General features: G+C 44.8%; 1 protein-coding gene across 1 annotated transcript; it reads left to right on the forward strand.

The window, feature by feature from the left end:
• Positions 1 to 31,836: 31,836 nt before the first annotated feature.
• OXSR1 (oxidative stress responsive kinase 1) lies at positions 31,837 to 175,023 on the forward strand. Its single transcript, XM_044294039.1, has 18 exons — positions 31,837 to 32,143; positions 87,896 to 88,008; positions 100,081 to 100,189; positions 101,938 to 102,079; positions 109,262 to 109,317; positions 122,936 to 123,045; positions 133,929 to 134,030; positions 134,415 to 134,548; positions 135,488 to 135,536; positions 144,430 to 144,495; positions 146,957 to 147,079; positions 150,888 to 150,923; positions 153,812 to 153,934; positions 154,514 to 154,587; positions 163,679 to 163,731; positions 164,764 to 164,832; positions 167,262 to 167,326; positions 174,410 to 175,023. The coding sequence occupies exons 1-18, from the start codon at positions 32,071 to 32,073 to the stop codon at positions 174,482 to 174,484; spliced, it is 1,572 nt and encodes a 523-aa protein (XP_044149974.1). The 5' UTR covers positions 31,837 to 32,070; the 3' UTR covers positions 174,485 to 175,023.
• Positions 175,024 to 231,665: the final 56,642 nt, after the last annotated feature.

Genomic DNA, 231,665 nt, shown 5'->3' on the forward strand with positions numbered 1-231,665 from the left:
CCTGGGTCACCAGATTGTTCCTTTCCCTACAGAACTTAAAATTTACAGTGAAACACAGGGCAGGCCGGTTACAGGGAAATGCGGATGCCCTGTCCCGTTCACTTGAATGGAGCTTAGCCCCGCCCAGGCCAGTTAATACTAGTTGTGACGTCACTGGCCAGTGGTAAACAGTGAGAAGGCCGCGGCGCTGCTGGAGCGCTACTGCCTTCTTAAACAGCTGATCGGCGGGGTTCCCGGGTTTCGGACCCCCGCCGATCAGATGCTGATCTATCAAGAGGATAGATCATCAGTTTAAACAAACTGCAGAACCCCTCTAAACTGTAATGGACACCTCAGTCAGAGTCCTGTAAAAAAAAGTATACGTTAATATGTTTGTTTTTTTTTTACAATAAACTCGATGGTGACAGATGCCTTGTATACTTTCTTTTTATATACGTTTAACGTATGACAAAAATGTGATAAGAATCCAGCATTATGCGCCCAATCCAACACTTCTCATCTAAGTAAAGGAGCAGGACAACAGAAATAAATAGTGGTGGTGTGAAGAGGTGGGTATTAATGCAAGGAACCATTGCTAATCTAAATAACCTCCGGGAATTATAGCCAAGTGATAAAATACAGTCTAATATAGTGTATCTTTCCTCTACTTTATCACTTGGCTATAATATACTGCTGTGCATTCACTACACACTGCAGTGTGCAATGTATAGATGTGTGTGATGATCACACACTGCACTACATACATTACACACATCGATACATTGCTGCACTGTCACCTTGCATTGCACGTCAGGCTGGATGTCCGGGCTTTGCTGTAGTTGTCCACCACTCCGGAACTCCACTCCTTTTCAGCTCCACTCCATGTTGGCTGGTTTGCGGGCCCTACTCCTGATACAGCAACTCCCGGGAGCCAGCCCATCCTCCTTACAGCTCCCGCCTGCTGCAGGACACAATGACACTTGTACAGACGTTACTGCGACCTCTGGGTGTAGGTCCCACCTCTGAGACTCTCTTCTATCTCTAGAACAGGGCCGCCTGAAGTGAACGAGAGCACATCAAGCATGCTCGTGTACATTCAGAAGTCCCATAGCCGTGAATGGAGAACGCACAGTGCATGAGCAGCCCCCTCTCCACTTATTGCTAGGGGACTGACGGACATGGCTGAGCCAGCACACCGCTATTTTCATAACTCACATACTGGTGACAGAGGGTGTCTGCACATGTGCGGCTGTCCTCCATTCACTTCAGAGGGCCCCATTCTGGAGATAGGAGCAGGTCTCAGAGGTGGGGCATGCACTTGTGTGACACTGATGGCATCTCCTAGCAATATGCCATCAATGTGAGATGATACAACCGCTTTACAGGGGTATTCTGTTATATTAATTTATCCTGTACCCACAGGATAGGGGATAACTAGCCGATTGCTGGGGATTCTCCGATGGGACCCCCTCCGTTCACGAGAATGAGGCCCTGTAACCCCTAGAATGAATAGGGTAGGACCTCAGCGATCAGCTAGTTATCCTGTGGAAAAGGGATAACTTAACATAACTTCTCCTAGTCCGTTTTTTTGCAGCCATAGCCATCCTGGGGTCCCTGCGGTCAGTCAGGTGAAGTGGGAGGGGTAAGGGGGGCTCAGCTGATTCCTCACAGCCGCCAGGAGGCTTTACAGAATTTGATTTCAGCCACTTATTGGGGTAAACACTGGCCAGCATTTATCCCTAAATCCACCAGGGGGAGAAATCCAGGTCAGCACCACCATATACCCCTACACTGCCTACTACTACACCTCTACGGATGATGGGCGTCATAGTCACCTTCTGCTATGAAACAAGAGGAACCACAAACAACCAAGAGAACCTATAGTATGTATACTATACTCACACTGTCATACATACTGCACACACTTTAACATAACGTATACAATACTAGCTAGTATAACGTCTCCGACCTGTATCGCCCTGCAGTCCTCAGCACAGACCCCCAACGTCTCAAGGATAATACGACCGCCGCCATTTTCCTTTGGATACTTGACACACCTCCTTATAGCTCCCGCATTACAGCTCCAGCTCAAACCGACTAATAACAAAGCTCCTTAGGCCTCATGCACATGGCCGTTGTTTGGGTCCGCATCCGAACCGCCGTTTTGGCTGCTCGGATGCGGACCCATTCACTTCAATGGGGACGCAAAAGATTCGGACAGCACTCCGTGCAAATTGTGGAAGGCACACAGACGGCTTCCGTTTTTTGCGGATCCGTGGATTGCGGACTGCCAAAAACGGAACGGTTGTGTGTATGAGGCCTTACTATAAGGAGCTTTGTCTTTGGTTATTGCAGCCTTAGGCACCATTGCTGCGCTGCCCGTGCCATTCGCAGCACGCCCTGAGCTGATGAAAGGCAGGGAAAAGTCTAAGGCGTATTGGTACACCTTAGACTTTATTCATGGAGTAAAATAGCCTGAACAGGTGTCTATGACGCTTGTACAGGTGTTATTGGGACCTCTGCCTGGAGCTACAGATAAAAAATATCAATTTTCTGTTGCCTAGCAGAACCTAAATGGGTGGTTAAAGGGATTCTGTCACCTCCCCTAAGGCAAAAAACGATTTAAAACCAGCCATGCAGCACAGCTTACCTGGATTAGGCTGTGCTGTTCAATCTTGAAATCCGTCCAGCAGTTAGTTCAAAAAACGAGTTTGATCAATGAGGAAATGCGTCCTGAAGGTGCCCAGAGGGGCGTTTTTTTCTTCTGAGAGAGCCCAGTCCCGCCCCTTTTTCAGTGCCCAGCCCGCCTTCCTTTTACTTCCTAACTGCCGCCTCCAGCCTGCCACAGCCTCCCCTTCCTCTCCTCCCCCTCCCTCTTGCCGAACGAAGTCTCGCACAGGCGCAGTACCCACTGAGGGCTGCGCCTGTGCGATCATCAGGAGACTGAGGGCGGCAGCTTCATCTTCGTCACTGGGCATGCGCCGAGCCCAGTGACGTCCGATGCTCGCTCTTCCCTCAGTCAGCAGGGAAGAGCGAGCATCGGACGTCACTGGGCTCGGCGCATGCCCAGTGACGAAGATGAAGCTGCCGCCCTCAGTCTCCTGATGATCGCACAGGCGCAGCCCTCAGTGGGTACTGCGCCTGTGCGAGACTTCGTTCGGCAAGAGGGAGGGGGAGGAGAGGAAGGGGAGGCTGTGGCAGGCTGGAGGCGGCAGTTAGGAAGTAAAAGGAAGGCGGGCTGGGCACTGAAAAAGGGGCGGGACTGGGCTCTCTCAGAAGAAAAAAACGCCCCTCTGGGCACCTTCAGGACGCATTTCCTCATTGATCAAACTCGTTTTTTGAACTAACTGCTGGACGGATTTCAAGATTGAACAGCACAGCCTAATCCAGGTAAGCTGTGCTGCATGGCTGGTTTTAAATCGTTTTTTGCCTTAGGGGAGGTGACAGAATCCCTTTAAGTTTCTACAATATATAATTATCACTTTTGTGCATGCTTTACCTGTTAATTATGGGATTCCTCTGGAGCCCTGACCAATTAGTTCTAAGCCTCTGACATTCAATGCTCAAGATGTAATTGCAAAAACTTGTATTCAAATCCAACTGGTATACTTAATATAATGTAACTGATCTATTGTGCAGTAGATACACTTAATGTTCACAATATATTCTTCTAGCACCTACTTTTTGTGGATTTCAAGTTCCGGCATAGATGTATTGCTGAAACTAGAGTGTGGCATGCTGTAAGAATGGCAAAAATGCCCAGTAGCTGGCACATATCCTCTAAGGTATGGTGGAGCGCTCAACTAAAGTCAGAGGGCACTATGAAAAGTGTTCCTGGTTCTGTATGTGTGTGTGTAAGGGAGGAATGAATGCAGTCTTCTGTATGCTTAAAATGTGATTGGCCAGTGCCACCAAATGTCCTTCTGCCAAGCTCCTGGGAATGGTCCGAGCAGAGATGGGTGAGTATTGAAGGTGCCAAATGTGCCTGGATGGTGGACAACAAAATTATGGGAGCTGCTTGTGCTTGTAGGCAGATGAAATGATCCTCTCTACTGGTGGTCTGTCTTGGCTATCTGGAGCCTGTTCACCACATGTAACTGCTGCTTTCAACACCTCCTAGCCGCTAGGTCAGAACCACCTAGATGGCGGGCAGTTTCTTAAAAATACCATCCTGCTTCTCTCATTCCAGTGATGCACTCCCTCTCCTTCTCAAAGTCTGTCAACTGGGAAAAATGTCTTCAAATGTATCTAGCTATCAAAATGTCTCACCAAGAGGTACACTGCTCAAAAGTAGCCTCTGAGGTGCTTTTTTTTTTTTTTAATAGGGCAGCAGGAAGCACTTTTATACCCTCTTCTAGCAAGACCTAGTGTCTAATGAGACCACACCTGTAATCATTTACACATCTGCTTGAGATATAAGTGCATGTTGAGCTTTTCGGCAGTCCACCATTTCTACTGGAGTGCGTTATTTTTGTTGTCAATGATTTTATATGGAAGTAGAGTTTTTGGGTTGTGTTGCTGCCAAATGCAGAATGAGGCAAGCAGAAACCCAAAATTGGATTTACATCTTAAAGTGTTAAGGTGTGAGCAACCATATAGTAAGTTGGGAGCAGTATAAAGGTGTTATCATAGCATTATTCCCTGTGTAGCGGACATAAGGCCAGTCCTTACTATAAAGCCTTATTCACACTTCAGTGTTTCACGGACGCGTGCTGTACGTGTTCTCCACGGACAGCACACGTCCCCATTCATTTTAATGTGTGTATTCAGACATCAGTGTTTTAGCACGGATGCATGCTCTATTTTGTCCATGTTCACGGATCCATCATGTCCATTATAGTCTATGGGTCCCTGAAAGCCACGGATGCTATCTGTGTTGCATCCGTGTTTCACAGATCATTAAGAAGAGATGCTTTGGAAAAAAAAATTCAGCTGTTCAGTGTCAGTGAAACACGGATGCAACATGGACAGCAAAAAACTGACACACGGACCCAACACGAATCCTTCACGGACAGCTTCACAGATGCATCACTGACCACCTGGACGTATGAATGAGGCTTCATAATTCAGCATAATTCCTGATCCCCAGATATGGCAGAGAACCCATTAAAAATATAAAGCAGAAGGAAAACATTTTAACAGAAGGTAGAATAGTGGCTGGAAAACTAGAGGCACAACCATAATGGTCCCCAGAGCTGCCTGGAATACCTCACAACTCTGGTCTTCTCCCCAGTCATGATTTTGTTTGTAGTTTGTCTAATAGATAACTTTGCCATCAAACACTCTACTTCCCCTGCAAACCATATGCAAATGGAGTCTTTTGAAGTCAAGGGCCAGCAGTCTTTATGGCTCCACCATCCTACCTCTTCACTCTTCATGGACATCTCTGAGGATGGGATCTCAGGTTAATCATGTTTGACGTAGATAAGCTCAGAGATGTTTATCAAAGAGTATTACAGAGCAAATAGTTATACAATTGGACTCCTCAGGAACTCCAGAGGAACAGAATGTTGGAGTTGACCATATCCAGGATAGTGGGACACTACCACACATTAGCTATAATGGGATCCATCCGCTTTCCAGCATAAATGCCAGCTTTCGGACTGACAAAAAATGCTGCATACTGTTGGATCCCATTATAGGCAGTATCCAACTATGCTGATTATTTTTTCTGCCAGAACAGACTGCCGCAGTACTAAACGCATGTGTGAACTTAGCCTAAGACGTTCTAGACCCGATGGCTATCAGCTTACCGTTTCACCATGATGTATAAAATGGCTTTGTAATTGTTGTATTAGTTATAATGGCTCATTTTGTCTAGGGAGCAATCATTAGGAAAAATAAAATGGCCGCCATTCTATTAGTACACACAAAACCTGTCCTAATCACACAGGAGGACAAGTTACTTCACAACACTGAACTAAACAGCAGTGGCGTCTCTAGCTTTAAAACATTTTTTTTGGGGGGGGGGCAGCTATAATAACGATACATTTACACAAGTACGCTTAGAAATGCTGCGATACTTTACCCAATACCTAAAACCGCAACAGGGAAGAAAAGTCCAGCTGTCCGTAGTTTAAAAAAAAAATCACTCAGATTTCAACATGTCCTAGCTGCCTGTGGATGACACTTTTATAGGGAGGGGGATCTGTGGATGACACTGCTATGGCGGGGGGGGGGGGGATTTGTGGATGCCACATACCGTATGTAGCATCTTATGCTATATGTGTCATCCACAGATCCACCCCATGACAGTGTCATCCCCATTTCCCCCTCCATAACAGTGTCATCCACAGATCTCCCTCCCCACCTCTCACAGGAGTGTACATTTGACATTTCTAAACTGTGGCAGATCCAGAGCCTGGTCTCTGGAGGGGCACTTCCAGATTATTTTCTGTCTGCCGCCACAGAACAAGGGTGCTTATAGAACAGACTCCACAGTGTAGAGGTATACTGTATATTGTGTGGCACAGTGTAGAGGTATACTGTATATTGTGTGGCACAGTGTAGCGGTATACTGTATATTGTGTGGCACAGTGTAGAGGTATACTGTATATTGTGTGGCACAGTGTAGAGGTATACTGTATATTGTGTGGCACAGTGTAGAGGTATACTGTATATTGTGTGGCACAGTGTAGAGGTATACTGTATATTGTGTGGCACAGTGTAGAGGTATACTGTATATTGTGTGGCACAGTGTAGAGGTATACTGTATATTGTGTGGCACAGTGTAGCGGTATACTGTATATTATGTGGCACAGTGTAGCGGTATACTGTATATTGTGTGGCACAGTGTAGCGGTATACTGTATATTGTGTGGCACAGTGTAGAGGTATACTGTATATTGTGTGGCACAGTGTAGAGGTATACTGTATATTGTGTGGCACAGTGTAGAGGTATACTGTATATTGTGTGGCACAGTGTAGCGGTATACTGTATATTGTGTGGCACAGTGTAGCGGTATACTGTATATTGTGTGGCACAGTGTAGAGGTATACTGTATATTGTGTGGCACAGTGTAGAGGTATACTGTATATTGTGTGGCACAGTGTAGAGGTATACTGTATATTGTGTGGCACAGTGTAGCGGTATACTGTATATTGTGTGGCACAGTGTAGCGGTATACTGTATATTGTGTGGCACAGTGTAGAGGTATACTGTATATTGTGTGGCAGAGTGTAGAGGTATACTGTATATTGTGTGGCACAGTGTAGCGGTATACTGTATATTGTGTGGCACAGTGTAGCGGTATACTGTATATTGTGTGGCACAGTGTAGCGGTATACTGTATATTGTGTGGCACAGTGTAGAGGTATACTGTATATTGTGTGGCACAGTGTAGAGGTATACTGTATATTGTGTGGCACAGTGTAGCGGTATACTGTATATTGTGTGGCACAGTGTAGCGGTATACTGTATATTGTGTGGCACAGTGTAGAGGTATACTGTATATTGTGTGGCACAGTGTAGAGGTATACTGTATATTGTGTGGCACAGTGTAGCGGTATACTGTATATTGTGTGGCACAGTGTAGCGGTATACTGTATATTGTGTGGCACAGTGTAGAGGTATACTGTATATTGTGTGGCACAGTGTAGAGGTATACTGTATATTGTGTGGCACAGTGTAGCGGTATACTGTATATTGTGTGGCACAGTGTAGCGGTATACTGTATATTGTGTGGCACAGTGTAGAGGTATACTGTATATTGTGTGGCACAGTGTAGAGGTATACTGTATATTGTGTGGCACAGTGTAGCGGTATACTGTATATTGTGTGGCACAGTGTAGCGGTATACTGTATATTGTGTGGCACAGTGTATGCTATATGTGTATAACAAACATATTCCACATGAAAACTTACAGTTACTTGGCTTGGCCCTTGGGGATCTCAGACGCCACTTCCACACTTTGGCCGGGGGCTCTGCGGAGCTGATGTTGTGCTTTATCCTAATGAGAAAGATTTCATAATAAGGATTTGGAGAAGGGGCAGAGGGATAGCAGAGCAGGGAGAGGCTGGTGCTGCTACTAGGGAGTCATATTATAGGGGAGTAATAAAACCCACCATAATGCCCCCCCCCAGTAGAAATAATTCTCCTTATAATGTGACAGTGCAAAAAATAACCCCTTGTAATGCCCCCAGTTGAGCTAATGTCCCCATAGTGCCCCCATAATTTTCAAGTATAAAATACCCCTTCTTAGTGCCCCCCGTAGATGACTCCATAGTACTCCTCTCCCCCCTTCCCCATAGTACCCACCATGTGCCCCAGTATAAAATGCTACTGTACAGAGCCCCCCATATAAAATACCCCTTCTTTGTGGCCTCAGTAGATGCCCCTATAGTGCCCACCAATAACGTGCCAGTAACAAGAGCCCCCATCACGTGCCAGTAATAAGAGCCCCCCCAATGTTCTAGTAACAAGAGCCCCCCATCATGTGCCAGTATTGTAATAAGCCCCCCATCATGTGCCAGTAATAGGCCCCCCAATGTGCCAGTAATAAGCCTCTCCCAATGTGCCAGTAATAAGCCCCCCAATGTGCCAGTAATAAGCCCCCCAATATGCCAGTAATAAGCCCCCCAATGTGCCAGTAATAAGCCCCCAATATGCCAGTAATAAGTCCCCCAATGTGCCAGTAATAAGCCCCCCAATATGCAAGTAATAAGCCCCCCAATGTGCCAGTAATAAGCCCCTCAATGTGCCAGTAATAAGCCCCCCAATGTGCCAGTAATAAGCCCCTCAATGTGCCAGTAATACGCCCCCAATGTGCCAGTAACAAGAGCCCCCCTTATTGTGTCTGTAAAAATATTGTAAACAAAAAACACTTATACTTACCTCCATGTCAGCGATACGATGCAGGCCTCTTCCGGCCTGTGTCCCGCTCTGTATGGCTCAGGCGGCGCGATGACGTCATCGCGCCGCCGGCGCCGGCCTCTGATAGGCTGCCAGCCTAGTGCCTGCAGCCTATCAGAGGAAGGGGAAGGGACACACCTCTCCCTCCCCTGCACCGCCGCTGTCACAGGCAGATTACTATAGAGATGAGCGCAATGGAAGCGCTCATCTCCCTGTGCCCGGCTGCAGCAGTACGGCAGCAATGGCGGCGGCTCACTTGGGGGGGGGGGGGCATTTTAGTTGGGGGGGCACATGGGGGCACAGCGTGATGTAGGAGGGGCGTGGCCCCCTCTGGCCCCCCCCGGCGACGCCACTGCTAAACAGCTGCCTTATCCTCCTCTCTGCTCTGATCCTTTAGCTGGAGTTCAAGAGGAGACATGAAATACAGAGAGGACAGACTGTGGTAATGTGGGGCTGTGGTAATAGAGACTGCATGTAAGTGCTGCTGCTCCTAGTCAAATCCCCACCCTCCTCTCTGTACTTCATGTCACTTCATGAACTGCATTCACATAGAGATTCAGCTGCATTCCCATAGAGATGATCTTATCATCTGTATTCGTTATCATAATCTCTGACAAGCAGAACAGAGAGGAGGATAAGGCAGCTCTTTAGCACAGTGCTCTGAAGTAACTTGTCCTCCTGTGTGATTAGGACAGGTTTTGTGTGTACTAATAGGACGGCGGCCATTTTATTTCCCCTGATTGCTCCCTAGACAAAATGAGCCATTATAAATAAGGAAAGGTACTTTGGAATATATTTGTAATAAAGGTTTATTTAAGAATTTTCAGTAATTGTATTTTCTTAATTTTCAGAGAACCCCTATAAGCACCATGAGCAGGAGAGCACCATGAAGGTTTTAATAATTTAGTAGTAGAAATTACATTTTAACAGTTAGGCGCTGGATCCATTTCACTGTCTGAGGTGCTCTTCATGCCTTTAAATCACAAACATGAATTTGTAGGCATTTTTACAAAATATTACAATTTTAAAGTAAAGCTGCATAGGTATAAACTGCTGGGCAGCATCTGTACAATGTGTTGAGTGTCTGCTTTCAGAAAATAAATGGGTCAGGGCATAACATTTCTTTATTTTATGATTCAAGTTTTATTTGTGTTAGACAAAAGTGTTAAAATGATCCTTTGAATTGAAAGGGTTTAAGGGATTTTCTTACTAAGGGTACGGCCACACAGTCAGGGTTTTGCATGCAGCTTTGGAAGCCAAAACCGGGAGTGGATTAATAAAAACAAGTCGTATCTGTCCTTCATACTTTCTCTCGCTTCTGCATGCAGAAACCTGACAGGGTGGCCGTACTCTAAAACAACCTGTTTTCACATGCCCCGTTAGTGTACATGGATGTTATATAGAGGGTTCCCTGATAATAGGCAGACACAGCCTGCTCATGTATTACATGGATGGCCATTAAATGACCTCCGTGTATTACCTAATTTACGGCTACAGCCAGCTTCATTTCAATTCGTTTTTTTTTTTTATCAGGAGATAATTTAAATGTAAATTCTTCACTCTCATAGTATCTGATGACACACGTGCAGTAATGCTATTGTGATGTGGTCAGGGGCATATACAGATATAGTGCCCCATAGCAAATCTCCACAGTGAGATTTCTGATGAATTAACTTTTTTTTTCTGTTCATGAAAGAATCTTTTCTCTCACTTTCTCTTTCTTCTATGTTGAAAAAAAATGAAACATGTGCTTTACAAATATGGCGTTCATTCTGGGCACCATATTTCTCAATGTATTTAACTGACATAAATACACTAATACATTCCCCCCCCCCCCCCATACTGTTGTAAATCCTTTGCTACCCTTCACATAGTATTTATAAAACTGGCTTCTACAAGCCATCACCAGGGCGAGCTCAGTGCATAGGAATTTACCCAGCTACCACTGAGTGCAATAGAAATTGTAAAAAAAACTGCCGATCAGCTTTTTGACGATTGGGCGGTGCTCTGTGCAAGCGCTGTTTCCTCGTCTTTACACTACGCGTTGTCTCTTGTGGGGCAGTGGCGTAGTGTACTTCAAGCTCTCGCTCCATTCACTTGAATGGAGCGAATACTTGTCATTACACTGCACTTCCGAGACGAAGTGCATAGTAATGAAGAGGAAGCAGTGCTCACATAGAGCGCCACCTTCTCTTCAAACAGCTCATCAGCAGGGGTGCCGAGTGTCAGATCCCCGATGATCGGATATTGATGACCTATCCTGAGGATAGGTCATCAAAATATATGGTCAAACAACCCCTTTAACTTCTTTCTGCACCATGGCGTAATTGTACGTAAATGTGAGAGCTAACTGCCCACACCTCAAGGTACAGTTATGTCATGAGAATGGAGGAGGCACTGCAGTTGTGAGGCTCCCATCTCAATGGCATGGATCAAAAGTAGCTTTAATCTTGGCTGTTTAACCCCACAGTGAACAGCCTGCCATATCTCTGCGCACTTTGGCATTGCCAGAGGTTTGTAAGGCTCCATCCAGCCTCGTTCACTATAAAGGGGACTGGTGGAGATCCATGCCGAGAATTGGCTGGGAGAAAACTGTTGCATGCAGCGATTCTCTTCCAGCCGATTTTCTGCATATTTGCCGGAATGTGGCAAATTATAGTAAATCGTGCCTGATAGAGCCTTAAAAACTTTTGGCAATGCCGGAGTGTGCACAGATCTGACTGGCTATTCCCTGCCTGAACAGCCTGCCGGATCTTTAACACTAGTATGCACCTAGCCTAAATAAATAAATGGCTATTTATTATTTACTCATACATTATTATTAATAACGACTAAAGGGATACTGAAGTACTCTGCATACAGTTCCCGAACAGCCAGTCCTGACGTTCCAGCTTGTCCATGTATGGTCTAGTCCAGAGGGAAAGTTGAGATCTGATATTGGTCCTGGTCAGCATCCAAGGAAGTATTGTGGATCCTAGTAGGACTTCACAGGCTTGAATCATCAGGGTGGCATACAGATTCATCCATAGGGATGACATGAACACCCTCCACTTGTTGGAAAGTAATCAAAAAGTGCACTTCATGTACCCGGTAGCTGAAAACTAGCGCCCTGTCATCCAAGTGGCGTCATAATATGTGTTTGCCATCCATTGCTTGATGCAATTGGTACACTGCACAAAATTTTGGAAGCCCTCGGCGTTATGGAGTCAGTCTTCAGCCTTTGGCTGTAGCATCAACATCTCTGGAAGAGATCCCCAGCAGGACCTCAAAATGCAGTGATGCCAATGAGTTCCTGGTCGCCAGAAACCTGTAAGAAAAAAAAGGGAGATGTCAACAAGGGGTAAAATATGATAACAGCTCTTTTTGTGCAGCCCCAACACAGAGTTCCAGCAAAAGGAGATCTCCACCATGTATATTCTTTCTGCAGATTAAACCTTTTAATCCGCAGAAGGAATATCCATGGTAGAGATCTCTTTTGCTGAAACTCTGTGTTGGGGCTGCACAAAAAGAGGTGTTATCATCTCTATCTACACTTGGAGGCTGGAGTCCGTGAAAGGCAACGCGACCACCTTCTTGACTGGAATGTGAATTTTTGTGAAATTAACCCACTTTGCACGGTTGGTCAGCGACGCCAAAGAAAAAAAATCAACATACACAGTGGTGACTTTTTATATACTTTTTTTTTCTTTATTTTTTATTATTATTTTGTTCAATTTATTTTATTTATTTGTTATAAGGGGTAAAATATGCAAACAAGATACCCATTTTACCCTTTGTTTTCTGGCTATGTTAGGAGTTCTTACCTCAGGATGACGATGAGACGTTCCTCTGGAGATATGCAGAGCCTCATGTTGCTGTCCTGGAAGGTGAGGCCAGGACACCAGCAGAAGGTCAGAAGTGCCCACTGACATGTGACAGAAGCTGTGAAACTTCTCAGGGTGCTGCTGCAGGTCGGAGTACAGGGTGTGGAAGTGACCTTTTGTGGACCACTGGGAGATAAGGGGGCACTACTCGGACTTGAAGAGGAAACAGGTCCATGTGTTATCAGGAAACTTAGTTAAGGGACAGTTCACAGATGCAGAATAGTAAAGGTGCTGGCACACGTCACGGCTGTGCTGCGTTTTTGGTGCAGCAAAAAACCCCACATGGTTTTCAAAAAACATATGCGGTTTTTGCAAGAACATACCTGTATTTCTGGTGAGTTTTCAGTAGGCTGCAAAAACCAAATGGGTTTTGCACCCAAAGGCCTCATGCACATGACCGTATGTATTTTGCGGTCTGCAAAAAACAGATCCCCCAAAAATACGGATAACATCTGTGTGCATTCCGCATTTTGCAGAACTGAACAACTGGCCCCTAATAGAACAGTACTATCCTTGTCCGTAATGCGGACAATAATAGGGCATGTTCTATTTTTTTGCAGAATGGACATACGGAAACGGAATGCACATGGAGTACCTTCCTTTTTTTTTTTGCGGACCCATTGAAATGAAGGATTCTGTATACTGTCAGCAAAAAAACCTTAACGGACATGGAAAGAAAGTGCGTTCGTGTGCATGAGGCCTAACAGGAATATTGCTGGGTGGTAATTACAGATGAGGCCAATGCTGCTTTTGTAAATATCTTAAACGGAGGCGGTACCTTAAATTCAGGGGCTGTGATGTGGCAATCAAGGATGTGATTATATGTAACAGCACCTATGTGGTGTATGCGGCTTCTTCTACATAGGAAAGAGTATTTGCTTGATGAAAGTTAGGGCTCATGCAATACGGCCGTAGACGTTTTTTGCAGATCCGCAGAACACGAATAACGTATGAGGGGTAGCTCTCTTTCACTTTGGTCACGCTCACAGATCTCTTCACAGACAACGGATTTTCATGTCCAAACTGTGCTTTATTGTGGCCCAAGCACAGTTTGGTCTAGCAGTCCTCCCAACTCTGACCTTGCGACCCTCGCTCCCCAGGCGTCACTGAGTCCCCCAAAGTTCAGGCTATTACCTAGCCTCATAGCCCTTCAGCCTACCCGGCTGAGACTACTCAGAACCTCTGCAGGTCTCTGTTCCAAGATAACACCTCTCAGACTGACACCCTGGGAGGTGCTTTATCCCAGCCTGATTAGAGCAGATCTCACCTGCGATCCCTTCTGAACAAGGGTGTGGATTGGTAGATCCCACTACCAGTCCTATCCGCCCAATCCAACTAAAATCCAGCCCAGAATATACCATAAACAACATTGTCTCGGCAACCTACATGCTGCTTAGACTACTGCACTCCGGATTTTAGCCATCTCACCCAACTGAAGTATCTGAGTGGGATATACACACCTTCCCAAACTGTATACCTTATCACAACCGGCTGTGTGTTCCGCATTTTGCGGAACAGAATATTCTGCTCTCTATAGAACTGTCCTATACTTGTCCGTAAAATGGACAAGAATAGGACATGTTCTATCCTTGTCCGTAAAACGGACAAGAATAGGACATGTTCTATTTTTTTTGTAGGGCCGCAGAATGGACATAAGGATGGGGACAGCACATGGATGTGCTATACGCATCTGTTGCAGCCCCAGTGAAGTGAATGTGTCCACATCCAACCCACAAAAAATGCGGATCGGATGTGGACCAAAAATACGTTTGTGTGCATGAGCCCTTAGATTTGGTGAGTACATAAGATCGCTAACAACAGAAGTGGGATCTACGAGATTAACTGACCATATATGTAAGTTTCATAATGGAGATGTAAGATGTAAGACAGGGGTGCACAACCTGCAGCCCGGGGGCCACATGCGGCCCTTGATACCATTCTGTGCGGCCCCCAACCATCTGGTAACAGACATGTATGCCTATGTCTTGTGGCTGCTCACATGCATTTTTTATGTATTTCTCCCATTAGATGGGAGTCCTAGAAGTGTAACTAGACATTATTGGTATATAATGTGTGTTCAATATGCCATACAATATTTCAGTTGTTAATACACCGTTACATTTTAATTGCGGCCCGCGTCATTGGTTCAGTCTGGCAATGTGGCCCCCAACCAGGAAACGTTGTGCACCCCTGATGTAAGACATGCAGGTTTTAGGATTATTAGGGTACAGTTAGTTACTGGGGGCAATAGATATGGCTGGCCAGCTAGGACCTGTCCTAGGTTGCTAGTATAGCTTATATGTGTATACAGCAAGATCTGCCAATAGCCTTAATACAGTTCCTATGTTTATGTGTTAGAGACCAAAGCAGAGTTATTTACTGTAAATGTCATGTTTTAGATGTCATATAACTGTTATATTTTGTGTTTACAGAAGCAAAAAAAGATAATATGCCTTTAAGATTCATTTTGTAATGTAAGGTAAGCTCAGTGACACAGCAGAAACAACAGAAAGCATAGTGTTAATCTGTTGTTGCTGGGCAGAAGTCTAGACCAATCACAGCCAGCTTCTCACACAGCAAGAGTTTTCACCAATCACAGCCAGCCTCGCACACAGCCTGTCTGGGAATTCCCCTAGCAGGAGCTGCTGGAATTATTATTCACCAGAGACAGGAGCTGAAGAGACATCCACTCCACTAAGAGCTGAGTTTTATGGGAACAAGAGGCAAATAGGTAGTTAAAACAGTTATATAATGTTCATATTGTTAGTATTGTGTTAAGAACTGTATACTTAACTAGATATATATGTGTTTACTTACAGTTCTACCAATTGCAACCATACAATTGAAAACTACAAATTTGCAATCCATACAAATAGCAATCCATACAAATTGTATACAGATCAGTAGGACAATTGGTTAAATCTTAGATATACCTCTCAGAGAGATCATAAAGTGCCTAAATAACTTAAAGTGAGAGTACAGATACTCGAGAGAAATATATCCACCATTTTATGTTGAATGACAAGATTGAACAGTTGAGACACCATCTTAATCATACCGCCATTTTGTGATATCTTTTTAACACGTGTTATGTACATGGACTATCTGCTGCGGAGGCGGCAGTGTTATATGAAGAAAAGTTGAAGTTAATAAAAAAGTTATTTCAAGCATTTGGTGTGCTTTTTAAACCTACTGTTTCTATAGAACGGCGCTAGAGGAACTACAGAGTAATAGACAGTCTGGTTAGACTAAAAGTCATAGATACCAAAATTCTTCTAATGCCACAGCGCAAAAGGCACTTCATAGTGCTGCGCCTGCCACAGGGAACTATTGCCCTCAAAGGGAGAAGTGATAGCACTCCTCAACTTGCACAGTAAAGAGCGCATTAGAGCATCTGAGCGCCAGTATATACCGCCGCGCAGCAACTGTTCTCTGAGTGAGCAAGCAAAGACATCTCAGCAGATCTACCATAAAGGCCATAGAACGTGTGCTGTGTCAAACTGCAGACGACTCTTAAAGTGGCAGAAGGCAAGATAGTCAGAGAGAGAGCGCCGACCCTCCTGCGATCCCTAGAGAGAGAAAGAGAGGGAGGCCAAAGTCCAGAGCTTGAGTGCCTACACCGCTATCCATGGAGAGACCACATACTGCAGTCAGCTAGTTTCCCGCCACTAGGCCCAAAGCCTGCAGCAGCGTATCCAAGCCAGCGCATCGCAAGTCATCACAGATCCTCGGAAGTCATCATAAAGCATTTCAAGTCTGCAAAGACATCGCAACTCAGCGCAGAGCATCGCATCACATGAAGAAAATATGAGTCTCCTTTAAGACATTTGTTCCAGCAACCTTCAGATTGCAGTATCCTGCTCTTCAGAATAAGGTCAGAGCTTTCCTTTTATTACTTAGCATTGCATGTAAGATTTAGCATAAAGAGACATTTTTTTTTGTGTTTAGAAATAAGAGACTTTAAATAAAAACAAAGGACAGTTTGTAGTACATGGACTCTAAAGCATTTGAAGTGAAAGTAATTTATTGCCTGCATTTATCGCTGTTGTATTTAGAGTGAGTCATTTATTTCTGCATTTGTCAGTATTGCATTTAAAGTGAAAGGACACTTAATATTCCTATTGATTGTTATAGCATTTAAAGTAAAATATCTTAACCTAATACTACCATGCCACTGTTAGAGGATACAAAGATAGATAGAGTAGAGGGGGAAGAGCAAGGGAACCTTTCTGAGGTAGAAGAGTCTGATACAGCATTAGTCTTGCCTCAAACAAATATAGCCCAAATAGATGAACTGAGACGTTTATCACGTGCCAGAAAACCGACCCCAAAGATACTGGAAAATTTGGAGCAAGAAGCAGCATTAAAAAGAAAAAACTTCACCAGAATGTATTAGAAGTAGAAATTATACATTAAAGGCATTCGTGGAAAGTTGAAACAAAAAAGTATAAAAGGGAACTTGAGTGATATGGTAGAGAAGGTAGAAAAATCTGAATCAGAGCTCATGGCAGCATATGTCAACCTGCGGTCGCTTACGACACCTTCCCAGGATATTGTAAGGAACATGGACACATGTACTGCGGTCACTAAAGATTTGGTAAAGCTCATGAGAGAACTATCATCTGCAGAAAACTATAATGAAGTTAAACAAGAAATGGAATGAATGATCTTTTTATGAGAGACTATGCTAGGTCCTTAGGGGGAACCACAATCTCAAGTGTGACTTCCTTCGCTAGCAGAAGTGCCACCCATATATCAGAGTCCTCAAATATTTTAGCCAAAAGAAAGGAATTAGCTGAACAACTTGCTGTCAAAAAGCTGAAATTGAGATGGAAGCTGCCATCGAGGCGCAGCGCCAACAGATAGCTGAAATGGATGCACAACGCCATCAAATGGAATCTGAAAGGGAGGTACAGCGCCATCAAATAGAAGCTGAAATCGAGGCACAGTGCCAACAGATGAAAAGTCTGGAAAGGCAGAAAGAAGTTAAGATCATAGAAGCCAGACTCAGAGTACATGAGGAGGATATGAGTCAGAGTAGTCATAGGTTCGATATACTTTCCTTCATATGCCCAGGAAAATGGAAGGAAATCTCCAGCATGTAGTGAAGAAATAAGTTATTAACCTTCAATCCCTGCTCATAAAAACAAAGAGAGGCCTAGTCCAATGTTAGGAAAAAGGTGTTTGAATTTACCCTCTGTCTCTACCGGAAAAGATGAAGAAAAGGACTCGCCTTATTCAGAAGTAAGTGAGAAAATAGAAATGGATGATTCTATTCCTAGATGCCATGGCAATGCTCAGGAGAATGTTACAACCATTGTCCCGGCAAGACCACAGAGAACAGTCCTAGCTAGACTTCCCGTTCCGGAAGCCACTGTACTTGCAGGAGACGTACTGAAGTTCATAGAGTGGAAGGCAAGCTTTGAAAAGATTATTGAGCATCATTGCGTCAGTCCAGTTGACAAGTTATTCTACCTTCAGAGATATGTTGGTGGAGAAGCAAAGGAAGTTCTTGAAGGTAACTTCTATCGAAAAGACGAAGAAGCCTACAAACAAGCTTGGGAAAACTTGAATGCAAGATATGGTCATCCTTTCTTAGTACAAAGAGCTTTTAGAGAGAAACTGAATAACGGGTCTAAAATAAGTCCTAAAGAACACTTCAGTTTCCAAAAGTATGGTGACTTCCTGCAAGCATGCAACAATGCCATCCCACATGTTCAAGGACTGGAAGTCCTCAAGTGTATGTTCTGTGGAGAGAACCACTCCATACATAAGTTCCAACAATTGAAGGCGAAGTCCCCAGAAGAAAATAAAAAATTGTGCTGGATAACCAACTGTGTTTCGGGGATGCCTAGGAAAAGGCCATGTTACTAAGAAGTGTAAGAAAAAGGCCACATGCAGCATTTGCAAAGGACGACATCCTACACCACTACATGAAGAACGTCCAAGGAAAGATAAATCCTCATCACCTAAAGATACTGAGGAAGGAAATAAAGTATCGTTATTCTTTTGCAGAGTGATGGAAGGAGAAAGCAATGGCACATAAATGGTTGTACCAGTTTGCATATTAAATCCTAAAAGGAGGAACAAGAAGGTATATGCCTATGCGCTACTGGATGCCCAGAGTGATGTCACCTTCATTGATCAAGAAATCTGCAAGAAATTACAAGTGGCTACAGGAACAGTGTAACGCTCCAACGGGTGTGGACCCGCTGTACCACTTACCGGTTTGGCTTTGAGCCAAACTTGGGAGTGTGATCTAAGTGTTCCCCTGGTCTTCACCCTTTATCCTGCTCCAAGATGCGGAAGCTGGTCTTAGCTGCAGGGGAGACACCAGGTCGCTGCCGCAAGAGTGGTCCCGGTTAAGTGGCAGCTGGCCGAGCAGGCCACAATGCCCCGGTGCAAGCACTGGGGATACAGGCAGGTGGAGCGAGCTGTTGCTGGATGGAAGAAGCGCAGCAGAGCCAGATGAAGCAGAGCTGAGTTAGTGATTAAGCACAGCTGGAGCTGTTAGAATAGCTCAGGTCAGCAGGTGTAACAAGCTGAACAGCAGACAGAGGCATGGTCGACAATCTGAACCATACACTTGAGAGCAGCGAGGTACAGGAGGATCAGGCAGAGACGAGGTCAGGATACAGGCTAAGGGCGGAAGCAGGATGACAACACAGGAACTACGAGTTGGAACCTTCGCTGTAGAAAACTACAATATTGCTCAGGCATCACAGGAAGAGGAAAGCACCCTTATAAAGGTGGTGCCTGGCCGGGATTGGAGAGAAGGCAGAATCAGGGGCGTGCACGAACCCTTAAAGAAACAAGACGTGTGCGGCTCCTACAAGGTGCAACTGAAGCTGTCGCCGCCTGTGACAGTGCAGGAAAGCGGGGCCAGAGCCTGCAGCGGAGAAGAGGAGCCTTGTGTGCAGTTTGACTGGGGTACACAGCAGGATGCGCTGCATGCTGACGGCTGCCATTGTTACAACCAGTGACGCCCAAACTCACCACAATGATGGGGAGAGACACATTAGTGAACAGTCAAAGGGTCAAAGGACTGAGAGTTAGAGGACTTCATTCAAACTGCACATTAGATCTACCTCCGGGTTATACAAAAGACGAAATACCTCTAGATCCAGATCGCATACCTACATGTGAAACAGCCAATGAATGGGAGCAACTATCTGTCATATCTCATGAAATGTCCCCACTGAAGGAGTTTGGTGTTGGACTGTTGATAGGCTACGATTTTCCCGATGTTTTGGTACTGTGACGACCACCCGCCAATCCCGTCGTACTATGCCACAGTTGCCATACAGGTCTCCACTAGAGACTCCTGAAGGCGAATCCACTGTGAGCACAGAAGACGTGTAAGATTGGTTGGTGGGCCCAGAAAGGATGCAATCACGATTGTATGTACAATCGGTAAAAATAAAATTACTGATTTCACGCTGGAAATCAAATTAATTTGCTGCCACCACTCTTCGTATTGAATCGGGGCGAAGAGACCCCGGCTAGCTAATCCTAAAGGGACTAAATGGTTATTTGCAACCTAGCTAGTACATTAACAATTTATAAAAATAAAACAATTTGGTAGTATGTCTTCTGAGGACAGAGTTCTTAGCATAGATCAGGTCATCAAGTAACAAGGGCAAAACTGGAACGATGAAATCGTTAGTTTTTATTCTAAAACTACACACAAAAATATATATATTAAAGCTGACAGATAAATATACCGGCCAGGTGAACAGATTGGTTTGGATAGAAATAGGTAAGAGGTGGAAGGGAATAGAATGTCTGTAAGTTCAGAATTACCGTGGTAGTGTCCAGTAATAGGCAAAGTCTTTGAAATAATAATCCAAGATGGTGGGGTGCCCGTGTCCCTGCGGGCGGTCGAGATGTTAGACGACGTCAGATGGTAGGTGAAGGACGCAGGACCTCAGTGTGTCACTGTTTTTACCTACTCTGAAGCGGGGAGTGGTTATGACACGTTCAGGTCCAGCCTTGGGTAATTGGAACAGGGGCAGTCCTTTGCCCCATAGGGAGAAAACCTGGCAGCATCTTTGCTTTGCCCATTTCTCCATATCCCGTAAGTCCAATCAAGAAATATAGTAGATATTGATAATCAGTACAATTTTACGCATCATCTGATAACAAATACGACTAGAAGATAATACCGGGTGCCCGAGAACCTTTATATCTCAGAGCGGGAATCTCTGATTTGTCCGCGGGTTTCCTAGAAGGTGGGTTAGGAGAACCAAAACCATCTCTGAAAAGATGGTTCCTTTCCCATTTCCATAACCCATGAAATATTAGGAAAATATGGGAAGAATATGAAGTTTATGGATTGGAGGTGACTTTCAGGTCATTTTCCCTCCTGTACCAGCCAGCTGTGTGATAAGGATCTGTCCTTTTCTTCTGAAGCTCGCTGCCCAGGCTAAAGGTGTGAGACCCCTGCTGGTATTGGAGACACTATGGCTGCAGAGAGACCGGGTTTATGAGGTTCTGTCAAGAGAATACCAGATTGATGGGTACTTAAACCTGGCATGGGGCAGGAAGATTCTTTGGCAAGAAGGTGCTAATTGTACCTCTGATCTGTGAGTTACTCCTTTAGTGAAAGAGAAGATTCTTAGTGAAGGCTCTTTTGTCTTTGTGATTGAGAAATATGGCGCATTTGTGATTTCCTAGTATCGCTGTGGATCGCAAAGCGTCACACCTCCCCCCTTTGGAAGATTGGGGAAGGAGTGGTCAGCAAGACTGGGACTGAAGCAATCCCAACTCCCTATTTGAGCTAGTTACAGCGGGAAAGTCCGTCAGCATTCTGATGGCGACTTCCCGGTTTGTGCTGAATCGTGAAATCGTACTGTTGGAGCGCTAAGCTCCAGCGGAGAAGTTTTCCGTTGGTACCAGAAGTACGTTTCAGCCAGCTGAGAGGGTTGTGATCTTTGATGACCATGAAGGATCGTCCGTATAGGTACGATTGTAGTTTCTGTAGGGCCCATACGATCGCTAGGCACTCTTTCTCAGTGGTGCAGTATGCGGTTTCCCGCGGGAGTAGTTTTCGGCTCAGGTAGAGGACAGGGTGCTCATGCCCGGTTGCGTCCACCTGACTAAGGACGGCTCCCAGACCGTGGTCTGAGGCGTCAGTTTGTACTAGGAACTGACGGGAGAAGTCGGGAGCTTGAAGGACAGGAGCGCTAGCTAGCGCTTCCTTCAGGGCCCGAAATGCCTGTTCTAGTTCCGAGTTCCATGTGACCGTGTTGGGTTGTTTTTTGCCCGTTGCATCGGTCAGCGGTTTAGCCAGAGTACTATAGGATGGAACAAACTTCCTATAGTACCCTGCCGTTCCCAGAAATGCCTGTATTTGTTTTTTGGTGTTAGGCCGTGGCCATGCTACAATGGCATCGACCTTCCCTATCTGAGGTTTCAGGGTCTGGCTGCCTACTCTGTGTCCTAAGTACTGAACCTCTGTCATGGCAATCTGACATTTGTTGGGCTTAATGGTCAGATTGGCAGCGGACAGTCTTCCCAATACCTGTGACAGATGATCAAGGTGATCTTCCCAGGTTGGACTATATATGGCTATATCGTCCAGATAGGCTAGGGCATAACCTTGCATTCCTTCCAACAGTTCATTCATGGCCCGCTGAAAGGTGGCGGGCGCATTCTTCATCCCAAAGGGCATACGAGTAAACTCATAGAGGCCAAAAGGGGTGATGAATGCGGATTTCGCTCTCGCCTCTGGCGCAAGCGGAATCTGCCAGTATCCACGGCTCAAGTCCATGATTGTTAGATAGCTGGCGGACGCCAGCTGATCCAGCAATTCATCAATTCGAGGCATGGGATACGCATCGGTTATGGTGATGTCATTCAGTCTCCGATAGTCGACACAGAACCGGGTTGTCTTGTCCTTTTTGGGGACTAAAACAACCGGGGCGGCCCATGGACTAGAGGATTTCTGGATGACCATTAACTGTAGCATCTCATCAATCTCTCGTTTGATTTCAGCCTGCACTTCGGGTGAGGTGCGATAGGGGCCCTGCCGTAAGGGCTTGTGGGTCCCTGTATCAACTCGGTGAGCTGCTAGGTTGGTTTGGCCAGGGATGCCTGAGAATGTGGCGCTGTGCGCACTCAGGAGAGTGGTGAGCTGAAGCTTCTGTGGGTACGAGAGGTGGGGGTTGATGTTCCAATCATCTGCCACGTCTCGTAGCTCTGCTAGCAAGTCTATCAGTGGATCTGGCTCTTCGGGTTCTAGCTGGCTACACACTGCTAATACATACTGCTCCCTTTCCTCGTGTGCTTTTAACATGTTCACGTGGAACAGTTTCTGTCGCTTACCCCCGAGACTCACTAGGTAAGTGACTGGGTTCACCTGTTTCAGAATGGTGTATGGCCCGTCCCAGGCAGCCTGCAATTTGTTCTGCCTGACAGGGAGTAGGGCGTATACCTTCTGACCTGCTGCGTATGACCGCTCTCTGGCATGCTGATCATACCAAGCCTTCTGTTTGGCCTGTGCCTTTGCAAGGTTTCCCGTCACTATGGTCATGAGGGACTCCATCTTGTCCCGAAATTTTAGGACATATTCAACCACAGAGACTTCTGAGGGGTCACCTTTTCCCTCCCAGGTCTCCCGAATCAGTTTTAAGGGCCCTCGGACGTCTCGTCCATATAGGAGTTCAAAGGGCGAGAACCCAGTGGACTCCTGTGGCACTTCTCTGTAAGCGAACAGCAAATGAGGCAGGTGCCGCTCCCAGTCCTTCCCCTGCGATTCCACGAACGTGGCCAGCATTTGCTTTAACGTTCCGTTGAAACGTTCGCAAAGGCCGTTGGTTTGCGGGTGATATGCACTGGAAGTGGTGTGCTTGATTTGCATCCTCTCACAGAGGGCTTCCATTAGCTCCGACATGAAGCAAGAGCCCTGATCAGAGATCATGTGAGACCCCTGCTGGTATTGGAGACACTATGGCTGCAGAGAGACTGGGTTTATGAGGTTCTGTCAAGAGAATACCAGATTGATGGGTACTTAAACCTGGCATGGGGCAGGAAGATTCTTTGGCAAGAAGGTGCTAATTGTACCTCTGATCTGTGAGTTACTCCTTTAGTGAAAGAGAAGATTCTTAGTGAAGGCTCTTTTGTCTTTGTGATTGAGAAATATGGCGCATTTGTGATTTCCTAGTATCGCTGTGGATCGCAAAGCGTCACAGGTACCATGAAAGGTAATCACATGAGGAAAGGGTGAACCCTATGCTGTTCAAACTGATCTAGGATGGGGTGTTGTTGGAAGAAAACAGCACATCGCAAACTCAAGACAGGTGACAGGATTGTGTCATCGAATATCTGTCCAAGAGTTACCAACTGTAAGTCCAACAAAAGTAATCAAGATCCTTGAATCCGACTTTGCAGACATAAGTTCAAAAGAAAAGAGTGTATTCCAAGGAGACATAAAGTTCGTACACACTCTTGAAGAAAGTATTCAGCAGAATCAACAAGGTCATCTTGAAATGCCCTTACCTTTTAGAGAACGACCTTGTCTGCCAAATAACAGAAATCTTGCCCTAGCAAGATTAAAATGTTTGAAGAAAAAGATGGGAAGAGATCCCAAATTTAAGCAGGATTATTAGAAATTCATGGAAGGCATCCTCGAAGAAGGACATGCAGAGAAAGTTAATAATCAGCCTAAAGAAGGAGAAGAGTGGTACATCCCACATCAAGGTGTTTACCACTCAAAGAAACTAGATAAGATTAGAGTAAAGGGACCATCCAAAGTCCCGAAACGTGTTTGGTTTAGATCCTCTATTTGAATATAAAGATAATCGCAACTTACAGCAATTATTCCGTAAGGAAATTTTAAAGTTCGTGACAACCTACGACCCGGAACTATGAATGAAAGCACTGGCGCCAGTTGGGAAAGCATGTGTACAAGGCTGACGCTGGCAAAGACTATATGAACCAAGAATGTCTTGGAACTTACGACATCACATTGCGAACCAACATTTATCAAATTATTATGTGACTCTGGTGAAAATTTCAACACTCATGTAAGTTAGCAGGAGCGGGGGGCCCTGTGCAGTTACCACGCAGGACGCCGCAAAGTGTACACCGAATCCCACCTGTGATCGAACCTGGCTTGTGAGTATAACTTATTGTGCAGAGGAAAACTTAAGCGATTTGTTGGCTGTGTTGTTCGATTTTTACTCATATACAAGTTGACTTTAATACGATAACAAATTGGATATGACTCCAAGGTTACGTGATTTGGAACACCACGAACATTCCTGACACTACACTGTGGAAACGTATAGATAGACTTTTTTATGCGATTATTATCTGAGGATTGCGATCATTATATCGGTTGGATGAAAGTAGTGTAGTAATTTGTCAATTGTTACAACACAGTGCGATTATTTTTACGGTGGATCGAACGGATTCATCTATTACTCCGCACTTAGTCCCTCTTTGAGTGGATTGCTATGTTATAAAGTCTGGCCAGACCATTTATTGTATTTTATAAAGAGTTTTTAAATGTGTACAGTATACTTCTAATATTAATATCCTATTATTATTAATCTGTTGCCTGTGAGCACCCATCCGGGGAACCAGGCGCAGTAATGCTACTTTTACACATTTTTTTACAAAGATTAGATTAGTATTTGATTGCTCAGAAAAGTATAATGGTGTTACAATAAATGATCATCTACTAAAAGGACCAGATCTTACAAACACTCTGCCTGGAGTACTTTGTAGATTTAGAAAGTATCCCGTAGCGGTCATGTGTGACGTTGAAAAGATGTTCCACCAGTTTCATGTGAAAAATGAAGATAGAGACTTCCTGAGGTTTCTATGGTGGGAGGATGGAGATACAGATACAGAGCCAGCAGAATACAGAATGAAAGTACACTTGTTTGGAGCAGCATCATCTCCAGGTTGCGCCAATTATGGTATGAAGTACCTAGGTAATCAGAATAAAAAGGATTGCCCATCAGCAGCAAATTTTCTGAAGAAAAACTTTTATGTAGATGATGGTTTTATAAGTCTAGAGTCCACAGAATCTGCAATCAAACTAGTGAAAGAAAGCCAAGAGTTATGCGCAATAATTCATCTCAAACAACAGAGAGGTACTGGAATCCATCAGTGACTCTGAACGTGCAGCAACAATGAAGAATGTAGATCTCAATTATGATCATCTTCCAGTTCAGAACATACTCGGATTGGGATGGAATGTAGAGAACAGCAAGTTCTTCTTTGCAGTATCTATTGAAGAGAAAGTTGCAACTAGACAAACCATTCTTTCTGCAGTGGCTTCTATCTTTGATCCATTGGGATTCTTGGCCCTAGTAATCTTTAGAGCAAAAGAAATATTGCAAGAATTATGCAGACAGAAGTTGGGATGGGACGAGCCCATATCTGAAAATTTGAGGCCAAGGTGGGAGAGTTGGATATAAGACTCAAAATTTGACAAACAAGGAAAACGTCTCACTACTCCACTGATGTTGGAATGTCCTATACAGAAGTTAGTTCTACTTGAGTGATAAAAGACACTTGGAAGTTGAGAACCTGATGTAAAATTCCTCAAATTCATGTTCAAGTCCTGCTACTAAGAACATAGAGTTATAGGTAATTTTGGTGGGAGTGTAGCTGGCCAGCTAGGACCTGTCCTAGGTTGGTAGTATAGCTTATACGTGTATACAGCTAGACCTGCCAATAGCCTTAATACAGTTCCTATGTTTATGTGTTAGAGACAAAAGCAGAGTTATTTACTGTGACTTCATGTTTTAGATGCCATATAACTGTTATATTTTGTGTTTCTCAGAAGCAGAAAAAGATAATATGCCTTTAAGATTCATTTTGTAATGTAAGGTAAGCTCAGTGACACAGCAGAAACAACAGAAAGCATAGTATTAATCTGTTGTTGCTGGGCAGAAGTCTAGACCAATCACAGCCAGCCTCACACACAGCCTGTCTGGGAATTCCCTTAGCAGGAGCTGCTGGAATCATTATTCACCAGAGACAGGAGCTGAAGAAACATTCACTCCACTAAGAGCTGAGTTTTATGGGAACAAGAGGCAAATAGGTAGTTAAAACAGTTATATAATGTTCATATTGTTAGTATTGTGTTAAGAACTGTATACTGAACTAGATATATATGTGTTTACTTACAGTTCTACCAATTGCAATCATATAATTGCAAATACAAATTGCAAGCATACAATTGCAAACTACAAATAGCATACCAATAGCAATCCATACAAATTGCATACAGATCAGTAGAACAATCGGTCAAATCTTAGATATACCTCTCAGAGAGATCATAAAGTGCTTAAATAACTTAAAGTGAGAGTACAGATACTCAAGAGAGAAATATATCCACCATTTTATGTTGAATGATAAGATTAAACAGTTGAACCAACATCTTAATCATACCGCCATTTTGTGATATCTTTTCAACACAAAGTGAATGATCCCTAATACTGGATTGATATCACTCTTACTCATTTCTTTGTGCTGTATGTGTATTGATGTAGATTTAGAGCTCTTTTGACTGTCTGGTTTTAATGTTTCAGACTTGATATGGTTCGTATATGTAACAAGTTAGCAGATAAAAGGGGCCCGTTGAATACTGCATGTGAGGCCAGATGAAGTTTGTGTCTACACGAAATTACTTGTCTGTTCCACATCCCATATGGGGTACAAATGGTGTGAAAAATTAAACCAGCTCATACTCACCTTACCAATCCCCCTGCTGCTGAAGTTGTGCCCATTTCACTCCCTCATAAACTACCTAATCTTAAAGGAATATTGCAAGATTTCAGAATCATCAGGATAGGTAATATAAATTTAATCGGCACCTGATTCAGAGTAGCTGCTGTGCCTGAACTACACAGCTGTCGCAGCTAGGTCTGAAAATAGGGAAAAGGTAACCAACTAAGCATCCCTAAATCCTATCCCTGACCTCCTGACTGTATGAGCCACACTCGATGGTAGGGGGGGGGGCTCATACTCTCGAACCTTAGCCCTACTGACCCTAACGGTCCCTGCAATATCGCGTCAGAAGGTGGAGGCAACCGATTCCGCCACGACACGGAGGAACCGGAGTCTCCAACAGGCCTAGGCCCAAAGTGGAAGAAAACAGCCAGCAGTGGACAAAACAACAGGTAAGTGTCCAGAGGCAGAAAACACCACTGCCAACAGGACCAACATGGACACCTACCTGACACAGCTGCAACAGGAACTCGAGCCGTCCACGCCGCTACTACTGGATCCTGGAAATGCGCATAGGCCCAAACACACACCAGGCAGGACCCAGCACAAACACCAAACACAGAATCCAGTAGAAACAACCTGGACCACCATGAGGCAGGTAAGGACATACAAAGGATATGTCTTGCATCCATGCTGACCTGAAACACCAAACAGGCCAGACATGAAACACCAAACCAGACATAACAACAACCCCAAACATAAACCCACACCAAACATACAAGTGAGGTAGGGTAACAGCAACAGACACAAAGGGGTGACATCAATGTCCCATAAGGTGGCCCTCAAGGACTGGGCAGATGGAATAGCACCAGCTCCTCAAGCCACTGAAGACAATCTGCACTGAGGCTCACAGCTCAGAACAATAAGATTCAAGGGGCCACACCTAGCTCCACCTTGCACACACATTAACCCCATACACACCAGAAAAGGGAAGGGAAACAGCCTTAAAGGAGAAGTGCACACGCATGCTCAACAAACATGTTACCACCGGCAACCATCATGCGCGGCGAAAGTCTCACGGCAAACTATCACCAAGCCGTGACAACAGCTTTGTCCATTGTGTAGTCGACGAAGCTGGTTTCTGCAGCACTGCGTTCATTAAAGAAAATGTAGTTCTGGCCAACTTACTGTAGATACTCTAGCTCGGTGATGGCAAACCTTTTACAGACCGAGTGCCCAAACTGAAACCCAAAACCCACTTATTTATCGCAAAGTGCCAACATGGCAATTTAACCTGAATACTACAGTCCAATATAGTACATCTTCTATGTACTTTATCATTAGCTATTTACATTCAGTGCTGTTCATAGTTCGCCCTACTCTGATGAATGGCAGGAAAAGATTAAGGCATATTGGTGCACCATATACTTTTTTATGGTGCGGGTGCCCACAGAGAGGGCTCTGAGTGCCGCCTCTGGCACCTGTGCTATAGGTTTGCCACCACTGATCTAGCTGATGACATCATAAACCATGGCAGCATTCTAATGATGACATCACAAGCAATGCATTACCATGAGAATGGCTATATTAAATGTAAAAAGGTGCAAGCAGATAATAGGCTCACACTTCACCCTCTGGGGTTTTCTTGGGACAACGACTTTATAAAATTGTCTCAGAGAATACCTAAATGCACTGAATTCCAGTGACTTTACAGATTTTGAACTGCACCAACAGGGGCATATACAGATCTCATAGGGCCCCATAGCAAAATGTAGTATTGGTCCCTCCCTGCCCACCCAGTTTCCCAGTACACGTGCACAAATCACTCTCAGATAATGCAAAGCACAATGCCCCCGATTTCTGAAGAATTTAAAAAAATTTCATTAGGTAGAAGAAATTTGAATTAAAAAAATTGTTATATACAAGTTGCTTTCCACTTTATCTATGTCAGAAAAAGTTGAATAGATGCTTCATAAATATGGCACATATTTGACCACCATAATTCTCTATGTATTTACACCAGACAACTTGCAAAAATACAATGATAAATCTTCTTCCCTTCTAATACATTGGCCGTCTGCAGCCACCAGTAGGGGGAGCTCAGTGCACAGGAATTTGTACATTTACCATTACTGGGAATGAAGCTGAAATAGTCTCTTTGCATTGAACTCCCTTTAGTGTTTTCACATCTGAAAGAGCCCCTCTCTCCCCTGGGTCTGTAGCAGTTGCCTGGTCTGCCTCAATAGAAGGTATATATCACTGTGCACCAAGAAAAGATGAAACAGGATATTGACATACATGCCTTGCTGCCAGCAGATTTGCTGGGATTGTCCTGAATTTTCGGAGACAATCCTGGAAAATGTTGCTAATCCTGGTCTGAATAAATGGATGGAGCTTATGTAAACCTGAGTGGATATGAGATGTGCCCATGGGCGAGTCTTCAGTGTCTCCAGTTCACCAACAAACATGTTCATAGGCTCTTGGTTTACATGGGTAGAAAGGGGGTGTGATTTTAGGGGCTTAACACAGGTGATAGTTGACACCAATAGGTTGGATCATATTTTGAGGCATTTAAAAACAAAACAAAACTATTTTCCCTGTCATTATAATACAAAATGCTTCAAAAAACGGATGCAAAGGCAGGAAAATAGACATCTCCCACATCTATTTCAGTGGTGACGGCAGGGTTGCCAACCAGAATTTTTTATTTTTCTGGACAACTTAGCCCAAAATCAGACAGACAACATTTTTTACGGACAAATTGTAAAACCATGATGAACGATAAAGATTATAAGTAATCCATGTCTATAGCTCAATATACAGATAAGAACTAATTACCAGCATTTACTGGGAGCTGTGAAATGATGAAAATCACAACCAAAATAATGTAGTCAAGTAGCACCAGCCTCAAGAAAAAAAATCACGGACACAGGAGTGTCGCCTATTTTTACAGACTGTCCAGAAATCTCTGGATGGTTGTCAACCCTGGCTGACAGGTCCTGTTTCCTACACCCTGTAGGGGGCACATAGAAGTAAGGAAAGGGTTCTTCTTGCTTAGGGTACCTTCACACTTGAGGCAGAGGATTCTTGCAGGAAGTCGCCGGAACTGCCCACCTGATCCGTCAAAACGCATGCAAACTGATGGCATTTGTCAGACGGATCAGGATCCGGATCCATATGACAAATGCATTGAAATGCTCTCCAGTGTCATACGGAAAAACGGATCCAGGCATTTATTTTTTTCACATTTTTTGCGGTCTGAGCATGCTCAGACCGCAATGCCGGATCAGCATGCTGCGGTATTATCTCCGTCCTGAAAAGTAAAAAAGACTGAACTGAAGACATCCTGATGCATCCTGAACTGATTACTCTCCATTCAGAATGCATTAGGATAAAACTGTTCAGTTCTTTTCCAGTATTGAGCCCCTAGGACGGAACTCTATGCCGGTGTTCCGTGAGATTTCCCTACCCTCGTCACTTCCGGCCGCATCGGACATGATGTGAGGAGGTGTGCCGCGCCGTGCAGGCGCACAACTACAGGGTAGGGAAATTTCACATCAGAGTTAGCTGGACACTGGCCAACACTGCGTATGCGCCGGGAGCCTCACCAGCGGTTAGGGTAGGGAACAATTACGGGCCAGTGCGCAGGCGTGGTGATCGGATGGATGTTCTCAGCGGGACACCGGCCAACACTGCGCGTGCGCTGGGAACCTCACCAGCGGTTAGGGTAGGGAAAAATTACGGGCCAGTGCTTTTTCCCTACCCTAACCGCTAGTGAGGCTCCCAGCGCACGCGTAATGTCGGCCGATGTCCAGCTGAGAACATCCATCCGATCACCGCGCCTGCGCATTGGCCCGTAATTTTTCCCTACCCTTACCGCTGGCGAGGTTCCCGGCGCATGCGCAGTGTCGGCCGGTGTCCAGCTGAGAACATCCATCCGATCACCGCGCCTGCGCACTGGCCCGTAATTTTTCCCTACCCTTACCACTGGTGAGGTTCCTGACGCATACGCAGTGTCGGCTGGTGTCCAGCTAACTCTGCTGTGAAATTTCCCTACCCCGTCGTTGTGCGCCTGCGCGGCACGGCACACCTCCTCACGTCATGTCCGGTGCGGACGGAAGTGACGATGGTAGGGAAATCTCACGGGGTAGGGAAATCTAACGGAACACCGGAAAAGAATAACGCTAGTGTGAAAGCACCGTCGGAGTGAAAAGCCAGTCTGACAATCACTGTGAATGGTGATAAATACTGGCACCCTGTGAGATATCTACTTCTAGTCTTTAGATGCCCAGTTGATAACCAGGCACCCACAGTCCGATACTTTCCACACCCCTGACTGACAGGCTCTGCCTCTGTGTGCTGAGAAGGGCGCTCACAAGAAGTGTTCGCCTGCCACACTTAAGATGGCGGCTTGGAGAGGACGCCGGCGCGTAATGACGTCATGCGGCCCTGGGCACGGCAGGCCGGGCAGGGGAAAGGCAAAGTTTGGCAATGTGAGGAGTGCAGAAGAAGAAGTGAGAGTGTGACACCGGGGAGGGGGCGAGCACCGAGCGGCGACCTCCGGCAATCACCGTCACCGGTCCTTCTCCACAGAACTGCTGGATTATTATCCCCCTGTATCCGCAGACAGTGAGCGCTGCTGAGCCCGGCGATCAGCTCAGAATCCCCCCCTCTACGGAGGCAAGAGTCATGACAGAGCCGGACCCCAGCGCCCTGCCGTGGTCCATCAACCGGGATGACTATGAGCTGAAGGAGGTGATCGGTGAGTAGCGCTGTGTGCAGATGGGGCTGTGTGTGCAGGGGGAGGCCTGCTCATCCGTGCCCCTTGTCATGGATGCCCCCACATGGCACTGCCCCTGCCATGCCCCACCAGGCTCATCCAGTTCCCATAATGAATGATGTGGAGCCTTGTGCCCCCATGTCACCGCCATTGATCTGGCAAATCCTTGTCCCGATGGTAATGAGCGATCATTGACGACTTCCATGATTGATCTGCCAGTTATCGGATTGCCAGGAAGGTTTACTTCTAGGTGGTCTGGGGTGGGATTGGCAGGTACAGGGGCGCTCTACTGACTGATGTCTAACCTATAGGGGGGATGGCTGTGAACCTGCCAATAGCTCATGTGGGCACCTCCCTGGGTGTGTAGGTGCCCCCTGCGTACATGGGAGCAGCACTTCTGCTGAATAATGGCTAGTTCCACCGGTCTCCACATGGGCATGGAGGTCCAGGGTAGTCACCTGCTGTTCTCCTGGGCACAGGCTCCCGCTACCGACCACAGCGTTACCAGTGACTAATTAGTGATCTGTGGTGACAGACCGGTCAGCAGTCGTTGGTCCAGAAGAAGTATAAAAGTAAACCCAGATGGCACCGCGTCCTCCTGTACAGGGAAAGGTTCCTTCTTGACCGCAAGGAAATCCTTCCACCGCTCTTAGGACGCGGTCGCTGGTCAGATTTGGTGCACAAAAATGTCTGCGACCTTCTCTTTCATCTGAATGGGGTTTGCAGAAATCCATGCCCATGCTGCAGGAAGGACTCTGTTCATAGGGGTGGGACTGATTTTCATTTCTGCAACAAATCTGCGGTGTGTGGATATACTCTCGCACCTTGGGCGCCTTTCACACGTCAGTGATTGCGAGCAAAGACCAGGTGCGGGTCAAAAAGACAGAGAAGAGGTCCAGATCTTTCCCTTATACCCTGTTTCTCTGGGTTGGCTCCACTTCTGGTTTTGGCTCACAATTACTAATCAAACACCGGTGTGTAAAAGTGGCCTTAGGGTGCGTCCACACAACCGTATGTATTTTGCTGTGCGCAAAAAATACGGATGAGGTCTGTGTTTCATCCGTTTTATTGTTGGTGGACCCATTGTAACAGTGCCTATTCTCATCAAGGCAAAACGGACAAGAATAGGACACGTTCTATCTTTTTTGCCGGGCCGCAGAATGGACATACGGATGCGGACAGCTGTCTGCATTCTTTGCGGACCCCTTGAAATGAATGTGTCTGCGTCCGAACCTCAGATTGGATGTGGACCACAAATACAGTCCTGTGGATGGGGCCTTAGCTGTCCGTTATTCCTTCCTTCCTTCCTTTCTTTTAGGCTACTTTCACATCTCCGGGACGTCTGATCCGACAGGCTGTTGGCTGGACAAAAAAACCGCTGCATGCAGTGATATTCACCCACGTGAAAGCCGGCGTTAATGCCAGTAAGCAGCCGGATCAACACTGGATCCCATTGTAGTAAATGGGGATCCGGCAAACTCCGGCAGGTTATTTTCTGCCGGATATTTTTTACCGGAGATGTGAACGTGGTGGCCTTATGTGCTGGCCATCTTGCATGGAGAAAGGACTAAGTGGCTGCAGGACTCTTAGTGGCAGCTTATCTCCCTTGTGAACAAAGGATTGGACATGTTGAAATCCACTATGACTAAGGACTAGTATGTAGTCTGAAACGCGTCGGTGTGTTATGTTGTCTGCGCCATTAAATGTATTGGATTTAATAAAGATTACTCTCTTTTATGGAAGCAGGAAGCCTTCACCCTTAGGCTGATATCAGCTTATCTGATCCTCCTTTCCCGTGACAGACCCCCTACACATGAGTTGGTGTGTTTGGCCTCCTTTCTTCTCCGTGCTGCGGGTGAAGCCGCCTTTCATTTGTCAGGCTGACTCGGGCTGTGATCTAATATCCACAACCTGTTAAGAGCCGCCTTTGTGTGTCAGCTGGCACTTGTGCAAGGACTGGCAAAGGTGTGTGGCAGACATTGATAAAAGTCCTTCCACGTGGTGCCAGGCAGCCTGACGCCTGACAGAAGGGAACATGACGTCTAGGAGCTTCTACAGTGGGACTGGGGGGGACTTTTGGTTTATTATGGGCCACGTAGGTGGGGGGCAAATAATGGATTTATGAACTGGAGAAGGGGCACCGTTCTTGGGGGTTTCTGTTACATCAGCAGTTGGGTAAAGTGTGAGGTAGGTAGATATCTACAGCAGATACATACAATGACTAGATAGGTAGGTAGAGACAGACAGTCCAGGGATGGATGGATGGATGGAGAGATACGATAGTTCGTAAAGGACTATTTCAGTAGACCAGGACTGGACAAATCCTGAGTCGGATAGGTAACACAACTAGAATTTTGCAGGGTCTCTGCTCTGACTAATAAAGGAGGGTCCAAAATAAGGAAATCTTCCCCTTCCCTGTGATATCCACGTGTCCTGCAGCTACCCTTCAGGTCTGTCCGTAGACTGCCGCTCGCTGGTTTTGGTAACCTGTAACTTCCATACTGTGTGACGTTTTCTAATTGTCTTCCTGGGGGAAACCTCAGGGATAGCGAACTTGTGGTTTCAAGTTCGGCTTTCGTGTTCTATTAAAATTCTGTTATGGATTCCGCTACCACGGACCGTAAGTTATGGTTCATGGTAGCGAAAATCTTAGATAACCCAAACCTTGTACGCCTCAAGTTGGCTCAGCACCACTCGGGGAGTCTTCTTTCTCTGTCCTGTTGTATTAGGTTCTTTTTACACGGCGACATGACCAAAAAAATGTGCGTGATCTGTGTTGCTGTTGAAGCAAAATCGTACGTTTTGGATGTTATGTGCTGTGAGTCGCTGGTGGTCTAAGAAGTAAGACACCAAATAGAACCTGGAAATGTTACATTGTGTATAGAAATGTAACCACAGTCGCAGTCACTGGATACGGTGTTGCATTTCGACCGTAGCCTAGCCTCATTTGTCCATCTGTTATTCCCGTTCCAGGTATCTAGTTATGCTGTTTCCTCATATATCCTCCAAACCTGACTGTCTATGGGTCTTCAGATCTCCAGCGCCCTCTTCTGATTCGTACCTTACCATAAACTTTGTCTCACTGGTCTATTTCCAAGGCTGATCCTTACCCGAGCCTTAGCTTTTCCGGATTTGCCAGCCTTTTCAGCCTTTAATAATGGCAGTACTTTAGCTGCATGGTAGACTATTCTACAGAACCATCAGCGGTTTAGGCTTCTGCCATATCCCTTCCTCATTCTTTACACTGCAGTTCTGCCTTATGTAAGCATGAGCCTGGCAAGAGCTCACCAGTAGTGTTGAGCAAACTTGTGTTTTAAGTTCGGCGTCTAAAGTTCGGGTTATCGAAGAATCGCGTTATGGATTCCGCTACCACGGACCATAAATTGGTCCGTATGTAGTGGAATCCATAAAACAAATCTTCGATAACCCGAACTTTAGACGCCGAACTTAAAACACAAGTTCGCTCAACACTACTCACCAGGAAGACCATGCATGAAGAGCAGAAAGGAGAGAGGATTATTACAAGGTAGTTCTTTCTATTTAGGCCGATGTGCTCCCGTGGCTGTATTGCGGGCCGCATACGGCGGTTCCGAAATACACAGGGCACTGGCCGTGTGCATTCCGCATCACGGATGCGGACCCATTCACATTGCAGAACGTAAGCACGGAACGGAACCCCACGGAAGCACTACAGATTGCTTCCGTGGGGTTCCCATCCGTGCTTCCGTTCCGCAAAAAAATAGAACTTATTACGGACCCATTTAGGGGTTGAATGGGTCTGTATCCGTCCTGGCCGTCACACGGACGTTGCCCGTGCAATGGGGAATGCAAATTGCGGTCCCCAATGCACGGAACGGAAGCACAACGGCCGTGTGCAAGAGGCCTTACTGGTCTCAATCAGCTTGGGGGTGCGTCTGGCGGGATGTGCTGACAGCGTCATTTGTAGGAGCACCTGCACCACCTTCTGCCCATTATCTATGACCAGATTACATGGGTGTTTTACTGAATGAACATTTATGACCGATCAGAGTCAAACGTGTGGGAGTCTATGAGCTGGAACTTGTGTATCATAACTTCCCTTAAAGGGGTTTTCCAGAGCTGACATTTATGGTCTGTCCCCACCCATCACAGGGGCTTGGGACCACTGTTCTCATGTTTGGTGGGGATCCCATCACCACATCAAATCTCTTTGAGGTCACTGGAGAGGAACAATGAGTGTTGACAATGGGGTCTGGGAGGCCATCGTTTTTATGATTCCTGGGGGCCCAGCTGCTATTTTCATGTCTGATTGACACATCACCAAAAGACTCTGGCCTCACGGACTGTAGACCCTCTGTAGATGCAGCGTGTAGAAGATTAAAGGGGTTATCCAGCGGCATAGAACAATCTTTCATTGATCATATGATAGTAAAAGATGTCACTTTTACTAATATTTCTTATCTTTTGGGTCTGTGTCCTCTCTGTTTTGGAACATTTTCACACCTCTGAAATCCTTCAGTTCCTTCTTATTTCGTGGAGACACAGCCTCATGTGATGGAGTGCGGTCTTCTCCTCCTGTTCATGTCAGAGCATCATCAAATCGTTGACGGCTGGCTCTGAGATGCTGGTCTTGAATGTCAGCCCCTGTCTTCTTCTCTGCAATAGCACATGTGCAGTGTGAACCCAGGAGGGAGAACAGGAGCAGAGTCCCGGGGTGGTGGGGCGAGCGGAGCAGAGGTGAAAAGATCTGGGACTTCTAGTTTTACCGCTTTAACCGCAAGTGCTATCTTATAACCAGAAGTTGAAGAGCAGGTCTGGTGTGACATGGCTTGATGCGTGACCCCAAATACAATTTTTTTGGAAATGGCTGTAAACCTTGTATATGTGTAACATTTGTGGGTGATTTTTCTCAAACTTTTTGCTCCCTGGATAACCTCTTTAAGATGCAGCTGCAAGTCCAAAAGAACATACCGAGGTGTATGACGAAACTGAGCTAAACGGATCCGTTCTGACACACAATGTAAGTCAATGGGGACGGATCCGTCTTCACTGGCACAATAGAAAACGGATCCGTCCTCCATTGACTTTCAATGGTGTTCAAGACGGATCTGTCTTGGCTATGTTAAAGATAATACAAACGGATCAGTTCTGAACGGATGCAGATGGTTGTATTATCTGAATGGATCCATCCATGACGGATCCGCACAAAACGCGAGTGTGAAAGTAGCCTAAGATCCGTTTTTGAGCAGGTATCGGCGAATCTTCAAGGATCCTATTGACTTTAACAAAGTTTGCTTTGGTTCTAGTATTTAACCAGTAAGAATAACTCTTCAATCTGCCTTATTTTTGTGGTCAAAATGCCGATAGTCTGCCAAAGGCTCCGGTGGACTCCTTTAAAGAGGTATTTCTTTCCATATTACGAGGATATGCCCTAAATGTCTGATAGGTGTGAGTCCCACCAATGGGACCTGCTTCTGTCTCGGGAACAAGGCCCTGAAGTGAACAGAGAACACACCAAGCACGCGCAGTGTCCTCTCCATTCACTACTATGAGATTTCCAAAAATCCTCTCCAGTTCCATAGCAGTAAATGAAGAGTAATCTGCAAAAGCGCGGCCACCCCTCCATGCACCACTACGGGTGCTTGGCTATTTTCAAAAGTCCTTTAGTGGTGAATGGAGGGTGGCTGTGCATGCGTGGCTGGCTCTCTGTTCACTTTGGTGCCCCCATAGATCGTTGGCCGGTCCTGCTGAAAATGGTGGATTTCACTAAACCATGAATCTAACGTGTGTGGCCACCCTTAGGCATCTTCATCGTGTATGGGGAAGGTCTTGGACTACCTCTGACCTCTGCACCCTATATCCATTGGGGGAGCAGTTTCTGAAGTTAGAGAATAATCTATTGTCATAGCTACATCACCGGCCTGAATACAATGCAGAGAACATGTCATATGCTGGTATTTTCTGGCTCCCTGTGTAGGTCCTTTTATGCTCCTCTCCCTCCCTGTCTGGTCCAGTCGCTCCTCTCCCTCCCTGTCTGGTCCAGTCGCTCCTCTCCCTCCCTGTCTGGTCCAGTCGCTCCTCTCCCTCCCTGTCTGGTCCAGTCGCTCCTCTCCCTCCCTGTCTGGTCCAGTCGCTCCTCTCCCTCCCTGTCTGGTCCAGTCGCTCCTCTCCTTCCCTGTATCTCTCTGACATTGTTTCCATTTTATTACTGAACTGTCCTGTGTAACATTGTGACATTTTCACCCCCAAAGAGGTCATGATTTCATACAATAAGTGAATGAAGCAGTGGGTCAGAGAGGGAGGGGTTAATCACCCGATACGCTGCCCCCTGTGGTTAGGTTTTGTATCCTTCCCTCTCATACAGAAGTCCAGCAGCCTCCCTCTTGTCCCCTCTGTCAGTCATGGGGAAGGCGTCCTAAGATCTTTCTGAAGGCACGGCCGGGCTGCCGGGGGGTCATTAACACCGGTGCAAGTATCATTTATATTTACTAAGAAGTGCGCCAATTGTGGATGGTGACAGTAGGCATCTCAAAATCTACCCTTGGAAATCTGCTGCCATCCTTAAAGAGGACCTTTCACCGATTTTATGACACTGTGAACTAAGTATACAGACATGTAGAGCGGCACCCGGGGATCTCACTGCACTTACTATTATCCCTGGGCGCCGCTCCGTTCTCCCGCTATGCCCTCCGGTATCTCCGGCCACTAAGTTATAGTAGGCGGAGATTTCAGTCCCAAAGTTATGATAGGCGGAGTCTGCCCTTGTTCTGCTCTAGCGCTGGCCAATCGCAGCGCAGAGCTCACAGCCTGGGAGGTTATTTTCTTGCAATGCGATTGGCCAGCGCTACATAAGAACAAGGGCAGACTCCGCCTACTATAACTTAGTGAGCGGAGATACCGGAGGGCATAGCAGGAGAACGGAGCGGCGTCCGGGGATAATAGTAAGTGCAGTGAGATCCCCGGGCGCCGCTCTACATGTCTGTATACTTAGTTCACAGTGTAAAAATCTGTGAAAGGTCCTCTTTAAGGCCTCATGCACACGACCGTGCCGTTTGTTGCGGTCCGCAAACCGCGGATCTGCAAAAAACGGAAGGCACCCGTGTTGCCTTCTGCAAAGCGCGGACAAGAATAGGACATGTTATATTTTTTTAGTGGGGCTGCGGAACGGAGCCACAGATGCGGACAGCACACGGAGTGCTGTCCGCATCTTTTGCGGCCCCATTGAAATAAATGGGTCCGCATCTGAGCCGCCAAAATGGCGGCTCGGATGCGGACTCAAACAACGGTCGTGTGCATGAGGCCTAACCCCCATGAAATACTGTACTGGTCAGAAACATGTGGAATCGAAATATGTAAGTGTTCTTTTTGACTCGCCCGCATTCCCCTTCCGTTATCCTGAAGGATGTCGGTACCACTCCGGCTCTCTTCTTTGGCCACCTCCACACACCACTCTGCTCAGCCAGGCCGCTGTCATCACGGAGGATGGCCGGGGATCAGCACTTGTTTACTTTCCGAGGACTCCTAAGCCTGTGCATATCATTAATAGGACTTGTAAGGACCTCAGCGCGTACACGGAGTGCAGATAGTGTAGGCACACAGTGTCTGTACTCTGTAAATCAGGGTTTTGATGCCTAGATGTTGGTTATATTGCTTTGATAACAGATGCCTTGTTTAGTAACTAGCTTCATTCCCCATGTAATAACATTCCTTTATTATTCCTGCTGGAAGTTCTGAATGAATTACTAGCAGTTTGCAATGAAGGTCCGGATGGGTGTTACCAGTTGGGGGTGTTTCCCTGCACAGGTGTGACATTACAGACTGTATTGCTAACAAATAAACCATTTCAGATTCAGATACTCTTTAAAGAGAGACTACACACACCACGTTAAGAATATTAAACTATATAAGTACATTTTATTTATTTATTTATTTACTAAAGGAAAAATCTGGCAAATGTACGTTCTTTTCTTTTAGCAAGTTAGGTAAATACACAAATAGAAAACTTACAATCAATAAAGGTTAGAAAAAAAGGCAACACACTAATTGCATAATTCCATACACACCTCATCTAGAGCCCCTACTACATCCAGAATGAAGGTACTTACATCACCGATTGAGTGACATCATCTGACAGCGGCGCGTCAGCTGAGGAGCCCGTTTCAGCGAAAACAGTCAGAGACTCGATTGGGAACAACAGTTCTCTACGCAGGGGACGTCTTCCCTCATAGATGAACTCCGACTTTTTAACTGACTTTTTAACTGAAAAGCTCCAGCTTTTATACTGTTTTAACCAAAGAGCTTCCCCCTAATGGAATGTCGCCAGCTTAGGCTAATTATCCTTGATTGCCGGATGTCAATACCGGAATTAAACGGATTAGTTTTGATTTTACACATCAGGATGCATCTGCTCTGTTAGGATGCGGTTGTGTGAAGTCAAAATAGAAAAAAAAATAAACAGAATACGTTGAAAGTCAGTAGGTGACTGATCTGTTTTTTTAGGCTCTTAATAAAAAAGATTGTTTTCAGTGCCAGATCCGTTCTTTTCTGTTTTTTGACCACAGCTTTCAGCGGTTTTGTATTCGGTCACAACCCGGAATGTTGCCGGGACGGAAGACGTCCTGATGCATCCTGAACGGACCTCTTTCCATTCAGAATCCATGAGGACTAAACAGAAATCTGTTGTTTTTTTTCTCCAGTATTGGAAAATAACAAGGCACGTGTGAAAGTAGCCTAATGCAATCCATAATGGTCGCTGTCATTATCTTGTTTTTCTGTTATTATTTCGGACCTTGGAGCGACCAATTCTCGGATCCGCAATAAATCAGAATCCCGAGACAAACTATGCAGACAATGTGAACTCTCTTGTACACATTTCCAAGCAAGTCCCTGTTCAGTTCCACATCCTCAAACACATAGGACAATACTTTGTACACATTGTCTTTGTCCAGTCTATCAGATAAAATGGACAAGGCCTTCCACAAATATTCCGCACCGGATTCATTGTTTCATTTCATCAGACAGGAATAGACAAGATCTCCAATAAACAGTTGAAGGGGTTGTCTCATCAGAGACAATGGGGGCATATCGCTAAGGTATGCCCCCATTGTCTTATAGGTGCAGGTCCCAGCAGAACGGAGCCCTGCAAGGTGGTGGCTGGAGGACTCCGGTCCGGCCACCACTAAGCGAACTCCCCATAGAAGTGAATGGGAGCGCACCGCGCATGACCGGCCACCGCACCCATTCACTTCTATGGGCTCGACGGAAATAGCCAAGCCAGCGCTCGTCTATTTTCGCCGGCCCTATAGAAAATGAATGGAGGGCGGCTGCGCATGCACAACGTGCCCTCCTTCACTTTCGGGGCTTCGTTCTCTATATAGGTGTGGGACCCACACATATAAGTCAATGGGGGCATATCCTAGCGATATGGCCCCATTGTCTATGATGAGACAACCCCTTTACGACAAATATACATAGGTGAGGATAGGTCAGACCGAATGGATTCCAAATTATCAAAGACAGTCATATTTGCACTTCAGACACAACCCCAACTGGTAACACCCATCTGGACCTTCATTGCAAACTACTAGTAATGTATTCAGAACTTCCAGCAGGAATAATAAATAGTCATACTGTAAGAATAGATGCTCCAGAATTGTTATTACAAGTGGAATGCAAGTAGTTAATAAACAGACATGTCAGGAGGGGCGGCGGGTCTTCTTTAGGGTACGGCTACATGGCAATTTTAGGCGCATCGTGTGTCGCACTCTAGCAGGGCAGCCATAGGAAGGAATGGGGTCGCAGGGGCTCGCATGTTTGCTGCGATTTGATGTTTGCATGTTATTTAATGATTTTTCATGTCACAATCGCAGCAAACCTGCAAGTCGCACTGCGACCTCATGCATTCCTATGGCTGCCCTACTACACTGTGATACTTGGGCGATGAAGGGAGGTTATGCTTATCGGGAATTGGAGATATGTCTATCTCCGTATTCCGTCCCTTCTATTCTATTCCTAGGCTGTTGTCTTTGTTCCCCCCCCCAGTCCTTCCTATACCCCAGGAGTAACATACATCCCTCGCAGATACTTATATAGAAAAATAGTTTACTGATAACATGGAGACAAAGCAATGGACATTACAAGAAGATAACACAACACACAGAGGACACCCCCACACAGCCGCCTCCGTTCCTGCCCTCCCTGGATGCTGAGCAAAGTGGCTAATAATGTGTATATCCAGTATATCCAGAGTCCTGGATCTACATTTCTAACCAACTCGCATCCAGTACTTGACCATTAGTACATGTACATATAGAGACTGCATAAATAGCGTGTAGATATAACCTACACGTAATGCAATCGCAGACTACAAATATGTGTACACATATAAAGTCTACTGGGATATTATACTTATATACATACCCACATACACACACATATAACTTAGGCTACTTTCACACTGGCGTTTTGGCTTTCCGTTTGTGAGATCCGTTCAGGGCTCTCACAAGCGGTCCAGTCCCTCATGCATTCTGAATAGAAAAGGATCTGCTCAGTTTGCCTCCGTTCCACCTCCATTCAGACTCCATTCCGCTCTGGAGGCCGACACCAAAACGCTGCCTGCAACATTTTGGTGTCCGTCTGATGAAACTGAACCAAACGGATCCGTCCTGTCACACAATGTAAGTCAATGGGGACGGATCTGTTTTCTATGAAACAATCTGGCACAATAGAAAACTGATCCGTCCCCCATTGACTTTCAATGGTGTTCAAGACGGATCCATCTTGGCTATGTTAAAGATAATACAAACTGATCCGTTCTGAACGGATGCATTTGTGCAGATCCATGACGGAGACGCACCAAACGCGAGTGCGAAAGTAGCCTAATCTTGCGCCTGAAGTCCTGTTGGTCCAAGGGTCTGGCAGGAATAGAGAGACTCCCAAGTTTCATGTCACCTACCTGTTCCAGTGTTCCAGCACCCACCATGGCCTCCACCCTGTGACCACCCAAATATCTTCCCAATCTGTTGGCCACAAGAATGTTGTCTAACTGCTTTTACAATGTGCCCTTCCTGCCTTTTGATATGATAACAAGGGGCACAGTGACCAATGGCTGCTGCCCATACTGATATCACTGAATGGGTGAATACCACTGGATATCAATATCCACTCTATCCACTTATTAGGCATATTTGTGTGGTCATCAGGCTGAGGTTCTGGGTAAAAGCCATATTTTCCTGTAACATTAGGCGTGGCACGAGTCGTGCCCAAAACCGCCGTGTAGCCATACTTTTAAAGGGGTTGTGTCACAGAACATTTTTTCATTTTTCACCCCAGCACCTGGATCTGAATACTTTTGTAACTGCATGGAATAAAAAAAATTGTATAGCCACTAAGATAATTCAATAAAATAGATCTGTATAGCGCCACCTGCTGTTTGTTCTTTTCCTTATTTTTTGTCCATCTCACTGAGCTCTTCAACGGTCACCAGTCATATCTTCTGTTAGAAGCGGTGACAGTTACAGGGAGAGAGCTGCAGCAGAGAGGACACGTCCCCTGAGCTGCCAGGCTGAAGAGAATCTAGCAGAGCAATTGGAGCAGTGAATGTGGAGATCTCTGGATCCATGTGAGGTGCAGGCTGGTTCTAGCTTTGTTACAAAGGTATTGTCATCTACTATATGGTGGCTGGTTTTCATTTTTTACATTAATCATGGCCTAACCCCTTGAAACTGGCCCGTTCACTTGGGGGGGGTGCTTAGCTGTGTCCAGGCCGGTGACACTAGTGACATCCCTGGGCCTGAGGGAAACGGCGAGAAGGCCGCGGCACCACTGCCAGCGATGCTGCCTTCTCAAACAGCAGATCAGCGGGGGACCCAGGTATCGGACCCCTGCCGATCAGATACTGATGACCTATCCATAGGACATGTTCTATAATATGTGGAATGGACAGACGGATGCGGACAGCAAACGGATGACATCTGTATGCTGTCCGAATTTGTTATGAACCCATAGAGATGAACAGGTTTATGTGTGATCTGAAAAAAAATGCAGATCCGACACGGGCCAAACTGTTGTGTGCATGAAGCCTTAATTCATTTAATTAACTATTTCATAGATGAACATCTCTTATCTGTGTCAACAATCCACCAACTACACGATTACACGGATAAACCGATGTTTTCAGTTGTTTCTTCACTCCATGATCTACCACTGTCCGTGGCTTGTGGGTCTGTGGTTCACCTCTGTTGGTGATAAATGTTAGACTGGTGACTCAGTCCAGGACTACGTGGATGGCACAGAAGTCATGTGTGTTATAGGACAACTTCATTATAACCGTTTGTACATCCCATAGGCCTGCATGGGGCAAGCCGTGGAAATGTGCAGCGTCCACTTCACACATCTCTGCGGGATCAGCTTCCCAATGATTCTGGGCAGGTGCTACATTCTACACCTTGGCTTTTACAGTTTTATGTCAAGTTTTATCATTGTCAACGGGGAACCTTTTTCATTTTTTTTCCTCCTCAATATTCATAAAAATTTCTTTTTTTTCTTTTTCATTTCGGCAGTACCTACACCACTGAAAATTAGGCACGAACGGCCTATAGTCATGTGAATGAGCCCTAAAGCATAAGGGAGGGAAAATCTTCAGATTGAGGCTACATTCACACAAACGTATTTTGTGTCTGTTCCGTTTTTTCTTTTTTTTTCTTTTTTGCGGATAGGATGCAAACTGTCCGGTTTACGTTATGCAGGAGAGGACTCCAGCATAATGGAAACTGGACGGATCCGTTATGCAGGCCATAGACTTCTATTGTGACGGAATGAATAACTGAATGCCTCTAAAGGCATTCCGTTATGCATTCCGTCATGGAATTGCGTTATGGTCCGTGGTAACGGAATCCATAACGCAATTCAGTAAATACCACAACATGAACACGAACTTCAAAATATGAAATTCGCTCATCCCTAATGCCGAACTATTCATTTCAGTGGGTCAGCATAAAATGCGGACATCACACCGTGTACTATCCGCATCCGTATGTCCGTTCCGTAGCCCCGCAAAAAAAATAGAACATGTCCTATTCTTGTCTGTTTTGTGGACATAGGCACTGCCACAGTGGATCCTCAAAGAAAATGCATGCCATACGGAACGTCATCCGTTTTTTTTTTTTTGCCGACCACAAAACACATACAGTCATGTAATGTAGCCTGAGCCTGTGATGTGGTACGAGGGGGATTTCGGACTACCTCTGGTTCGTCATAGGCAGTCTAGCTGAGGAGTCTCTCGTTACAGGAAATCAATTCTAGGGAGCATTGGCCAATAGTTCTGTATAAGGGTTGTACAGGTTTAGCATTCCACCTGTCCACAGGTTGTGTGAGATGTTGTGTCTATGTTCCGAGATTGGGTATGTGCTACAATACCAGACACCACCCATGGGCAGTGGGGTGGTGTCACTGGAAGAAAGCGGCCATGTTTTTCTTATACAGTACAACCCCTTCAGGCCTTGTGCATGCGACTGTAGTTTCGGTCGGCATCCGATCTGCATTCTTTGCCTGCTCGGATCAGGACCCATTCATTTCAGTGGGGCGTGTGCTGTCCGGATCTGTATGTCTGTTTGTCCGTCCCGCAGCCACGCCAAAAAAAAAAAAAAAAACAGGTCCTATTCTTGTGGACAAGAATAGGCATTTGAAACGTAGAGTGGGACCTATGGAAGGGAATGTGGGATGCACACGGCCGGTATGCGTGTATTATGGATCTGTGATTTGCGGATCGCAAAAACTGATACAGCCGTGTACGCAAGACCTTAAACAGGCAACTGGATATCTAATTTAAAATGGGAGTTTGTCCCTGTTGTACGTAGCTGAAAGCTACTGAAAGCAACCATGTTCCCTCTGTGTCATCGGCAGGCAAAAGGACAGCTAAACTATCTGTACAGCATGAGGAGCCGATCAAACAGCGCCCCATATCTTAGCTGCCTGGGACACTATGTGGGGCACTCGCCTGTGTGACACTGTGCTCTACCTCTCGCTTCCATCTTCCTATCCGGCAGTAATCTCAGGTCATTTATGGTTTAACTTCAAAGACAGATGAGTCACACTAATACATTCTGTAAGCGGCGTGCGATTCCTCCCCTCCGCTCTCCGTTATTGCGGTGTGGTTGGAGTATGTTGTGTGCACACTGCTCCTGGTTAGTTGTAGTTACAGTGTAATGACTGCGGAGTGATTGTGTGCACTACCCTCTAAGTGGCCTATAGAAAGTGCAATTCAATCTGCAGGCCGTAGAGCAGGAGGCGCTGAGCAGATTGATGCATAGTTAGGATACTTTCACACTAGTGTTATTTTCTGGCATTGAGTTCCGTCCTAGGGGCTCAATACCGGAAAATAACGGATCAGTTTTATCCCCATGCATTCTGAATGGAGAGTAATCCGTTCAGGATGTCTTCAGTTCAGTCTTTTTGACCTTTCAGGACAGAGATCATAACGCAGCATGCTGCGGTTTTATCTCCGTCCCAAATTCCGGAATACTTACAGGATCCGGAATTTTTTCTCATTAAAATGTATTAATGTCTGATCTGGCTCAGAGTGTTCCGGCAAAACGGATCCGGCATTGTGGTCTGCGCATGCTCAGACCGAAAAAAATCTGAAAAAAATAAATGCTGGATCTGTTTTTCCAGAGAGACTGATTCGGCATTTCATTGCATTTTTCATACGGATCAGAATCCTGATCTGTCTGACAAATGCCATCAGTTTGCATCCGTATTGCCGGATCCGGCGGGCAGTTCTGGCGACGGAACTGCCTGCCGGAATCCTCTGCCTCAAGTGTGAAAGTAGTCTTATGTGGGGAAAGATTAATTAATTTATTTTATGCACTTACATAGCGCTGTTATATTCCGCAGCGCTTTACAGACATTAGCATCACGCTGTCCCCAATGGGGCTCACAATCTGGAAACCGGAGTGCGGGAGGAAACCCTCGCAAACACGGGGAGAACATACAAACTCCATGCAGCTGTTGTCCTTGGTCGGATTTGAAGACAGAACTTTATTAAATGGAGTTTGATATGACAAAAAGATAAAAATATAATGCACAACAGTTTCTGAAAATAAAAAGTAATAAACCAGAAACCTAACATTCACGTTGACGGGATAGGCCTAGGTGTCGGGGCAAAGAGAAAACCAGGACAAATCTTCACTACTTTGGTTTTTCATACCTTATGAATGTTCTCTTTCTACATCCATCCCCCATCCTCTGATGTTACTGCGGAGGATCGGAGTATAGCTAGATTCTTGAGTTTTATCACGCCAGCCCTGTGTTATCATGGGTTGCTCATAGGGATGTCCCGATACCAGACATTTGCACGAGTACTTGTACTCGTGCAAATGTCGCCGATACCACTGCCAATACCTGATGGCCGTGCAGCGGCGGGTCCCGTGTCCCAGATGATCAGCAGTGGGGATGGCGGCTGCGGCGGCAGGTCCCGTGTCGGCTTCCGTGCGGAGGTGGCGGCTGTCCCAGCTGTTCGGCGTGGGGGCAGGACTTCTGTGCGGCGGCTCCCAAGTCCCATGCAGTTGCCTAGCACTGGGAGGAAGTTAAAGCCACTTCCTCCCAGTACTCTGGTGCATCTGCATGGGAAGGATTGCAGCAGGCCAGGAGGGTACGGTGCATGAAGTGGAGGAGAAATTCAGTTATTCTCTCTCCATTTTATGTTCAAACAGTGAACATAAAATAAGGTGTGGGGGGGGGGGGGGGGGGGGGGCCCAAAGGCTGTTCGGGCATGCTGGGAGTTGTAGTTTTTCTACAGCTGGAGGCACATTGGTTGGGAAACACTGTTATATGCCCATTTATTAATTTATTAACCCTTGTATAAAGGAAAAGTAAAGCAGTTGTCCATAGCAACCAAATTCCAACTTTAATTTTTTTCATTGCTATCAGCAACTGCGCCGCTGTTTCTTTGTACAAGGTTTGACAAATCTCCCCTATGACTAAATTAAATTGAAATTTGCTGTAAAAACTTTACCACACCATAATTGGTATCAGTGAGTACTTAAATAAAAGTATCGGGACATCGCTAGTTGCTGAGGTTGTCACCAGCTAGAAAACCACTTCAAAGGCCCCAGATGCCTAGACACAGATCTGCCCACAAACACATACAGCGGACTCACCAGGGAGGGGGAAGAGCTGGACCCAAATATCCATATTTGCAACACTAACATTTATCAAAACTGCCTTAGGGCTCATGCACACAGCAGTTGTCGTTTTTGCAGCGGATCGGCAAAACACGGATTCCAGCCGTGTGCATTCTGCATTTTGCGGAACGGAATGGCCGCCCCCTAATAGAACAGTCCTATCCTTGTCCGTAATGCAGACAAGAATGGGACATGTTCTATTTTGTTGCAGGGCTGCGGAACAAACATACGGATGCGGACAGCACACGGAATAACGGATGCGGAAGCAATATGGATAATAAAACATTAGTATTAACTTTCTCTACATAATAAATGCTATTTGCTGAAGTGACACAACAGGGGAGATTCTTTGTTTCTGAATCCGCACCTGGTTTTAGCTTCAAAACGGCATCTGAAAACCTGATCGTGTGCGGGCAGCTTTATTCTATGTTCTTATGGTGGCTTTTTTCAATCATTTCAGCATGAAAACTGCATGGCATCCGCGCTGAGAGCACCATTCATGCGTCTACTCAATATTTACTTGTGGTTTTCCATACCACATGACGAATGGTCCTATCCAGACATGTCCGTTCTTGGTGCGGTTTCGGGAAAATGCTGGCAGGTGTCTGATCACGGAGTAGCCCCACTAATTGAGGCTAAAACCGTTTCAGATCCACCGCATTCTAATTGAAGAACTGTGGCAGAAACAAGAGGGCTCCTGCCGTGGAGTCCGTGGATAGCCTTAGGGTTAGCTAAATAGGTGATATGATTTTAGATGGTTTTATATGTTTATAGACTGATCAGTGGTTTTGTCCAGTGGTGCACACAACACTTCCAATTGCTATAAACCACTGCTGTGTGGACCCATAGGACCCTGTGGGTGTCGTGTTTGTGATCCGTTTGACCCTTCGCAGTTAATAATTGCATTCCGAGTCTTTATTGCTGCGTAATGCTGCATAGTCCGCTCCTCACCGCCATTACGGATATATTAGCCGATGCATACATAATACATGAAGGTGCACAGAAAACACATTACACTACCTAAACACGTCTAGCTGTTAACACGCGTACCTTATTTCCTAGTAAATATCATTAAACATGCCTGAAGCAGAACGAATGGGCTGATGTCGGTGTTGGCGGTAAATGTATTTCTTGCCTTTTTTACCCCTCCCTTTCAGCTTCAGCAATTTTCTTTAGGAAACTGATGTTGTGGTACTATGTATCAGTCTGTATGTGCTACCAGTACCCAGGGGCGGACTGGCCATAGTACAAGGATGATTTCCACTGGGCCGATGGTCAGTGGGCCACCCGAGCCCTCATGGCCGCAGGTGCCCTCCTGAATTCAGCTGTATTGCCGTACTCAGGAAGGTGATACAATTGAATACTAAAGCGGAAGTGGCGGCATCTTGTGCTGCACTGTGGTATCTGGTTCTGCTGGGGCGGTATTTTGTGCAGCACTGCAGTATTGCTGGCCCTATCTACTTGTGTTTCCCTGCCTTCTGTCAATTTTGACCTGCCCACAGCATGCGGCCTTATTTAGGTGTTTTTGAGGGCAATTTAAAGGGGTTCTCCGCTATTTTAGAAAATTAAAATACTTAATTACTTTATTATAGTTATTAATATGTTGCGAAATACCTTTCATTAGATATAATGGCTCGTTTGGTCTAGGGAGAAATCATTAGGAAAAATAAAATGGCTGCTGCCCTATTAGTACACACAAAAACTGTAAACACAGATGGACAAGTTATTTCAGAACTCTTGGCTAAAGAACTGCCTCAACCTCCTCTCCTACGTTGTCAGGGATTACGATTAGGGATGAGCGAATTGACTTCCGATGGAACATCCGAAGTTGATTTAGCATAAAACTTTGTTCCAGTACTGTATGGAGCAGGAGCTCCGTACAGTATTAGAATGTATTTGCTCCCATGGGCCAAAGTTTTTGCTTCGCGAACTCTCACGAGACTTAGGGTAATAACTTCATACATTAATTTGTACTGTAAAAAAACATTTTCCAAGCTCTGGGTCGGTTCAAAGGTACCACTTAACAGTACAAATTAACTTATGAAGGTTTTACGAAGCAATAACTTTCAACTCATCGGAGCCAGTACATTCTAATACTGTGCGGAGCTCCTGCTCAGTAAAGTATTGGAACAAAGTTTCATCCAAAGTCGTTCATTCGCTCATCCCTAATTACGATCCTAAATACAGGTGACCTTTCGCTGAATCTCTGTAGGAATGGATTGACATGAAGTACAGAGAGGACAGACTGTGGTAATGGAGACTGCATACAACTGCAGCTGCTCCTAGCCACATCCCCACCTCCTCTCTGTACTTTATGTCTCCTCATGTACTCCATTCCAACAGAGATTCAGCTGAAGATCATATTAAACTGTATTCAGAATCATAATCCCTGACAAGTGGAGCAGAGAAGGGATGAGGCAGCTCTTTACCTCAGTGTTGTGAAGTAACTTGTCCTCCTGTGTGATTAGGACAGGTTTTGTGTGTAGTAATAGGATGGCGGACATTTTATTTCTCCTAATGATTGCTCCCCTTAAAAAAACAAGCCATTATAACTAATGAAACGTATTTGGGAATATATTTATAATAAAATAATATTTAAGTATTTTCCCCTGACCCAAATTGATGGTATCATAGTCTACTATACGCTCCTATGCAGAAGGACATGTGAAGGCAGTATAACGGCACATGTAGTCCCTATGGAGTTCTGTATTACAGACAAATTGGCACAACTGTATGATGCCTCAATATGCTACCCGTGAAGCAGTGCTCTGTGGCAGTGCTTCTCCATCTGTGAGGTAGACTACACTGGTGAGACACTCCCTTGGTGAAGTACCGCTCAGATGCAGTTTGGACAGAAGTGTTTATATGATGCAGAAGCCTTTCTCTGGCTTCCCCAGTCTCTGGTTTAGCCATAGTTGCCAACAATTCCCAATTTTAAGGGACTCTCCCTGATTTTCATAGACAGTCCCTGCAAATTCAGACTGTCGTAGGCTGAAATTGGACAGGGTTTTTGTAAAGCCACAATCATAAATGCATGGCACCGTTGAACAGTTTGGGCGTTCCCCTTGGGTGGGACCTATTTGACTCAAATTTAATAACTGCAAAGTTAGTAAGTATGGGCTTAGTGACACAACTGACTCATTTTGTGCTTAGTTTAATTTTAAGATAAATTGAGGTCATTTTAAAGGGAACGTGTCAGCAGGTTTGACTGTTCTAAAACGCTGTCAGTACTAGGTAGGGTCTGGGGATAATAGAACAATCAGACATTTTTTTTAAGGAGCTTTTCTCATCAGGAGTAGTGAGAACATGAAGTTTTATTCCGCCAGGTTCTGTTACTGCCTGAGAGGCAGAGTTTCACTATCAAGTGCTCTTTGCAAAGAGCTGCTTCACAACTCCTCCCTTATACTTTTGAGTGAAAGCTGTAGCATCCAACCAGGAGACCCCCACAGCTGTCACTCAGAGCAGAGGGGCTTAATGCAGAGAGCACTAAACAGTGAAGCTCCGTCTCCTGGTTATCTGCAGGAACCAAATTTGCCAGAATAAACGTTTGTGTTCACAGTTCTCCTGATAATAAAGCTCCACAAAAGGTGTCAATGTCCTGCTCTCCTCATCCCCTACCTAGTACTGTCAGCAGTTTAACATGGTCAAACCTGCTGACAGACTCCCTTAAAATATTTTGGCATGGACCAACATCCGTAATGAGGTTTAGACATCAACATGTTCTGGCTGCTGAGACTCCAGCAAGAAAAGATTCAGAAACCCTGCCGTGTCGGGAATAATACCGCCATTATATGGCACGTAGTGGATCAGGGCTCATACACATGGCTGTAGTTTGTCTGCATCCGATCCGCATTGATTTGCAGATGAATTCATTTCAATGGCACCTTGCGCTGTCCGCATCTGCATGTCTGTTCCTCGGCCCCGCAAAAAAGAAAAACTTGAACTTATTAAATTCTTGTCCGTTTTGCCGACAAGGTTAGGACATTTCTACAGAAGTTAAAAGCGGACAGCCGTGTGCGTGAGGCCTTATTCTGAGTTTATTTCACACAATCCTTGAGAGAAAAATGATGTCCCTCTCTATCAAACTGGTATAGTGTGGGCCTGTAGCTGTCGATGTGCGCCGTATTTCAGCTCCTCACCAGAACTTCTATGGAGCTGCAATACTTTGGAGGACGCGAGGCTTAACTTTGGATGATCAGAGACTTATCGCTGCATATTTCCTCCGCTTTCATTACATTCGTAAGGTTAATTATCCATAATTGTTAAATCGGTCATAATCTGAAGATAGTGAAATTACATTGGCATCGCTGCTGGAAACACAGCCATGTGAGGGTACTCTGCAGAACAGGTTGCTGCCATATGAGTAATAGTTGAGATGATGAACGAGATGAGCGTCTTTATGGAAGCTTTGGTTCATATAAGTGATCCGATTCTTTAGCTCACCCAAGAATGTAGCACTTGTGACGACACACAGCGATGCATAGTGCCACCGCATGGCCTCGTGTGGTTTGTCCTGGCGTGGGGGGCAGTACACCTTTCAGTGGTCCTTGTTCTCCTCTCTGAATCCCCCTGGCACAATTCCAGCACAGCTCCCATGACACCGACATCTCAGCAGACTATCAATAAGTCTTAGAATTCAATCTGAGAATCTCAGGAATTTCCTCGCTGTGGGGTTGGGCGGCACTTCCTTTCTGTGTATGAATTCAAGCTTTTTACTTGGATCTGACCCTCCTGAGAATTGACAAGACCCAGCCTAAACCACGTTGATATGATGGAAGAGAACACCTATTTGTGCCTCCAGATCCACCATTGACTCTCTGTAAAGACAAAACGTAAAAGATATGTGAAGCCATGTTTCTCCTGTAGGACATGGAAGGGCCTTTAGCCTTCATCAGTTCGTACCATCATCCTTTCTTGAGTGTAGGAGTTTGGAGGTCTGGCTGGGTCACCCATGTAAATGTTTTTTTCCCCTGGGATATCAAATTCCCTTTGGCATCAATCAACATTAAAGGGGCATTCCAGGAGTTTTACTATTGATGGCCTATCCTCAATATCTTATTGGCTGGGATGACATCCCACACTTCCGCCAGTCAGCTGTTCTGCGGGAGCTCTGGCTCCGGAACTACACTGTGTAGTAGACTAAAAGTTGGGTACTGCAGCCCTGCAGTAACCAGCTCCGTCCACTACAGAATGGGTGGAGCTGTCTAGTTCTGGCGCCAGAGCTACTGCAGAACAGCTGATCGGCGGAGGGGTGGGGTGTCATTTCCTGCCAATCAGATATTGTTGGCCTATCCTCAGTAAAATCCCAGAACACCCTCTTAGTCTCCCTGCACATAATGCAGATTACGTGTGTAATACAGTACCAGCAGAGTGAATGACACTTGTACACAATGTACACTTTGCTTTTTTTCTTCTGTGCGGAAATTGAACTGCTGTGCGGATTTTGAAATCTTCAGCGTGTCAATTGTTTGTTCGATTCCGCACCTTTTTAGGTCTCATGCACACGGCCGTTGTTTTTGTCTGCATCCGAGTCGCAGTTTTTGTGGCCCATTCACTTCAATGGGGCCGCAAAAGATGCGGACAGCACTCCGTGTGTTGCCCGCATCCGTTGCTCCGTTCCACGGCCCTGCAAAAAAAAAAAAAAAATAACATGTCCTATTCTTGTCCGCGCTTTGCGGACAAGAATAGGCAGTTATATTAAAGGCTGTCCGTGCCGTTCCGCAATTTGCGGATTAGATGCGGTTTTGCCGCAGATCTCACCCTTCATTAGCAATGGCGGAAATCCGCAGCTAAAACTGCAAACATAATTGACATGCTGCTGATTTCTAAATCCACACGGCAGGTCAATTTCCATATACACTTTGCTGGTACTGTAATTCGCCCGCGGTTTTTCCGCATGGGAATCTGCAGGTACAGATTATGCAGGTGCCGGTGTCTGTTCACATGTACCAGATTATCCAGCCAGATTTTTAGACAGAAAATGCACATGGGTATACCGTAGCTGTGGCGTAGAGGAGATTTGAGCAAATGTCCGCCACATGCTGTGGAAATTGATCTGCGGTGCGGATAGTTAAATTAACCTTTAAATGCCGAACCATCACAGATTTGTTTCCAATTTTTCATGTAAAGTAAAAAAACAAAAACCCAACCTGTTTACTTGTATGGAGATGGGGATTTCTGCCAGAGATCTGCTGCATGTGATCACCGCCGCGTGGCTTCTGGTAGGGGTTGTGTCGCTGCAGCTCGCGGCAGATTTCTGGGTTACTGGTCGTGTTGGTCGTCGCCCGTCTTTCCAGAAACAGATCTAGCAGAATGGACCTTTTAACAACTTGTCAGAGGAAGACGCCTTGTTTTCTAGTGTGTTTTTCGCCTCAGGGATAACGCTCTTCAAGGAGTCTGTGGTTGCAGGTTGAAACTTTCCGGTATTCGCAGAGTGTTTTTCGTGCATTGTACTTTTGACTTTCAGTAAACCTTTAGTTCTATTGCTGGAGGGACTTTACATAATTTAACTAGAGGGACAGTGGCGTTAATGCGCTGCTTTTAGCTTCAGCGAGCAGCAATGCTGTTAGTTTTTTGTGCGTTCAGCAATCATTTTTATTCCACATCACATGTCCGACCCTCCTCCTCCTCCTCGCTTCTGTATTTCTAATGGGATGTCAGCAGCACGTACAAGAAGTTCGGTGTGCCCTGGTGGTGATCGGACTGCAGATGTATTCCGCCGTTGGTATCAGCAGTCATGTATGGGGTGTGTCAGAATCCTCCCTTCCCGTGAATACAGTGACTGTGTATGTTTTACTAGAAGACACATGCACATATGCAGCTAGAGGCGCCCTATTGATAAGGAATGATTCCTGTCGCCACGTAACATGGATAAACTAAATTAGGTTCACATTGGCCCTATTGATTTCCATTCTGTTTTGTTATAGGACCATTCCCCAGAATTCCCTGATCCAGCACATAACCGAAGCAAACCATATGGACCCTATTAATTATTATGGGGGTCTGTCTAGTTTCCGTCTGGGAGACAAAAAGTTCCTGCACGCTAGACTATTTTGTCTGGTGTTTTTGAGGGAATCTGCAACAGAGGGCCCTAAGGCTACCTGGACACGGGGGGCAGGTTTAGGCCTCGTCCACATTTCCATGTTGTTTTCAAGTCTGTAAAAAATAAATAAAAAAAGTGTCCTTGTTTTATCTGTGAAGGATCCGTGTTTGGTCCATGTGTCCGTTTTTTACCCTCTTGGTGTGATCCATAATCTATAGAAGTTGCTCAGCTAAAAAATGTATTTCCAAAGTATCTCCTATCAGTCTTCAGTGCATGACGGATCCTCCATGAATACAACATAGACGCCATCCGTTTTGTGTCTGTGATTTTCACATACCCTAAGACTTCAATCGGCATCTTTTGGTCTGCATCACGGACCAAAGTAGTGCGTGTCTCCATGATTTATTTCTTTTTACTGACCCACGGTCAGTAAAAAGATACTGATGCGCGAACAGACATTTAAATCAATGGTTGCATGTGCTGTCTGTGGAAAATGCAGACAGCACGCGTTGGTGAAAAAACGGAAATGTAGACAAGGCCTTACAAACAGAAAATCCACAATGCGCTAAAAATCACGTCTGTTTCTTGTGGGGTTTTTTTGTACAGATTTGATGAGGTTTTGCTCCAGATCTCTTTTGCTGCATTGCAAAGGATAAAATCTGCACCAAAATTTGCACAAGTTTACGATTTGTCTAATCTCATGCACTGTGTAAGTACTGTATTAGGGCTCATGCACACAACCGTTGTTGTTTTGCAGTCTTTTTTTTACGCATCCGTTCAGTATCTGATGTGTTTTTTTTTTTTCTTCTTCTCTGATTTAAGTCCTCTTCTGTTCTGTTATTCCACAATACATATCCATATGGTTTCCATATGCGATCCATTTTTTGCGGATAGGAAACAGTATTTTATTAATCACCAAACACATGAGCAATATGGGCTGGGCATAGCATGAAATACGGATGACATATGGATGTGTTCCGTGTGCGTTTCATATTTTTTTGCGGACGCATTGACTTGAATAGGACCTCGGACGGTGATTTGCAGACAATAATAGCACATGCAGTACTTTTTTGCGGAACGGAAATGGAATGCACACGGAGTACCTTCCGTTGTTTTTGCGGATCCATTGAAGTGAATGGTTACGCATACGGTCTGCAAAAAAACGGAACGGAAGCAGAAAGAAAATCCGCCCCCCCCCCCCCCCGCAATCCCGCAACGTTAATCCACAGTGTGTGCAGGTAGCCTAATGGAGCCTCTGGCACAGATGTGAACACAGACTTATGGCTCATTCACACAGAAATTTGTTCTGCTGTATTTTGCCCACAAAAAAGCCATTGTAGCTGCATTTTTATTTTTTATTTTTTTATACCGTATGTGGATTTCAAGGAGTTTTTTTTTTTTGTCAGTGTTTTTAAAAGTTGTCTTTACTTTTTTTCCTGCCATTCTTTCTCCTATAGATAAGATGTTAACATGGCAAAAAGAAATCTCAAAAGCTTCAGCATGCTGCATTTAAAAAATAGAAAAACAGGAACCAAAAAATGCCAGCTAAATAACAAAAAATGGCAGTAGCAAAAAAAAGAAAAAAAAACACTTGCGTGTCCTGCATTTCATTTTCCCCTTCTGGACTTTCTTCTAACAGCCAGCTTTATTACTGCAGAAAAAGGCACCAATAACTTCAGGTACAGAGAAGTCCACAAGACCATTAAAGGGGTTCTCTGGCTTTGCAGAAAAACCTGGACTGTTCTGACTTTGTAGAGAAAAACTAGTTTTGTCAGTACCTACGCCAACGTCAGGCCGCCAATACCGCCGTCTCTGCTGCTCTCGGACGGGATGCGGGCTCTTTCACTCATGTTTCGGCCAGATATGTTCCTGAATCTACCTGTTAGACTACATGCACACGACCGTATGTGTTTTTCGGTACGCAAATTGCGGATCCGTATGCCATCCGTTTTTTTTTTTTTTTTTGCGGATCCATTGTAACCATGCCTAAAACGGACAACAATAGGACATGTTATATTGCGGGGCTACAGAACGGACATACGGATGCGGACAGCACACGGTGTGCTGTCCGCCTTTTTTTTTTTTTTTAACCCATTGAAATGAATGGGTCCACATCCTATCCGCAAAAATCATAATCTCGGACAACCCCTTTAAGTTTATTTATAGCCTCTTGTTAAGTTGTACTTTATAAATGATTTTCTTTGTGCTCTGATCAAGTACTGAAGCGGTGTCCTTGTGGCCACCTGCACACGGATTCCGGTAGACTTGCAGAATTTCCATGTGGATTTCTGTAAATGTCCACGCCGAATCTGCTTCATTACTTGCTGAATTTGTTGCGGATTTGATGAGATTTTCCCGCAGATCTCACCCTTCCATTGAAAAGGTTGAAATCTGCACCAAAAATCGCATAATTGACACGCTGAGGATTTAAAAATTTGTACGGCATTTCTGAATGGAAGAGACAAGCAGTGTACATAAGACTTGTCTAATCTCGTACACCTTGCTGGTACTGTATTACGCTGCAGTTTTTTCCGCACGAAAACGCACTCTGAAAAACCGTTCGTAATCCGCAATGTGTACAGGTAGCCTACAGTGTCTATAGCTTTACTATTTCTAGACAGGAGCTGGACTATAAGGGTAACAGTCGCATCGTGCCAACTTCCCGTTGACGTGCATTGATTCGCACATAATGGGCCTCATGCATGCAGATTGTTCTTACAAAAAGTTGTGATTTCTGCAGTGTGTGTGACAGAATGCCCCTTTACATTGGTCGAACATCGGGCAGATCGTCGCTGACAAGCCTTCGCACGGACCCTCGTTAGCGATAATCTTTCATGCGGTCACCTAAATCATTGTTTGCCGACAGCAGATCCTGCAAACCGCCTCTGCGATGGGCGAGCGATGGCATTAGTGATCACTCTTCCCCATACTGTGGAGTAGATAACTGCATGTAAATGTGGGGGTCTCCTCCACTGACGAGTCGGCGATTGTCGAGAAGGAACGCTTTACAATCATCTGCTCAATGGAGCAGTGTAATGGGGCTTTTACACACCTAAAGGGTCCATTCACACATCTGTAAGTGTTTTGCGGCCCGCAAAACACAGATACCGGCCGTGTGCGTTCTGCATTTTGCGGACTGCATGTGGCTGGCCCTAAGATAGAAATGCCTATTCGTGTCTGCTATTATGGACAAGAATAGGAGATGCTCAATCCTTTTTGGGGGGCCGCGGAACGGAACTACGGATGCGGACATCACATGGTGTGCTGTCCGCATCTTTTGTGGCCCTATGAAATGAATGGTTCCGCAAAATTGCGAAAAACTGATGCGGACCCAGAACAACGGATGTGTCAATGGAGCCAAACTCTGTAATTAGGCTTTTGCTTTATGATATGACGTTGTGCTTCTTTGACAGTTTTGTGCCTCTAGAAAAAGGGGAAAAAAAGGAAATATACATTTATATATTTAGTATAAAAACTAATAACGGGTCCTTTTGAGCGGCTCCTCATTTCCCATTCTTCCAGCATGTATGTGGAGGGTAGAACGTATGTTACGTGCACAGCGGAGCTGCGCGTTCGGGTCGCTCATCTGGTCTGCATTGCAGCTGCTGCTCTCACTGTTGGTTGTGCAATAAATCATCCTCCGCCACGCCTGACTGTATGTGATGGCAATCGCACATGAACGTCACAAGCTGCGCATCTAGGTTGATGACGCATAGCCTATGAAGGAAATCTAGCACTCGCACTCTCGGTACGTTTTTTTCATTAGTCCATCAACAGAATTAATAATTGATGATGTTTAACAATTCAGTGGTTCTTCATGTGAATAGGAGATTTTACTTTCATCTTTTTTTCATCTTCTATTTGCTCATATACAGTGTATACTGCAAGAACGTCATCAATAGATTCTCTCTCCAAGAATTGATAACTCGTAGACTTAAACAGGATGCACAATGACTCACAAAGGCTCATTGTAATGTTACGCTCACGGCTGTCTTCGTTTGAATAAGGCAGGTAATGCTGGAAGCTTTCATTTTTTTTGCAGACAAGCATTTGCTATAACCTTTGGGGGCATCTTACGGTGCATTCACACGACTGTATAAATGAATCCGCATCCGTTCCGCAAATTTGCGGAACGGGTGCGGACCCATTCATTTCAATGGGGCCGCAAAAGATGCGGACAGCATACCATTTGCTGTCCGCATCCGTTGTTCTGTTCCGTGGCCCTGCAAAAAAGATAGAGCATGCCCTATTCTTACGGACAAGCTTAGGCGTTCTTTATATAGCGCTGGCCATGTGCGGCATGCACACGGCCGGTATCTGTGTTTTGCGGATCCGCAATTTTCGGACTGCAAAACACTCATGGTCGTGTGAATGCACCCTTAGGCAGACATGCGAAGGGAAGCATACTTACCTGCTTCCCGGCGATGGCTCACCGCTCCTTCTCTCTCCAGCCGCGGCTGCTCCACTGCACTCCCATGATGTAAACTTCCATTTTGACAAGGCTGCAGCCAGTCGCCGGCCGCAGCGGTAACCTGCTCCCCTTGTGTCTTGTCAGATGGTCACGTGACACAAGGGAAGCAGTTCACAGCTGAAGCCAGCAATTTGGCTGCAACTGCATCAAAGCGGAAATTTACATCCTGGGAGCGGCCGGGGAGATGAGGAGCAGGCAACCAGTACAGCAAAAACAGGTAAGTATGGTCTCTTCACAGATCTCTTTAAAGGGGTTGTCCCATGAAAGATATTCTACAGTTGTTTCAAACCAGCACCTAAATCTATTTGTATAGTGCCACCTGCTGTTTTTTAGTTTTCTTGTTTTCTTATTTCTTTGACCTGCTCACTGAGAAGGCCGCACATGCTCAGTTTCCTCCTTCACCTGCCAACTGAGCTGTGATAAGGGAGAGCATGGACACGCCCCCTGAGCTGTGATAGGGAGAGCATGGACACGCCCCCTGAGCTGTGATAGGGAGAGCATGGACACGCCCCCTGAGCTGTGATAGGGAGAGCATGGACACGCCCCCTGAGCTGTGATAGGGAGAGCATGGACACGCCCCCTGAGCTGTGATAGGGAGAGCATGGACACGCCCCCTGACCTGTGATAGGGAGAGCATGGACAGGCCCCCTGAGCTGCCGCAGAAAAGACACTCCTCGTGATATAAATCTAGCAGAGGAATGAATGGGGAGATCTCTGGATCCATGTGAGGTACAGGGCTGGTTCTAGCTTTGTTAGGCTACTTTCACACTAGCGTTCGGGTTTCCGTTCGTGAGCTCCGTTTGAAGGAGCTCACGAGCGGACCCGAACGCAGCCGTCCAGCCCTGATGCAGTCTGAATGGAGGCGGATCCGCTCAGACTGCATCAGTCTGGTGGCGTTCAGCCTCCGCTCCGCTCGCCTCCGCACGGACAGGCGGACAGCTGAACGCTGCTTGCAGCGTTCGGGTGCCCGCCTGGCCGTTCGGAGGCGTGCGGATCCGTGCGGATCCGTCCAGACTTTCAATGTAAGTCAATGGGGACGGATCCGTTTGAAGATGCCACAATGTGGCTCAATCTTCAAGCGGATCCGTCCCCCATTGACTTTACATTGAAAGTCTGGACGGATCCGTACTAGGCTATTTTCACACTTAGCTTTTTTTTGCTAAAATAATGCAGACGGATCCGTACTGAACGGAGCCTCCGTCTGCATTATTATGATCGGATCCGTTCAGAACGGATCCGATCGAACGCTAGCCGAACGCTAGTGTGAAAGTAGCCTTAGAAAGGTTTTATCAAGTACTATGTCTGATTTTCATTCGTCATGGGATAACCCCTTTAAGTTACCCATACAAAGTTGATTGTTCATCCTACGCCTGGTATCACTGAATACGTATGACAAGCCAGTTTGTCATACGTATGAATGGCGGTGTCTGCAGAATGATCACTCACCAGATGATCATTTGTTCAATGATCAGCCGATTTCTTTCTAATGTGTGTGGCCAGTTTTAGACCATTACTTTATAAGACTCAACTTTAAGTATTTGACTGCCAGAGCAGCCACCTTGAAGGGGTATTCTGGTTGCTAAAAGTTATCCGCTAGCCACAGAATAGGGGATAACTATCAGATCGTTTGGGTCCTACCGCTGGAACCCCCACTGATCAGAAGAACTGGGTCCTGTCCCCCCTGCAGCACCGCTGAAATGAACAGAGCGGCCGGTCGCATATGCGCATGGCCACTCCATGCATTTCTGTGGGAGTTGCGGAGATGGCCAAGTGCAGCACTGCAGTATCTCCGGAACTCCCTTAGACATTAATTAATTAGCTGCACGCATGCCTGCCGGCCCGTTCTGTTCATTTCAGGGGGGCTACAGGGGGTACGGGGCCCCTGTTTTTGTGATCGTAAGGATCCCCAAGGATCTCATATTTATCCCCTATCCTATAGATCGGGGATAAATTCTAACAACCGGAATACCCCTTCATGTACACACTAAATGTATCCATTGGGTTAAATTAGGGAGACAGAGGGAAAAATTGTGTCCCTTTGGCCACCTTGTGGCTACTATACCACTAAAGAGGATGCAATACCATTTTTATTTATTTTTTTACATCCAGTAAAGTATATGTTAAGTTTATATGTCTTGAAATGGGATCCAGTGGGTGACGCTGTTTGGCATCAGTCACATGTATGCATTTAATGTACGTAAGATGGAGGCCATAAGCTTCATGTGAATATAGCCTTAGCTGTAAAGCCTCTGTAATAAAGCATCCGAACTAATCTGACAAGGAAAAATCTACAGCTGCCGCCATATGGAAGTGAAGGCATAGTAAGGCCACCTAGTGGTCTACTATCGCTATATTATGTCTCTGTGTAACTTGGAGGTTGTATTATGGTCATATGCATGAGGCCTTACTGTTTTGTGAAACCACTACGCCACAGAGTGAACAGTGCGGAGAACACACCGTGGCAATAATTTGGGAAGACTTTTTGGTATTCTCTGCTTCGGCAAGACATTGCCCCGTTTAGAAATCCAGGGTCACAGATAAATGCTCGAGTGGCCACACAGAGCACCCCATCTAAAACTGTTGGGCTAAGTACAAGCTTTATTAGTGTCGACATTCCCTGTAGCAAAATGTATTGGGGAGAGGGCACAAAGGGGTAGCCAAGAGATGCCCAACCTGCGGCATGTATGTAAATATCACACAGCATAGTTTGTAGTCTGTACCCATGGAAACGCATACGTCTGCATGGAAGCTGTCGACACAAAATGGTCAGATGCTTTTCATCCAGACAGTTTGCACTGTTGCTTGATATATTATATGTATTGGGACCATTAAAATCATATGGTGGTCCATATATTTATTTACAAAAATGCAATTCCTAAAGGTACTTTCACACTAGCGTTTCTCTTTTCTGGTATTGAGTTTCCGTCACAGGGGCTCAATACTGGAAAAAACGGATCAGTTTTATCCTAATGCATTCTGAATGGAGAGCTTTCCGTTGAGTATGCATCAGGATGCATCCTTTCAGTCCCTCTTACGTTTTTTGGATGGAGAAAATACCGCAGCTTGCTGCATTGTTCTCTCCGGCCAAAAATCCTGAACACTTGCTGGAATGCTGGTTCCGGCATTAATTTCCATTGAAATGTATTAAAGCCAGATCCGGTACTAAGTGTTCCGGAAAACCGGACCCGGCTTCCCGATCTGCGCTTGCGCAGACCTTTAAAAATGAGAAAAATAAATAAATTCTGGATCCGTTTTTCCGGATGACAACCGGAAAGACCGATTCGGTATTGCAATGCATTTGTCAGACGGATCCGCATCAGAAATGCATCCGTTTGTGTCCGGATTGCCGGAATCCTCTGCCGTAAGTGTGAAAGTAGCCTAATATTTATATGCAACCTGAAGGACCTCCTGAATGAAATGGATGAATGTGAAAAAAAGAATTTATATTTTATTTGGGTTTTAATGAAGATTTTCTGTATATTTGACCCAGAAATATATTTCTTTACCTCTTCAACACTTACTTGTGGGAGAAACCTTGGAAGCAATCTATCTCCTAGGACCTTGTTCTTTGTGGGGTCACATATCTCATATGTCAGTTTTAGCAGATACCTTCATAGGCTTCATAAAAACTCAGTAAATCGTTGTATAAGAAGACCGCGCTGCTCCTCTTTTTTTCAGTATAGAGCAAATATCTGGCATGTAAACGGACCATCAAGCTCCACAGATAGGCATCTCTCCTCTACCCAACCTTCCTGTAGGTAATCATGGAATCGCAACCATAGTGAAGCACTGACTTCCTCCGTACATTAAAAATATTTTATTATACTCACAAGCAGAAACTTGATTAAAACGTATGTATAAAATCACAAAGGTGCACAATCACAGGTATCGCCCGACCCGGGTTTCGCTTACGCGCTTCTTCAGGAGCGAACACCTGCACTCCAAATAACCAACCTTATAAAGCCCTCATAGTCCCAACCCCTTATCCGCGTAATTTAATCATACAAAAACCATTAAAAACCATTAAAACCACAAATCAATATAAACAAAAACATCCTCACTAACCTATTTTTATCCCCCACTTTTGTACATGATAACTATAAAAGAAATACGCCGATATCATTCACAAAGGTAACCGGTCACATGATGGCACACGTGATCCAGTTCACCTGACAGAATACAACCAACCACTGGCTGGCACTACCCATTACAACCGAAGGTCCTAACATAACATAATGTTAACTATAAAGGAAATACGCCGGTATCATTCACAAAGGTAACTGGTCACATGACAAAATCCAACCAACCGCTGCTTGGTACCACCCCTTACAACCGCAGGTCCTACCGCAATAGCACTGCCGGTATGTAACGTATAGAACTAAATTAAGCATGGTTTCAAATCGCACTCAATATTTAGTCCATTAGGTTGTAGTCTCCCTGTACATCCACTACTCCTCCCTCTTATTAATTTTTGTTACATAATCGCCCCCTCGCCAATGGGTTTTAACGAATTCCACACCCATAAAACCCAGTCCCTTTGGGTTCTTCTGATGGTATCTCACAAAATGAATGGGAACAGCATGCGTTTCTAGTCCTTTCTTTATATTGCGTATATGCTCTTAGACCCGAGTCTTAAGTTTCCTAGTGGTTCTCCCTACGTACTGGAGGCCGCAAGGGCACTCCAGCACGTAGATCACCCCCGTACTTTTGCATGTGATTCTCCCCTTTACCTTAAACACGCGTTCACTTCTACTGGCACATATCACCTGCGTTGTCCGCAATCTATCATTCCTGCTCCTATTTTTTGCAAGGGAGACAGTACCTGGTGTGGATTCAAACTGCTGTCTTAAAGATGACAACTGGATGCTCGGGAAGGACTCCTCTTAAAATGGGGTCATTCTTCAGTATCCCCCAATTTTTTCTGATTACGTTTTTTATTTTACCTGCGTTTGTGTTAAATTGCGTTAAAAAACTAAGCTTAAAAACATTATCGCCTTCCACTTTTCCCACATTTATCCTCTTTTCAATTTCTTCAACCTCCTCCCTACATTTATTCAATTCTCTCTCATCATAACCTTTTTTTTCTAGGAACTGATCTTTAATGATCTGACTCTGCTGGTGGAAGTCCTTTTGTTCTGTACAGTTTCGATGCACCCTCATGAATTGTCCCTTGGGGAGATTCCTAAGCCAAGGGTTATAATGGCAACTTGTGAGGTCAATATACGCATTGCCGCCCGTGGCTTTAAAGATAGTCTTAGTTTTATAGCGGCCGTCCTCTATAAAAATAGTAAGATCTAAAAAGTTAATTGAGGTGGCACTTATGGTACTAGTAAAATTAAGGTTCCACTCAATGTTAATCTTCGCAATAAAATCTTCCAGACCCTGTCTTTCCCCTCTCCAAGCAAGCAGGCAGTCGTTGATGTAACTCCTCCATATCACCCCCTCTCCTTTCTCAGTTTTTTATTAAGTGCCTGGCTGATGTAATCCCTCTCCCACACCACCATAAAGAGGTTGGCGAAACTTGGGGCGAATTTCGCCCCCATCGCCGTCCCTGTGCACTGGAGGTAATACATGTCCTCAAACATGAAGTAGTTGTGACACAAGCAAAAATCGGTGCAATCTACTATAAATTTCCTTTGGACAGTGTTAAAGTCAGAATCCCTCTCCAGAGCCTCCTCAACTCCTCTAAGTCCCAACTGTTTTGGGATGACTGTATAAAGGGAGGTGACATCAATAGTTGCAAGCCACATGTCCCTTTCACTTAGCCCCAAACAATTCACTAATTGAATAACATCCCCAGAGTCCTTTAAAGACGACGGAACTAGTGTCAAAAGATCCTGGAGAAAGTGATCGACGTACTTAGAGAGTCGGCTCGTAATAGAGTTGATCCCCGACACGATAGGTCTCTCTGGGCAATCAACTAGACTTTTATGGACCTTGGGCAAATGGTAAATCACTAGCGTGACAGGGTACTTAATTTGCAGGTACTCTAATTATTTTTTATTTAAAATACCCTTGTCGAAACGTTTTTGAAGCAATGTATACATTTTACCCTTGTATTCCATAACCGGATTTTTCTTTAAGTCTCCTCATCTGAAATAAGTCTACACATTTCCTTCTTATATTTGTCTGTGTCCATTATAACCACCCCTTTTCCCTTATCTGCTGGCTTTATAACGATCTTGGTGTTTTTTTTCATGCCGTTTTTTCTTCCTTGGTTAGGTTATAGTACTTCGGTTTTGTGTCTAGTTTTTCCAATTCCCGCAACATACCTCTTTTAAAACTCTCTATATTTTTAGGGAAAAAATTGGACTTGTCCCGTAGTTGAGTTTGAACAATACCATTCATAATGCCGATAACGGAAGTACTCGCCGGATCACACTGCCGCAAGTGTGAAAGTAGCCTTAGCAATGTTTAGTCTCCTAGTATATTTGTATATATCCAGAAAAGTTTCAAATTTATTTTGCTTATGAGTGGGTGCAAATTTCAAACCCTTTACTAGTACCCGTTCCTCCTGCTCTGAAAGAACATAGGAACTTAAATAAAAAATCCCCTTCATTTCTCTCTGCTCTTCTTGCGGTTTGGGCTGTTGTTTGCCTCCTCCCCTTTTTCCTCGATGGTCAGTTTGCAGTGTTCGTCAGTGAACACATGCGGGCTGCCATCTTTAGTAAGGTAGACTCACCTGTCTGGCGATGCACAGTTAAGCCCTTACATGTGCCTGTCACCCGAGAACAGCCTGATGAAGGCCCCCGCAGTCACCGGCTCCCGGCACAGGTAAAGGCTTACCTGTGCATCGCCGGACGGGTCAGTCTACCTTACTAAAGATGGCAGCCCGCATGTGTTCGCTGGAGAACACTGCGAACTGACCATAACTGTTCCTCGGTATGTATTTTTTTTTTTTTTTTTTTTTGAGGGGTGCTTATCCTGTTTTATTTCCCTTCCTTCTTCTATCCTGATATTCCTTTGGACTCCCTTGATTATTTGATGTGGGAAATTTTGTTTCACCGGTGGCCCCATCTCCTTGCGGTTGTATAGGATGCAGTTGTATAGGATTTTCATTAAAATTCCTTTGTGAGGAATACTGGTCATACTCTCAAAAATTTTGACCCCTATAGTGCTGATTAAAATGTCCCTTCTGGTATCTAGAATAGTGATCACCTCGCTGTTGGTGTGCACCATTTCTAGAATACCCAGAATAGTGGTTCCCATATTGACTATATGGTCTCCTCCAGGATTGAGGAGTCCATAAATTAAATTGCCAAAAGGGTTGACCATATCTATTTCCCCCCCCTTGGGTAGCTAGAATATCTGTTTATTCTCGTATTGCTGCACGGAAGTTGTTCTTTCATTCACTCCATTTTGAGTTGCGTTACCGTGACACACACTAACCTGGGCCTGAAAAGTTGCGTCCATGTCTCTATTGCCCGTGCCTAAAAACACAGGAATTTCCTTTTTATTCATCCATTTTATATACAGTCTTACTTTTATAGTGCTCACAGACTTTAAAATATTTATTTTGTTTTTTACTTTTCACCTCTTTCTCTATTTTAATTAACATGGTCTGACATCTACTCGACAGCTCACTATACTCTTTCTGGTCTTTAAAGGGTGTCAGTAGATTCTGTAAACGTTCAATATTACTATTGATTCGTTTCAGTTTCTCTTTCCTTTTGCTCACAAACCCTCAGACCACAATCATTCATTAGTTTCTCCCATTCTATCAGGTCTCCCTTCTCCTCTGAATTAAGCGATAATTGCCACCTCAGGCTCTCTGGAATCTTCCCTTCAGCAAGGTATTTCTCTAATGATAGAATATCCCAGGTGGTCTTAATTTCTCACCAGATCTCTCTCCAGCTCAAGAAATAATTCCTCCAAATATTTATCACATTTTCTATCATGAGTTTCATGATAAAGCCACGGACGTCAATGCGTATATTGAACTCACAAGTTGCCATTATAACCCTTGGCTTAGGAATATCCCCAAGTGACAATTCATGAGGGTGCATCGAAACTGTACAGAACAAAGGGACAAAGAATCCACACCAGGTAAAAGAGGATAAATTTACCTGGTGTGGATTCTGTCTCCCTTGCAAAAATAGGAGCAGGAATGATAGATTGCAGACAACGCAGGTGATATGTGCCAGTAGAAGTGAACGCGTGTTTAAGGTAAAGGGGAGCATCACATGCGAAAGTACGGGGTGATCTACGTGCTGGAGTGCCCTTGCGGCCTCCAGTACGTAGGGAGAACCACTAGGAAACCTAAGACTCGGGTCTAAGAGCATATACGCAATATAAAGAAAGGACTAGAAACGCATGCTGTTCCCATTCATTTTGTGAGATGCCATCAGAAGAACCCAAAGGGACTGGGTTTTATGGGTGTGGAATGTGTTAAAACCCATTGGCGAGGGGGCGATTATGTAACAAAAATTAATTAGAGGGAGGAGTAGTGGATGTACAGGGAGACTACAACCTAATGGACTAAATATTGAGTGCGATTTGAAACCATGCTTAATTTAGTTCTATACGTTACATACCGGCAGTGCTATTGCGGTAGGACCTGCGGTTGTAAGGGGTGGTACCAAGCAGCGGTTGGTTGGATTCTGTCAGGTGACCTGGATCACGTGTGCCATCATGTGACCAGTTACCTTTGTGAATGATACCGGCGGATTTCTTTTATAGCTAATATCATGTACAAGAGTGGGGGGGGGGGGGGGGGGGTAAAAATAGATTAGTGAGGATGTTTTTGTTTATATTGATTTGTGGTTTTAATTGTGTATGATTAAATGATGCGGATAAGGGGTTGGGACTTTGAAGGGTTTATAAGGTTGGTTATTTGGAGTGCAGGTGTTTGCTCCTGAAGAAGCGCGTAAGCGAAACCCGGGTCGGGCGATACCTGTGATTGTGCACCTTTGTGATTTTATACATACGTTTTAATCAAGTTTCTGCTTGTGAGTATAATAAAATATTTTTAATGTATAGAGGAATTCAGTGCTTCACTATGGTTTCGATTCCATGATTACCTACAGGAACGTCTGGTGGAGGAGAGATGCCTATCTGTGGAGCTTGATGGTCCGTTTCCATGCCAGATATTTGCTCTGTACCGAAAAAAGACGAGGCTCAGAGGAGTGAGCAGTAGCGCGGTTTTCTTATACAACGATTTAATGGATTCAGTGATTTTAACCCACATCACATCGAGGGCCTGCAGCGCGATAAGTACAGCTACGTATCTAAGTGACTTTTTTCATTATGAACTTTATAGAAACTCAGACTGACCGCAAAGTGAGCACCTGTGGTTTTTGTGGCATTGTTCAGGGCTGTAGATGTTAGGTCACTTTATATGTTTTTTTAGTAACTCCTCACCATGGATATTGAGAGTCACCGGTTTTAAGCCATTGTGCTTGATAAAAATGCCTTGTTATGGACCTCTGAATAGAATTGACCCTTTTTAGGGAAATGAGACCTGTCCGGCCACTGAAAATGTTTGTGTGGTAGACACACTGAAGCTATTTTATTCTAACATGTAGTAATCATTGATTCACATGGCCGACAAGCATCCTGTTGTTTATCTTGTTTTCAGCAAGAGTCAGCTAAAAAAGGTACAAAAGCAGCGTCCCCTTCCAGGATCTACAAATAATTGTACTGGAGCTTCCAGCAAAATAGCTAAAATGTGCACTGGATTTGAGAACTGTAAATATTTACTATCCCTATTAATGAGTCATTATATACCGTGAACCCTCTTTAAGACCACCACCCAAATTTGCATTGAAAAGTTGTCTCCCAGGGAAGGCAGTCCTCTTGAAGATGGACAGTGATGCATATTATATGCTGAACCTGAAAATCTGTCACAAGTTTGGTGGTCTTCTCACTGTGTCGATCTAATGTGAACACTAAGGCTACTTTCACACTCGCGTTTTGGCTTCCGGTTTGTGAGATCCGTTTCAGGGCTCTCACAAGCGGTCCGAAACGGATCAGTTTTGCCCTAATGCATTCTGAATGGAAAAGGATCCGCTGAGAATGCATCAGTTTTCCTCCGATCAGTCACCATTCCGCTCTGGTGGCGGACACCAAAAGACTGCCTGCAGCGCTTTGCTGTCCGCTTGATGAAACTGAGCCAAACGGATCCGTCCTGGCACACAATGTAAGTCAATAGGGACGGATCTGTTTTCTCTGACACAATAGAAAACTGATCCGTCTCCCATTGACTTTCAATTGAGTTCATGACGGATGCATGTGGTTGTATTATTGTAACTGATCCGTTTTTGCAGATCCATGACAGATCCACCCAACAGATCCCTCTCAATAGTATATTGGCATATTTCTACAATATGCTATCAGTAGGGGTCCTAGTGCTAGTTTTTTTTTTCTGGAACATCAGTGCTTCAGCCCACCCAATGTGCAGGGACCTACAACATTCCCACTCACTTGACACTGGTGTCCCAAATATTCCCCCCCCCCCTTGATCAGAATGTCATGGCATATTCTAGCCATATGCTGTGTGTAATATTGGAATATCTGTATAATATGAGAAAAACTAAAATTAGAGCAATTACATTTTTCTAAAAGGTGGATGTAGCTTTTAGTGTGTTACACACTTGTAAAGACTCACGGGGAGTGTCTGTAGCATCAGGTCTTATCTAGGGCTGCAGCTATCGACTATTTTTGTAATCGAGTATTCTATCGATTAATCCAACAATTAATTGAGTACTCTAATAACAAAAAACGAATTAAAAGAAAGTTTTTCGTTATAAAAACATCAGTTGCCCCCCCCTTCCCAGTGCCACCATCTCCCCCTCCTGGCCATGTCCCCAGCACCAGTGAATTACCTCTCCTGTAGGGGCGCTGCTCCACAGCTCATTCATCTTCTAATCCAGAGCACTGCACTGTCGTCCTGACGATGTGTCGGGGGGAAATTGCAGTGCGGTGCGGGCCGGCAGGTGACCACGGAGCGGTGAGTAATAGCAAGTGCTTCACTCCTGCTCCATGGTCACATGACACAAACGAATCCTTGATGCAAAAAAATTGCATCAAGGATTTTTTTGTGTCTAATTAATTACTCGATTCAATCGAGTTATCGTTTCTACCCTAGTCTCTGGCTCTTTCTCCTCCCAGCTCGAATGTCACATATCCAAGCCTGCTTGAAGCCCAGCTGGACAAACCCCACCCTAAGATATAGCATAATTGCTGACATCACATCTACAGGGTCCAGGAGAATGAGCAGAACACCACCCTCAAGGTCATTGATGATGTTGTGTTGACAGGTCTGAGCCTTACAAGCCTTACCACGCCACAGATGTTGATGTGATGTCTTTGGGATAGAGAACCAATAAAGCGGAAAATGTCACGTGACCACGATAGAGTGGAGGAAAACAGGGCAATACAGATAAACAATCACTATTAGTACATGATAACACATGGTTTCCTGTCAATTGATGCCAATTGCTAAACCCATCCGTCGTCAAATAGCCCTCACGTGGAATTTCATTTCTGTCTACAGCATACCTGTGCCACTCAGCACCCTGATCCTCTGAGACTCTTATGAAGCTTCAAAAACAGGCAATTGATCTCAAGTGATTTTGCAGTCACAGCTAGAATTTTTGTGTCTGCTGTGTTGATATGTCCTGGATATGTTTTTTTTGTGAATTTATTAAGTTGATGGCTATTTGGAGACATATGTAGTTGTAGGCTATGTTTCTGAAGCTACTGATTTTTCTTCTCTCCACAAAAGCACATGACAATTGTCCAGGTGCAGGGACTGGCGCGCATCGCTGGCAAGAGACCTTCTGGGAGTTTAACAGCTTTGTTCCCTTGTCCTGAAACTAAGAATAAGATCACAGCTGCTGCTGGGTCGCAGAGTGTCAAGGATGAGATCCAGCATTCTGCTTGTGATTATAGTTTAGTTGTCACGTTCGGGTGTGGGAGGGAAACACCACACCGAACATAAGAGGGAATAAGGTCTTGAAACTAGGGAAAGGAGATGGTCACTTCCTAGTAAAACCCTAATCAAAGTCCTGACTAACTACCAGACCCCAGAGGTAGGTGAGTTCATACACAGGAATACCTAGTGTCCTAACTCACCCTATAGGACCCTGGTCCTAATGTCAGGACTGAGACAACCTGTTCCTCCGAAAGGAAGAACGGACAGGAGTCTCCCTCAGGCCTTACTACAAATGACAGGAAAATGCAACATACAAAAGGGAAAGAAAACACTTAACTTCAAGTGGCTATGACAGCACCAGGAACTCAGCCGAGATCCACACATCAGCTATCCACAACTCCAACAGAAGCTATAAACTGCATAGCATAGTGGGAGAAACAACACTAAATAGAGAAGGTTAAATGACCATAATAGCCACACCTGAGGAAAGAAGGTGTGGCAAGCACCAGAAACAACACAGAGGTCATTTGATCCAAATGGAAAACATGTCAGATCAAACCATGTGTTGCCAGTCTCACTGATCACCTGCCACCTGTCGCGGGAACGTCCGTGACATTAGTAGAGTGAAATATAAACTTTGATGACTTAATTGATGCCAGATGGCTTCTTCTAATCACAGTCTTATCTGGATTACCTGGATGCTGTATGGAGATTATTTATGGAGTATTTTATTAAAGGGAACTAATCAGTGGGAAACTTTTTTTTTTTTTTTCAATAAGTTTATCGACTTTGGACAGAAGACTTCATTCACATATGCCGTATATGATTATTTGTTCTAACATGCTGAGCTCTTTAAGCCCTTTAACATTTACAGAGGATCAAGGCAATTATTGGGCGCAAACGTTTGTAGGAACACTCATTGACGATAATTGCCCCATGTAAGGGTGCCGGCAATAACCAGTTTTTTGGGTGTTTGCATCTTTCATGTTACACCTAAAATTGTGGTCACTCGCAACGAACAATTGTAATAGAGATATAAATGCAGCTGACCGATTGAGGAAGAACAGTTTGTTCCGAATCATTGCTCTTTGCATTGGCCTATGTAAATGTGCGTTTGTTGGCTCTCGTTGCTTCTGTCACGGCAGTCATCGATCTGAAGTGGATACCGATGAATCCCAACAGTGACCTCATTGACTTATAATGAGACCAAACAGGTCTTCAACTTGGTTACAGTATTTTTCATGGTAAGAATAGTGGTGCAGACTGTGCTGTTCTCTTCTGCAGCCTCCATGCTGTACATAATGCCTTATAATACTTGAATTATCATTTGAGTTCTTACGTAACAAGAGGACATCTGATTGCAAATTGGTTTAGTCTCTAGAAGAAAGCTGAGCAACTTGGCATCGGTCAAGTAGAGGGATATATCAAGGAGAAAGGAATGGTCCATTCTTGAAGTTGCCGTGTTGGGAGCAGGAAAAATTCACAAGCGTAAGGATCTGAGTGCAAAATTTTGATGGCTAGATGATTGTCAGAGCATCTACAAAACAGCAGGTCATGTGGAGTGTTCCCAGTATATAATGGTTAGTACTTACTAAAAGTTTTCCAAAGAAGGACAAATGTAGAACTTGCTACAGGGTCATGGGTCCAAAGGAATATTGATCCATGTGGGAAGCAAAGGCTAGCCTGTCTGGTCGGTCCCTCAGCTGCTGCAGCCCAAAAAGGATTCCAACCATTGTAGACATTTATAGTACTTCCACCGGGTATTCTGTAAATGTCTGATTGTGAATAGCTTGATCAGATGTTTTCAGAATTCTCCTTGAAATGAGTGTAGAGGGCTATGCATGCTCATCTACCTGTTCATTCAACAGCAGCCACAGAATAGGGTCTCACCTTCCTTAGATCAATGCAGATCCTAGTGGTAGAACCTGCCAGACAATTATGCGGTAGACTATTGCCGTTAGTATCTATCAGGCAAAAAACCTTTTCAGTGCACTGGACCACTGAACAATTGAAAAAGATGGCCTAGTTTAGGCTACTTTCACACTTGCGTTCGGGGCTCCGCTTGTGAGTTCCGTTTGAAGGCTCTCACAAGCGTCCCCGAACTGATCCGTCCAGCCCTAATGCATTCTGAGTGGATACGGATCCGCTCAGAATGCATCAGTATGGCTCCGTCTGTCCTCCGCTCCGCTCAGCAGGCGGACACCTGAACGCTGCTTGCAGCGTTCGGGTGTCCGCCTGGCCGTGCGGAGGCAAACGGATCCGTCCAGACTTACAATGTAAGTCAATGGGGACGGATCTGTTTGAAGTTGACACAGTATGGCTCAATTTTCAAACGGATCCGTCTCCCATTGACTTTCAATGTAAAGTCAAAACGGATCCGTTTGCACTATCATGAACAAAAAAAATAATAATTTTTTTTGTTTGTTCATGGTAATGCAAACGGATCCGTTCTGAACGGAGCCACCGTCTGCATTAATATGAGCGGATCCGATCGAACGCTAGTGTGAAAGTAGCCTTAGGTGGATGACTGAGGGTTTGCCTACCTGGGAAAGATATGACATCCGTATGTGCTATGGGGAGGCAAGCTGGTGGCCTCTTTCAGCAGGATAATGCACCTTACCATACAAGTCAGAATTTACATATTAATAAGGGGGTTCAAGTACTTCTAGACTAAACATCTGTGGGCTGTAGGCTATGACTGGTATTGCAGCTCAGTTCCATTCTCTTGAACCACTAATTTAATAGAGCTCTCTGAAGGTCCAGCTGGGGTTTGCTCCTGTCAGTGTTTAGGTGTTTGGACATTTGTATTAGGTCTGGCATGAGATGACTATTTAACATGGTCATGAAGATACTATATATCATGATTGCTCTTTTGGATCTTCAGCTATTGTAATAATTGAACTAATTTTCTTTGCGTCTGGTGACTCCTACAGTATGTGAATAGTTTGTACAATGTATTGCCATGCGGTGCAAGAATCCTGCTTAAGTGCTGGATTCAGCAATATTCTGATCTGGATCCTGATGAATCATGACTGTTGTTAGCACACTTAATTTTCTTCATGTCTGACAAAGCAAAATCAGTCTACCTTTGATTTGTGGCTAGATCTTGTGAATAGCTCTTAAAGGGGTTATCCGCCTTATTCATATTGATGACCTATCCTCAGGATAGGTCATCAATATCAGATCAGTAGGGGTCCGATCAGCACCCCTGCCGATCATTTGTTTGAAAAGACAACTCTTGCATGAGCGAATCCTTCTCTTCTGATTGGTGGGGTCTCGAGAGTCAGACCCCCACCAATCTATTATTGATGACCTACGTACCCTGAAGATAGGTCATCAATATGAATAAGGCGGACAACCCCGTTAAGGCACCCATACATAGCTGTTTGGCTGACGGCTATCTCTCCCGACTCCTTCTGGTCTTCCCCATACACATACATGATCAGCTTGGGCGAACATGTATGTGTATTCAGTGGGGAGAGCGGAGAAATTGGCTGCCAGACACTTCTGGAGGCCGCTTATCTCCTGAGAGAACAAAAGGATAGAGCAAAAATATTCATTTTGCCTGATCCTTGTTTAGTCTAGGGAGAGTTGGGAGCTCCCCACACATTACACTGTTGGCTGGTCCCACCGTTCTTCGCGGTTTTGGCTGATAAAAGGCCAATGTGTATAGCCAGATTTAGTTAGATTTTTAGACAATTGGGAGATTGTTGAATGTATGGCCTGTGTTGGTTAGCTGCCCGTCTGATGAATCACACTAGTATTCTTTCAGGTGACTTTTTAGTGTAAGCTGCTATGTGTGTACATGTGGAATATAACTAGCATTATGCTGCGGTATTATCTGTGTCCTGAACAGTCAAAAAGACTGAACTGAAGACATCCTGAACGGATTGCTGTCCATTCAGAATGCATGGGGATAAAACTGATCAGTTCTTTTCCGGTATTGAACCCCTAGGACGGAACTCTATGCCGGAAAAGAAAACACGTGTGAAAGTACCCTTAGCCCTTTTTATTTTGCATTTCTCACCAGTTTCCCTTTCTGCAGGTCCTCTGTCTGTCAGTTTTTCCAGACCTTGTGCCTAGAGACTAGCTACTGTGATGTCTCCCATGCACAGCATCCAGCTTCCCTATCTCTCTGCAGCACACTTGCTGCAGCATAGAAGACATTTTGCAGGAATACTGAGCTGAGTGAATCCTGCTCTGCGGCATGGTAGTAAAACATTTCTCTGTGTGTCTCTCTGCCTTTCTTTCCTTCCAGCAAGCTTGCCCTTTCTTCCCCTCCCTTCTCCATAGACTTCTACGGGCTGCAACTGTAACCTGATCTCTCGGTGAACTGATAATCCATCTTCTTTGAAGACAGAATTTAGCTTTCAATTAAAGGGGTTTTCCAGAATTTTTCTACTGATGACCTTTCCTCGGGATAGGTCATCAGTATCTGATCAGTGTGGGTTGGACACCTAGGCCCCCCAGATCAGCCGTTTTGAGAAGGCACCGGCGCTCCTGTGAACACCGTGCCCTTCTCCATGCTTACGAAGCACAGCGCCGTACATTGTATAGCAGCTGTGCTTGGTATCTCGTTCAGACCCATTGAAATACATGGGACTGAGTGCAATACGAGAAGAACAGCCGCTATCCAGAGTAAAGGTCATCAATGGTAAAATCCCAGAAAACCCCTTTAACTGATTGTTCAGTGCTGGAGAGAGGAGTCTGTTAAGTAGAGAAAGAGGCATTTTTTTTATCTAATATATAGTACAACATTTCTTATCTTCATGTATACTATTACTACAGTTACTCTTTAACTCATAGTGTATGCTCAAAAACACATTAAATTCCTTAAAGGGAATACAAATAAAATAATCCTTACTTTCTGTTACTTTCATTCAGACATGACAAAAATGTTCCGAGGAAAATGACTTGTTAGTCTTGTGCATGTCTATTACCTCAGCACTTGCAGGTCCCAGGCGTGTTCAGAAAGAACATGAAATGGAACCAAAAGACAGGACCGCTCTGTTTCAGGCTTAGAGCAGCTCTGTGCCGCGTTAGCCGAGCTGGGGCTCTGCCACATCCTTCAGGATTTCTGTAATGCACCATGGGATATCATCCAGCCTGATGAACCCCTTGCTGACCAGATCCTTCACAGGTTTATAGAAGGAAGCGTTTAGAGCCTTAGCAGTAATCTAATTATCTGGCCTTTTAACTAACGACTATTGACCGGTACAAATGGAGCAGAGGCAGCATCTTTTCTGCAGTAGGAGCTTAGGGTATATTCACAGTATTCACAGGCCAGGGTCGTGGCTTCTGCAGTGATTTTTAGAAATGTGAGCACAATGTGTGAAGACACTTCATCTGACTTAATCTTGTCTGATTTTTGGAATGCTGGGGCCTTGCAGACATGGCGTGATTTTGGAATTAAAAAAATTCTGGATATTGTCTAAAAAACAAATTTAAAAATTGCTGCAAATTTCACCCAATTTCTATGCATAAGTTGAAAGCTGCTCTAAGGGTGCATTTACAAGTCCAAATGTGATTTTGCAGTCTGCAAAAAATATGGATAATTTCTGTGTTGCATACGTTTTTGCGGATCCGTTATTACAATACCTATTCTTTTCTGCAAAACGGACAAGAATAAGACATGTGTTATCTTTTTTGTGGAGCTGCGGAACGGACATACGGATGCGGACAGCACTCGGTGTGCTGTTTTTTTGCGGACCTGTTTAAATAAACGGGTCCGCATCCGTGCCACAAAAAATGTGTATTGGATGCAGAGCAAAAATACCGTAGTGTGAATGGGCCCTAAAGCTAAGTGTATACTGCATTTGTGCACTGTGTTTAATGTCCACGCCAGGAATAGCTGATGTGTCTATGGGCCTCCATTTATCTGTTTTTGGCCAGTCTGGTGTATGTTGAGAGATCCGAGTCATTATACTATTACTGTCAGGCAATCGTCTGCTGGGTGTTTCTATCTGATGCCAACTCCATCGCAGCCAGGCAATCACAGACGGCTCCTGCTCAGAAGATAGAGCTCACAGCAGATGGTGGGGTTTCTAAAGGAGATGGTTGTTGGGGCTACGGGGTATGGAGGGAGACTGGGTAAAAGGGGGCCCTGTTGTACCTAGTACTATTCTGACTGCTGAGAGGGCAGCACCTACAGTAACAGAAGAGGCAAGGCTTCTATGTCTCCAGGTGAGGGTGGATCAGCTTGATATGCTTGTTTTTGCTAGCTCATAAACCTGTAACTTTCTTAAAAGGGGTTTTCTGGAACCTAAAGGAGTTGTGCCATGAAAAATATTCTACATTTTTCAAACCAGCACCTGGATCTGAATACTTTCGTAATTGCATGTAATTAAAAATTTGACATAGCCACTAAGTTATTCAATAAAATGTATCTATATAGTGCCACCTGCTGTTCGTTCGTTCGTTTCTTATTTGGTGTCCACCTCATTGAGGTGGTCGCACATGCTCAGTATAAATCTTTAACTGAAAGAGCTACAGCAGAAAATACATTTAGAAAGCACATGCCCCCGCGCTGCCAGCTTAAAGTAAATTTAGCATTACAATTGGAACAATGAATTTCATTTTAGGTGCTGGGCTGGTTCTAGATTTATTAGAAACAGATTGTCATGTACTACGTGATATTTGATTTTCATGGGATAACCATTTTAAGTACTGATGACCTGTCCTTAGGATAGGTCATTATTATCAGATTGGTGGGTGTCTGACTCCCTGCGCCCTTGTTGATTAGCTGTTTGTAGGAGCTATGTTGCAGGAACCTGACACCAAAACTACACAGCTCCACACACAGAGTAGTGGCCGTGCCTTGTTACTGATGTTTTTCCCCTCCCCTCCATGACGGCACCTTACTTGGAGATTATCCTCCTCCTCCAGCCAGGCAGGGACAGGAAGGTTCAAAAGGGCCCGCCTCCTCACTTATCTTCAGTGTCTTCCTGTCCCTGCCAGGCGGAGGATAGGACTACGTTGTGCTCCGGTCGGGAGCTTTTCGCGGAGGGCGGGTGCATTGCGCCAGCCACGGTCTTACCTTGGGCAAGTAAGTCCGTTCCATGGATGCCTGCCGCGGTCCCCTTTTCAAAACTCGCGCGCGCCAGCGCGTAGTGGCAGGCCGCGGCAACCGGACACTCAGGGAGTACTTCCGGTTTCCAGGCTGCCCGCTGCCCGAGATTCTCGGCTCCGGCGGGTGACGTCATCTAGGGGCCTAATTGAGGTAGCCGGAGAGTTGCCCGGCCGGATGACGTCGGAGGTCAGGAGGAGGACTTCCGGCCACACGTACATTTAAAATCTGGCGCCCTGGTCAAGTCGGATGTCGGCCTCTGACCAGACTGTTGCAAGCTTCCTGCAGCCTCAGACATCCGCACGTATGGATCAGGAGGAGGCTATGGACCAACCTGTAGCTGTGAGTGACATCCAGGTTGTGAGTATGGAATGCTGCTTGCACTATACTAAGTCTTTCTCATCTCTCCCCTTTTTTTGTATGGAAGAGTGACAAGGATAGCTCTGTTAGGCCTAAAATATTGCCGAAATCTAAAATACCTAGATGTCGCGTGTGTTCGGCCAAACTCCCCGATAACTATGCTAAAAAACTTTGTGAGAAATGCATTGATAGCATCGTTAGGGAAGAAGCCCCGTCCCTGAAACAGGAATTGCAGTGCCTGATTAAGCAGGAAATAAAAAACGCTTTCTCAGATTTTTCCGCAGCTCCTAACGTCCCATCTACTTCCAAACAGGGGCCTAGGAAAAGATCCCCCTTAAAAACCTCTTCATCTGCCTCTGATGTTTCTTCAGATAGCGAGGAGGATAGTTTTAATTCCGACTCTGATGAAGATTTTAAAAATTATCTATTTTCATCTGACGATATAAAGGATCTATTAAAAGCGGTCAGGGATACCATGGAAATTAAGGAAGAAAAAGTACATAAGTCCGCCCAGGATAAAATGTTTTCAGTATTAGAAACCAAGAAAAAAAGGGTATTCCCGGTACACAAAAATCTGCAGTCTCTTATCCTGAGGGAATGGAAAAATCCTGACAGGAAGGTTTTTCTGCCCCGAACAATTAGGAAAAGGCTTCCTTTTGACGAAGAAGAACTGTCCCCGTTCCTGACTTGTCCTAAAATTGACGTGTCACTCTCCAAATTAGCTAAGGGTTCCTCTTTACCATTTGAAGATACAGGATCACTGCGTGATCCTATGGACAAAAAAGTGGATGCTAGTCTTAAAAGAACATGGGATGCGGTCGCGGCTTTGTTTAAACCTAATATTGCGGCCACGTCCGTGGCTAGATCTCTAAAAAATTGGTTGGAACAACTAGAGATACTATTGAAGTCCAATACCCCATACGAAAATTTTGCAGACTCCTTCCCTCTTTTATTAAAAGCCGTAGATTTTCTGTCAGACACAACAGCGGATTCTGTCAGGCTGGCCGCAAGAGCTACGGCTCTAGCCAATAACTCCAGAAGGGCACTTTGGCTAAAAGCTTGGTCTGGTGACACGGGTTCCAAAGCAAAACTATGTAACATTCCGTTTCATGGTAACCTTCTCTTTGGTCAGGATTTAGATAAAATCCTAGAGAAAGCGTCCGATTCTAAAAAGAATTTTCCAGAGGATAAAAAGAAGAGGAAAGCTCCCTTTTTTCGTCCCCAAAAAAAGGTTAATTTTCAAAATAAGAGGAGTAAATCGGAAAACTGGAGATCAGGAAGACAGAAAGGGAAGGGTTTTTTGTTCTCTCCCCGTTCCGAGGAACCTTCCAAAAAATGACGCCAGAGCCCCAGTGGGGGGAAGACTGGGGAAATTTGTGGATTGCTGGGAAAAATACTCTTGCAGCCACTGGTTACTGAATACTCTCAGCAAGGGGTACAGTATTCCCTTTGTAAGGAGCCCCCCCCCCCCCTATTTATTCAGACCCCAGTTCAGAGCTCGGAACATCTCCAGCTCGGCATGGAGCAAGAAATCGGACTTTTAGTTCAGATGAACGTCTTAGTTCCGGTACCTACGGACCAAGTCGGTCTGGGCTGTTATTCCAGGGTATTCTTGGTAAAAAAACCAAACGGGAAAATGCGTCTCATTATAAATATGAAAGCCCTGAACAGGTCCATAAAGCACGAGAAATTCAGGATGGAATCTATAAGAACCACGGTCAAAGTTCTACAGGAAGGGGCGTTTCTGGCATCCATAGATTTGAAAGATGCGTATTTTCACGTACCCATCCATCCAGGGTCTCAACCATTCCTGAGAATAGCGGTATGGGTCCAGGGGCAGTTAAAACATCTCCAGTTCCAAGCTCTACCTTTTGGAATAACGACTGCCCCCAGGCTTTTCACAAAAATTATGCTAGAGGCAATAACCCCTCTGAGAAAAGAAAAAATAATGATAATTCCATACCTGGACGATCTGTTGGTAGTGGGGGACTCCCGAAAAGACCTAGAGTCCAATCTATCCAGAACGATAGACAGACTGGAGGAACTGGGTTGGATTTTAAATCGGGAGAAGTCCCATTTAGTTCCCACGCAACAGATAGTTTTTCTGGGAATTCTCATAGACTCGGTGAGCCAAAAATGCTTCTTACCAGCAGAAAAGATCCCAAAAATCCAATCCCAAGTAAAACGGTTCAGGCAACAAAGATCCCACACCATAAGACAAACGATGGCCCTGATAGGAACCTTTACAGCCTGTATCCCGGCAGTGAAGTGGGCGCAAATACATTCCCGTCCTCTTCAGACGTCTATGTTAGAAGTGTGGAACCGGAAACAAGATTCCCTGGACAGTCTTATAATAATTCCGGATCACGTACGGTCCTCGCTAAAATGGTGGGAAATAAACTTAAATTTACAGAGGGGAGTTCCATGGGTAGTGAGAGATCAGGTGATCCTCACCACGGATGCCAGCCTTTGGGGCTGGGGAGCACATCTCCAAACAAAATCAGCCCAAGGGGAGTGGTCACAGGCCCAGAAGAGATACTCATCAAATCACCGGGAACTTCTGGGTGTGTGGGAAGCTCTGAGTTACTTCTCAGAGGAGTTGGAAAAGTCCAACGTACAAGTAAGATCCGACAACAAGTCGGTAGTGGCATATATAAACCACCAGGGAGGAACAAAAAGCAAACAACTACAAGCCCTAGCCAACAAGATTTTCCTGTGGGCGGAGGAGAATCTCCTCTCCCTGTCAGCAGTTTTTCTAAAAGGGACGCAAAACATACAGGCGGATTTCCTCAGTCGCAGGAGATTAGATCCGGGGGAGTGGAGTTTAAAGGAGGAAATTTTTCAGACCTTAACACAAAGGTGGGGTCTTCCCCAAATAGACCTTTTTGCAAACAAAATAAATGCAAAATTGCCAACCTATTTTTCCCTGGATCCATGGGATCCGAGGAGTGCAGGAACAGACGCGCTAGCTCTCCCTTGGAAATTCCAATTGGCATACTGTTTCCCACCTCTACCCCTGATTCCGAGGGTTCTCAGGAAAATAAAAGAAGAAAGGGCCGAGGTAATCCTGATTGTTCCCAACTGGCCGAGGAGATCCTGGTTTCCTCTCCTGGCAAAGATGTCCAGGGAGGATCCTTGGATTTTGCCCTGGTCAGAGGACCTCCTCTCTCAAGGGCCGGTTTTCCACCCAAAGACGCAAAGTCTGCACCTCTCTGCTTGGATCCTGAAAGGGCAGTATTAAAATCTAAGGGTTTATCGGACGGAGTAATTAATACCATGGTAGCCAGCAAAAAAGAGGTTACTAATAAAATTTACCGTAAAATCTGGAAGAGATATGTTTCCTGGTGTTCAGAGAATACCTCTAGCTCCAGGGGGTGTATTCTGTCTATTCTGGATTTCCTTCAAGAAGGATTTAACAAAGGGCTAAAACCTAGTACTCTTAGAGTTCAAATTTCGGCTTTAAGTACCTACCTAGATGAAAAAATAGCTCTTAATCCATGGATTATTCGCTTCATGAAGGGAACCGTCAGACTCAGACCCCGGAATAGACCTCTAGTCGCTCCGTGGGATTTAAATTCTGTCCTCTCCGGTCTCACAAAACCCCCCTTTGAGCCCTTAGAGTCAGCAAATATCAGATATCTGACCCTTAAAACAGTTTTCCTAGTGGCCATTACTTCTGCACGTAGGGTTAACGAGATACAGGCCTTCTCGGTTAAAAAGCCCTTCATGACGATCAGGGACGACAGAATAATTCTAAGTTTCGACAATTCCTTTCTGCCTAAGGTTGTCTCGGAGTTCCACAGAATGGAGGAGGTGATTCTCCCTTCATTCTGTGAAAATCCCCGATCTAAAAAAGAAGAGGTTTTTCACACTTTGGATGTCAGAAGATGTGTTCTGAAGTATATATCAGAAACTAAACACTGGAGAAAATCCAATAACCTTTTTGTCCAATTCCTAGGGGGTAGGAAGGGATTAAAAGCGTCCAAACCTTCTATTACACGGTGGTTAAAATCGGCCATCTCAGAGGCCTACATAGCAATAGGAGAGCGACCCCCGGTAAATATCAGGGCTCATTCAACAAGGGCAGTATCGACTTCATGGGCGGAAGAAGCATCCGCTTCCTTGGACCAGATCTGTAGGGCAGCAACCTGGTCGAATCCGCATACCTTTGTAAAACACTATAGGATAGATACTGACTCTAAAAGAGACCTATCCTACGGTAGGAAAGTTTTACAAGCTATTGTCCCTCCCTAATTGACTAATCTGTTAGTTCTCCAAGTAAGGTGCCGTCATGGAGGGGAGGGGAAAAACTGAATTAGTCTTACCGGTAATTCCTTTTTCGCGAATCCTCCATGACGGCACCGCTTATATTCCCCCCCAAAAAAAAAAAAAAAAAAAAGGGACTAGTTATAAAGTTAATAATTAGTCTAGAGATATATGTATGAGGTTTAATACGTATGACAATGAATAGTTAATTAACTGGTGGAGGTCACGAATGAGTGTGTAAGTTTAGGGCCTGTCAAGTCCAGAAGACACTGAAGATAAGTGAGGAGGCGGGCCCTTTTGAACCTTCCTGTCCCTGCCTGGCTGGAGGAGGAGGATAATCTCCAAGTAAGGTGCCGTCATGGAGGATTCGCGAAAAAGGAATTACCGGTAAGACTAATTCAGTTTTCCACCACTTTCCCTAGTTTTAAAGGGTTTTTCCTATCTGGGACAATGGGGTCATATCGCTAGGATATGGCCCCAATGTCTGATAGGTCTAGCTCCCACCTCTGTGACCCACACGTATACTTAGAACGGAGCCCACAAAGTGCCAGAGAGATAACTGCGCATGCGCAGCTGCCCTCCATTCATTCGTATGGGAGTGCTGAACATAGCTGAGCGGTGCGCTTGGCTATTTTTGGAAGTCCCATTGAAATGAATGTGAAGCGCACTGCACAAGCACGGCCACCGCTCCATTCACTTCTATGGGACTTACGGAAATTTTGGGCGCTCCCATAAATGGAGGGCGGCCGCACATGTGTGGTGCGTCCTTTGGCGGTTTGCAGGCTCCGTTCTAAGTATAAGTGCGGGTCCCAGAGTGACCTGAACTTAATAATAATAATAATAATATTTTATGCAGTTATATAGCGCTATTATATTCCATGGTGCTTTACAGACATTAGCATCAAGCCGTCCCCAATGGGGCTCACAATCTAAATTATCAGACATTGGGGCCATATCCTAGCGATTTGTGCCCAATGTCCAAGAAGAGACAACCCCTTTAAGAATAAGTTAGAAGTCCTACCTAGATCACCTAATGTGTCATCAGAATAAAGGTATTTTTACTCCGCTAGCTAAGACTGAAGTAGTCGCCATAGCCCGGGATAATGGCTGGAGGTCATGCTGATAATATTTGCGTCTATGGTAACAAAACCCTTTTTATTTCTTCGGCATGCTTTAAATATTTTCTCCCGTACGACCATAAGCATTTACGTTTGTTTGGCTGTTATTTTTTAGGCCCCATAGGTAGCAAATATGACAAATATGAATCTTGTTTTTGAAGAAACAGAAAACGTTTGATGTTCTGCATTGTCTACTTTTCGTCCATGCTGTATATGGTAGTTCACTGATTTTCGATAAATTTTGGCCTAAGTTTCACATCTGGATACGGTTTCTTGTCTGTATTTAAAAAGCATATTTATCACACACTGTTCTGTACAGTAGAAAACCTGTAGTTAGTGGCAGACGTGCAAATGCGTGCATTTTTGAGCGTACAGTTGAGCATCTTTGAGCTGTATACCTTCTGTGTTCACCAAACAATGGGCACATAGAATATGTTTCCATAGGGAGTACAGTCTCTATTATGACATGGTTTCAAACATGGCTGCTTTGACATACGGTATTTTACATTTTCAGCCACAGGCTATGGTGACAATGATTGAAGCCAGCTACCGTCATTGTTTTGTAATCTGGAGGAGAATTTAAAGGGACTCTGTCACCTATTAACTGCAGTACAGCATGAATCAGTGCACCCACTCCGTCCCCCCACTGTGCACCTACAAACCGGCCATGTAATGCACTGGGAGGACTCCTGCATGTAAGGGACAGTGCTCCCGGAGCAGCCCTCTCTGTGCCTGACGCACCCGTATTCCCTTAGTGCAAATGTGATTGCTTTTACCGTATATTCATGAATTTTCGCAAGCCCTCTTCTGTAAACCTTCCATTCTTCAGCGAACGGGAACCTATCACATCTACCATGCCGCCATCAATGAGGGCCTCAAAATATAGCATCCCTTCTGGTCTAGCATTCAGTGCTTTTACAGTACTGACGGGCCAAACCTTGGAGGGCATCTGCGCTGTATGTCTGATGAGGCTTGTGGAACTGCCCTCCCCTGCCTCTTGTCCATAACTGTCAGGTAAGAAACCTTTCAGTCGCGGGGGACGGCAGGGCCACGAGTCTCATCAGACTCGTCTCCCCTCCTGCACTGGCATGCACTCTGAGGTTCGGCCTGTAAGTACTGTAAAAAGTACTGAATGCTAGGCCAGAAGTGACAGCCGACCTTCGTGAGAGCAGCGTAGTAGAGGTGACATGTTCCCTTTTAACATTCCAGTTTCTCGCCCTCACAGACCAGGTAGTGACGGGGAAGATGTGTATGGAGCTTTATCTGTGTATATAGTGTAAGGTGTTACTATCTTGTATTATCTAGACCTCCAGCAGTACACCTTATAGTGTAAGGTGTTACTATCTTGTATTATCTAGACCTCCAGCAGTACACCTTCTAAAAGATAGTGAGATGACTCTGCTCATGCTGTCCCAGTACATACAGTAAAGATGAAAAATTAGCTGCAGAGAGCACAGAAAATGTCTAGTCTACTGGCCATTATAAGAATTAAATATGTTCATATTTTCTTTATGTAAATAGTCAAAAATAGTGACATAGATTAGAAAAAAAAAATTGTTTCTGATGGTTCGTTCCCTTTAATCTGCTTTTAAATGGATATTTGCTGCTCTTTGTTATTATTGGAGTTAAAGCATTGAAAGGAGATTGCCTATGTGTTTTGCATGAAAGCCTCTTACAGAAATTGCCATTGGGTTTTCGCATCCTAGACATTTATGGCATAATCGTAAAATATGCCATACATTTCTGATAGATTCAGCTCCCACTTCTTGGACTCGCACATATTTACAGAAAGTAGCTGAGCTAGGACCCCCATTTTAGAGCTAGATACTCATCCCAGAGGTATGACCGCATCCTTTTAGACATTTAAGGCATATCTTGTGGATTTAATGTGGGTGGTAGATTAAAGGGGTTGTCTCATCTCAGACAATAGGGGGCATATGGCTGGGACCCGCACCTATATAGAGAACGGACCCCCGAAAGTGGTGGAGAGCGCATGCACAGCTAACCTCCATAAATTTTCTATGGGGGCTGCCGTAAATAGCCGAGCTCAGCTATTTCCAGCGGGCCCATAGAAGTGAATGGGAGCGGTGGCCGGTTATGCGCGTTGCGCTCCCATTCACTTCTATGGGGAGAATGCATGATGGTGCTTTCTGTCCATTAGGCAGGATACTCAGTAAGCATTAAAGGGGTTATGCCATGATCAGGCATCATGTAGTACATGGAAATCTCTTTATAAGGCTGAGTTCACACGGGCGAGATTTCCGCGCGGGTGCAATGCAGTAGGTGAACGCATTGCACCTGCACTGAATCCTGACCCATTCATTTCAATGGGGCTGTGCACATGAGCATTTTTTTTCATGCATCACTTCTGCAATGCTTTAAAATCGCAGCATGTTCTATATTCTGCGTTTTTCACGCAGCCCTGGCCCCATAGAAGTGAATGGGGCTGCGTTAATAACGCATTGCATCTGCAAGCAAGTGCGGATGCAATGCGTTTTTCACTGATGGTTGCTAGGAGATGTTGTTTGTAAACCTTCAGTTTTTTATCACGCGCGTGAAAAAAGCTTCAAAACGCATTGCACCCGCGCGGAAAAAACTGAACAACTAAACGCAATTGCAGCCAAAACTGACTGAACTTGCTTGCAAAATGGTGCGAGTTTAACTGAACGCATCCGGACCAAATCTGTCACGCTCGTGTGAACTCAGCCTTACACCGCTAAACCAGCCCTGTACCTCACATGGATCCAGAGATCTCCCCATTCATTGCTCCCTCTATTCTGCTAGATTTGTTTCAGACTGACGGCTCAGGGCGCGTGTCCTTTCTGCTGCAGCTCTTTCCCTGTCACTGTCACAGCTTCTAACAGAAGATATGACTGGTAACAGTTGAAGATTTAAACTGAGCATGTGCGACCACCTCAGTCAAGTAACCAAGAAATAAGGAAAATTTGATTGAATAACTCAGTGGTTGCACTACATTTTTAATTACTTGCAATTACAATATTATTCAGATCCAAGTGCTGGTTTAAAAAAATGTAGATTTTTTTTTTTTTAAATAGGGAACACTTGGCTAGATGCCAGTGATTGACCCCATCCATTATTTATGTCCACCTTTATTGACCGTGTACATAGGACATCAGATTTGGGTCACACATAAGAACTAGTGAAAGGAAGAAGCAGCAGTGTTGTCCATAGGAACCATACAGATGTACCCCCATGGTCACTCGCTTGCCTTTGTAGTTGTCCACACTGATTTCCTTTATAAGTTTATGTTTTACATCTATGTTGTACATTAACCCTTTCCCACATTTTTTATATTGCCAGTAAGTGGGTTATGACTTCTTTAAATGGTAACCTATTGCTCTGTTTTCGTCTGCAGGTAGCGGGGCAACAGCCGTGGTCCAAGCTGCGTACTGCAGCCCCAAGAAAGAGAAAGTGGCTATTAAAAGGATTAATCTAGAAAAATGTCAGACCAGCATGGATGAACTACTGGTAACGTCAATTCAACTTCCTTGCTTTGATGATATTGACACATTTCCCGAGCCACATGCAAAACGAGCCAAAAATGACTACTAAATATATGCATGGTCTTTAAAGAGGACCTGTCACCCTTCTGACATGTCTGTTTTAATAGCTGCATGCATCCCCCATGTAATAACTATTCTGGAGAATCTATTCGTATGTCTGTATGTTGTGCCATTCCGTTATTATTTCAACTTGAAGTTATGAATGAATACTTATTAGCTTTCAGTAAGGGTACAGAGGGGAGGTAACCAGTTTTGGGGGGGGTGTACCTGCACAGTCTGACTCTATCCAATCAGTGCTGCCATTTGCAGACTGTGCAGAGACCCCCCCCCCCCCAAACTGGTTACCTCCCCTCTGTACCCTTACTGCAGACTGCTAGCAATTCATCCATAACTTCTAGTAGAAATAATAGAGGAATGGCCCAGCATACAGACATAAGAATAGAGGCTCCAGAATTGTTAGTAAGCGGGGAATGCATGATGCAGTAGTCCTTTTTTATTTTTGGTTTTAGATTTTACTCTTTTTTTGAATTTTTTTGTTTTTGCATTGTAATTAAATCATGTACACATCCCCTCTACAAAAACCGCCAGGACCTGCGTTCTTCTCCACTCACGAGCCTTCTAGAATTTTACACACAAACCAACAAGCTATCTCCCATCAAACCGTTAAAGGGGTTCTCTGCTTTTTTTTTTCTTTTCTTATATTGATGACCTATCCGCAGCTCCAGACTCATGTTTCCACATCATATCTTGTAGATTGTAAGCTCTTGTGGGCAGAACTCTCTACTTTTATATCTGACTACATTTACATCCTTGTGTTTTTACCCCTGCATTGGGTGTCATTGTAAATCAACACATCATTTTAGTAAATTGTTTATTATAAAATCTGCAAGTAATATTATATGAAAGGGGTTATCCGTTTTTCTTTTTTAAAGAGCATCTGTCGTCAGCACTGTACCGTATGACTCTGGCTGACCTGTTACATGTGCGCTTGTCAGCAGAAGACACTTGTGTTGGTCCCATGTTCATATGTGCCCGCACTGCTGGCAGAGCCAGGCAACGAAAATGTCATTACACCTGCCTGGTCCTGTCAGTCAACGTGCAGGGGACGCAGTGGTTGCAGAGAGAGCAGAGCCTCTAGGTGTAACAGCAACGCCCCTGTTGCTCCTAGAGACTCATTTGCATATATTAAAACATCATGTTTCTCAGCAGTGCGGGCACATATGAACATGGGACCAACACAGATGCCTTCAGCTGCCAAGTGCACATGAAACAGGTCAGCCAGAGTCATGGGTACAAATCTGGTGACAGATGCCCTTTATTCTTGCCCCCGTAGATGTATGCCTAGATGATGATGATCACTGCCTTACTGGGACTGCGATGTAACTACCTGGTCTAGATAAGTGGCTGGCACTTCTGGGATCACATGCTGTATATTTGGCACGTGATGCAAGCTTGGTTACTACCTGCAATGTACGTGGGTTGCGCATGTGCAATCGGGCAGCTTGGGCCTTTTGAGCAGTTGGTGCCCAAGGCTGCCTGGCTGTGCCTGTGCAACCAGTGTTCGCAGCGGGTAGTAACTGGGCTAGGATCACGTGCCGACTGGGGAGTGCATCGCAGTCCCAGTAAGGCAATGATCATCATTAGGCTTGAGCGAATCGAGCTTCGAATCATAGATCCGAAGTCGATTTGTTAAAAAAAAACTTTGTCGGTAATACTGTTTCCGTACAGCATTAAAATGTAAGGGCTCCATGCAAAATTCGTCTTGAGACTTCGGTATTCCTATCTCTGCGTATTTAAAAACATTTTAAAATAGGAATCCAAAGTCTGCTTTGGTACTGGCGGGTACCTTGGTAGCAAAGCCCACTTAGGATTCCTATTATAAAATGTTTTTAAATACACAGATAGGAATACCGAAGTAATTCACCCAAGTCTCGCATAACTTCGGCCGAGACGGATTTTGCCTAAACAGAGCCCATGTATTTTAATGGTGTACGGAGACCGCGTTACCAACAACATTTTTTAACAAATTGACTTCAGATCTATGATCTGGAGCTTGATTCGCTCAAGCCTAATGATCATCCATACATGCATCATATTACACACCTATGGGGGCAAGATTGAAAAAACAAAAAGAAAACATATAACCCCTTTGATAGTTATTTCTTTTACTAATTAAAAGTTTGTACTTTGCTAACTTGCTCTAATGTATTAGGGTGCATTTAAGGTATACTTTGGGGGGGATTTCTCAACGTATACCTCTGAAGGGTACCACCTTGTAGCCATACAGTGACATACAAAGCCCATATCATGCAATATAGTGTGTGTGTGTGTATGTATGTATATATATATATATATATATATATATATATATATATATATATATATATAAATAAATTTTTATTATTTTTTTCTACTGGGTTCTCGCTATGCAATTTGGCGCTATGCCATTATTAACAACACTATTTTTACCTCTATTTTGTGAATGGGGTCTATGGATCGTTTGACATATACTCCAGTGTGAATGCACCATCACTGAGAGAACTCCTATTTCATCCATCTAAAAACATATGCCTTCACAGGCTTTTTATTTTTCAGTATTGATATGGCTTGTCTATATTCTATAGCTTGGTTCTGTTCACACCTTCATCTTGGCTCCAGTTTATAATGGAGCCATGATGGTTATTCTGGAACAGTTATTAAATAAATGCTGGCATAACCTACTGACTTAAAAGGGATTTTCCGGGAGTAGAATTTTCATTATTTTACTTATTTTATGCGCTTTACAGACATTAGCATCACATTGTTCCCAATAGGGCTCACAATCTAAGGTCCCTATCAGTATGTCTTTGGAGTGTGGGAGGTGGGAGGAAACCGGAGTACCTGATGGAAACCCACGCAAACACGGGGAGGACATACAAACTCCATGCAGATGTTGTCCTTGATCAGATTCGAACCTAGGGCCCCAGCACTGCAAGGCACCAGTGCTAACCACTGAGCCACCGTCTTGAGGATACGTCATCAATATCTGATGGATGGGGGCAAAAAATGAGCTCTCACATAAGACAATCACTTAAGAAATAAAAAACAATGGCACCCGTAAATCCAATCCAACAAAATCTGCACTGCAAATGCCATATGGCGCTCGTTTCCTTCTGAGTCCTGCCATGTGCCGCCACAGCAGTTTAGCACCACATGTGGGGTGTTGCCGTATTCAGGATAAAATGGGTAACGAATTATGGGGTGCTTTTTCTCCTGTTACCCCTTGTAAAAAAGAAACATTTAGGGCTAAAGCAACATTTTCTTGGAAGAAATGAAACTTTTCATTTTCAAAGGCAAGTGTTTCCAAATTCTGTAAAATGCTTAGGAGGTCAAAGTGCTCATTACCCCCCTTAATATATTCTTTAAGGGGTTTGGTTTAAAAAATAGGGTCCCTTTTTGAGGGTTTCCACTGTAGGGGTACGTCAGGGTCTCTTCAAATACAAAATGGTGCCTAAAAACCATTCTAGCAAAATCTGCCTACAAAATCCAGGGGTTTAGTTTCTAAAATGGGGTCATTTATTGGTGGTTTCTGTTACATAAGCCCCTCAAAATCACTTTATAACTGAATTGGTGCTTAAAAAAATAGTTTTGGAAACGTTGTTGAAAATTTGAAAAATGGCTTCTAAACTTCTAAGCCATCTAACGTCCTAAAAAAAAATAATGACATTTACAAAATTATGCCCAAATAAAGAAGACATATGGGGAATAGATAACAATTTTATGAGGAATTACAATCTATTTTTAAAAGTAGGAAAAATGTAAAATTTAGAAAACAGTGAATTTTTTTCAAATTTTCGTTAACTTTTGGATTTTTTTTATAAGTAAAGATAAAACGTATTGACTCAAATTTACCGTTAACATGAAGTACAATTTGTCACGAGAAAACAGCCTCAGAATGGCTTGGATAAGTAAAGGCGTTCCAAAGTTATTACCACATAAAGTGACACGTCAGATTTGAAAAAATCGGCTTGGGATTTAAGATGAAAAGTGGCTCGGTACTGAAGGGGTTAACGGGGCCCATCAGTGATTCAGTTATTTAGGATGGAAATACTGTACCACAAAGGCTGACTGAACTCCTGAATTCAAGTGTGAATAGAGTTTAATGCACACAGTGATGTCACAGCATGGGAATATTGTGCACAGTGGTGTCACAGAACATGACATGTTACAGAAAACAGGGATAATAGACATAGTGATGTCACAGCCACAGATAATAATCAGAACACTGTAGTACAAGAGTAATGCACACAGTGATGTCACAGCATGGGAATAATGTGCACAGTGATGTCACAGAACAGGAGTTACCGTATGTTGTAGGCAGGGAATAGGGAAAATAAAATAGACGTAGTGATGTCACAGCACAGAGATACTAATCAGAGCACTATAGTACAAGGAAAATGCACACAGTGATGTCACAGCATGGGAATAATGTGCACAATGGTGTCATGTTACAGAAAACAGGGATAATAGACATAGTGATGTCACAGCCACAGATAATCAGAACACTGTAGTACAAGAGTAATGTGCACAGGATGGGAATAATGTGCACAATATTACAGGAAACATGGGTAATAGACATAGTGATGTCACAGCACAGAGATAATAATCAGAGCACTATAGTACAAGGAAAATGCACACAGTGATGTCACAGCATGGGAATAATGTGCACAATGGTGTCACAGAACATGACATGTTACAGAAAACAGGGATAATAGACATAGTGATGTCACAGCTACAGATAATAATCTGAACACTGTAGTACAAGAGTAATGCACACAGTGATGTCACAGGATGGGAATAATGTGCACAATATTACAGGAAACATGGGTAATAGACATAGTGATGTCACAGCCCAGAGATAATAATCAGGGCATCATAATACAAGTGTAATGCACACAGTGATGTCTATGTACAAAAATAGTAAACGTGCACCTCCTATAGATATGTCCTTGTGGCGCTAATAACACTGCAGATGTCTCTATTTTTGCCATCACAAACACCAGAAAGTCTGATGGACCCCATTAACACAAGTGTCCACAGACGTGTGAGTCGGATATTTTTGTATCTCCGTGCCATCTGAATGTGGTGATTGTATATAACCTGGCCCGAGAAGAGCTTTGGCTAAGCTGTGATTCTTATGGCTTTAGTAAGCTGGGACTGGTTCCCAACCTCCCGATTAATTGGCCGCTTTGTACAGTGGCTGAAAAGCTTCCTGTGTAAGGCTAGTCAGGCAGGGGAGTTGCCTACGCTTTTGTTTTACAGACGCCTAGCTCTTACCGTCCAGCGTGCCGTCTGCATCGAACGCATTGAAGTGAATGGAACGTGATGCTGTTTATTATTCATAGGCCTTGTGATTCTGGCCCGGCTCTCACTGTTTACATCAAACAGCTGATTTCTCGTTTTCATTGTGTGAGGACGGCGGCTCTGTGATTAACTTCCTCGCCGCCGCATGCGCAGGTTATGGTGCTGCAGATGCACTTTTCTGCCTTTGACTCTGAAGAACCACAATAACCCTCACTGATGCAGAAAATCTCCTAATATTGCATTCTTCTTGTATTTGCATGAGCACAGTCGGAAATAAAAAGGCCGGGTCTGAGTACAAAATATTGTACAATATTTTACACCTCTACCAGTATGTTTGTGTTGTTTACATGGTTTTGTGGGTGTCTTCCATGTGCTTTTGCTTCCTCCCATAATCAAGAGGTGCAGGTTACCTGGCAGGTTGATCAACTTCTCACTAAGGCTCCTTTCACACTAGCTTTTCTATTTTCCGGTATTGAGATTCGTCATAGGGTCTTAATACCAGAAAAAAATGCTTCCGTTTTTGTCCCCGTTCATTGTCAATGGGGACAAAACGTAACTGAACAGAATGCTCCAAAATGCATCCCGTTCCGTTTGGTTGCGTTCTCATACCGGAGAGCAGGGCAAAGGCATTTTCCAGAGTTCCGGTGACGAACTGGGCTCTCCATGGGGCTGCCAGGAAGCCCGGTGATGTCACCGAACACACTGCCAGGCAGAAGCGTCCGCCCGGCGATCTAGCGCATGGCAAGGGAGCACATCGGAGCATGAGATGCTCCGATGCTAACTTCAGGTGGGCTGCCTGGGTGAAAATATGGGTATGTCCAGGTTCAGCTCTGAACCCAGACAACCCCTTTAAGTGCATCAAGGTTGTGCCCAATACACTTTTCTGCACCCTTGTCCATCCTGTTTCCTCTGTCAGCCCCTCCCTTTCCTTCATTGACCGGACCAGTTTCCTGCAGTCATCTCGACTGGTCCTGTCAATCAAGAAGGACAGGGAGGTGCTGGAGGAGGAAGCAGGAGGAGCACGGGTGCACAGTGTGGCTTGGGTCCGCCCTCGACGCACTAAACTGCTCATTTGCATATGGATTAAGAGTATTTTTTGGTCCAGAATGAAGCAATGGATCGTTTCTTTCAACTTATCTAGCCCTGTGAGTCATTGTGCCTGCTTCAATAGGTGACATACTCCCTTTGAAGGACTGAATCTGAAAACATGTCATTATGATATGTGATCCAGACCTGTGCTGAGATGATTAATATTTAAACAGCACCTGTCACTTCCCTCCATAAAAAGCAACCTCCACCGCTGCAGATGAAAGCATCTGAGAAATGTCTTGCTATGTTTATTTTCTGTGAGTGTCTACAGGCTTTATGCAGAAGATTTTTCGGCTTGCCTCTGTGCACATGCCAGCCTTTATTTATTTTATGCACTTATATAGCGCTACGATATTCCGCAGCGCTTTACAGACATTAGCATCACACTGTCCCTAATGGGGCTCACAATCTAAGGTCCCTATCAGTATTTCTTTGGAGTGTGGGAGGAAACCGGAGAACCTGATGGAAACCCACGCAAACACAGGGAGAACATACAAACTCCATGCAGATGTTGTCCTTGGTTGGATTCGAACCTAGGACCCCAGCGCTGCAAGGCACCAGTGCTAACCACTGAGCCACCGTGCTAAAAGGGTTTTCTAGGGGAATAATTGTATTTAAAAAAGGGGGTGGAGTGGGTTCAAGGTTAAAAAAACAAAAACAATTATTACTAACCCGCCAATCTCCACCACTGCTGTTTTAACTGCTCTGGTCACAGTGTCTCTTCACTTCCTGCTCCTGGGCTGGACACACAGGAGAGGGCTTGTACTGCCTGCTGAGCCAGTCGGTGACTACACAGGGCACCCGCCTCAGCCAGTGATTGGCTGAGCGGACAGTCCAAGCCACGTCCTGTGTGTCAGGATGGGAGCAGGAAGTGGAGAGCAGCAGGAGCTGGTGCAGTGTCCAGGGGAACATCGAGGTAAGTAATTATTCTTTTTTTAAAATTTTATTCCCTTTTTAAATAAAATGATTCCCTTGGAACCCCCCCCCCCCCCTTTAATTTTTGGGTGTAATTTTGTGGGTCCTCCCAAATTAATATTTTTGGCAAGTGCTTGGCAGTGGTCATTCTACACTCCGGGGAGATCCAGCAGCATGGTCGCTCACTATAGAGCATAAGGCACATTCTGAGGGAAACCAGCAGCTTTTCCGCTCCCACATTCTTCACAAGAACAAGAGAGGAACAGTATGCAGCCTGCCTATGGAGCATCCCATACCACTAGGGTTCACTGGTGGCAGGGCATCAGTTATGGGCTGAAACCAGTTCTTGATCTAAGGCCAATAATAAAGGGTTCTGTTTGTGCCAACACTATAGCAGCTGGATTGTATACATTAGGCAAGTAAAGATGTGACTTGAAGGCTATGGACACCTTTGGTCACAGTTTGTTTAGCATTGCATTTTACTTATTTTGGGCTAAGTCGTTTTTTCGGTCTTTGTTAAAAACTTTTAACAGTTTTTCCTCTACAGCTTTCAGTGCTATCTGCTTAAAGGGGTTCTGCAGTTTTTTAAACTGATGAGCTATCCTCTGGATAGATCGTCAGCATCTGATCGGTGGGGGTCCAACACCCGGGACCCCCGCCGATCAGCTGTTTGAGAAGCCAGCGCCGCGGCCTCCCTGCTGTTTACCATGGGCCCAGTGACATCGCGACTAGTATCAATGGCCTGGGCGGGGCTAAGCTCTGTTCACTTGAATGGAGCTTATCCACGCCCAGGCCAGTGATACTAGTCGTGACGTCACTGGGCCCGTGGTGTCGGACCCCCGCCGATAATATGCTGATGATCTATCCAGAGGATAGCTCATCAGTTTAAAAAAAAACTGCAGAACCCCTTTAAAGGCTTTTTCATGAGCGTTTCCAGTGCGAGAATCCCTCTCCGTGTGTGAGCAGGAGTGCACGGTATTATACTGATTTATAATGCTGTACAGTGATGGCCAGTTCGCAGTGTTCGCCAGCGAACACATGCGGGCTGCCATCTTAACTCACAAGTCCGGAGATGCACAGGGCAAGCCCTTACCTGTGCCTGTGCTGCAAGCCGGTCTGAAATCAAATGCGGTCACCGGGAGCAGGCAGTTCCGAGAACAGCCGCCGGGGGCCTTCATGGGGCTGTTGTCGGAGCTTCCTGCTCCCGGTGACTGCATTTGTTTCAGACCGGCACAGGTAAGGGCTTACCTGTGCATCGCCGCACGTGTGAGTCAGGATGGCAGCCCGCATGTGTTCGCTGGTGAACACTGCAAACTGGCCATCACTGATGCTGTATGCCTCTGCATGACCTTACTGCTGCAGAATCATAGTGACAGGCTTATGTCAGTGTGGTCCTGTAGAAGGTCATGCAGAGGCACACAGCATTATAAATCTCTATAATTCCGTGCGCTCCTGCAAGAAGAGCAGTGTCCAGAATGGAGGGTCATGCTCACACACGGAGAGTGATTCCCGCACTGGACTGCTCTGTTAGCTTTTCTCTGAACTCTCGACAGTCCATAAACACTCATTGTCAGACTATTGCATTCTGCTTTACAGTGAATCCATCAGAGAACTGCCCTGTTGGCTTATCTCTGAACTCTTGACAGCTCATAAACACTCATTAGCAAACACTCATTAGAGCTAAATTCTTACCAAACTGATGACATTTAGCTATAATGAGTGTTTATGAGCGGTCAGGATAATACAGATAAGGGTTACTCTCCAGCCAACAGAGCAGCTCTCTGACAGATTCACTGTAAAGCAGAAGGCAGTAGTCTGCAGGTGCACTGAAACTGAAGGCTATAAAGGAAAAACTGATTTTTATATAATTACTGAGTTTAAATTTATTTCTCCATCCAGTATGTCTAGAGATTTGGGATTACATTTAAAATATTACAGTAGAAATCGTCGCCATGCGAATCAGTCAGTCTTCTCAGGGGTTAACAATGCTTGAGCCAGCCAGGAGAAAGGCTTACTTTGCATGTATCCTAATATCAGGTGAAAGCCAGCTGCTTATTTTAGGAAAATTCCTCTGATGAGTAGTTTGATCTGTACAAGCTTTGCACATGCCAGGCAGCTTCCTGGCATTATCCAGCAATGCTCATCAATGCTGAGCAGAAAATAACTAATCCCTCTAGTGATGGGTGAAGAGTAATGGAATTATCTGAGCAGTTATGTCTCAAAAATAATACTGGCACTAGGACATAGAGGGTACTGAGTGGTCTCACGTCAGCAAATGGCAGTTATCATGTAGAAAAAGTTAATACAAGGCACTTACTAATGTATTGTGATTCTCCATATTGCCTCCTTTCCTGGCTTGATTCATTTATCCATCACATTATACACCGCTCGTATCCAGGGTTTATGACCAATCTGCAATCCATCAGTGGTGGTCGTGCTTGCACACTATAGGAAAAAGCGCCGGGCTCCCTGGTGGCTGGGACCACGGGAGCATGCATAGGCAGGCACTTTTTCCTACAGTGTGCAAGCACGTCCACCTCTACTGGATTGCAGGGTGGTCGTAACCATGGAAACGAGCAGTGTATAATGTGATGTAAAAATGAATCCAGCCAGCAAAGGAGGCAACATGGACAATCACAATACATTAGAAAGTGTCTTGTATTCACTTTTCCTACATGATATATGCCATCTGAAGTAAGACAACCCCCTTTAAATTCCATTTAAGATTTTTTCTCACCTTTTACCTATTCTAACAAATCATCAGATTTAGGCTACTTCCACACTGGCGTTTTGGCTTTCCGTTTGTAAAATCCGTTCAGGGATCTCACAAGCCGCCCAAAACGGATCAGTTTGGACCTAATGCATTATGAATGGGAAAAGCATCCGTTCAGAATGCATCAGTTTGCCTCCGATCAATCGCCATTCCGCTCTGGAGACGGACACCAAAACGCTGCTTGAAGTGTTTTGTTGTCCGCCTGACGAAGCGGAGCCAAAACAGATCCGTCCTGGCACAAGTGACAGAAGCATTATGTGCCATGTTCTGTCTACAAAATATCTGCCCTGCTACCCTAGTAGAGGAAAGATTTGTAATATATATCTATACATGGTTTTTGCATAAGATATACCGACTCACATGGTCACTTCTAACAGAGTGGAGCTTACGGTGAGAGACTAGCATTGGAGAGCAGAAAGAAAAAGGCAACTTGATTAGGAGTTGGCAGAGCTGCATCCTTGACAAGGGTCCCTTTACACCGACAGATTTAAACCTGGTAAAGAACACTGATATAGCAGGTCAATTGGCGCTCATTTAACGGGTACCTGTCAACAGGGTCAACCCTATAAAACCAGGCAAGTTACCTGATGGGGTTGATCCTGCCAATGAAAATGACACCTGTGTTGTGAAACTTGATACTTTTATTCTTTATATAAATGAGCGCTGCAGTCCGAGGGGCGGGGTCCTACTCACCTTTCAAGTACTGGCCTTGCCCCTCCATTGCACTGTAGTGCTTATTTGCATAAGGAATATTAGTCATTATTTAATTTATTTTTTTGCCACAACGGATTTTTACAATATGGATGTCATCAGCAGGATTGACCCCACCAAATAGTATGCCTGGTTTAAAAGGCTTGATCCTGCTCATGAGTGCTCTTTAAGGACCTTCACACAGGCAGATCATTTCTTCAACGTATGGGCACATGAACGGGCATCATGATTTGTGCGGCCGTTTTGAGTTCAACATGGTTCAACATGGCTTTTCTGTTATGCTGATGTTTTGGCTATAGAAGTGCAATGGAATAATAATTGAACACTTGAAAAGTTTTTGGGCTTATTTAAAAAGCATCTTTCAGCATGGTCTGATCATGCTGAGTAAAACAATATATTTCTTTTCTCTATTGTGTTACTAGTTGCTAAGATATATTAACTTTATATTTATGTAAATTAGGTATTCGTAGCACCAAGGGGCTGGCCATAGCACGGCGAGCACCACTAGCGCGACACCTCTGTGCTCTCTGTACACCTTCCCTTCCTTTGAGTGACAGGACAAGACATAGTTACATAGTTAATACAGTTAAAAAAGGCATAAGTCATCCACCAAGTTCAATCAGGGGATAGGTGGAGACACGAATTTTAGAAAAAGGGGAGCAGGACCCAGAATATTACATCTTATCCAGTCCCGTGTTCTCGTGGCAGCACAAAACTCAGTGACGTGACACTTGCGCAGTGAAACGGATGCTGCTTCCTGACCATGGGAAGCTTCTTAAGATCCTATTGCATAAGGGTGGAGTCGGCTCAGTGACTTGGTTTGCGCAGTCGATCTGATGAGCACTGCTTTCTGAGCAGATCCTATGCACAGGCATCGAGTCACTGAGCCTCAGTGCTGGAGCGGGATTATAGGGCAAGACAAGATAGAAGGGGGAAGTACAGAGAGCACTGGGGAATTTCACTAGCGGTTCTCCTAGCTCTGTGGCCAGCCCCCTGGTGCTCCAAATAGATAATTTACATGAATATAAAAATTAATATATCTTGGCAACTATTAACCCTATAGAGAAAGATATATAGTTTTACCCAGCATGATCAACCCAAACAGACAATATATGGGGTTTAAAAGGGTTGACCATGCTGACACATTCTCTTTAAGGCAACAATAGCCTTGCCTGATTTTTTTCCTTTTTTTTTTTCTCGTTTCAGAAAGAAATCCAGGCAATGAGTCAGTGTCACCATCCCAACATTGTGTCTTACTATACCTCGTTTGTGGTTAAGGATGAGCTCTGGCTAGTAATGAAGCTGATGAGTGGAGGTAAGTGTCTCCTGGTAGTTGAATACTGAGGACCTATATTTAGGATAACAATGAAACCTAGGTAGAAGCAGCACCACACGGTCCTTGGTCGATGTAGCACACGATGCAACAGCCTCACCAGTGACCCGCGATCCAGCAAGTCATGAGGATAGGTGAAAAACAAATTGGCACAGGCAGCATCTCACATCATCCGAATTTTTATTGCGACCTCAAGACATAGTACAAAAATACAGCAACGTTTCGGCTGATACTTTGTCAAGCCTGCTTATTATCACTGATTATGCCATGCCTTTGTCAAGCCTGATTATCCCATGATTAAATGAGTTATCGAAGATCTGTAATGCCTGGGCCCCTCACAGAGGTTGTACTTACCTCTCTCCCCGACACCCGCGTTGCTTCTGATGCTGACAGTAGCACAGCTACTCGTCCTGCGAATGAAAACATCTGGGGGTGGCATTGGGGGGGAGCCAATAGCAGGCCGCGACGGGAACGAGCCTCCCTAGCGTCACCCGCTACAGTCTCCATGTCCATAACTCTTATGATGGCGGCAGTCACAGGATATACCCTGCTTTGCTGGTTTCTACCTCTTCTGCACAGGCGCTGAATGCGTTCAGCTTGTGCAGATACAATTTTTCCCTTTGTTTCTTTTACATGACTACCTTTTTCCTATACAATTAAGAAAAGCTCAGAGTACGGTAAAATAATAAAATCGTCTGGGTTGTTTTATTTCCTTGGTCGAAAGGAGATGTTGAAACCGAAGGAGCGGGGGGGCTAATGGAGGTATTAGTTATTTTATTATTTTACACCATTTAAATTATTTTAAAATGCCATACTACCCCTTTAATGACATGGCTATATTTTTCCCCATGTGCTCCTATGTAATTTTAAGAAAATATTGTGTAACCAGTAATTAGATTGAGTGTCCTGGATATAATTAGAGCATATGCGATTAAAAGACCCTCGAGGTCTGCTATGATATCCAGCATGTCTAACTAACAGCAAAGCTGGTGCTATACTTGTCAATATCATTTACAGAGCTAGTTGCTAAAACATGTAAAATAATTTGGGTGTATTTTATTTTTTTGCCACAAAGCTGGCACGTGTGAATACTCCCTTAGGAACTATCAACATGGCCTGAGTTAGGCTACTTTTACAACAGCGTCTTCATTTTCCGGTATTGAGATTCGTCATCTCAAAGCATTCCATTCCGTTTGGGTGCATTCCCATACCGGAGAGCAAAACACAGCATGCTGCGGTTTTCTTTCCGTCATGGGATGCAGATCAAAACGAATCCGGCATGACCAACAGTGCAAGTCAATGGGGACGGATCCATTTTCTCGGACACAATAGAAAACTGTCCCGTCCCCCATTGACTTTCAGTGGTGCTCATGACGGATCAGGCAAAAACGCAAGTGTGAATTTAGCCCTAAAAATAGGAGCAAGAAGGTCTTGACATGGAATAATTGTTGGCTGAACATCCCTAAGCAGTGGGTTCACTGTACTTACAAGGCACTGTAGTGTTTCACTTGGGGGGCACAAGGTTAGACCATTGGACTGGGTGGTGGGCAAATAAACGGAAAACACAAGAGGTGATTGTGCTATTGGATAAGAGTTGGGGCTGAGTGGTAAGCTGGTGTTAACTGCACGTCATGTCTCCAAAGTTAATACGCTCTTCTCTGTCAATGAACGCTATTAAATGTGAAACTTCTGAAATTTGTGAAAAACAACAGAATTTTCTGACTTTACAGGCTCCGTCTTGGACATTATCAAACATATAATAGCAAAAGGGGAGCACAAGAATGGGGTATTGGATGAAGCGAGCATTGCCACCATGCTCAAAGAAGTTCTGGAAGGACTTGAATACCTACATAAAAATGGGCAGATTCACAGGTTGGTATCTTTGTATGGTGGAGGTACAGTTATTTAGGCCACTTTTATCATGTGGTACCTAGAAGCATCAGTCTTTTCTTTGTCCGCTCCCCATAGGCGGTATACTATCCATTCCGAAAACCTGAAATATGTAAAACCTGCAATATGTAATGCAACCATGTTCCATTGTTATCCTGTTAAAGGGCTTTTCTGGGACTTGGATATTGATGCTCTGTCCTCAGGATAGGTTGTCAGTATCAGATTGTTGGAGGTCTGATACCCAGTTCACCCACAAATCAGGGGTGTAGCTACGGGGGAAGTGGCTGCTTTGGGGCCCAGACCCTCAAGGAGCCCCCTCAGGAGGAAGACTAAAAGATTTTATTGTCAGGGCCCCCTCAGCAGTATTATACAATAACATTATATACAGTGACTCTGTAGGAAATGGACGTAGCGGCTGCCGGGCCTTGTCTGGGAGCACGATCTTGACTAGCTAAAAAAGTGGGAGTTGCATGTTAGTTGGGGTTGCCAAGATGTTGCTGGGGACGGGGGCTCGTTCAAAAATTTGATGTGGGGCCCAGTCAGTTGTAGTTGCGCCACTGTCACCGACCAACCGTTTCAGCCAGCTGCCAGCTCTGCAGGTCTGTGGAGTTGGAGTCGTAGAGTCAGATTTGGAGGCAAGGCTAGTTTTGAGTGGAGTTGGAGGCAGTAGAAATGTACCGACTCCAGCTTATAAAAACATTATCTCTTATTAATAAAGTGTAATCTATAATAAATGTTTTATAAAACGAAAGCCCTTATTTATCAGAATCAGTTCTCACCTCTCCTGTGTTCTCTCCCGTGCCTTATACTCAGTGTCTATATGCTGCTCCAAGGCCCTTATTTACAGTGGCTGAAACTGTGATGGGCATGGTAGTAAGCCTACTCTAAAGATCAGGGCATGCCTGCAGTCATCTTAGAACTGCCAGACAGAATGGCATGATCATCTGCTCTGTTGCAGCCAATGATTGGCTTCAGCAGTGATGTGTCTCTCGTGGACTTGTCACCACTGAATCCAGTCATAGGCTGCAGCAGAGCAGATGATTATGCCAGAGACGTGAACAAGCCTTAGACCAAAAGATAGACACCCGGGAGCCAGTGCTCAGGACCGGAGCAACCCTTTCATGGCGAGCATTGACTATAGCAGCTGCACTTTTTACATATTTCTTTTATTCCAATGTAGATTTTCATATGATTCTCTGCTTTTCCAGGACATACATATAGAGCTTTTTTTTTTTTTTTAACTTTTTCTAAAGAGAAATTCATAAATGTCTTACAATTATTAGATGTATAACATTGCTTTGCAGATTATTAAATGTGTATTGCATTGAATATTGAAAATTTCAGGAATGTGGAATTGTATTCCAATAACTATGGTATAAGTTCTATATAAGGCTAGTTATACACTAGCGCTATTAGTCCCGGAAGGCAGAGAACAGCCTGCCGTGGCTGTCTGGATCCGGCATTGCCAGATGTTACTCAATGGGCTTGGCGCGCATTGAGGTATAATGTAACCCGTCGGAGAACCGGCAGATATGCCAGGATCCAGCTAGTTCCCATTATAGTCAATAGGGCCGGTGGGCATTGCGGTAACATCTGGCTGTGCTGCATCTAGAGAGCTCCGGCCGTAACTAATAACGTTAGTGTGAAAGAAACCTAAGTAGCCTGGATTACGTACATGATGGTGGGGAAAAGTCTGAAGTTCTTCTACATGATGTCATTCTTCTACAGTAAATATGTCACAACTTTGGCTGATGGAAGGTTCTGTCCCCTGTGTAATTTCAGACACTGGCGTACTGCAACTCCGCTCCCAAAATGTCAATCGAGCTGCAGTACCCCAGTACGGTTTTTAGTGCATGGTGTTTTCTTGCTTCCGGCTGTGTCCACTGGGGGTGCCGGTGTAGGACTCTCACCGATCTGATATTGATGACTTATCCTAAAGATAGGCCATCAATATCGAAGTACCAAAAAAAAACTTTACAGAAATGTTACTGTACATATTGGGAATAATATAGGATCCCCATCAGGTATAATATTTACAGGGTGGGTCTCCTCATAGTTGTTGAAAAATTGGGAACTCCCTTTCAAGAGGAACTTTCATCTTTTAGGATGCGTTTGCTTGTGTGGCTATGACCTACTGTAGTCCTTTACACCAATGGAGGATTCTCATTCTCCTTTAGAATCAGACCTATTGTTTGGCTCCCCCATTCCTGTACTTCTGGTTGAGGACTATGCCTTGTTTCTCCTTGTTCTCAGGGATTTATAGGTTTATCTTAGTTCTCAGGGTTTTGTTTCGGAACTTTCTTTCCTTTTATGACTTTGTACTATAATATCACTCAGCAGTGAACAGGTTGTTCTCCATCTGTTCGGTAGAACTGACTATTTTGCAGAATCATGCCTTGTCTTGAAGCTTACTCTCCGTTGTGAAGTGTCTTCTTTTTTTTTATTTTTTAAGGAGCCAAGACTTGTAATTTTCTAGTCATCGTTATGTGCATCCACCCTTTATGCTAATGTTGCCTATGTACTAATCATGCACTTAATTTTCACCCAAAAAATAAAATAAAAATAAAATAAACTTATATGCTCTTATATAGCATAAAACGTGGGTAGTAATTACAGATTGTTGTCTTCCATAGATTAGTTGTTCAGTTGTACTTTTCTGATGAAAACAAATGACTTTTGTATAAGGAATATTGCTGCGAGCCCCCACTGTCTACAGTGACCCCCAACATTTTCTAAAAGTAGGGAAGTGGATACATGTTCACGTCACATTATTATGACCACTTTCTACTTTCGATGTCGGTAGCGTGTAGCTCATAAAGGAGGTCACATTTTTTAGGAGCTGGCTTGGTGGGTATATAAGGTGTACGATATTCTCTCATTGCTGTTATGGGTAAAAGGAGAGATTTATCAGAGTTGCAAAAAGGGATGATTATTGGCTTTTGGGCCAAGGATGGCAGTATTTCTGAAACTGCGTGGTTTGTAAACTGTTCGCATGCTGCTGTGGTGAATTTACCAAGTGGATAAATGGCGCCACTGTGAATAAGCCACATGGAAACTGCAGAGCACAACATGCTATTGATGCGAGAGGTGAATATCGGCTATGAAGGCACCCAAGGGTGGAAGGGGCACCCTACAGTGGAGCAGCTCACTGCCAAAATGAACCAGGGGGCTACCAGATGTGTGGCAGTGAACCTTACTGCATATGGTTCTCCGAAGCAGACAGATGGTCACTGCACCTCTGCTTGCTAAGCTATATCGGCAGAAAAGACTTAAATTTTCGCAGCAGTATCAGACTTGGACCTTCACTGATGACAATGAATTCCGTTTTCTGCCTCATTGAGAGAATGGACGTTGGCATGTCAGGCGAGAAACGTAAGAGAACAAACACCCTTCAAGCTTTGCTGGAACAAAACAAGGGTCTTGGGAATGTTCTCCTGGCATTCTTTGGGCCACTCATCCACGTGGAAGGCACTGGCAACTGATTAGGGTACATGAATCCATCATTGCAGATCATGTACACCCATACATGCTGTTTGTCCTCCCTGGAGCGGATGGCATCTTCCAGCAAGACAATGTGACATGTTACACAGCTAGAAATGTCCAACATTGGTTGGAAGAGCATGACCAAGAATTCCAAGTACTACCCTGGCCCCATAATTTGACGGACTTGAACCCAATTAAGCATCTGTGAAACCACCTTGATGGTAATGTTCACTCAGTGGATCCTCCCCTCATGCACCGTCCAGGAGTTGTGGCATGCACTGCAGTCAGCATGGCTCCAGATACCTGTGACAACTACAGGACCTTTTATTGAGTCATTTCCATCCCGTCTAGCTGCTGTCCATGCTTCACATGGTGGTTAGTGCCAGGACCTTTATTGAGTCATTTCCATCCCGTCTAGCTGCTCTCCATGCTGTACATGGCGGTTACTCTGGATATTAGTGGTCATAATAATGTGACTCAACTGTGTAGATCTAGTGCCATAAGACTAAATGCTTGTGTCATTAAAACCCCAAATAGAGCTCTGTAAAAAATTAAGAGACTACTCCAATGTTTTCTTAAATCAGCATCTCCACATGTATGCAGCCATTCCATTCCATTGAATTCCTGCGCCCGGAGTGGCATGAAGTTACCCAATAGCAAGATTAGCCACCAGAGGGGTCTGGGAGCGAATTATTCCCAATTTTCAATTGGAAAATTGGACATGCTCAGCCAAGTGTACGTGTATATGGGGTAGTTTGGAATAATAATAGTCAGATGAGCGTTCTGTAGATGCATGGGCACATTTTTGTAGCAACACCCTACCTCTGTAGCTTCCTATAACCTTGAGAGCATAAGATGGGGGCAATGGTGGTTTTGGCACTATGCAAGCCATGCATTTGCATGGGGCCCCAGGGATCAGGGGGCTCCCTGCTGCCCTGGCAGTGGCACCTATTTCAACTGTATCCACATCCTCAGGACTCAGAGTTGAATACAAGGGTGAAGCGGGCAGCTCTCTGCTCCACCATCACTCTGCGACCAGTGGGTGGCACAACGGGGGGCATATGTAGAGGAGACATTATTCTGTATCGGAGCACATGTAGGGAGCATCATGCTGTATCGGAGCATTATACTGTATGGGGCCACATGTAGGGAGCATTATACTGTATGGGGCCACATGTAGGGAGCATTATACAGTATGGGGCCACATGTAGGGAGCATTATACAGTATGGGGCCACATGTAGGGAGCATTATACTGTATCGGAGCACATGTAGGGAGCATAAGGCTACTTTCACACTAGCGTTCGGGTGTCCGCTTGTGAGCTCCGTTTGAAGGGGCTCACAAGCGGACCCGAACGCTTCCGTCCAGCACTAATGCATTCTGAGTGGACGCGGATCCGCTCAGAATGCATCAGTCTGGCAGCGTTCAGCCTCCGCTCCGCTCAGCAGGCGGACACTTGAACGCTGCTTGCAGCGTTCGGGTGTCCGCCTGGCCGTGCGGATCAGTCCAGACTTACAATGTAAGTCAATGGGGACGGATCCGTTTGAAGATGACACACTAGGGCTCAATCTTCAAACGGATCCGTCCCCCATTGACTTTACATTGAAAGTCTGGACAGATCCGTCTGAGGCTATTTTCACACTTAGAAATATTTTAACAATATAATGCAGACGGATCCGCTCTGAACGCAAGTGTGAAAGTAGCCTTATACTGTATCGGAGCACATGTAGGGAGCGTTATACTGTATCGGAGCACATGTAGGGAGCATTATACTGTATCGGAGGACATGTAGGGAGCATCATGCTGTAGTGTAGCACATGTAGGGAGCTTTATACTGTATGGGGCCACATGTAGGGAGCTTTATACTGTATGGGGCCACATGTATGGAGCTTTATACTGTATGGGGCCACATGTAGGAATCATTGTACTGTAAGGGGGCATTATACTGTGTGTGGGTGGAGGCACATAAGGGGTCACCTTATTAGTAGTGTGACAGTGTGGATGGGGCAGATATAAGCTGTGCTTCAGGTTAGAGCTAAGGCCACTTTCATTCTCGCGTTTGGGGATCCCTCATGGATCTGCACAGACAGATCCGTTCAGATAATACAACCGCCTGCATCCGTTCAGAACGGATCTGTTTGTATTATCTTTAACATGGCCAAGACAGATCAGTCTTGAACACCATTGACAGTCAATGGGGTACGGATCCGTTTTCTATTGTGCCAGATTGTGTCAGTGAAAACGGTTCCGTCCCCATTGACTTACATTGTGTGTCAGGACGGATCCGTTTGGCTCAGTTTCGTAAGACGGACACCAAAATGCTGCAAGAAGCGTTTTGATGTCCGCCTCCAAAGCGGAATGGAGGCAGAACGGAGGCAAACTGATGCATCCTGAGCGGATCCTTATCCATACAGAAGGCATTAGGGCAAAACTGATCTATTTTGGAGCCCTGAACGGATCTCACAAATGGAAACCAAAACGCCAGTGTGAAAGTAGCCTTAGTGGTACGACAGGGGCCACCAGGTATGATAACTTTGCTTGATCTCCACAAATGTCAAATCTGCTCCTGCGTGGGCGTGAGTATCCAGGTTTTCAGTAACATTGGGCTTTATTGTGTGTAATATAGTCACATGCTTGCCCCTTCAGGTTGCTGTCACCCTCTAGGTTTACTTTGCCTGGTTTGTGCAGTCTCTTCTGACTCCTTTTTCTCCAGTAATGAGCTTACTCTCACTAGTAACGTGAGCCGTGTATCCGGTGTAACCCGTACATTCGTCTCCAGTTCCAGTGTATTGTGTGTGACACGCCTGAGCTGTGGCTTCGCTGGGAGGTACGGGTGTGAGAAAGTTTCTTCAGAAACTGGAGTAATTACCCTATTAAGTGTTCACAGTTATTAGTGCCGGAGCGTGGAAAGCACATACAATCTTTTGAGACATTTTTTTTTTAATATATATTTTTTTTAAATTTTTTTTTTTTTTACATATGCCCTACCAGATCAGTATGTGGTAAATGCTGAAAGGTATAAGAGAAGCTGGATCGGCGGTGATCTGTTGACTTCATGAGTTGTCTTTATGAGAGAGAGAAGCTGCAGCTGGAACCTCTCCATCCCTTCCTACTCTTGTATTTCTACCTCAGTATTAAAAAAAATCTGTCTAGTGTAAAGGGTATGACCACACAAAGTAATTACAACAGCATTGTTTCTTCTGTCTTTATTGGCAGCGACCACGCGGTTTTGCGACCCTGGGCGTCACACCCACTGCATGAGCTCGTCCCCTTTTACACTAGATTTTTTTGAATATTGAGTTTTCTCAACGTTTCAATGGTAGCAGGCAGGTAAAGGGGGACATGACCAACTTCACCCGCACCTACTGTGTCCTTCTCCCATACCATGTAGATTGTAAGCCCTCACGGGCAGGGCCCTCTGTCCTCTGTACCAGTCTGTAACTCGTCTTGTTTATGGTTAGTGCAATTGTCTGTATTATGTATGTGCACCCCTTATCATATGTACAGCGCTATGGAATGAATGGCGCTTTAATAATAATGATAATGAGTTTGTTCAGCCCCTCCTGTGCTACAATGTGCTGCTCTCAGATCAGACAGTTTGTTCTACGTGATGGAATCCCTTTAAGAATACTACAGGACGTCACCATTTTATCTCATGTACTTTATGTCTGTTTGCCTGTAGGGATGTTAAAGCTGGTAACATACTCTTGGGTGAAGATGGCTCGGTGCAAATAGCAGGTAAGATGTCTCTGTATGTTATTGAGTATACTGTAGGAGGTGCCTCTCGGTGCACCAAAGTCCCCTCCCACTTCTCAGTAAGCCCCTCCTTCGCCTGGTTGCTTGACAGGGCCAGGCCTCTGTATCCTGCTCTCGCCTGGCCCTGTAGTAAAGCTTCTCCTTTGCCGTGTGTCAGAACTTTGGCACAACCTCAGTACAGGTTTTGTCTCCTGTGCAGGAACGAGATGCTGAAGTTGTGGAGCACGATTACGGGGCCAGGCAAGAACAATAAGCAGACTCTGGTCCTGTCAGTCATTTGGGGGAAAGACGGACTTGTGTTGCAAGGGGCGAGGGTCTGTCCTCTGTGCTCCGAACATCTCATTTGTACATTTTTGTAATCAATTTCTTTTTATTGAAGAAACTGGTGAAACAAACAGCCAACTACACATCACATCGGTTACATGGTTTCTCCATATTTTCAGATTTTATGTAAGAGAAATACATTATTATATGAAGGACTTTTTATTTCCGTCTAAAATAACGGATCTCAGACGGAAATGGCTAAAACGGATGCCAAATGTGCATAACTGATGCTCAGAATCTTTTTTTTTTTCTGTTCCTCTGACAAATCAGAAGAACGCCCTTATACAAATTCTTTTGATTTCTCTCACATCTGGAGAAACCATAGGATCTAGACAGAAAGCGACCTGCAGCTTCTCCTTCCATATCATAACGACATTTTGGATGGGGGGCATTCAGTGAAAGTTTTGGGTCATATATAATGGAGAGCATCTTTAGAGTATTGGACAACTTTTTAAGAAGAGATTCTAGCCATGGGGTTGATGGAAAAGGTGTGAACTTTCTGTGTGTCTATATCTGGAATGTGGAAATAGACATCTACTGCTAACCTCTCCACAGTCAGAAGGCGATTTTCCGGATTTCAGTACAGATTAGAAGTTGTTATTGTGAACTAAGGAAACAATATACACATACAATTAGCTGTATAATAAGTATAAATGTCTGGGAGGAAAAAGCCTCCAAATCAGGTTTTACAGCTTATAGCTGGGTGAGATAGTCTTGGAAGTTTTTTTTATCCCAAAGAAAAGAGCTAAATAATCTCCTGTAAGAAGGACTTAAAAAAAAAAAACATGTAGGCTAATGTATTTTTTTTATATAGATAATATATATACACTGCCTGTCCAAAAAAAAACTCGCAACCAAAAAAAAATACCTTTAGCTTTGATTACAGCACGCATTGCTGTGGCATTGTTTCGATAAGCTTCTGCAATGTCACAAGATTTATTTCCATCCAGTGTTGCATTAATTTTTCACCAAGATCTTGCATTGATGATGGTAGAGTCTGACCGCTGCGCAAAAGCCTTCTCCAGCCCATCCCAAAGATTCTCAATGGGGTTAAGGTCTGGACTCTGTGGTGGCCAATCCATGTGTGAAACTGATGTCTCATGCTCCCTGAACCACTCTTTCACAATTTGAGCCCGATGAATCCTGGCATTGTCATTGTCGGGATTCGAACCCGTGACCAGCCACATCCCAGGCAGTAGCCCTGCTTACTAGGCTACCATCCTCTCTGGACATTCCTCCCTGAAACCTATTAGTTAACCTCAGTCTTGCCAAGCCTTGCTCATCACCCTTGATTCCCCACACCTGGTACTTCCCTATATAAGTCCAGCCCCTTGCACTCTAGCTTGCTGATTATTGAGCTCCTGAGCCTTGATCAAGCTTCTCCTCATCTGTTGCTCTTGCTACTGCTGGAAGTCCACTGCTGACCAGGAATTGCCTACCGACTACTCTTCTGCCTTATCCCTACCTACTGAACTGCTACCACCGTTGCCATCCGGATTGTCTGACCACACTTACTGCCGCCTGCCCTGACCCACCGCCTGCCTACCGACTACTCTTCTGCCTTATCCCTACCTACTGAACTGCTACCACCGTTGCCATCCGGATTGTCTGACCACGCTTACTACCTGCCTGCGGTCCTTGCCACTGGGCTCCACTCCTACCTCCAGCCAGCGGTCCTCTGACACAGGTGAGCCTGTAGGACTGTTACAGTCATCTTGGAATATGCCCGTGCCATCGGGGAAGAACAAATCCACTGATGGAATAACCTGGTCATTCAGTATGTTCAGGTGGTCAGCTGACCTCATTCTTGGAGCACCTGCTGTTACTGAACCTAGACCTGACCAACTGCAGCAACCCCAGATCATAGCACTGCCCCCACAGGCTTGTACAGTAGGCACTAGGCATGAAGGGTGCATCACTTCATCTGCCTCTCTTCTTACCCTGATGCGCCCATCACTCTGGAACAGGGTAAATCTGGACTCATCAGACCACATGACCTTCTTCCATTGCTCCAGAGTCCAATCTTTATGCTCCCGAGCAAATTGAAGCCTTTTTTTCTGGTTTGCCTCACTGATTAGTGTTTTTTTTACAGCTACACAGCTATTCGGTCCCAACCCCTTGAGTTCCCTTCGCATTGTGCATGTGGAAATGCTCTTACTTTCACTATTAACAGTTCTACTGTTGTTTTTCTTCAATTTGATTTCACCAAACGTTTAAGTGATCCCCGATCACGATCATTAAGGATTTTTTCCCGCCACTTTTCTTCCTCGAATACGATGGGTCCCCACTATCCTTCCAGTTTTTAATAATACGTTGGACAGTTCTTAACCCAATTTGAGTAGTTTATGCAATCTGCTTGGATGTTTTCTCTGCTTGATGCATGCCAATGATTTGACCCTTCTCAAACAGACTAACATCTTTTCCACGACCACGAGATGTGTCTTTCGACATGGTTGTTTAAGAAATGAGAAGCAACTCATTGCACCAGTTAGGGTTAAATAACCTTTTGCCAGCTGAAATATAATCACCCATGCAGTAATTATCCAATAGGAGGCTCATACCTATTTGCTTAGTTAAATCCAGGTGGCGACTTTTTTTTTTTTGGGACAGGCAGTGTATCATGTATATATGTATATGGAGATATATACAGTTGCAAGAAAAAGTATGTGAACCCTTTGAAATGATATGGATTTCTGCACAAATTGATCATAAAATGTGATCTGATCTTCATCTAAGTCACAACAATAGACAATCACAGTCTGCTTAAACTCATAACACACAAATAATTAAATGTTACCATGTTTTTATTGAACACACCATGTAAATATTCACAGTGCAGGTGGAAAAAGTATGTGAACCCCTAGACTAATGACCTCTCCAAGATTTAATTGGAGTGAGGTGTCGGCCAACTGGAGTCCAATCAATGAGATGAGATTGGAGGTGTTGGTTACAGCTGCCCCATAAAAAACACACACCAGTTCTGGGTTTGCTTTTCACAAGAAGCATTGCCTGATGTGAATGATGCCTCGCACAAAAGAGCTCTCAGAAGACCTACGATTAAGAATTGTTGACTTGCATAAAGCTGGAAAGGGTTATAAAAGTATCTCCAAAAGCCTTGCTGTTCATCAGTCCACTGTAAGACAAATTGTCTATAAATGGAGAAAATTCAGCACTGCTGCTACTCTCCCTAGGAGTGGCCGCCCTGTAAAGATGACTGTAAGAGCACAGCGCAGACTACTCAATACGGTGAAGAAGAATCCTAGAGTGTCAGCTGAAGACTTACAAAAGTCTCTGGCATATGCTAACATCCCTGTTGGCGAATCTACCATATGTAAAACGCTAAACAAGAATGGATTTCATAGGAGGATACCATAGAGGAAGCCACTGCTGTCCAAAAAAAAAAACACATTGCTGCACGTTTGCACAAGAGCACCTGGATGTTCCACAGCAGTACTGGGAAAATATTCTGTGGACAGATGAAACCAAAGTTTAGTTGTTTGGAAGAAACACACAACACTATGGGCCAGATTTATCATTAGCTCAAGTCAGAATAATGGAGTGAAAAAGTTGCAAATTTTTGCTCAATCGCTTAAACTGCGCAAAAATTTGCAACTTTTATTGGCTCTGCATTATGCTCGCCAGTTTTCTAAAAGTGGGCGTGTTTTCTTTTGTAAATGAATCTCTAGACAGATTTACTATTGCGACTATTAAAAAAAGTCGCTAAAAAGTCGCACAAAAATGCGCAAAATCACTCCAGTGAGGACCATGGTTATCTTATGGGACTTTTTACAAGAACATGCGACTTTTCATAAAGACGTGCGACTTTTGTAAAGCTGCTTATTGACGGATAAACTGCTACCGTCAAACTAGGGGTGGGCGGTATAGGTGATATGCGATGTGAATTTGGGCCACGATATGGATTTTCGCCATATCGCCGAACCGTGATATGATTGCGCGCACCATTTTCTCCTGAGCCGGCCGGCACAGCGGAGGAAGGAGGAGGGAGTCCCTCCCTCCCCACTGTGTGCGGCTGCCGCTGAACAACAATGAGGACAGAGGAGGAAGGGAGGGATTGTGGCCACTGCGCCACCAATAAATGTGCCGGCCATATCCCACAGGGTCCCCCTCCTCACCCCCCATCATTGGGGGCAGTTTGCAGTTCCGATCGGAGCCCCAGCAGTGTAATGCTGGGGCTCCGATCGGTTACCATGGCAGCCAGTAGTCGCGCTACTGAAGTCCTGGCTGCCATGGTATGTTAGTGAGCAGAGAGCAGCGCATTATACTCACGTGCGCCGTGGCCGCCGGTCGCTCCTTCTTCTGTCTGTGCGGCGGATTGCTAATGCTTACAGCATTAGCAATGCGCCGCACAGACCTATGAGAAGAAGGAGCGACCGGCGGCCATGGCGCACGTGAGTATAATGCTGCTCACTAACATACCGTGGCAGCCAGGGCTTCAGTAGCGTGACTCTTGGCTGCCATGGCATTACACTGCTGGGGCTCCGATCGGAACTGCAAACTGCCACCAATGATGGGGGGGGGGGGGACCCTGTGGCCACTGCCACCAATGGTTAATACTGGGGAGGAGGGGGGGGGGTTTGCGTTACCAGAGGGGGCAGATCAGAGGCGGGGGGGGGCAGATCAGAGGCTGGGGGGGCAGATCAGAGGCTGGGGGGGGCAGATCAGAGGCTGGGGGGGGGCAGATCAGAGGCTGGGGGGGAGCAGATCAGAGGCTGGGGGGGAGCAGATCAGAGGCTGGGGGGGGCAGATCAGAGGCTGGGGGGGGCAGATCAGAGGCTGGGGGGGAGCAGATCAGAGGCTGGGGGGGAGCAGATCAGAGGCTGGGGGGGGAGCAGATCAGAGGCTGGGGGGGGAGCAGATCAGAGGCTGGAGGGGGAGCAGATCAGAGGCTGGGGGGGGAGCAGATCAGAGGCTGGGGGGGGAGCAGATCAGAGGCTGGGGGGGGAGCAGATCAGAGGCTGGGGGGGGCAGATCAGAGGCTGGGGGGGAGCAGATCAGAGGCTGGGGGGGCACATGAGAGGCTGGCGCCATGGTCAGCTCCCTGCTGTTGTGTGCACAAAGCATAGGGCAGCAGGGAGAGTGTAGTCCTATTCACCCTAATAGAGCTCTATTAGGGTGAATATGACAAGGGTTCTAGCCCTTAAGGAGGCCAATAGTTAATAAATAAAAAGTTAAAAATAAATAAATAAATAAAAATAAAGTTTAAACCCCCCCCCCCCCCCCAATCTAGAAAACAATATATCGCAATATAGATTTTAGGCCATATCGCCCACCCCTACGTCAAACCACAATTATCACAGTCTTAAAGGAACGATCATAAAACTGACTTTAGCCATATGTGAAAGTGGAGAGAGCTGTCAGAGTAATGATTAAATCTGGCCCTATGTGTGGAGAAAGAGGCACAGCACACCAACATCAAAACCTTATCCTATCTGTGAAGTATGGTGGTGGGGGCATCATGGTTTGGGACTGCTTAGCTGCGTCAAGGCCTGGACGGATTGCCATCATCGAAGGAAAAATGAATTCCCAAGTTTATCAAGACATTTTACAGGAGAACTTAAGGCCATTTGTCCACCAGCTGAAGCTCAACAGAAGATGGGTTTTGCAACAGGACAACGACCCAAAGCATAGAAGTAAATCATCAACAAAATGGCTTAAACAGAAGAAAATATGCCTACTAGGGTGGCCCAGTCAGAGTCCTGACCTCAACCCGATTGAGATGCTGTGGCATGACCTCAAGAAAGCGATTCACACCAGACATCCCAAGAATATTGCTGAACTGAAACAGTGCTGTAAAGAGGAATGGTCAAGAATTACTCCTGACCGCTGTGCACGTCTGATCTGCAACTACAGGAAACGCTTGGTTGGAGTTTTTGCTGCCAAAGGAGGTTCAACCAGTTATTAAATCCAAGGGTTCACATACTTTTTCCACCTACACTGTGAATGTTTACATGGTGTGTTCAAAAAAACCATGGTAACATTTAATTATTTGTGTGTTATTAGTTTAAAGGGAACCTGTCACCGGGATTTTGTGTATAGAGCTGAGGACATGGGTTGCTAGATGGCCGCTAGCACATCCGCAATACCCAGTCCCCATACCTCTGTGTGCTTTTATTGTGCAAAAAAAAGATTTGATACATATGCAAATTAAACTGAGATGAGTCCTGTCCCTGACTCATCTCACATACAGGACTCATCTCAGGTTCATTTGCATATGTATCAAATCGGTTTTTTACACAATAAAAGCACACAGAGCTATGGGGACTGGGTATTGCGGATGTGCTAGCGACGATCTAGCAACCCCCATGTCCTCAGCTCTATACACAAAATCCCGGTGACAGCTTCCCTTTAAGCAGACTGTGATTGTCTATTGTTGTGACTTGGATAAAGATCAGATCACAGTTTATGACCAATTTGTGCCGAAATCCATATCATTCCAAAGGGTTCACCTACTTTCTTGCTACAGTATTTACCGATCTATCACTATATACATGTATATCATCTATATAGGGATATATATATTTACCGATCTATATCTCTATATACATATACAGTGGATATAAAAAGTCTACACACCTCTGTTAAAATGTCATGTTTCTGTGATGTAAAAAAAATGAGTCAAAGATAAATAATTTCAGAACTTTTTCCAGCTTTTAATGTGACCTATAAACTGTACAACTCAATTTAAAAACAAACTGAAATATTTTAGGTGTAGGGATGAAAACACAAAAAAAAAAAACTTTAATGTGGTTGCATAAGTGTAACTGGGGATGTAACTGTGTTCAGAATTAGGCAATCACATTCAAAATCATGTTAAATAGGAGTCTGCATACAGCTGCCATCATTTAAAGTGCCTCTGATTAACCCCAAATAAAGTTCAGCTGCCCTAGTTGGTCTTTCCTGAAATGTTCTTTCCCACAGCAAAAGCCATGGTCCACAGAGAGCTTCCTAAACATCTGAGGGATCTCATTGTTACAAGGTATCAGCCAGGAGAAGGGTACAAGAGAATTTCCAAGGCATTAGATATACCATGGAACACAGTGAAGACAGTCAACATCAAGTGGAGAAAATATAGCACAACAGTGACATTACCAGGAACTGGACGTCCTTCCAAAATTGATGAAAAGACGATAAGAAAACTGGTCTGGGAGGCTACCAAGAGGCCTACAGCAACATTAGAGGAGCTGCAGTAATATCTGGCAAGTACTGGCTGTGTGGTACATATGACAAAAATCTCCTGTATTCCTCATATGTCTGGGCTATGGGGCAGAGTGGCAAGACGAAAGCCTTTTCTTACGAAGAAAAATATCCAAGCCAGGCTACATTTTGCAAAAACACATCTGAAGTCTCCCAAAAGCATGTGGGAAAAGGTGTTATGGTCTGACGAAACCAAGGTTGAACTTTTTGTCCATAATTCCAAAAGATATGTTTGGCGCAAAAACAACACTGCACATCACCAAAAGAACACCATACCCACAGTGAAGCGTGGTGGTGGCAGCATCATGCTTTGGGGCTGTTTTTATTCAGCTGGAACTGGGGCCTTAGTTAAGCTAGAGGGAATTATGAACAGTTCCAAATACCAGTCAATATAGGCACAAAACCTTCAGGCTTCTGCTGGAAAGCTGAACATGAAGAGGAACTTCATCTTTCAGCATGACAACGACCTAAAGCATACATCCAAATCAACAAAGGAATGGCTTCACCAGGAGAAGATTAAAGTTTTAGAATAGCCCAGCCAGAGCCCAGACCTAAATCCAATAGAAAATCTGTGGTGTGATCTGAAGAGGGCTGTGCACAGGAGATGCCCTCGCAATCTGACAGATTTGGAGTGTTTTTACAAAGAAGAGTGGGCAAATCTTGCCAAGTCAAAATGTGCCATGCTGATAGACTCATACCCAAAAAGACTGAGTGCTGTAATAAAATCAAAAGGTGCTTCAGCAATGTATTAGTTTTACCCTGGGTTCACACCTGAGCGTTCCTCAAACGCGCGTTTTACGCGCGTTTTTGTTGCGCGTTTTTATGCGCGTTTTTTGTAATAGTAAACGCGCGTTTGACGCGCGTTTGTGTCATTGACTGCAGTGTCCTATGGCCACAAACGCGCGTCAAAACGCCCCAAAGAAGCTCAAGTACTTGTTTGAGCGTCTGGCGTTTTACAGCGCGTTCGTACGCGCTGTAAAACGCCCAGGTGTGAACCCTTCCCATAGGGAAGCATTGGTTTTCATGTCTTAAGCGTTTTACAGCGCGTTTGAACGCGCTGTAAAACGCTCAGGTGTGAACCCAGGGTTAGGGTGTGCACACTTATGCAACCATATTATTTTATTTTTATATTTTTTCTTCCCTTTACCTAAAAGATTTCCGTTTGTTTTTCAATTGAGTTGTACAGTTTATAGGTCACATTAAAGGTGGAAGAAGTTCTGAAATAATTTATCTTTGTCTCATTACTTTTTTTACATCACAGAAACCTGACATTTTAACAGGGGTGTGTAGACTTTTTATATCCACTGTACATATATATATATATATATATATATATAGTGATTGGTAAATAACTCTCTCTCTCTCTCTCTCTATATATATATATATATATATATATATATATATATATATATATATATATATATATATATATATATATATAATTTTTTTTTTTTTTTAATTAGCCAGGTCAGGGTTACCCATAAATATTGGGACATCGACACAATGCTATCATTTTTGCCTCTATACACCACCACAATGGATTTGAAATAAAACAAACAAGATGTTCTTTACCTGCAGACTGTCAGCTTTAATTTGAGGGTATTTACATCCAAATCAGATGAACGGTGTAGGAATTACTACAGTTTACATATGTGCCTCCCACTTGTTAGGGAACTAAAAGTAATGGGACAATTGGCTTCTCAGCTGTTCCATAGCCAGGTGTGTGTTATTCCCTCATTATCCCAATTACAATGAGCAGATAAAAGGTCCAGAGTTAATTTCAAGTCTGCTATTTGCATTTGGAATCTGTTGCTGTCAACTCTCAAGATGAGATCCAAAGAGCTGTCACGATCAGTGAAGCAAGCCATCATTAGGCTGAAAAAAAACAAAAAAAAACAAAAAAACAGAGAGATAGCAAAAACATTAGGCATGGCCAAAACAACTATTTGGAACATCCTTAAAAAGAAGGAACGCATCGGTGAGCTCAGCAACACCAAAAGACCCGGAAGACCACGGAAAACAACTGTGGTGGATGACCGAAGTATTCTTTCCCTGGTGAAGAAAACACCCTTCACAACAGTTGGCCAGATCAAGAACACTCTCCAGGAGGTAGGTGTATGTGTGTGAAAGTCAACAATCAAGAGAAGACTTCACCAGAGTAAATACAGAGGGTTCACCACAAGATGTAAACCATTGGTGAGCCTCAAAAACAGGAAGGCCAGATTAGAGTTTGCCAAACGACATCTAAAAAAGCCTTCATGGTTCTGGAACAACATCCTATGGACAGATGAGACCAAGATCAACTTGTACCAGAGTGATGGGAACAGAAGAGTATGGAGAAGGAAAGGAACTGCTCATGATCCTAAGCATACCACCTCATCAGTGAAGCACGGTGGTGGTAGTGTCATGGTGTGGGCATGTATGGCTGCCAATGGAACTGGTTCTCTTGTATTTATTGATGATGTGACTGCTGACAAAAGCAGCAGGATGAATTCTGAAGTGTTTCGGGCAATATTATCTGCTCATATTCAGCCAAATGCTTCAGAACTCATTGGACGGCGCTTCACAGTGCAGATGGACAATGACCCTAAGCATACTGCAAAAGCAACCAAAGAGTTTTTTAAGGGAAAGAAGTGGAATGTTATGCAATGGCCAAGTCAATCACCTGACCTGAATCCGATTGAGCATGCATTTCACTTGCTGAAGACAAAACTGAAGGGAAAATGCCTCAAGAACAAGCAGGAACTGAAGACAGTTGCAGTAGAGGCCTGGCAGAGCATCACCAGGGATGAAACCCAGCGTCTGGTGATGTCTATGCGTTCCAGACTTCAGGCTGCAATTGACTGCAAGGGATTTGCAAGCAAGTATTAAAAAGTGAAAGTTTGATTTATGATTATTATTCTGTCCCATTACTTTTGGTCCCTTAACAAGTGGGAGGCACATATGCAACTGTAGTAATTCCTACACTGGTCGCCTGATTTGGATGTAAATACCCTCAAATTAAAGCTGACAGTCTGCAGATAAAGCACATCTTGTTCGTTTCATTTCAAATCCATTGTGGTGGTGTATAGAGCCAAAAATGTTACAATTGTGTCGATGTCTTAATATTTTTGGACCTGACTGTGTGTGTGTGTATATGTATAATATATAATCATCTATATAAAAAAAAACTTTAGCCTACATTATTTTTTTTATTTTTTTTTGCTGGATGGAAAATCGTGGTACACTACACTTTCCCATCCTGCAGAGTCCTAAAAAAAAAGTACTATTCATTTTTTTATACAATGGCACTCCATGGTGCTGGATGTCACAGTATGGCATCTGTTGTGTATGTTGATCGTATGACAAAAACCCAGCCTTACGTGCCCAATCTAGCACTTCCATTATTTTCATGGTTTTGCTCAATTAGATGAGAAGAACAACAGAAATAAATAGCACTGGTGTGAATGGGGCCTAAGAGGTGGGTATTTTTTTGCAGGGAACCATTACTTGTCTAACAGCAGGCAATCATAGCCAAGTGATAAAGTCCAGTCCAATATGGCGGATCTTCCCTGTACCTTATCACTTGGCTATAATAGCCTGTCTGCATTCACTACATACTGCATCACATACATGCGTGTGATGTGTGTGTGTTGTGCAGCGTGTGATGTGTGTGTGTGGTGCAGCGTGTGATGTGTGTGTGTGTGTGTGATGTGTGTGTGGTGCAGCGTGTGATGTGTGTGTGTGTGTGTGTGTGGTGCAGCGTGTGATGTGTGTGTGTGTGCGTGTGATGTGTGTGTGTGGTGCAGCGTGTGATGTGTGTGTGTGTGTGTGTGGTGCAGCGTGTGATGTGTGTGTGGTGCAGCGTGTGTGTGGTGCAGCGTGTGATGTGTGTGGTGCAGCGTGTGATGTGTGTGTGTGTGTGTGTGGTGCAGCATGTGATGTGTGTGTGTGGTGCAGCGTGTGATGTGTGTGTGTGTGTGTGGTGCAGCGTGTGATGTGTGTGTGTGTGTGTGGTGCAGCGTGTGATGTGTGTGTGTGTGTGGTGCAGCGTGTGATGTGTGTGTGTGTGGTGCAGCGTGTGATGTGTGTGTGATGTGTGTGATGTATATATGTGTGTGATGCATGTGGTGCAGTGTGTGATGTATGCAGTGCAGATCTTTTGCCTGTGTGAGCTCGGAGTTGAGCGTGTTTGTATGCGAGGTTAGGTTGTGCAGAGCAGGCACTGCAGGGCGGGGAAGGTCAGATTATTCACACCCACAAATACTCATGAGGGAGAGCTCAGTCACTGTTGTTAGACGCCCCCACAGCTTTGCTGCAGCATGTAAACAAAGAAAGGCCACTTTCACACCGACGTTTTGGCTTTCCGTTCCTGAGATCCGTTTCAGGGCTCTCGCAAGCCGCCCAAAATGAATAAGTTCAGCCCCAATGCATTGTGAATAGATAAGGATCCGTTCAGAATGCATCAGTTTGCCTCCATTCAGTCTCCGTTCCACTTTTGCGGCGGACACCAAACCGCAGCTTGCAGCATTTTGGTGTCCGCCTGGCGATGCGGAGCCAAACGGATCCGTCCTGACTTACAATGTAAGTCAATGGGGACGGATCCGTTTTCACTGACACAATATGGTGCAATTGAAAACTGATCCGTCCCCCATTGACTTTCAATGTAAGTCAGGACGGATCCGTTTTGACTTAGACTTTTTTTCTGGAAAGAATAATGTAAACGGATCCGTTCTGAACGGATACAAGCGTTTGCATTATCGGTGCGGATCCGTCTGTGCAAATACAAGACGGATCCGCACCGAACGCAGGTGTGAAAGTAGCCTAACAAAACTATGCAAAGGTGTAAGTATGTATTTTTTTTTTGTTTTGTTTTTTTTCAAAAAATCAAGCTTAACCAATGTATATGTAAGTCCTGATGAGTTTCATAATGTTTTTTTTTTGTTTTGTTTTTTTCCATTACTCTGATAACCTCTTTAGGAAGCCAAATAGGTAGTGATGGAATAATATAGATGTGTTGGCACTGTAAATGCTTTCAGCAAGTTTTTCCGCCCCATCCCCATGTAAGTTATTTTCATAGAATGCCATTGTTCTGGATGTTCAGTCTATACAAGTTTGCTATGTCCTTGGGAAGGTTTTATACCCAAGTATTTAATGGATACTTCAGGTCAAAGAAATGGAGGATTTAATTATATGTTGTATAATACAGTACATGGTTCAGCAGCCAGATATCTAGCGACTTGCTCAAAAATATCAAACAACCGGGACTTAAAGGGGTTGTGACATGATACATTTTTCAAACCAGCACCAGGCTCTGAATACTTGTGTAACTTCATGTAATTAACAATTTAGTATAGCCACTGAGCTATTCATTATCTGTATAGCGCCACCTGCTGTTTGTTGTTTTCCTTATTTCTCTGTCCACCTCACTGAGGTGGTTGCACACACCCAGTTTGAAGCATCAACTGTTAACAGCTGCAACAAAGAGGACACACCCCTGAGCTGCAGGAGGAAGTACACACCCCTGAGCTTCCAACCTGAACAAATTGTAGCAGAGTAATTAGAGCAATAAACGGGGAGAGATCTAAATCCATCAGGCTGCTTTTCAGGTACTATATGATGTCCGATTTTGCATTTTTTTTTTACATCAATCATGGCCTAACCCCTTTAGGTGGGTTCATGCTATGGGCACCAACCTGAATGCTGTGTATATTGTATCTTGTCGTATTCTCTGAATCAGCATCTCAATAACCCTAATAAAGGGTAGAAGGGGCATCTTTGGTGGGTCCCTTTTTTAATTTCAAAGTGGTCAAAGAAGATTATATTGCCTCTTATCTTCACTGTTGGCAATAGAGGGAAAGAATAACATTTCCAAAAAGCAGGGATATGGCAAATTTAGGTAACACTGCCAGTGGTCAGTCCACAGTCCAGTGTAAACGCTGACACCAGTCAGTCCACTGTAAATGCTGCTCTGCTTTCCTGTTCCAGAAAATGAATGTCTTTCACCTCTGTGTGCTGCTTATATATTTGATGATTCCATGAATTGTAGACATTATCTCATAAAATGCATCTGATTTTGCAGATTTTGGTGTCAGCGCGTTTCTAGCCACAGGAGGTGACCTCACCAGGAATAAAGTCAGAAAGACGTTTGTGGGAACGCCTTGTTGGATGGCACCTGAGGTCATGGAACAGGTACTATAGCTCGTTGTTATCAAATAACTGATGCAATGGAGTAAAATTAATCTGGAATTTGGGCTGCACAATATACCGAAAAAATTATCGAATCGCGATAATCGCCAAATGCGATATGGCGATTTGGCTGACCCGAAAATGCCGCGATTATATATGAAGAGGCCCCGCGCACATAACTGGCTTTGTGTGTAAAGTATTTTACTGGTGTGTGAAACAAGCTCTCTCCTATTGATAAAATGGCCGCCTCTGTACTCACTGTCACTATGAATGCACTGCAGCGAGCGGCAGCAAGCTGGCCCGCCGGCGCGTGACTGACGCCACTTAGTAACGCTCCTGCTTCCTGAAGTGACGTCAGCTTGCTGCCGTTCGCTGCAGTGCATTCATAGTGACAGTGAGTACGCAAAATGCCCTTGTCCAAAAATTTATGTGGGTTTGACCACGAGAGAACTAAAGGTGAGAGTACGAGAACACGTTAGGGATATAAGGGCAGCAGCCAGCGAAGAAGATCTGTCTAATTTAAAACCTGTGGCAAGGCATTTTAAGGCATATCACGACTGCAGTCCATTACAATTAAAGGTGCGGGCGATAGACTGTGTTATGAAAAACATCAGGGGTGGTAATATAACCAAAAGATTGGGACAACTCGAATGTAAGTGGATTTGGAAGTTAAATACACTGCATCCGAGCGGCCTCAATGAATCTACTGGCTTCTCCTCATTTCTATAGTATGGGGTTCACGGGTCTCCACACCCAAAGGTTTTTTTTTAGTTTCAATGTTATTTTAATAAATTATGTTTAACCCTTACCTTTTAGGGTCATCGCTGATCGACCACATATAGCTATCTCTTCACAGCATATGTCTGGAGAGATAGGATAATATACTGGGAGTATAGTATGAGATAGGTTGTAAAAGATAATTTGGGTGGGTAGAGGACAGGTGCCGTTCTGTCTTCTCCTTGGTGTAGACTTGGAGAGATGGTTTTTACTCTGATTCGGCATGGGATAGGTGATAATTTTGAGTAAAGTGTCATTATTTATATCACTAATATTATATTCTTTTTCACCCCATAATGGGTGTTATTTATACACCTTCACGTTTATAGTTGAGATGACCAATTTTGGTATCAATGTTTTAGATAGCATAATCGAAGATACTGATGGTTTTGATTTTTTTACTTTGGATTTTGGGGTTTTGTTTTTTAATGCACTTAAGCACTTGATAAGACACTATTGTCTGGTAAGGATAGGGATTAAGCACCAGCTGTCTTTCTGGATAATTGGTGCATATACATGATATATTGTTATTGTGAATAATGTTTACAATCACTGGTATAATTTCACATTTCACATAGTTTTATGTATGGATCACTAGGAAAATATGTGACCGTCTTAGATGGTCATAATGTGATCTATCCTGTGCCTAAAGTTTTGAATTTCTGATTTTCTTCATGTCTAACGAAGGTGGCCACCTTTCTATCTCTTTCTACTCCTATATCTATGAAAATTGTAACATCTGCTGTATATCTAGACTGCCGCATATATGAATATACTAATATGATCATTTCTTTGCGATTTGGATTATGTATAAAGAGTTGGGATGACGTCACAGGGTCGCGACAGCTTGTACGCGGTTATGTGACGCCGTCCGTACCATGTGACCGCGGCAAGGTCATGTGACCGGCCGGGATCACATGGTTTCCTGAACGCCGGCGTCCAACATTGGAGATCACTTCCGGCGCGATCGCAATGATGTATCTAACCAGCAATAGATGGTATGTACTGATTGGGCAGCATTCGTATTTAATCCGGGTCCTCCAGTGATGACGCTACCCCCAGACGAAGGTACGCCGAAACGCGCGTTGGGGTTGGCGCCATCCTGGAGGAGAAACAGCATGGGTAATTGCCCAACGTTTACTATATGCATTATATCTATCATTTTGTTGCACATGCACTTTAATGAATGAGAATCATGTTGAATAATAATGGACTTGGATCCGCTGTAGATCTCCTCCAGTGATGTCGTTTTTTATCTCCTGCACTTTGTTTTTTTTTTTTTTTTGTAAATTCTTTATTTAAGTTTTCATTTTCATTTTCATTTTCATTTCCAAGTACCAAGGATCAGTGCAGTCATACAACAGAGAATGACCGATATCACAGAATAAAATGAAATTGTAACAAATGACAACTGTTAAGCGAAGAGGCCAAGTACCCAATGGGATACTACACCATCATATGTGGAACAATATGAGCAATCTAGGTCACAGACAGACAAATGATGCAAATGAGAAAAAAGAAAAGAAAAAGAACAAAGGGGGGGAAAAAGATGAAGTAATCAAAGAAAGGGGAAAAAAGAAAAAAGGGAGGGGGGGGAGGGGAAGAAGGAGCGGAAAGGCAACAACAGACCTCACTCTCACGGCTGTGCTAGAAGCGACCTGCATTCCGCTGAATCATAGAACTCCATCCAATGGCTCCAAGTTTTAGTAAACCTCTTCTCAGTACGCCTTAATGTAGAGGTGAGATCTTCCATTCTCATGGTCTCCTGGATTTTGTTGATCCACATGGACACAGAGGGAACAGTTGGTTGCCTCCAGAGAGACGGAATACAAGCTCTTGCAGCGTTCACCAGATGTCTAACCACAGACCTTTTGTAGGAGGAGAGAGGAATCTCGCACTGATGGAGTAGGAAGAACCCCGGTGTTTTAGGGAGGGTATATGTGGTGAATTTAGATGTAATTGACCAGACCGAGTCCCAAAAACCGGAGAGACAAGGACAGCTCCAGAATGTGTGTAGGATAGTGCCTCTCTCCGAGCCACAACGCCAGCATAAAGGCGAGGTATGCGGGAAAATGGAGTGGAGTCTAGTAGGGACCCTATACCAACGGGACATCAGTTTGAAACCAGCCTCCTGAACATTGCTGGCAATAGAAGTTTTATGAACGCATGTGTACAGCCTGAGTCTCTGTTCCGATGAAAGTGTGGAATCTATATCCGCTTCCCATTGGGAGACAAAGTTAGGAGGGGGTTGATTGGCCGGATTGAGTAGTAGGTAGTACATTCGAGAGAGGGTGCGGCGCGACACACCTGATTGGTCACACAGAAACTCAAAGTCAGTTTTTTCACGGACATAGGACTCTGCCGGAAGGAGGGTAGCCATGAAGTGTTTAAGTTGACGAGACTGCCAGGGGTTAATGGCAGGGATACCCGACATCTCCGAGACTTGTTGGGGGGAAAGCCACGAATTCAAGGCGATCAAATGATGGGCCCTAAATTTGTTGCAGTTTACCAAAGTTCGAAAGGGACCTTGTTCCAACCCCGGGGGGAATTGTGGATTACCCAAAAGAGGGAACATAGGAGAGGGGGAAGGAGAGATATTGGGGTGATTCTGAATGGAGGAGAAGACCTTCAGTGAGGGACCTATGGTTGGGTGTAAACGAGCATCAAGCGGAATGTAGGTGCCTAACCATGGGGTAGCAGGCAAAGGAGTGGACAGAAAAGATTGTTCGACCGAGATCCATTGTTTATAGGCTTTGTGTCTACACCAGTCTACCATTCTGAGGAGGTGAGATGCTCTGTGGTATGAAATAAAGTCAGGGAGCCCTAGTCCACCTTCCAGTTTAGGCCGAAAAAGTATCGACCTAGCAATCCTGGACGGCTTGCCAGCCCAGATAAATTGAGACAATATCTTCAAGAGATTGTGAAAAAAGAGTCTAGGAATATGGACCGGGAGGGCTTGAAAGAAGTAGAGGATTTTTGGTAATATGTTCATTTTAAAGATAGAAATCCTACCAAACCATGAAAACGTGCCTTTATGCCACCTATCTAGGTCAGACTTTATGGCCTGGAGAAGAGGCGGGTAGTTAACCTGGTAAAGGTCAGAGAGTGTGGGGGTCAAGAATATTCCAAGGTACTTTAGAGACGAGCGAGCCCATCTAAAGGGGAAGCTCTCGGCAATCGACATGACCGTGGCAGACGGGAGATTAATGTTTAAGGCTTCAGATTTCTGATAATTAATCTTAAAGTTCGAAAGGTGGGCGTATATTTTGAGCTCCCTCATCAGGTTTGGGATGGTTACCCTCGGTTTGGATAGGAAAAATAGAAGATCATCAGCGTAGGCTGCGACTTTATGTGAGGTCCCAAGTATCTGTAAACCAGCAATATCGGGGTTCCCCCTAATGTGACATAGAAGCGGTTCTAGGCATAGAACAAATATTAGAGGGGAGAGGGGGCAACCCTGTCTCGTTCCATTGTGGATGGATAGGGGCGAGGAAAATTGGCCATTCACTTTGACAACTGCCGTGGGGTTGGAGTAAAGATTAATAATTCTGGACATCATCTTCTCACCTAGTCCAATATGACGAAGGGTTGCAAACATGAATTTCCAATTAACCCTGTCAAAAGCCTTTTCGGCATCAGTTGACAGGAGTAATGACGGGGTCTTAGAAGTAACAGCCTGGTAAATCATGTTTATAGCTCTCGTCGTATTGTCCCGGGCCTCCCTCAAGGGTAAAAACCCAGTTTGGTCTAGATGGATTAATTTTTGGAGATGAGGCAGGAGGCGTGAAGCAAGAATTTTCGAGAACAGTTTGAGGTCCACATTAATGAGAGAGATGGGACGGTAGCTGTGGCATTGTGTCGGATCCTTCCCTTCCTTGGGGACGACTGTAATGTGTGCTCTAAGGGTATCATTAGGGAGAGAACGGGTCGCATCAAATGAGTTAAAGGCAGCTAAAAAATGAGTGGATAAAACGTCCCCAAATTGTTTATAGTAGGGTAGCGTGAGTCCATCTGGACCAGGAGCCTTCCCCGCTTGGGAATCTTTAATAGCAGCCTGTAACTCAGTCAATGATATGGGGGACTCTAGTGTCGAAATGGCCTCCGGGGGGAGAGAAGCAAGGCCCGCGGACTCTAGGTAAGTCCTCAACGAGGGCATTGATTCATGGACGGTAGACTGATGAGAGTCCTCCAAGTTATACAATGTGTGATAGTAAGATCTAAAAGCTTCAGTTATTTCCCTCGGAAGGGAGACCTTAGAGCCAGATGAAGTAGACACATGTGGAACGTAAGAGCAAAGCCTTGTTTTCCGCAGAGCCCGGGCCAGGGTTCTACCCGGTTTATTCCCATGTTCGTAATAGTGTCTACGGCATTTGACCAAGGTCGCTTTTGCTCTTGTGAGGCAAAGAGAACGAACCTGGTCTCGGAGTTGTGTGAGCTCGGCACCCAACTGCAAGTCCAGGGTCTGCTTGTGCCGCTGCTCTAATACGTGGATGCGTGAAAGGAGGGAAGTTATTTTTGCTGCTCTTTCCTTTTTTAACTGGGAACCTAGTTTTATAAAGGAGCCTCGAATAAAGCATTTGTGGGCCTCCCAAATAGTAAGGGGATCACTCTCTGGAACCACGTTAGTCTCGAAATACTCAGCCAGGTCCTTCCTTATTTCAGAAGAGACCTGTAAGTCTTGTAGAAGCGAGTCATTTAATTGCCAATGCCAGGCTCTGGCTTGGTGGGATGAAAAAGTGAGCGATATGGAGATCAGGGCGTGATCCGAAAAGGTTATTGGGTCGATCTCCGCCCTAGTGAGGAGGTCCAGCCTAGCGTGGTTCAGAAGGAAATAATCCAACCTGGAGTAGGAATTGTGAGGGTGAGAAAAAAAGGTATAGTCTCGAGATGTCGGGTACAAAATGCGCCATGGGTCTGTAAGTTGCTGTGAGAAAAGGAGCTCTTTAAGCTTGGAAGTGGTGGAGTGGGGATAAGAAACTTGACCCTTGGAGGAGTCCAGGCGAGGATCCAATACGATGTTAAGGTCACCTCCGAGAATCAAGAGGCCCTCAGTGAAATCCTCCAAGGCTCTAAAGGTCTTGGTCAGGAAACTAACCTGGCCTGTGTTAGGGGCATAAACGGACGCCAATGTAACTAAAGTCCCAGCCAACCTTCCCTTTACAAACAGGTACCTACCAGCTCCATCAGTGCGAGAATCAATCAGGTCCCAGGAGATTGCGTTGGAGACAAGGATTGAGACTCCTTTCGTCTTAGAGTCAGGGTCCGAACTGTGGTAAACATGAGGGAAGCGTCTATCGAAGAGTCTTGGAGTAGAAGAGGAGCGGAAATGAGTTTCCTGGATAAACGCCACGTGAGCTCTTTTTCTCCAAAGGAGACGCAGGAGAGAAGATCTCTTTTCTGGCAGGTTCAAACCCTGTACATTAAGGGAGACTAATAGAATATCAGACATAATGAATAACAAGTCCTACAGAGCACAATGAACACAATACCTTTGTGAGAGAGAAGTGAGCTGTCAAGGGAAAGGGAGGGAAAAGGGACTAGGGAAGGAAAGATAAAAGGAAAGAGAAGTGAAAGAAGAATGGACGGGTTCTAACTATAAGCAGTAGCACCTGCTATAACAATAGTAACTGTGAGAGGCCTATCCAAACAGTACTAAGGAAAGGACCCACAGTGCCCTAGTTGGGGAAGTAGAACGGATGGCGCTTGGGGAAAAGATGAAACCTAATCATAAGGAGAACACCTAGTGACCTAAACATGAGGCGGAACATGTTGCACCTGGGAGACCCCTTCCTAAAATGTAGAGTGGCATGGACAGGGAAAAGGGGAGAGGACAGATGCATAATATTACTCCTACAAGACAGGTAAGAGGAAGGGAGCACAGGGAGATAACATCGAGGCAAAACAAAAACCCAAGTCGCAAGACTGTAAACAACATCTGGAGCTGAAGGGACGCGGAGTGGAAGTCATCATAGTCCCTGACAGGAATCCAGGTGGGAAAGATTGGTGGAACGGCTCAGGAACAGAAACATGAATAACTGTCTAGTGAAGACCCGCTCAACAATGCAGGCAGAAGGTCTCCGTAGTAGGGATCAAAATGAAAGATCAGCGGGGAGACGGTGGTAGGCGCCGTGGAGGCTGGTAGCGGGGCCTGGAAAGGTGACCGCGGAGGGAGCCGGAACGGCCAGGAGATATGCGCCTCGAGAAAGGAGATGCTGATCGTCTTGGAAAATCCGGACCTTGAGGCAAATCCTGTAAAAAGGAGGGTAGTGTCCAATCTGGAACCGGGAATGGACGGATGTCAAGGAATCTGAATAAATCCTGAAGGTCAGCCGGAGAGCGGACTTGCATAGATTGACCGTCGGGATATCTGACAATGATGTGAAACGGGTGACCCCAACGATATGATGCTCCTGCTTCTTTGATTGCTTCTAGCAGAGGCCTCACCATTCTCCGCATAGATAGGGTTAGGCGAGAAACATCAGGCAATACAGTAATCGGAATGTCTTTATAGAAAAGGTCCTTCTTTTCCCAGGCTTTGCGCAGGATACGCTCCTTTACAACATAAAAGTGTACCCGGCAGATGACATCACGTGGCCTATCCACGTCCCGATTTCTGGGTCCGGCAGTTCTGTGAACCCTGTCAAGTTCGATTTGCGTTTGAGGAGGATCGTCCAGGATTGAATTGAAAATGTCGACCACGACAGAGTGTAGCTGATCGTTGGGGACCGATTCCGGGATGTTACGGATCTTAAGGTTGTTTCGACGGCCCCTATTCTCCACGTCGTCAAGGTGTAACGAAAAGTCCTGCAGTTGAGAGGTATGTGCAGACATGACCGCAGAGTGAGAATGAACCACAGCGGCTGTAGCTGCATGTTCGCGTTCTAGTGAGGACAGACGGTCGTCCAATTGTTGAACCTCCGTGCGGACTGCCTGCAGGGCCTGGGCTTGCTTGGCCTCAATGCGAGACACTTGTACCTCCAGATCGGATTTCGTGGGTAACGCCCGCACCATCTCCCATAGTTCTGCCAGCGTGCGGTCAATGGAGGAAGGGGGTGGGGGGAACCCCTGAGACTCTTCTGGATGCTGTGTCAGCGAGGAGGAGAAGATAGCAGGTATATCTTGACTGGGAGACTGAGTAGCAGGGGCAGGTAACACGTGGCCCTGAGTGAGGATAGGATTCCTCAGAGATGGCGGCAACCCCCCAGTGGGATCCCTGGAGGGGCTAGCGATAGGAGTGCTGGCGCGTGCACTGTACTGCTCCTGGGCTTGAGTAGACCCAGTTATCGCATTGTCCGTCTGGTGAGGGGAAGGGGCCCGGGCATGCAGGCTCCCGTCGGTAGTAGGCCCTGACCTAGCCTGAGTGGCGGTACCTGGAGGATCCGGCTGATGTGGAGCTGCGTGGCGCAGAGAAGGATCCGGTCGGGTGTCACGCTGGGAGGCCGGAGCTGAGTGAGTATGGATCTGTTCACTCAAGCGGCGTTCTCGTGGGGTAGGGAGCTCCGATGTTCGCGCTGGCGAAAACGGCTGTGCCGCTGGCCGCAGCGAGGAAGAAGCGGCCGCCATTACAGGAGACTCCAAGCCTCCTTGCTGGGCAGATCTGAGGAAACGGCCGATGGATTGTTCAGGGGGGACCGCAGGCTGACTCCTCGATCTTCTCCCCTTAGTCATGGCCGGAAAGACAGCTAGGAAGGTGTTCCGTGCTAGTTCTCCTGAGGCAAGTCACGGAGCTCTCCATACATGCGTCCTCACGCCGCCATGCCGAAGCCACGCCCCATAATTCTGCACTTTGTTTTTAATCATGTCTGTATTCAATCATGCAAACATATTGTGATTTTTGTAATAAAGAATTTAATCAGTATAAGCGGTCTGGCATTTTCTGTGTAGGTTCTATATCTACATAGTGAAAGTGAGTACAGAGGCGGCCATTTTATCAATAGGAGAGAACTTGTTTCACACAGTAGTAAAATACTTTTCACACAAAGCCAGTTATGTGCGCAGTTTAGGACACATGAGGGGACGCATAGGGCCATGAGGGGGACCAGCATAAGATGCTATATGTGTGTCTTATGCTGGCCCCCCTCATGGCCCTGTGTGTCATAGCACACATCCCCTATAACAGTGCCATCCACAGATCCACCCCATAACAGTGCCATCTACAGGTCCCCCATAACAGCATCCTCCACAGATCCCCCCCCCCCCCACGACGGCGTCCTCCACAGATCCCCCCCACGACGGCGTCCTCCACAGATCCCCCCCACGACGGCGTCCTCCACAGATCCCCCCCCCCCCATGACGGCGTCCTCCACAGATTCCCCCCCCCCATGACGGCGTCCTCCACAGATTCCCCCCCCCATGACGGCGTCCTCCACAGATCCCCCCCCCCCCCCAATGACTGCGTCCTCCACAGATCCCCCCCCCCATGACGGCGTCCTCCACAGATCTCCCCCCCCCCCCATGACGGCGTCCTCCACAGATCTCCCCCCCCCCCCATGACGGCGTCCTCCACAGATCCCCCCCCATAACAGCATCCTCCACAGATCCCCCCCCCCATGACGGCGTCCTCCACAGATCCCCCCCCCCCCCCATGACGGCGTCCTCCACAGATCCCCCCCCATGACGGCGTCCTCCACAGATCCCCCCCCCCCCCCATGACAGCGTCCTCCACAGATCCCCCCCCCCCCCATGACGGCGTCCTCCACAGATCCCCCCCCATGACGGCGTCCTCCACAGATCCCCCCCCCCCCATGACAGCGTCCTCCACAGATCCCCCCCCCCCCCATGACGGCGTCCTCCACAGATCCCCCCCCCCCCCATGACGGCGTCCTCCACAGATCCCCCCCATGACGGCGTCCTCCACAGATCCCCCCCCCATGACGGCGTCCTCCACAGATCCCCCCCCCATGACGGCGTCCTCCACAGATCCCCCACATGACGGCGTCCTCCTCAGATCCCCCACAACTATGTCATACCCATGCTGCATCATCGGCTCATATGGGAAAATCCAAGCAAATAGACCTCTAGCACAATTCCCTTAAAATATTGCATCGCAAATCGTTATCGCAATTTTTAGAGCCCTAATCGCAATCGCACAAAATTCCCATATCGTGCAGCCCTATCTGGAATCAACTTGACAGGTTCTGTATGATCAGACATATATACGATTTATGAGAGGAGATTCTACAGACGGGCAGCCCAAAAAAAAAAAGTGGAGGAAAAGTCGCAGTGTGTCTTATAGTTTGAATGCTAATGACTGCTTCCGTTATAGAAGCAGTCATCAGCCTGCGGGAGGCGAGGTAAGGGTAATGCTGCACTGGCTCTATTCACTCTTCCGGGCCCCGCTCTGCACTCTGTCCTGACTGTGTGTACAGTGTCATGACATAGGCTTGCACTATGACCTGACGCTGTGCAACATCAGGTCACAGTGCAGCATGGACTGGAAGAAGACCAGGGAGGGTGAGTGAATCTGCAGAGTGACAGCACCGTCCAGAGCAGGAGAGGTAAGTTAATTTATTTTAATGTCTGATCTGAGCTCTGATGGGTGGAGGGGTCGGACCTGAGCTCTGATGGGTGGAGGGGTCGGACCTGAGCTCTGATGGGTGGAGGGGTCGGACCTGAGCTCTGATGGGTGGAGGGGTCGGACCTGAGCTCTGATGGGTGGAGGGGTCGGACCTGAGCTCTGATGGGTGGAGGGGTTGGACCTGAGCGGAAACGCTGGGGGGAGGTCTAATCTGAAGTCTGATGAAAACTATTTTTTTTTCCTTTTTTTCCTTCTCTAAATCTTGGGTGTGTCTTATAGTCTGAAAAATACGGTACTTTCTCTCCACAGTTCTATTTCCAGATAAATGTATTATTTGGTTCTGTTTGTCTTGTCTTCCATCTGTTCATGTAAAATTCCACATTTTATTGCAGATTTGGGCTAAAAACAAATAGGGGATTATAAGATTTTATACATTAGCTGATGTTAGATTAAATAAATGTCACTGTAGTCACTAAAGTGACATGAATTTAGTAAGCAATCTGTTCTCTTGTCTCTCACAATCACTTCCAGACATTTGGCTGGAGACATGGCTAGGTACACTTTAACCTCATGTGTTGTTTTTATCTTTTAGGTCAGGGGATATGATTTTAAGGCAGATATTTGGAGTTTTGGAATCACAGCTATTGAATTGGCTACAGGAGCTGCTCCATATCATAAATATCCTCCAATGAAGGTAGCGTATTTATTATATACACCGTGTATATATTTATAATGAGATCATCTTTTTATGCAGTTTACTTGGGATTTCTTACATTTATTACCTCCATGTTACACTTACTATGATGCAGTCGCACATTTGTATGGTAAAATGGCAAGGTGAGAACTCCGATTATGGATGGCGCTGCAGCTACCTGCTGATTACTGTGGTCCTCTTTCTTTACTCCGCACAATGAGGATAGGTCAAGCATGGCTATATGAATATATGTGTTTTGATTTTCTTTTTACTTGCTTTCAAGACCTTTCATACAGCATCCACCTTCTGAAACCTGTTTTCTGGTTTTTCACAGTTTCAACTCTCCCTTTTTTTTTTTTTTTTTCTGTTCCCCTCTCATGACAGGTATTAATGCTAACACTCCAGAACGATCCCCCAACTCTAGAGACTGGTGTACAGGATAAGGAAATGCTGAAGAAATATGGAAAGTCCTTTAGGAAAATGATTTCTTCGTGCCTTCAAAAAGACCCAGAGAAAAGGTAACGACTGACACGTCTTCATATTAGGATGGTACCTTCAGAAAATGCACTAAAGAAGTTGTTTTTAGCCATCATTGTCACCACATGTAGTATACTACTTATTGTAGTAGTAGACAGGGGATGGGAACCTGTCAAGTTTAAATTACCCGGTCTTGGTGAAATAGCATGCAGTATATTAGGTCACAACTTCTATGTAGACCTAAGCCACCTGGAAGGAGTTTGCAACTGTGGGCTGCCATATAACGCATCACTAAAAGCCACTCAATGGCTGAGCTTCAACATGGGGTCCCCCAAGGTAATGTCTAGTAGTGTAGAATAAAACTTCATATTCTCACTACTCCTGATGAGAAAAGTACTGCTCTCCCCAAGCCCTCCCTACCTAGTGTTGTCAGCAGTTTAGCATGGTCAAAACAGCTGACAGCTTCCTTTTTGGGTACTTTCACACTATCGTTTTTCTTTTCCGGCACTGAGTTCCGTCCTAGGGGCTCAATACCGGAAAATAACTGATCAGTTTCATCCCCATGCATTCTGAATGGAGAGAAATCCGTTCAGGATGTCTTCAGTTCAGTCACCGAATGGCATTTTGGACGGAGGAAATACCGCTATTATCTCAGTCCAAAATTTTGGATCAGTTACATTAAAATGTATTAGTGCCGCATTAAAAATACCGCGATGCTGGATCCCTCCTTCCGTTCTTGCAATGCATTTATAAGACGGATCCGGATCCGGATCTGTCTACAAATGCTGCCCGTTTGCATGCAGATTGCCGGTGACGGAACTGCTTGCCGGATCACTCTGCCGCAAGTGTGAAAGTAGCCTTAAATGTAAGTATTTTTGAATAGTCATATGCATTATAGAAGTAGGGGACTGCTGACCAAGAGTTTCCCATGTGATTCAGCAGAGGCAGGTTTCTATAACCGAATATCTTGCTTTTTGTAGACCAACAGCAGCAGAACTTTTGAAGCACAAGTTCTTCCAGAAAGCAAAGGTACGTAATGTGTTTATATAGAGGAATATTTTGCGGCTCGTTCAGCTGTAAACGCGAAGCTATAATTACCCTGAACTGTGAACAGACTGTGATTTGCTTTTATTGCATCCAACCTGACAGCATCCTCATATTTGTAAAGGATGATCTATTTATTACTGCTGTTTTTAGGCAAACAGAAATTCAGACTCTCTTCAAATGTGTGCAACTAGGTTTGAAGCTTATATAACTTATATTACTATTCTTTCACTATGCACACTTTTGCTATTTAATAAAGTCATATAAATCTTAGCCTCCTTATAGTGTCCATATCATTAAAGGGGTCATCATAGAAGTAATATTGATGTCCTATCCTCAGGATAGCTCATCAATATTAGATAGGTGGGGGTCCGACACCCGGGACCCCCGCCAAACAGTCATTCTTCCTAGGCCACATGATGTCGCCACACCTTGGTCACATAGCCTAGTTGTAGATCAGCCCCATTGAAGTGAATGGGACTAAGCTGCAGTACCAAGCACAGCCACTATACTGTGTACAACACTGTGCTTGGTGAGCTGCCAGGAGCAGGGCAGTGCTCACCAGACCTGATCTGGGGGGATGGGCCAAAATTCAGATCCCTGCAGATGTGATAATGACGACCTATCCTCAGGATAGGTCATCATTATTTCCTGGATTACGCCTTTAAAAATAATAAAACCGCCATCGTTTGTTAGGCAGCTTTAGATGTGTGTGTAAGATAGGTTCAGGAATTTTGCATGACTTCTGTAAATGTATTCCTTTTTCTTGCATGCTTTCTGGTGTAATGTGTGTTCTTTGGTGTTTCCTGCTGTCCACACACCCCTTAGTACTATGCATAGCAATTTTATTCAGTCTGATATTAATCCAGTTCTGCTCCCTCTCCCCTCTCACAGCATGTAGTTTGACAGAAACGCAGGCAATTTGCAGCTGCAAAACTTTCCACCTCCTAATACTTGTACTGAGTACTGATGAGAGAGCAGACAGAGGTAGGATTACTATAGGCTAATAGGGTTTTAAATTTTCATTAGTACTGATTTAAAAAAATTCTATCAGGCCAGTGCACTGCTTCTGTCCTTGGTGTTCTTCCTATCTCTCTATGATTTGCTGGCTCTACTTCCCCTCCTCTCCCTCTTGCTGTTGGGGTTCAGTCCTAGGCCCTCTCCTGTTTTCTCTCTACAAGGACAGAGTATCAGCAGATTGGTCCCCAGTACCATCTCGATGCTGATGACACCCACCTATACTTCATCCCGTGACATCGCCTGTGCTGTACTACAGGACACCAGTGACTGTCTGTCCGCTGTCTCTTACATCATGTCCTCTGTTTGTCTGAAACAGAATCTTTCAAAAAGTGAACTACTGGTGTTTATTACCATTTACTACTAACATATCTAAACCTGATAGCTCCATCTCAGTGCGGCACTATCATCGCACCTAGACAGCACACCCGCTATCTTGGTGTCATATTTGACACTGTTCTTTCCGTCACCTCCTATATTTAATCTTTTGTACGCTCATGTCGCCTGCACCTCAAAAACAGCTCTAGAATCCACCACTTTTCTTTACTGTGAAAATAACAAAAACTCTCATTGTTGCCTTGATTACTGTAACCCATTTCTAATTGTCTCCCCCCTCACCAGACTTACCCCTCTCAGTCTATCCTAAACACAGCAGCCAGGCTCACCTATCCGTCCTGTGCCAGTCATTGCACTGATTACCCATACAGTACAGGGTTCAATTTAAACTGCTTGTTCTCGCACACAAAGCTCTCCACAGTGCTCGACCCCCTACATCTCCCCCGTCATTTCTTTCTACCATCCTACCTGTATTCTGCGCTCTGTAAATGACCTCCGATTGAACGATTTGACATCCACCATAATCTGAACATCTCACTTCCGTCTCCAACGGACCTTGAACATGGCCCCCTAATTGAAGGAGCCTATGAGTAACTTTATACCAATTGATACATCCACAACAGAGATCTGCAGCATCAACTGTGCACAGATACACAAATACTACAGCATCATTTTGGCTGCTATCCACATTTCTTTGTTCCCCTAAGAAGCTAATTGTTGGGGGAAACGTGTTGGGTTGTTGTATGGCCTTTATTGCATGGTCACTTCAGGATTGTGATAGGGTTTAGCCGCCGAGAATGGAGTTGCCTTTGTCTGGGAGGCTGCTCAGCTTGTAGGCAGTGTATCGTAGGGACACCTGAGGGACAGAAAAGAGTGATCCCGACCGATGGTCATTTTGGCTACTTGATCCCACTTACTCAACACAGCTGTAAGTAAGACTTTCCGGTAAATGTTTCGTACCTGAATCATCTGTGGAATCCTATTCACCCATGTGTGATATCCTAGTGATGGGTGCAGTTATCTGATGTGGAGGTATCATCAATTGGCATTGAATAAACTATATATGTTTGTATGTGTATATATAGAAATATACCATATTTTTTTGACTATAAGATGTTCTCCCCCCCCCCCCCCAAAAGTAAAGGAAAAATGGCAGTGCGTCTTATAGTTCGAATGCTAATGACCGCTTCCATTATGGAAGCCGTCCTAAGTATGCAGGAGGCGCAGGGAGCAGTGGGGGAAGTGCTGCACCAGCTGTACTCCCCTTCCCTGGTCTTCTTCTGGGCCCCGCTCTGCACAGACAACGTCAGGACATAGTGCACGTAGGCGCACACTATGACCTGACGCTGTTTGACACAGTGCAGCCTGCGCCGGAAGAAGACTGGAAAGCTGTGAGTCTTTAATCTGCTGCATTGCAGTGCTGTCCGGAGCAACCCAGGCAGGTTCTTTTATTTTTATTTTTTTCTGTCTGATCTGAGGGCTGGTATCGGGGGCCCTGGTCTGAGGGCTGGTAGCGGGGGCCCTGGTCTGAGGGCTGGTAGCGGGGGCCCTGGTCTGAGGGCTGGTAGCGGGGGCCCTGGTCTGAGGGCTGGTAGCGGGGGCCCTGGTCTGAGGGCTGGTAGCGGGGGCCCTGGTCTGAGGGCTGGTAGCGGGGGCCCTGGTCTGAGGGCTGGTAGCGGGGGCCCTGATCTGAGGGCTGGTAGCGGGGGCCCTGATCTGAGGGCTGGTAGCGGGGGCCCTGATCTGAGGGCTGGTAGCGGGGGCCCTGGTCTGAGGGCTGGTAGCGGGGGCCCTGGTCTGAGGGCCGGTAGCGGGGGCCCTGGTCTGAGGGCCGGTAGCGGGGGCCCTGGTCTGAGGGCCGGTAGCGGGGGCCCTGGTCTGAGGGCCGGTAGCGGGGGCCCTGGTCTGAGGGCCGGTAGCGGGGGCCCTGGTCTGAGGGCCGGTAGCGGGGGCTGATGGAGCTTGGGGTCTGATTTGGGGTACCCATGATTAGTGACAATCTTTTCTAGAGTGTTAGTTGTTAAACTAATTAGCCCTCCTTCCCCCCAAAAAAAATGAAACAAGCATGTTCTGCTAGTTAAAGATATTTATAAATGTACGGTATTTGGCGTGTTTTATTTTATTTTTTTCCCCCAGAAACTCTCTTTAACTGCTACTTTCACTTTCCGTCATAATAATACAACCGTCTGCATCCGTTCTGAACGGATCCATCATGAGCACCATTGAAAGTCAATGGGGGACTGATCCATTTTCAATTGTCATAAAAAATGGATCTGTCCCCATTGACTTACATTGCGAGTCGTGACGGATCCGTCTTGCTCCGCACCACATCGTGGACAGAAAAAACGCTGCTTGCAGTGTTATTCTGTCCGTGATGGGGACGCAACCAAATGGAACGGAATGCATTCTGGTGCACTCCGTTTCGTTCAGTTCAGTTTTGTCCCCATTGTCAATGAATGGGGACAAAATGGAAGCATTTTTCACCGCTATTGAGATCCTATGACAGATCTGAATAGTGTAAAGGGAAAACTCTGATGTGAAAGTGGCCTAATGTGCACTGCTAGCTGGCCACGTTTGTGTGAGGACCCTTGCATGGGCATTCCTACATCCGTGTCTAAATATATTCCCCTTGTTTGTGTGAAGCAGGCAGTCAAGAGTCTGTGTATATTGTATGGAGGTCGGTGATTGAATTAACTAAAAATAGGATTTTTTGTGCTTGCCTATAAAATCTTTTTTTCGCTGACTTCATTGGGGGATACAGAAGACCATGCATGGGTATAGCTGTTGCCCATAGGAGGCGACACTAAGTAAAATACGTAGTTAGCTCCTCCTCTCAGCTATATCCCTCCTGCAGACACTGAGCTAATCAGTTTGTACAAAAGCAGTAGGAGCAGCCAGGAGAAGCCAGCAGAAATAATAAAAAGGAAGAAAACCAGAGAATGGGTCATCCTCAAGAACCAGAAGGACCCATCTAGAAGAGCCAGCAATGAACATACAGAGTGGGAGCGGTGTCCCCCAATGAACTCTGCTAGAAAAGGATTCTACAGGTAAGCACAAAAAATCCTATTTTCTCGCTCGTATCATTGCGGGACACAGAAGACCATGGGATGTTCAAGAGCAGTACCATGGGGAGGGAACAAGAGCAGAACGAATCCAAGGCCAGTCATAAGGCCCCGCACAGAAATGCGGGGGAAAGACACACCAGGAACCCTGAAAAGGGACAGGAAAAAACATTCCCAGGAAGGCCAGCCAGAGAGTGGCTGAATACGCAGAGGCTCTGGCTGGGCAGAAGAAAGAACAGCCCAGGGAATATAAGTAACGGCTTTAGGAGACTTCAGAAGAAGTGGAGAGCACACAGAATATCCACTAAGATGGACAAGAATGAAGACAAGTCAGTCACCAGAAGCAACGGAGCGATTGCGGAAGATACAGGAGAGAAATACGTAGCCTGGATCCAGAAGACTGCTAAGGAGTAGGGTTGTTGCGGGTATCGAATTATCGATACCCAATCAATACTTTTGTACCGGTATCGATTCGATACCGGGATTTGACATTTACCAATACTAGGCTGTGCTAATGCTCAGCCTAGTATAAGAGAACATGGCGCGTGCTGCTCTCAGTGCGCTCCTTGCCCCTACTCCCTGTGCCGCTGCCACCAATGAGAGGGGAGGGGCTGTGGCCACTGTGCCACCAATGATGATAACTAAACCATTAATACAAATACAGGAGGCGGGTGCCGGCGGCAGAATCACATAGCCAGCACCCGACCTCTATGACAGGGTGCTGCGATCCGCGGCAGTTAACACCTCCGGTGCAGCACCTAAGGGGTTAACTGCCGCGGATCGCAGTGCCCTGTCATAGAGGTTGGGTGCCGGCTATGTGATTCTGCCGCCGGAACCCGCCTCCTGTATTTGTATTAAAGGTTACTTATCTTCATTGGTGGCGCAGTGCGCCCCCCCTTCCCCTAGTACTAAAAACATTGGTGGTGCAATGGCCACAGGGTCCCCTCCCCTCCTACTCATTGGTGGCAGTGGCAGCTTCAGATCGGAGCCCCAGCAGTGTAATCCTCCGATCGGTTACCATGGCAGCCAGGACGCTACTGAAGCCTTCCATGGCTGCCATGGTAATCTCCCTGCTGATGTGTGTACTATGCGCAGGCAGCAGGGAGAGTGTGAAGTCCGATTCACCCTAATAGAGCTCTATCAGGGTGAATAGAACAAGGGATGAAAAGATCCCAGGTTCTAGCCCCTAAGGAGGCTAATAGTTATTAAATAAAAAGTAAAAAAAAAATATATAAAGTTTAAATCGCCCCCTTTCCCAATTTTACATATACAATATATAAACAATAAATAAACATATTACATATCGCCACGCCCCAAAAAGTGTGAACTATTAAAATATAAAAAAAATCTCTTATGTGGTGAACTCCGTAACAGAAAAAAATAGGATTGGACTGTTTGATTATGGGCTGGACGTTCCATAACATGCGGAATGCACGCTGCTTCTTTTTTTATTTTATTTTTTTGCTTGGTATCGAGTATCACAATACTTTTTATGGTATCTAGAGGAATGGTCAGAAATCTGGCAAGTAAAATTTAATGTTGATAAGTGCAAGATAATGCACCTGGGGTGTAAAAACCCAAGAGCAGAATATAAAATCAGTGATACAGTCCTAACTTTAGTATCTGAGGAAAGGAATTTAGGGGGTCATTATTTCAGAAGACTTAAAGGTAGGCAGACAATGTCATAGAGCAGCAGGAAATGCTAGCAGAATGCTTGGGTGTATAGGGAGAGGCATCACCAGCAGTAGAAAGAGGGAGGTGCTCATGCCGCTCTACAGAGCACTAGTGAGACCTCATTTGGAGTATTGTGCTCAGTACTGGAGACCATATCTCCAGAAGGATATTGATACTTTGGAGAGAGTTCAGAGAAGAGCTACTAAACTGGTACATGGATTGCAGGATAAAACTTACCAGGAAAGATTAAAGGACCTTAACATGTATAGCTTGGAAGAAAGACGAGACAGAGGGGATATGATAGAAACTTTTAAATACATAAAGGGAATCAACAAGGTAAAAGAGGAGAGAATATTTAAAAGAAGAAAAACTGCTACAAGAGGACATAGATTTAAATGAGGGGGCAAAGGTTTAGAAGTAATATCAGGAAGTATTACTTTACTGAGAGAGTAGTGGATGCAATAGCCTTCCCGCAGAAGTGGTAGCTGCAAATACAGTGAAGGAGTTTAAGCATGCATGGGATAGGCATCAGGCCATCCTTCATATAAGATAGGGCCAAGGGCTATTTATAGTATTCAGTAGATTGGGCAGACTAGATGGGCCAAATGGTTCTTATTTGCCGACACTTTCTATGTATCAAAATCAAATCAAAATTTTGGTATCGCAACAACCCTACTAAGGAGTGATGCCTATAGGTCAGAACCCCAGAAAAAATAACACCCTAGAGCCATCAACAGTCACAGCATGGTGTGAGAAGAAACAAGGAAACCACTTAGTGGAATACATATTGGAAGAAGACGAACTGAAAATGGCACCTGGATATTTTAAGGGCCATAGAAATGCAGATGTGACAAAATTTGCCACCATGGGGGAAGAAGTAGGGATGCCCGAAGATAAGAACCCTCCAGCGGGACCGAACAAGTCAGGCATGAGAATGTCCCTCAAGAAAAAATTCTTGAGGGAGTGAAGAAATCCAAAGGGAACAAGGCAGTGGAACTGATCCAAAACTGCCAAAAATTGGGTAATAACCTGACAGGAAAAGTGTCCTCCGGGATCCAAAACATCCCCTTCAGACCTACAGCCAAGGGGGTTTCTTCATAAGAATGTTCCCCCAGGAAAATGCCAATGTGGTAAGAAGCATTTAGAGGAGGTCCTTAAATTCCAGAACAAGAGAGGAGAGAAGCTGTCTAATACTCCATGGAAGGCTGTCTGAACTGGCAGACCTAATCGGAAGCTGCAGACAGGAACCAGAAATAGGAGAAATACTGCGCCAGGAAAGGGAGTGTGGACCCCAAACGCCACAAAGCCCCAGAAAAAAACTGGTAACAGAACCAACACCAGCCACACAGGCAGCCCACAGCAGAAAGGGGGCATACGAGAACCCTATGGCTATGAACACTGGCTGAGCAGGCAGTAGTAACAGCACAACTACTCGACCTGTGGAAGGGGAGAAGTAGAAGCAGCTGATGCGGCTTAGAAGAAAACCAGCACTTAGGGGTGACAACAAGGGCAGTGCGACCGCTCAACCCGGTTTGGGGAGCCATGTAGACAACTCACATACGCAAACTGAATAAGTGCATACCCAAACTCCACACGGAGTGAACACTGATGCTGTCACCATAGTAGATTGTAGAGGCAATGTGGTACATGTAAAGGGAACAAGGCGCTAAGCCAGCGCCATAGAAATTGGTAGGTTATACCAGGTACAGAAAACGTACTAACGCCCAGCAGAAGTGAGCAAACCCCCCGGCCGCAGCGTGTCATAGCAGAACAGAAGCAAAGTGCCCCCTGTGGAAGAAGGAAATGTAGACTCAATCCCAACTACAACTAGCGAGAAGGCAGAATGCCTAGAAGGAGGAATGCTGTGCATATACTGCTGGAATGCCAGGGCCGATACTCCACATGGAGGAAGGGGATGTGGAGAAAACCATAAATGTAGTGTCCCCTGCCCATGTGTCAGGTAAGCCGCAGGTGAAGGATGAACGCAAAAATTCCCCCTGGGAACGGTTTACGCAGTAGTAGCCATGGAACTGGAGTAGCCAGAATATCTATGGGCAGCGCAAAGACTGCCTCACAGGGGGGAGGCAATAGCAACAACTATGGAGAGACTCACACTGGAGACGGGGAATGAGCAACGGGCTTGGGGACCCCCTGGACTCCCGTCTCTTGAGTGGGAATGCAGGCAACTTGGAGACTGCCAGCAGCCCTGCTAAAGGTAAGAAAAAGAGAAAAAAAATGTAAAAGAAAAGAATCTGCAGACCTGCAAAGCAGGGAGGTCTGCCTCCTACGGACACTAAGCTAAAACTGATTAGCTCAGTGTCTGCAAGCGAGGTATAGTTGAGAGGAGGAGCTAACTTTTTTTTGCTTAGTGTCGCCTCCTAGTGGCAACAGCTCTACCCATGGTCTTCTGTGTCCCCCAATGATACGAGCAAGAAATACACTTCTCCTTAGCCTCCAAAAGTGCTGTCCTGGCTACGGTTGAAATGTATGTCCCCATTTACAGTAGGAAGAGCAGCTCTTGAGCCTAAAATGCTGCCCTAACAAGTTTTATACTTTGCAGATTTAGAGGGAAGCAGTCTGTATGTGCTCAGTCATGTTTTATTATTTGGGCTTTTTAATATTCACACTGTCTTGTTCTTTTACTGCACAGATGTTTTACTTATAAAGGGACATCATTCCTGGCATTACGTTACCAAGACTTCAGTTACAATTGTCAGATTGTTCTCGCCGTCTCCTGTATTCACTAGTGTGATCTTTGAAGGCAACTGATACATTTTTCCATTTTACAGAACAAAGAATTCTTACAGGAGAAGTTGCTCCAGAAGGCCCCCAGCATCTCAGAAAGAGCCAAAAAGGTGAGCACTCTCCCCTGAAAATTGAATGCCGTCCATATGTATTCATTTATTTATATTTTTTTAATTTCCGTTGTCTCACATATATACCATTTTAACACAAGCTCTGGAAAGGGGATCTGCCAGTTTTTGTAAATCTGGCCATAGATATTAAAATTTACATATAGAAAATTATTCCGTGTCACGGATAATGTTCATTCATAGGGCCGTGCTTGTGTTTTATTGCTGACAAGCGATGGATGAGAAGCAAGTATTATGATTTCCAGGATGGCGCAAAAGTTAAAATTTTTGTACCATGGACATAATTCTTTGTAACGTTAATACATTTAAAACCAATTGAAACCAAATATTAGAGAATTCAGTTAATCACAATTCCCTAGTAGAGTTTTGTAAATTGTGTCTTTATAAGTAGTTATTATTATTGTGCCCATATACTGAGGAAGATCGTGGGATTTGAGACCCACACGGTTATTTTTGGATCGCACCATCTGTAAAATAAATGTTTCTTTGTAATAATAAATTATCAAATTGATATTTGTGCATCTCGCATATAATGTTTAAAGCAGGGGTCCTCAAACTTTTTAAACCGGGGGCCACTTCACTGTCTCTCAGACCATTGGAGGGCCGGACTATATTTTTTAAAGGGGTATTCCCATCTTGGACAATAGGGGAATATCGTTGGGTGCAGGTCCCACGGCTGGGACCCGCACCTATATAGAGAACGGAGCCCCAAAAGTGAATAGGAGTGCACTGCCCATGCTCTTATTCATTTCTATGAGGCTGGCGGAAATAGCTGAGCCAGCGCTCGGCTATTTTCGGCAGCCCTATAGAAATGAATGGACGGCGGCTGCTTATGCGCAGTGCGCCCTCCTTCACTTTCAGGGCTCTGTTCTCTATATCAGTGCGGGTCCCAGCGGTGGGACCTGCACCTATAGGACAATGGGGGCAGTGTGGACAGTTACCTCTTGCAGGCTTTTCTATGCAGACCAGCTCAGTCCCTGATGGGGTTCTGTTATATCTCCCTATATAACGGGCCAAATTGATATGTTCTAAATCCGAACACTGAAAAGGAAACGCTTATCAAATCTTAGTATTTCTATCAAGGAGACCCCTTTAATCAGTAATCTATTTTACACTTCAGTTGACGTTCTGGTTTGGAATGGCTATATAAGCAGGAAGATCCTTTCCATGGGACAACCATGACACTAAAATAGGATCTTCCTGCTTATATAGCCATTCCAAACCAGAACCCCCACTTACAGGCCTCTGCCCCCCGACGTGGACACTTACCTCTTGCAGTCTTTTCTATGCAGACCAGATCAGTCCCTGACGGGGTTCTCCCTATATAACGGACGGGGTTCTCCCTATATAACGGGCCTGAAAGGAAATGCGTATATAAGTAGGATGCTATTTTATTATCATGGTTGCCCCATGGAAAGAAAACTGGCAGTTGGCTGGATTGGCATGCTCTCAATTGTTTCCCAAAGAGACTTGGATAATGAAATATCAGGCTGCAAGTCTGCATTTCAATAGGTCAGATTCTGCAGACTGGCACCCTGATATTTCATTATCCAAGTGTCACTCTGACTGACCTGTTCACAGGCAGACTGGCATTTTGTTATCCAAGTCTCTTTGAGTATGAAATGAGAGCATGCCAACCCAGCTAACTGCCCGTTTTTTTTCCCCACTGTCACAGTGGCCACCATTTTCGTGTTTCCCCACAGACAAGTGGCCGCCATTTTCATGTCCCCCGCATCGTCCCCGCCACCTCCCCATTGTAAAAAATGCCCACCACACACTGTCTCCCCATTGTTAATATTAAAATGTTAAGTGCCACACTGACGCACCCACAGTTGTCCAGGCTGTCCCTGAGCCTGAGGCTTCTTCTCTCTGCTCCGGGCGGTGATATGAGAAGCAGACAGCGGGCGGGCGGCGGCGGCGCTAACTCACTCACTGTAGGTCACGCGCCAGCGTCACCTGCGTCGCCTGAGAGAAGCAGGCGAGTGACGTCAGTGAGCAGTCACGTACCACCGGAGCAGAGCTGACATCGGAGGGAGGGAGCCAGGGCGCAGGAGGAGGAGAGCAGAGGTGCGCAGGCCCTCAGCATGCTTAAAGGTTAACTGTTAAACATACCCGGCGGGCCGGATCAGATTCCTCGGCGGGCCGCATGTGGCCCGCGGGCCGTAGTTTGAGGACCCCTGGTTTAAAGGGTTTTTATATCATGTGAACCAGTAGGATCCTACATGTATAAGCAGTACCTGAGAATAACGTAAGACTTGTAAAACCTTCTTATTGCGCTAACATTTGCAGTGTGCGTTACATACATACTATAAATGAGATCAATGGCGGTAAGCATCTGTTAGCCTGTGGTGGAATGATATAACTAAGGTAAAGTTTCAGACGTGGACAGGACGTGTCACTTGAGTGGTAACATTACAGTGTGGTCTGCCTTGTTTGTTGACAGGTTCGGAGAGTGCCAGGATCAAGTGGTCGTCTTCATAAAACTGAAGATGGAGGATGGGAGTGGAGTGATGATGAGCTGGACGAGGAAAGCGAGGAGGGCAAAGCAGCTGTGTTACAACTTAGGGTGAGGAGGCAATTCTTGTGCTTTGAGTTTTATTGCCGTCCATTGTAGTATTTACAAGTAATAATGTTCTTGAAAATCTATTTGCTTTGTTTCTAACTTAGATACACAGGAAATTGTAGCTTCTGACTGGTGGAAATATGGTCTGGTCCACTTTCCTCTCCTGCTAAAATACCTATATGAATCGGTCTAGACCTTTAATAAGGGAACAAACCTATGACTGCAGGCCGTTTCAGTTGTCTCCGAAATATCAGAATGGTGGAGCTCCAACAGATCGCACCCCTTGATGATCATCTGTTCCCGAGTAGGTTTGGCATCAAACTGCCGTTTACCGCCGGACCCCATTGTGTTATGCTTGAGATTAACATTTAGTTCTACTATAGTTGTCTTCCTACTCCTGTTAAAATACCTATAGGAGCTGGTCTAAACCTTAATAAGGGGACAAATCCATGGCTGCAGGTCGTTTCGGTGTCTCCTGTGTTTAACAAGGAGATTAAGACCTTTCTAAAAACATTTTCTGGCTTGTGCTGTCGGTTGGGCCTTTCGGCCTCGGGGCTCTTTTTTTTTTTAGGACTTTGGCCTCATGCCCTTGAGCTTGGTAGCAATTTGCCCTATATCATAGAGAGCTATCTGTAACTAAGTAGAAAATGGTCTTCTGTTACAAGAGATATATGCAGGATTATAGTTTTTCTTACTTTATCTAATGTGCTTTGGGTGTTAACATGTCCTTCAGTTAGATCCATCCCTGTATTAAATATGTTGGTAGTTCCCAGGTGTTGTCCTGAAGATAACTGGGTAAATGAGTAATACACTCACTGGTAATCCAGTTCCCTGGAAGTCTCCACGACAGCACCTATAATTTTCCATCCTATGCCTCTTTTTTGGTTTTAAGTATTATAATTTGCCTAACCTCTGCCTCAGAGGTAAATCACTGAGAGTGGAGGATGGAGAGGGCCTTTTAAATCTCTCTCCACGTTTGTCTGAAACTGGCCTAATACTCTTCAAAAACTTGACCAAAAACTACATCAAACAAATGAGTCCAAAATATTAGACCTGGTCATTTATTTATTTAGGAAAATGATCCAATATCACATTTTTGTGAGTGGCAAAAGTATGTGAACCTATAGGATTAGCAGATACTGAAGGTGACATTAGAGTCAGGTGTCTTCAATAAATGGGATGACGATCAGGTGTGAGCGGGTGACATGTTTTATTTAAAATTATTTGCTTGATTTGATTTTCCGACTTGTATGAAAATCTGATGTAGTTTTAGGTCAAATTTATGCAGAAATATAAAAACTTTGAAAGGTTTGTAAACTTTTAAGCACCACTGTATGTTAGAAACAAAGCAAATAGATTTTCAAGATAGGCCGCGAATATTAAAGAGGACCTTTCATGGGTCCAGACATTATAAAATAAGTAGGGGTTGTGTAGGGCATAGTGCAGGGATGCAAGATCACTTACTAGCTTATCTGTCCTGCGCTCCGTTCCCCCGCTGTTCCCCCTTTTTACTTTTCCCACCTGGTATATAAGTGAATAGCATCGGTACAAGGAGGAGGAGACTGCCCTGTTTCTCAATGGGCGTCTCCTTCTCCCTGGCTGTAGCGCCGTCCAATCACAGCGGAGAGCGTGACACAAGGAAAAGGTGAGTAGTTTTTTCTCCCCTGAGAAACAGGGCAGTCTCCTCCTCCCTGTACCGATAATATTCATTTACGTACCAGGTGGGAAAAGTAAAAGGGGGGCACAGCGGGGGAACGGGGCGCCAGGCAGATAAGCTAGTAAGTGATCTTGCATCCCTGCACTATGCCCTACACAACTGCCTACTTATTTGATAATGTCTGGACCCATGAAAGGTCCTCTTTAAGATCCTGGAATATTCCTATTAATCTTCCCCTATTGGCTGCAGACAGAACATTATTAATTGAAGGGTTACATGTCACAAGGATATTGCCCTCAAACCACCATCAGTATCTAATTGTTCTGCTCTTACAGAGTTGTGCTTTATTGGCCAAGCTGATGCCTCATTTTGCCAGTTAATCACTGTTTGGGCAGCACGGTGGCTCAGTGGTTAGCACTGGTGCCTTGCAGTGCTGGGGTCCTAGGTTCGAATCCAACCAAGGACAACATCTGCACAGAGTTTGTATGTTCTCCCCTGTGTTTGCGTGGGTTTCCTCTGGGTAGTTCCAGTCTTCTTGCAGTAAACTGCCATGAGTAAGGAGAAGGAACGTGTCTGAAACGTGTAGGAGTTGTTTGGATCTTTTTGCAACCACTTGTTATGTATGGATGTCCTTGAATAAAGCCCTGATTTATGGATTCTGAGATGCTTGACTATTTTTGTACGTTCTGCTTGGCAGAGTTGGAGTCAGTCAAGGACAGTCATAAAGAGCAAATTGATCAGGAACTGGTGGTAATTTTGGGGCCAATATCCTTTTGACAGGTTCCCTTTAACTCTGGCTATGCATTAAATTTAGAGTTCTTTAATAGAACAACAGAGCTCTGATCACGCTAACCATATACCATGAAATGTATTTAAAAAAAGAATGCTGGAAATTAAAAATGAGATTTTTTCAGATGTGGACATTTATTTGAAAGGGGTTGTCCAAACTTTTACAAGTGATCGGCATGTGTCCTACACCCTCACCTCTGCTGATCAGCTGTATTGCAGTAGCTCCAGGGCTAGAGCTGCACAGTCTCGTCCCGTGTGCGATGGAAGGAACTATGTAGTACTGGTGCCGGATCTACGGAAAAACAGCTGATCGGTGGGTGTGTGTGGAGTCGGACCTTCCATGATCAGATAGTGGTGGCCTACCTTGAAAATAGGCCATCACTTGTAATAGGTTGGACAACCTCTTAAAAAAAAATCATGGTTTCTTCTTTTTACATGTATATAGCTAATTTGGAGGTTTTACTGGTTAATGTTACCAAAGAGTATTGCATGATGGAAGAACAGATGACACTTACACAGAGTAAAGCTGTTAGGTGACATGGCTGACAGATCTGGCATAGACCTGTGTAGTTTTTCTCAGGGTAACCAGCAGATTCATAATTAGGGTACTTTCACACTAGCGTTTTTGTTTTCCGGTATTGAGTTCTGTTACAGGAGCTCAATACCGGGAAAAAAAAACTGATCTGTTTTATCCTAATGCATTTTGAATGGAGAGCATTCCGTTCAGGATGCATCAGTTTAGTCCCTCTTAAGTTTTTTGGATGGAGAAAATACCGCAGCTTGCTGCAGTTTTCTCTCCGGCTATAGAAACTGATCACTTGCCGGAATGCCGATCCGGCATTAATTTACATTGAAGTGTATTAGCATTAAGTGTTCCTGCAAAACGGAACCGGCTTTCCAGTCTGCGCATGTGCAGACCTTTAAAAATGCAAAAAAAAATTAATACCGGATCCGTTTTTCCGGATGACACCGGAGAGACGGATCCGGTATTTCAATGCATTTGTCAGACTGATCAGGATCCGGATCCATCTGACAAATGCCATGAGTTTGCATCCGGATTTCCGGAATCCTCTGCCGCAAGTGTGAAAGTACCCTAAACTGACCTGAAAGAACTCCAAGAACCGTAAAAAAACATTTGTACTTTTACATAGTTTAAACCTGTGAAATGTTGTGGTGGAATGACCCATTTTTCATGCCTATTTTATATATGCCTATGTTATAGAATCTGGGCTGGAAGTTCACGCATTTTCTGTAAATGTTTCATGGTTCATAACAGGTCTGCAGCTCGATAGAACAGCGCTGTGTATCTTAGATGATTAATGTGATAGCGTGCTGCTCTAACCTTGTTCTGTGTCCCTCCTGCAGTCTCCACGGGTGAAAGATTCTTCACCAAATTCTGAGGTGAGAACTTTTAGTAGTTTTATGGTTTCTAACACTTGGATTTTCATGCACAGCAAAAACTGATTTGTAATAAACACTTCATATACATAATACATTCCATGTAAAAGTTCAAAGTAATATCATACGACCATCCCCTGAAGAAGCCGTTGATACGGTGAAAAATGTAGGGATGCAGGAGTAACACTAGTTTTAGTTCAGAATTGGAGAGAAGGGAACCCCAACAGGGGAGACAGTATACACAGCGAAATAAATAGCTGGTATAGAAAACAGTTTGACTTGAAGGAGTAGGATACATGAAAAGAAGGGGGATAGTCCTGAGGAGATATCAGGCACCCCAGCAGGGAACAAGTCCATGTATCAGTATTAGATATAATTCCCATCTCTCCAAGTTCTGAGGAATTTTAAATCTTAGGTATTTAGAGTGAAAATAAATATTTAAAAATGAATCATTAAAATGTAACCCTGAAGATATGACACTTAATACAATGTAAAGTAGTCAGTGTACAGCTTGTCTAACAGTGTAAATGTGGTGTGCCCTCAAAATAACTTAACACACAGCCATTGATGTCTAAACTGCTGGCAACAAATGTGAGTACACCCCTAAGTGAAAATGGCCAAATTGTGCCCAATTAGCCATTTTCCCTCCCCAGTGTCATGTTATTTGCTAGTATTACAAGGTCTCAGGTGTAAATGGGGAGCAGGTCTGTTAAATTTGATGTTATCGCTCTCACACTCTCTCATACTGGTCACTGGAAGTTCAACATGGCACCTGATGGCAAAGAACTCTGAGGATCTGAAAAAAATAATTGTTGCTCTACATAAAGATGGCCTAGGGCAGTGATAGGCAAACTGCGGCTCTCCAGCTGTTGCAGAACTACAACTCCCAGCATGCAAAGACTGCCTACAGCAGGGCATGGTGGGAGTTGTAGTTTTGCAACAGCTGGAGAGCCGCAGTTTGCCTATTACTGGCCTAGGCTATAAGAAGATTGCCAACACCCCGAAACTGAGCTCCAGCACGGTGGCCAAGACCATACGGCGGTTTAACAAGACAAGGTCCACTCAGAACAGGCCTTGCCATGTTGAGTGCACATGCTCAGCGTCATATCCAGAGGTTGTCTTTTCAAAATAGATATATGGGTGCTGCCTGTATTGCTGCAAGGGTAAAGGGGTGGGTGGTCAGCCTGTCAGTGCTCAGACCATACACCGCACACTGCATCAAATTGGTCTGCATGGCTGTCGTCCCAGAAGGAAGCCTCTTCTAAAGATGATGCATAAGAAAGCCCCAAAACAGTTTGCTGAAGACATGGAGACTAAGGACATGGATTACTGGAACCATGTTCTGTGGTCGGATGAGACCAAGATAAACTTATTTGGTTGAGATGGTCTCAAGCGTGTGTAGGCAGCAACCAGGTGAGGAGTACAAAGAGAAGTGTATCTTGCCTACAATCTAGTATGGTGGTGGGAGTGTCAGTGGTTTGAGACTCCATGAGTGCCGTCAGCTGTGGTAATGCTACAGTTCATTGAGGGAATCTTGAATGCCAACATGTACTGACATACTGAAGCAAGTGCATGATCCCCTCCCTTCGGAAACTGGGCTGCAGGGCAGTATTCCAACATGATAAAAAAAAACAAATACACCTCCAAGACAACCACTGCCTTGCTAAAGAAACTGAGGGTAAAGCTGGTGGACTGGCCAAGCATGTCTCCAGACCTAAACCCTGTGGGCATCCTCAGACGGAAGGTGGAGGAGTTCAATGTCTCTAACATCCACCAGCTCTGTCATATCGTCATGATAGAGTGGAAGAGGATTCCAGTGGCAACCTGTGAATCTCCAGTGAACTCCATGCCCAAGAGAGATAAGGCAGTGCTGGAAAATAATGGTGACCACACAAAATATTGACACTTTGGGCACAATTTGGCCATATTCACTTAGGGGTGTACTCCCTTTTGTTGTCAGCGGTTTAGACATTAATGGCTGTGTGAGTTATTTTGAGGGCACACCAAATTGACACTGTTATATAAGCCATCTACTGACTACTTTACATTGTATCAAAGTGTCATATCTTCGGTGTTGTCCTATGAAAAGATATAATAAAATATTTACAAAAATGTGAGGGGTGTACGCACTTATGTGAGATGCTGTATGTGCCATACCTTACCTTTTAATGAGGGAATTTTTTTAAGTTCCACCCGGGATACAGTCTGATTTGGGATAAGTCTTTGTACAGTGCTGCAGAATCTGTTGGCGCTCTATACCGTATTTTTTGTTTTATAAGATGCACACAATAATAAGGCGCACCTAGGTTTTATATTTTTCATCAGACCCCCAAATTAGAAACACTATCTTCATCAGCATTCAGACCCCCATCAGAGCTCATGTCAGACCCCCATCAGAGCTCAGATCAGACCCCCATCAGAGCTCAGATCAGACCCCCATCAGAGCTCAGATCAGACCCCCATCAGAGCTCAGATCAGACCCCCATCAGAGCTCAGATCAGACCCCCATCAGCAATAAATATACTTCCCTCTCCTGCTCCGCTGCTACTCTGCAGATCCGGCAGTCTCTAATGCACTCACCGCTTGCTGGTCATAGTACGTGCACTACGTCCGGACACTGAATGCCGTCAGGACACGTGCAGTGTGATTCCCAGAGGAAGGCCGGGGTGCGGTGAGTACAGCAAGCTTTAGCAGCACTACAGTCACCGCTCCCTGCACCTTCTGCATACTAGTCAGTGATTTCATAATGAAAGGGCTCACTAGTATTTGCTTAAGACACAATGCCATTTCCCCCCGCCTTTTGAGGGGAAAAAGGTGCGTCTTATAAAGCGGAAATACTGTAAATACTGTAAAGCTTATATAATGAAAAAACTGCCTTTGTTCCACTTTAGATATTCCCTGCAACAGAGCCAAGCTCCACCTATCTCCAGACTCCAGCACAGCCTACAGCCAATCTACCTCAGTCATCTGGCCAAATTTCACAAGTGTCTGTTCCTGTCCCATCATCTGTAAAGGTAAGCAGCATATACAATGAGTGCCTTCCTTTAGGCTACTTTCACACCTGCGTTAGGTGCGGATCCGTCTTGTATCTGCACAGACGGATCCGCACCTATAATGCAAACGCTTGTATCCGTTCAGAACGAATCCGTTTGCATTACCATGAACAAAAAAATGCAAACGGATCCGTTTTGACTTACACTGAAAGTCAATGGGAGACGGATCCGTTGTCAATTGCACCATTTTGTGTCAGTGACTTACATTGTAAGTCAGGACGGATCCGTTTGGCTCCGCATCGTCAGGTGGACATCAAAACGCAGCAAGCAGTGTTTTGGTGTCCGCCTTTTAGAGCGGGATGGAGGCTGAACGGAGGCAAACTGATGCATTCTGAACGGATCCTTATCCATTCAGAATGCATTGGGACTGAACTGATCCGTTTTGGGCCGCTTGTGAGAGCCCTGAAAAGGATCTCACAAGCGGACCCAGAAACGCCAGTATGAAAGTAGCCTTACCCGTCTGCCCCATATGTGTACATTTCAGTACATATAATATAAGTGAATGTGTGTATGACATCCGCTATGTTAACTATTTTCCAGGCCACACCCGCGGCTCCTGTGCCTCCCACACCTGAAGAAGTGAAAGCTGTTATCAGTTTAGTATTACGACTAAGGTACTGTCTTCTGTTTAGCATTTTGTTTCTGTATTGTGTTATTGTGACATTTTGTTGTTTTCATATTTTTCAGTTTTGACACAATGTTAGTTCTGTGTTTCCAGCATATAGTAGTGTATATTAGGAGGATTATGGAGCTATGTTACAACAGTGACACCTGCTGGCCGAATACCTCATAGTAAACTAAACCCACAGTAGGGTAACAAAGGTTGTATTTTTGTGATCTACATTTTACAATACATTTTTCTAAATGTATTAAACATTTAAGATAAAACCATTTACATATTGTCTATAAGCTGAGGCTGGGCAGAAATTTGCTCCAAATACTGTACTCATTTGGATAGTACATGATGCAAGTTCATGGTGTTTGGCTTAGTGCTGTGTAAGTGAATGCTGCACCACTCAGAGAGGAAGTATTATCTGTGGCCACATAATTTATAAGAAGAAAAATACAATGGGGTCAACTTACTAATAATGTCTAATAGAAAGACAGTGCGAATGTAAACTTAAAGAGGTTATCCCATGAATAATGTAAAAAAATGAAAATCAGCCATCATATAGTACATGTCATCCTCCTTCTAACAAAGCTAGAACCAGCCCTGTACCTCACATGGATCCAGAGATCTCCCCATTCATTGCTCTGCTAGATTTATACCAAGCTGACTGCAACTAAGGGGGCGTGTCTCAGCTCTCCCTATCACAGCTCAACTAAGGGGGCGTGTCTCAGCTCTCCCTATCACAGCTCAACTAAGGGGGCGTGTCTCAGCTCTCCCTATCACAGCTCAACTAAGGGGGCGTGTCTCAGCTCTCCCTATCACAGCTCAACTAAGGGGGTGTGTCTCAGCTCTCCCTATCGCAGCTCAACTAAGGGGGCATGTCTCAGCTCTCCCTATCACGGCTCAACTAAGGAGGTGTGTCTCAGCTCTCCCTATCACAGCTCAGGAGGCAGCTCAAGGATAAAAGTCAGCATGTGCGGCCTCAGTGAGCTCAGATACTAAATGTTTAATTACATGCAATTACAAAATAATTCAGATCCAGGTACTGGTTTTGAAAACTGTAGAATATTTTTCGTGGGACAACCCCTTTAACCACCTCCGGACCGCCTAACGCAGATGTGCGGTCCGGAGGTGGCAGCCCTGCGCAGAGTCACGCATATATGCGTCATCTCGCGAGGGCCGGGATTTCCTGTGAACGCGCGCACACAGGCGCGCGCGCTCACAGGAACGGAAGGTAAGCGAGTGGATCTCCAGCCTGCCAGCGGCGATCGCTCGCTGGCAGGCTGGAGATCCGAATTTTTTAACCCCTAACAGGTATATTAGACGCTGTTTTCATAACAGCGTCTAATATACCTCCTACCTGGTCCTCTGGTGGTCCCTTTTGTTAGGATCGACCACCAGAGGACTCAGGTAGGTCAGTACAGTCGCACCAAACACCACACTACACTACACTACACCCCCCCCCCCCCCCGTCACTTATTAACCCCTTATAAACCCCTGATCACCCCATATAAACTCCCTGATCAACCCCCTGTCATTGATCACCGCCCTGTCATTGATCACCCCCCTGTCAGGCTCCGTTCAGACGTCCGCATGATTTTTACAGATCCATGTATCCATGGGTCCGTAAAAATCATGCGGACGTCTGAATGGAGCCTTACAGGGGGGTGATCAATGACAGGCGGGTGATCACCCATATACACTCCCTGATCACCCCCTGTCATTGATCACCCCCGTCATTGATCACCCCCCTGTAAGGCACCATTCAGACGTCCGCATGATTTTTACGGATCCATGGATACATGGATCGGATCCGCAAAACACATGCGGACGTCTGAATGGAGCCTTACAGGGGTTGATCAATGACAGGCGGGTGATCACCCATATACACTCCCTGATCACCCCCCTGTCATTGATAACCCCCCTGTAAGGCTCCATTCAGACGTCCGCATGCGTTTTATGGATCCGTAAAAAATCATGCGGATGTCTGAATGGAGCCTTACAGGGGGGGTGATCAGTGACAGGGGGGTGATCACCCTGATTACCCTGATCACCCCCTGTCATTGATAACCCCCCTGTAAGGCTCCATTCAGACGTCCGCATGCATTTTGTGGATCCGATCCATGTATCCATGGATCCGTAAAAAATCATGCGGATGTCTGAATGGAGCCTTACAGGGGGGGTGATCAGTGACAGGGGGGTGATCACCCTGATTACCCTGATCACCCCCTGTCATTGATAACCCCCCTGTAAGGCTCCATTCAGACGTCCGCATGCGTTCTGTGGATCCGATCCATGTATCCATGGATCCGTAAAAAATCATGCGGATGTCTGAATGGAGCCTTACAGGGGGGGTGATCAATGACAGGGGGGTGATCAGGGAGTCTATATGGGTGATCACCCCCCTGTCATTGATCACCCCCCCCCCGGTAAGGCTCCATTCAGCCATTTTTTTGGGCACAAGTTAGCGGAAATTTTTTGTTTGTTTTTTCTTACAAAGTCTCATATTCCACTAACTTGTGTCAAAAAATAAAATCTCACATGGACGCACCATACCCCTCACGGAATCCAAATGCGTAAACATTTTTAGACATTTATATTCCAGACTTCTTCTCACGCTTTAGGGCCCCTAAAAAGCCAGGGCAGTATAAATACCCCACATGTGACCCCATTTCGGAAAGAAGACACCCCAAGATATTCCGTGAGGGGCATATTGAGTCCATGAAAGATTGAAATTTTTGTCCTAAGTTAGCGGAAAGTGAGACTTTGTGAGAAAAAAAACAAAAAAAAATCAATATCCGCTAACTTATGCAAAAAAATAAAAAATTCTAGGAACTCGCCAGGCCCCTCATTGAATACCTTGGGGTGTCTTCTTTCCAAAGTGGGGTCACATGTGGGGTATTTATACTGCCCTGGCTTTTTAGGGGCCCTAAAGCATGAGAAGAAGTCTGGGATCCAAATGTCTAAAAATGCCCTCCTAAAAGGAATTTGGGCCCCTTTGCGCATCTAGGCTGCAAAAAAGTGTCACACATGTGGTATCGCCGTACTCAGGAGAAGTTGGGGAATGTGTTTTGGGGTGTCATTTTACATATACCCATGCTGGGTCAGAGAAATATCTTGGTCAAATGCCAACTTTGTATAAAAAAATGGGAAAAGTTGTCTTTTGCCAAGATATTTCTCTCACCCAGCATGGGTATATGTAAAATGACCCCCTAAAACACATTGCCCAACTTCTCCTGAGTACGGCGATACCAAATGTGTGACACTTTTTTGCAGCCAAGGTGGGCAAAGGGGCACCTTTCGGATTTCGCAGGCCATTTTTTACACATTTTGATTGCAAGGTACTTCTTACACATTTGGGCCCCTAAATTGCCAGGGCAGTATAACTACGCCACAAGTGACCCCATTTTGGAAAGAAGACACCCCAAGGTATTCCGTGGGGGGCACGGCGAGTTCCTAGAATTTTTTATTTTTTGTCACAATTTAGCGGAAAATGATGATTTTTCATTTTTTTTCTTTTTTCCTTACAAAGTCTCATATTCCACTAACTTGCGACAAAAAATTAAAAATTCTAGGAACTCGCCATGCCCCTCACGGAATACCTTGGGGTGTCTTCTTTCCAAAATGGGGTCACTTGTGGGGTAGTTATACTGCCCTGGCAATTTAGGGGCCCAAATGTGTGAGAAGAACTTTGCAATCAAAATGTGTAAAAAATGCCCTGCAAAATCCGAAAGGTGCACTTTGGAATATGTGCCCCTTTGCCCACCTTGGCAGCAAAAAAGTGTGACACATCTGGTATCGCCGTACTCAGGAGAAGTTGGGCAATGTGTTTTGGGGTGTCATTTTACATATACCCATGCTGGGTGAGAAAAATATATTGGTCAAATGCCAACTTTGTATATAAAAATGGGAAAAGTTGTCTTTTGCCAAGATATTTCTCTCACCCAGCATGGGTATATGTAAAATGACAGCCCAAAACACATTCCCCAACTTCTCCTGAGTACGGCGATACCAGATGTGTCACACTTTTTTGCTGCCAAGGTGGGCAAAGGGGCGCATATTCCAAAGTGCACCTTTTGGATTTCACCGGTCATTTTTTACACATTTTGATTGCAAAGTTCTTCTCACACATTTGGGCCCCTAAATTGCCAGGGCAGTATAACTACCCCACAAGTGACCCCATTTTGGAAAGAAGACACCCCAAGGTATTCTGTGAGGGGCATGGTGAGTTCCTAAAATTTTTTTATTTTTTGTCGCAAGTTAGTGGAATATGAGACTTTGTAAGAAAAAATAAAAAAATAAAAATCATCATCATTTTCCGCTAACTTGTGACAAAAAATAAAAAGTTCTATGAACTCACTATGCCCATCAGCGAATACCTTAGGGTGTCTACTTTCCGAAATGGGGTCATTTGTGGGGTAGTTATACTGTTTGGGCATTGTAGAACCTCAGGAATCATGACAGGTGCTCAGAAAGTCAGAGCTGCTTCAAAAAGCGGAAATTCACATTTTTGTACCATAGTGTGTAAACGCTATAACTTTTACCCAAACCATTTTTTTTTTGCCCAAACATTTTTTTTTTATCAAAGACATGTAGAACTATAAATTTAGCGAAAAATGTATATATGGATGTAGTTTTTTTTGCAAAATTTTACAGCTGAAAGTGAAAAATGTCATTTTTTTGCAAAAAAATCGTTACATTTCGATTAATAACAAAAAAAGTAAAAATGTCAGCAGCAATAAAATACCACCAAATGAAAGCTCCATTAGTGAGAAGAAAAGGAGGTAAAATTCATTTGGGTGGTAAGTTGCATGACCGAGCGATAAACGGTGAAAGGAGTGTAGTGCCGAAGTGTAAAAAGTGCTCTGGTCATGAAGGGGGTTTCACCTAGCGGGGCTGAAGTGGTTAAGACCCTATTAGACTGCACAATTTCAGGCCAATTTTCGGGGATCCAAACGACTTCAGTAATTTTTGCGTAAAATACAAATTACTGTTCATAGTAACTGTAATTTTGACCTGGGTGCCCAAACTTTTACATGCCACTGTAAATATACAGGTCCTTCTCAAAAAATTAGCATATTGTGATAAAGTTCATTATTTTCTGTAATGTACTGATAAACATTAGACTTTCATATATTTTAGATTCATTACACACCAACTGAAGTAGTTCAAGCCTTTTATTGTTTTAATATTGATGATTTTGGCATACAGCTCATGAAAACCCAAAATTCCTATCTCAAAAAATTAGCATATCATGAAAAGGTTCTCTAAACGAGCTATTAACCTAATCATCTGAATCAACTAATTAACTCTAAACACCTGCAAAAGATTCATGAGGCTTTTAAAAACTCCCAGCCTGGTTCATTACTCCAAACCGCAATCATGGGTAAGACTGCCGACCTGACTGCTGTCCAGAAGGCCATCATTGACACCCTCAAGCAAGAGGGTAAGACACAGAAAGAAATTTCTGAACGAATAGGCTGTTCCCAGAGTGCTGTATCAAGGCACCTCAGTGGGAAGTCTGTGGGAAGGAAAAAGTGTGGCAGAAAATGCTGCACAACGAGAAGAGGTGACCGGACCCTGAGGAAGATTGTGGAGAAGGACCGATTCCAGACCTTGGGGGACCTGCGGAAGCAGTGGACTGAGTCTGGAGTAGAAACATCCAGAGCCACCGTGTACAGGCGTGTGCAGGAAATTGGCTACAGGTGTCGCATTCCCCAGGAACAGCGGAAGAAGCGCCTGACCTGGGCCACAGAGAAGCAGCACTGGACTGTTGCTCAGTGGTCCGAAGTACTTTTTTCGGATGAAAGCAAATTTTGCATGTCATTCGGAAATCAAGGTGCCAGAGATTGGAGGAAGACTGGGAAGAGGGAAATGCCAAAATGCCTGAAGTCCAGTGTCAAGAACCCACAGTCAATGATGGTCTGGGGTGCCATGTCAGCTGCTGGTGTTGGTCCACTGCGTTTTATCAAGGGCAGGGTCAATGCAGCTAGCTATCAGGAGATTTTGGAGCACTTCATGCTTCCATCTGCTGAAAAGCTTTAGGGAGATGAAGATTTAATTTTTCAGCACGACCTGGCACCTGCTCACAGTGCCAAAACCACTGGTAACTGGTTTACTGACCATGGTATTACTGTGCTCAATTGGCCTGCCAACTCTCCTGACCTGAACCCCATAGAGAATGTGTGGGATATTGGGAAGAGAAAGTTGAGAGACGCAAGACCCAACACTCTGGATGAGCTTAAGGCCGCTATCGAAGCATCCTGGGCCTCCATAACACCTCAGCAGTGCCACAGGCTGATTGCCTCCATGCCACGCCGCATTGAAGCAGTCATTTCTGCAAAAGGATTCCCGACCAAGTATTGAGTGCATAACTGAACATAATTATTTGAAGGTTGACTTTTTTTGTATTAAAAACACTTTTCTTTTATTGGTTGGATGAAATATGCAAATTTTTTGAGATAGGAAATTTGGGTTTTCATGAGCTGTATGCCAAAATTATCAATATTAAAACAATAAAAGGCTTGAACTACTTCAGTTGGTGTGTAATGAATCTAAAATATATGAAAGTCTAATGTTTATCAGTAGAGATGAGCGAACTTCTGTTTTAAGTTCGGCGTCTAAAGTTCGGCTTCCGGTTAGCGGAGAATCCCGATCTGGAACCGGATATGGATTCCGACTTCCGTTGTGGTCCGTGGTAGCGGAATCAATAATGGCCGATTATTGATTCCGCTACCACGGACCACAACGGAAGTCGGAATCCATATCCGGTTCCAGATCGGGATTCTCCGCTAACCGGAAGCCGGACTTTAGACGCCGAACTTAAAACAGAAGTTCGCTCATCTCTATTTATCAGTACATTACAGAAAATAATGAACTTTATCACAATATGCTAATTTTTTGAGAAGGACCTGTATATGGAATCCTTTATCAAACTGGTGTAAATTAGAACTGGCTTAGTTGCCCATAGCAACCAATCAGAATCTGATTGGTTTCTACGGGCAACTGAGCCAGTTCTAATTTACACCAGTTTGACAAATGACCCCAATATTACATTGCAGGTAAGTAACTATATCCAATGAGTACCATGTATTTAGTATTAATTGTATATAGGTGTGTCTACCAATACTGATAAAATGTACAGTAAGTCAAATAAGGAAACATGGACGCTCCTGACATTGATAATACAGGGGCCAAACTATCATATAATACATGTTATTCAGGCAGCAAGGGATCCAGTAACCAACCCATAATTAATCCTTACTTGCATGTCCCAGTCACATAGGCTAGTAAGCGGTCATAATGATGAAAGAGACCGGTACTGTTGTGTCTATATGTCACTAAGATGATGAGGAGGCCATGTGGATAAGTATAACCTGCCAGATGGATGATCGGACACTGAATGAGACTTCTTTAGACTGTCTCGTCCAGGGATCAGCACTCCAGCTGCTGTGAAACTACAACTCCCAGCATGCACGCTTACTTTGCTGTTCTTGTTACTCCCATAGAAGTAAAAGGAGGATTCTGGGAGTTGTAGTTTCAGAACAGCTGGAGTTTCGGGGCCTGCTGACCCCTGGTCTAGTCTATTTTTATATCACCTATTTGTTAGTTTACTCCCAAAAATATGTCATATTTAGCTTGTTTTAGGTGCAGAATGTCGCATCTAAGCCGCACCATTTTGGACATGTAGCAAAAAGTACAGAAAAGTGTCTAAAACATTACATTTGGTTCAAAGCTTGTACACCAGTTTTTGTTGAAAATAGTTTCAAAATTCTGGCACATTTTGAATAATAAATCTCCCGCTACAGTGTGCGCCAATATCAATGTGCATGCAAAATAATGTGCTGCTACTTCTAGATGAGTGACCACCCCATAAGGCCCTATTCACACAACCGTATCCGTTTTTTTCAGACCACAAATTGCAGATCCGCAAAACTCGGACTCTGGCCATGTGTGCTCCGCATTTTGCGGATTTGAACATCCAGCCCTTGAATAGAAATGCCTACTCTTGACATATGACGTGTTCTATTTTTTTGCGAGTGCTGCAGAACAGGCGTACACGGTTTGCTGTCTGCATCTTTTGCAGCTCCTTGAAATGAATGGATCTTTATCCGAGCCGCAAAAAATGCGGATTGGATGCAGACTGAAAATACGGTCGGGTGAATTGGGCCTTACGCAGGCAACTAAAGGAAGTGGCGTTCACCCTACTGTCAAATGGGTTGTTGCTCTATAATGACCCCAGCCATTGTGAGTACATATTCTTATTAAAGGGGTTGTCCTTTTTATTTATATATATATATATATCTATATTGATGAACTATCCTCAGGATAGGTCATCAGTATCAGATCGGTGGAGGGCCCACTCTCGGCACCCCTGACGATCAGCGGTTTGAAGAGAGAGCAGTGCTAGCATATGCTTTGCCTTCTCTTCCCTGTTTACCTTCAATGGGGAGCAGGTGTATTTACAGCTCAGCTGTGCCATTGAAGTTAAAGGGGTTGGTGAAGTAGTAATTACACCTGATCACTGCTGCGGTTGCGATGGCGAGCAGGTAAACAATGACGAGAAGGCCGCACTCATACAAGCACTACTTTCCCTTCAAACAGCTTATCGGCAGGGGTGTCGGACTCCCGCCAATCTGATATTGATGACCTATCCTGAGGATAGGTCATCACTATTAAAAAAGCAGACAACCTCTTTAAATATGGTCTATAGTGGGCACAGAATATTCAGTATATGATCCACAGTAGAAAATAAAAAATACCTCTTTCTGTTGGTCAAAATTAACAGATTTCTGTTCTCTGCTTATCATCACCTCTGAGGGTGCACATCCATTTATTGTAAAGATTGAGGAAGCACACAGAGAAAGCTGGCAATACTGTATTCTAAACAAGCTGGGAGATGTAAGCTCTGTCCTGCTTCCCCGATCCTTTAATATAAGAGGACATTTTTAAACATATCTTTACATAGACTGAAAACAGAACATTCCAGTTGCCTGCAGCCACCACTAGAGGGCACTTACTACATGCCTGACTACATGCATTGTAGGGAATTACCATGTGCAACTTATTTTCAATTTTCCTTTTTTTATTTCCAGAAACACAAAGAAAGAACTCAATGATATCCGGTTTGAGTTTACTCCTGGAAGAGGTTAGTTGTTGTTATTTGAAGATAAGCTACAAAGTGAAGGGGGATCATTTGCTCCTGACAATTGTGATTAAAATATAGGGGCGGCCCCCACTGATGTCATCGCACTTTTTTTTTTTTTTGTTTAAATACTTTTTTTCAAAGAATGAGCTCCTCCCTGGCTATGAATGGTGCGCTCTGATTGGATGCTCTCACAGCCAGGGAGAAGAGAACCGCCCCAGTCTCTGCCTAGTATAACCAAATTGGTGCCAAAATCAACGGGGGACAACAGTGGACGAACTTAGAAATTTAAAAAAAAAAAATTTGATGACATCAGTGGGGGCCGCCCTATAAGGTAAGACCCTAATTATACTAGAGTTAAACAGATGAAAGGTCCTCTTTAAACTGATAACTTTATTAACTATTATACTGCCTTCCTAGTGATCAACTCTTTCTGTAGAGAAGGTATAGATACTTAAAAGGGTTGTCTCACTTCAGTAAATGACATTTATTATGTAGAAGAAGTTAATACAAGGCACTTACTAATATATTGCTTCTTTTGCTGGCTGGATTCATTTTTACACTGCTCATTTCCATGGTTACGATCACCTTGCAATCAATCAGTGGTGGTCGTGCTTGTACACTATAGGAAAAAGCATTGGTATTGGTGGCCAGGAGCGCACATAAGCTTGTACTTTTCCTATATTGTGCAAGCACAGCCACCGCTGATGGATTTCAAGGTGGTCATAACCATGGAAACGAGCAGTGTATAATGTGATTGAAAAATGAACCCAGCCAGCAAAGGAAGCAATATGGACAGTCACAATACATTCAGAAGTGGCTTGTATTAACTTTCTCTACATAATACATGCTATTTGCTGAAGTAAGACAACCCCTTTAAAGGGGTTGTCCAGTGGAGTAATATCAATGACCCATCCTCGTTTTTTTTCCCCATACCAGATGAGAACCATATATATTAATATATATTAATTTGGTCACCATACATTCATATATTGTATATTACATCATTATGACAAAACCAACTTTGTTTTCCAGATACGGCCGATGGTGTTTCCCAAGAGCTTGTCTCCGCTGGCCTTGTAGATGGAAAAGATTTAGTAATAGGTAACTGTCATTGCAGCTGTTTGACTCTAGCACAGATGTAAACTCTGATGTGTTTCATCCATTGAAGGGGTTTTCTGACAGTTTTTTTTTACTGATGACCTGTCCTCTGGATAGGTCATCAGTATATTATCGGTGGGGGTCTAACACCCAGGACCGCTGCCGATCAGCTATTTAAGAGGGCACCGGCACTCACAATTCACAAGAAAGGTAGTAGGGAGGAATCGGGCAACTATAGGCCAGTAAGCCTGACATCAATAGTGGGGAAATTAATGGAAACCATACTTAAGGAGAGGATTGTGGACCATCTAAAATCCCATGGATTAAAAGATGAAAAACAGCATGGGTTTACTTCAGGGAGATCATGTCAAACTAATCCTATTGATTTTTTTGATTGGGTGACTAAAATAATAGATGGTGGAGGTGAAGTAGACATGGCTTATCTGGACTTTAGTAAGGCTTTTGATACTGTCCCACATAGAAGGCTTATCAATAAATTGCAGTCTTTGTGCTTGGACTCCCATATTGTTGAATGGATTAGGCAGTGGCTGAGGGACAGGCAACAAAGGGTTGGAGTATATTCAGACCATGGTCTTGTTACCAGTGGGGTACCTCAGGGATCTGTTCTGGGACCCATATTGTTTAATATCTTTATCAGTTAAATTGCAGAAGGCCTCGATGGTAAGGTGTGTCTTTTTGCTGATGACACAAAGATTTGTAACAGGGTTGATGTTCCTGGAGGGATACACCAAATGGAAAAGGACTTAGGAAAACTAGAGGAATGGTCAAAAATCTGGCAACTAAAATTTTATGTTGATAAGTGCAAGATGCACCTGGGGCGTAAAAACCCAAGAGCAGAATATAAAATCAGTGATACAGACCTAACCTCAGTATCTGAGGAAAGGGATTTAGGGGTCATTATTACAGAAGACTTAAAGGTAGGCAGACAATGTCATAGAGCAGCAGGAAATGCTAGCAGAATGCTTGGGTGTATAGGGAGAGGAATTACCAGTAGAGAGAGGGAGGTGCTTATGTCGCTCTACAGAGCACTAGTGAGACCTCATTTGGAGTATTGTGCTCAGTACTGGAGACCATAAAGAAGGATATTGATACTTTGGAGAGAGTACAGAGAAGAGCTACTAAATGGGTACATGGATTGCAGGATAAAACTTACCAGGAAAGATTAAAGGACCTTAACATGTATAGCTTGGAAGAAAGACGAGACAGAGGGGATATGATAGAAACTTCTAAATACATAAAGGGAATCAACAAGGTAAAAGAGGAGAGAATATTTAAAAGAAATAAAACTGCTACAAGAGACATCGTTTTAAATTAGAGGGGCAAAGGTTTAAAGGTAATATCAGGAAGTATTACTTTACTGAGAGAGTAATGGATGCATGGAATAGCCTTCCTGCAGAAGTGGTAGCCGCAAATACAGTGGAGGAGTTTAAGCATGCATGGGATAGGCATAAGGCCATCCTTCATATAAGATAGGGCCAGGGGCTGTCCATAGTATTCAGTATATTGGGCAGACTAGATGGGCCAAATGTTTTTTATCTGCCGACACATTTTATGTTTCTATGTAGCACCACGGCCTTCTCCATGCTTTCCAAGCACAGCACTGTATATTGTATAGCTTGGGACTACAGCTCTGTCCTGTTCCCTTCTATGGGGCTGAGCTGCGCCTAGGCCATGTGACCGATGTTGATTGGTTGGGGTCCTGGGTGTCGGACTCCCACCGATCTGATACTGAGGAGCTATCCTGAGCATAAGGTATCAGTAAAACCCCTTTAATCCATTGTAAAATTAAAACATCAGTCGTATTTAAAATTGACTTTTCTTTTTGTTCAAGTTGGGAAAAATGGGTAGAAACAGGAAAAATATTTTTTTCATTTTATATTCTTTATTCTTCTTCTGTGTGGTAGTTGTTTCAGTTTGTATTATTTACCGCCAAGTATGAATCCCCTAGTTATCCTGCGTATAGCAATGCCATATAGCCACTGTAGTTCTACAAAACCAAAGCCCCCCGTGTCATTTTAGATGAGCATTTACAGACCAGAAACTGATCAGTGCGGCTCTGGTCATTCTTGACATCCCAAACGGGTTGACCGCACTGTGTACAGGAGTGAGCACAGCCATCAACCTGAGCATGTAAAGTGGTGATGACTGTGCCATTAGTCTAGCAATTTATTTGGGACAGGAAGGCTTTATGTCTCTACTGTGTATCATCTCTCCATGCAGAGATCATGTCGTTGGGCAGGTCCCAAAATGTCTCCAGGACCAGAGGTTGTTAGCAAGATCGGGATCAGATGTTTGTGGAATCTGTGATATGTTTGATGTGTATACTGTATATATTGTATCATTGCTTGCTTTGCACATTTATTTCTAGCCTAGCTTAATTGTAATGTAATTGGTGTATTCTCTGTTTTTAGTTGCAGCTAATTTACAGAAGATTGTGGAAGAGCCACAGACTAACAAATCAGTCACCTTCAAGTTGGTACGTGATCCTAGAACTTCTGTACTGCAGGGTCTTAAAGACTATGTACACCTTCGGGTTCATTTTTTATGATTTACATTTTACTTATTTTGGGCTTAAATTCACTTTGTTGTTCAAAAAATATGCTCAGCCGTTTCTGAGATACAAGACTTAGAGGACCTTTCACCAGTTATTACTTTATAAAAGCGATACCTCACACTATAGCCCATGTTCCCTCGATGTTAGATCGCAAATTTTTTTCATGATATGCTCCGCCTCTGTGCCCCTCGTTCTGTTTAGGCGCCCTGTATGCTAATTAATAGCATCGGAACAGAGAGGAGGAGACATCAGCTTTTCTCAGTGGGCGTCTCTTCTATCTGGCTGTGGCGCTGTCCAACCACAGCGGAGCGCGTCACAGCCATTGAGAAAAAAACGCTCACCTTCTCCCTGGCTGTGACACGCTCCGCTGTGGTTGGACAGCGCCACAGCCAGATAGAAGAGACGTCCACTGAGAAAGGCTGATGTCTCCTCCTCCCTGTTCCGATGAGTATTATTTAGCATACAGGGCGCCTAAACAGAACGAAGGGCACAGCGGCGCAACGGAGGAGCATATCATGAAAACATTAGCGATATGACATCTAGGGAACATGGGCTATAGTGTGAGGTATCGCTTTTATAAAGTAAAAACTGGTGAAAGGTCCTGTTTAAAAAAAATAATCAGTCTGTTTACAAGCTTTCATTTAGTTTTCTTTGAATCTCGTCATCCGAGGGCTAATGTGTAGCTCTTATCTCTGATCTCCAGACCTCATAAACACTCAGTTTAGCCCATCTCTTATCAGCCTGATAAGAATATAGCTTAACCCCTTCCCGACATCCACCGTACATGTACGTAGCCATTTTTGCATTTTTGTTTTTGGCTCCCTGCCTTCCCGGAGCCATAATTTTTCCATTAGCCGTATGAGGGCTTGTATTTTGCGGGACAAGTTGTATTTTCTAATGCCATCATTTAATATGGCATACAATGTAGAGGGAAGCTGAAAAAAAAATTCCGAATGGAGTGGAATAAAAAAAAACACCATTGTGCCACAGTTTTATGGGTTTTGACATTCACTATGCAATAAAAAAGACTTGTGCTCTTCATTCTACAGGTCAGTGCGATTACAGCGATACCACACTTGTATATATCGCCATAGTCTGACCCCCATAACTTTTTTTAGAGTTATGTCTACAGAGATGTGTGAGGGCTTATTTTTTGCCAATACCATTTTGGGGTGCGTATGACTTTTTGATCACTTTTTATTCCATTTTTGGAAGGAAGTAAAGTGATGCAAAATGGCAAATCGTCAATTATTTTTTTTTTTTCCTGTTACACCATTCCCTGAAATCTTTTTTTTTTTTTTTCCTTATATTTTAATAGTATGGGCATTCTTGCATGTGGAGATGGCCATGATGTTTTGTATTTTTTGGTGGAAAGAGGAGGTGATTAGAATTTTTACATTTGAATATTTTTTTTTTTATATTTTTCAAAACTTTACTTTTTTTAAAAACTTTTTTAGTTCCCCAAATTTGTAGAGAATAATAGAATTTGCTCCATTATCCTATACAGAAATGGGTATATTACAGTTCATTGCTGCCACCTGCTGGCCTAAACTGTAATGTAATGAGCCTGGAAGCCTAGTACTGGCTCAGGCTCATTACATGCATAGAACGCTTTTTCCGATCTCCGCCGGGTTTCCTGCCCTGGAAGCTCGCTTCTGGCCTTCTCAGAAGCTGTAGTCACATTTGACAACGGCATCTGAGGGGTTAAGTGTTTGCGGTTGGCTTTACCGCTGAAGTGGATTGGGCGCCATAGCAACTGGGCAACTGCTGTTTCACACAGAAGACACCTGGGGCTAACGTCTGCAATCTGCTGTAATGCAGATAACGGCCATTTAACCCTTCAGGCGTGCGCTTCCTGGGCAGGAACGCGTCCCTCGGGTGGAGATCTGGGGAGGCATTCCATGCAAGTAATGAGCCACAGCCTGTTCTAGGCGCCTGGGCTCATTTCTTGTATATTACAATTCAGGCCAGCAGGTGGCAGCACTTAATTGTAGTACAGCAATTGCTGTATAGGATTATGGAGAAAAATCTATTCTATACAAATTGCAATCTGATGATTGCATGTTGGGGACCTAAAAAAAGGTAAAAAAAAGGAAAAAGGTTTTCAAAAATATAAAAATTCAAATCTCCCCCCTTTCCCAAAAATAAACAGTAACAAAATGAACACACTGGTCATCGCTGCATGCAAAATATATATTTTTTTTTTTTCTTCAGTAATTTAAACTTTATTTTTTTTAATTTAAGCTACTTTCACATCAGTGTTTTTACTGGATCCGGCAGGGTTCAGCAAAAACTCTTCTGTTACTGATAATACAGCCATCTGCATCTGTTATGAACGAATCCGGTTGTATTATCTTCAGCATAGCCAAGACTGATCCGTCATGAACACCACTGAAAGTCAATGGGGGGACGGATCCGTGTTCTATTGTGTCAGAGGAAAACGGATACATCCCCATTGACTTGCATTGTGGGTCATGCAGGATCCGTCTTTCTCGGCATCCCATGACGGAAAGAAAACCGCCGTTTGTCTGCAGTTTGCTCTCCGGTATGGGAACGCAACCAAGTGGAACAGAATGTTTTCTGGTGCAATGACGTGTTCCATTCAGTTACGTTTGGTCCCCATTGACAATGAAAGGGGACAAAACTGAAGCGTTTTTTGCCTGGTATTGAGACCCTATGACAAATCTCAATACCAGAAAATAGAAACACTAGTGTGAAAGTAGCCTAAAACATCACATCCTTACAAATACATTAATATATTGATATAAAATAGTATCAACCCCAATCTCCCCTACCCCCTGCAACTCCGTTGACATTTAATTCATAGTACTTTTATACTTAAATATTGCTATGTTCCAGCGAAGAGAATAAAATATCATTGATCTTATCCCTATTCCTACCCAAGTACCTGTTAGATGAGTTTCTCCCACAGTTCTTAACTCAAATAAAATCATTCTCGTCAACATTAGTCTCATAATATTTTTTTTTTCATCCAACTTCCCACCACATCTTTTTCAGTATTAAAAACTGTTTTTTTTTTCATCCAACTTCCCACCACATCCTATGTCTGTGAAGGTTCTCATTTATCCAGGTCATGGTATATCTGTAAAGAATAAATCAAGGCAACTGGACGTACTGTAGATTTCTTTACTGTAGATGCTACGTTTTCAAGAAATCTACAGTAAGGCCCGTTGCCTTGATTTATTCTTTACAGATACACCACATCCTATGCAATATTAAATGGTGCTGTTAGAAAGTACAATTTCTTCCGCAAAAAGTCCTCATACAACACTGTGAAAAATAAAAAAAAGTTATGGCTCCGGGAAGATAGGGAGTAGTGTTGAGCAGAGTGAGCTTCGGATGCTACATCCGAAGTCTCTTCCTTCAAAACTTCGGATTAATACTGTATGGAGATCCATCTCTGTACAGTATTAGAATGTATGGGCTCCGATGAGCCGAAGTTAGTTATTTGAGAAGTCACACAAGACTTTGTTAAATAACTTTGGTACTTGATTTTTAAAGTGCATAACCACTTTAAAACTTGGAACCAAACTTGGGTTCAGTTCCGAGGTACCAGTCGGGACCAAACCTGAAACATCCGAAGCTCATCACTAGTAGGGAGTGAAAAATGAAAATGGAAAATTGCTCTGTCAGGAAAGGGTTAAATAAGTGTTCATGAGGTCAGGAGATCAGAGATTAGAACTACACATTTGCCATCAGATGACCAGTTGCAAACAGACAGATTTTTATTTATTTTTTATCATTTTTTCATTTTAAGACCAATAAAAAAAATGAATGTTAGCCAAAAAAAGGGTAGGAAGCAATCCTAAAAAAGTGTCCGCAGGTGTCGATAGCCTTTAAAGCCTGGAGAGTAGCATTAAATTCAGATGTCCCTGCCACCTATAATTGGTATATTTATAAAGAGAAAACAATGGCCTATGAAGTCTGAAAGTTTTATGGGATTTTGATTAACAATGACATTATTAGTAATTTTTTCATAGGTTTAGAGATTAGGGACCCTTTGAAAAGTGACTTCATTGTTTCAACAATGGATTTTTCTTTACTCGTTATTTTACCCTTTTTTAAATCATGTGAAAAGAAGGTTTTTAGTTTTTTTTTTTTTACATTAAACAACGGGAAGCTTTGTAGAGCATGTCATTTCTCTTATACATGCTTATACTTAATTGTGGGAATATTTATTAGAAAACTGCATGTAAGGCCTCTTTCACACGAGCGAGTTTTCCGCGCGGGTGCAATGTGTGACGTGAACGCATTGCACCCGCACTAAATCCGGACCCATTCATTTCTATGGGGCTGTGCACCTGAGCGGTGATTTTCACGCATCACTTGTGCGTTGCATAAAAATCGCAGCATGTTCTATATTATGCGTTTTTGGTTTTTTTGTTTGTTTTTCACGCAGGCCCTATAGAAGTGAATGGGGCTGCATGAAAATCGCAAGCAAGTGCAGATGCGGTGTGATTTTCACGCACGGTTGCTAGGAGACGATCGGGATGGGGACCCAATCATTATTATTTTCCCTTATAACATGGTTAGAAGAGAAAATAATAGCATTCTTAATACAGAATGCATAGTACAATAGGGCTGGAGGGGTTAAAAAAGTAAAATAAAAATAACTCCCCTTAATCCACTTGATCGTGCAGCCCGGCTTCTCTTCTGTCTTCTTCTTTGCTGTGGACAGGAAAAGGACCTTTGATGACATCACTGCGCTCATCACATGGTCCATCACCATGGTAAAAGATCATGTGATGAGCACAGTGACGTCATCAAAGGTCCTATTCCTCAAAGAAAAATAGGAGAAGCCGGGCTGCACGATCAAGTGGATTAAGGTGAGTTAAATTATTATTTATTTATTTTTTAACCCCTCCAGCGCTATTGTACTATGCACTCTGTATTAAGAATGCTATTATTTTCCCTTGTAACCATGTTTTAAGGGAAAATAATAAAATCTACACAACACCTAACCCAAACCCGAACTTCTGTGAAGAAGTCCGGGTTAGGGTCTGGGTACAAAACATGCAGCTTTTTCTCACACGCGTGCAAAAAGCATTACAATGTTTTGCACCCGCGCAGAAAAAAACCGCAAACATGGAACGCAATCGCAGTGAAAACTGACTTGTTTTAGTCTCAAAATCACACCATTTTCCCTGAACGCATCCGGCCCCAATCCGCAACGCCCGTGTGAAATGGGCCTAAGGTGTCCCACTTGCTGGCCGTAAGTGTGCTGTGTCTCTGTGCGGATCACTGGCAGCCCAGTTCTGCCCTAACTAAGCAGGGACATACTAGACAGATAGTAGAGAATGTTGGTGCAAGAGATCAGCACTGACAGTAGGACTGGGAGGGAACTTGGTAAAATAGATATGTTACTAAAAAGTAATGTATGTATAGGGAGCCAGGTTGAGAAGTCTACCTCGTTATACAGGGTTGCTAAGGGGGAACGTGTTAACCTGGCTCCCCGTGCCTGCGATTCTGTCCACACACGCAGGTATGGGCGCCGGGCTTCCTCACTCCTACCCGCTACTGCACCCCGTGATGACAGGTGTGGGCAGCAGGGTTCTTAGCTGTGGTCTGCACTCCTGCCGCCAGCATCCTCCTCCTGGCTCTGAACAGAGCTTGCGCTATGGCTCAGAGTTCCTTGTCTGCATATACGGTGTGTGCGGGCGTCTCTCCTCCTTATGTGAGGCAGCATGCGCACGCTCCCTATCTTCCCCAGCCTATGGTCTGCAGGATGTATTTAAAGGCGCCTACTTCTACAGGAAGGCATCTGAGCAACTGTGGTGCCTAGCCTAGCCTAGTTCCTGTTTAGCAAAAGTGTTTCTGTTATTCTTACCATTACTGTGTACCGTACCTGTCATCTTGTTTAACGGACTGTCTGCCCCTGACCTTGCACCTCATTTACGGACCTCGCTGTATTTCTGCCTGCCCTGACCTCGGACCTCATTTATGGATTACACCATACTGCCGCCAGCCATAACCTCGGACCTTGTACTCTCACCTTGCCTTGCCACTGCCTAATCAACCTCTGGCCTCCCAGTGCCCTCTGGGTGTACTGTACCATCTGGAGGTCAGTCCACACGCAGGTTCTGTTCCCTTGTGTTTCAGCCCTCCCCAGAGTACCTGGTGTATCCCTTGGGAAAGTCTACCCTCACCATCAGAATTATAATGAAGAACGAGGGGTGCACCTCCTAGATATAACCCTCTGAGGTGGTTGGTCTGGTGGGACAGCAGGTTCACACCCGCTGATCATTACAACATGCAGTTTTCTAGTAAAAGCCCCTATAATTCTCTAAGTCTATTGCAAAAATACTTAAAATCACTGTCCCTACATGTTAAAAAATAATAATAATGAAATAACAGGGAATTTTTTTTTAATTTGTTGCATCCATAAGTATCTATTTCCAAACTGATCCATATTTTTTTTAAAGGTATTAAAGGTGTTTTCCAGGGGTAAGATATTGAGGCTCTCTCCTCAGGACGGGTCCTCAGTATCTGACCAATGGGGGCACCACTACCACCTCCACCAATCAGATGTTTGAAGAGGCCGCGCTGCGACTTCTTCACAGCATACTAAGCACAGCTCCATTCGTTGTGGGGCACCTGTGCTTGGTATTGCAGTCCAGGCCCGTTCATTTGAATGGGACTTGGCTATGCCTAGGCCATGTGACTAATGAACGTGGTTGGCCTAGGAAGAGGCTACAACGCTCAATGGAGTGTCTTGGCTTCTTCAAACAGCTGATCAGTGGGGGTGCTGGGAGTAGGAGTCCCACCTCTGCCAAATTATATCTGTTGTGTTTCGGGTGCTAGGATCTGCTCCAAGATTTCTAAAAAGAAGGGTCCTATCCATGTGATTTTTGTCTGATTGACTTCCATGAAATGGTTGGTGATGGGTTTCAATGACGAATAAATTCTGCAAAATGTATAAACTGGTTGCAGCTGTTTTAGTTTCATGTGATGTATATTACTAGTCACAAATCTTTCTCTTTCCAGGCCTCTGGGGTTGATCCTTCTGACATTCCAGATGATGGGAAGCTCATAGGATTTGCACAGCTCAGTATCAGCTAAGCTGCCGCTTTCTGAGCTGCTTCTTAATGAAATCTACATCTTCACCCTCTTTCTAATGCTTCTCTTGGCCTACAGAACCACTACTGCCAAAGAATCAAACTCTGGCTTGTTTCGGAGCTGTAACAACGTGTATTACTTTTACTCTTGTCTAACAAATGTCTCTAAACTTTGTGTAATGAAATACACACTGAGTGGTCAGAGCTTTGTAACCGACAGCGAACAAAAAGTGTTTCTGCTCATGATTAATTTGGATTTCTTTTTATCTTCATGTGTAAAGTGCTAGCTGCCTTCTTTAGTGCGGAGGGGATGCCAGCCAAAGACGGTGGTTGTCCCTTTGTCACTAGAGAGGATCAGCTTGCGCCTCTCATACCTGTTTGTTACTGTTGCCTTATTTGAGAATACTACTGAGTATGGAACTATGGGTTTCTACCACTCTTAAACACTCAAGGCAAAAGAGAAATTAATTTGGGGATATGATTTTTATTGGCTTTAATTTAACGTGAACAGAAAGGAGTCTGAATAAAAACATAATAATTCGAGTGTGTTCTTTTGTTTGGTTTCTTACATAAGCAGTAGTAGGCATCAATGATTGCGGTCATCACACAGCTTCAAAAGGGAGTTTATGATATTAGTACGTTTTCTAGTTTTTCCAACATTTCCGTAAATAGGGCACAGTTTCAATACCAGACCAATACCTAGTGGCAAGAATGGTGCTGTTTCTGGGGAAACGGAACATTGCAAAAATGTGTGCACTAGAATGGTAAATGCAATCTACAATATATGGCTAAACCCTCACTCTGATATTAAAAATGAGACTTTCGCCAATATATTCTTATATCAAGAACACACCAGAGCCCGAGCACCTCGTCAAGGTCTCTCATAATGGCACGGGACCTATCACTAGCCTACCTGTGCCGTATGGGCAATTATAGGAGCATAAGGTCCGACACACAGCGAACAGCTCCCATGTTACCTCCAGCGTGAAATAACACATACAATGGGAGGAGGCATGTGACGCAGGCTACACAGGTGCACCTAAATAATACTACACCTGGAGTTGCCACACCTCCAGGTACAAACAAACTGACAAAGTAAAATGGTCTTAAGAGGCAGAAAAATGCTCAAAACCCCAAACCTCCTGCACATGTGATCCATTGCTAACAGCAATCCCCAGCAAAAATGCATACAATGGAGGATGCCTGCAACGGACCACATGTACCACAAAAACATCCTGCACAGGATAGCCAAATGTGTGGATGTGATTGATTTATATAAAACAGAAACAAACCTTTTACTTCTAATTGCATTTGTAAAGGGTCTGCAGGGGCCTAAGTTCTTTTTCCTTAAATGGGTTTTTCCCACAGTAAAAACTTATCCCCTATCGACAACAGGATACGGAAGAAGTATCTAATTTTTATTTAATTTTTTGGGGGGAGGGCACTGCTGCCATCCCTATCTGTTCCCAGAATGAGGGTCTCGTGTCCACGTATGGATGAAGCAGCAGGTCAAGAACGTGTGCTGCTGTTCCATTCACTCTGAGACTGCCAGAGAAAGCAGAGATTGAGACATGCTGCTCCATTTAGATAAAGACCCTAAACCCCTTTTCTCAAGATCAGTGGAGATTCAGTGGTCGGACCTGTAGCAGTCAGATAATAGGCCCCTAATTTGTATTGTGGGAAAACCCCTTTAATACTCTGACTAGTGAAACTGATTCTTACCCAAGCAGAAGAGCTACAAAGGTAGAAGTTCCTGTGAAAATACAACATGCAGTGCATGCAGACTGCTTATGGAAGATTTTACATGGACACAGTATGGCGGGCACAGGGTAATTTGTTAAAAGCTACCTGATGTTGGATCCCTCTGGCATTTCAACAAGATCCCAAGGATATCAAAGCTAGAAGTACAGTTATTGGTCACTGTTGTTGTTTCATAAAACAGTAGTTCAAGTGACTGTAAGAAACATTGTTACATATCAGAGAAAAATGCCTTATTCCCTCTCTAGCAGCTCAATATGTCTCCTCTCTCTATAGACTCCTATGGGCAGCATATGTATCTCTGTCTTAACTTCTTCCTGACAGAGCCCATTTTTGCTAATCTGACTTGTCATTTTACGTGGTAATAACATTGTAATGCTTTTATTTATTCTGATATTGTTTTCTTGTGACACATCATACTTTGTTAGTGGTAAATTTAATTTGATATGTTTTTACCTTTTATTTTTTAAAATATCCAACATTTACAGAATTTGGGAAAATTTAGTTTTCTCAATTTGAATTTCTTTGCCTTTTTGGAAACTACACCCTGAAGGAATTATTTGAGGGATCTAGTGAGTGCTTTGTGTTTCATAGAATTTAGAGATACTTGACTGTGAAAATGAAAATTTTCATTTCTGCCAATAAAATGTTTTAGCTCCAACATTTTCATTTTCACAAGGGGTAACAGAAGAAAAAGCACCCCAAAATATGGTCGTAAACTGCCGTATGGGCACACAACAGGGCTCTGAAGGGAAGAAGCGTAATTTGGCTTTTGGAGGACAGATGTTGGTATGGTTTTTGTGCACCATGTTGCATTTGAAGAGACCCTGAAATACCTCTACAGTGGAAACCCCCAAAAAGTGACCCAATTTTTTTTAACTAACCCTATTCACCTAGGTGTATACTGATTGGATTGCCCCCACAGGGGGTTAATAGATTTTTATTCATTTTTTAAGATATGAAAAGTTACTGCATTTCAATTATATATAGCTTTGGCCTCAAATGTTTCATTTGGTAATAGGAGAAAAGAACCCCAAATTTAGTTGCATAATTTTCCCCCCAAGTCATAAACTGCCGTTTGGGCACATTGAAGGGTTCAGAAGAGAGAGCGCACCATGTGCATTTGAGGCCTAGTTTGGTGATTTATACAGCACTGAGCAACATCTTCAGTGGCTCTGAGGTTAAATAAAAAAGAAACCCCCAAAAAGTGACTATATTTTAGAAACAACACCCCTTACAGGTGAAACCACAGTTTAGCAAAAATGAACAACCACAGTTATTTTGCAAAAATGAATGCACAGCATGTGGTACAAAGTATAAAGCGCAATTTCAGTGCCCAATATGTTGTGACCATCGTGTCCTATTGTAAAAAGTCAGCCCACTTGTTGTTATGCCATACTTCCTGGTTTTAGAAACACCCTACATGTGGCCCTACTCTTTTGCCTTGACATACAATAGGTTTCAGGAGTTAAAACACAATGGGGGAGATTTATCAAACTGGTGTAAAGTAGAACTGGCCTAGTTGCCCATGGCAACCAATCAGATTCCACTTTTCATTTTTCACAGCTCCTTTGTTAAAATGAAAGGTGGAATCTGGTTGCTATGGGCAACTAAGCCAGTTCTACTTTACACCGGTTTGATAAATCTCCCCCAATGTGGTAATTACACAACTTTAACTGACACCTGTAGAGACTGGGGTGAAATAACCCTCAAAAAGTTACCTCATTTTGGAAACTGTCCTTCAAGATATTAAGAGTTGGGGTGAGCATTTTGACGCCATACACAGCTTGAGCTTATGTCATCTGAGTCACAGTTGTTAGGATTCTACAGGGTACGGAAATGGCAAAAATGTGTAAGTCAACTACTGTTTGGGTACACCGCAGGGTTCCTCTTTCCTATTTTGCCATGGAGAATTGCTAAAAAGTCCCTATACACAGCAGGTCTCTTTAACCCCTTAAGGACTTATGACGTACCAGTACGGCATGTTTCCCGAGTCCTTAAGGACCCATGACGTACCGATACGTCATGTGTATTTCCGATCACCGGCGGGCGGTGATTGGAACCCGGTGCCTGCTCAAATCATTGACATTTTTTTTACATTTTGCTGGCGATCTTGTGTGAGGCCTTGTTATTGTCGGATGAGGTGTAATTTTCATTGGGAACATCTTGGGCTACTTTCACATTAGCGTTTTTTGCGCCATCTGTCATGATCTGCAAAAAAAACGCTTCCGTTACAATAATACTTTTATTGTGGGCAGTCTAAGGCACACCTGTGCAATATTCACGCTGTCTAATCAGCACCTTGATATGCCACACCTGTGAGGTGGGATGGATTATCTCGGCAAAGGAGAAGTGCTCACTAACACAGATTTAGACAGATTTGTGAACAATATTTGAGAGTAATGGGCCTTTTGTGTATGTAGAAAATGTTTCAGATCTTTGAGTTCAGCTCATACAAAATGGGAGCAAAACCGAAAGTGTTGCATTTATATTTTTGTTCAGTGTGTATATATACAGTGTATTCAGAAAGTCTTCAGACCTTTCCCCATCATTCTGCACTCAATATCCCATATTAAGAAAGTGAAAATAGAATGAAAAACTAAAGTATTGCATTCAAATAACTATTCAGAGTGACCCTTTACTTAGTACTTATTTAAATCACCTTCGGCAATTACAATCTTGAGTCCAGTTTGCTGGACCTGGACTTTGGGACTTTCAGACATTTTTCTCTGCAGATCCTCTAAACTTTAAAGTTCTTTCAGGTTGGACGGGGACTATCAGACATCCATTTTCAGGTCTCTCCAGAGATGTTCAATTGGCTTCAACTCAGAGCTCTGTCTGGGACACTCAAGTACATTCACAGAGCTGTCCACTGTTAAGCCACTTCTGTGTTGTGTGCTTAGTGTCATTGTCTTGTTGGAACGACATTTTAGTTTTTCCTTTTTAATAAATATGCAAAAATGTCTAAAGGTTTGTTTTTGTTTTCTCATTATGAGGTATTGAGTGCAGATTGATGGGGGAAATTAGATTTCTTTTTTTATTTTAGCACAGGGCCGTAACATAACAAAATGTGGAAAAAAGTTACATTTTAGCATTACGTTAAAAGTGGTTTTCAGTAAAGCTCTTATCAGTACACAGTATTTTATATAATTTTAGGTAATATTTTATGTTTAGTATTTTCAGACATTAATGGACTTGTTTCTCATGCTGGCCATACTATAGATCTAAGGTAGCTGTCATCCGAACAACAGCTATCTCTTCCGGCCCCCTATGCACACGCAAGCTTGGTTTGTTAGCTTATCTCCTCAAGAACGAGTAGTAGAGATGAGCGATGATTCTAAACAAATCAGGTTCGGCACAAATTTCACAAACATTTCTCTTCCACAAGAATACAAATTTCTGGTGATTCACTTTGGATGAATCACATAAAACAATGCCTGCCATTTTAAATTTAAAATAAAGTACACTAGCGAGGGAAACAGGGCAGGGAGGATAAAGACTGAGGATCAAATAACTCAAAGTAGAGCCCCAGCCATTGGGCTTCCCCACAATGCTTTGCAGTCAGTCTGACAGCCAATCAGGAGGTAGAAATACTTTCTGGACTATCAGCCACTGATGTGATAAGATGTGATAGCAAAGGACATGTTGTGTTTGACAACTGTTCAGATGGTGCAGTACTGCGTGGTGGCCTTTGTTTTTGTGGTGCTGTGCTGGTGGGTCGGTGGGACCCAGTGCCGTGGGTGGCATTGTCAGATAGCAGGGTTGCTGTTTGACTCCTGGGTCCTGCCACCTACTATGGCAGTGCCGCGTTGTCACCGCACTGTGCTGCGCCTATTTGTCAGAGTAGGTCCCACTCTAAGAGGCAACCTTGACGTGGTGAGTGGGCTTTGATCAAAATGAACACTAATGCCTCTTGTACAGCATGCAGTATAGGGGGTTGTACACTTAATATTGCGCTGAGAAGCGAGTTTTTTTAGATCTAAGCCTAGCATTGTGGATGTGCGATCCAGTTCTGTCTTTCTCCCCTTGATAGATGTGAGAAGATGTGCCTGACATGTCTCTCACAGACACCAATTAGAAACAAAAGCCAGGCATTTTAGGGTCTGCAGGGATTGTGAAGAAGATATATTTAATTTGGTAAAGGTCAGGTTTTATCATTAGGTACTGGATTAAGGCAGTTAGTGTAGAAGGTGACATTAGAGGAGGAGGATGGTGGCCACAGCTGTATTGTATACTCTCCCTAAAGTGCACTAGTGCACACAAAATCCACCTATGCATCCACTGTTTCTGGCATAGGTCATAAGTCTGTGAGAGTCTAGGTGGTTGGGTGGACTCTCTCCTTCAACCCCTAGTCCACACATATGGGCCTGCCTCAAAAACAGCGGGGATGTTTTGTGTAATTTCATTAAAGAACGTATGTTGTGAGGGGTCTATATGATTGACATATGATGCCTCTTTGTACACGTCTATACCCCATGATGTTGCTATATGTGTCTTGAAGTATCACTGGCAAAATTACAGTGATTACACTACAATACACAAACTGCTTTGGCTATGCTGTCTGCTCTCCTGCAGTCCCGGTATCCAGGGCAGGCACAGGGGCTGCATCTCTCACCACGCTGCTGCTGCATTTTGGTATCCAGCAGCCTGGACCTGTTGGCCCTCTTCTTCCCACCTACAATGGGCCTGGCTGACGGAGCTCAGAGGATCCTTTTTTGCTGAAGGCTGCAGCCTGCTCTCCTTTTCCTTGTCTCTGTGTCTGCCTATAGGGCATACACACACTCCCCAGCTCTTAAAGGGCTAGCAAGCATACCCTAATCATCCCCAGCCTATGGCTCTCACCTTAAGGTACTTAAGGCAATTTTCCCTAGGAGAGGGTGCCTGATAAAAAGGCATTGTTACTTGCTAGTCCTATTGAAGGTGTGCTTTTTATGCCTGTCTACCCGTGCTCCGAACTCTGCCTGTTTACCAGCCCTTATAAAGTTAATCCACGGCACTCCAAAAGATTTTAGTGGAAAAGAAATTTTCACATTTAATTCTTTTTTGCAGCTTATCATTTGTATACATCCAGAGTACTTAATTTATACATCATAAGTATATAGCCACATGAGACAAAAATTCCCGGACGTCTTGGTCATTACGACCTTCTTCAGCGGGGTCTTGTGGCAGGGTAGAGAGGCAGGCGATCCAGCGCCATGGATTAACTTTTTATTTTCTAAACCACTCTCACAGGCACCCATACTGGATCCAAGGTGTGCAGAGTACATATTTATTTAATAAATGTTTACCAACCCTGACATTCCTCTGCCTGCCCTGATCTTGGACTTGTATTACGGATACAAACTAACTCTCCCTGCCCTGGACCTCGGCCTATTTCCTGGTTATGAGTATTGTCTATTCCCTCTGATATGTACCGATGTCTATGACCCCTGTGGGTCAGCTGCCAACCACATCGGGACTATTTCAAGAGGTAGTGGCTCCCCTGACAATGAAGCAGCGGTAAAAGGGTTAAAACGTGTGTTTTGTTCTGCAGGTGGTATAATTTCTTATGAAACATAAATATTTTTCCTTCAATAAATCTTTCTATATGCAGGTTGAATGGGTGTTGATGGCGGCATAATTCTCTCCCTCCCTGGTCAATTTAGTCATGCCATATTGGAAAGAGAAATAGATCTATTGTGACAGCAACCAGTTTAGTCAATTTATCAACTGGTATGGTATGGCATCAATAACTTGCTTGTTAATTGGCATACTGTATCTGCCATGCTGGCGTTTTCCACATATATCAATGACAATCCTTTTAACCTTGCGGTGTCATCCAACTAAGATAGATTTTTTTGGATCTGATATTGAAGGAGGGGGGGGGGGGGCATTGTATTGTGTCTCTCACAGAAAATCCACAGTGGTGAATACTGTGCTACCTGCCCAAGGTGCCATCCCACAGCATACAATCAAATCAGTACCAGTGGACGAGCAAATCTGTGCTAAGAGAAATTGCAGCAGTTATAGGCACCATGAGAATGAGGCATATAAACTAGAAGCCAGGTTGCAAGAGAGGGATTATCAAAATTGGATGTTTACTAGATCAAGAAAAGTAGTAACGGACTTCCGGTTCCGGCGCGCGCATGTAAGGAGGAAAGCAGAGAGAGCTCCGTCTCCCCAGACAAGAACAGCGGGGGTAGCCGAGACCCGGGGCGTCATTACCCCTACCGTTTCTCCCCTCAACAAACCGGAGGGTAGATGGAGAAGTTTGTGGTGCGCAGTGGCACCCCGCTGACCTGCTCGCCTCTCCCGCCGCGTGACCTGGCTGAACCTCAGAGGGGCAAGATGGCGGACGCCGGGAAGAGGATGACTCGCTCGTCCTCACAAAATTCTCAGACGCAAGAGCCGGAGGAGTCGATACTTACGCAGCTGGATAGCGCTCAGCAGGCTGGTGAGCTGGAGTCCTCGTGCAGAGATATGGCCATAGCGGTGGCTAAACTACTGGCACCAGATATTAAAGCCACTCTGGAAGCCACAATTTCGACTTCCCTGCAGCAGCTTCAGGCTACGGTGACCCAGCACACAGAACAAGTGCAAGAGCTTGAGCAGAGGATGGGCATTGTGGAGGACGAGCTGGAGAGAGTTCATACCCAGCTCAGGGACGTTACACACTCTAATAAGATGCTCCGAGACAAGGTGGAGGACTTGGAGAACAGGTCCCGCAGGAGCAACCTGCGTATCCTCGGTCTGCCAGAGACTATTCCTGCGCATCAGCTGTCCCGAATTTGTTCGGTTGAGTTGCCGCAAGCCTTGGGACTACAGGACCCAGCAACAGTTGAGAGAGCGCATAGGATTGGTCCGCCGCAAGATAACTTGGAGGCCGAGCCGCAGAAGCGACCCAGAACGACCATAGTTAAGTATCTGAAGTACGCGGATAAAGAGGCCATCTTGTTCAAATATAGAAGGCTCCAGCAGCCGCTCAAACTACGTGGCCATCAGATCCTAATCTTTGGGGACTACTCCATGGAGGTATCCAAGAAAAGGAGAGCCTTCTCGCGCATATGTACAGAACTGGTGCACAAGAAAGTTAAATTTGCCCTTATTTATCCGGCGATACTGAGAGTTTTTCGGAAAGATGGCGGAATTGATACTTACCTTACACCTTCTGATGCTGCGGATGCCCTGGAGGAACGTGATCAATCAAGGGACTTAGCCAGGGGATCGCCTAACGGAGGAGCGGCCTCACCTAGTGGAAGTCGCTTTGGTAATTCCAGAAACGCGCGGTCAAGAGCATCGCCTGAAGCCTCTTCAAGAAGACGGAAGGATCCTGCCTCCAGTCCAGATTGGAGATGAATGTACTGATTGCCGAGATAGTTGAGACTCTGTGCTGAGGAGGGTAACCCATGTCTACGGAGAGTTCAGTAAGGAATGTATGAGTTATTGCTCCTCGTGTTTTGATTCTGTTTAGTGGGGGAGAGGCTAACAGTTAAGTTTAATACCATGGCCTTATTTTGTCTGGGGGGGGGAGGTCGGTGAAAAGAGTAGTAGTTTAAGGGAATGGACTCTGAGCTAAGGGAGGGCAGCGCTCTAACTCAGGTCGGCGCGAAAAAAGTGAAGTCCATAAAAGATTTGCTGTCTTGTTGGGACATTTCCCAGTTTCTCAGGGAGCAGGGGGTTTGGGTGTTTTTCGGGATTATGTTGGGAGGGGGGAAGGGGTTTGTAATGCCATTTCATGTCATTTTTGCAATGTACCCTGTGGGATGTGGAGAGGGTTGTTTGCCGGGACTCGGCCTCCCTGAGGTGCCTCTAGGTCACCAATACCATCTACCCAGCTCAAATGATTAAGCTAGTCTCTTGGAATGTTAGAGGGCTGCGGTCTCCGCATAAGAGAATCACAGTTTTACGTCATCTAAAGAGACTTCAGGTTGATATAGCCTTAATCCAGGAGACGCACCTCGGGGAGGCCGATTTTTGGCGGATGCGACGCATGTGGGTGGGACAGGTATTCGGCTCCTCCTCAGATGGAAGAAAAGCAGGAGTGATGGTACTAATCCACAGGAGGCTTAGATGTGAGGTGTTATCAACGGAGGGAGATGATAAAGGTAGACTATTGAAGCTGGTTCTCGATACGGATGCAGGCATGCTAACACTGTTTAATGTATACGGGCCTAATGCCATGCAAGCTAGTTTTTTTTCGGAGCTGGAGCTGAGGATTGTGCAGGAAAACCGGGGTAATATGATAGTGATGGGTGATCTAAATGTAGTTCACGACACTCAGGAGGACTGTAGGAGAGTAGAGCCACTAGATAGGAGAAGACAAGGGGCGACGGTGCAGAGAATGACGCTGGGCTCCTTTTTGCAATCTACGGCCCTGACAGATATATGGAGGCACCTAAACCCGGCAGAGCGTGTTTTTACTCATTTTTCGTCTGCCCATCAGTCGTGGTCTAGAATTGACTATGCTCTTGTCTCACCGGGACTGATGGGGAAAGTAAGAGGAGTAGAGATACTAGATATCCTTATATCGGATCACGCCCCAGTGACCCTATCCCTTTCTGAAAATGTACCCAGAGGTACGGATTTTATTTGGCGCATGCCTAGCTACCTGGCCGCAGATGAGGATTTCCTCCTGCAGTTGAAGGGTTGGTGGTGGGATTTTACAGATACTAATAGGGAACATCAAGACAACCATGCCCTATTCTGGGACACGGCGAAGGCGGTCATTAGGGGACGCATAATCTCATATACTGCAGCTAAAAAGAGGAAGCTGGCCCAAAAATTGAACGTAGCGACAGAAGAGGTGAGACGGTCATATACGACCTTCCTGAATAACCCGACGGATACTAATAAAACCCGTTGGGTAACGGCTAAACACAGTTACGATTACTATGTCGAACAGAATACAAAACTGTCTGGGGATCATAGGAAAGCGCAGATATTCAAGTATGGCAATAAGGCAGGAAGGCTGCTGTCGAACTTAGCCAAACCATATATGCCTAGTACCCATATTAAAAGCGTGATCAATGCGTCGGGACACAGAGTTACAGACCCAGACAGAATAGTGGAGTGCTTTGGGCAATTCTATGCTGGTCTATACGGTCAAGCGGATTATGATGCTAATTTAGCGGAGGAGCTTATTGCTAAGTCCTCACTGCCGCGGCTTACAGCGGAAATGTGTACCCAGCTTAATGCCCAGATCACGGAAGACGAAGTTAAAAATACGGTTAAATCCCTTGTCAGTGGGAAGGCCCCGGGCCCAGATGGCTTTGGAGCGGACTTTTATAAGGGGCTCAAAGAAGAACTTGCCCCCTTTTTGACACAGCTGTTTAATAGTTGCCTGGAGGGTCATAGCATCATGCAATCTGGGAACATGGCTTATATCAAGCTCATCCCCAAACCAGATAAGGATTTGACGCAGCCCGCCTCTTACCGTCCAATCTCTTTAATAAACCAAGACCTTAAAATACTAACCAAATTGCTGACGAATAGATTGGAGCAACATATGCCATATCTCATAGGACCGCATCAGGTAGGATTTATTAAACATAGGGCGGCTGTGACTAATATCAGATCGGTATTGGTAGCGCAGGACTATATACATCACGGACCTGATTGTGTGGGAGGGGGCCCTGCCTTGTTGTCTGTCGATGCTGAGAAGGCATTCGACACCGTGAACTGGAACTGGTTGTGGAGATCCATGTCTGCTTTTGGCATAGAGGGATCTTTCAAATCACTGGTTAAAAACATCTATCAGAGCCCGCAGGCTCGGGTCAGCGTACCTGGTTTTTTATCGGCTCCTTTCCGGCTCGGCAGGGGTACAAGGCAGGGCTGCCCCTTATCTCCTCTCCTGTTCAATTTGGCTCTGGAGCCACTTGTAAGGCACCTGATTCAGTCAGACGTCTTTAAGGGAATTCGGATAGGCAAGAAAGAGATTAAGGTGGTCTGCTTTGCGGATGATATCCTGCTGTTTATAGACTCCCCTCATCTTCACCTTCAAAAGATACTGGATACATTTGAGTATTTTGGAGGTACCACTGGTTACAAGATAAATGTCACCAAGAGTCAACTGTTGTTCTTAAATAACAGGGGTACTCAAGTCCAGCTAGACCGTGACCTTTGTAATGTGGAGGTGGTACCTCAGTATCTGACCTATCTAGGTATTAAGGTAGGGCGATACCCATCCTCGCTGTACAAGCTAAATTATGATCCCCTAATCAGGAAAATTGAATTGGAGCTAGACAGGTGGACCAAATTGCCTCTTTCGCTTTTCGGAAGGGCTTACCTGCTAAAAATGGTAAGCTTCGCAAGATTGCTCTATCCACTTCAAACAATACCCCTTCTACTGTCTCATATTGATGTCAGCAGGATCCAAAGAGCTTTCGTACGGTTCCTTTGGCAGGGAAAGCGCCCTAGAATAGCATACGAGAAGCTCTGTCTCACTAAGTGGGAAGGAGGTCTCCAGATGCCTTCAATAAGGAGATATAATCTAGCCTCATTATTTAGGCATGTCAGAGATTGGCTGACAGGCACCTCAGCTTTCTCAAATACCCCCCTAGAGAGTGAATTGGTAGCACCTTGGGATCTGGTAGCCTTGTTGCACACTAGAATAAGAGACCTCCCTAAACCGTTCAAAGATTATGTCGTTCTGAAGGACACTCTGGCGGCATGGCGAAACGTGCGTAAGCTATATAGATTGCCCATGTACATTACTCCTAATATGCCACTGTGGAATCTCCCAGCATTTCCGGAGGGTAGGCATTCGGGTTTATTTCGAATGTGGAAGGGTAAAGGGATTTGTGTATTGCGTCATGTGCTGAATGAGGGAGGTACTGAGCTTTTATCATGGCCTGAGGTCCAATCCAAGTATCAGATCCCAGCCTCCCATTTTCTGTCCTATAAGCAGATACACTCTTATTGTAGGGCGCAATCGGGGACTTTGGGAAACCCTGAGAGATTAGCCTGGTTTGGGGCTCTGGTAGGAGCACAGGACAACTCTTTATCCGAGCTATATAGAAGAATGCAGAATATTCTCTCTACCCCATTAGGGGACAAAGTATATAAGAGGTGGGAAGAAGAACTAGGGGAAGATGCAGTCACTCCTAAATTGAGGGAAGGGATGGAGAGGGTGAGACAGGCAATCGCAAATGAAACATGGAGAGAAATGCATTTTAAGATCCTCCATAAGGCTACGTATGAATTTGATCTGTCCTATAGGGACGCGCCTGCGCACTATCTGAGATGGTGTCCAAAATGTTTACAGCAGAAAGCCAACTTGTTGCATGGGCTTTGGAGTTGCCCTCACTTGAAATCCCTGTGGGAAGACTCTGTCGGGTATATCCAGCAAGTCTGGGGAGTAAAACTGCAAATGTCACCTTTGCACTGTATCTTCCATTATATTCCGCTGGACGAAAAGGGAGAAATATCCCACTCTCCTAGGATTAAGGGGATACATTTATTCCTTTTGGCAGTGGTAAAAACCATACTTAGACACTGGATATACCCCACAGTTCCTACATTTCAAGAAGCACTAGGGGTTATGAAATATGTCATGTATCTGGACAGACTAGATGTAGAGGGTAGCAAGGAGAGGTCCGCAAAGCAGTTTTTTTTTACCTGGAAAAGATTTATTGTACATTCTTTGACACCGACAGAAGTATCTGAGGTTGTAAGGCCCTTTATACATACTAAGTGGTATCTGGAGGGGAAACTGAAAGGCACATTGGGGGGACTGGAGGTAGTCTAGAGGGAGATTACTGTAAGGATCGTTGATGTTGCCGCATTTGACTGCGAACCACATGACTCAGGGGTTCTATTGGGAGAAACTGATATGGCATTGAGAGTTGGGGAAAGGTTGGGGGGGGGGAGGGTGGTACTTGTTAAGGGGGGGAGAAAATTGAAAAGTCGGATATGGCACGTACTACTTGCATGCTGGATGATTATGTTTGTTATCATGAGAGACGAACTTATGTATCCATGCCTGCGTGCATGATTTCTTGTAAATTGTACACTTGTATGCTGCCTATTTCTTTTCCGAAATAAAAATTGTTTTTAAAAAAAAAAAAAAAAAAGAAAAGTAGTAACACAGAAAGATCAGATTTACTGATCAACAGTACTGCAACAATACAAAATAATATCTGAAAACCAAAACTAGTGTTACAGTACTGTATAGTAACCAATGTATTCAGATTAAAAACGTATTTTTTAAAAATATTTGCCAACATTAGTGACAAAATAATGTGCAACATTTTGTATGATGGTTGTCATGCTGTGCATAGGGGACCTCTGTTGTTCCCAAATTTATACGGTATCTAACCTCTAGCAAAAGTGGTTCAGGCAGCTTCTTTAGGTGTGGATCACATCCATGCAAAATGTTTGTTAAAATAGGCAACAGCTTCCAGGACACACAAGTTGTATTTAGCTTTCTGATCAAAACTATATGTGACAATCCGAATGTGTAGGCTTTAGTGCAGAACAGGTTAGGAATTTGATTTTTTTAACACATGAGATAAAGATGAAGAACACCTTCAACCGTGTGCTTACCCATAGCTGTATATATCAATATCAGTCCAAAATGACTTGCTATTGCTGTCTTTGTGTTAAAGAGCTTAAAAGGGAGCGAGCGAGAGAATTCGAAAAAAGAGAAAAATAGTAGATGTCTCATAGAACATAGATGTCCTATGAGACATCTGAGTATCAAATACTCAGATTCATTTTAATTAGAACCGAAACAAATTTCAAGAAATTGACTCATCTCTAATCTGGAGTGTTGACTCCAACTGCCTAATCTGTCTCTCCCTGACATCTGGAGCAGACCCCTTACACATTAGACTGTCTGTCTAATCTAATGTGTATAGTTAGCTTTATACATAGAAACATAGAAACATAGAATGTGTCGGCAGATAAGAACCATTTGGCCCATCTAGTCTGCCCAATATATCTGAATCCTATGAATAGCCCCGGCCCTATCTTATATGAAGGATGGCCTTATGCCTATCCCATGCATGCTTAAACTCCTCCACTGTATTTGCGGCTACCACTTCTGCAGGAAGGCTATTGCATCCACTACTCTCTCAGTAAAGTAATACTTCCTGATATTACTTTTAAACCTTTGCCCCTCTAATTTAAAACTGTGTCCTCTTGTGGTAGTTTTTCTTCTTTTAAATATGCTCTCCTCCTTTACCGAGTTGATTCCCTTTATGTATTTAAAAGTTTCTATCATATCCCCTCGGTCTCTTCTTTCTTCCAAGCTATACATGTTAAGGTCTTTTAACCTTTCCTGGTAAGTTTTATCCTGCAATCCATGGACCTGTTTAGTAGCTCTTCTCTGAACTCTCTCTAGAGTATCTATATCCTTCTGGAGATATGGCCTCCAGTACTGCGCACAATACTCCAAGTGAGGTCTCACCAGTAAAGTGAGGTCTCACCAGTCCAAGTGAGGTCTCACCAGTGACTAGAAGTAAACGCTTTACAGCCTCTGGTAGAAAAGTGTAGGAAACTCGATTGACCTGAACTGTGTTGTTACATAGGTACTGTGAGGATCATAAGGTCAGCGTGATAGAGTATCCTGTAAATAAATTACCAGCATAATTAAGCAAAAAAAAAAAAAAAAAAACATAAAACCAACATTCACCAGATAACTAATTAGGAATGTACAGTGCTCTGGAGCTAAAGGTTAGACTTGTTTTGCTGTAGTAATAAACTGGCAGAACATTTGAATTAACCTTAAAGGGGTTATCCCAGTACTAATATAAATATGAAAACCAGACATCCTATAGTACATGACAATCTCTGTCAAACAAAGCTAGAACCAGCCCTGTACCACACATGGATCCAGAGATTCCCCATTCACTGCTCCAGTTGCTCTGCTAGATTTATTTCAATCTGGTAGCTCCAGGAGTGTGTCCTTGCTAAGGGCGCGTCCTGTAACTGTCACGGCTTCTAACAGTAGATTTAGCTGATGGCAATTCAAGGATGGAACACTTATAAAATATCTATTGCTTTAGTACATGTATGGCAATAACATCTAGTGTTGAGCGAATCGAAGGATCTGAAGTTTAGGAAATATTCAGTTCGCCACAAATCCGAATTTCCTCACGCTTTGTGGTAACGAATCTTTTTTTTTTTCTAAAGTGGCTGCTGCATGTTCTTAAGAAATTAAGAAGCCTGGGAACGTGATATGACTCATAATGCCATGCAGCCAGCCGGTAGTCATCCCCTGTGACGACACAGCCCAATAAAAGCCTCATCAGGCGCCAGAGTCACAATTTTACTGTGAACCAGGGGCGTTGCTAGGGTCTCAAAAGATCCGGGGCACAAGCCCCAATAAATATGCCCCCCCCCCCCCCCCCCCCCGCACTATGCTGTACTTGCTATACAGCGGCACTTACCTGTCACATCCAGGGCCTCCAGGTGACGTCTCCTCTCTGTCATCATCTTCTCGGTCTGGACAACTTCTCTCAGCCGCCTCGTCTCTGCAGAGATTGACACACAGACATCTTAGCTTCCTCACTTTCTATCATTATCCCCCAACTGGAGTCCCCACAGTGTTATCCTGCTGCTTTCTATGCCAAAACCTCAACCCCCCCCCCCCCTCATACCCCCAAATACTATCCTAAAGAAACATTACTGCCCCCCATAGTAATAGTGCTCCTCATAGTCCCACCAATAGTAATTCCCTTCTAGAATGCCCTTATTAGTAACACTGCCCCAACCGTGATAATGCTCCTCAACAATGCCCTCCCATATTAATAATACCCTCACAGAGTCCCTAGTAGAAATAAGGCCCCCTATTGTTCCCCCAGTGGCAATAAAGCTCCCTACAGACCCCACAGTGTGCTTAGTAGAAATAAGGCAGATCTACAAGACCCTCCTATAGAGCCCCCAGTAGTAATAAGAACGCCTATAATGTCCCCTGGATTTGCAGTGCCCCCTGCAGTTATAATCCTCCCTCCACCATATAGTCCCATGTAAATAACATCACCTCTTCCCCAGCCGCCTCCAACGCACAATCCCATGTAAACATCACCCCCTAAGGCTACTTTCACACTTACGTTCATGTACTTATACAGGACGGATCCGCACCGATATAATACAAACGAATGCATCCGTTCAGGACCAATTTGTTTGTATTAGATTTTAATTTCTAAGTCCCAATACGGATCCGTCCTGACTTACATTGAAAGTCAATGGGGGACGGATCCGTTTACAATTGCACCATTTTGTGTCAATGCAAAGGGATCCGTCCCCATTGACTTACATTGTCAGGACGGATGCGTTTGGCTCCGCAAGGCCATGCGGACACAAAAAACGCTGCTTGCAGCATTTTGAGGTCCGCCTCCAAAATGGAACGGGGGACCGCACGGAGCCGAACGAATGCATTCTGAATGGATCCGCATCCATTCAGAATGCATTGGGGTTAAACTGATGCATTTGGGGCTGCTTGTGAGAGACCTGAAACGGATCTCACAAGCGGATCACCAAACGCAAGTGTGAACGGACCCTAAACATTAAGTCCCATGTACATAAACATCATTCCCCCCCACCATCCACTTTCAACATACAGTCCCATGTAAATAACATCCCTCCCTCCCCCAGCCACCTCAAGCACACAGTTCCATGTCAATAACATCCCTCCCTTCAGCCCTAAAATACATCCCAGTTAAATAACTACAACTCCCAGCATTTCTCTACCTCTCCCTTCACTTACCTCGCCTGTACAGACATCACTATTAGGCTCCTTCTCCTCTTGACTCCGGTCCAATCCTGAACTGGGAAGAGGCGAAAGACCTTTGGTGACATCACAGGTCATGTGATCAGCAAAACAGGCTGTGATAGGATGACCTGGATGGTGACATCATCCAGGTCATCCTATCACAGCCTGTTTTGCTGATCACATGGCCTGTGATGTCACCAAAGGTCCTTCGCCTGTTCCCAGTATAAGATTCAATTGTATTTCCCGTTCTGTGTACGGCAATACAGTTGCATCTAGCAGGCAGGCAGGACATTCGGGGCATGGGCCCCGAATGTTTTAACCTAGCGACGCCCCTGCTGTGAACTGAGCATGGGAAAGACATGGCAAGCGCTTATGCGCTAGGGACAGTGTTTCAGAGAGCTATTAATGGAAGAACATTCACTAGGGAGAGTGCAGGGAGATTGTAGGGAGAGTTTTTAGAGACTATAGGGAGAGCATAGGAAGACAGCAGGGACAGTGCAGGTTGAGTGTAATCACCATGTACTTAGTTGGCATGGCCCAGGAACTGCCTCTGTGCCCTCACCTGTCCTGAACCAGCCTCTTGCTTTTGCTGCTCTTTCTGTTAACCAAGTAATAATGGCCGCCAGCTTTGTTTGGCTTTTCAGCGAGAATGAGCTTTGTGAGGACAGTCAACAGTTACAGGTCAGCAAAGACTTGGAGGAGAGGGCCTCTGTGGACACCTCTGGGCATGCAACTACCAATGATGACAGCTGGTAGCACATGTTGCAAGGGGTCAGGGACATGTGCCAGAGACAGGTGAGGGTGACACAAGTGACGATCAAACAGATGTAGATAATGATGTGGCCGACTGCACGTGGGAGACGGTGAAGAGGGGGCATCATCCTCTTCAAGGGGCAAGGGTGGCCATGTGACCTTGAGACAGCAGGTTAGAAGCGTGCCCATGAGACAGCAGGTTGGAAGCAGTAGGAGAACTGCAGCCAAACGCAGGAGGGGTAAACCATCTGCTACTTGGGAGACTACCTGTGAGGAACATACTAGCATTGCATGGGTTCATAAAAGCAGCAGCAGGCAGGCATCATGCAGTGGTGGAGGGAAAATGCCATACTCGCCAGTATGGGAATTTTTCACCAAGTCGCTGGGGAACGTTATTGTGGCAGTATGCAGGATTTGTGGGCAGAAGGTGAGGCGCACCAGGGGTGCTAATGTTGGCACAACAGCCTTGTCTCAACACATGGAGCATCACCATAAGGTGGCCTGGGAAAACAGTACCACTCGTTTAGTGTTACATCCTGATGCAGCAACCGTTGCATCTCCCACTGGACCACACCCCCTCAACTGAAGTCAGGGCTCTACAACGTCAGCAGTAGGAGGCTGTCGTTCCTTCCCATCAACTTACATTTTGTCTACTGCTCCTGATGCTCCTTCTCCTCGTCACTTGTTTCAACAGCAATTGATGACTGAGGTGATTTCAAAAAGACAACAGTATGTGTGTACTCATCCAACGGTGCAGAAGCTGAAGGTGCACCTGGCTAGGTTGCTAGTACTACAATCCCTCCCTTTCCATGTAGCTGACTTTGCACATTTCAGAGAACTGATGACTTGTACCCATCCAAGGTGGAGAGTCCCAAGCCGACATTACTTTTCCAAAAAAGCTGTACCAGCCCTGCACAGGTATGTTGAGCAGAAGGTGGGCCAGTTCCTGGGCCTCTCGGTGTCCAGTAGTGCCAGCGCTGATGTATGGAGTTGTTAAACCGCCTGTCTGAGCAGAGGAACGCAGTGAACGATTTCTTAATGCTGCAGACAGACAGGTCTACACCCCAGTGTAATTTCCATGTTAGCCAGTGGCAGCTCATGCGTGACACGTGCTGTTTGCTCGGGCCCTTTGAGGAGGCCACTTTTTTTGTCAGTCGGCAGAACTACGGGATGAATGATGTAATTCCACTCCTCCTCATTCTGGAGGGGATGCTGACAGATCTGATTGGTAAGGGGAAAGAAGACGTGGCACCTCCATTTCACAGCCACCTGAGCCCTGAGGAGGATGACATGGCAGAGGAGGAGAAGGAGGATATAAATGCCCAAGAATTTTATACACAACTAGGTGGTTTATCATCCCAAGCAACAGGAGAGGAGCAGAAGGAGCACGAGAAGCTGGAGGACGATGACAAAGACAATGCAAATAACCCTGACAGACCATGGCAGTATGAAGTGGAGATGGAGGCAGTGAGGCCCCCCCCCCCCCCCCAAGTCCCTTGCGCAAATGCCAGATGCATGCTGTCATGTTTGTGCAGTGACAGTTGCATTTTCAGGATTCCACAGAGGGATGTCTACTGGCTATCCACATTGTAAGACCCACGCTACTGGTCAAAAATGAAACATTTTTTAGACCTTTTGAGAGGGATGCAAAAATGAACTACTATAGAGACATACTGTGCAGTCAGTTGGTCACTGCCTACGAACGCCATCACCTGTCCTCAGGAAGGTCTAACCTGGGGACCCTCTGTGCTCACGAACTACTGCCATGACTGGTGGGGGAGGGGCAGGAGCAGCACCAGCTCCATATGCACCAACTTCAGTCTGGAGTCTCTGATGAGTAGTTTTCTACTCAATCATCCCTCTCACTCTGTCAATGCTTCATCTGCCGATAAATCCGCATCCATGCATTATCATTAGCTCTGGGCTCAGAATTACATATATGGGTCAGCTGATAGTGTCAAAAAATAAGGAAATGAAATGGTTAAAACTATCTGCTATTTTTTGTTTTTATACATATGTAAATAAAGATTAAACTTGAAACCTAATCTGAAGGATCCCTAGTAGGACTTTTTTGCAATCTGGTTGATCGATGGGTTCTAATTTTTGTCCATCCCTAGGATCCTCCCAAGGGGTAACAATGGTTCTAGTCAAACTCCTGACTGTTACTTTAGATTTGTTTATCTTTTATATTCCTTATAAAATGAGAATATGCATTCCTGTGAAGAAAAAAAAAAAACAACGAAAAAAACTAATAAATCCACTCTGTGTAACAAATATTAGAAATAACCCATCGTGCTTAAATAACAGGTATATTGTAATCACATAGACATTATAGGGCGATACGAAAGTAAAATAAAAGGTTTTTGCCTAACCTGGATATACCTCCTTGGGACACTATGGCAGTCCATAGCTCTGCTGTTTTTCCCATGCTCTAATGTAGTGAATGGAATTTAAAGCACATGCTGCAGTTTTTTGTGTCTCTTTGTGTATATGTTTTCCCTTTTGACCTTCAGTGGAAACCATGAATATGGAGGTTTGGCCTGCTCACTCGTGACGCCAGTTACTTAATTCTTTAGCTGCATGTAGGCCAGACTTCACAGCTCACTTCAGCTACCATATTATGACCTAAACTTCCCTTGAACTCTTTTTCTAGAAGCTGCCACAAACAGATTGAGGCCTACTCCAGGTGTCGTCCGTGTCTCAGTACAGCTCGTCTGAGTCATCTCCTAGCATGACCTCGGACTCCACCTCCAGGGATCTGAAGCATCTCTCTCCTGAATCACAGCTGACTGTCTCCACCATAAAAATCTCTCCTAGCCTCCCAAGTTCCTCTCTGCAGTAAGATATGCTGGGCATAGTAAGAGACATACAAATGGAGCTAGCCAGATAGGGGACAGAACTACTTACTAAGAAGAGAAGATGGTGAAGTTTTCTTCTTTCCATAATTATCTTACAGACACTAATGAAGCCTTGGAAGCTGAGGTAGTATGTTTAGCACCTAAATTTCACAATAAAGAAGACAGCAACAGCTAAGATACCTGAGTCAATTGCTCCAGATGCACTGGAATATTTCTTGAAAGGTCTCATTGAAATTGCTTTCAGTGCTTTGCCTTCAGTTAAAGAGCTAATTATTGAATGCATACATCGTACTACCAAACCACCTCAACTAGACCCTTAAGTCTCCTGTGATGTCCTTGGCAGGGCCCACTTTTATTACATGAGAGACACATTTTTAAAAGCTCTGAGATAGAATCTGACCCAGTGGACATCTTTGCCAAAATATCTACTGAATATTTCCAGATGTATCTATCCATGAGGCCATATCAGCTATTAATCATCTAGGCCCAGATGGATATGAAGCAGAATACTTTTAAAGTGTTTCAAAGCTCCTTGGCCCCATACCTACACAGACTGTATAATTTTTTTTTGAATACTGGTCATCGATGTCAAGGGCCACTATTTTAATGCCTTCCAAACTAGCTGAACTTTTGCCTGATATAGTTATTGAACAAGGATTTTAATTTATTCTCTTAGATTACAGCATCCTGACTTCATGGTGTTCTTTCTTAGGTACTTTCTCCAGATCAAGTAGGTTTTGATTGAGAAAGGCAGCGTAGAGACAGTACTAGACGTATGATTTCTTCCAAATAGCTGATCTTTCCAGGACCCCCATGTTATTTTTGTCCCTAGATGCATAAAAAGCATTTAATAGGGTTCACTGGGGGTTACTGGAAGCAGTTCTGTGGAGATGACGACTTCTAGGCATTATCCTTACCGCTATCATGGGCCTCTAATCTTCCCCTGCAGTCACTGTGTTAGCATCTAGTGTTATGTTCAAGAGGTTTAATATTTTAAATGGTATTTGGCAGGGATGCCCACTGTCACCCTTTTTTTGCTCTTATAATAGAGCCTTTGGCAGAAAAACTCAGGATGTCTGCTGATGACCAGGGGATAACAGTGGGCGACCAGGAGCATGTCGTTGGTTTGTAGGGGGATGTCATGATTCTGTTGCTTACACCCCCGAAGCCCTCTCTTAAAGCAGCTACATCTATGATTAAGGATTTCTTGCGTGTGTCCTGACATAAACTTAACGCGTTAAAGTCCCAACCTGTTTTTAGTTCACATTAGGATATAAGATCTGTATAACTTTTTCTGGGCCCGAGATAACATAAAGTACCTTGGTATCCTACTCACCCTTTCCCTACCAGCTTTGATTAAAGTTAATTTTCAAACATTGCTGTCAAATATTAAAATAGATAATGCTAAATATGCCACGTTTACTTTATCCCAGATTGCAAGAATCAATATAGTTAAAATGATCATCCTACCAAATGTATTGCACAAGCTCCATTGCATCCTTCTCAGCATTGGGCCTCATGCACACGACCGTTGTTGTGTCCCATGTCCGTTGTTCCGTTTTCTGTGATTTTCTGCTGGACCCATAAGCTCTACTCAATAGAGAAGCTTATTGGATTTTTAGATTTCAGTCCTGTATACCTTTGGGCCCTAATCATAGACAAGATTTAATATTGCACTATTAGATGTATCCTCTTCTCTTGTCCTTTAGGAACAGTTCCTGCATGGAAGGAAGAGAAAAGAGAATGTTTTTTTTATTCTCCTTTCTCTCTTCTTCTCATGCAGTTCTGTTCCTGTGTCTCAGTGGTATATGCTGTGGGTGGGGTGAAAGCAGTCTAATTGCCAATTAATAATCCACAGCTGAATCACTGCTTTTACTCTTTATATAAGATTTGTCAGTCTTATTTTCTGTGTCATGAGGAAGGATCTGTAATTTATGTTGATCCGAAACATGTTGATGAAATGAGCCTGATGTTTGGTTTTTAAGCACGTTTCCTAATAAAATATGCACTGCGAGGTGAAGCTGGACAATCTACTTTTTTCGCTATTTCTCAGCCTTGGTTCCGGTTCTGTGTCCGTGCTCCTCGGTGTTGTATGGTGAGGTGAGCTCCAACTTGGTGTTTTTACGTTTATTGACTTTCAATGGGTCCGTGGAAAACTCGGCTAATGCACCATTTGTCATCCACGTCCGTGATCCGTGTTTCCAGTCCGTGAAAAAAATAGGACCTGTCCTATTTTTTTCACGGACAGCGGTTCGCAGACCCATTCAAGTCAATGGGTCGGTGAAAAAACACGGAGGCACACAAGATTGTCATCTGCGTCCGTTTTTTTCCTATCATTTGCATGGCAAACTTGACTTAGATTTTTTTTTTATTTCCTTCATGTCTGGTGATCCTCCAAAAATAAAGGAAGACACACGGAAACAAAAACGGATCACGGAACAACGGAACCCCTTTTTGCGGACCGCAAAAAAATACTGTGTGTGTGCATGAGGCCTTACCCTACATTTTCTATACCAGTTACAATATGATATGCTTAAAGGGCTTCTGTAAAATCCTTATTTAACGACTATTCCCTATATAGGGCTCTTACCTTTGTCTGTGGCTTCGTTTCCTTAAAAATCGATCTTTTAAAATATGCAAATCACTTCACTACCAGCAAGTAGGGCGTCTACTTGCTGGTAGCCGCCGCAAAAAACCGCCCCTCCTCCTGCTGATTGACAGGGCCAGCGAACCCTCTCCTCCTCCGGCTGGCCCTGTCAGCATTTCAAATCCCGCGCCTGTCTTCATTCGGCGCAGGCGCTCTGAGAGAAGGAGGCTCACATCCTCAGCACTCCCTCAGTGCACCTGCACCGATGACGTAACCAGAGGGATTGCTGAGGATGCGAGCCTCCTCGTTTAACGCACCGCAAACAACCGCAAAGAGTTGTCAATAGTTGACACACTCATGACATAAATTGTATTCCTCTATGCGTCAATCTTGGTGTAGTGATGACTGTGCTCGTGCGCATGTTTGGGAGATTGCAGGCGATGAGGTTTTTTCAAAGCCTATGGTCGTGCTGAGGTAGTTCAGTGACAGTTAAGAGACCCAGAAAACAATGATTCTGCAGTGTGGGCCCATTGTTGGCCTAGTAGGCTTTAATGATCACCTTAGATGATCACAAAGAAAATGTATGTTTTTTCTATGAAAAATTATTCAGCCGATCGCTTTTGGTCTGTTCACAATGAAGCAACAACCTTATCATCTGGGGTGTGCCAACATTGCCAACACACTCATAGAGGTGATCACTTCATTGTGATACGCAAGCCCCTTTACCACAACAAGGTAACGATCACGAAGGGGAATTGACACTTGTATGTGCCTTTTTTTTAGTTTTGTTTTTGCAGCCACAGTGCAGCACCAGAGGCCAGAAAAATTAGGCATGTACACATGCCGGAAAAACTAGGTATTGTTGCAGCCACTGCTATTGTTTTCCAGGCAGAAACTGTACTAAAACATTGCGGCTTGAACCCTAGTTGGTGGCGGAGAAGTCATGCAAGTCATCCGGCTTGCAGAGATTAAATACAGCAGTGTGGGGACCATTTTTAGCCCAAGGCATGTCATCAGGCCTTTTTTAGTCAAATGCATCCCCCACTGTCAGTCCCTTCGGGATCCATGCCTCATTCATCTTAATAAAGGTGAGGTAATCTAGACTTTTTTGACCTAGGCGACTTCTCTTCTCAGTGACAATACCTCCTGCTGCGCTGAAGGTCCTTTCTGACAGGACACTTGAAGCGGGCAGGCCCACATCGTATCCGGGATGTGGAATAGCCCCTGGGGAGCTGGGGGGGTGCAGTTGATGTGGAGCAAGACGCAGCAGCAGAAAAGGACTCAGCCGAGGAGGTTAGCGAAGAGGATGGAGTAGGAGGAGTAGAGAAGGTGGCAGCAGGCCTGCCTGCAAGTCGTGGTGGTGTCACCAACTCCGCTGCAGAGCCACGCATTCCATGCTTGACCACCGTCAGCAGGTTTACCCAATGCGCAGTGTACGTGATATACCTGCCCTGACCGTGCTTTGCAGACCAGGTAACAGTGGTCAGATGGACCCTTGCCCCAACACTGTGTGCCAGACATGCCATGACTTCCTTTTCCACAATAGAGTACAGGTTGGGGATTGCCTTTTGTGGAAAAAAAATAAATTCGGCCAGGTACCTTCCACTGCAGTGTCCCAATAGCTACAAATTTTTTGAAGGCCTCAGACTCCACCAGCTTGTATGGTAAAAGCTGGTGGGCTAAGAGTTCCGACAAGCCAGCTGTCAGACGCCGGGCAAGGGGGTGACTCTGTGACATTGGCTTCTTACGCTCAAACATTTCCTTGACAGACACCTGACTGTGGGCAGATGAGCAGGAACTGCTGAAGGTGAGAGGCGGAGTGGCGGGTGGTTGAGAGGGGGCAAGGAGGACAGCAGTGGTTGACGTGGCTGAAGATGCTGGACCAGGAGGAGGATGGTGGCTTTGAGTTTGTGTGCTGCTTGTACTCATGTGTTGATCCCATAGGCTTTTGTGATGTGAGATCATGTGTCTTCGCAAAGCAGTTGTACCTAGGTGGGTGTTGCACTTCCCACGACTCAGTTTCTTTTGGCACAGGTTGCAAATGGCATCGCTGTTATCAGAGGCAGACACACACAAAAAATGCCACACTGCTGAGCTTTGCAATGACGGCATTCTGGTGGTGGCAACAGCATGGGTTGATTGGCGTGCTGTCTGGCTGACCCCGGGTGCCGATACATGCTGTCTGACTGTGCCACTAGCTCCTTGCGATGACCTCCCCCTGATTCCAACTCGTCTCCTCCTCCTCTCTGCCTCCCCATCTGAACTTTCCCCCTGTTCTTCTTCTATTCGAGCAGGCACCCACGTGACATCCACGGACACATCGTCAACAAGAAGCAGCGTGTTTCAGGCGTGTTTACAGACACATGCTACAACAAGAAGCAGCGTGTTTCAGGTGTGCATTTAAATACATCCACAGGTGTGTCTCTAGTTAACTCAGATGTTGCAAAAAAAAAAACTAACAGAAGCTTCCAAACACATGGCATCCTCTTATGGACAGTCCAGAATTGTTTAAAGGCATAGTAATCTTAGTGTATGTAAACTTTTGACATTGTTTAAAGGCTTTTTTATTACTTTCTACCTCTTAGAAAAGGTTTATTCTGATTTCATGTCAGATATTGAGAAAAACATGCATATGTGTATTTTTATAAAGTGTATGTAAAGTTCTGGTTTCAACTGTAAGTACACAGTTTAATACAAATTGCCATTGTTACATGGAGCACAACACTTACTGTCAGGATATTAAGTCAGAACAGTGAAAAAGAAGCACAGAGCAGCTCTCAGCTTCAGCAGGCATAGCCACTCACAGCTGCAGTGTCAGTGCAGAAACGGGCAACCATCAGTGTACATTGTGCATAGCAGCTACACCTCAAACGCAGCATAGATTCTTCTAGAAATATCAGCTTATTTTAGAATTCTATTAACCCTGTCTGTGACAACATGGCTGAAGGCAGCATTGCACAGAATGCCCAGCCAGAGCTGCAAGAGGATATGGACTTTAATCTACAACCTAGTGAGAGAGCTAGATGTCTAACTCACCCTACATGGAAGGTCAGAGAAAATCTCAAAAGCAGGAAACTTTAACTTTCTTCCAAAGTCTCTGGTTTATGGCAAAAACTTCTTAGTCATATCTCCACCATCTCTTGGCTGGCTTGTGATGAATCACCACCAGAGGCATCCCTCGTGCACCTTTCCACAATGTATGAGCTGTATTCAATTGCAAACGCTGAATATGTTAGGCTACTTTCACATTAATGTTTTTTGCTGATCCATCATGGATCTGCAAAAACACTTCCGTTACAATAATACAACCGCATGCATCCATCATAAACGGATCTGGTTGTATTATGTCTTCTATAGCCATGACGCATCCGTCATGAACACCATTGAAAGTCAATGGGGGACGGATCCGTTTTCTATTGTGTCAGAGAAAACGTATCTGTCCTGACACACAATTTAAGTCAATGTTCCGCACCACATGGCAGACCGAATAACGCTGCAGGCAGCGTTTTGGTGTCCGCCTTCAGAGCAGAATGGTGACTGAACGGAGGCAAACTGATGCATTCTGAGCGGATCATTTTCCATTCAGAATGCATTAGGCAAAACTGATCCATTGTGGACCGCTTCTGAGAGCCCATGACGGACCTCAGAAACGGAAAGCCCTCTTATAATGTGTGCCAGTACAATAAAATGCCCAATGTGTCAATAGTTCCCCCCAGTTATAATAATCACCAACCATAAAGCCCAACTGCTTTCTGCCAAATAAAAATGTCACTGTCAGGATGTCTCTTTCGGGCTATGTTCTGAGCATTATGCAGCCTGGCTCAGGTGGTGTGATGATGATAATGACATCTGGCCGCCTATGCCAACCTCTCATAGGCTACTGCCACCACATTCCTAGATGTCACCACTATTGTTGGGCAAGCATGCTTGTCCGAGCACCATTTTGACTCGAGCATCGCAATGCTCGGCACATGGCGGTGTTCGGCTGAACACCGCGTGTGCTTGAGCGCGATGCTCGAGTCTCCTCCCCGCACGTTTGTTGCCTGCTACACAGTCAATAAACATGCGGGGAAGTGCTGGCACTCATTGTAATGCCGTAGCCATGTTGGTTAATGGCATTACAGTGATTGGCTGGCCGGAATGCGTCATCGGGTGCTATATAGCACCTGATGACAAGTGGTTCGGCTCCGTCTTAGTCAGGGAGATATGCAGCAGAAGGGACAGATAGTGTAGGGACAGGAATATATATTTTTTTTAGGCAGGGTTTAGTCTTGAAAGGTGTTAGAGACCCAAAAGTCATTTTAAGGACTATTGTTTTATCTGGCTGCAATATATATTATTAGCACAACCTGCGCTAAATTGCATGCAATTGTTTGGCCGCTGCTGGCAGTGACACAACCTCTACTACATCTGTTGTGTTACATTTGTGCATCCTAAATATCAGTGACATTAAGTTAAATTTTGTACGTGTGACATACTTGCAAGCATATATACCATTTAATATACTCAAGGCGAGCAGTAAGGGACAGGGAAGTGGCCGGGCTGCTGATGGTGCACGCAGAGGCCGTGGCCCTGGGCGCGGTGAAACTGTGCCTTCTGCCAGAGCACAAGTAACACACTCATCCACGATATCTAGCTTCATGTCCCAGTTTGCATGGCGGCGCAGGACACCACTCTCAAAGTCACGCCAGTGCGACCAGGTGGTCGGTTGGATTGCAGCAGATAATGCTTCCAGTCGGTTAAGCACCACCCTGTCTTCCACAAAGTCCAGTCTCAGTAGCCAAGAGTCTGGTCAACAGAATCCTCACCCTGATCATCCTTCCTCCCACCATGGAGAGTCTTGGCAAACAAGTGATCCCACACTCGGATAATCCGAGGAGCTCTTTTCATCGCCATTCCTTGATCTTGCCCTCTCGCCAAGCCCACTTGAAGAGTGACATGAGGAGATCTTGTGCGCTGATTCACAAACACTTGAGCATCCCCAGTCAGAAAAAGATGACGGTGGGGAACTGCAATTAGTGTTTCAGAAGGTGGATGATGATGATGAGACACAGTTGTCAATAAGTCAACCGCAATTAGTGTCTCAAGAGGTTGATGATGAGGATGAGACAAAGTTGTCAATAACTGGAGGAGGATGACCAGAGTGAGGAAGTGGAAGAGGAGGTGGTGGACGATGAAATCACTGACCAAACCTGGTAAGGTGGCAAGTCGAGTGAGGACAGCAGTACAGAGAAGGAAGGGATCCGCAGCAGCGCAGCAGGTTGGAAGAGGCAGTGGGGTGGCAAAAGGGAGAAGGCAGGGCCACACCAAACAGGCCCACAACTGTTCCCCAGAGCACCCCCTTGCGGCAATCTACTTTGCTAAGGGGTAGGTGTTTTTTAGTCTGGCGCTTTTTTTAGGAAAGTGCGGACGATAAAATAATTGTCATTTGCAACCTGTGCCGTTGTAACGTTACATTTCCCTACTTCATGAGATCTCCCTACACTCGTCACTTCCGGTCGCACCGGAAATGACGTGAGGAGGTGTGCCGCACCGTGCAGGCGCACAACGATGGGGTAGGGACATTTACAGCAGTTAGCTAGGACACCGGCTGACACTGCACATGCGCCGGGAGCCTCACCACGGGTTAGGGTAGGCAAAAATTACGAGCCAGTGCGCAGGCGCGGTGATCCAATGGATGTTCTCAGCTGGACACCAGCCGACACTGCGCATGCGCTGGGAGCCTCTCCAGTGGTTAGGGAAGGGAAAAAATTACGTGCCAGTGCTTTTTCCCTACCCTAACCACTCCCAGCACATGCGCAGTGTCGGCCGGTGTCCAGCTGAGAACATCCATCAGATCACCGCGCCCTGCGCACTGGCTACGTAATTTTTCCCTACCCTAACAGCTGGCGAGGCTCCCGGCGCATGCGCACTCTGCTTTGAAATTTCCCTACCCATCGTTGTGCGCCTGCACGGCACAGCACACCTCCTCACGTCATGTCCGATGCGACCGGAAGAGACGAGGGTAGGGAAATCTCACGAAGTAGGGAAATGTAGCGTTACACCGTACCAAAATGAGCAGGGGCGTAAACACTAGCAACCTCACCACCACCAGCATGATCCACCACATGGCACCAAAGCACCCTAATAGGTGGGCCGAATGCCTGGGTCCACAATCAGTGTCTGCGGGTCACACCACTGCCTCCTCCTCCTCTTCCCCTGTGTTACGTCCTGGCCAATTCCCTGTCCAAGACACAGGCATGGCTGCCTCCCGCCCTGCACCTGGACCTTCGCAAGCACAATAAGCTAGCACATCCACTTTTGTGTCCCAGCACAGAGTGCAGATGTCTATACCCCAGACCTTTGAACAAAAGCGGAAATACCCAGCCACCTACCCACAAGCAATAGCACTAAATGCGCACCTTTCCAAATTGCTGGCCCTGGAAATGTTGGCATTTAGGCTTGTGGACACAGAGGCTTTCCGCAGCCTGATGGTGGTGACTGTCCCTAGTTACTCAGTCCCCAGCCGCCACTTTTTTTCCCAGTGTGCCATCCCCTCCTTACACCAGCATGTGTCCCGTAACATCACCGTGTCCTGACCAACGCAGTAATTGGGAAGGTCCACCTAACAATTGACACATGGACAAGTGCTTTTGGCCAGGGTTGCTACATTTCCCTGACGGCACGCTGGATGAACGTTGTGGAGGCCGGGAGCGAGTCATACTCTGGGATGGCACAGGTGCTACCAACGCCAAGGATTGTGGGCCCTACTTCCATCAGGATTTCCGCCACCACCTACATTAGTGGCTGCAACCTCCCCTTCTTCCTTCTACACCTCCTCCTCCACTTCCACCTCTGAATTCTCATCTTGCAGCAACAGTCAGCCATTAGTCAGTAGCTAGAAGCAGTGTAGCACTGCAGTGGGGAAGGGGCACTAGGCCCTGCTGAAACTAATTTTCTTAGGTGACAAACAGCACACCGCAGCAGAGCTGTGGCAGGGTATAAGGGACCATACTGAGCTGTGGCTCTCGCCACTCAACCTACAACCAGTCTGATAATGGCCGTAACTTGGTGGCTGCTTTGGAGCTCGGCAAGCTCACACACATACCATGCCTAGCCCACGTTAGTGGTTCAGAGGTTTCTCAAAACCTACCCCAATTTACCTGAGCTACTGGTGAAGGTGCGCCGTGTGTGTGCCCATTTCCGCAAGTCATCTACAGCTGCCACCGGTCTGGAAACTCTGCAGCAGCGCTTGCAATTGCCAGCTCACTGACTGTTGTGCGACGTGAGCACGTGCTGGAATTCCACGTTCCACATGTTGGCCAGGCTTTGTGAGCAGCAGAGGGCAGTAGTGGGATACCAGCTGCAACATGGTTGTCGCCTTTCCAGTCAGCTTCCGCTCTTCACAAGCGATGAGTGGGCATGGATGTCTGACCTCTGTGAGGCTTTACGCAACTTTGAGGAATAAACACAGATGGTGAGGGGCGATACTGCTATTATCAGCGTAACCATCCAACTTCTGTGTCTACTGAAACGCTTGCTGCTCCCAATGAAGGCGGATGCTTTGCATGTGGAAGAGGTGGAAATGGGGGAAGACAGTACACAGGGTAATAGCCAGACCACCCTCAGTTTGTCTTCTCAGCGCAAATTGGATGATGATGAGGAGGAGCAGGAGACGGTTGCCTCCGCTACAGAGGGTAGTACCCACAGCAGGTTTATTCCATCTGTTCAGCGTGGATGGGCCGATGAGGAGATTGAGAGTCATCCTCCTGATGAGGACAGCGAAGTCATGTCTGTTGGGATTCTGGCACACATGGCTGACTTTATGTTTTCCCATTTTTTTATACAAAGTTGGCATTTGACCGAGATATTTATCTCACCCAGCATGGGTATATGTAAAATGACACCCCAAAACACATTGCCCAACTTCTCCTGAGTACGGCGATACCACAGGTGTGACACTTTTTTGCAGCCTAGGTGGGCAAAGGGGCCCACATTCCAAAGAGCACCTTTCGGATTTCACAGGGCATTTTTTACACATTTTGATTTCAAACTACTTCTCACGCATTAGGGCCCCTAAAAAGCCAGGGCAGTATAACTACCCTAAGAGTGACCCCATTTTGGAAAGAAGACACCCCAAGGTATTCCGTGAGGGGCATGGCGAGTTCCTAGAATTATTATTATTTTTTGTCACAAGTTAGTGGAATATGAGACTTTGTAAGAAAAAAAAAAAATAATCATCATTTTCCGCTAACTTGTGTCAAAAAATAAAAAATTCTAGGAACTCGCCATGCCCCTCACGGAATACCTTGGGGTGTCTTCTTTCCAAAATGGGGTCACTTGTGGGGTAGTTATACTGCCCTGGGATTTTAGGGACCCTAATGCGTGAGAAGTAATTTGAAATCAAAATGTGTAAAAAATGCCCTGTGAAATCCTAAAGGTGCTCTTTGGAATGTGGGCCCCTTTGCCCACCTAGGCTGCAAAAAAGTGTCACACATGTGGTATCGCCGTACAAACACAAGTAGGGCAATGTGTTTTGGGGTGTCTTTTTACATATACCCATGCTGGGTGAGAGAAATATCTCGGCAAAAGACAACTTTTCCCATTTTTTTATACAAAGTTGGCACTTGACCAAGATATTTATCTCACCCAGCATGGGTATATGTAAAATGACACCCCAAAACACATTGCCCAACTTCTCCTGAGTACGGCGATACCACATGTGTGACAATTTTTTGCAGCCTAGATGCACAAAGGGGCCCAAATTCCTTTTAGGAGGGCATTTTTAGACATTTGGATCCCAGACTTCTTCTCACGCTTTAGGGCCCCTACAATGCTAGGGCAGTATAAATACCCCACATGTGACCCCATTTTGGAAAGGAGACACCCAAGGTATTCGATGAGGGGCATGGCGCGTTCATAGAAGATTTTTTTTTTGGGGCACAAGTTAGCGGAAATTGATTTTAATTTTATTTTTTTCTCTTTTTTCTCCCTTTCCGCTAACTTGGGACAAAAATTTAAATCTTTCATGGACTCAATATGCCCCTCAGCGAATACCTTGGGGTGTCTTCTTTCCGAAATGGGGTCACATGTGGGGTATTTATACTGCCCTGGCATTTTAGGGGCCCTAAAGCGTGAGAAGAAGCCTGGAATATAAATGCCTAAAAAATTTTACGCATTTGGATTCCGTGAGGGGTATGGTGAGTTCATGTGAGATTTTATTTTTTGACACAAGTTAGTGGAATATGAGACTTTGTAATAAAAAAAAAAAAATATTTCCACTAACTTGTGCCAAAAAAATGTCTAAATGGTGCCTTACAGGGGGGTGATCAATGACAGGGGGTGATCCACGGATCCGCAAAACACATACGGACGTCTGAATGGAGCCTTACAGGGGGGTGATCAATGACAGGGGGGTGATCACCCCATATTGACTCCATGATCACACCCCTGTCATTGATCACCCCCCTGTAAGGCTCCATTCAGAGGTCCGTATGTGTTTTGCGGATCCAAAAATCCATGGATCGGATCCACAAAACACATACGGACGTCTGAATGGAGCCTAACAGGGGGGTGATCAATGACAGGGGGGTGATCACCCCATATAGACTCCATGATCACCCCCCTGTCATTGATCACCCCCCTGTAAGGCTCCATTCAGAGGTCCGTATGTGTTTTGCGGATCCACAAATCCATGGATCGGATCCACAAAACACATACGGACGTCTGAATGGAGCCTTACAGGGGGGTGATCAATGACAGGGAGGTGATCAGGGAGTGTATATGGGGTGATCACCCCCCTGTCATTGATTACCCCCCTGTCATTGATCACCCCCCTGTAAGGCTCCATTCAGACATCCGTATGTGTTTTGCGGATCAGATCCATGGATCTGTGGATCCGTAAAACACATACGGACGTCTGAATGGAGCCTTACAGGGGTGTGATCAATGACAGGGGGGTGATCAGGGAGTCTATATGGGATGATCACCCCCCTGTCTTTGATCACCCCCCTGTAAGGCTCCATTCAGAGGTCCGTATGCGTTTTGCAGACCTGATCCGTGGATCCGTAAAACACATACGGACGTCTGAATGGAGCCTTACAGGGGGGTGATCAATGACAGGGGGGTGATCAGGGAGTCTATATGGGGTGATCACCCCCCTGTCATTGATCACCCCCCTGTAAGGCTCCATTCAGATGTCCGTATGTGTTTTGCGGATCCGATCTGTGGATCCGTAAAACACATACGGACGTCTGAATGGAGCCATACAGGGGGGTGATGAATGACAGGGGGATGATTAGGGAGTCTATATGGGGTGATCAGGGGTTAATAAGGGGTTAATAAGTGACAGGGGGGGTGTAGTGTGGTGATTGGTGCTACTTATTACTGAGCTTCCTGTGTCCTCTGGTGGTCGATCCAAGCAAAAGGGACCACCAAAGGACCAGGTAGCAGGTATATTAGACGCTGTTATCAAAACAGCGTCTAATATACCTGTTAGGGGTTAAAAAAATCGCATCTACAGCCTGCCAGCGAACGATCGCCGCTGGCAGGCTGTAGATCCACTCTCTTACCTTCCGATCCTGTGAATGCACGCGCCTGTGTGCGCGCGTTCACAGGAAGTCTTGCGTCTCGCGAGATGACGCATAGATGCGTCACTCTGCCTGAGACAGCCGCCTCCGGACCACGATCCTGCGTTAGGCGGTCCGGAGGCGGTTAAATGTATGTCAAAAACTTGAGGTGAACCCAGCCTAGCTTACAGGGAAGAGGCTGAACAGACCTCCCCAGACTATGATGGAGTCTGTTCAGTTTCCATTTGGGATCTGTCTTTTTACCAGTAGTGATGAGCGGCAGGGGTCATATTCGAATTCGCAATATTTCTCGAATATTTTGTAGAATAGTCGTCGAATATTCGTAAATTTGAATATTCGTTATATTCTCCGATTTTTTTTTACTCGAAAAATCGGCAAGGTAATGATCGTGTAATATGCAAATTTTAGTAATGCAAATTTTTATTGCAAATTTTTCAACTTACAACTATTAGACAAAGAAGATTATAGCAGTATATATGCTAAATTGCTCTATATTCATTTTTTTTTTCTTCGAATATTCGCTATATTGCTATAACTTCTTTTTTCGAATATTCGTAATATTCTAAAACAAGAATATATAGCAATATAGAGAATATTCGGGAAAAAAAACGAATATAGAGCAATTTAGCTAATATAGTGCTATAATCTTCTTTGTCTAATAGTTGTAATTTTTTTTCATCTGAAGTTCAGATTGGAAAAAAATTACAACTATTAAAAAAAAGATTATAGCACTATATTAGCTAAATTGCTCTATATTCTTTTTTTTTATATTCGCTATATTGCTATAACTTTGTTTTTTTGAATATTCGTAACGAATTTAGAGCAATTTAGCTAATATAGTGCTATAATCTTCTTTGTCTAATAGTTGTAAGTTGAAAAATTTGCAATAAACATTTGCATTACGAAAATTCGCAAACAACACTACTCCTAAAGTCAAATATACTGCAGCCTTCTCATTGGCCCACAAGCTAGAAGCAGGGAGGGCTCATGGGTACTGATAAAAAAAAAAAAAATAGACTATTTGAAATTACGAATATATATCACTATATTCGAAATATTAGCGAATTTTCGAAGTACCTATATTCGAGATAAAAATTCAAAATTCGAATATTCGTGATCAACACTATTTGCCAGAGAAAAAAGTGCTGCATATAAGGCTTTTTTCTCTGGTCTTTTTGACAGAATCTGCAACAGAGGTTCCAAACGCAGCCTCCAACACAGATGTGAACAAGTGTAGGCCTATATATTATGTATTTGAATTATTGCAAATTTCATACTCCTCTTCAGGTAAAAATACTTCTCAAAAATGGTAAGAGGAGTATTTTTACTCTTCCAGAAAAAATGTAGTGCGACCTCTGGAGAGGACTAGCAAAATGGTGCAATTTACAGAAGGTCCTTGGAAAAATTGCTCCAACAATTTCCAGCTGACTACGCTGGTGGCAGAGTACGTAGTTCCTTGGGCAACCGAGGAGGGGAGACGAGGGGAACACACAGCAGTTCCAAAAGAGGCAGGGCAACACTCTCCAAGGCCTGGGACAGTTTCATGACACCCCGCCAGCACCCTCACCCTGATGCGCGGCCTAGTGTCACAAGGAGGTAAAAGTTTTGGAAGATGGTGAAGGAGTACGTAGCAGACCATGTCAGCGTCCTTAGTGATCCCTCTGTGCCTTACAACTATTGGATGTCCAAGCTGGACACGTGGCACGAACTGGTGCTCTACACCTTGGAGGTGCTTGCCTGCCCTGCCGCCGGCGTTTTGTCAGAGCGGGTATTTAGTGCTGCTGGGGGTATAATAACTGATAAGCGCATCCGCCTGTCAATTGAAAATGCTGACCGGTTGACTCTTATCAAAATGAACAAGGTCTGGATTTCCCCTGACTTCTCTACTCCACCAGAGGAAAGCGGCTGAACATAAAGGCACTCTAAATGTGGCTTTTATGGTGTATTGGATACACTGTATTCCCATGCACCCCTTCTACCACTATCAACATGCTATCAACAATTTTTCCTCTAAAATCGATTTTATCTTCGGTTTTGTGCATATTAATGTCAGTCTGTAAAAGTGGCGTACTACTCGGACAACATCGTTCCCAGCAGCGACCTGGGATTCCAAGATGCATCCAGACATCCTCCCCATGCTGTTCCCGAACCATTTCAGTGTTGTTTCCATTAATTTCTCACCTTTTCCTATGAACCAGACACCCTCCCCTCTTCAGAGCAGGTGGTGCATGGTTTAATGCTCGGGTTCTCCCATTGACTTCTATTGTGCTCGGGTGTTCGGTAGAGCACCCGAGCATCCTGAGATGTTCTACTTGAGCACCCGAGCACTTTGGTGCTCAACCAACACTACTGCACAGCCCTTTTAAACTCATTGACAGAAAAAAAAAATAGGACAAGCAGATAGAAATATTGGATTGCTGCAGAACTCAGCATGCAGTTATGTCCCAGTCAAATATGTAGATGATAAGAGGTGGGATCTGATTAGACACTGGGTCTTGCCACAAGAGGGTGTAAGAATGCTTCCCCTGCTGCCCTATAAAAAGGCTTTCAGAGGCTAATTTTATGCAGTGTACCTCTTGGTAAGAGACTATTGACTGCTAGATATGCAGCCAGCCAGAACCACAGGGGCAACACGTGAGGTGCAAGGTGGGCCGATGAGGGGGCCAAATAATAACACAGTTCATCGGTTTACTCACGGTTAGCAGAAAGCCTCCCTGGGCTGGCAGCACAGTGTTGAGGAAGACAGCACGAAATCCTCCAGGACAAACTCTGTGGTAGGGAAGCACCAGCCTATATGGAGGTTGAGGTGCCCTTGATGGCAGTGGTGTTTAGAATACAGTCTTTTGCAATTTAGAGGAATTCTGTTGATCCACTGTTAATAGGTTTGGCTGGGTTTAGCTTAGCTTCAAGGTTCGGTATCAGTGCTTCTGGTAGGTGACTTTGCTTTAGGTCCCTAGTAAACCAGAGTTATTTGGTGAGGTTTCCTGTAATGCTTAATTGGTATGCTTAGTCCTTTTGTTTCTGAACAGGTAGGTAGTCTGTATTCTTCAATGTATGGTGAGGCCGCCTGTAGCTAGATTGTCCTCCACCATGTGCAAAGGTGCCCATTAAGCCTTAAGTAATGGCTGTTATCACCGATGTCTCTCTTTAGCTTGGTTAACTTCTTCCAGGGACGAAAACGCTATCCTCTGGTTATAGGATCTAGGATCTAAGAGGTCACAGGAGGAAAACGCTCTCCTGTGCCTCATACCTTGGCTCTACCTCATTTCTGCATCTGGCTTCACCCACTAATCTGTGGTGTGTAGCCTAACAACTGGCTCTACTCCTTTGTCTTCTCTACCTTCTTCCTCTTACTACTATAACCAACCAACCAACCACTAGGCCTGACCTAAGTATTTATATGACCTAAGTGCTATCGCCATCTAGTGGTGGGATGTATAAATTACACCAGACCAGCCTATGAACAGGGATACAACAGGTGTTGCAATTCAAAATGACATGCAATAGGATAATGCCGTTTCACAGTAATTTTGCAGTTCCCACATGTCCTGAGTGGGACGCTGCAGACATGCCTCTATGATGCACTTAAAGACATTTTGCCCAGTTGACAGACTTTGAGCAGGGGAGCTTCACTGGACTAGAAGAAGCAGGATGGTCGTTCCAATGAATTGCCCGCTATCTATTCCATTCTGACCTAGGTATTGAGTGCAGTGGTTACATGAGGGCATAACCACACAGTAATCAAGCTCCAGGTGACCCAGACAGACCACTGGTAGAAAGGATCATGAGCAACTTTCCCAGTTTCATTGTTCGCCACGCAGACACAGGTAGTACCTTCATTACACATCCTTGTCTCTGTCCAGACTTTTTCTCGCTGCTTAGCAGGAGAAAGCAGACAAGAAGAAGAATAAGCTAAGTTAATGTATATACCTTTTGAATTCCTCACTTGATTGAATTCCTCTTGTTGTTACTGTCTGGGTCTTTTATGGCATCTACAGTTGCAAGAAAAAGTATGTGAACCCTTTGGAATTATATGGATTTCTGCACAAATTGGTCATAAAATGTGATCTGATATTCATCTAAGTCACATCAATAGACAATCACAGTCTGCTTAAACTAATAACACACAAAGAATTAAATGTTACCATGTTTTTTATTGAACACACCATGTAAACATTCACAGTGCAGGTGGAAAAAGTATGTGAACCCTTGGATCTAATAACTGGTTGAACCTCCTTTGACAGCAATAACTTCAACCAAACGTTTCCTGTAGTTGCAGATCAGACGTGCACAACGGTCAGGAGTAATTCTTGACCATTCCTCTTTGCAGAACTGTTTCAGTTCAGCAATATTCTTGGGATGTCTGGTGTGAATCGCTTTCTTGAGGTCATGCCACAGCATCTCAATCGGGTTGAGGTCAGGACTCTGACTGGGCCACTCCAGAAGGCGTATTTTCTTCTGTTTAAGCCATTCTGTTGTTGATTTACTTCTATGCTTTGGGTCGTTGTCCTGTTGCAACACCCATCTTCTGTTGAGCTTCAGCTGGTGGACAGATGGCCTTAAGTTCTCCTGCAAAATGTCTTGATAAACTTAGGAATTCATTTTTCTTTGGTTGATAGCAATCCGTCCAGGCCCTGACGCAGCAAAGCAGCCCCAAACCATGATGCCCCCACCACCATACTTCACAGTTGGGATGAGATTTTGATGTTGGTGTGATGTGCCTCTTTTTCTCCACACATAGTGTTGTGTGTTTCTTTCAAACAACTCTACTTTGGTTTCATCTGTCCACAGAATATTTTGCCAGTACTGCTGTGGAACATCCAGATGCTCTTGTGCAAACTGTAAACATGCAGCATTTTTTTTGGACAGCAGTGGCTTCCTCTATGGTATCCTCCAATGAAATCCATTCTTGTTCAGTGTTTTATGCATCGTAGATTCGCCAACAGGGATGTTAGCATATGCCAGAGACTTTTGTAAATCTTTAGCTGACACTCTAGGATTCTTCTTCTCCTCATTGGGCAGTCTGCGCTGTGCTCTTGCAGTCTTCTTTACAGGACGCCCACTCTAGGGAGAGTAGCAGCAGTGCTGAACTTTCTCCGTTTATAGACAATTTGTCTTACAGTTGACTGATGAACAGCAAGGCTTTTGGAGATACTTTTAGAACCCTTTCCAGCTTTATGCAAGTCAACAATTCTTAATCGTAGGTTTTCTGAGAGATCTTTTGTGTGAGGCATCGTTCACATCAGGCAATGCTTCTTGTGAAAAGCAAACCCAGAATTGGTGTGTGTTTTTTATAGGGCAGGGCAGCTGTATCCAACACCTCCAATCTCATCTCATTGATTGGACTCCAGTTGACTGACACCTCACTCCAATTAGCTCTTGGAGATGTCATTAGTCTAGGGGTTCACATACTTTTTCCACCTGCACTGTGAATGTTTACATGGAGTGTTCAATAAAAATATGGTAACAATTATTTGTGTGTTATTAGTTTAAGCAGACTGTGATTGTCTATTGTTGTGACTTAGATGAAGATCAGATCACATTTTATGACCAATTTGTGCAGAAATCCATATAATTCCAAAGGGTTCGCATACTTTTTCTTGCAACTGTATTACTTAGGCTACTTTCATCTCAGTGTTTTTTACTCAGGTTTTGAGATCCGGCACTGGATCTCAAACCTGAATAAAATGCTTTCATTTCATTTAATACGTCTGGATGTATCTGTTTCATCTGGATACGGTTGTATTAAATAGAAACCGAACAGACTGTTAACGAAAAACGGATCTGGCTCCATTGACCTACAATGAATTTCATGCCGGATCTGGTTTGTTCAGTTTCACAGACCAGACCCAAAACCACAGCTTGCTGTCTACTTATTAGTAACAGTGCAGGATATTGCCAGTCTTTCAAACTTGCAGACTTGTGTGTTTTTTTACCTCATTGTGCCAATATTGTATGTGAGTGAGCAATAGAAGTCATACTCACAAGTTTTGTACCAGTGACTTGTGAGTATGATTATTGCTTACTCACATACAATATTGGCTCAATGAGATAAAAAGAACATGCAAGTCTGCAAGTTTGAAAGACTGTCAGTGCTGAGTTAGGGCTTGTTCACGCAAACGTATGGGTTCCGTTCCGTGCATTGGGGCCGCAATTTGCGGTTCGCAATGCACAGAGAACGTTTGTGAGGCCTCCGGGACAGAGTCAAACCCATTCAACTTGAATGGGTCCGCATCCCTCCGTTCCGCAAAAACATAGGACATGTTCTATCTTTGTGTGGAACGGAAGTACGGAATGGAACCCACAGAAGCACTCCCTAGTGCTTCAGTGGGTTTCCGTTCCGTGCTTCCGTTCCGCACCGCTCCGCATCTCCGGATTTGCAGACCCATTTAAGTGAATGGGTCCGCGTCCGTGATGCGGAATGCACACGGAATGGTGTCAGTTTATTGCGGATCCGCCTATGCAGTCCGCAACACAGAAACAGAACCTATACATTTGTGTGAACAAGCCCTTAAAGAGCTCCTGGTGTGGACTTGTAATTGCTACAGGTGAATGAAGTGCTTCATATTATACAGTGCAAGATATTGCAGCTTCAATTTGTTCACTTGAATAAGACTAAGTTACAAAACCCTTCACTGTTGCTACTAAGTAGACAGTTTACAGGTTTATATTGTTGCAAACAATGAAGTGGATACACCACTCACATGAGCACTGTGGCCTCCTAAAAAAAACGTTTTACTCCCCACTGAATTGATATTGATGGCCCATCCTATATCTAAAGAAACTCTTTTATAAGTTTGCTGTGTTTATTCTGTAATAAAAAGCACACATGCTGTTAAGTGGACAGTGTCTACTAAAAAGTAGATGAAAAATTCTTTGCAGTTTTTTGGGCAAAATTATAAAAGTTATGTGTCAGTTTTATTTAGTTAATTATGGCTCCAGCATAAATACAGCTATGTCTGCCTGTCTAGCATGGCATGTTAAAAGGGTTATCCTGGAGATAATATCAAATCGTCTGTTTATCTGTTAGGATAGACTGAGATCTCTATGAGCGCGGTGGCCTCTTCCTAGGTCATATGATGTCACCCTACATCGGCCACATTGAAGTGAATGTGGCTGAGCTGCAATACCAAGACCAGGCACTATACTACATGCAGCCCTGTGCTTGGTGAGCTGCTGGGCTCCAGCCGCACTCATGCAGGTGATCAACGCAGGTCCAGTGACTGGGAACCTCGCCGATGTGATAAGGCAGTCACCACCTTCATACTTTTATACAAATTAACGTCTCTCCTACTAAATACAAGGTAAGCAGATATGTAAATTATATAAGTAATACCGATACAATTGAGAGATGCTGCGAGTGAAAGAATAATTTCTTACATTTATCATATTTATGTTACCCACTGATTGTATGTTAGGCAACAGATGGAAAAGACTATTAGAGAAGGCCTTGCGGTCCGCCCGGCGATTGTTTTGCGGCGAACTTTGCACGTTCGCGATTTGCCGAACATGCGAACATTTGCAGATGTCCGCCGGCACCATATTATTTTGCATTGTGCCGAACTTTGACCCATGACACACACATCAAGTGGGACAGGACAGCCAATTGAGACGTTTCAACACATGGACACAGCCCCTGTCACAGATGGTGTTGCAGAAAGCTGGAACTTATAAATAAACATCCGACTGACTTGATCCCAAACTAAGGAGCATATGGGTGAGCCCTATAAAACCCCTAGAGCTCTCCCTGACTGCTAGGCCCATGCAAAGGTCTTTATGGTAACCGATTGCATACCCACATGCCTAATACTATGTGACACCTGAAAACCCTATAATAGTGAGGGGACACGACCACCGGCTCCCTGCACTTAATACGTACGGAGTCAGGGTCACCTAGAATCAAGCCATCAAGGAAACACAAAAAGGAAACAGACTTATCTGAGGAATCAGCAGAAGCAGCATCCAGCAGTGAACAACTCATCCAGGAAGAAGTATAAACCGCAAAGTGAGGCAGTATGGGAGGGAATATAAAGGGAGACTATTTGTGTAAATAGGTGACAGCTGGCTCACAGAACTGGCAGTGACAGTACCCCTCCCTCTACGGGTGGACTCTGGACACTCAGAGCCCACCTTCTCAGGAAGAGACCTATGGAAAGCCCTGATGAGACGAGTGGCCTTAATGTCTGCCACTGGGACCCACATCCTCTCCTCAGGACCATAACCCTCCCAATGAACGAGGTACTGGAGAGAACCTCGGATAATGCGAGAATCCACAATCCTAGAGACCTGAAATTCAAGATTACCATCAACAACAATCGGAGGAGGAGGCACAGAGGAGGGTACAGTGGGTTGGACATAAGGTTTTAATAGGGACCTGTGAAAAACATTATGGATCTTCCAAGTCTGAGGAAGATCAAGATGGAAGGCAACGGGATTGATGACGGACAATATCTTGTAAGGCCCAATAAACTTAGGACCCAACTTCCAGGAGGGAACCTTCAGTTTGATATTCTTTGTAGACAACCACACCAGATCACCCACATTCAGGTCCGGACCAGGCACACCTCTCTTATCCGCCACTCGCTTATATGTCTCACTCATCCTCTTCAGATTACCCTGAATCTTTTGCCAAATAAATGACAAAGACGAGGAAAATCTCTCCTCATCAGGTAAACCAGAAGACCCCTCTCCAGAGAATGTCCCAAACTGCGGATGAAACCCATATGCACCAAAAAATGGTGACTTATCAGAGGTCTCCTGGCGACGGTTATTTAAAGCAAACTCTGCAAGGGACAGTATCATGGTGCTCCTTAAAAACCTTGTGTCGTAAAGCGAGAGGCACAAACTACCTCCCAGGGGGACAAAGATCAGGAGCCTCTGCCTTTGCTGCCTGAACCTCTGCCTCCAAATCAGGATAAAGAGCAGAGATCACCACCCCTTCAGCCAAAATGGGACCCAGGTCTTCAAAGTTCCCCCCTCCCAGAAAACAACGTGACAGGGCATCCGCCTTCACATTTTTAACCCCAGGGCAGAATGTAACAACAAAATTAAACCTAGAAAAGAACAAAGACCATCTGGCCTGTCTCGGGTTCAGATGCTTGGCCGATTCCAAGTAGGCCAGATGCTTATGGTCTGTAAACACGGTAATAGGGTGCCTGGCTCCCTCTAACCAATGGCGCCATTCCTCAAAAGCTAATTTGATGGCCAACAACTCCCTATCTCCCACATCGTAATTTCTCTCTGCAGAGGAGCAGTTTCCTTGAGTCGCCATTTGGCAGGAGAGGGACCCTGAGATAAGACCGCACCCACACCCACCTCAGAAGCAGTCCACCTCAACAATAAAAGGTAGAGAGACATCAGGTTGTACCAAAATGGGAGCGGAAGCAAAACTCTCTTTGATACTAGAAAAGGCTTTAAGCGCATCTACCGACCACAAAGAAAAATCTACCCCCTTTTTAGTTATATCAGTGAGTGGCTTAACAACAGAGGAATAATTCAAAATTAACTTTCTGTAATAATTGGCAAAACCCAAAAACCGCATCAGCGCCTTCTGATTCTCAGGAAGCTCCCAATCAAGCACAGCGCGGACCTTCTCAGGGTCCATGCGAAAACCAGAAGCGGAGAGAAGAAAACCAAGAAATTGAATCTCCGGAGCCACAAACACACATTTCTCCAGTTTAGCGTACAATTTATTATCCCGCAGAATCAGCAAGACCTGACGTAGTTGGTCTCGATGAGTCTTGAAATCAGGAGAAAAAATCAAAATGTCATCCAGATACACCAGTACAAATTTCCCCATTAAATGATGAAAAATGCTGTTCACAAAATGTTGGAAGACGGCCGGAGCATTCATCAAACCAAAGGGCATAACTAAATTCTCGAAATGACCCTCAGGGGTATTAAAGGCCGTCTTCCTTTCGTCCCCTTCCCTGATCCTGACTAGGTTGTATGCCCCTCTTAAATCCAACTTAGAAAAAACCTTAGCCCCAACAATCTGGTTAAACAGGTCCGGGATCAGAGGAAGCGGATATGGGTCACGAATCATGATACGGTTCAGCTCCCTGAAATCCAGACAAGGTCTTAAAGAACCATCTTTTTTCTTAACAAAAAAAAAACCAGCGGCAACAGGTGACTTCGAGGGTCGGATGTGTCCCTTTCTCAGGTTCTCAGAGATATAAGTACGCATAGCGACTCTTTCAGGTTGGGAGAGATTGTATAAACGTGATTTTGGCAGTTTGGCGTCTGGGATGAGATTGATAGGGCAGTCGTACTCCCGATGCGGGGACAACTCCTGGACACCACTCTCGGAAAACACATCCGAAAATTCATGAGAGAAAAGATGGCACAGTCTTGGTAGAAACCTCTGAAAGAGACGCCGTGAGGCAATTCTCTCTGCAAAACTCACTCCAACCATTTATTTGTCTTGCTTGCCAATCAATGGTGGGGTTATGTTTAGTGAGCCAGGGTAGCCCCAACACTAGAGGAGTAGGTAATCCGCTTAAGACAAAACATGACATATCCTCAACATGAGCATCACCCACAGTCAAACGGATATTGTGAACTATGCCCTTTAACGATCTTTGAGAAAGTGGAGCGGAATCGATAGCAAAAACAGGTATATCCTTTTCCAAAGTGCATACATGGAAACCATGCGTTATTGCAAATTGATTATCAATTAGATTGACAGCTGCTCCACTATCTACAAAAATCTCACAAACAATGTTCTTGCTGTCTAGCGCCACCCTGGCAGGTAGGAGCAAACGGGAACTACAACTAAATGGCAAACCTTCAATTTCCGCATCAACCTTGCCAATAGTAGCAATGGAAAGTTTTTAGAGGGTTTTTTCTTTTATTACCCTCAGAAAACTCCATGAATCTCCTAGAGGGGCAAACATTAGCCAAATGATTTATACCCCCACAACAGAAACAAACCCTCCTCTGAGAGCTGAATCCTCTACTATCAGAGGCAAGCAAACCCAGCTGCATGGCCTCCTCCTCAGAGGGGATTGAGAGAGACTGAGACCCCTGCGCACTGAATGAGACAGCCCCACTGTCCTTCGACTGAATATGACAGGAAGGAGTAGTCTCCTCTCTCTCTCTCTAAGACGCCTGTCAATACGAACAGCTAGAGACATGGCAGATTCTAACGAGGCTGGTCTCTCATGAAAAGAAAATGCATCTTTCAATCTTTCCGAAAGACCATGGCAAAATTTACTTCGGAGTGCAGCATCATTCCAACCAGTATCAACTGCCCATCTCTGAAATTCTGAACAATATATCTCTGCGGACTGTTTACCCTGGCATAAAAGACGCAGTTTAGATTCAGCCAGAGCAATACGATCTGGGTCATCATATATCTGTCCCAGGGCTACAAAAAATGAATCCACCGATCGGAGGGGCCGTGCCCTGACCAGCAGCGAAAAGGCCCAAGACTGAGCGTTATCCCTGATCAGCGAGATGATGATCCCCACCCTCTGCTCCCCATCACCAAAGGAATGGGGAAGTAGGCGAAAATGGCGTTTGCAAGCCTCTCTAAAGCGAACAAAATTCTCACTACCCCCAGAGAACGTATCCGGAAGTGAGATCTTAGGCTCGGAAAAAACTCCATGAACGCAAGCAGTCACCTGAAACTGAGACACAGTTTTACGGAGATCTGCTACCTCCAGTGAAAGACCTTGCATGCGGTCAATCAAGGCTGAAACCGGATCCATGCTTAAGATGGTTATGGCGGTTTATAATGTCACAGATGGTATTGCAGAAAGCTGGAACTTATAAATAAACATCCGACTGGCTTGATCCCAAACTAAGGAGCATATGGGTGAGCCCTATAAAACCCCTAGAGCTCTCCCTGACTGCTATGCCCATGCAAAGGTCTTAATGGTAGACGATTGCATGCCCTCGTACCTTATACTATGTGACACCTGAAAACCCTATAATAGTGAGGGGACACGACCACCGGCTCCCTGCACTTAATACGGACGGAGTCAGGGTCACCTACAATCAAGCCAGCAAGGAACCACAAATAAAGGAAAAGGACTTATCTGAGGAATCAGGAGACACAGCCTCCAGCAGAGAACACAATCCAGGAAGAAGTATAAACCGCAAAGTGAGGCAGTATGGGAGGGAATATAAAGGGAGACAATCAGTGCAAATAGGTGACAGCTGGGAGCAGGAAAGGAGATGAGAAAGTGAAACCAAAACAAAGAACATCATACAACAGGTAGAGAAGAATGTCTGCCAGATCTTCTCACAGAGCTGGCGGTGACAATCATACCAGACTTCCTTTCTATCTGCATCCCTGAAGTCCGTGGCCGCCTACTCCTCCTTGTCATGGAAAGCTGTCCAAAGACTAGCCGATTCCATCCTGCTGTAGCCAGGGGCGCTGTACGGATACTAGCGTTACCCTTAATATACTCCACACGTTACCGGTGTCTCCGGGCTGCTTCTCCTCGCACTAGGACGCTATCCCACCGCTGCCACCACTGTAACGGAATGCCTGGTACCCCGACTGGGCACCTTCTGCTGACGGATGCTCCTAGCTCTTCCCGAGGGCTCCAAACACTCCACCAGACACTGTAACCACCACAGACCCCACAAACTGACGCAGCTTGGTTGGGGTCTTGCCTTCCTCCACCCACGCTGGACCCAAGATCGGTCTTCAGTTTCCAGTCGGTGAAGCTCTCCTAAATCCAGATAGCAGGAACCAGGAACAAGCTTTTACAAGAGCTTATATTCAGGGGAGTATTGTGATATAGCAATCCCCAAGAGTGTAGTTATCCCATCCCCCAAACATGAGCCAAGACTTCATGAAGGGGTAAAGCAGGACTGTTTAATGAGCTCAAAGGCATTTCTCATATACAGTTTTCCGTACAAGGTTACCACCCACGTGGACCTTTTGGAGCACAGGACACAGTCACAACAGCCAATCAACACAGTATTGTACAGTTAGACACCCCCAGCTAATGTATACAACCCCCTCTGCCTGTGAAACAATAAAAAAAATACAATAGGCATTGTCTGTGACACAATCAACAAATACAATGTGCATTGCCTGAAACACAATTAACTTAATCACTCACAGGCAGAAAACACACATTTTTCCCAACCACAGAAAACACCCCAAAACACCACATATTCCCATAAAAGTCACATCCCCTGATAGCCTCGATCTGGGTGAACAAACTATCAATAAATCACCCAGATTGGTTCAGGAATTTCCTGGAAGTCTTATTTTTGCCCCACCCTGCACATGATCCCATGCCTCAAAATAGTTCCATACACTCGACGGCAAAACACTGCTGTACAATTTAAGATGGCCACCGCCACATATTTGATATCTGTTCCAGTTAAAAGTCCAAGGGGCAGAAACAGTGCCTTTAAAATCCAATATGCCCAAATAGTGTCCCAGGTGCCATAGTAACAGGGGAAGAGGCTGGCAAGCAGGCCTCTCTAAATCACGGTGACGAAGGTGCTTTCGACACAGATACCACCCACAAATGATCTTATTTTAGAAACTACATGCTTCAACTTATTCAAAACTGATTTAAGAAACTTTGTTAACTGTTTAGGTGTTCCACAAGAATTTAAGCAATTTGAGGGTTACATTTAAAAATGTATTTATTTTTTGGTAGATTTTCCTTTTTTAATACATTTTTCCTGCAACACAGCAATGGTTACCAGCAAAACAAACCTCAATATTGATTACCCTGTTTCTGCAGTTTACAGAAACAATCAATATGTGGTTGTAAACTGCTGTATGGGTACACAGAGTGCCATTTAGCTTTTGGAGGGCAGGTTTTGCCAGAATAGGTTTTCGGGTGTCATTTTGAATTTGAGGAGACACTGAGGTACGACTGTGGTGGAATCCCCTAAAAATGACACCATTTTGGAAAATACACCCCACAATTCAGTGATGTAGTTAAAGCTTTGTCCCCACAGGCATTTCATATAATATAGAGAAACTAATTTTTCATTTACCCAAGGGGTAACAAGAGACGTAAAATAATTTGTTACCCATTTTCTCCTGAATATGGCAACACCCCATATGTGGTTGTAAACTGCTGTATGGGCACACAGCAGGGCTTAGAAAGGAAGGAGTGTCATTTGGCTTTTTGAGGGCAGGTTTTGCTGGAATAGTTTATGGGTGCCATGTTGCATTTGAAGAAACCCTGAGGTACCTCTGTCATGGATACCCCCCAAAAGTGACCCATTTTGGAAACTATATCCCTCAAGGAATTTATTGAGGTGTATAGTGATTGGCTTTATCTCACAGTTAGGGCCCATTCAGATGGCCGTAGTGCTTTGCTGATCAGCAATTTGTGGATTCGCAAAACACAGATACCAGCTGTGTGCGTTCCGCAGTTTGCGGACCGCACATCGGAGCAACCATAATCAAAAATGCCTATTCTTGTCCACAATTGCAGACAAGAATAGAACATGTTCTATCTTTTCCGCTGAGCTGCAGAATGGAACCACGGATGCGGATACCACACTGTGGATGTGGACAGCAAAATTGCAGAACAGATGCAGACTCATTCATACGGCCGTCTGAATGAGCCCTTAGTCGATAGAATCGGGATAATGAAATGAAAAATTACTTTGTATTTCAATTATATATTTTTTGCCCTAAATGTTTTATTTTCTCAAGTGGTAATAGGAAAAAAGCACACCAAATTTTGTTTGATAATTTTTCCATAGTATATACCCCCTTTGACGGAGAATACCCCCTTTGAGGTCATAAACAGTATTGGCCGACAACTGCAAAGGCTCTGAAGAGACTCTAAATAGAACCTCTAAATAGAAAAAAAGAATTCCCCAGGAAGTGACCCCATTTTAGAAACCACACCCCTGTTTTGCTGATAACGCAGCGTCCCACATATGTGTGTAAAGGGGACACTTTAAACATCTGCCTTTTTATGTATTTATTTGCAATGTATGGTATTTTCTATTTATCAGACTGGCAATGTCGTTACAACCATCCGCCCCTAGGTGGTGCTGGCACCACATAATATATATAGCTTTGGGCGTGTTAATAAAGTTAGTTGAAGTGAAGTAGTTAGTGAGAGGAGGAAAGTAAGTGTATGGAGGAGAGAAACAGGCATCGTCCACCATGTAGTCTGCTTACCCAATCCGAGCTGGAGCCCGCTACTGAAAAACTGGCATGCAGGCCTTCTTATGTAACCGCGTGTCTGGATGAGCCTTCGTCTGATGAGTGGGATTCTGGGAGCCCATTACCCATCGATGTACCCAGCTTTCCAGATCCCTATGACTAAGTAGGCCGGCTGGCCAAAACAACTTAGCCTCCATGTGAGAGACTATTTACTAGGAGCCAGTACTTCTATGTTGGTGAAGGAACTCTGTGTTGAAGTTTATGTTCAGTGGCCGTTCCCCAGGCCACATTGGAGTCCTTTGCCCCTAATTTCAAATTATTCAGGATCACCTGCTGAATCCATCTTCATTAATGTTGCTACCCCAGTTGCACCTTTGTTTTGCGCCCTCTTATCCCTTTTTACCCCCTTCTCAGGTTGTCTGGGACTTTAAACTAAAAAGTTTATGCAACGTTCCAGGAACTGTACCCAGAAAGACTTTCCTGTGCCTTAAAAACTTTTGAACTTTAACCCATTGGATTAACAATTATTTATACCCCAAATCAGGGATGGACTTTGTTTCAGGACTATGTCATAGACTGATCACCGCCCACTTTGTCCCTGTCAAGTAAAGAAGAAGAACAACACCCCTTAATTCCTTTTTGCTATCTTGTGCAATAATATGCAATACCTTTATGCACCTGAATTAACTTAAAAATGTGAAATATGCAAAATGTAGATGTGATAAATTGCCTAATCTGTATTGTTGTGCATAACCCTTTTTATTACAGGAGATTATTGAAGTGTCAGTAATAGTACATTGCAATGAACATATGCATATTTGTGATGTGTGTGGAGTATATTTGGTGTATTTCAGGTGACGGCATAGAGATCCACAGCTTCAATCACTGCAAACGTCGAGGACAACTTATCTTTTAGCAGTGGGGTATGCAGCGTCCCACATATGTATGTAAAAGGGACACTTTAAACATCTGCCTATTTATGTATTTATTTGTAATGTATGGTATTTCCTATTTATCAGGCTGGCAATGTCATTACAACCATCCGCCCCTAGGTGGTGCTGGCTTGGGGTGTGTTAATAAAGTTAGTTGAAGTGAAGTAGTTAGTGAGAGAAGCAAGTGTATGGAGGAAGAGAAACAGGCATCGTCCACCATGTAGTCTGCTATTTCTACCCCTTGGTTCTGGCCAGGCTAAGGGAGTACAAGCTAACATTTATCTACAGGCAGCCAAGAACAAGACCATAGTTCTATGTCTAAATATGAAGTAAGCCTAGTGAGGGTTATAGCTGAATCCAGCCTATGGACCTCACCAGCACAAGTGCCTGAAGAGCAACTTTAGGAGTGTCGGGACATGAATGGATAATTGGTGTGCAGAATTGTCCTTATTCACTAGAACGCTCCCGGGATATAGTGGAAACCTAAAAACCTGAATACTTCAGGAGAGTATCCTGCAAATTATGCAGCAGAAGACTGATGCCTGCCACAAGGGAGAACGCCCTTATTGGATAGCTCAAGATAAGTAGAAAACAGCATATTTAGTACCAGAGTACTATAGTTTGGACTTAGAATAATTACAGAAGTCTTGCCTGTAAAGTGTCAGCCTTAAAGAGAACTCCTCAACTGACAAAAGAGTCATCACTCATGCCATACAAATGAACTGTATCTGTACTGGCTACCTGAAGACAATTGATTCAGTACATTTTCAACAGTTTGATTACAACTGCCTCCTCATCATTTCTACTACTACACTCAACATTTGCACCTAACGGTGCTGGCGTCACGAACACAGGGGTCCAGCCATCAAAGCACCTTAAACATCTATACGATCAAGGACACCTCAACTTTCATCTGGCTGGTGTTCCCTGCAATATAGAGTGTCCCAGAGGATTTAGTACTGTCTTCCCATCCACTGCACTGCCGACCCAGGGAGGCTCTGCTAACAGTGAGTACAAACAACTACTACCCCCATCAGGCCACCGTGAGCCTCACGTGTTTTCCCCTGCATTCCGGCTCGTTGCAATAAGTGCAAGACTTCAGGTTTGGATACTCTTTAAAACAGGGGTGCACAAGCCACGTGCAATCAGCTGTGTTTCTGCCATGAGCAGCCGCACGACATAGCATTAGAGATCCTGTTCCAGCACTGTAGCAGGAGCAGGACAGGGTCCCCGGCTGTCAGTGACAGTGGGGGAGCTGAGGAGAAGGCAGAAGCAGTGTATCAGTGCTTCTGCCTTCTCCTCAGACAGGTGAGCGCTATGCAGGGTGGACCCGGCTTTGGGACAGAGGAGTGCAGAGCTGCAGGGTCAGGAGATTGTGATCAGCTCTGTCTGTGTACAAAGCCCCCACAGCAGACTGGTTTCCCCTGTAAATGGGGCTTCTTTGGATGCCCCAGTTACAGTGGAAATAGTACAAACAAAAAGTCTGTGTCCCCAAAGGGACAAAGGGGGCAGGTAGGGTGGCCATTGAGGCCACCCTAAAAAAACTGACTTAAAAACCCCACCCCCAGGTCCAGCTAAACCACGCCCCAACCTGGTTAGGCCACTCCCACTCCGCAGACAACGGGGATTGAAAAAATTATGTAAAAATCAACTTCTGTCAGCTGCAGGGGTGGAAGGGAGGGTGACTTTCTCCCTGCAGCTCACGCTCAGACAGCACAGTGCTGCTGTCTGAGAGTGAGCTGTTCAAAAGGACATCACTGTGTCCATCCAGGCCCTGCGCTGGACGGAGGACAGGGAGTCTGAAAGCCAGACTGTCCGGCCTAAAACCGGACCTCTGGCCACCCTAGGGGAAGTCTGCTGTAGAGGCCACTGTTAATAGGATGGGGTGTTGTGGAAATCACTGTTAAGGAGATGGGATGCTGTGGAGGTCACTCTTAAAGAGGCGGGTTGCTGTGGAGGTCACTGTTAAGGGGGCGGGATGCTGTGGAGGTCACTGTTAAAGGGGGCGGGCGCTGTGGAGGTCTCTGTTAAGGGGGCAGGGAACGGCGGAGGTCAAAGTTAAGGGGATGGTCCACTATGGAGGTCAATGTTAAGGGGCGAGGTGCTGTAGAGGTCACTGTTAAGGGGGCAGGGTGGAGGTCACATTTTAAGGGAATGGAGCTCTGTGGAGGTCCCTGTTAAGGGTCGAGTTATTTTGGAAATTACACTGGAGGCTGGGCAAGAAAGAAGAAAGAGAGCATACTGTGCCAGTTCAGGCCTCTGTTCCAGTCTGCCTTCCCATAAATCCAAGGGGTCAGGGAACAGGGTATGCAGCGGAGACCGTCTAGGGGATAGGTTGGTCTGATGTCCCTCAAAAATAATTGTGCTAAGCTGATACTGTGCCAGAGTGCCCACCACAATAATAGTGCCCCCTAAAATCCCACTAATAGAAATAATTATCTGCCAGAGCACACTTAGTAGTAATAATGCCCCCATAGTGCCCATACTAGTAATTATGTTCCCCATAGCCCCCATAATGCCCCCTAGTAGTAATAATTTACCTAATAATGTGTGAAAAAATCCCCATAATTATGTGTAGTACAAAAATGCCTCCGTTCTGTGTGCTAGTACAAAAAATACCCCCTTTTAGTGCCTGCAGTTGAGCTAATGTCCCTATAGTGGCCCCATAATGTATGCCCCTTCCCCATAGTGCCCCCCATAATGTGCCAACGTAAAATTCCCCTTCTTGGTGTCCCCAGCAGATACCCCCATAGTGCTCCTCTTCCCCATTCCCCCTTCCCCATAGTGCCCCCATAATATTCCAGTAAAATTCCACAGCAGATGCCCCCATAGTGCCCCCGATAATGTGCCCGCAAAAAAATGCCCTTTCTTAGTGCCCCTAGCTCCTCTCCTGCATTGTGCCAACTAAAAAAACATTAAAATAAACAATAATACTTACCTCCATGCGCCTGTCTCCGATGCGATGCAGACCTCTTCCAGTCTGTGTCCCGTGCTGTATGCTGCCCGGCTCAGGTGGCGAGATGATAATGACATCATTGCGCCACCTGCGCTGGTCTCTGATAGGCTGCAGACACTAGTGACTGCAGCCTATGAGAGGAACGGGGAAGGGAGATGCCTTTCCCCTATCCCGTCGTAGCATTCATCTGTATCACAGTCCTGAAGATGGCTGATACAGATAAATATAGAGATCAGCGTTTCCACAATGGAAGCGCTCATCTCCTACTGCCCTGCCGCTGCCACCGCCCCCACCACCCACCAGCGCCACCCAAGGCAATTGTCTCACCTATTTGGCGGTGCCGCACTTACTGGAAAAAAAAAATCTGACTGCTTCTGGGAAGGGTCCACATCCGTTGGACCCCACCTATTGGTGTGCCCCTGTTTGGGCATGCAAGGTGGCTGCCACATAGAGGGCTAGGAGAAGGAGGACAGACTTGTTCTGATTGGGAATGCTGGCCAGCTGTATGTATCCAAAGAATACAGTGATGCTACCTCATGTGTTGCAATACAAATTCTAGTACCTATGTTTGTGTTTCTAGCACCCAAGGCTTTTTTTAATGCTGCAGATCTTGCACAAGGTTATGGTTTTGTGTGCCAGCCTTGTGGAGGCAAAGCTCCACATGGGAGTTGCTCACACAGATCTAGCAGAAGCCGAGTTTGACGTATATGTCCGGCATGTTTTGCATACCCATAGTATTAAGGCATCACCAGTTCCTGAGCTGACCACAATATAAGCAGATCTGGCCCTGCCAGTTCTTCAGGGGTTTTTGGCCCTACATTGCCTCTAATCGAAATTGTCACTACAACCACCACCCTTCTCGTCAGATTTCTCCTCCTCCATTCTGGAACACCGATCTGGCTAGGTCCTGCCCAACACACAATCATCATCAGAGTCCTCTCCCTCCCTGCAACTTTTATCAGACTGTGATATATCATGTTAGGTTCCTTGGCTTCCATATCCATTCTCTGCTCTGCAATTTCCCTGACTGCCACTGTCGCTACACCCCCACCTCCTACACCATGGCTACGGGTGCCACTATTACCACCACTAACACCGCTATGCATGGGGTCCCCAGCTTCCTCTTGAACCCCCTCCTCAGGGATTGTCAAGAGGGAGATATTCTTGACTATCTGCCGTGGGTGTGGTATATTTTTTTTGCCTTATTTTCCTACCACTCCATCCCTCCCATCTTTAGAGTTTTGGCGGGAGTCAGTGGCAACCCGCTAATAGTGGTAGACCACGCAAATGCTATGGGGCCCGTGGCAGGGGGGCCTGGAGTGGATGGAATACCCCACTCCCTGCAATGTGTAAAGTATGGCTGATCTTCCATCCCAAGTCCCTATCTGGGGCTTGGTTAAGCCCTCCTTCTCCTGTGCTCAGGCCCCTCCCCTATTTTCTTTTGCATGCATCGTGCTGTGTGCACTGCAAATACAGTGCACGGACCTGGGGCCATGTCTGCAGCCAGCTGAGCATGCCATTCGCTCTCCGCAGTGCTAGGGTCCTGAGAAAATGCCAGGGTTTCTGGACCATGTTGAAATATGGCTTCTTTGCATGATACAGGTTTAACTTGCATTTCTGCATTGTAAGGTGAACTGTGTTCACAGAAAGTGTGTCTGAGCCCATGCAGTGATTTCCAGTACAGAATCATGTCTGTTTTTAATTAAATGATGCCTGATGGCCTGTAGATCACAAGCAGGCGCATCACTAGGTGAAAACGTTCGGGGCCTGGGAGTGCTTCTTATAGTTCGAATGCTAATGACCCCTACCACTATGGAAGCATTTATCAGCATGTGGGAGTGGTAAAAGAAGCGCTAGCAGTACTCACCCACTGCTCCCTGGTCTTCTCCAGGCCTGCTTTGCACTACGCTCAGACTGTGTACAGTGTCAGAATGTAGTGCATGTTGGCACGCACTATGACCTGTGGCACCCCTGTCCGGAGCAAGCAAGATAAGTATATTTTTTTCATTTTTTATTTTTATTTTTTATCATCTGATCTGGTCTGATGGGGGGTCTGATCTGAGGCTGATGGGTGCTCTGATCTAAAGTCTGATGGGGAGTCTAATCTGAAGGCTGATGGGGTCTGATCTAAGGCTGATGGGGGGTCTGATGTGACGTCTGATAGGGGGTCTGATCTGAAGTCTGATGGGGGGTCTGATGTGAAGTCTGATAGGGGGTCTGATCTGAAGTCTGATGGGGGGTCAAATCCGACGCTGGTGGGGGTCTGATCTGAGGTCTGATGGGGGGATCTAATTTAATGCTGAAGGAGTTATGATCTGAGCTCTGATGGGGGTCTGATCTGAAGCTGATGGGGGTCTAATCTGAGGCTGATAGAGGCTAGGTGAGGGATCTGATGGGGGTCTGTCCTGAGGCTGATGGAGGTTGGGTGTGTGGTCTGAGGCTGCTAAAGCTTGGGGGGGAGGAGGGGGGGTCTGATGAGGGTCTAATCTGAGGTCTGATGGAGCTTGGGGGTTTGATTTTCTGGTCTGATCAGAGGTCTGATAAAGAATGGTGGTCTGATGAGGATTGGGGGGGGGGGGGGGGAGTCTGCAGAGGTCTGATAAAGAATGGTGGTCTGATGAGGATTTGGGGGGGGGGGGAGTCTGATCTGAGGCTTGAAGAAAAAATATTTCTTTCTTATTTTCCCCTTGTAAATCCTAGGTGAATCTTATAGTCTGCAAAATACGGTACAACTGTATCACTGTCCTCAGACCGGTGATACAGTTGAATCACTGCAGCGGAACACAGGAGCCAATTGCTCCCTGTTCCACAGTTCTCTCTCATAGGTCGCAAGCAACTAGACTTGAGGCCTATGAGAAGTAGTACGGTGCAGGTGGGTCTTAGGCTGTGCGATGATGTCAGATTAAGGACTGGGGGTACTACAAGGGGACAGTTTAAGAACGGAGGCACTACAAGGGAGCACTATAAAGACTGAAGACACTACAGTGAGTCACTATAAGGACTGTAGGCACTATAAGGGGCACTACTATAAGGACTATGGGCACTACAAGGGGTAGTTTAAGGACTGGTGAAACTAAGGATTGTGGGCACTACAGCGGAGTACAATAAGGTTTTGGCACTAGAAGGTCTGGAGGCATTAAAGGGGTCAGTTTAAGGAATATGAGCACTACAGTCAGACACTATGAGGTCTGAGGGACTGTAAGGTGCTATACAGTTGCCTTATTACTAATGGGTGCACTATGGTGGGCATTATTATTTGGCACAATATAGGAGCACTGCTAATGGGCACACTTGGGTAGTACAGTATTATCATTATTGGGGGCACTGTTACTAATGAGGGCACTCTGGGAGAGAATTATTGTGATTGGTGTGACTTTTATATTACAATATAGGGACTATCTGTATGGCAGTATAATTTCTGCAGTATAGTATTTGGGGGCATTGTGGTGCACAGTGGGCACAGTTTTGGGGGTAGCAGCAGGATGACATTGATGTGGCGCCAGGTTCGGGAGGATAATGATAGAAACGTGAGGAACCTAAGATGTGTCAAACTCTCTAGCGATGAGACGTGGCTGAAAGCAGTTGTCTGGGCCAAATGGAGAAGATGATAAAATACAGAAAAAAACGTTATACGTTAACATATATGTTTTTTAAAGTGGAACTCTATGGTATCACCTGAACAATAGCCATCTATTCCTCCCCCCCCCTTTCCCCATGCACATCCGCAAGCTCAGTTCCTCAGCTTATCTCCCGAAGAACGGATTGGGAGGGTTGAATCCAACTGCCAAATACATCTTTCCCATGATATCTGGGGAAGACCCCTACACATTAGACCGTCTCTCAGTCCCACAAACATTAATCTGTATAATCAGTTTTAGGGCTCATGCACACAAACGTATTTTCTTTCCATGTCCGTTCCATTTTTTTGCAGACCGTATGCGGAACAATTCATTTCATGGATCCGTATTCT

The sequence above is a fragment of the Bufo gargarizans genome, chromosome 5 (assembly GCF_014858855.1).
Source record: "Bufo gargarizans isolate SCDJY-AF-19 chromosome 5, ASM1485885v1, whole genome shotgun sequence".
Taxonomy (NCBI): domain Eukaryota; kingdom Metazoa; phylum Chordata; class Amphibia; order Anura; family Bufonidae; genus Bufo; species Bufo gargarizans.

Excerpts from the sequence above, each read along its gene's own strand:
- OXSR1 (XM_044294039.1), top strand. The coding sequence starts at position 32,071 with ATGACAGAGCCGGACCCCAGCGCCCTGCCGTGGTCCATCAACCGGGAT. Across the intron at positions 32,144-87,895 it reads TGAGCTGAAGGAGGTGATCG|GTAGCGGGGCAACAGCCGTG; the intron begins GTGAGTAGCGCT and ends TTTCGTCTGCAG. Across the intron at positions 134,031-134,414 it reads ATAAATATCCTCCAATGAAG|GTATTAATGCTAACACTCCA; the intron begins GTAGCGTATTTA and ends CTCTCATGACAG.